This window comes from Esox lucius, chromosome 13, assembly GCF_011004845.1.
Source record: "Esox lucius isolate fEsoLuc1 chromosome 13, fEsoLuc1.pri, whole genome shotgun sequence".
Lineage (NCBI taxonomy): Eukaryota > Metazoa > Chordata > Actinopteri > Esociformes > Esocidae > Esox > Esox lucius.
This window is the reverse complement of record NC_047581.1, coordinates 20,889,242-21,105,441: the sequence shown is the minus strand read 5'-3', so window position 1 is coordinate 21,105,441 and position 216,200 is coordinate 20,889,242. Positions and strand designations below refer to the sequence as shown.

The window sequence follows — 216,200 nt, the reverse complement described above, 5'->3', positions numbered from 1 at the left end:
GCTTCAATCATCCCAACATAATGAGTAAAATGCACTGCATGGACAGACAGGTATGCAGCTCAGAATTTGATTCAGGACATCTCAGTCTTAATTTCATTCCAGAACCTAGGCAGATTTGTCAGCATCAGGTGCTTCTTGCGGTATGAAAAATTATATACTGAACAAAAATATAACCGCAACGTTACAATTTCAAACATTTAACTAGTAACAGTTCATAGTTACAGTTCATATAATCAAATCAGTCATGTGAAAAAGAAAATTTGCCCTAAATTATAAATTTCACAAAAGCTTTTGCCCTCTGAAATCAGATAAGACACTGAACTACAGTCAGGTCAAGATACCGGGGAGAACAACAAACAAGCAGATAAGCTTCCCTGAGACGGTTCCTGACAGTATGTGCAGAAAGTATTCTGTTGTGCAAAACCACAGTCTCATAAAATGTCCATGCAGGTGGCTGGTCATAGATGATTCTGCAGGTAAAGAAGGCAGATGGAAAGTCTTGGGCTGGGGTGCTTACACGTGGTCTCCAGTTGTTGGATGCGTTTTATGGTAGACATATGGCCTATGGTAGGCTAGTGTCTGGTGGACATTCCTGCAGTCAGCATTCCAATTGCAAACTCCCACCCCAAAAAAACGAATGTGATCACCTATTTTAAGAACATAAGTTTTGAGGTCATGTTACATAGGTTTACAGAAAAGTTAATTGCGTCAAAATTGGTAAGACCTCGGCAAAAACAAATGTCTCGGCAAAAAACACATTATCTATATTGATAACCCCCAACTGGTGTTTTTAAATTGTTCCTAGATCGCTACTAAAAATAATTGACTTAGAAAATAGTCAACCTTGTCTTACATGTCCGGGGAGAGAACAATAAACAGGCAGCATGCAGGAAGAAAAAAAATAATGTTTAGGACTTGGATCATTTAGAATAATTGGAATTAATCCCATGTATTGATTGTATGATATACAAAGCTTAACAGAAACTACACATAGAGCCTCTGCTTAAATAAGACGAAAATTATTGATTCATTTTAGAGGGTCTAGTGTGTTCTGGGCGATGACACAAGTAACTAAATGATTCGAAAACATCGGCTTCCGCATAGAGTCGTCTGACTGGCCGTCCCTTACATCTATACAAAAAGTTACCAAAAGTGACATCTCGCCTCTTGACTGATGACGTCAGGGGATTTTTGGGGGCGGGCACATCACAGCGGAGATGACCGCACATCCTGCCTAGCTGTTTTGTTGATGTTTTCGAAATATTTGTTGATTCCATATTTTTGTTTTGCCCTCCGTGGTTAGATAAACCGTGTTTGGTGACTGTGTGGGACATCTTTAGTGTCAGAGTGTAAGTGTAATGTGAGTGTCCTGTCCGGCGGTCCGACCTTGACCAGGTCAGCACAAGCAGGTCAGTTCAAAATGTATTAATACAGTATGCATTCCCATTTCCCGTAACGCTAGTTGGCTGCAACAGTCTAAACGTTTAGCCACCCACTGGCACTGCTTTAACTAAGGCTAGTCCGTTTACTTTGCAAGTGATGCAGCTAGAGCAGTAAGCGGGTTGTGCATGTAGTACCAATTAATTTGCGAACAGCTAAACCTGCAGCAAAGCTAAGGACGTTATGTGGAGTTGCTAACTTAATGGTACTAGCCACGGGTTTTTGAAAGAGCTTGACAGCTTGCATTCCGTTATCTGATTACTCATTGTCTACTAAGCATAAACCATCTTCATTCATTTATTAGCTAGCTGATGTAGCTACTAAGTTAGCTAACGTAACATTCCTGACTAATGTTCTTTTTTCAGTCTACAACAGAAACACTTAAAACATGCCCTTGTAATTGTTAACCTTGTGTAGCAGGTGTTCAAATTAAGTTTTGTGTATTTCTACCTAGGTAGTGTTCAGAGCCTACATTGTGGTTTTGTTATTTGTCTTTCATCTTTACATCTTTACATGATACTACTGCAGTTACCTCTATGCCCATTGCTCACTTTCTCCATCTCTGTCTTTCTTTCACTTTCTGAAGGCCTGAACAGCCAGGGTGATGTCAGATGGCCTAGTGCCAGAGGGGGGGCCAACTCGGCCTGCCCCCACAATCACTTTTCAGGACCTGTCTGACACACCTGCACAAACACCTCTGGATGGGAGCACACCTGTGGAGCAGGTGAGTGTGTGACCCAGTGAGCTCTACTGTAGTGCTCTGGAAGGGCATGATTATTAGGTGTACAGTCATTGGCATTTACCTATATGTGTATTGGGTGGGGCTCCATTTTCATTCTCCAGTAAGCCAGTAGAAATCCCCTGAAAGTCCTTATTCCCACAAAGACAGGCTTGAGCCTCTGCCAGTTGCGGTCAAAACCCAATTTAATCTTAAGATTCTGAATGGGCAAAGAACTAACCAAAAAACTCCCAGAATCTCATGGGTGAACAGTAATGTCATGCCCCCTCAGCCTGTGACACTGCCCGCCCCACCAATCCAGCCGGTCAAGTCTGTGTCTGCTGGTCTTCTTCAAAGACAACCGTTGCTTTAGTCACCTAGTGTGTCACAGTTGCTAGTTAAAGAGGGCTTCCTGTGTGGATAGCAAACAGGAAGAGCCTTCATGAACATTCTTTGTCAATTCCTGAAGTCATTCTGTTATCTGATTAGATGTGAATTGGATAGATTTAACCAGTAAAAATCATACATTGGTAGTTTAAAAATCCAGCATTTAAAGCTTTGGCTACAGAAACACTGTTGCAGTCCACTTCTCCTTTTGCATACAGAATTCCAGCCCATGAAGGACGTCACTCTCCCTCCCAGAGGTACAGAGAGTTCTTTCACATGCTGGACTGAGCTAGGGACTGGGTCAGCTGGGTGGGAAGTATAAAAGAGGGGAAGAGAAGAGGAGACAAGGGGAAGAGAGCAAAGCAGAGGGAAAGAGATGCTTGTTGTGATACAGAGAATAACATTAGAGAATAAAGGGCTTTGTTAACGGTCCGTTATTCTGTTATACTTGCCTGTCCTGGTCTCGTTGCTGCTCATCTCCAGTGAGCAGTGCAATCCACGTGGAAAATGGACGACTGACCTACCTGGCCGCAGTTTAATTATTGATCTCCTGGCTGTAATGGTAGAAAGCTGTGATTCAGGAGAGGCTCTGTGAAGAGGAAGGTAGGTCAAGCTAGGTCAAAGGTTGTGATGCTGCTACCTACCTATTTCTTGGGGAATGGGTTCTATTGTCTTCCGGCACTTAGTTTGGCAGAGCTAAGTGTTATTAATATGCTTTTGTTTCTCCAGTGTTTCTTCATATGTACTTGTGGAAACAGATTTTGTTACACTGCCAGTTACAGTATGTTTTGATCTTCTCCAAAGTATTGTCACTATGCAGGACATAAAAATAGAGAGCGTGACCACTTACAAATACTTGGGTATTTTGATGGAAGAGTGTCTTACATTTAAGCCACACATAGGGGGTCTGGTGAAAAACATCTAAAATAGTTTTTTTCCTGTTTTTCCTTGCTACCTTTCTGCCTGTATTAGCTTATGGTGATGTCTTGTACAGGCATACCTCCATGTCCTAATTACATGTTTGAAACGGTATATCATGTGGCTTTGAGTTTTGTTACAAACCCTAAATCTCTCACCCATCACTGTATCCTTTATATGTGAGTGGGCTGGCCTTCTTTAGCCCTTCAGTGATTAAGCAATTAGTATATTTTTGTTCGCAAGGCTCTTCTTAGGCAGATCCCAGTTTATCTATACTTTTACATTGTACAGCTGACTAATTATAAATATTGCTTGTGCTCCCAAAACAATATTTTGGTGATGGTTTATGGTCTATGACCTGTACTGAAGTAGAAAAAAATAAACTCCAGTACTGTGCACCCTCCACCTGGAATGAGCCACAAAAGATTACAAAAATTAAACAATCTAGTGACTGGTTGATTTTATGTCTATAATAAAATCTATGATAGACATTCAAGTCGTCTGTAAATATTTTTACCCTTTATCTACATTGTACCTATATATGAATAGTATAACTACTAACTGTAATAATCTATATTTTACATTGTGACTTTATGTACTGTAACTTCTGTGCTTCTATTTTGTCCAGGTCCCTCTTGGAAAATAGATTCATGATTTAATTGAGGCTAACCAGGTCAAATAAATGTAAATTATAGTAATGGTGGTTCTCCAACAGGTGTCTGGTGTGCTGAACGAGAACTCCCCTTCTTCCACCTTTTCCTTTGAGTTGGTTGACATGGATCCCGCCCAGCCCCTCTACCAGCCTGTAAAACCCCACTGGTTTTACTGTCGCCGCATTGAGTCCAAGGACTTGTGGCTCCCCTTCAGCAGAGAGGACTCAGAGAGACTGGAACAGGCCTGCACTACTAGTGAGTCAGGGGGCAGTGGGGGGGATATAACCCAGTCCTGGGCTTGTTAACACTGTTAGTGGAAGGCCAAAACACATCTGTTTTTAATTTGTCAGCCTGGTAGTTAGTTGCAGTCACCTAGTTAGGATAAGTCCTTGACTAGAAATGGAGGGGATAACACAGGGTTTGGGCCCTCGAGAACATAGTGGCATAGTGACATAGTGACATAGTGCCTGTAGCAGGGCTGAGGACAATACTGAACTCTGTACTAAAGGATACTTTAAATAAACGTTACTGGTTTTATAAACTCAACAGAGAGAGTTATTTTTTTTTGTCTTCTCCAGTCAGGTGAGTTTGTCTGCTTTCCTTGATACCTTTATAACTAGATAAGCCCCGCCCCAAAAACCCCAAACATTGTTCTTTTGTTTTGCCCCTTGAGGAAGGCACTTAAATCCTAATTGCTTCTGACTGAAGTCTGTGTTACAGGTGGAAACGAGGAGGTGATGGTTGCCGTGGAAGGGGAGAGATACGATGTGCGCGTGCTGGAGCGCCAGAGGTACGCTGTGTACTGGGACCAAAGGCCGTCAGAGGTCAGACGTTGTACCTGGTTCTATAAGGGAGACAAAGATACCAGATACGTTCCCTACCCTGAGGAGTTCAGCAACAGCCTGGAGGTGAGACATCTACGTTACTCTAACCATAGTAGTTCTGCCGCACCACCACTAAGACTGACTGACTGTCTGTGTGGCTGTCTGTCTGTATGACTGTCTGTCTCTATGACTGTCTGTCTCTCAGGAGGCCTATATGATAGCAGTGACTCTAGATGAGTGGAAGAGGAAGCTGGAGTTTCCTTCAGGAGAGACAGTCATCCTGCACAACCCTAAAGTGAGTACGCTGAGCGGACCACACCAGAGGACTGTCGTATGTGCCTAGTGTCTGCCTCAGGCCTGGTCCTCGCTGTCTGTGGTCACTCTCTTTCTGTCTCCACCTCTCACCCCTCACCCCCTGTACATGGTCAGCTGTTCATGCAGTACCAGCCAATCACGTTGCAGGACGAGTGGGTGTCGTCTCCCTCAGAGCAGACGCGTCCACGCACTGTCAAGAGGAGTGTTGACAACATCACGGCAGAGATACCCGATGGTGCGTGCGTGCGTGTGTTGCCTGTATGTGCTGGAGTGAGAGAGAGAGTGCAGGAGCCTTGTCCTGTTCTAATAAGGCCTCCCCATGTCATCCAGGTGAACCTGAGAAAATTGACCACCTGGTGTTCATGGTTCATGGCATCGGCCCTGCCTGTGACATTCGCTTCAGGTCCATCATACAGTGTGGTGAGTTTGAGTTGTGTCCGTGTTGTTCTTGTGCGTCTGCGACCGTGACTGACACGACCTGTGGGTGGTGTGTGTGTTCACTATGTGCCATGCAGTCAATGACTTCAGGAGCGCCTCCCTGTCCCTGTTGGGGAGCCATTACAGGAGAGGTCAGGAGGAGGGCAGGGTGGGCAGAGTTGAGTTCCTGCCTGTCGACTGGCACAGTGCACTGCATGGAGACGCAACTGGAGTAGACCAGTAAGAATATTTGTACACACACACACACACACACACACACACACGTTCTTGTCTTATCGCTTTCTCTTTATCTCTCTCCATCCCATCTCATCCCCTTCTCTCTCCCCCTCTGCCAGGGACATCCAGAGGATCACGCTCCCCAGTATCAGTCGTCTGAGACATTTCACCAATGACACTCTGCTGGACCTCTTCTTCTACAACAGTCCTACTTACTGCCAGACCATAGTGGACACGGTGGCCTCAGAGGTCAACAGGCTCCACTCACTGTTCAAGCAGAGACACCCAGAGTTCACTGGAGCAGTGTCTGTGGTTGGACACAGCCTGGGTGAGACACATTATTTACCTTCACTTACATTATGAATCATTCACCTTCACTTAAACAGACAAGCCACTGAGAACAGGTTATTTCTTTTGCCGGACCGCTTTGCGGAGCTGGCCAAGAAGAGTGAATGTATCTTAGTGAATGAGTGAGTGAGTGGGTGACTGACTATCCCTTGTTAAATAGCGTAGTGGTTTGAGACACAGACCTGCAATCAATAGGTCCCGCGTTTGAATCTCGTCACAATCAAAGCAAATTATTCATTCGGATTTGTTCTGACAAAAACTTCATCAGGATTAGTCATTGGTACTTAATAAGAAACATTAGTCATTGGTACACAATACTTAATGGGGTCTACCGTGCTGTTAATGCGTGAGAAAATGATCAAATGTCGAGTTGCTATAACAAGACTTGGCAAATGTATAGCACTGTGGTGTAGTGGTTAAAGACAATGCCACTCATGTGGGAGCCCTGGGTTCGTATCCAGTGAGGGCAACAGCATTTATCACTTTTAATTGTGGACTGGCTGAACTAGGCTTGCTTGGTTCCTTTTCTGGTTTTACAATAATGGCCTATTCACAATACACATGATGATCATTCATAATGAAAACATTTAAATAATCAGCACAAAATAGATCAAAGTATGATTAACTGGCAGGCTCCTCAAGCGATTTAAATTCATTCATGGGTACTAGGCATTCTAGCTGGAGCTCATTTTGCAGCTTATTAAACTTCTGTGGCCCAAGAAAGGTAAAAGCAGTTTCACCTTTAGTAAAACTGCCGTATTTAGTACTAACCGGTCCTGAGTTCTTGTTCTGTAAATCATTTTCTGAACCTTAATGAGGGATGCAATATATGTGGAAAGTTTCTGCAGGAGTGCTGTGTAAATAAAACAGAAGAGAGCCTCTCTCGTCTTACATAGAGGCCCCTCCCATCTTTTCAAACAAAGTGCAATGATAAACTTGTAATTGTTTTCCAGAATTCATCAGGATTTCCTTTACAATCAGACAATGTGTTTCCATAGAAATCTGACTTAGTTTTTCGGACCTGTGCCATGCATATATTCCCCAGTTGCTTAAACCACAGTCAATCCGGAACTGGCTGTGTTTTTCTTGCCTTTTCGTCTGCAGCCTTTCTTTTTGGTGTTATTTCCAATAGATTGAAAGTGAACCATGGTTTGGATCTGCTTTTAACTTTTCTTGAAAGGGACAGGTTTCTCTACAAAAACAATGAACACTTTTGGGAAGTACTTTAAGGCAAATTCAGGTTCTGAAATAGCTGGATTTTTTTGTAAAGATGTTGACTCCACATTCATATGCCTCAAATGTGTTTGTGGAATAAAACACTCAACAATAGGAAATACTCCTATAAACATGTGCTCCTTTAAATGGGATTTATTTCAACACCCGTTCATAACACCTGAATAAAGATTGGAACTGTCTAGGAAACAGGACACCTTTTGGAGTCCTATATCTTCAAAAGGATTTGCTTATCTTGACCTATAATATCAAGGAACCTCACATTCCCCAACAGGCTCGCTGATCCTGTTTGACCTGCTGACCAATCAGAAGATAGGATCAGGAGAGACAGAGATGGATGAGGTAACAAAGTGTTTACAGTGATAGATACTTTGTAGCATTAAAAACCTGACAAACCTTCAGTTAGAATAATAAACTCACAGCAGGAGAGTTCTGTTCTAGTGGATTTTTACTTACAATGACTTCAGATATTTTTACATATTTTTTTAGACCAATTAGAGGAAAATACATTTTAATAAATGTATTTTATTAAATGTAGACTCACCAGTGATTGAGATCTGACTGTGCTTTAGATGTGAGTTTAGACTTGTTCACACTGGCAGTTTGAAAGTGACTCATCTGACTTTTTTTTTTTTTTTTTACCCCATATCTGATACTTATTACTTTTTTACTGCTGTCTGAACAAAATATTCTAGGTGTGTTTCAAACCACTTTCATATGTCGTACTAATTTGGATACAGATCTTTTATCTGGCTGTGTGACTTGAACTAAATATATTTAGCCCTATATTCACTCCCTCTACGACATGTAACTGTGAAAACTAGCATTAAATTCAGACTGTGGTGATAACAAGAATGACCATGTCAATGCCAAAGTCAAAAACCCAGATCTAACAAATACATTTTCGTCAAATCCTTCATGATTTACTGTAACTGGCCCACATTGGAATTGCATAATTTGGATTTTGACATTTGTTTTGCTGCGTAACATTTAGATATAGTCATTTTCAATTTGAGAAGTGACTGTTAATGACTATGGGGCATTCGTATCAGCTGGTAACATAGCTAATAACAAAGTAATTGGTGGATGTAGTGAAAGTTGTTTTAGCTGTAATGCAGCGGGTTAATGCAGCGGACAAACACATGAACATATTGGTGTTGACATCCATAGAAGCATCATACATTTTTACTCCATTGAAGTGTGCAACACACATACAAATACAAAATGATGGGTCATTTTGCTGTGGGGCAACGAGGAGGTTCACTTTCCCCTGCGGCATCTTTGCCCTACTGGTTGCTATGACATTTCCACTGTTTGGGGTTAGTTCCATTAATCTTGAATGCGTCCATGTTTGGTGTTAGTTCCATTAATCTTGAATGCGTCCATGTTTGGGGTTAGTTCCATTAATCTTGAATGCGTCCATGTTTGGGGTTAGTTCCATTAATCTTGAATGCGTCCATGTTTGGGGTTAGTTCCATTAATCTTGAATGCGTCCATGTTTGGGGTTAGTTCCATTAATCTTGAATGCGTCCATGTTTGGGTTTAGTTCCATTAATCTTGAATGCGTCCATGTTTGGGGTTAGTTCCATTAATCTTGAATGCGTCCATGTTTGGGGTTAGTTCCATTAATCTTGAATGCGTCCATGTTTGGGGTTAGTTCCATTAATCTTGAATGCGTCCATGTTTGGGGTTAGTTCCATTAATCTTGAATGCGTCCATGTTTGGGGTTAGTTCCATTAATCTTGAATGCGTCCATGTTTGGGGTTAGTTCCATTAATCTTGAATGCGTCCATGTTTGCTCAGACCTCACATTTGGTAACTTGGAATACTGACTGTTCAAACAGCATTTACACATTGCATTTAAAGAAATTATAGTTGATTTGAGCGTTAAGGCCTGCAGTGTGAACAAAGCTTTTGTTAAAGCTTCAGACCTAATGGTCGATATATGGAATGATCTTGTTATACTGAAGTTCTGTCACTTGAAAAGGACTTCCTCCCCGGTCTGTCCTGTAGGGTCATCGTGGTGACCCCTCCCTTCTGACCTGTGATGTGTTGGAGGAGGCTATGTGCAGAATGGGCCTCCAGGAGCACCTGGCTACACTACAGAGGGTGGACCTCGACCTGGACTCCCTGGTCTGTTGTGTGTGGGTGTGCAGTGTGCTTGGTGTATTTGGGGTGTAGTGTCTCCATCCTAATCTCCACCCGGTCTCCCCTCAGGCTCTGTGTGATGACACTGACCTGGCAGCACTGGGACTCCCTCTGGGACCGAGGAAGAAGATCCTCAACTTCATACAGAAAAGGCGCCTACTACATGTCAGGGCTCGTATGGTCACTGTGTGGATGGAGGATCGTGCCTGTCTGTTGTGTATCAGCACGAAACACCAGATATGTACCAGAAATTGATATCATTTATCTCTGTGTGTGTAGGAGGGTCAGCAGGGGATGGTGCTTTTGGCCCCCGGGCTGCAGGCCCCAGAAGACCCTTCTCCCTTAGAGAGCCTTGGCCAGCAGTCTCCAGGGACACCACCAAGGCAACGCCCGCTTCTCAGAGGCCAGTCATCAACCAGCGCTGTTGACTATGAATACTTTGATGTGGGCATTGGACAGGTAACAGAGCTTTGGAAACACACACACACACATCCTACCTGGGGTTGCGGTGCATGTAAGAGATACGTGTGAATGCTGCACTGTCTGTTGCAGTGCATGAGTGATGATGGATATGATGTCAGAATTAGTGGTGCGAATAGTGTGTTTCTATGGTGCCTCCTTTTGTGCCCTGGTAATGATGTCACAGATGACTAACTCAGTGGTAACTGCCGGTAGCTCTTAATGGTTACAGACTCCGTGGGAACAACCACTGTAGTTACTAATTTTGGAAACCACCTCTGTTGTAACTGCCAGTCTGCTTTCACACTCTGCTTGGGACTCTGCTGTCCACTTTCCTTTTTGATCCTGTGTGTGTTTGGTTTGATGTTCAGTTGTATTTCCCCAACTTTATCCCCCAAAATTAGGGGCGGGGGGGCTGACATGCCAGCATCTATGACAAAAGGCTTATTGTGTGAAATGCTAAAACGTCCTACCTGTACACCAGTCTCTCTTGCTTGTCAACTTCATTTTCTTAACATTATTTGACAATACTGTCTTAACATCATTCCCTAATAATAAGTATTCACTCTCAATTAACCATTCTCTAAAACTGCTCATGAATCCCCTGCCAGACTCCTAATAAAAGCCACTAGCTACCTACTAACGAGGCAATATGAATTCCATGTACAGTATATTGAATTGCATTGGGGGTTAAAAAGGGGGTAGAATACATAGTTTTGCTGGATGTAGCACACAGTGCCCCATGATTTCACATTATATTTGTAACTTTACAAACAACTGAGTATTTCGGACAACACATTCACTGCGGCACTGAATAGTTCTTTCACAAAAAGTATCCCTTGTAAATTACAGTGGTGGGATGGAAAATATGGTGTGGTTGGATGTATTACACAATCCCTCTCCAAAGCTAATGAGCATATGCAAATTTACAAAAATAATCAAAATAGGATGTTGTTATATTGGATATGTTCTCTAAATAACTTAAGGTCTTTCTCAGTATGTTCCACCTTATAATATTCTTTAACTTATGTATTATTATTTAAATAGTATTTTTGTTCTTATTTTTCCCACATAGTTTTTCCTTTGAAATTGTACACAATACACACTATAGAGACACACCACAGACTTTTATTTTGAAGCTGTGACAGTTGGTTAGCTAGCTTGCTTCTGACCTTTGGTTGTCGCTCAGACGATGGCTACCTTCTTTATATCAGTGTCACAGCCACTTACAGGCCGTTCAACACACATGTGCGTGTGCACAGACACATCCAGTTAACGTTTCTCAGACCTCAGTCGCTAGCTTGTTACTCTGAATATTAGGTGCAGGATGTTGTTCCTCTGCTCTGATGTTTGTGCAATAGTAAACTGTGCGCAATGGTAAACTGCGCTCAGCTTGGGGAAAACATTTATTTCATAAACATTTTATTTTTCTCTGTGGCATCGCATCACATTTCAGCAGCGGCCGGTCGCCACTGTTATTACAGTAAGAGGGAAACACTGGGTTCAGTAGTTGTAGTAACAGTAATAGCACCAGTAGTGGTGACGGGTCCGGGGCTTGAGCCTGTGAGATCTAACATCCCTCCTGCTTGTCTCCCTTCTGCCTGTCTGGACAGACCAATGGAGGCATAGCCAAGGGACAGGTCTGTCACACTATTTATACAGGACATGCTGTTGGTTGTGGTCCCCATCCTGACTTCTTCCCTCACCTCATCCATTTCCTCCCAATCTGTCCTCATAGTAGGCATCAGAATGGATCCCTACAAGAGGACTCTAACCCAAACCCTAGTTTCCACACCGTTGCGATTGGTCATTTAGATGACCAGGCTGCCTCAAGGATCTATTCTAATGTCCTCGCAGGAATCAGACATCTCCGATTCCGTATTGACCCTGCCTTCCATGTAGGACTCACACTGTAGGACATTGTGTGTGTGTATATATATATATATATATATATATATATATATATACATACACACACATACATACATACATACATACATACAGTGAGGAGAACAAGTATTTGATACACTGCCGAATTTGCAGGTTTTCCCACTTACAAAGCACGTAGAAGTCTGTACTTTTTTTCATAGGTACTCTTCAACTGTGAGTGACAGAAATCACATGGTATGATTTTGAAGTAATTAATTAGCATTTCATTGCATGACATAAGTATTTGATACATCAGAAAAGCTGAACTTAATATTTTGTACAGAAACATTTGTTTGCAGTTAGAAAGATCATATGTTTCCTGTAGTTCTTGACCAGGTTTGCACACACTGCAGTAGGGATTTTGGCCCACTCCTCCATACAGACCTTCTCCCGATCCTTCAGGTTTTGGGGCTGTCGCTGGGCAATACAGACTTTCAGCTCCCTCCAAAGATTTTCTATTGGGTTCAGGTCTGGAGACTGGCTAGGCCACTTCAGGACCTTGAGATGCTTCTTACGGAGCCCCTCCTTAGTTGCTCGGATCGTTGTCATTCTGGAAGAAACAGCCACGACCCATCTTCAATGCTCTTACTGAGGGAAGGTTGTTGGCCAAGATCTCGCCATACATGGCCCCATCCATCCTCCCCTCAATACGGTGTAGTCGTCCAGTCCCCTTTGCAGTAAAGCATCCCCAAAGAATGATGTTTCCACCTCCATGCTTCACGGTTGGGCCTGGACATGTGCTGGCTTGAGCAGGGGGACCTTGCGTGCGCTGCAGGATTTTAATCCATGACGGCGTAGTGTGTTACTAATGGTTTTCTTTGAGAATGTGGTCCCAGCTCTCTTCAGGTCATTGACCAGATCCTGCCGTGTAGTTCTGGGCTGATCCCTCACCTTCCTCATGATCATTGATGCCCCAGACTGAGGGAGAATGGCCGTCATCTTGAACTTCTTCCATTTTCTAATAATTGCGCCAACAGTTGTTGCCTTCTCACCAAGCTGCTTGCCTATTGTCCTGTAACCCATCCCAGCCTGCAGGTCTACAATTTTATCCCTGATGTCCTTACACAGCTCTCTGGTCTTGGCCATTGTGGAGAGATTGGAGTCTGTTTGAGTGTGTGGACAGGTGTCTTTTATACAGGTAACAAGTTCAAACAGGTGCAGTTAATACAGGTAATGACTGGAGAACAGGAGGGCTTCTTAAAGAAAAACGAACAGGTCTGTGAGAGCCGGAATTCTTACTGGTTGGTAGGTGATCAAATACTTATGTCATGCAATAAAATGCAAATTAATTATTTAAAAATCATACAATGTGATTTTCTGGATTTTTGACAGACCTCTACATGCTTTGTAAGTAGGAAAACCTGCAAAATCGGCAGTGTATCAAATACTTGTTCTCCCCACTTTATGTATGTATGTATGTATGTGTGTGTGTACATGTGTATACACCCATTACATGAGCACATTTACTGCTTCTGTGTATTGGTACAGTGCTGTGAGGAAGTAAGCATATCCCTGAAATGTGTATTTAAAAAAAAAAAAAATCAGATATTCTCGTTGGGGAGGGAGGCAGCAGGCTGGGCATCATTTCTGTTTCTGTCTTTATAGTATGTGAAGTGTCACCTTTTTTCTTATTAAGTATATTATTTTATGTTTTCTACATTTTGTGAAAATGTTGCATGTTGACTTTTTGCTTTATTGAAAGAGGAGAGAAAGAGAAAAGAGGCAAGATTGTGATTCAATAGCAGTGGGCTATTTTCTGTTCCATTCTAAGCTTTGGATTTTGGAAGAGACCATGGTGTTAGGCCTTGGTGGGTCATTTTGAATGTCTGAGCTGTATGTTATGCAAGTGTAGAAATGTTTGGACTTTGAGTCACAATAATATTTGTCTTGAAACCATGAAGTAATGCAGTCAGACCCAAGCAAATTATTTTTATAATGTTTCAACATCTTTTCAACATCTGTTTGCTCAGTGGGCAGCTCTTCTACTCTTAGCCAAGAGAGTCAGGCAAATATGCTATTGTTAGTTCTGTGTTAAAAGCCAAGGAGGGATGCTCTATTTTGAGCCCTCTACAGCTTTGTCTGTTTTTGTTTGTTTTTGCTTTACTTGACTGTTAGAAATCAGCCGTTTCGTATAGTGGTTGTAATAATTATCGCATAGCCATTTGTCAAGCGAGAGAGTAATTCAATTATTTATTGCAGCATTAGAAAGTCTTGTTTATGAGGTTACGGACCTGGTCTTCCTTACACAACCTCAGTCTCATCTCACTCTATCTCTTCTCACTGTAATGTTGGTTACAAGCTGATATATACATTGAAGGGTGTGTCTACCAAACAAATATCAGGTTTCCAAGACAGTAACCCCCATGCCAAATGGTCAATGTGAACATTCCTGTGGTTATCAGAGCGCAACCTACAGAGAGATAATCTAAACAGAGATGTTTCTGTTGTTCTCATTATCTAGGCCATTCACATTGTAATTGTTAATGCTCAGATTCCACATGACCATACTGTTGGACAGTAGTATACAGTGAGGGATTTTTTTTTTTGATCCCCTGCTGATTTTGTACGTTTGCTCACTGACAAAGAAATGATCAGTCTATAGTTTTAATGGTAGGTTTATTTGAACAGTGAGAGACAGAATAACAACAAAAAAATCCAGAAAAACGCATGTGAAAAATGTTATAAATTGATTTGCATTTTAATGAGTGAAATAAGTTTTTGATCCCCTCTCAATCAGAAATATTTATGGCTTCCAGGTGTCTTACAGGAAACGAGGTGAGATTAGGAACACACTCTTTAAGGGAGTGCTCCTAATCTCAGCTTGTTACCTGTATAAAAGACACCTGGGAACAGGTGCAATCAATCAATCAGATTCCAAACTCTCCACCATGGCCCAGACCAATGAGCTGTCGAAGGATGTCAGGGACAAGATTTTAGACCTACAGAAGGCTGGAATGGGCTACAAGACCATCGCCAAGCAGCTTGGTGAGAAGGTGACAACAGTTGGTGCCATTATTTCGCAAATGGAAGAAACACAAAAGAACTGTCAGTCTCCCTCGGTCTGGGGCTCCATGCAAGATCTCACCTCGTGGAGTTGCAATGATCATGAGAACGGTGAGGAATCAGCCCAGAACTACATGGAAGGATCTTGTCAATGATCTCAAGGCAGCTGGGACCATAGTCACCAAGAAAACAATTGGTAACACACTACGGCGTGAAAGACTGAAATCCTGCAGCCCCCGCAAGGTCCCTCTGCTCAAGAAGGCACATGTACAGGCCCGTCTGAAGTTTGCCAATGAACATCTGAATGATTCAGAGGAGAATTGGATGAAAGTGTTGTGGTCAGATGAGACCAAAATCAAGCTCTTTGGCATCAACTCAACTCGCTGTGTTTGGAGGAGGGTTTTGAGGGTGTTTTTCTGCTAAGGGCAACAGGACAACTTCACCGCATCGAAGGGACGATGGACGGGACCATGTACCGTCAAATCTTGGGTGAGAACCTACTTCCCTCAGCCAGGGCATTGAAAATAGGTCATGGCTGGGTATTCCAGCATGACAATGACCCAAAACATGGCCAAGGCAACAAAGGAGTGGCTCAAGAAGCACATTAAGGTCCTGGAGTGGCCTAGACAGTCTCCAGACCTTAATCCCATTGAAAATCTGTGGAGGGAGCTGAAGGTTCGAGTTGCCAAACGTCAGCCTTGAATCCTTAATGACTTGGAGAAGACCTGCAAAGAGGAGTGGGACAAAATCCCTCCTGAGATATGCAAACCTGGTGGCCAACTACAAGAAACATGTGACCTCTGATTGCCAACAAGGGTTTTGCCACCAAGTACTAAGTCATGTTTTACAGAGGGGTCGAATACTTATTTCACCAATTAAAATGCAAATCAATTTATAACATTTTGGACATACGTTTTTCTGGATTTTTTTGTTGTTATTCTGTCTCGTACTGTTCAATAAACCTACCATTAAAATTATAGACTGAGCATTTCTTTGTCAGTGGGCAAATATACAACATCAGCAGGGGATCAAATATTTTTTTCCATTTCTGTAGATGCAGCTTTGCTAGGTCTGTCTTTGCTTTACCTGACTGCACTATTGGACTGTAGTATAGATGGAGCTTTGCTAAGTCTGTCTTTGCTTCACCTGACTGTACTATTGGACTGTAGTATAGAAGCAGCTTTGCTAAGTCTGTCTTTGCCTCACCTGGCTGTACTATTTGACTGTAGTATAGATGCAGCTTTGCTAGGTCTGTCTTTGCTTGACCTGACTGTAGTGTTGATGCAGCTTTGCTAGGTCTGTCTTTGCTTGACCTGACTGTAGTATAGATGCAGCTTTGCTAGGTCTGTCTTTCCTTCATCTGATCATACTATTGGACAGTAGTATAGATGCAGATTTGCTCGCACATTGAGTTCAGCTCTTGACAGAATTAGGTGGGGAGGCCTAGATAGATTACCTGTGTTTTGGAATGATATTGACTTCAAATTACTTTACAACGGTTTTGTAACTCCTCAGACTCAGGCACTTCTTTGTTCTGAGGGCGTCAGAGAGCACCTTGACATATCTGTCACCACGCACTTGGTTCAGACAAAACTTGATGAGATGATAAAGGCAGAGATGTAGTAATATAGTTTTTGCACAAGGAAATTGCATTGCATAATTGCATTAATTATTTTAAGTGTCATGTTGTAATTTGTTCAATTCAGTCCCATTTCTCTGTCAATATTTTTTAAATGAAGATCTATTATCCAGATTCCCAAATACTTCCTCACTGCACGTCATGGTTTTCCTCACTGCACGTCATGGTTTTCCTCACTGCACGTCATGGTTTTCCTCACTGCACGTCATGGTTTTCCTCACTGCACGTCATGGTTTTCCTCCTGAGGTCCTCAACATGGTTGCATTATTGTGAGGCATGAACATTATTCACTCATGTGGTATTGAATGTTTTCATCGGATTATGTTGAACCATGCAATATCACTATGTTGACATTTTGTGAGGGATCCAGTTCTAACTAGCTTATGTGATTTATGTTAACAAAACCAAGGATTAATGAGATGTCATTCTTAACAATCTTTGCAAACTAATTATTGGATGCCATTTTAAAACAACATATCATTGCACAATGTATGAATCAGTACATTGGCTGTCACTCCAAACTGCAAATTTCTCTGTAAATCAACTTTACGTTTCCCTGTGTATATATAACATAACATCTACTTTAGAAGACTCACGTCTAAAGCAGCAATAGAAAAATGCCAAGGTGTGATGTTGGAGTAAGATCTTTCAGATATAAAACCCAAACTGACAGGAAAAGCTTACATTTACAAATCAGGGCATTCACATCACAAAGTGAATTTAAGAAATACCGTTTTTAAATAGGTTATTGTATATATGTTGTTCTACTAGTTTTGTTGTAGCACCTTTAATGCAGGCCCATTGTTAGCAGTGTGATAATATTGTTTTGCATCTTTCTACTGCCTTTTATTATTTGTTATCGCCTTGTCATTACTGCTTTGGTTTTTATTTTTGCACTGGAAAATTGTATAATGTAAATAGATTTCCTCTTAACATCAAATGTGTTATTTTCCTTACTCTCGCATTCTGTTTCTCTACAGGTGTCCATTAACTACCCCCAGTTGGCATTTCATCCTCAGGCCTTCTTTGCTTTTGGTTCTCCCATTGGAATGTTCTTGACTGTTCGTGGACTCAAACGCATTGACCCAAACTACAGTTTTCCCACCTGCAAGAATTTCTATAACATATACCACCCTGTAAGTGTACACACACACACACACACACACACACACACACACACACACACACACACACTAGCGTCACTATACTTGTGAGGACCAACAACTTAAATTAAATTAAAAAATGTATTAATGAGAACACCTAAACCTAATCCCTAACCCTCAAAAATAAAATAACTGGCCACATGTCCTCACTTCAGACACAGCGTTCTACTATGGTATAGAGGACTCAAGACAAGGAACACACTGTCCCCGTCTGCCTGTGATTATCTGGTATGTCCAACCCACGGTTGCACACATTAATTTCAGTAAGACTCAGATTGTCCCCTCTCTTTCTCTGTAGTTTGACCCTGTGGCATATCGTATCGAGCCCATGATTGTATCTGAGGTGGACTTAGAGCCTATGCTGATTCCCCATCACAAGGGCCGCAAGAGGATGCACCTGGGTATGGAAGTCCATTTATCCACCCATCTCCTACAGAATTAATCTGTGTGTCATCCTTCTCCTGTGGAGTTGAAGAGCCTCATGTCATAACAACCAAATGTTGGATGTATGTTGTGTTTGTTCCCTAGAGTTGAAAGAGAGCCTGACACGAATGAGTACCGACCTGAAGAATAACGTTCTGGGCTCGTTTCGTACTGCCTGGCAGTCGCTGGTCCGAATGCCGGCTCCTTCACTGCCCCAGACGGAGGAGGGAGAAACTTCGGCAGAAAGGTCCATGATTGAAATAGAGGGTAATACACACACACACACACACACACAGGACATTACTGGTTTGAATAGATTGATACCCCTAAGACTGTTAACATAACCAATAACAAGTGACTAGAATTATCTCAGACTCGACTTCCTGATTACGCTGGCACAGGGAGCTCCTATTCTAAATCAATCTTAGAAGCTTTTTTTTTACTGGTGAATTGAGTTAACTCAGCAGCACTACGACCCAATTGGCCATCCTCCCTGAGTAACATGGTGGTGATCCGATCCCACATTTCTGACTGTTCGGTTTACTTCGAGGCAGCTCTTTTGTAAGGCCATCAGTTTGTTTAATTTTGTACCCATGGTCTGGTCACACCATGAGTGAACCGTAACGGAACTGATTGTTTTGTATCTGACCCAAAAGGTACAGTGGGGAGAAGAAGTATTTGATACACTGCCGATTTTGCAGGTTTTCCCACTTACAAAGCATGTAGAAGTCTGTAATTTTTATCAAAGGTAAACTTCAACTGTGAGAGAAAAGCAGAACTTAATATTTGGTACAGAAACCTTTGTTTGCAATTAGAGAGATCATATGTTTCCTGTAGTTTTTGACCAGGTTTGCACACACTGCAGCAGGGATTTTGGCCCACTCCTCCATACAGACCTTCTCCAGATCCTTCAGGTTTCAGGGCTGTAGCTGGGCAATATGGACTTTCAGCTCCCTCCAAAGATTTTCTATTGGATTCAGGTCTGGAGACTGGCTAGGCCACTCCAGGACCTTGAGATGCTTCTTGCAGAGCCCCTCCTTAATTGCCCTGGCTGTGTGTTTCGGGTCGTTGTCATGCTGGAAGACCCAGCCACGACCCATCTTCAATGCTCTTACTGAGGGAAGGAGGTTGTTGGCCAAGATCTTGCGATACATGGCCCCATCCATCCTCCCCTCAATACCGTGCAAGTCGTCCTGTCCCCTTTGCAGAAAAGCATCCCCAAAGAATGATGTTTCCACCCCCAATGCCTCACGGTTGGGATGGTGTTCGTGGGGTTGTACTCATCCTTCATCTTCCTCCAAACATGGCGAGTGGAGTTTAGACCAAAAAGCTCTATCTTTGTATCATCAGACCACATGACCTTCTCCCATTCCTCCTCTGGATCATCCAGATGGTCATTGGCAAACTTCAGACGGGCCTGGACATGCGCTGGCTTGAGCAGGGGGACCTTGCTTGTGCTGCAGGATTTTAATCAATGACGGCGTAGTGTGTTACTAATGGTTTTCTTTGAGACTGTGGTCCCAGCTCTCCTTCCATCAGCAAGGGCATTGAAGATGAAATGTGGCTGGGTCTTTCAGCATGACAATGATCCCAAATACACCGCCTGGGCAACGAAGGAGTGGCTTCGTAAGAAGCATTTCAAGGTCCTGGAGTGGCCTAGCCAGTCACCAGATCTCAACCCCATAGAAAGTCTTTGGAGGTTGTTGAAAGTCCGTGTTGCCCAGCAACAGCCCCAAAACATCACTGCTCTAGAGGAGATCTGCATGGAGGAATGGGCCAAAATACCAGCAACAGTGTGTGAAAACCTTGTGAAGACTTACAGAAAACGTTTGACCTCTGTCATTGCCAACGAAGGGTATATAAAAAAGTATTGAGATTAACTTTTGTTATTGACCAAATACTTATTTTCCACCATAATTTACCAATCGAGTCATTAAAAATCCTACAATGTGATTTTCTGGATTTTTTTTCTCATTTTGTCTCTCATGGTTGAAGTGTACCTATGATGAAAACTACAGGCCTCTCATCTTTTTGAGTGGGAGAACTTGCACAATTGGTGGCTGACTAAACACTTTTTTGCCCCACTGTACCTATGATAAAAATTACAGACCTCTACATGCTTTGTAAGTAGGAAAACCTGCAAAATCGGCAGTGTATCAAATACTTGTTCTCCCCACTGTAATTTGGGAAGTGGCACGGTTGTTCTCAAACCTTACCTGGAGACCGTGAGCCGGCCCATGTATTTCATGTATTCTAGATGTATCTCACCTGAATCAACTTGTCAGCTAATGATAACCTGTGGGATGAGGTAGAGGGATGATGTCTTCTAGATTATGTCTTCTAGATTATGTCTTCTAGATTATGTCTTCTAGCAGCAGTCAGTGTGAAAGAAGCACATCTGTGCTTCAGAGTTCAGCCTTCATGTTCTAGCACAACTGTTCTCCTGTAAGGTCTGCATACAGCTGCTATTCCCTTCTATCCGTTGATGTCACCCACCTGGTTTTCCAGGACTAAATCCTACTCTTACCAGAGGGGAAGAGTTAGGGGGGTGTGGAACTGAGTTGAAGGCTTAAACTGATCAAGTTAAGCTGTCATTAACACAGGCCCGGTCTTAAATAATGACTTGATACATTGTTTTGCTTTGTTATATGAAGCCATTGTGTGACCTTGGAGATCAGAGAGTGTGTAGTTCATGTTAACGAACAACATGTTCTGTTCACTGGTGTACTTTACTGTATCAACACAGTACATTTTAGTTGACCTTGACTATGCATTTTTGTAGGGAATAATTTTCAACTGGATCATTGTATGGTTAAGTTTTCTCTTCACAATAATAGAACTGCATAATGAGAATTCTTACTGGTGATGTACCTCACGTTTCTGTTTTCATTTTAGTTTAAGTTTAGAGGTCCGTCATTATTAATTTATCATAGTTGAAACAACTTAACCTCCAGACCCAAGCCTGTTGGAAGGGTGTAAGAGTGTTCTGGTTGACGTTTCTAACATTGTCTCCCCCTCCTTGTGCTTTCTGCATGTTTCCCTCTCCTGTCCTCTCCTCCCCCTCCACTGTCCTGGTGGTCTTACCTCTACCCTGACCCCAGAGACAGCATGTGCTGCCGTGAGGAAAGAGAGTAAGGCTGATTTGTGGACAAAAATTCTGGAGTGGCCCAAAAGCCCTTCGTTTATACATTACTTCCAAGGTAAGATGCCTGGAAAGATGTAGGCTAGAATCATCGACTATGAATGGTATTTATTCTGGCTTGCAAACTGCAGACGGACCTTCTGTAAACAGAAAATGTGTCCTTACACCACCCTCTTCAGGCTGAGAGAGATATGGCAGCCATGTCTAGTCACATTGTTGTAGCCACAACTTATAATTCATATATATAAGACCTATAGTCTGTGTCCTATTTTAACTTGCACTTTAAGAAAAAGAGACACGTGGGCTGAAATGCCCTTATATTTAGTGTGTTTACTCTGTAAACTTACCTTTGTAAGCCTACTGATTATAGAGCGGTATTGGTTAAATCCACAGCTTTAACTTTCTTTAGTAATGTATCCATCTTACCTTGGATTGGTTGTCTTGATGCAGCATCTCACTGCACACTCTTCAGCCAGGTTATTCCTCCCACCCATGTCAGCGTGTCAAGCTCTTTAAACCTACCTCTCTAAGCATCATCTCTTGCCTGGCCCGGATAGGCTGCCGGGTTAACTCCCACCCACTCCACTCACCTGGCTCATCCCCATGCCCTGATAGGCTGCCTGGCTAACCCCCACCCACTCCACTCACCTGGCTCATCCCCAAGCCCTGATAGGCTGCCTGGCTAACCCCCACTCACCTGGCTCATCCCCAAGCCCTGATAGGCTGCCTGGCTTTTCCTAGGGGGTTTTGTTTTCTGGAACTCCTTTTTTTTTTTTTTTTTTAAAGGGGTTTATTTTTCAGGGAAAACCTATGAAAGCACATTGGCTAATTGCAGGCACATTGTTTCAGCTGGAATTTAGGAAAATATTGAGCAGGAAAACATGCACATATTGATGCACCATACATGGTTTTATGTGGAGCAGTCCAACGGTTCTGAAGTAATAGTGCTTTAAAGTACTGAATCATGTTGAAAATGTAAAAACATGCATTGGAGACATATTACATTGTCTATTTGTGATTTCTGGGCCAGCAGGCTGAGAAGCAGTGAAGAAGCTTACTATGCGCAAGTGTTCTTCTCAGTGTTGCCTCGGTGCAATTCTTCTGTAATTATACTTGTTCCCTCCACTGAAAGTATTAATTGAAAAATGCATACGCAACTTTAGAATTCCTCCAACTCTGGCATTCTACCCTGTTCAAAGGTAGATTCAGCCATATGAGATGCGTGTTTCCACAACTAAAGAGCGTTTCAGACAGCCAACAGAGGATGGTGTTTATGGTTGTCTGCCCAGTGGAATGTGTGGTCTCTAGGTAGTCCTCCTGTAGTAGTCGACATGTGATGATGTATCACCATGCAGGCTAACATTTTTACTGAGATTTCTGCACCTACTAATTCTTCATTGGAAATGAACCTCCTGCCAGGTGCCATTGTCTCTGGGCACCTTTAGGGCCTCGATGCTTGATATTACACTTCTTCCCCGTGTGGGTCCCTGGGCTGCACCACTGTAAAGAAAAATGTCCACATGGATAGATACTTTTTGAACGTATCTTGCAGAATCTCAGTATCTCTGGGGCTTGCTTGTGGCCATGGCATTTCACTAATTTGGTCTTTTACTTTTTTCACAATTTTATAGCGTTTACCCTTCAACCTCTAATTAGTCAACCTGTTCTGCAAACACTTTTTTTAAAATCCCTGGCCGATTTCATCACATGCAGAACCAGATATGTGTCGCTGTGTGACATGGATGGCTGTGTGGAGTCGGGGTTGATTCTGGGTCAGGCCTGGTCACCTGCTGTGGTGTGATTGGTCCGTCTCTGACTTCAGGTGTTGGTGAACCTCCGGAGTCTACAGGGTCTGCAGAAGAGGAGGAGGGGCATCAAGTGCAGGTGGGCATGTTGAACGGAGGGAGGAGGATCGACTACGTCTTGCAGGAGGCACCCATTGAGAGCTTCAACGAATACCTGTTTGCTATTCAGTCTCACCTCTGCTACTGGTCAGTCCCTCTATGTTTGTCTGTGTGTTTATGTTGTGTCTGTGGTGTCTTTGTGTCTGTGTCTATGGTGTGTCTGTGGACATTATTTTGTCTGTGTCTATTGTGTGTCTTTGTGTCTGTGGTGTCTTTGTGTCTGTGGTGTCTATGGTGTGTATGTGTTGTATTTGTGTCTGTGTCTTTGGTGTGGCTGTGGGGTATTTGTGTCTGTGGTGTCTTTGTGTCTGTGGTGTATTTGTGTCTGTATATGGTGTGTCTGTGGTGTCTTTGTGTCTGTGTATATGGTGTGTCTGTGGTGTCTTTCTGTGTCTATAGCCTGTCATGTGTCTGTATCGGTGGTGTGGCTGTGGGGTATTTGTGTCTGTGGTGTCTTTGTGTCTGTGTATATGGTGTGTCTGTGTATATGGTGTGTCTGTGGGGTATTTGTGTCTGTGGGGTATTTGTGTCTGTGGTGTCTTTGTGTCTGTGGTGTATTTGTGTCTGTATATGGTGTGTCTGTGGTGTCTTTGTGTCTGTGTATATGGTGTGTCTGTGGTGTCTTTCTGTGTCTATAGCCTGTCATGTTTTTTATCGGTGGTGTCTTTGTGTCTGTGTCTATGGCCTGTCGTGTCTGTATCTATGGTGTGTCTGTGGTGTCTTTGTGTCTGTGTCTATGGAGTGGTGTGCTGGGCTAGCCTACTGTATAGGCCGCTGCCAGGAGACCCACTGTTTTATTTTAATATTTATAATTGTTCCATCTCATTAATACTATGTAGTAGAATATACTGGGAGCAATTTAAAAAAAATTATCAGATATGTACATTTAATTTTTTAGAATACTAGCCGAGCACCTGGGGCGCTGACCCAGTGTCCCAGGATTAGGTTTTGACATTTTGGCTTCAGTAACATGGCAATTGAGTCATTGCAGAGGTTGTAGCATTGCATGACTGATTTTAAAAGGAGAGCGTTTATGCCTGCCCTTCTCTAAACCCGATAGAAACATGTCTCTGCCATCTAGAATGGAGGCCACAAAAAAAAATATCCAAGGTGGGGTGCTCCGCAAACAAATCTTACGCAGGGCCCCCCAAAAGGCTAAGAGGTTGATGTTGTGTGTGTGTGTGCTATTGTTATGCTTACATCTGGTGTCTGTCCTGTGTGTGTAGGGAGTCCGAGGACACCGCCCTGCTGCTGCTGAAGGAGATCTATGACAAACTGGGTGTGGCCTTTGAGCAACCACCGCAGTAATCATGGCTTTACTAACACAGAGACAATTACAAAGGCTGAAGAACAACCAAAGGTCAATGGAGATGCTCGGCTGAGAGCATAAACAGAAAGTTATGAAGGCTATATAGACGAGAAGGAAGCTATAAGCAAGTGTGTGTATATATATCCACTGAGAGTTATTCATATTAATTTCATTTTTTATGAAAAGCAACAAAACGATATTGATCATAGATGCAGCCAGAGTTCACTCCCAGAATGCCTTGTGTCTAAGCACCGCCTTGGACACATCGGGTCGGCCTCTGGATGTGTGACTGAATTACCCACCTTGCAGCAGATAACGTGGAGATCACTGGAGTACCCATAGAGAAGTGACAGAGCTCATCTCCTGTCCTCTGACCACACAGGCAGTGATGTTGAAGACTGACTCCTGTATGCAAAATACAATTGTCGTCCCATCTCCTAGAACCACGCTGAAAGCTCTGGACTGGGTGGTTCTGCTGCAGGGACAGGCTGTGTGATTAACATGTGTTTCTAACCGGTCATCCTGTTTGATTCTTCTGCAACCTTTTTATCAGTTATTTGTATCACTTTTTGTTCTCTGCCTTAGACTTACGTCATAATACATGGACAATGAAGGACGTTTATGCAGGACAATGATTGCTCTACCTTGTTTTTAGTGCATGTTTCTAGAAGGTTGTCTACCAGCACTACCAGAAGGGTAACACTTATGCTGCATCAGATTCTAAAAAACCCTGAGAAAGGGTATGAACACATTTAACCCATTCTCACTGTGTCATGTATATGAAGGCTTTATGAGCGCTACATATCACCACCCTGTAGTGTTACCATAAAAATTACTCCTATGATGCCAGTGCAATTTGATACTATGATGTCACTCTATCTTAACTGACTACGGACAACTATGTATTTGTATTTCAATTATTGTAAAAACTGAACTGACACAGTATGTTTCCTTCAAGTACTTGAAAGGTGAAAGTGCACAGGCTTATCGTCCCGTGTGTGTGTGCATGCGTGCGTGTGCGTGTGTCACCCAGAACATATCAGTCAATCAGCACTGCAGTCCTTTAAAAGGCATGAATCATCACTATGGCTGAATCTGACCACACACCATCTTATTTTCTCTGCTGACAGAACTGGTTAAACTATCGTTCTGGTCCAGGGGGGCTTATGGAATGCCTGACCCCAGACCCCAACAGTTGCGCTTCATTTTTCAATTGTCCATTCACAGAAGAAGGGAGTTTGATTAGGCAACTGACCTTCTGCTTGTAATGTTCTGTGTAACATGTCCCTGGTCTTTTGAGGTCACACCTCCTAACCTTGTCATGCCTCCTGTTGTAACAGGCTAAGATATAGTTCACAAAACTGTTAATAACATTTAATTTAGCTGACTGGTTTGCTTTATTACTTAATGTAAGCATGATATGATATAATTTTTTTACTGACATCAAATGTTTTTCATTAATAATGTTACGATTATCAGATTATACAACTAGATTATGAAAAGATTATCAGGCTGTCATGCAATATATAGCAGCATAATGCGTTAAACCTTTGTTAATGTGTTTTTTCTCTAACTAATATATATATATGTGTATATATATGTATGTATATGTATGTATGTATATGTATGTATGTATATATGTATATGTATGTATGTATATATATATATATATATATATGTGTGTATATATATATATATATATATATATATGTGTATATATGTGTATATATGTATATGTAGTTAATACCATGCATCAGACACATTATTTTTTACATGTTGTTTATGCAAAAAAATATCTGAAGGGAAAACCAAACAGGATGTCCAATTTGTATGCTTAGCATTTTTATTTATGTAGACTTAATTCAGATATGCACCATTCAAAAATACTTGACATTTGTGACTTCGACATGCGCCAGTGTTTGTGCTGGCCTTGAATTAAAATTGATTTTGTTTTTGCCACAAACTTCTAGCTCACTTGTAATAGTGTATTATATTGCTTGAATGACTTTTGTTTATAAAATATTATTTATGCCATATTAAAACTTGAATGTTTCTTTTTGTCACAGGTTTTTTTAATTTAATTGTTTCTTTGTTCGATTGTCTGTTCACATGTCCTATGTGGTTTTACACTTGAGACTGTCATGTGATCAACTGGAGTGGGCTGGAAATGTTTGACACACAGAACACAGCATTGTGCTATCTCCATAGAGCGCCTGGTGGAGGCATGAAGCAGGGTTGTGTGTTTACTCAGCTTTGTTATTTGCGTGGGGGAGTGGGTGGGGGCATAGCAGGTAGAATGTGTCCTAACAACAATAGCTGGGTTTATTCCTACCCATTTCTCTTTCTTCCCATCATCCCTCTCTTCCAACCATCCCTCTCTGTCTGTTTAGCAGACAAACAATAGGGCTGGGTCTCCCTCGGGAACAATACCCTCACCCCTGCCTCCTCCCTCTCTCCATCAGAGCAGTGGCCTTTACGCCCCCCCCCCCCCCCACATTCTCTTCTATCCTGTCTCTAGAGGACCTCTTATAATTATAATGCCCTACCAGTAAAGTGGTCTTGACGAGAGAGTTCCCAAAAGAGAGAGGAGGGGAGACGATGAGGAGGGGCGATGAAGGGGAGGGTGTAAGGGATTGAAGGTGAAAAGGAGAGGGCTGGCAGACAGAGGCAGGGACTGGCGGAGCAGTTGACATGTGATCAGGGCTCCTTAGCTGCTAGACCATTCAGCCTAGATACAACATCAGCAGCAGCGACAGAGAGAGGAGAGAGAGGAGCCTGAGAGGAGCTATTCTGTGTGAGATGAGATGAGGCTGTAGTGGTCGTGCCCTCATCACTGGGACTACTGTTTTGGGAGAGGGGAAATATATAGAGGCACTTGCTGGTTGCTTGGGATAGGACACAACACAGCCAGCGTTGCCATGGGGGGCTCCATCAGTCAGAACAGGAAGTACTCCTTTGGCTCCCCCAGAAAGAAGAGCAGCATGTAAGTCCAGGAAAATCACTAATCACTTTTGCTTTGTGTTTGAGTCTGTGTGTGTGTTTGCATGTTATTGATTGTTTTCCTGTCCTGAGACAGTGGTTTAGTTCTCCTGCGTAAAATGTTGTGTCATGTAACTCTAATCTTCCCTTTGAACTGGTATCTCTGCATTAACAGATAAAGTACTTAGCAGAACCCAACACACCATCAAAGCATAGAAATACATAGAGTAGATTTGATTTCAATTATTGACGGTTTGAAGAACTCCCGGACATTAGTGGCAAGGCTGTAATAAATGTAATGAATAATGATGTAATGAGAGTGACGTGATGAGGTCTGCTGACAGACACAATACTGTCAGAGTGTCGTGGCTGTCGGGATAGCTGCTGGATTTAAAGTCTGTTGGAATTCCACCCATCAGTCCGATGAATCGCAGAGAGGCAACCAGCTGAAACTCTGAAATATTATATTTAGTCTTGTGTTTTTGCAGACAGAACTGTAGCATTTGCTACAATATTCCTGATCTATGATCTTTGTGTAGATAGGGATTAAAACTTCAGGGAAACCTTTTTAAATGGTTAAGTTCAGTTCTTCTGTTGTATCTTTTCTATAATGTGTAGGGAAGAAAGTATATAGACTATACTTGACATCTGAGGGTGGCGCAAAGTAAGATATGGGAGAATGGATGGGGTGGGTCATATGCAAATTAATATTTGAATATTAATACAGTGTGTAGAGCACTATTCGACAGTGTCCTTCAGTTTACTACAGAGACATACATAAGTCTACTGTAAGTAGGCTACTTCCTTTTGTAGGGCACTTTACTGGCTAATGAAAGGTAGCTAACTACAATACAAATAAATGTTGGTGAGAGATACTGAAAAGATGTCAAGTGGGAGTATTTGACTACTGTCAACGCCCCACCTCTCTCTCCCTCTATTTTTCTCTTTAATCCATGGTAACTGAAAGCCAGTCCACTTCTCTCAGTAGGTCCCAGTGGATCCTTTCCATGTTATAGAGCGGCTTATACCGGATCACTTGCTCGCCATTTGCTGATATCCTTCCCAGTCATACCCTGTCCTACCCGGTCGTATCATGATGCTTCCTGTTGTCATGGTGACTCAGCAGTGCCATGGGCAGGGTGGGGAAGTGCTACCCATGTTCTACACTGGAGGTCATTCCAATCAACAATAACTGACCCAAAGTAGGGCGAGACCTGAAGCCCTGCCAAAGTGAGAGAGATGTTGGTCTGACACTTCTGTTGGCTGTCGCCCTCAGAGAGTCCCAGTTAAGCCTGCAGACTGACTCTGCTTTGTTGACATTAAAAACATCTAATGAGAATTAAACCAGTCAACTATACAGATCCTCTTCACTAAACACTATCAGACTTCTGTGTGTAATGTAGGATGAACAGTGTGTTTCCGTGTTTTCCAGTACGTGTGTATGTGTATTTGTGTGTGGCAATGGCAGGGATAAGATGTTCTGTAGCAGTTTAAGATTGTGGCTTTCCTTCTCGGGTCTATTTTTAGCAAATTCTCATTTTAATTTTGAAGTGGAACAGCTCAGTACAACTCAATCCCCATTCCTTCATCCCTCCTCCTTCACCTCCTCTCCTGCATCTCTTCCATTCCTTCATCCCTCCTCCTTCACCACCTCTCCTGCATCTCTTTCATTCCTTCATCCCTCCTCCTTCACCTCCTCTCCTGCATCTTTTCTGTTCCTTCATCCCTCCTCCTTCACCACCTCTCCTGCATCTCTTCCATTCCTTCATCCCTCCTCCTTCACCTCCTCTCCTGCATCTCTTCTGTTCCTTCATCCCTCCTCCTTCACCTCCTCTCCTGCATCTCTTTCATTGCTTTTGTGAGTTGACAGTGATCTGCATTTGGAGGTTCTTTATTCAGACAGTAGGAGACTGATCAATGTTTGGCCTTAAGCTCTCCTCTCCTGACTTTAAAAGAATACTTTTTTGTAGGCTTCTGTCTTCCATTCATTCATCCTTCGTTTGATAGAGACAGCTTGGGGAGGGATAGAGATAGAAAGACAGAGGAGAAAGTTGTAGCTGAAAGATCAGTTGACAGTAATGTAACCCACATTGTTGCACATGGAGAATAGTCCCCATGGTGGGAAACTGTGTGTGTGTGGGTGTGTGTGCGCGCATGTGTGCACACACCACTGTTCAAGACATTATGAATCCTTTGTGTCCCTGTATTGTCCCACACAATAGCCTGGTGTGTGTCCCTCAGTCCTTCTGTCCTTCCACCTCATTAAACCTCCATTAGCAGAATCTCTATGTTTAACTGTGATAGACAACTCAATACAATACATACAATACCAAACATAATGTATCCCAACATACATCCAACACATCATATCCCAACATACATTCAACACAACATATCCTAACATACATCCAACACAACATATCCCAACATACATCCAACACATCATATCCCAACATACATCCAACACATCATATCCCAACATACATCCAACACATCATATCCCAACATACATCCAACACATCATATCCCAACATACATCCAACACATCATATCCCAACATACATCCAACACATCATATCCCAACATACATCCAACACATCATATCCCAACATACATCCAACACAACATATCCCAACATACATCCAACACATCATATCCCAACATACATCCAACACAACATATCCCAACATACATCCAACACAACATATCCCAACATACATCCAACACAACATATCCCAACATACATCCAACACATCATATCCCAACATACATCCAACACATCATATCCCAACATACATCCAACACAACATATCCCAACATACATCCAACCAAAATATCCCAGCATACAATATAACCCAACATATTCCAACATACATTCAAAAAAACATATCTTTACATACATCCAACACAACATATTCCAAAATACATCCAACACAACATGTCCCAACATACATTCAACACAACATATCCTAACATACATCCAACACAACATATCCCAACATACATTCAACACAACATATCCTAACATACATCCAACACAACATATCCCAACATACATCCAACACAATATATCCTAACATACATCCAACACAATATATCCTAACATACATCCAACACAACATATCCTAACATACATCCAACACAACATATCCCAACATACATCCAACACAGCATATCCCAACATACATCCAACACATCATATCCCAACATACATCCAACGCAGCATATTCCTACATACATCCAACATGACACACTCCAACATACATTAAAAAAACACTAATCTCAACATACATCCAACATAGTAAATCCCAATATACATTCCAAACAACATATCCCAACATACATCCAACACAATATAATACAACATATATCCAACCCAACATATTCCAACATACATTCAAAAAAACATATCTTAACCTATCCCAAAGTACATCCAACGCAGCATATCCCTACATACATCCAACGCAACATACTCATACATAAATGTTTTATCTCAATATACATCCAACATACATTCAAAACAGCATATCCCAACATACGTTCCACAATAAATATTTAATACAACATATCTAGAGCTCTATGTGAAATGCAAGTTTAATTATTCCTTTCATGTTTGTGCCCTGTTTACAACAAGGTATGACTTAAATTAATGTACATATGCAAATATGTTTGTTATACACTCACCTAAAGGATTATTAGGAACACCATACTAATACTGTGTTTGAACCCCTTTCGCCTTCAGAACTGCCTTAATTCTACGTGGCATTGATTCAACAAGGTGCTGAAAGCATTCTTTAGAAATGTTGGCCCATATTGATAGGATAGCATCTTGCAGTTGATGGAGATTTGTGGGATGCACATCCAGGGCACAAAGCTCCAGTTCCACCACATCCCAAAGATGCTCTATTGGGTTGAGATCTGGTGACTGTTGGGGCCATTTCAGTACAGTGAACTCATTGTCATGTTCAAGAAACCAATTTGAAATGATTCGAGCTTTGTGACATGGTGCATTATCCTGCTGGAAGTAGCCATCAGAGGATGGGTACATGGTGGTCATAAAGGGATGGACATGGTCAGAAACAATGCTCAGGTAGGCCGTGGCATTTAAACCATGCCCAATTGGCACTAAGGGGCCTAAAGTGTGGCAAGAAAACATCCCCCACACCATTACATCACCACCACCAGCCTGCACAGTGGTAACAAGGCATGATGGATCCATGTTCTCATTCTGTTAAGCCAAATTCTGACTCTATCATCTGAATGCCTCAACAGAAATCGAGACTCATCAGACCAGGCAACATTCTTCCAGTCTTCAACTGTCCAATTTTGGTGAGCTCGTGCATATTGTAGCCTCTTTTCCTATTTGTAGTGGAGATGAGTGGTACCCGGTGGGGTCTTCTGCTGTTGTAGCCCATCCGCCTCAAGGTTGTGCGTGTTGTGGCTTCACAAATGCTTTGCTGCATACCTTGGTTGTAACGAGTGGTTATTTCAGTCAAAGTTGCTCTTCTATCAGCTTGAATCAGTCGGCCCATTCTCCTTTGACATTTTCGCCCACAGGACTGCCGCATACTGGATGTTTTTCTCTTTTCACACCATTCTTTGTAAACCTTAGAAATGGTTGTGCGTGAAAATCCCAGTAACTGAGCAGATTGTGAAATACTCAGACCAGCCCGTCTGGCACCAACAACCATGCCACGCTCAAAATTGTTTAAATCACCTTTCTTTCCCATTCTGACATTCAGTATGGAGTTCAGGAGATTGTCTTGACCAGGATCACACACCCCTAAATGCATTTAAGCAACTGCCATGTGATTGGTTGATTAGATAATTGCATCAATGAGAAATTGAACAGGTGTTCCTAATAATCCTTTAGGTGAGTGTATTTTGAAACTGTCAGTCATGCTTTTCAAATACACTATCAAACTTTAGTATTGTCTAATTTATCATTCTCCCTCCCTGCCTATATTTCTATTTGTCTTCATCCACTATCTCTCATTCACTCTCGTCTCCTTCTAGATCTCTCCCCCTCATTGTCTTTCTCTCTCTCTCTGTGTCTTACTATTCTCAACTGGAACAGATACAGGGGTTGTTTTAGTGAAACAAGATGATGTAATGCATGTCAGACTACATCCCTAGAGTGATGTTGTAATGTCAGCTGGCCTGGTTACTGTAACTGTGCCGACCATCGCTGTAAAGCACTTTCTCTTCTCCATAAGCATTAATATTTTATCAGCCGTCAGGACGATGTTCTAGCTCTATACACAATTCACAAACACACAAGCATGGAAGTAACGGGACAAAACTATTGCTGCACTATATTGTAGAACAGCATTCAAGCATTTCTAGTACATGACAGCATGAGTAGGACAGAGACACATAACATGAGTAGGACAGAGATAGACAACGTGAGTAGGACAGAGACAGACAACGTGAGTAGGACAGAGACAGACAACGTGACTAGGACAAAGACAGATAACGTGTAGGACAGAGACAGACAACATGAGTAGGACAGAGACCGATAACTTGTAGGACAGAGACAGACAACATGAGTAGGACAGAGACAGATAACATGAGTAGGACAGAGACAGACAACATGACTAGGATAGAGACAGACAACATGAGTAGGAAATAGATAATGTAGCGATGGCTCTTGAAAATGATTTGCAAATTTTTACATCACTTATAATAAAACATTCAAAAAATTTTTACTTGGTTTGTCAATGTAAACAAATGTCTCCCAGGCCAATAAAGACCTGGGATTGAATGCCATTGAACATTGGCAGAGGTTGTGAAAGAGACCAAGGGGCAATGAAACAGATTGCCCGTGTGAGTGCACTAACAAGCATATCCTGCCTGACAGTGAGAGATGGCAAGAGTACCGACCACAGATAACCACTAGATGGGGCACTACTCCTGCATAAAGCAGAGCTGAAATGCCTTGGGCGCCACTAAGAGTTAGCATGGTTAGTTTGTGTTGTGTTTTGACTGATTTGCTGGGGTTCAACTGCACATATTTGTAGGTATGTGTTTGCACAATATAGAGAAAGAGGCTGGCTTACATACTGAACACCAGAAGGGAGTATTAAGCCTGTTTTTGTTTCAGTACCAAAGCTTAAAAAGGCATCCCTGTTATTATAGTACAGATTATCAACTCTTCATTGGATGAAGTGGGATGATGGGCGGTCGGCACGTACACTCAGATGTGTGTTTCACTGATATTTATTCCATTCACACAGACACAGATACACACACATTTAACATACTTTAATTCACCAATCAAATGGACATTTTCAAACCAAATATATCAAATATCCCTGAATGTGTGGACACTTGAGCGTACCGACTACATGTCCTTCTGTAAACAGCTTGGCCTCCCGAGGCAGCTGAAACAGCATGTCTCTCAAAACACAGCGCTGCTAGTTGACTGTGTTAGGATGTGTTCCAGTCCAGACGAAGACAGGACATTTGGCCCTCTGTGATTAGTCGGCCTATAAATGCCTACTATGTCTGGTACAATCATGATATCCTTATTTACCCCTGTTTTGTATAACTTTCTTAAGCTTCAAGTTTTGCCTTTGTGTGTATTCTAGAAGTATGGGTGAGGGATTCTAGAAGTATGGGTGAAGGATTCTAGAATTATGGGTGAGGGATTCTAGAAGTATGGGTGAGGGATTCTAGAAGTATGGGTGAAGGATTCTAGAATTATGGGTGAGGGATTCTAGAAGTATGGGTGAGGGATTCTAGAAGTATGGGTGAAGTATTCTAGAATTATGGGTGAGGGATTCTATACTGGAGCACGGCTGTGTGTCTAGCTGAGCCACAGTTGTATGTTTGCTGACCTATTTCAGGGAGCAGAGTTACGTAACACCTGATTATTCTCTTTTTCTCTCTCTTCTTTTAACCTTCCTCTCCTCTTCCTCTCTCCTCTGTGTGTGTCTGTGTGTGTATCTGAGTGTGTGTTCGTCTGTGTGTACAATTCTGTTTGCCTGTTTACATACCTGTGGTTCTGGTATAGCCTGATGAAATCACCAGGATATCCCGTTACGTTCTGATTCGAAACGTGAGCACAGCAGTCTGACCCAGGTCTACCTAGTGTTTCCTTAGAAAGAGGTTGTCCACATGGTGAACAGGGATATGAAGGGACTCCTCTAACAGGTCTGTCCTGCCTGCCAACCTCACGGGACTGAAGCTATGCCAAGCATCCCTGACAACCACATTCCTACCAAAATATATACACAGCCCACACTCACTTTCTCTTCACACAGTTACAGTAGTCAGTGTAGTGGGCGTTCTTTAGGAGAAAGAGGGATAGAGGGAGCGACAGGTTTATCTGCGTGCCTTTGTGTGTAAACCAACTTGCTGATCCTGTATGAACACTAGAGGACACTATAAAGAAACAGGGAGCTTCCTTTTGTTTCCTGTCTATCTGTTCTCTACAGTAGAACACGTTTATTAGATTAGTCTTGGTTGATGTTTCTGACACAACACAATTCATTTGGTTTGACCTAGTTAGAGAGAGAGAGAGAGTGTGTGTGTGTGAGTGTGTGTGTGTTTCAGTGGGATGCTTGTTAGTCAGAGTGATGTTAATGCATGTGGTGCTCAGTGCTGTATGTTAATGTGAGAGTGTCTGGTCTTTGTGTGTGTGTGTGTGTGTGTGTGTATGTGTTTTGTTAGTTATGTAAGCCATAAGCAGCCCTCAGGCATGTGGGTGTATGTATGCCTTTTTGTGTGCCACATCTGGAGGGTTTCCATATGGTTGACTAGCCACAGCCTTCCTCAGGGTTCCAGAAAGGTCCAGAGTGCTGGAGGTTTGATTCTAACCGTTGATCACATGATCCATTACATCTGTTTTGATCAGTGTTGACGGAGTCTTTTATTAGACTGTAATGACAGAGGATGGAATAATCCATGGAACAGCAGCAAACGGAATAATTGTCTGTCTAGTCTCCGGTTCTGCATGAGGGCTTTAACTATGTCTGGTAAGGTCGCTGTGCTCCTTGTGGTAGGTGTGTTTAGTGTCCTCCTCAACCTCGTCCCGCCCACCCCTACTCCTCACGACATCTAGCACTCTTTCTAAACAGTCAGCCAACTGCTATTTTGAAACAGGAAACTTGTAGCCTTCCTTCTTGAAATCCCCCCTCCCTCTGTTATCCCCCCGCTCCCTCTGTTTCCTCCTCACAACCTGCCTCCCTCCTCTATCACAATAGAGCAGCTTGAGATGGTTGGGGTGGGGGTGGCTTAGGCAAACTCTTTGGATGGGAGTGAAATAGAACAAGGGTGGATGTAGGGGGAGAAGGGAGGAGGAGGGAGGGAGGAGGGAGGAGCAGTCTGGCAGCCAGCTGATCACTGCTCTGGCATTCAGTCCAGGAGGAGGACACATAGAGGGAGAGAGGGAGAGAGAGAGAGAGAGAGAGAGAGAGAGAGAGCAAGGCAGTGACAAAACAGACACAGACAGAGGGTGACGAGGCGACTGATGCTACAGAAATCTGTAAACTGACATGGAATCAGAAATTTACAGCGCCATCTCAGATTTGTTAGCCTCTTTCACGGTTGGTTCCGGAATCTACAATTCAGAAGAGCATGATGGAAAATGAAAGCAGGACAAGGAAATAAAAACAGTAGACAGACGAGAGAGGCCATAAAAACAACTTCCTCTCAGAGAGAAAAACAGAGAACACAGTAAACAGAGAGGAGAGTGCGTTGAAGGAGAGACGGGGGAGAGAGACGGAGCGTTGAAGGAGAGACAGAGGTAAACAGACTGTGGTGAGTCACTCCTCCTCCGCCTCCTCCTTTTGTGTGTTGATGCTGATACCCAGAACTGAGAATCAGCCGAACTAAGCAAACACTCGCGCCATACGAAGAAAACTGGACTGTAGCAAAACGGACCAGACCACTGAAAGCAGGATTGTCATCACAGGAGTCAAACCCGACCCAGGAGGTTGTCTCTGTTGATATGTCCTGGGGATCTCTGCTGTCCCCGGTCCAGTGGGCTAAATGGACCTGGTCAGCTGTGCGGGGGGGAGGAGAGGAGGAGGGAGCGCCCAGATCAAGGGAGGAAGGGGAAAAGTAAGTTGCCTACAGGTGTGTGTATGATGCCTGCCTTGTGTGAGAGGGACAAGGAGATCTGTGTTTGTATGTTTAGAGAGATCACTGTGGAGTGGGTCTCTGGATCCACCTGTCAGGAGAGAGAGATGCTTCCAGTATAACCTTCAATCTACATTCATCATTTATCTTTTAGTTTCATTTCTAGAACATTCTTATTTTCCACTTTGCCTTGGCAATGTAAACACATCTTTTCTATGCCAATGCATTTAAGTTGAGATGAGAGAAGAGAGGAGAGAGAAGGAAAGAGGTAGATAATCTGGTAGGTTATGGTCTATTCCTCCACACTGTAGGACTATAAGGTGCTGTGTTGTAACAGTGTCTGTAACAGTGTCTGTAACAGTGTCTGTAACAGTGTCTGTAACAGTGACTAGAGTATGTTATGGTGTAACGTCTGTAACAGTGACCACAGGATGTTATGGTCTAACAGTGTCTGTAACAGTGACCACAGGATGTTATGGTCTAACAGTGTCTGTAACAGTCACTAGAGGATGTTTTGTTGTCTAAAATACAACGTTAGTGAGACAGACAATGCTTCCTTCTCCTGGTAGTGTTCCTACTGTTTGCTTTCTTATGAAACCAAAGATAGCCAAGATAATTTGTCTGTGGACAAAGGATTTGGAAAACCGTGTTGGAAGGTTTGAAAATCTTAGAGGAACGTTGGTGGAGAGGCTGACTGTTTTAAAGATTTAGAATTCTTTGGTGGTAGCTTCCAGTTTCCAAGTGACCTTCCAAGATTGCAGCGTGAAGCCCATTGTGAGTGGACGTGCGCGTGAGTGCATGTTGTGTGTGTGTGAATGTGTGACTATTATCATGGATTATCTACAGTGTGTATGGTTCAAATGTGAAAGTGAGTAAAGGGGGAGCAAGGGCGGTCTGTATTTCTGGGGCCTGTGTCTGTTCCCGAGCTGTTTTTCATTAGTGAGTAGATGGTTTGATGTTCATTTAAGTGCCTGAGAACACACAAGCACACACACACGCACACTGGAGCACAGCTAGGAAATAAATCTGGGCTGGGTGTCTAGGCAGTTGAGGGAGCAGACCCTGAGACTCCTGTGTGTGTGTGTGTGTGTGAGAGGGAGAGAGAGAGAGAGAGAGAGAGAGAGAAAGACCGTTGGCTGAATGAGCACACAAGCTAGTGGATGCAGGTGGCCAGTCTGGGTTCTCTTCCTCTTTCCTTCTCCTTTCTAATGTCTTGGCGAGCTGCTGCAGGAGCCGTTAGCAGGTGGTACATAACACAACAGGGGTTGACCTCATAGACAGGATGTACCATCATGGCCAGACAGTACCCCTTCTGGACAACCAGGAAACACATTTGAACATGAAGTGCTGTGTACACCACCACAACCATGGGCGCCTAAAGAAACCTCTAATCATTCTCTCTGCTCTCTCTCTTCTGTCTTTATTTGTCTCTCTCTGTAGTTCAGACTCAGAGGGGAACTTTGAAACTCCAGAGGCGGAGTCTCCTGGTCTGCTGAATGACCTGACACTGCTGGATAACTCTGGCCACACTGGTGAGATTACGATCCTCTCACACACAAACCACACGCAAACACACACCTGACATTCCAGACCAACAAGAGTGAACCAAACAGACCCTGTGTTGAGTTTTGGAGATGGACAATGTTATCCTATTACAACGTCAAACTTCTGTCTTTGACCAGATTAGTTGATTTGTTAAGAGATCATAATCCTACAGTCAGACACAATGCAGTCAGAAGATGACTACTTCTCCTTTGTCTCTGTAGAGAATAACAAGCCCCCTCTTACAGAACAGCAGCCAGTCACATGGTGCCGTGTGCTTCTGGGTTACTGTCATAAATAAAACATTGGCTGAAAGAATATTCAGTCTAGAGGAATAATAATAGTCTCCCCAACTAAAGCACCTCAGGCAAGTATCTACAGGCACCTACAGTAATAGTCTGACTGGATTAGGTCAGGGCTTCTGAGGATTTGTTTTATAGTAGTGCTTGGATTAGCAGGTTGTTTATTGCTTGGAAATGTAAAGTAGAGACCCCACAGTTTCCCCGCTCCCATCTCTATAATTTATTCTACGCTGGTCTGGGTTTTGCTTTGTTTATCGGTTGCTAGGCTACATGTTGAGGTGTGGTCTACAAATGGACGGTTGTCCTGCTCTGCTCTCAGAAGATTCTGGATAGACATCTGGGCTTGTCGTAATGACGGATCATTTGACTGAAAACTGTTATTGATATTTCTGAGAAAAGAGAACTGAAAGATGATCTGACACACCCAGTTTCTTTGGGGGAGAGAAAGCAATATTGTGTGTGTGCGTGTGTCTGTGGAGTTTGAGTGTCTGGTATCTCTGCTCCTCTTGCTTGACTCTGGCCAGGTACTCCTGTGCACACTTCTTCAACACCTCCTCATTCTACGTGCACACAATGGCAGAACCACAACAACACACATCAAATGTGTTTCAAGACCAATCATACAGAGGGTTTTTGATCTCTCAATTCTGACCCCTCACCCCTCACCTCTTCATGTTCTCGTAACGGCGGAACATGTCGGACAGTAACCGTTCTACTGTCACTGAATTACTACACAGTTTTTGACCGTACTTTGTCTCAAAAAGTTTTGGTTTATATCCTGATTATGTTCATGTTCCTTAGCAACTTCGAATGAAATGGAATAAATGGAACTTAATTTTATGGCAAACAACCTGTAGACATTAGGTTTTTCATGGATTACAATAGTTAGCTCATTGTCTGTTGTGGCTTAGGAAGAGATTCTGGGTGGTAAATCGCTAGGAATAGGTGACATGGATTTCTGGGTCAAGGTTAGGTCTCGGGTCCCCACAAGACCAACATGTTTGTGTGTGTTTCTATGTGATCCACTTTCATGCGTAGTTGTAATTGAAAGATGCAAACGTGTGTGTGTGTGTGTTTGTGTGTATGTATGAATGACTGTGTAGTGTCATTGTTCTGTGTCCCTGAGCTTGGTGATGGGCCTCTATAACAGAGAGCTCACTGTAGAACAAACATATTAATCAGCAACCCTGACGCACACTCTGTGCACGGTGTCTGTAGAGCTGTCTGTATCCCAGTGTCACTGAGCTGCAGGATGACAGACAGGACACACTGTGCATGCTGTCTGTAGAGCTGTCTGTATCCCAGTGTTACTGAGCTGCAGGATGACAGACAGGACACACTGTGCATGCTGTCTGTAGAGCTGTCTGTATCCCAGTGTTACTGAGCTGCAGGATGACAGACAGGACACACTGTGCATGCTGTCTGTAGAGCTGTCTGTATCCCAGTGTTACTGAGCTGCAGGATGACAGACAGGACACACTGTGCAGGGCTGATCAGACTACCGGTCACATCTTGTAAGCATCTCAGGGACCCAACCCTTCTCCTCTGACAGCCGTGTCAACAGAACCCCAGCCTTGCCCTCAGAGTATTGGGGCATGTAAGGAGCATGTTGTCAGCTGTTGTAAAGACAACAGGGTTCTGGGCTGAACATGGTCTCACATTATTACTGTCTACCCCTGTCTGGTGGTGTGTGTGTGTGTGTGTGTGTGCGTGCGTGTCTCTGTCTGATTGTGTGTGTGTGTGTGTGTGTGTGTGTGTATGCTGTACATAAAGTTTTTGTAGACGCAGGGACCATTGTACTGTACCATTCTTAGAATTCAATCAGGAAGTCAGGATCCATTCAGTGTTTGAACAGGAAATGGGTCCATTCAAACTGTCTGCAAGCTGCAGTTAGTCATGTGTTGCTTGCCCTGGACTCAGGCAGACTTCCTTTAAGAACAAACAATGAAAGTGTTCCCTGGGTGCAGAGGTGTCTTAGGACTTTGATATAGGACACTCCATTTTTTTCCAGAGATGTTTTTCTCCCTGAAGCACAAGGGACTATGCACACCCACACGTTATAAGTGTTTTACAGCAAGACTTAAAATGCAGTAAAGGTTTTGAGAAGGTTGAAATGGCCACCTAGTCCCCTCTAAAAGTAATTACACAGGAAGCTATGTAGAGAGAGCACTGTGAGGCCCTCTGTAGGTCATTATGGGAGAGATACTTACAAAATACATGCAAGCATTCACACACGTATGCACGTAAGTTGTGAGGACTTTTTTGGCACCAAAATGTATTCACATTAAAAGTCTCATTTTCCCAAACCCTTAACCCAAAACCCTAAACCTAAACATAACCCTAAATTAAATATATAAATGTAACCCCTAACCCTACTATTGCTGATTTGCCATGGGTTACTATATTTGTGAGGACTGGTAATTCTAACAAATTTAGTAATACACACACACGTTTGTTTTTCTACCCAGACATCCATGTTCTCCATCCCTTGGCCCTACACATAACCTAACCTTAACCTAACTCTAACCTAAACCTCAATAACCTTTATGTCCGAAGTTCACTTAGCCTTAATGCCTAACCCTAGTCTTGACACATAATACCTAAAAATAATATTCTATAACTATGCTACATTTTACAGTTAATCTCCTAAAACAGAAATTGGGGTTCCTTAGAGGAAAACTGCCCCATGTTTGTTTCTGTTTTGTTTTTTAAAATATTTTATCCCCACATGTACAAATAGACCTGGATCACAAACACGCAAAAGTGGTAAAGAAAGGTGAATACTTTTTGCTAGAAGATGTAGCACTGAAAGAAAGGGAACAAGAGAGACAGGCAAAGAGAGAAAGAGAGCGAGAGAGACCAAGGCAGTGACAAAAAACAGAGACAGAGAGATTCTAGATGACCTATTGTCTGAAACAAGAATACTGAGGGTCTTTTACATGTTGCTGCTATTTCACATTGAAGGCATATTCATTTTTGTACCTGTTGAAATACAATCCTCTCTTGCGCCCAGTGAGAGTCTGACTCAATCTCTTTTCTCAGCATCGCTCACCAGAGATGACGGACAGCTGATGCCACGGCCCTTCCTGGACAGGAACTCCAATCAGGATGTGTATCCCGCCTCCGTCCAAGAAATCCAGGATGCGGTGAACAACCTCTCCTCTTTGAACGCAGCAGGGTTAGACCAGAACCTCAACCTGAGGTTGACCTCCAGACTGGGCCTCTCCCCGTCCCCTCTCTCCCAGCCCCGAGACCTGCGACCCCCGTCGCTTCCTATCCACATCTGCCCCGACCCTGCAGAGGTTGATGATGTTGCTCCGATAACCTCTGACCCCAATGGCAACATAAACCCTGATTCCAACAGCCTGACCTCTGAACTGGATAGACCAGATGACTCCGACCGACCCAAGAAGATCGCATGCATCACGTCAGTACAACTCTCATAATACATCTTGAAGCCCTGTGAAGGTTCAGTCATATCACCCTCCCTGCCCTAAGCAACATGGCATGGCCCTCCCTGTACCCCTCACTGGCTCCCCTGGCCCCCTCTCCTGTCTCTCTTACGCCTGTCTCTCTTATGCCTGTCTCTCTACCTCTTTCTGGGTGGCAGTGGAACTGCTGAGCAGGTCTTTTTCCTCTGTGCTATAAATACTGTACAATGTCCTCTCTCTGCTGAACCTCTTCCTCAGTTATCTACCCTATGTGTCCTTCAGTGCATGTTCCCCTACCTGAGCTCACAGTAGTCAGTGCAGCCCTGGTCATCTCTCTCTACTGCTGTGTAAGGTTGACGCATGGACCAGAACTCATTCCAGCTGTAGTCATCAGTTTATAACATAGTCGATCACAGAGCCTGTTATTTTATCAGCATCCCACCAGAAGCCCACTGCACAAACTCTAAGGGAGATAGAGAGAAAGATGGAGAGAGAGGGAGAGATAGATTAAGAGACTGTCTGAGTAAAAACCGTTTAACAAATCTCACGGGTGACACAGCTTTTATTTCTATTAGGCAACAGCTTGTTTCATTAATCTGCTTTCTGCTGTGATTTGGCAGTTCAGCAGCACAGACACACAGAGCTATGCAACAGAGAAAGAAGACTGATTCCTAAGCCTGCTTTATCTTTTACTTCCACCACTGTACTCATGCTCTCTCTTTATCCAAATTAAGAGCAACTCTGTTTTGGTCTCACAGTACCATATCATAAGACTCCACTACCTTTGAGGCTGGTCGTTTAAACACATACACACACACACGCACACACATATGAATGCACATACATACACAGTTACATGGTAGTTATGATCTGAGTAGGGTAAATGTGGAGTTTGGCCTCAGTACCTCTGACCTCAATTCACTTTGTCTTTAGCGACTCCTGTAAAGTAAAGAAGCTGGACAACCAGACTCTATTACAGAACAGCAGTGGAAAGGTAAGAGTTAATGTTTTTACTGTAGCTCCTAAAACAGGAAGTGTTTTACATTTCTGTTTCACACTATTCTTGATGGGGACAGCTACCTTTGTATGTGTATGGCTGTATTTAACCATCATTGTGTCACCTGTGTGTTTGTGTGTAGTTGTGTGTGCCTGTATCTGAGCCTGAATGTAATTATATTGTTGAAGTTTTTCTCACCCTGGTGCCCTTCCTCTGTACCTGATAATGACACTGGTTAACCTGTGACCCTGAACATGTTCTTCTCTGAGAGATCAACATGACAATTTATTGAAAATGCATTTCATGTACATAACCATTCGGACACCTTACCATGACACTCCAAACTGAGCTCAGATCCATCCTGTGTCCTTTGAACATCCTTGAGATGTCTTGAGAACTTGATGGGCAAACAACTATGTCAAATTCAAGTGACTGGACATGATTTAGAAGGCATTTGTCTATATAAGGTTCCATACTTCACCGTGTATGCTAGAAAAAAAGCCATGACATTCTAGGAAATATTTGTACCTCTTTCTGACCTTGGAGAATTATGTTGTGGCATAGATCTAGGGAAGGTTATAAAACAATTGCAAAACATTTTTTACATCCCAGGAGCAAAGTGGAATCCATCATTGTGAAATTGTAGACATTCGGAACAACTAAGACTCTTCCTAGAGCTGGCCACCAAACTAAGTAACTGGGCAAGAAGGGCCTTGGTCATGGAGGTTACAAAGAAGAAATGGACACTCTTACCAAGCTTTATAGTTTCCATGCATGGGAGAACCTGCCAGAAAGACAACCATCTCTGCAACACTCCAGCAATCAGGCCTTTAAGTGGCTAGTTATAAAACCAAAATTAAACAATTAGACAAGAATGTCAAGCGGCAAAAAAAGGTGCCGCTCATCATCTGGCTAATGGTCAAGCATGGTGGTGGGTGCATCATGCTATGGGAGTGCTTCTCAGTAGCATGTACTGGGCAACTGGTCAGGATTGAGGGAAAGATGAACAGAGCAAAATACAGAGACCAGAAAACCTGATCCAGAGTATACAGAACCTTATAGGACGATTCATCTTTCAGCACGACAAGGACCCAAAGCACACAGCCAAGACAACACTTCAGGACCAGTCTGTGAATGTCTTTGAGCACACCCCGTAGAGGCACAAACACCTCGTAGAGGCATAAAGAACATTCAAAGCTGTTATCACTACCATTGGCATTTCTGCAGAAGGGTATGAATTATGGGTCTGAATATTTTGTTGGAATACCTACGTACATTATATATTTATTTTTATAAATTGGAACAAATTATTGAAAATGTCTTAACTTTTTTCGTTATTGGGTATTGTTTATAAATTGACGGCCACAATGTTTTTTTTAATGAATTATAAATTGAGTCTATAACACAATGAAATTGTGGGTCTGCAATGAATGGGTCTGCATACTTTTTGAAGGCACTGTACCTTCTTCTCTGAGAGGGTAACCTGCAGTCCTGTACACATTCCTATTGGAGAGGTTAATCTGCAGTCCTGTACACATTCCTATTGGAGAGGTTAACCTGCAGTCCTGTACACATTCCTATTGGAGAGGTTAACCTGCAGTCCTGTACACATTCCTATTGGAGAGGTTAACCTGCAGTCCTGTACACATTCCTATTGGAGAGGTTAACCTGCAGTCCTGTACACATTCCTATTGGAGAGGTTAACCTGCAGTCCTGTACACATTCCTATTGGAGAGGTTAACTTGTGCCCCTGTAAACATTCCTCTCTGTGAAGTTAACCTGCGGTCTTGTACACATTCCTCTCTGAGAGGTTTACCTGTGGTCCTGTATACATTCCTCTCTGAAAAGTTGAGCTGGCATAATACTGTAGGTTGGGAACAAATGCAGACTATTGCAAAAAGCAGATAAAAATGTATTTGACTGTCCATCGACTATCTATAGGATGAAGAGCATTGTGAGGGCCATGCAACAGATGAAGAGAAGCTAGCCAGCACGACCGGACTAAGAGCAGACAGAGAACATCACGGTGGGTGTGGGTGAGGGGATCAGACACATCTAAACATCAGCGTGTGTGTGTGTTTGTGTGTTAATGTGTGCCAGCTTAATTTGTTCAAGAGAATCTGTCTGTGATCCTATGTTCTGACCGAGGCTCTCTGCTAACCACCTGGCGTACTCATCAGAACTATTCATATGACCACACCTACTCCCTCAGATGTATTCATATAACCAGAACTACTCCCTCAGATGTATTCATATAACCAGAACTACTCCCTCAGATGTATTCACATAACCAGAACTACTCCCTCAGATGTATTCATATAACCAGAACTACTCCCTCAGATGTATTCTTATAACCAGAACTACTCCCTCAGATGTATTCTTATAACCAGAACTACTCCCTCAGATGTATTCATATAACCAGAACTACTCTTTCAGATGTATTCATATAACCAGAACTACTCTTTCAGATGTATTCATATAACCAGAACTACTTCCTCAGATGTATTCATATAACCAGAACTGCGCCCTCGGATGTATTCATATAACCAGAACTACTCCCTCGGATGTATTCATATAACCAGAACTACTCCCTCAGATGTATTCATATAACCAGAACTACTCCCTCAGATATATTCATATAACCAGAACTACTCCCTCAGATGTATTCTTATAACCAGAACTACTCCCTCAGATGTATTCATATAACCAGAACTACTCTTTCAGATGTATTCATATAACCAGAACTACTCCCTCAGATGTATTCATATAACCAGAACTACTCCCTCAGATGTATTCATATAACCAGAACTACTCCCTCAGATATATTCATATAACCAGAACTACTCCCTCAGATGTATTCATATAACCAGAACTACTCCCTCGGATGTATTCATATAACCAGAACTACTCCCTCAGATATATTCATATAACCAGAACTACTCCCTCAGATGTATTCTTATAACCAGAACTACTCCCTCAGATGTATTCATATAACCAGAACTACTCCCTCAGATTTATTAATATAACCAGAACTACTTCCTCAGATGTATTCACATAACCAGAACTACTCCCTCAGATGTATTCATATAACCAGAACTACTCTTTCAGATGTATTCATATAACCAGAACTACTCCCTCAGATGTATTCATATAACCAGAACTACTCCCTCAGATGTATTCATATAACCAGAACTACTCCCTCAGATTTATTAATATAACCAGAACTACTTCCTCAGATGTATTCACATAACCAGAACTACTCCCTCAGATGTATTCATATAACCAGAACTACTCTTTCAGATGTATTCATATAACCAGAACTACTCCCTCAGATGTATTCATATAACCAGAACTACTCCCTCAGATGTATTCATATAACCAGAACTACTCCCTCAGATTTATTAATATAACCAGAACTACTTCCTCAGATGTATTCACATAACCAGAACTACTCCCTCATATGTGTGGGTATGAGTCTATCAGTGGAACCCATCAGTTTGACTGGAAACAGACCATACAGATCTATAGTCCCCCAGGCTGCATGTGACACACTTCTAATGTACTCAACTCAGTTGTCCTAAGAATCACTTCTGTTCTGTCCAGTCCTGCTCTCTCCATTCCAGCTCTGCTTACATTTAGTAAGATATTGAATTATATTTAATTACATTTAAGTAATTAAGCAGATGTTCTTATCCAGGGTGACTTACAGTAGTGAGTGAATACATTCATAGATATAATTTACACACATATCTACCATAGGTATGCCATTAAAACAATATACACAATATTCTGCAATGCAGGGGTTAGTTTTGAGACAGTGAGTTTTTGTCATGTCCTTTATAATGAAAGTGTACACTGCCCTCTTCTGGTCAAACAGCAGTAGCACATGGAGCTTCCAGTGACTGGAGTCAGAATAGAACAGTTGGTCATGAGAATACAGTGTGGGCTACTAAATACAGATACATTTAATCTGTTTGACATGGTGCATTTTTTTCTCCCAGGGCCAGAGCTGTGTGTGTCAGTCAGTCCAGGGGTCACAGAATGCTGTTCTATGGTAAGTCCAGTAACATTACCTGTTAACAGATACAAACGGTGTGTAGCCCAGAGTCTGTGGCCCACTTCAGAGCAATATGGTCCTGGTTCTGTCCATAGTCTTATGCCAAATGGCAACACACTTCCACTATGCTGGTCTCTCTCAATTCCCAGATTGGAGACAGGTTGATGCAGTTGGAATGATTCTCTAACATGAGACAATGAGCTTTCAGAATTAATTGGTTTACCTAATGAACTCTGGAATTAGATTCACCCAACAAAACCAAATATGGAAATCTACACCGGGAGTTGACATACAATTATATATATATATATGGGTGGTGAGAATATGAGATAATATAAGATAATGGGACATAACTGGTTAATGTATAATATACATGGATATATAGTTCATGTACACCAGATAGAGACACCTGTAAGCAAGCCATATGGAATACTAATCGTACTAGTACTCCAACATTCTGTAGCTATTTACTAGTACTATAACATTCTGTAGGTATTTACTAGTACTATAACATTCTGTTAAACGAATACAGTAGCCAACAGATAGGTGTCATCCTCAATAGTGTGTAGCTAATTTTACCACTACATGAAAAGCTTAATCAGTGTTACATCCTGGCATTTAAAGCCTAGTGCCTTTTAGAAATTTCACATGGCTTATTTTTGGATACCCAAAATGCCTCAAGTAGCCTAATGGCTATTATATCTCTGTAGATAGAACAGTTAAAAATCCTCTGGATCATCTAGTTCACAGTGTTCACAAAGACGTTGAGATACCTCTGGCCTAATTAGTCTAGTATTGCAGATGATGATGGTGACTGGCCTAGTTAGTCAAGTATTGCAGATGGTGGTGTGACTGGCCTAGTTAGTCTAGTGTGGTAGATGGCGACTGGCCTAGTTAGTCTAGTATTACAGATGGTGGTGTGACTGGCCTAGTGAGTCTAGTATTGCAGATGATGATGGTGACTGGCCTAGTTAGTCAAGTATTGCAGATGGTGGTGTGACTGGCCTAGTTAGTCTAGTGTGGTAGATGGCGACTGGCCTAGTTAGTCTAGTATTACAGATGGTGGTGTGACTGGCCTAGTGAGTCTAGTATTGCAGATGATGATGGTGACTGGCCTAGTTAGTCTAGTATTGTAGATGGTGATGGTGATTGGCCTAGTGAGTCTAGTATGGCAGATGGTGTTGTGACTGGCCTAGTTAGTCTAATATTGCAGATGGTGGTGTGACTGGCTAGTATTCTGTCTTAGCAAAGCTCATCAGCCCACTGCACAGCAGTAACCTTCTGGACTGACCCTGATCTCCACAGCCTGCCTGTCATCTCCAGCTCTATTATCATGTCATCGGATTAGGATGTGTCAGTTATAATCTAGGGTCGGACAACAGAGGGGTAAAGGAGTGGCCGAGAAGATTAGATGGAAGTAACCACACTTAGTTCTCCACTTCTAACTGTGGTGTATCTCCGTGTAGCCCCTCCTCTCAGAGTGCTGCAGTAGACCTGCTGCATGACACATTTAACTGATGAAGGCAGAGCTATAGAGATCTTTCTGACTGTATATGGCTCCAATACATTGTAATACATTTAAGCAGTAAGGAACCATGGGGTGTGGTATGTGACCAAGAGCAGTAACATGTCCTGCGATGTCATACCCGTGGTATTCAGTCTTATATACCACAGCTATCAACCAATTAGCATTCAGGATTCAAAGCAACCAGTCAAGACTTTAAATTAGAAACATATGGAACTCCTCTTCCACAGCATGAGAACCCCTGCCAGATGAAGAATGCCAAGCTGGGAGGAAGTGACACACAGAAGAAAACAGGAAGTGAAGTTCTAGACTCGATCTGCATTAGCGAGGAGGAGAAAACAGCAGTTCTAACTCTTATCAGAGAGGAGGTGGGTCAAATACAAAACACACACACATAGAAACTCAACCGGCATAGCCAGAAGAGGACTGGTCACCCCTCTGAGCCTGGGTCCTCTCTAGGTTTCTTCCTAAAATTCGGCCTTCTTAGGGAGTTTTTCCTAGCCACTGAAATTCAACACTACTGTTGTTTGCTCCTTGGGGTTTAAGGCCGGGTGTCTCTGTAAAAACACATTGTGACAACTGCTGCTGTAAAAAGGGCTTTATAAATACATTTGATTGATTGATTGAGGATACCACAGTGATAACTGATTCCTGTGTCAGATCATCACTAAGGAGACGGAGGCCAGTGACTGGAAAAGGAAGTATGAAGAGAGCAGACAGGAAGTCATGGAGATGAGGTAACTATCGTTCAGCTGAACTTAACTGTAAGGAGTACGGGTGTTATCTGTCCTGTGTAGTGAACAGACAGAGGGTTGGGTGAGGCTCATTAGTCAACATTCTTCCTCTCTCACAGGAAGATCGTGTCAGAGTATGAGAAGACCATTGCTCAGATGATTGGTGAGTGTTTTAGTTCAGCCAATCAGTCTTCAAACATTCATCTGGATAAATGACTGCTATACCCAGAGTAATGGTGGCATCAGTGCATAGACTCGCTATGGACCAACTATGTCACCTCTCTCTCAGAGGACGAACAGCGCAACAGCATGAGCTCCCAGAAGTCTTTGCAAGCTGTAACCAGGGAAAAGGAGTCTGCACTAGCGGACCTGAACTCAGTTGAACGGTCACTGTCCGACATGTTCCGCCGTTACGAGAACATGAAGAGCACCCTTGACGGCTTTAAGAAGGTGAGGGGTCAGAATTGAGAGATCAAAAACCCTCTGTATGATTGGTCTTGAAACACATTTGATGTGTGTTGTTGTGGTTCTACTATTGTGTGCACGTAGAATGAGGAGGTGTTGAAGAAGTGTGCACAGGAGTACCTGGCCAGAGTCAAGCAAGAGGAGCAGAGATACCAGACTCTCAAACTCCACGCAGAGGAGAAACTTGACAAGTATGATCTCTCTCACACACACACTGACACACACAAATACACACTTTAGCTTTTACAGTCCTTGGACAGTAAAAAGCCATTCCAAATCCCTGTTTCTCCATTCAGGGCTAATGAGGAGATAGCCCAGGTACGCAGCAAGGCCAGCTCTGAGAGTGTTGCTCTGACCGCCAGCCTTAGGAAGGAACAGATGAGGGTGGAATCTCTGGAGAGAGCCCTGCAGCAGAAGGTACGGGCTAACGCTCCTATGGTCATGCTATTGCCTTACGCTGCTACTGGCCCTGGAAGATAATACACAGAATGTGGTCTGCCCAACATTACACAGCATTTTTCTGAACCCAAAATCATCCAGGTCTTAGTTGTGAATCTCCCTAATGTGATTTTGCGTCTCTTCACAGGCTGAGGAAATTGAGGAGCTAACCAAGATCTGTGACGAACTCATCGCCAAGATGGGCAGGACAGACTGAGACAGATTCCCGACGTCAAAATCAACAAGCCAATGGGCCAAGCCAGCGATGCGTCTGACCTATAGCAGACCCTTGTGCATGCCTCCAGCCAATGAGCAGTCCTGTTTTTCCTCTGCACTTGCCCATATTGCTGCTTTATTGGTCGAGTGTCTTATGATAATCCATTTCCTTTGGTCGAAAGTAGTGCACTATATGGAGAATCGGGTGTCATTTGAGCTGGAGCCTATAATACATGTAGATATACTCCCTCCACGCTGTCTCTCTGTCCAGCAACTAACAGAATATAATGTGCGTTGCATAGGTTTTGCATATTTACCAGGGGTAACATTTTGCAGAGCATTTATTAATATATAAAGCATATAAACCCTGAACCTACAAAAATGACAACAATAGTCTGGAGCAAGACCAGGTGGACGCCTCTATGACTGAACTGTAAAAGTGTTCATAGTGTTTGGGTCAGAATGTGTTGTTATAGATAGGCCTACTAGGAAGTTGTCTTGGGAAACATAAGCATTTCTCTTCTGTATCTGAGACCTGGTCTTAGCAGAGGAAGAGGAGCTGTGGGCCTGTGTTGCTCTGTTGTATTGGATAGGTTTAGGTCACCTTCAGCAGGGATGATCTTACTGCTAAAGTTAAATAGTTTGCTTGATAGCTGGCCAGCAGATATTTACCATGGATATTTACCAAGTCTAATTAACTTTCCTGGAACATGAGTTGAGCTACTACAGGGTAAAGGATAAAGCATGACATGGAGATCAGTAGGGATGGGCTTTTTCAAAAGAATGCAATGGGAATTGATTTAGGATGTACGCTGGCCATGCTTTTAAATACATGCCAGAAGACGACAAGCACAAATAATGAGATCCCTGCAAATAAACTGAAATGTAATGATTATCATGCAGTTAAGCTGGTGCAGGCATGTGAAAGCTACTGCAGATACATCTGTCTGAACAATTATATATTGTTTGGTTTAACAACACTTTACATTAATAATTTATTGATTTATTGATTTACTAAAATCTCCCCAAATTGGGTGGGGGACACCTCCAAATTATGGTGTATAACTGCCTATATCTGCCTATGCCCTTGACTACACAATGATTCAACAGGGGAAAGAGAGTGTTATCCACTGAATCCCACCTGGTTAGTGTCTGTCTCAGGCCACTGGGTTGGAACAGTACTCTAGCATACTCAGTACTACTTCAACTGGAAACTTGATAATGGTTAAGATCATTCAAAGACTATATATTTTCTATATATATGAAAAAGAGTGTTTTAAAGACTGTGGCTTCTTGATTTGAATCTCTTGCTCACGTTTCCCTCCAGCCACATGAGGCCCTGGTGGTCGAGGGGCTCTGTGAGTTCCCAGAGGCCCTGCACAAAGTACTGCACTACTGTAAATAGAGAATAGCGGGACATTTTGGACACAAGCACTGTGTTGTGCTACATACTAGTGTTTCTGCTCTTATCCTCTGTTCTGCTCAACTGTTTCTAATCCTTTTCATCCTCCATTGGAGCGAGTCACCCTGCCTCACGGCTCTATTTCCTCCGTACTGCATTGTAGAGGTCATTGACCATATTAAGTATATCATGCACGCACCAGAGAGTCTATCATACACATCTGTGTAACCTCCATCTTGAATGAAACTGTCTTTAGACAATCTTTTTCGTTTGGAAACGTTAAATTAGTAATGATCCCTTTTGGATTTGTCATTCACAAGTGAGGGTGAAACATGAGACTTTTGAGTAATGTCAAGTGTGTCCTGTTTAAACCTGACTGTAGTAATACAGTGAGTGTCCTGTTTAAACCTGGCTGTAATATTACAGTGAGTGTCCAGTTTAAACCTGACTGTAATATTACAGTGCGTCTCCTGTTTAAACCTGACTGTAGTAATACAGTGAGTGTCCTGTTTAAACCTGACTGTAGTAATACAGTGAGTGTCCTGTTTAAACCTGACTGTAGTAATACAGTGAGTGTCCTGTTTAAACCTGACTGTAGTAATACAGTGAGTGTCCTGTTTAAACCTGACTGTAGTAATACAGTGAGTGTCCTGTTTAAACCTGACTGTAGTAATACAGTGAGTGTCCTGTTTAAACCTGACTGTAGTAATACAGTGAATGTCCTGTTTAAACCTGACTGTAGTAATACAGTGAATGTCCTGTTCAAACCTGACTGTAGTGATACAGTAAGTGTCCCAATTAAACCTGACTGTAGTAATACGTGTGCTCTCATAGCCTCTGTTTGTGAGAGGGTTTCTCTGTTTACAGCTTTATCGGTTGGGTCTGACATCACAACTTCGCTACTTGTGATTTCAGAGCTTGTCACCCGCTGAGGGATGATGTAAGAGCCAACAGGAGCCCCCAGCCGCTTCATCTGTTTGCTTTGACATCACAGCCCCCGGTGGTTGGGTCTGACATGCTAACTATCTCTGACTTTACTGAGTCTTCGGTCTCTGCTAGAGTCAAGCCTAGCTTGAACAGGGAAGAGTGTGGAAGCTGTCACTATGTCAGCTTCATCCCCTTATCCTCCGAAGTAACATCCACTGACAAAGAGCTTCTGTCCACTGACACACACACTCCCACACACACACAGGCACGGGTGTCATGTTTTTACCTTGCGTTAGGGGGCTGGTACATACAAGTGACACATACAGTGGATATAAAAAGTCTACACACCCCTGTTAAAATGCTAGGTTCTTGTGATGTAAAAGAGTGAGACAAAGATAAATCATGTCAAAACTTTTTCCTCCTTTAATTTGACCTATAACGTGAACAATTCAATTGAAAAACAAACTGAAATCTTTGAGAAGGAAAAATAAAAAACTCACAATAACCTGGTTGCATTAGTGTGCACACCCTTTTTGGGTAGGAGTCTACTAGCATGGCACATCTTGACGTGGCAATATTTGCCCACTCTTCTTGGCAAAAGCACTCAGCAACAAATATGTCAGACTGCGAGGACATCTCCTGTGCACAGCCCTCTTCAGATCACCCCACAGATGTTCAATTGGATTCAGGTCTGGACTCTGGCTGGGCCATTCCAAAACGTTAATCTTCTTCTGATGAAGCCATGCTTTGTGGATTTGGATGTGTGCTTTGGGTCGTTGTCATGCTGAAAGGTGAACTTCATCTTCAGCTTTCTAACGGACGTCTGAAGATTTTGTGCCACATTTGCCTGGTATTTGGAACTGTTCATAATTCCCTCCACCCTGACTACGGCCCTGGTTCCAGGTGAAGAAAAACAGCCCCAAAGCATGATGCTGCCACTACCATGCTTCACTGTGGGTATGATGTTCTTTGGGTGATGTGCAGTGTTGTTTTTGCGCCAAACATACCTTTGGAATTATGGCCTAAAAGTTCAACCTTGATTTCTTCAGACCATAACACATTTTCCCACGTGCTTTTGGGGGACTTAATGTTTGTTTTTACAAACTTCAGCCAGGCTTGGATGTTTTTCTTTGTAAGAAAAGGCTTCCATCTTGCCACCCTACCCCATAGCCCATTCATATGAAGAATACGGGACATTGTTTTCACACGTAGTACACAGCCAGTACATGCCAGAAATTCCTGCAGTTCCTTTAAGGTTGCTGTAGGCCTCTTAGAAGCCTCCCTGACCAGTTTTCTTCTCGTCTTTTCAGGAATTTTGGAGAGACGTCCAATGTCTCTGTTGTGCCATATTTTCTCCACTTGATGATGACTGTCTTCACTGTGTTCCATGTTATATCTAATACTTTGGAAATTATTTTGTACCCTTCTCCTGACTGATATCTTTCAACAATGAGATCCCTCTGATGATTTGAAAGCTCTCTGCGGACCATGGCTTTTGCTCTGAGATGCAAATAAGAAAATGTTTAGGAAATTCCTACTAGAACAGCTGAACTTTATTTGTGATTAATCTGAGTCACTTTAAATGACGGCAGGTGTGTAATGACTTCTATTTAACATTAGTTTGAATGTGATAGGTTAATTCGTAACACTGTTCACATTATAGGTCACATTAAAAGTGGAAAAAGTTCTGACATGATTTATCTTTGCCTCATTCTTTCACATCACAAAAACCTGGCATTTTCACAGGGGTGTGTAGACTTTTTATATCCGCTGTATTCGGGTTGAATTTCTCAGCTGGTGTTATCTCTGATCACTTCCTGTGTATTGCCAACCAAGGGACATGTGTGTTGGGGTGCAAGTTCCTGACCCTGCCAACGATACCCTAGGTAAGTCCATTAACACATTAGAAAAGGTTGCTGGATGTGCAGAGTTGATAGGGATTAGGGATAAGAACTTAATGCCTCAAGACCTCCCTTTTCCTCTCTGTACTCAGCAATTAGCTCGTCTCTACTCCACTGCACTGGGCTCCTAAAACTACACTTACATACAGTGTCCATCCAGCACAATGAAGACTGTCTTTACACTGCTGATGTTGTCCTACCTGGCCTGCCACAGTAAGTTTACCTACATGTAGCTAGCAGTCTAGAAGACGTTGTATAATGGTTTCTAAAAGTGTTCTCTATATACAACTGTGCCACTGGATATTCTCTACAGGGTCATAAACTGAGTTCAGGATAGAAACATTGTCTGTTTATCTGGTGGGTAACAAATACAATTTGAGAGTTTACTTGGGTCACAGAACTCACAGAGGATTCCCAATGAGTGTAATGATAGCATGTACCAAAACAGATCAGATTCCATTTGATGTTATTTCAGTCAAATTAGTAAGGATGGTAGTGAAGGGTTTTACATGTTGGTGTCTGTGCTCAGCTGTTTTAGCAAGAAAACTGCTAAAAACTGCTTCAGCAGTAAGGTCAGAAACACAGACTTAATGCTGGACAAAGCAACGAAGCATCACATACAATCTGTTCTAAACTATTAGTCAGATGAAAATATGTAGTGATATGTGTGAAAACGCTGCTCCTTCTCTTCATTTGACTAGTTCACTTAAACTTTCCAGTGGTCTTTTGGAGTTACTTTGTATATGATTAGATATCAGATGTTCTTAATGGGCACCCAGTTTCTCAGAGACAATAAAACCAACAGTTAGGATAATGTTGGGTTATCCATCTAACCATGTTGCCGAGGGATTGCTTGTATGTCTGTATTTGTTAACACGTGCTGCTAAGTCTCATCTCAGATGTTCTCTCATGTAAAGGTCACGCACTGAAGTGTCACTCATGCGTAGCATCCAATGAGGTTGACTGTAATAAACAAGGCTCCACCACCTGCCCTCAATTTGCCGACGCCTGCTCCACCATCACAGGACAGAGTGAGTATGAACACATTCACTCACTCACTACCTGCACCAATAGCTTTCTGCCACTAGATGTCAGGCTAGTTCCAGGAGTAAAAAGATGATCCTGCTTGCAGTGTAGGAAAAGGGTGAGGCTATGTGGACTGGCCAAAAAATTAATGACATATGCAGGCTCTTTCAGGTAGCTCAGTGAACTTCAGTTGTCCTAACAAGCGCTTTCTGGCTAGTTTATAATGTCTAGCTGATAACACAACAGCAGTTTGACACCAGTTAAACTGTCAAATGTTTCCAGAGTTCTATGAAATATGACCTACAATTACTTTCAATAATGTAAGTATGGAAAAAAGTTGTTTTTCTGTGTAGGAATTGTGTGGGTGTACAGCAACAACCGAACTGTGGGGTTTTATACTGGTCATAAAGAATACAGTAGGTTGACTGGATTGGTCCATTAATCCTTCTCTAGACTGTTGATTGGCCAGCTCAAACTCATCAGGGGGATGGTTTAATTCTTCTTAGCAATTTGGTCTGTTTATAGGAGAATGCACTGACATTTTGTGGGTATGAAATCAGACAATATTAAATTTTAAGTGTTTTAGTGGGGAGTTACAGCTGTAATATTACATTTTAAATGTTTATAGTTTTAGTCTTTTAGTGGGCAGTTACAGCTGTATCACATGTAGTCTCATGAGGCAACACCTCCAATCTAGTCAGGCCTCCATGGAGGTCTGGAAACTTGCCTATTTAGAAAAATGATGAAATCTCTAAAGAATACAAAACTCAAATATAACTATTTGAAAAATCTCCAAATCTCCAGCCTGAGTTAATACTTGGTGGAAGACCCTTATGCAGTAATGACAGCTGTGAATCTGCTGGGATAGGCCTGAGACTTAACACATATGGTGATCTTGAAAGATATCCTTCAAAGAGTGATTAGTGCTTTTGTGGGGTAGACTCCGTAAAAGGGAAAAAGGGTACATAGATCAAAACAGGTAGCACATAAGTTGCCTGGAGCCACCAACAATTCCTAGAGCTGGACCAGCATAAGAACTGACAGCAGGACAGCATTAACCTAACTGTATGTCTACAAGTTGCAGGGAACTTGTTTTCTCTCGCTGTTGGCTCCCAATGCGTACCAACCTTTGGGACCCTGTTATGTGGAGGTTCATAGAAACTGCCATGGCACGATGCAGGTTTGGATTCTCAGCATTGACTCTCCTGGGTTTGCCTAGGAGTTGCTGCAAGAAGCGGGGCTGTCATCAAAAACAAAGAATAAAATAGGGTAAAAGTAACTGAGTTGATAAGGACCCCATTAGAAGGACACTGTGTGTGAATAAATGACACATTTTCTACAGCACTCTTCGGTAAACTTTCAGATGACACACTTTCTACAGTACTCTTCGTTAGACTTTCAGATGACACACTTTCTACAGCACTCTTCGTTAGACTTTCAGATGACACACTTTCTACAGCACTCTTCGTTAGACTTTCAGATGACACACTTTCTACAGCACTCTTCGTTAGACTTTCAGATGACACACTTTCTACAGCACTCTTCGTTAGACTTTCAGATGACACACTTTCTACAGCACTCTTCGGTAGACTTTCAGACAAGAACTCATTGAGCAGAGCTGTTTAGAGTCCATGGACCTTTACATCTTCCATATGGAACTGCATTACTTCTGGCTATAGCAACAGCTAAACGTGTTGCAACCTTCAACCTTTGTGTGGTTTTGAGGTTTCATTGTGTCATTATGTTGCCAGTGGCTCTCACTCTAGACCATAGACTTGTCTGCTGGGGTAGGTCAGGGTGGTTAATAGGTAGCATGCATGTTCTGTGATGCCCTAGGGGACCAACGCTGTTTCCAGATCCTTCCTGTGGATAGGCTGCCTTGGGCCACCATGTTCAGTGTTTTCCTTGGCTGTCTTGGGATATGATTGTATAACTCATTGTAGTATGTCCTACCGACGTGACCAATTGAGTCAGTTGCAGTCTGGGACTTTTTAACCTCCCATGTTGGATATGTATATATGTTATTTATATGAACATAATCTATAAGTCACAATGAAGAGTGGACCTAAATCAGTGGTGTGGCTGAGCTGAGAATTTATCAACTGGAAGGCGTGGCTTACCCAAATCGACCCCTCACTGGCCTTGAAATGCATGACTGAATGTTTTCTTTCGATCAGGAGTATTCAACTCTCACCTTGAGGGCAAGAGCCTGCTGGTTATCTGTTGTACCTCATCATTAAATGTACCCACCTAGTGTCCCAGGTCTACATATGTCCCTGATTAGAGGGTTGCAATGAAAAAAATTTGTGGAACTGGTTTCCTGGTTTACAGTTGAATACCCCTGTTTTTGATTATGGCCTTGCTGAAAGCATACATCCAATATGCGTTGTACCTCGTTCCCTGCTGTGAACTGGGAATATGGACATCCCTAAAGATTTCACTGATAGATAAACATGAGTCATTCATGCTACTATACTAAATCAATGACCCTAAAATTGATAATAGAGTGCATATGTATGTATTTCTCTCCCTTTCGTCAGCAGTCCTTTTCCCTTTCTTTCCTTGCCCTGTAATCAGTGTGTGTGTATGTGTGTGTGTATGTGTGTGTGTGTGTGTGTGTGTGTGTGTGTGTGTGTGTGTGTGTGTGTGTGTGTATGTGTGTGTATGTGTGTCCTCTCATCTCTGAGGTTTCTGGATAATTTCCCAGCAGCTTTTATCAACCACAACCCTCTGTGTCTGGAAGAGAGGGGGAGTTCAAGGAGGAGGAGGAAGGGGATTTGGGATCGGAGGGAGAGGAAGGAGGAGTGGGGAGAGGGGGGGAGAGAGAAGGAAGAAAGGACAGGGCCAAAATGGGGCAGATTAAATTATGATGAGGAGAGTTGTAAACCATAATCCAACAGGGCTGAAATATTAACATTCATTTTCCTTTTTCCCACCCCCCCTCTTTCTCTCCTCCCCACTCCTCCCCTCTTCCTTCCTCCCCACTCCTCCCCTCTTTCTCTCCTCCCCACTCCTCCCCTCTTTCTCTCCTCCCCACTCCTCCCCTCTTTCTCTCCTCCCCACTCCTCTCCTCTTTCGCTCCCTTCCTCCCCAATCCTCATTTATGTGTTTCAGACACCGTGATGAAGTCATGCTCATACAAGGAGTTCTGTGTTAAGGCCCACAGTGGCAACTCTGGAGCCAAGGTTGAGTGTTGCTTCACGGACGACTGCAATGGGCCCCATAAGGGCCACCAGCACGGGCAGCACAGGAACACAGCTGGAGCACTGGGAGCCAGCCCCATGGTGTTACTGGGAGCTCTGACGATGCGCAAGGCCCTTAGCGCACTCTGATCTTAGGATCCTATGCTGACCGTCCTTCTACTGGTCATCCATCCATTTACTCAGTTCCATACAACACTACCATGTAACTGTTCTCCACACTGGGGTCAGGAAACCTGGTGGAATGGTGCTGGGGTATAGTGAATTATACACGGATTAGTAAGAGTGTGTCTGTGTGTTTGGGTGTGTATGTGAGTGGTGTTTGAGGTGGGGGGGGGGGGGTCATAAAAGCAAGTTTAAAGACAGTGGGGCTTGATGTACCACTTTATTTGACAGCTCTCTGTTTTACTAATGCAGTTTTGTGTTTTATGTACTAATTGAGTTGTTGGGTGAGAACAGAGAAACTGGAGCTTCTGTAGTTAGTAGATTGTGGGTGAATCAGGCTGGAATTAGAAGTATAGATGTATATATTTACTATGTTCATGGGTTTATCAGATCTTAAATGGCACAAATGATACATTGTGTGGGTACTCTGCAGTCCTCTTCAACCTTTAACTACAGACATCCTGATGTAAACAGAAAGTCAAAGTGGTGGTAGTACTGCTTTTACTTTTCATTTTGTTATGCTTCAATATGTATTTATAAATAAACATGCTATTACAATCTTACTTTTAATTTCTATCTTTCTGCAGTTATGTGTGTGCACGTGGGTGTGTGTGCGTGTGTGCACGTGCATTCGTGCACCATGCTGCAGTGCCAGACTGTCAGTGGGTGGCATCAGTGGAAATGTTGAGAGCAAATGTTGAGAGTTATCTCCTGCATTTTTGTGAACTATGACCTAGTTACAGCCCAAAGGACAGGACGTGAGGTCTCATACATACCCCAAATACACACACAGACACACACACATTTCCTCCTCACACCTCCAGTTGGTATCTAGTGAACATTGACTTCCTCTATCACTGCTTGAAAATGTCTAATTACTTTGCAGGGTTTGCTCAGGTAAAGACAGTTGGTTATGCAGCAGAGAGAAAAACTGGTTTGGAGGAAGATAGAGATGGCACATCTAATCACCCCATTCAGAAAGAAGGTCCATCCCATACAGGCTAGTCAGAGAGTAGCTCTTTGCTTCATACCAGACTGTTAACTTATTTTTCCTAAGGCCATGTCTCACCCTCTCCACTGTCTGAGCCTACAGAGATATCAGTGGGGGGTGGGGTTTGGTTCTGAATCATATGACATTACTTGACCCAGTTCCCATAGCGATGCTGCCAGCTGACGGAGAAAATAATGGTAGATAAAAATGAAGAGATACGTTTGAATATCTATGAGAATTGTTTTAAAAAAAGTTATCAAGGATCATATGTAATTATCATATGTAATTAGGATCATATGTAATTATAGCGGGTTTCAAAGCGTAGGCATATCTATGTAACATGAACTGATAGACATGTTTAATGATGGCATATCCCCCCGGCTCAAGTGTGACAAGCAAAGAATATTTCTAATTCACCCACGCGTATAATCATGTACCCTTTACATGTTTGAATTGGGCAAGCACCTATACGTATTCTTTTATTACTTTATAACAGTGTATTTTGTAGCCTAATGGACAGCTGACTGGGTTACATTCTAGCGGCAAACCCAAAAATATGCAATCAATCAGTTAAAAACCAAAGATCAGCGCTAGCGTACATATGTAACAGTTAGCTACACAGTGAGGGTCGAGTGCGGTCGAGTGAGGTATGAAAGACCCATAGCTACAGCAAGAAGACTAGATCATTTCCGGGGTTGTTCATTTTAATCGCGAGCCCTACCCGGAAAGAAGCCGCTGCTGACAGCGGTGTTAGGGTGGCGCACTCATCCACTTCAGATACTTGTCAGATGTCGGCCCATGAAATGTGAACTGACTAACAGAAGGTTTTAACTTTCATTTTACCATGGTTTAATGCGTTTTACTCTCTGCGTCTTCGTGACACTTCGAACGCTAAACTGAAAGAAACGTGTAAGTTTACGCATAATTACTGTATATTTTTGACTGTCTTTCTTCATTTCTGCGTCTGCTTGTGTGCTTGTGCGTGTGAGTGGCAGATAGACACTTGTGGTCGGCAGGTCGTTTTATCTTCGGCTCACCTCAACCTGAAATATTACTTTACTGATCATAAAAGTTATTCTCGATACGAGTCGACAACTATTTAAATAAATGACACGAGTTTATCTAGACAAGCCCAGTGAACATCTGATCAGAAAATAATGAAGGCCAGTGTGACAGGATGCGGTCCACCTGTAGCTATCTGATCCTCTAGTAGTATCCATAAAGCCATGGAGCCTAGGTCTCTATGGTTCTACTACTTATTCTATTTGGGAAATAGCTGTAATTTAAGCAAGACATTGTGATTCAAAAGAATCTGGCATGCATATTGTAAATCAATTTTAACGCAATACGTTAATGTCTCATCTTCTGTCTCAGTTTGCCATTTTATAAATTAATACTTGGTTAGTTCTGCTAATGCCCTTAACAGAGGTTTTTGCTAATGACAAAGCATTCTATGTATGTATGTGTGTGTCTTGCTTTTTTGTTTTACCCTCATTTTACAACCAATGTGAGGATCTGAAGTTAGTCGTTCAGTTAAGTTTAGACATAGGTTATTGAAGTTAGGGTTAGGGTTATGGTTGGGGCTTAGGGAAAATAGGGAATTTCTATGCCAAAAATGATAGGAACCTGTGTGTGTGAGAGAGAGAGAGAGAGGGAGGGAGAGAGAGAGAGATATGTCTATGTGAACATGTAGTAAACCCTGACAAATTAGGAAAAATGTAATTTATGTCTCAGGGGTAAGGTTCAGGGAAAAATGTATAAATGGCCATAGTGTTAGAATGGGTTTGTTTTTATATTTCTGCATTACTGGAAATATTTTGGGTAAGGTAAGTTTATATATACAAGTTCTGTTATTGAGGCTAAGGTTATGATGAGGGCTTTTATATTTTTAGGCTTGTGTGTGTGTGTGTGTGTGTGTGTGGAGAAGCACGCTCATGTGACCTGTTAGGAGAAACAACTGCACATACAGGCATCAGTCACTATGATGTCATGCACTCAGCATGTAAGTCTGTCTCTCTGACAGGGTTGATTTTGGTTTTCTTTTCAAGTTTATTTCCTTGTCATTCTCTCACTCCCTCTCCTCTCTTCTTTCTGTCTCCCGCTCACTCTGTCATTCTGAACCCCCACCTACTCCCCCTATCTGGTCAGATGAAATGTGCCTGTATGCAGATCTGTTCAGTAGTCTATAATTTCCAACTGTGGTGACTCCTCTGGTTAGCAGGCCTCAGGCCTTAGGCTAAGCTAGGCTGCCTCAAAAACGTCACATGAAAAACTGCTGAATATGTGTGTGTATGTGCGTGCGAGTGGGTGCACGTGTGTCAGACGAGCCTTCTCGCTCTCTTCCCCCGCAATTCAATGCCAACTGGCTGTTGTTGTTGCTCCAAAAGAGTATTTCAGTTTCTGTGAATATTTGCAGGCCTGCCTGGTTACCATGCTACTGTGTTTGGGCCACGAGACTTTCACAATGGCTCCCGAATAGACGTCCGTTGTTTTTTTCTTTCTTCTGTCCTCCCCTGTTCATGTGTCAGTGATATGTGGTAGCAGGAGGCAGCATGCCGTACGTGGACAGGCAGAACCGTGTGTGTGGCTTCCTGGACATAGAGGAGAAGGAGGGTAGCAGCCGCTTCCAGAGGCGCTACTTCATATTGGACACACAGATTAACGCGCTGCTGTGGTACATGGACAACCCCCAGGTACACAAAACCGCACCGCGCTGTTATGTCGGCTGAGGACCAACGTTGGTCACGTTAGTCGAGGCATCTTGGACTACATTAGGATTTCTACGTAGGGGGAAAAATAACACATGTTGGTGTCACTGTATGTGTGAGGAGCAACAAGTGTTTGACCTCTGATCTGTTGGAGTGTGTGTGTGTATGTGTTCAGTTAGGGTTTGCGTTTCACCACTGGCAGGGTAGAAAACCACCTCTAAAGAGGAAGTGAGACTTGGACTGGGTGTCCTTAACTCTGTCTGGAGAAGGGCTTGTTTTTAGCGAGCACTGTGTTGGAGTGTTTATTCTATTGTTGTGTTGTTGTGTCACTGCTTGTAGAATCTGCCCAGTGGAGCCAGTGCTGTCGGGAGTCTGCAGCTGACATACATCTCCAAGGTAACAAAACCCTAAACAGTCTAGTGAGCACAATGTTTGGTTGGTTCTGGACTCCTAATTTCTCTCCTCTTTCCTCCACATTGGGGGTTAGGTGAGCGAGGCCACGGGGAAACAAAAGCCCAAGACTGAGTTCTGCTTCGGTGAGTTATTGTGTGTGCGTGCGTGTGTGTGTGTGTGTGTGTGTGTGTGTTGGGGGGACTTTCGCAGGGTCCTGAAATGTACAGTAATGGTTGTTAATGTGTTTGTCATACCTTTTCTGTCCTCTTTGCAAGTGCATTATTTTTATAATTATATACAGATTTGAAATCATACAATAACTAGGGGGTAATTTAACCTCAAATGACTAAGGTTAAATTTCAGACCATTTACAAATTACTACACATTTTGAACCTAGTCCCCACATTTTAGTGTGTCAAAAATGTTTGGAAAATTGTGGGCAGGTGTGTTTGATTCCATTGTTATTGTATGCAGGGAGCTGTTAATATTTAGTCTTGATTCTTGGCCTTGCAGTTTTAATTGTTGGTGGTGCCTGACAACATGAGGTCTGAAGAAGTGTCCATAAATCAGAAGAAATCTCTTAGATACATACCCAAAGCATAAGTCTTGACGAGATTATCTGTTTGGTCCTAGTGTTGTCTAATTCTATGGTTTGATAAGACCAAAATAGAGCTTTTTTGGCCTCAATGCCAAGCCCTATGTTTGTTGCAAGCCTAACACCGCACATCATCCTAAGAACACCATCCCTACCAGGAAGCATGGTGGTGGCAGCATCATGCTATGGGAATGCTTTTTTGCATTTTTCTATACATTTGTTGGGAGAATAACCACAATAACCGAAATTCTAAAAAAAACATATTAAATAACAGTGATATGTCTTCAAATAACTGTGTGATGATTGTAACTACTCCATGACTGTAATAATGTCTTAATAACAACATGTTGTGATGCAATATGGTTATTTAATGTTAGCTAGTTTTGTTCTTTTCAACTGATTTTAACTTTTTGTGTCACAATGTTATTGAAATTCAATGGCATCTACATAAATGTCTCATTCAGGTATTTGGCCAGGTTGGTGATTCCTCTATTGCCCAGTACAGTTTTTTAACATCTTCTGCGCCGAGGTTTACTGGCTTCTATTGGCTGGCCCTCGTCACATTAACGCCAAATCTCGCTTGTTGCAGGAGTTTTTTGTTTCTAAGGGCATGGACTATTGGAGCTTTGTTGGATCTTAAGGCCAAGCTTTCAGCAATAGTGTCCCTCACTTTTCTCTTGCTTCTCTAAAGTGGCTTATTAATTATGGTGATTGCTTGAATATAAATTTCTGAGTTGGGGACTAAAATGGGGGACTGTGTCATTTCTGAATGTTTGTACGATAGGGATGAAAATACCCTCAAATCTGCCTTTCTGCACCGTAGTGATTGCGTCTAAAACCAAAATTTTTTTACTTTTAGAGTTGTATTCATTTTTGTTGTTTATGTTTTATTGTGTTGTCAGTGATCAATGCAGTGTCTCGGCGGTATTTCCTACAAGCCAACGATTCTGCAGACCTCAGAGAGTGGGTCCTTGCTCTGAACAAAGCCACCAAGATCACTGTAAGTACTCAATCCATTTAAAAAACATGGAGACATCTAATCATTGCACATATGAGGTTGCATTAACCGGAGACGTAGAGGCATCATGTTGCCACAAGCAGCACTGTTGATGTTGCAGATGGGAGTGATGCAAGACGGTGCACCCTCAGAGCCACGGTGCATGTGAATGGTGCCCTTCAATAGCGCCAATGTTAAAGCAGGGGATCTGGAAGAGGGTAGACATTCAGTTTTGTGGTTCAGTGGTCCTATTTGTTGTGGACGTCAGTCCTCCTGTATACTGCTGTTTACTGTGTTTAAACAGATCGGCTCCCATATCCAGCCCAGGTTATTCAAATTAATATGAATCATTTTACGGAGGAGCTGTTGCATTTAACATTGGATCGATTCAAAGTATTTAACATGGCCGTCTATTCTGAAGAGGTAGTGAACTCAGTATGCACATTTTGATGGGGAGGAAATGAACCTATTTTCAAGTGGGGCCGTCATTGAAGACTGAATGTGGCCCCTGAGGGAAAATGAGATTGACAACCCTTGAACACACACACGCGCACACACACACACACACACACACACAATGTTGGAATCATTGAAACCTCAAACCTCATGCTGTCCTTTTTCCCTGTTTCAAAATATTTTCTATTAATTTGGTAAAAAAGTTGTGTGTGTATGTGATTAACTTTCAACATTTGTGGGGCTTTCCACACATTTACTGTCTGACCCGCTCCGTAGTTTTGTGGTTAGAGTATCCTCTCTGAGATCGGTCCCTGGCTGAGCCCTACCAAAGACTGTTAAAATAGGAACAAGAATTACTGTTGAAACCAACAGATCATGGTTGTGCTATGAGTTGCGCTAAAGAGGACACCCACAATAACGTAAAATTCGTAACCACGCAGGGAGGTCAGATGGCTTAGTGCTGAGTCATTGAGGTTAAAAGGCCCTTAACTGCTCCCCTTTCACACCACCACTGAAGGCCGAGAGCGCAGACAGTAGTGTGTGTGTGTGTCACAGGTCTATGTGTGAATGTGAGGGCCAGACACCCGGTATAAATACAGTAAAGCTGACAAATTGGTCCCCGAAAGGTAAAATATGATATACAGCTTATGGGTTAGGTATGCAGAAATGTAAAAAAATTAGGCGTTGTGTTTGAATTGGGGTAGTTTTTTAGGTTTATATGTTATGGGTTTGTGTAGGGAGTTAGGGCTAGGTTACATTTAGGCGTGAAGGTTTGCTTATTGAGGATAAGGTTAGGATTGGAGGTGGGTTAAGGGCTAGGGGATTTGGAACATACATTTCTGGTATAATAAACAAGTTTGTGTATTATCAGAGGTATAGTAACTTAGTAAGGAAAAAGGATAAGTCCGGACATGCTGTTGGAAAAAGCTATGACTTCGGGTTAGGTTTATTTTGAGGGGTAGAGTCAGGGTTAAGGTTAGGCATTACGGTTTAGGCACTGCGTGGCTGTGTCTGCGTGTGTCTGTCGGTCGGTCTGTGTGTGTGGCCACCTGCCCCAACACAGGAAACACAGATGCTTTCTATCTTCCACTTCTTCTTTGGCTGACCTATTTTCTCCAGAGGAATCCCTGTGGGCCTTGTTTTTCTCAATTATCTTTATTACCAGAAATATATAATTTCATATTAATTCTATAAACATTATTATAAAATGAATGCGTTTACATTTTCATGGATAATAAAAGTAGTTAAATAAACCTGGATTATAATTGATCCATTATATAATTGATTGTTGCAAGGTATTCGGCAGCTGTTTGTAGAGCTCAAACTGTTTGTTTTCAATAGGTGCCTAAATCCGGGCCTCTCCAGCCTAGGTCAGAGGTTGCTATGGTAACCAGTGAGGCAGGGGGGAAGAGGCAGGCCTACAAGACTGAGATCATTGGGGGAGTGGTGGTCCACACCCCCATCTACCAGGTACTGTGGTTTAAAGTGCCCCATTGCCGTGATGTTGGGGGTCCCGATGGGGATGACGATGGTTGTAAGGAGGATGCATGTGTGTGTTTCAGAATGAGGGGGAGGAGATGGAGGTAGGGGACAAGAGGCTCTTCTCTCTAGCCAGTAGACCAGGTGTGCAAAGGTGTGGCTATTGTGTCAAACAGGGTAACGTGGTGAGTACACCCACTTAACAACCAATGCACACACGCATGCAGTTTTCCCTCCTTCTGGGTTATGGTTAGGTGAAATCTTACCCATCCATAATCTGTACCTTAATTAACCTAACCTTTATGGCCAAAATTTACCTTACCTTTGTACCTAAACTTCAAGCCTAAAACTAACTCAGTATTAATCCCACTTGTAAGTTTAAACATAAACCTGAACCAGAAATACTTTTTCCTTGTGTGGACTGGCTAAAAACCCATTTGGGTAACAAATAGTCAGGTTTTACTTTCTTTGTGTGGATTTCTTGTCAAACCAGGATTATACAGACACGTTTTCATATGCTGTGAATTTCAGCGGAAAAGCTGGAAAAGGCGTTTTTTCATACTGGACAACAATGCTGTCAGTTACTACAAGTGTGAGACGGTGAGCTGCTTCACTCATACGCCTCCGTCTTCTCTTTCTGGTCTCCTGTCCTCTGTCTCCTGTCCTCTCTCTTCTCTTCTGTCTCTTCTCTTCTGTCTCCAATCTCTTGTCCTGTTTCCTCTGTCTCCTGTTCTCTCTCTTCTCTTCTGTCTCTTCTCTTCTGTCTCCAATCTCTTGTCCTGTTTCCTCTGTCTCTTGTCCTCTCTTCTCTTCTGTCTCCACTCTCTTGTCCTGTTTCATCTGCCTCCTTTGCTCTCTCTCTTTTCTTCGGTCTCCTCACTCTTGTCTCCATTTTCTTTTCTCTATTCTCTGCCTCCTGTCCTGTTTCCTGTGTCTCCTGTCTTGTTTCCTATCCTCTGTCTCCTTTCCTTAGTTTCCTGTCCTCTCTACATTCTCCTCTCTGGATTGTGAATCTGTTGCCGTTGAGACCACAGTGTGTTGTAATTACAGATGTCCTCAAATTACTTTAGGTTTGAAATACAAACCAAGACAATTCATTGTGGGAAAAACATGTGTCCTCAATGTTGAAGTCTTTGTTTCAGCTTTGATGTGGTGAGTGTTCAATGTTCTGTAAGTAATATTAACTCGCTGATCATCTGGACATTTTGAACGTCTTGATGAACGGTCTGGTCTTGAGGGCCGTGTGCTCTCCTGATCTCCACCAGACACAGTGGTTGACACCTGGCTCTATTAATAATTGATTGCATAGGTATTCATTAAATAAAAAAATTTCTTGACCCTGCATTTCAACATATGCATCGTTTGCTCATTGTGTTTTTTGGCATTGTATCTGTATAAACGTTTTCTGGCATCTGTTGATGTAAAAATCGCTTGATGAAATCTATTGGATTTAATGATTGTTCTGTGTGACTGTGTTTCTTTGATGGCCAGGGGCATGCTCCCATGTTTCAGTGTTTCTAAACTGTATTGATGTTTCAGGATAAGGAGCCTCTGAGAGCCGTTCCTATAAGAGACATTCAGAAGGTCCATGAGTGTATGGTCAAATCTGGGTGAGAATAATACACGTTTCTGTTAGTTCCTGCCGCTTCCAGGTTTTTTGGGGGGGTATTCTCCCTTGGGAATTTCTTCACTTGTCGTTTTCCGTTGGAATTTAAAGACACTCACACTCACACACACACAGACTCACTCACACACAGACTCACTCTCTCACACACACACACACACACACACACACACACCACCTTGTTTTTCTATACTTGGGAGGACTACATTTTTATTCCATAATAAAAAAATTATTTAACCCTAAACCTAATTATTACCCTAATCCTCAACTAGCCCTTCTCTCCACCAGGGACCTGTTGATGAGAGATAACCTCTTTGAGATCATCACCACCTCCAGGGTCTTCTATGTCCAGGTGTGTTTGTGTGTGTGTGTGTGTGTGTCTTCAGCTGTGCCTCTGTTTTCTCCTCTCTGGCTTGATGCTCTGTTGCTCATGTGTGGCTTAAGTTCTGTTTTTGGTAGAACAGGTGGCTTGTTTTTGTTAATTGGACGAGTCTCCCGTCCAAACACTAAACATAAGAACCAAAACATCCCCTGTCCCCTCCTGGGAGAACAGCTGGCAAAGAGACAGGGACCCTAAATTGCAGGAGGGGGTGGGTGTGTGTGTGTTTGTGTGTGTGTGTGTGTGTGTGTGTGATGTGTAAGGCTGTGCTGATTGTGTTGCAGACAGACACTCCAGAAGACATGCAGGGCTGGATCAGAGACATTGACAGGAAGATACAGGACTTCAGAGGCCCTGCCAAGGTATAGCTGGGTTTGAAAACATTCAAAAGCCTTGGGTCCTAACTCTAACATGCAGTTCAGATCAGTAACAGCAAGTTATGGTGATAGTACGTTTTTTATTCAATGGGGGTATCACAAATATCGAGTCTCTTTTTCTATTTCTTAGGGGTCTACATTCATGCGTGCCTCCTCCCTGTATCGCCATGGCAACTCCTCAAACCCATCCCCTGGGTTCCATGGTCCTCATGGGGATGACCGAAGACCCCCGCTAATGAAGTCGTGTTCTGTGGCCCCAGGGTGGCAGCCTTGGACCCCCGTACCCCAAAGAGATGCTCTCCCTCTGGGCCCAGCGGACAGTCCCTTTAGCGCTCTGCCCCCAAGTTCCTGCTCTCTCTCCACCTCCTCCAACTCCTCATCTTCATCCTCCCTCTCCACTCCCATTCTCGCCTTACAGGGAGAGCCAGCCCTAGCTAGCGGTGTGGTTATCCCAGCCTGTCCGGGCCCAGTGGCTCCTGGGGCCTCCAGCAGCCGTAGGAGACACCGCTCCCAGCCTCAGCCCCCCACAGACCAAAGTTTCCCTTTCAGCCTGGACCACGATGGCGTGCGCACTACCGACGTCTAGAACCACCAGAGCTTTGGATAATGTAGAACTCCACCGATGTCTGCAGGCGCCTATTGTGTCTGTTAGGCCTGCTGGTCTGTTGGGGGTGTGTTCACTGAAGCCCTGTGGCCCCCTGCTGGTAGGGTGAGGGTCCTGCAGGGTGTGGTTAGTGGCTGTGGGGCGACTCGGAGCGTTGTTGATGTGACTGGGAGGGGTTGTCAGGACTGATCAGTGTTAAGGTCTGCTAGACTGTGAAGGGGTATGTTATGTGTTATTGTATGAGTTTCTATTAAAAAGTGAATGTAGTCCTAACTGGTACTGAGATGAAGGATGGAAGGTGGGTGTTGTGGTGGAGCATGGTCTGTCTACTTATCACCCTCTTCTGGTATTAGTCAGCAGGCCTCTGACATATTACATAGGCTATGTCTCTTCACTACCTAGTATATTGACTAGGCTATGTCTCTTCACTACATAGTGCACCTCTTTTAAACCAGAGCCCTAAGGATCTTGAATAACAGTAGTACACTATTATTCATAGAGCCCCTGCCACAACAAGGTTCCCACTCATTAAATAACCGTGTTTGCGTGTGTGGTTCTGGCTGTCTGTAGACAATCATGTTCTCCTGTCAGACTGAATCCAGTGTCATCAAATCGCTTCGTCAGCAGCACATTTTATGAAATACACAGACTTCCGTAAGCCACAACTTTTTGTTTTGAGTTAAAATTATTTACTCTCATAGTGTGTGACATGTCACCTGCTGTTTCGCGTGCCTGCATTCACCTCACCAACCCGGATCCAGATGTGCTTTCCCCTCTCTTTAAACCCATCTTCTTTCTGATGTAGACTTTTTTTTTTATCAATCCCCACTTTCTATTTCTGCTTAGCATGAAGGGCTGTGTGTACATGTTTGAGTTGGGTTCATTCATGATTGACTGGATGGACAAACATTCTAAAAACAGGGTACTGTTTCACGATTTTAACAGTACTGTCATTCCCGATGGAGTGGTTAAATACTAATGTGTGATTTATACTAATGTAATTTCTTGTATTTTGCTCATTTGGTTACTGTTTATTGATTGTCTTGTAATGGACTGCCTTTTACTACCTGGTACTTGGTGTTCCCTCACCTGCTTCTTTATAATGGTGTTGTTGTTTTTTACCTGTAAACTAGCACATTAAATAATAAGACAAATGTTCTGTTGCTGAGGTGTCCAATGTGAGTGAGGTTATGACAATCCTGCAGTAGTAGAAACTGTCTCAAAGCTCAGGTAGGGGAAATGGTCATGGATGTAAGGGCCGATTAGACCTTCCAGGTGCCTTCTGCATTGAAAGCAAGGTTACAGCCTGCACAAGCTGAGTGGAATCCCATAGGTCACTATGTGCAATTGCATGATGTGCTTGTCTTGTGCTTCATGTGTGATTTTGAGAGTTGAAACAAACAAAACACACCACCTAAATTGAATGTTTAGTTATCACTTTATACTTTATGTATAGGAGGGATTTGATAAGAATGGCGTGATTGTTTTATTCATTATGAATTGCATTGCATTGCAGTGTGTGTGCGCGCGTGTGTGTGTGTGTGTGTGTGCGCGCGCGCGTGTGTGTTTGTGCAGAAGTTGATCCTCTTGTCACCCTTAGAGTTTTGTTAGCAACACCTGACCATGGAGGGCACTGATGAAGTGAATCGGCAGAACAGATGATTTGAGATTCAGAGACTCTTTGTCTCTCTCCTCTTCTTGTACACGCCCTCCTAGAGGTAAAATGAAGTGACCTCAATCCGGGCCAGGCCAGCCAGGAACTGTGTCAAGTGAAGTGTTTCACACATCCAGAACTGAAACCAGTGAACCAACGCTAACGTGGACCACCCCACCTGAGGCCAGGCCACCATCTAAGTGATGGGTGTGTAAAGGCCACAGGAACATAGTGAAATGTCGGCTGTGTTTGCAGGAGTTTCCAACCTTTAAAGACTGACATCCCTGAAGTGATAAGGTATCCAACCGGAAGAAGCTTTTTAAAGGCAGCACCTAAACAGGACTGATTTAGGAAGGGGGAGGAATAAGGTTGAGGATGTAATAATGAGGCCTAGAAACCTGGGGGGTGTAAAGCTATTGAATCCCACCGAAGAGAGTAGGTGGTCCTGAGATGTTCTGAGGAAGCTCCCTTTTTCTCTCTGATATGTGAGCGTGTGTGGCCGTTGGTGCGTCAAGAAGGTCAGCTGTTTAGTAACACTTCAGCGTGACACCTTTGAGTGACATGCTGCTCTCAAGGCTACACCCCCTGGCATAGAGGCTTCTTCGTTAAATGTTAATGTTCCCACATGGATACCTCGGTGCCCTAACCCCAGACTTTCTCTGTCCCCTGAGCACACGGCACCCACCACTTTACTGGTCAATGGCCAGCGGAGAGAATGATGAGCGCTCGTCTGCTGAGGAAAACAGCTGTCTGTGTTTTGAGTGTGTTGAGAACGGTTTAGAAGTTGGTGACCTAACAGGTTTGAAACTCAAGAGACTGAACGCGCTGTTTCTTGTGTGCTCTTCTAATGTGAGTTCCTGTTGTGCTGTGTCTCTCTCAGAGAAAAGGGCCCACTGTACAGGGTGCTGTGAGGCTGGAAGAAGGCTTACACTATGGGGGCCTTTTTTAATGTAGTCAACTGGGCACGACTTCCAACTTCACTGGCTGATTCCTCCTGGTGACCTGGTTCGTCATTGGCTGACCCCTTTTGTTTATCCGGTTGGTTTTGTGATTACAAGCCCAACAGGGTAATCTGGAGGGATCAGACGATTTATCATATGGATATTGTCTAATTCATAATATGGCTATGGATATGGTTGCCCATGCTCCAACTGATATAATGATGGGACTGACACATGCTAAATCCCATGTGAACACTTCTCCACTCCACCCTTGGCCCTCCATTTGCACAACTATCCCAATTACTGAGTGAAAATAATCAATGGTGTAGGTGCTAATTAGACCCTTCAGTGGCTTATTCGAGTGAATGCGCAACGATACAGCCTCCATGAGAGAAGTGGAATCCCATAAGCCACCACATTTTTGAGCTTGCAACCTTCACACAAAAGAACGAAAAGTTATGCCTTATTATACAACATGCATTTGTTTATGTTAGAAACCTGACAAAAAAAAGTATACAACCACATTTAAATATTTAATTGTTAATTAGGTTTATTTCTTAAACTATAGAAGGGATTTGAACATTTTAATTAAATTTTTGTTTTATTCTTGTTTTAAGTGGACCATGAAATGTCCCTGAGTTGATGCATTTATTAAACCACTAGCCACTGGAAGTCACCCTCTGAGTTTCGTCAGCAACACGTAACCACTAAGGGTATTCAGAGCAAGTCAGTAATCTCGTTTGAGATTGATGGACACATGAGTCCTCTCCAGGTCTACGGCCCAACACTAGATGGGTCTAGAGGGCCAGGCAGCTCCCTATCAGGACAGTGACCATAGAAGACAATGATACACACTCTCTTCATGGCCAAACGAATCATACAAGTAATTTACAGATGTTTTTGTTTGACTGCTGTGGATATTGTCAAGTAATTAATTAACATCCTTAGAACTACTGTCCTGCTTCCCTGGCTGTAGTGTGGTCTAATAGACAGTAGAGGGTGCTAACAGAGTGTGTATTGCAACCTAGTATATGACTACAGAACAACTTGGCAACATGACACTCTTTATAAACAAATCCTTTCAGGTGCTTGCACATAGTTCTGGATTTAACATCCCATCATACTTCAGGTAATGTATAAATATATGCTGGGCAGTTGCCCATCATTTAGGCTATTATCGTTAAAAGAGGTCTTAGTGACTTGAAAGATGAAGACCGTTCAACTTGCAGATGTTTCACAATTTGCCATGGCCATCTAAGTCAACAGATCTCCACCCAATTGAACACGTATGAGAGATTCTGGAGCAGAAGGGAGGAGCAAGAGAACTTGTTGTAGATGAAAGGTGTCTCATTCCTCCAGTTGAGTTCCAGAAACGTGTAGAATCTATGCCAAGGTGCACTGAAGCTGTTCTGGAGGGTTGTGGCGGCCAGCACTCTTATGACCCCCAGACTCCATTTTTAGTTTTCTGTATTTCCTGTATTGCAAACCCAATATTTATTAGCAACATATTAAAACAACATATTAAAACAGCCATTCTTAATCTGTCATTGGAATTCAATCAGAACTGTTTAGTTATTCGTTATGTAGTATGGCCCTCTTCTCCAAACAGGAGCTGAGAGACCATCTGACTGAAGGGGGTTGGGAGGGGAAAGAGGGGTATGAATGTGACTTACCCTGTGTGATGTGATTCTTTGCAGGACATTGTACTGACCTTGTCCCCATGTTCTAGTAACGTTCCCTAAAGATTCTTCTTTGGTTCTCAGAAAATAAAATTGCACAGAACTTTGAGGGAAAATATGTTTTTAAATTAACCAAAGGAGAACCTTAAGGGAATGTTGATATTTTGGTAAAGTAGAATCACATTGTTTTGAGAACGTTCAAATAACCAGGTGAAATAACTTTTCTTTCTGATAAAAACAAATGTGTTTAAACGTCTTTACAAGTGATGGGATATCTATTTTTCTCTGCGAATGTATATTGAAGTTGATCGGAGAACTGAGCTGGAGGACTGGGTATGAACCAAGTGATCATGTTGTAGAAATGAACGATACAATTAGAAAAAAGTCCGGAGTCTCTAAAGAGATTCATTCAACACGAACAAATCGCTGTCGGATTGCTTATACTAACATTTTTACAGGTAACGTTAAGTTAAGGAATCATACAAAAAGTACAATACACTTGTATATGAAAATGTAGGGGCTGGTATAGTCATTTTTTATGCATGAATAATATTTGTATTACTAACTTAGTTGGCTACCATCATTGGCTACTAGCTATAGATTCAACGTTGTTTTTTTTTTGCCATGTGTTTTGCATACCAAATTATTTCGACAAGTTTGTTACTCAAACACAAGAACAAATTTGAGTGGGAGAGCAGTTACAGCCCACGAATCATTGCACATCAGCTAGGTCCACGCATTTTCCACCTATTGACGTACTCTAGCCTACTGTGTACTGTAATTCTGCGTATCAAAGCTCGATGACTAGAAATGCTCTGCTTTTACAGTATGGTTACCACTCAGCAAATAAAACCTTTATGAACTTACAACAGGGATTCCGGCTGTTTAATCCATCGAGGGAATCTGTTTTGTACTTAATTTCCTTAAATATTGTATTTATATTGGCTAAAAAATAACAACCGCATGCTAGTTATGTTTGATGACGTCGGTGGAACAATTGCTTTACACAATATTAATTCCCACGCATTGGACAATATATTTCGTGTCTCTGACTTTGGAAACGTGGACACAGCTTATAATGGGGCGGCATTAATACTCAAAACTTCCCGTATGCCACTCTGTCAGAATTATTTGTATTTTTTGATATAATTATTTGAGGTGAAGATCGTTGTGATATCTGTTTTGCTCGGGATTCGACGAGACCGTCTCGTTGGTCGCCCAACCGGCCTGGCTCTGTGGACTCAGAAGTGCAACAGATTCTTATATTTAAAATAAACAAATAATTTAATGCATCCTCTTAATTTGACAATTTATATAAGACTGTAGTGTATTAATGGCCACTAAAAAAGACGTATTTCACTACTCTCTCTCAGCTTCTTTACTGCCTTTTAAAGTTATATTGTCTAACATGGAGGCATTTGTTAAGTGACTTACCTTCTATGCTCTTTTAGCTGGCATGGTATTAGATAATCTTTCTGCTATTTTAACATGAACCAGTCTTACTGAAAAATTATTTGTGTAATTCAGAAACTAAGTGTATAGAAAGAAATATTGGCCAAGACCTATTTGGTTGTATATCCTTTGGCAAAGATAACTGCCGTTAAGAGGTTCTTGTAAGCTTCCTGCACTTCACTTATCTGCTGGCAACTTGGCCCACTCTTCAGATGCAAACCAGTCCAGTTCTGCAATGTTTGAGGGGTATCTTCACCCAACTGTGGTTTTCAGCACTCACCATAGGGTTTCTATGGGATTATCACTAGCCAGGTCTGGACTCATCACTAGCCACTTCAGAATAGTCCAGCATGTCATCTTCAGCCATTCCTGAGTGTAAATTTTTTCTGTATTTTCAACTTAAATTTGATGAAATGGGGAATTATGGAAATCAAGAGCAAGGGTGTTAATATTTAGGAAATATTAAGTATATAGCCTACTGTATATAGAGTATGTTAGATTAGATACATAGATCAAAGATATGTGCTGTAGATTAATGCATGTTAATCAGTACACAAAGTCATTTCCAAAAGTCTTAAGCCAGTTGATGACATTTTGTTTTAAGCTATTCAGTACATTAGCAAGTGTTCATTTGTTTGTAAAACTACCATTATGTTAGAATAAATACAAAGAAACAAAGAAATTAGAAGAAATGTGATACATTTCAATAAACTGGGCAAATTGAAGACAGAAAACACTGTGGAAGACCCAAAAAGTTGTCTGCATCTGAACAGTACTCAAAGATCACATCCTTGAGGGACAAAGGGCCATCCAGTACTTGTTCAGCATTTTTCATTAATATGGCCCTACAAAGTTATTTCTTGTATGACTTAGAAGCGTGTACTTTGGTTCCAGATGACTCTGGCAGATGCTAAGCAAGTGTTTTCTGAATTCAAATTACTCAGCTTCTTAAAATGTTACCTTTTTTTCTTTGTGAAGGGTGCCAACGGTGTTACATATTTTACAATCAGGGCTAAAGGTCAAATGACATAGGCCTTGTACTTTATATATATGTTATTTGAATGTGGTTCTTTTTCTTTCTGTACTTGTAGTTGACCTCCCTCCAAACTGCCAAGGACCACAATGCAGTATCAATAATCTATATTATCTTTAATCTTTATAATAATCTCTGCACTGAATTAAAAATAGAAATGTCCACTGTGCCATGAATCCATATTTGCATAATTTGTGTCTTGTTGTATGCAGCATCTTTCAAACATGGATTTGTGAAACAGTGGAAAATAAATTGAGTGCAGAAACATCTTGAATAAGTAATGCTTTTTAGGGCGTTTAAAAAGATGCTTGGACATATAATGCATTTTAGTCATCCATTCCAGATGCCATGATAATGTGACAACCAATTTTCAACCAATATCTAACCCCTGTTTGGGAGATCACTTACTTGTACCTTGCTAAAATAAGGCAAAATGTAAAAAACTGAGGAATGTACCTTCTAAATAAATGAAAAAACATTCAAATAATGTATACTGAAAATGTAGCCTACCATTATATATATATATAGTCAAAAGACTCTTAAACTTGATGAAGAAAATGGTAGGTCTAGCCAAATTCCTAATAATCAAATTTTACATAGGCTCTAATAGAAATATGATAAATTTGGAAGGTTTTCGTTTTTTCATAACTGTGCCCAGTAGTTTCCTAACACATTAACTATTAGGTTAATTTTTACACGTGGGTCAAGGCGTGGGTCAAACTAAAATGGATTTTCTGAGAATCAGTTGCTGTTCGGAGCTAATGAATGTAGTTCTCTTTCTGATGACATACTATCATATTTCATTTAATCAATCGGCATATAGTTTAAGTTGGCGTATTTTTTACTACTTTGATACTTACGTCTTTTTCTTGTAAAGGTATATGACATTTATTTAATCTGAAACACTCGAGTCATTGGCATACATATTGACAGCCAGAGCGATTTGAAATCATTTGACTGTAAAAATGAAACAATTGTTCAAACGTATTAGGTTATATATATTGTACATATTTCTATAAATAATAGTTATTTTGTATGTATCTCACACCAAGAGTTGCTTTTGCTGATTTAAATTAAGAATTGAGATGTTAAAGGTTGTCCGCACCGTCTACGGCCCCAAAAAGTCCAAATCATAGAAACAAAAAACATCCACATTTTAGAAGGCTAGAGAGGTAGGCAAAAAAAAAGAGTTCTGAGTTCTACTGCACATCGAGTTTAGAAACCGTTATAAATTAATATTCCCAGAAAACTCACACATCGCCTGGTTTTATATCACCTTGCATTACGTCGTCTGGATATTAGTATTTTATTATCTCTGTTCTCTGGCAGTTTAAATGATTATTGCCACATACCAGTAGTCTAGTCTACATGTGACTGGTTATATTTTTGGGATCATTCACAATAACCGCATCCTGCATGTCCCTGCGGGGGGTCAGTCGTGTGTACGATGACGTGTGTGCTGCACGCGGTGAAGGAAACCGTTATCAGAGCACCCCCTCCCCAACATACAATGCCCCGTCCACAACAGCCACATTCTCAATGCTACCCTACGACCCCACGACGTTCAAACTGAACGCTCCGATGCAGACACATTGGCTGCTTCATTTGAGACCGATGGACTATTGACAACCTAGTCAGAACGAATACGCCACACTTGTCCAAGAGCTGAACTGACATCTGGACCTGGTAAGACACAACAATTGTTAAATAGTCTTCAGTGTTTTGGAAAAGTGCATGGCCTACAGGCTCTGGGTGTTTTTATTAAAAGTATAGGTGAATCCTGTATATTCATTATCAAAACCTCATATAGGGATAATATCCCATTCAGTGATCTGGTAGGATATCATTTCACCTAATGATTGTTAATAAATTGGGATCTTGAGCGTATAGATTGCCTACTGTTACGCGTGCGTATAAAAGCCACTATTATTCCGATCATACGCTAAATAGTTTATTATTGCGATAGTCTATGTAGTTAATGTCGATATAGTTTATGAGTCATAGCCAAGGAAATAAATATTGTGTTATTATTATGCTAAATGCGATATAGCATAATAATATTTCTGACAATAATGTAAATCAGTATGGTTTCACCAAACTACGCTTTTATAATAGGGTACCTTTTTCAATGTTGCCTAGCCTGACCTGCTCACCATTGTGTGTGATATCGGATTGATAATTTGATTACATCTGATTGAAATAATTCCGCTAAAGGATGATGTGAGCTCAAAACTAGAGCGTGATAACCTCTCGATGACCCCATCAACTTTCAACTTGACTCTGCACAAGATATGCACGGTAATGCGCGCGACCGTTTGATTATCTATTTTTTTTGTCATCCAGACACGCGTGCGCAGTGCATCTATGCGTTGTATGGAGGATGGTAGCCTATGAGATATAGCGTACATGTACGCTAAAATAGCTATTGTTGCTCCTCTGTTTACAATACAAAAAAGGCTTTGTTTAAATACTCAATAAACAGACCTCAACTCCAAATTATATTTGCACAGTGAATGAATTCGTTTATCGCACATTCTCTCGCGCGCTATCGCCCTCATATACTTCGAAGTTTGTTTTATCATGAATGAAAAGGCCACACTTGACATTTGTTTCTGTTTTATTTTAAGCTGTGTGGACAGATAAGGGAGACTTTTAAAAGAGCACTAGTGTGGATTCGAACCCTTGCTACAAAAAGTATATCACAGGAGACAGTGGCTAGACCGCTGCTCCTTAGTCAAAAGTATTTTGACGTGCACGTTCACCATCTATCATAACGTACTTTAATGTAGCCTTTAGCTTCATTCTCGAGTGGTAGCGGGAGCGTTAGATATCACCACGTGACCCCAGGTTTATTATTGTTATTCTAGCTGTGCATGTAGACAATTCCTCCGAAATTGCAATCATTTCATTTTGCCAACATAGATCTCATGTCCAAAGAACACATACTACTATCTGTCGACAGTAGTAAACATAATAAATATGTCTGACAATTCCGGTTTCCGTCAGAACTGTCGTGATTTATTTTTATATTAGGCTACCGCATGACTTTACTCGCGTACAGATTAGTGGATGGCAACGTGGTTTGTGACTGATGTATTGATAATTTGATTGGCCATAATCAATTTTGTTCTTGGATATTTAGGTCATCATATAGGGACAGTATCGGGAAATAGACAGACAGAGGACACAAATAAATACACACTCTTGAGCATGTTGGAGAAAAGTAGTCTGTTCATTACGCGAGGGTATATTGGTGTGGGCGGAAAAACGAAGGGCATGCCTTGAAATTGGTCATTCCTGATTTGAAGGACAAACTGAGTTCCAGCCCCCGCCATATACTACGCTGTACAGAGAGAGCCAACAAGAGCGAGAGAGAACGAGTGCGACAGAGAGGAGGGGTGAAGGCAGGAACAGATGGGGGTCTCTAGGGGGTGGACCAGGCACCGAGGAAAGTTCGTTAACACGTAGGCTACAGTCCATTTTTAATAAGTAGCCTAACCTATATAGCCTAACGAGTTCTAACGGTGGTCGGACGGAGTACATACATTCGCTGTACAATGTATGCGGGTCTGGGGAATTTCAGATTAGCTGCAAAAGCTACTGGACGCTGATCTAACACAAACACACACACCAGGATGACTGTGAAACCGTGTTCTCCAGGGACGAAACAGCACAGCGCTTGAGGTAGGGCGGAAGAGTCGGACTGTTGGAGTATTTAGCAGTGGTGTAATGGGGGTAAATGCAATGCTTTTGTTTTTGTTTTGGTATGACAGTTTGCCCATCTTGTGATCAGAGATTAAGCTAACACATTTTTGTCTTTTTTCACTACTGTTTATTAATGTATGCGGCTATAGTGTCTCATTGCCTTGGGTTGATGCCTCCATGGCTTTCGCCTTTCCATTCTAGAGTTGATTTAGTGCATGTAGACCTGGGTTCAAACACTGTTTGGGTCATTGCAATTACGTTTAAATACTTTGCGTAGTACGGGTATTTCGATATGATATAGTTGACCATACAAGACGTTTCATATTTTAATGTTTTTGGGAAAAGTTAGAATATTGTAAAACACTCATAATGACAAGTGCATTTAGAAATACTAATATTTTAAATCGTCTGTTTCATGCATTGGACTTCAGGTCTGTTTAGTCCTATAAGTATTTGAAATAGTGAAATAATCCTAATCTACGCATTGGACCCCAAGGCCTATATGTGTACTATTTCAAAATTGTTTCTGCTATTTGTAGGTGATCGAATAGGCCTACTTCCAGTAGAAGTTTGGTCTCCATTATTTAAAAATTCTAAAATATTCAAATAAACTTTGCAAGGCCTAGTCTTGTATTTCAAATCATGCATGTGCATTTAGAGGTTCGTGTGCGGTCTAGAATTTTATCAACTTTAAGCTAAACTGGACATCTCATCGTCTGGACATGGACATCTCATTGTCTGGAAACCCGGTTTGTCACTAGACATCTTATATTCAATAATGTATTACACTGTGTCCTGTTCTTTCACTGGTTAAAAATAGAATAACCACCTTCTATGTTTTAGTTTAGAAATAATACATTTATAGTATCACCTACATAGTTATTCTTAGGCTAGTTGTGAATTAGGATGCATTACTACATACTTAATGTAATAACAACGTTATTATGATCATTATGCATGTAAGTAATGCATTGTCATCTTCTCTTTCTCCTTAGGCTGCTATTAGATGATGATTATTATTACTTCTTTTTTTAAATAAAAAATGCACACAATGTGATATAATCTGATCACAAAAGTATTTTTCAATAATAGATCATAGCAGATGAAGTCACAAAGCCTTAGCATACTGACATTTCACCTAGCCTAAATGTTGCATGTAACTATATATGTGCAATATATATTTCAAGGACTATTCAAAAACAACATTTTTAAGTAATAAAAAAATATATATATTATAATTGTTTTTTCGTCGACAGTTTATTTGTCGAAATAAGAGCGATTTATTTAGTTGTTTTAAACTACACAACATGTTATTTTGAATATCGTTAGTTTGAACTGCATTGTGATTTATCATATTCTTTGGTCAAATTTTACTTAATTCTATATTTGAATTCAAGTCAAGATGATCAGCTCTTTATCTCAGGCTAATAGGCTAAAAGTGTCTACAAATTAGGTGTGTTCATTAGGTATGTGAATGTTTTTAATTGTTTCAAACAATACATTTCTATTTTTTATTGTGTGTTTTGTGTATCTCGTTAATGTGTCCTTCGGTGTAAAAAGTGTATCATGGCTAACGGCGGAGACCGGTTCTCAATCCCAGAGCGCGTAGACATTGATACGGACTCACCCAAAGAGAACCTACGGGAGAATCACACTCCACCGTCACCGCAAACCACGTGCACACCGCAGGTAACTTCCTATTGTCTGTGTGTGTGTGTGTGTGTGTGCGCGGGTGTATCTTTAATGGAATTAATAGAGTTCAAAAAATAGAAAACAGATGCACTTCTATGTGATTTTCTTTTCATTTTAGATGGTTCCAATTCTTGCAGCTAACTGAAAGTTGCTTTCTGGATAAAGGCGCCTGCTAACTGAAGTGATGAATGTATTTATAGCGTGATAATAAAGATTATAAGTAGCAAAAGGAAACATTTCAGTTTTGTGATATTCCTCTTCGCATGTGTACAGACACTGTCCCATTTTAACAATATCCAACCTAGCCTACTGGAGGGAGAATCATTCTAAGGAAATTCTTCGGGTCAGGCCACTAATTTGAACGATTCCCTGCCAAAGAAAAACTTAAGTGAGCGAAGTAGACTAGTGCACGTCAAAGCAGAAACAAACAGTCAGGTTCAGGAATGCAGGAGCTGAATATGACCTACATTTGGTTTCTAAACAGTCGGTTGGCTTTACCTAGAACATGCCCAGAGCAACACTGACTGACTGACTGCTTCTCTCTGGTTAAATCTATGTCAAATTCCGTTAGTGATATCGTGGTTCTTATTTGATACATTCACTAGACCTATGCAGCATATAAAAGCTTTGTTAAAGTAGGTTTTCGTTTTATTTCACCACACCACCCAGACACATTAAAAAATAAATACATATGTAATAGGCCGTGGCCAAGGTTGGGTAATTGATCTATGAGCCGCTGCCTCCGGTGAACGTACTAATGGTACTGACCATGGGTTTGAATCCGTCTCACTGCACTTTCAGGAAGAACTCTCCTCTACCATTCACCATTGTCTTCATGAAATTGAACATTAACATGTCCCCTCATTTATATATACAATTTATAATTTCATAAAGCTGCGTATCTCTTTTATAATTTGTTCTCTTTATTCTCAGGGTATGGAGGGGATAAAAGTATATCTACACGAACAGGAGTTGTGGGAGAAATTCCACGAAGTCGGTACGGAGATGATCATCACTAAAGCCGGGAGGTAAAATAACGTAAAATATCAATATCTCGTTATTATAATCTTTAAACATTGTGTTTGACTGTGAAAATGTGATTATATATCTAAAGTACATTTTACGTCTTAACACACTTCAGTTAAATAGGAACTACGCGAAAGTAGAAATAACGTCCATAGGCATGGGCTAGAAGTGGGCCTTTATTTGTTTTACTTCAGCACAGTTTATTTAGGAATACATTTTACGGATGTTCTAGGTCGTGGCCTGTTAATCCTGTCTTTATTTAATATTTTTATTCATAATTAAAAATATTAAAAATATACAGTTTCAAATATAATTTCACTTCTTTAGTAGCTGATGTTAGAATTGTCATCAACTTAACACCAACTGAAACTGTAAACCTTTCCTAGTTGAATATATATGCAAATAATGTGTAAATATGTTATTTTTAATTTCTATGGGAAATCACCTTCAAATAACAAACCAAACATGAATCAAACCAATAATGGATTTTATTTCAGGTGATTTCCATCTTATTTTTTAGATCATGCTCATGCATGGCCATTCATCTTTTTTTTTTTTGTTCAAGGTGTGATATCTGAACTTTATAAAGGCTGTTTAAACAATACATAACTACGTATACGTTTCTCTCGCCCATTGACTACTTTCAAGGAAAGATCAAACATCAGGTTATGAAATTATAAAATTCTCATTAAACAGGCTGAATTATTTAGATTTTCCAGGTTTTGCAAACAACTGTAGCTATGCAAACAATGGTTGCTATGCCACACTGACATTGCTAGGTTCTTGACTGTCTGTGGGTTACTGTTTGACAGGAGGATGTTTCCCTGCTACAAGGTGAAGGTGACAGGCCTCAATCCTAAAGCAAAGTATATCCTGCTCATGGATGTTGTGCCCGCGGATGACCACCGCTACAAGTTTGCTGATAATAAATGGTAAGCTACATATTAAACTTATGCATATTTAAATAGCCTATGTTGTCTGCTGTGTTTTTGTTTGTTTTTAATGTAGCAAATATAATGTGGATTATATTAAAGTTAACTTAGAAAAGTTAGGAAATCCACATAAAATGTATGAGAAACAACAAAGCTATAATATAGCTAAATTGTACCTAATTGTTCTCCCTGCCAAATATTTTGTGGTGCAGTTTGTGAATAAATCCTTGCCTCATGCAACAACTCCCCACCAGGTTTGGGAGAGTTAAAGATTGAGACATGTCCTCTGATGCACATCTCGCCAAACGTTTCTGTTTCTTATTACATTGCTCACTCAACCAGTATTTGCCCACCCAACTAGTATACACCCAAACACAGAAGAGAGACAATTTCAGACCAACAACAACAATTCAGCTTACATGTGCCAACCTAGTACATGGGGTAGTTAGAGCACGGCGAGACAAGTCAGCCCTACCCAACATCCCGCCCATCCATCCCAGACTGCACTGATCCTATTTACCCTGTTTGTATATGAATCCTAATTTTTACCCATCTGAATGTGTGTGTCTGAGTCCGCATCTGCACTGTCCCGGGAACCTAGAAAAAGCAGCCAGTGAGAGTGAGCCTGGCGGAGGACGAAGAGGCTGCGCTTAAATCAAAGGCTAACCGTTACAGCAATTATTATCTTGTATTGTTTAAACAGTGTAGAAAGGAGCACTGCCGAGGAATATTGCTACTTTATTTGTTTATTGATACTTAGCGGCATTTAAGAAAAGTACGAGTAATACATTTTCTGTATTCACTACTGTAAGTCGGATTCAAACCGTGCCTGCCAAATGACTTGAATGTCAGTCACAGTGCATGTGATTGAAGAACCCTGGTCTTAAGGCAGAATTCATGAGACACACGTGCACGTTGTATGAGAAATAGAACAGTGATTGTAGAGCTGATCGGGGGGCACGGGGGGTATTAAGGGGTTCAACAACACAGTCGAATTTCAAGCCCCAAAGAATGGGAACAACCAAAGCTACATTAGGCATGTGGCAATATATATTTTCTATTAAGACTCAGTTGATACAAATACACGATAAGACAATATATTTATATTACGGGAGATGAGAAACATAAAAGAGCAGAGATGTGGATGTTTAGGTCAACTAACATCCTACTGTGACGTGGCAGTCTTGCCCTCTGCATGCCTGCTGCCCACACCCGTCCTGACAGCCAGTTCAGTCTCAGTAGCATGGGTTCATGTGGCGGGCAGATTAAAGGCCAGTTCTCACTGAGGTCCGCACCAGACCGAAAGGGGGATGGAAATGTTCTCATGTTGCATGAGCCTGTCACCCTCTCCGCGGTCACGTGGAGAAGCCCTGTAGAGCGCTAAAGGACACGTCCTTCAGCTGAAACCACTGATACAGTTGAAAGTGGACAGTCCATTTTTAGTCATGTTTAGACAAGGAGCTATGTTAATGCGTAATGTGAACGCTGTTATGTGTGGGTAGATTTCCCTCTAAGGGCGGTTATGTGTTTGTACAGATCGGTGGTGCTTTGTCATGTCCCTGTGCTATTAGACACGTGTGGGTTCTTCACTGAGCATTTTTGTCAGCAGGGTTAGGGTTTGCCAGTTGGAGGAATCCTTGTCTGACATTTTCTAACTTCAGGAGCCAAACACACCATAACAATATGTCATAGTCCTAATCTATTGTCTTTAATGTTAACCAGAACATTTTCTCTGTTCGAAATGAAACAGATTCATTTGTTGTCCAACAAAGACGATCGTTTTGGAAAACGTGTAAAGGTGATTTCTTCTCCACATGGCTTTGAAATACCTGGACCTCAATTACTCGGATTAACATATCTTGTAAAAGACAGGGGCCATCTTTGTAATCAAAGCAGTTGAAATGCTAAGAGGACGTTGCTCCAATAATAATCAGAGATATTTATAGATACAGCCAGCGGCGGTGTGTCAGAGCTGTGTCTGCTTTTCTAGTGTGACAGCAGGAGGAACACAGGGACAGAGCATGTCCAGGACAGTGTGTGTGGGTGCAGGCCAGGGACAGAGCATGTCCAGGACAGTGTGTGTGGGTGCAGGCCAGGGACAGAGCATGTCCAGGACAGTGTGTGTGGGTGCAGGCCAGGGACAGAGCATGTCCAGGACAGTGTGTGTGGGTGCAGGCCAGGGACAGAGCATGTCCAGGACAGTGTGTGTGGGTGCAGGCCAGGGACAGAGCATGTCCAGGACAGTGTGTGTGGGTGCAGGCCAGGGGAGAGAGCGAACAAGAGAGCGACACAGTATGAGGGCTGTCAGAAAAGGGCAGGCCCGACTTCCGGTTTGGCGTCGGTAATGGCGGCAGCATAGAGTACCAGCTCTCCGATTGAAGTTTAAAAATACCCCTCGTCTCAGATTAGAAACATCAAAATTAGTGTATCAAAGGAAGGGGGGGGGAGGATCATGACAAGAGGGAAAGCGAGGAAGACTGGAAACAATACTGGAAATATGGGAGACGTAGAAAACCAGTCAGGAATAGCAACGAGGCCAACGTTAGCCGAGGACGATGCTAGCAAAGCTACGAGTAAAGCAGACGAGCTAACGTTGGTTCGGCATAATTCATCTAATAATATGACAACTCTGGACATTGTGCTGCAAGAAATCAGAGATTTTCGCAGTGAGAACGTGGAAAGCCTCAGAATAATTCGGGAGGACATTCAAAAAATAGATAACAGGATGGATGAGGCAGAGCGGCGCATAACGGAATCAGAAGACCGGATTCAAAATATCGAGGACGCCACTTTGGAACTTTTAGAGTTACAAAATCAAGTTGCAGCTAAACTGACGGATCAGGAGGGCAGATTGAGAAGGGACAACATCAGGATTCACGGCTTAAAAGAAGGAGCGGAAGAAGGGGCTCAGTCAATGGTTGCTTTCATCGAGACCCTCCTGAGAGAAAAACTCGAATTGCCGCCGTCCCTTGAACTCACCATTGAACGAGCTCACCGGTCGTTAGGTGCGTTGCCCCCAAAAGACGCACCACCGAGATCAGTAGTGGTGAAGTTTCGAAGTTACAGATGCAAGGAAGTAATCGTGAGGACGGCGTGGCAGAAAAAGGGATTTGAGTATGAAGGCAAGAAGATAATTATAGACCATGATTATGCACCGGAGATCCTGAAACAGCGGAAAAAATACGCTGAGGCAAAGAAAGTGCTCAGGGATAAGAAGATTCGCTTCCAAACACCATTTCCAGCACGTCTCCGAGTATTTTATGTTGACGGGACGCGCACATATGATTCAGCGGAGGAGGCGACGAAGGACATGGCTGACAGGGGCTATCAGGTGAAGGTCGTGCAGTCCACTGAGGACGTGATGGAGAGGATTAAGCGATTGACGTGGCGCCGTGACCGAGGCGCGAACGACGGAAGACAAGCGGACGCTAGATCGGGATATAAGCAGAGACTGCAGGCTTTTAGAAGGACGCCGGAGGCAAACGACTGATCCAGGGATTTCCAGCTGTTTCCAGGACTTCTTTTATTTTATTTATTAATTTTATTTTCAAGGCGAGAGATAGAAAAATAATTCCCTCAAATTAAGGTACAATTGTCGGAACTGTATTCTTCGAACTGTCGTTACGGTATGCACTTTTTGTTAGATTTGGGTTGTAACGAGGGCCCCCTGGCCGTTAGGGCCAGAGGCTATCCCTCCGAGTCTTTTCTAGGCTCAGTTGAGGTCGAGAGAATGACCTTAACATTGGAAGTCCTTGTGTTTTTGTTTTGGGATTTGGGGAAAAATTGTTCTAGAGCTGGTTCTGTTAGGCTCATGGTTGTGGGTTTATATGGTAGCATAGGGGGTGGATTGGTGACTGTAATAAAAACAATTAGACCTAAAATATGGCTATACAAAAAAACGTAATAAAAGTAATTTCATACAATGTAAATGGTGTTCTCAACCCAATTAAAAGAAGTAAAATTCTAAGTAAAATGAAGAGAGACAGGGCGGGGATAGTTTTCCTGCAGGAAACCCACCTGACAGAAAAGGAACATGAAAAATTAAAGCGGAATGGTTATAACCAGGTATATGCTGCTTCATATGAATCAGGTCACAGGAGAGGGGTAGCGATTTTAATATCAAATCAAATCCCATTTCAAAAACAGTCAGTGGTAAGTGATAAAGAGGGAAGATATGTCTGGGTTAAAGGACGAGTAGAGGGAGTATTAATCAGTCTTCTGAATATATATGCACCCCCTGGATCAGATTGGTCCTTTTATAGAAAAATGTTTGATTTGATGGCATCAGAGGGGGAAGGGGTGTTAATAGCTGGAGGGGATTTGAACCAAAGGCTGGACCCTCTATTAGATACCACAGGGAGGGAAGTAAAAAAGAATGTGATTCCAAATAAAATTAGAGATATGATGGGGCAATTAGGTATCATGGACGTATGGAGGGAACTGAATCCTACAACCAAAGACTACACTTTTTACTCATCTCCACACAAAACATATTCAAGAATTGATTACATCCTAATGTACAATAAAGATAGACATATGGTGGGGAATTGTGAGATAGGGGTGGCTGACTTATCTGATCATAGTCCGGTTTATGCAACTTTTACTTTGACATCTAAAAAAAGAACGACGTTATGGAGACTTAATACCAGTATATTAAAAGGAGACATTAAAGAAGAACTAAAATTGGAAATTCAAAGATATTTAGAGGAGAACGATAATGGGGAAGTGTCCCCACCAGTACTATGGGATGCGTGTAAGGCAGTGTTAAGAGGGAAAATAATAGCCAAATCTGCTTATTTAAAAAAATTGAGACAAAAAAATCTTGTTGCATTACAGTTGGACCTACAGAAATTAGAAAAGGAACATAAAGAAAGGCCGAGTGACACAATTTATCAGGAAATTAGGAAGAAAAAAGCTGAGATAAATGATATTTACTCAGCAGATATACAAAAAAAATTAATGTTCACAAAACAACAGTATTATGAAGCAGGTAGTAAATCAACAAAATTACTGGCATATAAGTTAAGAAAGCAGGAGGCTAGAAGTAATATATACAAAATTAGGGATTTTCACAATAAAACAATAAAACATAAGACAGAAGATATACAAAAATGTTTTGAACTATATTATAAACAACTTTACGACCAACCATTCATTGACAATAAAGCAGATATGGAAGGCTTTTTAGATACACTTTCATTGCCAAAGGTAACGGACGAACAAAATTCATGCCTGATATCAGAGATTACAGATCAGGAAATACGATCTGCTATTTCTAAACTCAAAGTGAATAAGTCTCCGGGAGCAGATGGATATTCTGCAGAATGGTACAAGTTGTTCAGGGAATCATTAATCCCAATGTTAGGAAAAACATTTAACTGGGTATTAAAGAAGGGGGAAATACCATATTCATGGCGGGAAGCTATAATTTCAGTAATCCCTAAAGAGGGCAAGGATGAATTGGACTGTTCCAGTTATAGACCTATTAGTGTCCTGAATCAGGACTATAGACTTTTCACTGCTATATTAGCTAGGCGTATTGAAAACATCTTACCGGGTATTATTCAGCTGGACCAGACAGGATTTATTAAAGAAAGACAAACGCAAGATAACATAAGAAGAGCCTTACATGTGTTGCAGCATATTAAAGAAAACCATACTGAAGCAATGATTATGGGAATGGACGCGGAGAAAGCGTTTGATTCTGTCAGGTGGGATTTCCTTTACAGTGTGTTAGAAAAATTTAACTTCCATGAAATAATAATTAGGACAATACAAGCCTTGTATACTGAACCAACGGCTAGGATTAAGATTAATGGTAGTTTATCCAGTTCTATTTTATTAAAGCGCGGATGTAGGCAGGGTTGTTCGGCTAGTCCCCTTCTCTTCGCAATTTTTTTAGAACCACTTAGCCAATCCATAAAGCAAAAAGCACAAATACAAGGCATAGAGATAAAGGGTACATGTCAGAAGCTTGCACTTTTCGCAGATGATGTTCTAATATTCTTGTCTAATCCTGATACGTCCATGCCAGCACTCATGTCAGAATTTGCAAAGTTTGGTCAGATGTCCGGATACAAAATAAACGTACAGAAAACACAAGTCCTCACTTTTAATTATAGCCCCGCTGAAGCTGTTAAAGAAAATTATAAAATTAAGTGGGATTTAAAATCAATTAAATATCTAGGAGTAAATTTAACAAAAGAAATTGGCCAATTGAAATCAGCAAACTACGACCCGCTAATATCCAAAATTAAAGAAGATATTGCAAGGTGGAATTTAATCCCCTTTATGACTCTTACAACTAGAGTAGAGGTGATCAAAACCAATGTTCTTCCCAGAATGTTATATCTATTCCAGAATCTACCAGTGGAGATACTGGACAAGGAAATTATAGAATGGAATAAAATTATTTCAAGATATATCTGGCAAGGAAAACAACCTAGAATAAGATATAAAACATTACAACTGTCTAAGGCGAAGGGGGGGCTAACTCTCCCGTGCTTAAAAAGTTATTATCAGGCAGCGCAAATAAAGCCTTTGTTAAACTTATGTAATCCCTCCTACTCTGCTAGGTGGAAAGAAATTGAACTGAAAATGACAACGGAAGCTCCAATACAGGCCTTTATCGGGGATAACAAACTCAGGCACCAATCAGAAAATATACCCAATCCATGGATTGACATTTCACTTAAAGTGTGGTTTGAAATTGTTACAAAGAATAACTTGACACGCAAAAATAAGCTGCTAAGGTGGATAGGATATGATACAGATTTTTCCCCGAATAAAAGAGATAATAGATTTAAAAATTGGGAACAAGGCCCTCATATGTTTTGGGAACTATTAGAAAATAAAAAGTGTAAAAGTTTTGAAGAAATCAAGAAACAATATGGTTTGGTAAATCAAGATTTTTATAGATTTTTGCAAATGAGGCATTATTTAGAGCATGATATAAAAAATGAAAATTTTGAGGTTGAGTTAAACATTATTAAACTTTTTATTTCTGCGTACCAATCTAAACTAAATAAGAAACTAATTTCGAAGATATATTCAGGGTTAGTAACATTAAAAGGAGACAATACACACTACATAAAACAAAAATGGGAAAATGAAGCAAATATAAAATTGATGGATGAAGAATGGGAGGATCTCACTCAACAAATTTGGAGAGTGACATCATCTTTAACTTGGAGGGAACATGGGTGGAAAAATTTAGTGAGATATTTTAGAACTCCAGCTCAAACAAAATATCGGGATACAAGCTGTTGGCGGGAATGTGGGGAACAGAATGCAAATTATGTTCATATTTTCTGGAGTTGTCCTTTGGTGGAGAAATATTGGAGGGAACTCAAACAATGTATGGACAAGATATTACGGATTAATCTCCCGTTCAATTTTGATACATTTTATTTGGGAAGACTTAATATGCAAGGCAAAAAAACTCTGAATTGTAAATTGTTTAAAATTATGGTACTAGCAGGGAAAAAAGGAATTACTAGGAAGTGGCTAAAGGTAGAGGTGCCAAGAAAGGAAAATTGGGTTGATGTGATGCATGATATATACATTATGGAAAAGCTTACGTACACTGTTAGATTTCAAATGGATAAGTTTGAGAGGTTGTGGAAGGATTTCTTGGAATTTATTAGGCCAATAAGATCGGACTTTGTGTAAATGAGAATACCTGTGACACTCCCCCAGTTTGCTATTGCTACCAGTTTATTTTAGTTTAATCTTTTCTTTTTTATTGTGGTTGGAGGGAGGGGGGGTTCATTTAGTTCTGGGGAAAAAAGACGATGTTGCATGACAAGATCAAAATCTGTACTATATGACCAAATGTGTATTTATATCCTGCAGCTTCAATAAAAAAAAAAAAAAAAAAATTTAAAAAAAAAAGAAAAGGGCAGGCCCTTGTCAGACGAGGACCAACTGACACTCGCATCATCTTATTGGGATTCATATTTGTTGTCAATTGTCATATTTAGCTTGTGTGTGTATGTGTGTGTCAGGTCTGTGACAGGGAAGGCAGAGCCAGCCATGCCAGGGAGGTTGTATCTCCATCCTGACTCGCCGGCCACGGGAAACCACTGGACACGCCAGCTTGTCTCCTTCCAGAAACTCAAACTCACCAACAACCATCTGGATCCCTTTGGACACGTCAGTCCCCTAGTTCTCTACCTGTGTGTGTGTCTGTGTGTGTGTGAGTAGGGGTTCTGTCTGCTGTGTTAGAACAGCGGTAACCACAATAATGACGTTAGGGACATTAAGGGCCATTAGCTTGCCCATGCTTGGTGGGACCGTCACACCAATTAGGATTAGCCCTCTTGAGGAACACACGCACCCACACACGCACTGTTTTCTGCTATCTGCTAGGCCTATTATCTGTTCATACCTTTTTTTTTTAATGTGGCTTGTTGTATGGCTACCAGAAAGGAACCAGAGTCAATGGCGTGACTAACACACATTGGTAGATAAAGGGACGGATTTGGAAATAGTCTTCAGCATAGCATGGGTCCAGACACAAGGAAAAACGTTCCCACTCAGTAGGCATAGGCCAGGGAGGGGCTTAGGACTATTGAGTGGGATGGAGCTGCAACATTGATTTATGTATTTGGTTTTGATGTATTGCAGATCATATTAAACTCCATGCATAAATACCAGCCACGCCTCCACATCGTCAAAGCAGATGAACACAATGGGTTTGGTTCGAAAAACACTGCCTTCTGCACACATCTGTTCTCAGAGACCGCTTTCATCGCTGTGACGTCTTACCAGAACCATAAGGTACCAAAAACCGCACACAAAATAATTGTGATTTAGTTTTCACATAATTAGAATTTATTTAAAAAAACTGAGTAGTTTGTCAAACATAAAGTTGAATTATCCAGCTCCTGTGGTGCAGATATTCAAAGGAATTGCCAAAGCCTGCCAGTGTCCTTATGTTGTGGGTATATGTTGTTGTAGTAGCCATGTGAATCAGGGCCTTATCAACGTGTCCTGTTTGATTACATCTCTGTGTTTATGCTTCACAGGGCAGTACTCTTTTATTTTTTGTATTTTTTTAAATGACCCCCCCACCTTCTTTTCATCACACAGTGGATATAAAAAGTCTACACACCCCTGTTAAAATGCCAGGTTCTTGTAAAAGAACGAGACAAAGAGAAATCATGTCATAACTTTTTCCACCTTTAATGTGACCTATAACGTGAACAATTCAATTGAAAAACAAACTGAAATCTTTTAATATCCACTGTAGGTCTTGGTGGCGTTTTTAACCAAAATGAACAGGTGTAGGCTCGATTGGGTATGCACTAGCCAGTTCCATCACACGGAAGTTATTTCAACTAGTGAATGCGAACAATGAATTGCTGTAATAACTATCCTACCTGTTTTACTAAGAACAGTTGTCTATTTTTGAGTAGTTGGTTGAAAAAGAGTGTCTTTCATAGGTTTTCAAACCAAATAACAATTTGCTGATTTTACTGGTTCACAATTGTTACACTGACATTTGTTTCTGCTTGATATTTTACTTCACTGACACGGACACCCAAAATCAATTATTTTATGGTTATTAAAAAAAAATTATGTTGGAAAATATTTGTAGGAAACAAATGTATATTTTCAACCCCCACAAATGAATACTGAGTAGAGCCACCTCTCGCTGCAATTACATCTTTAAGTGTTTTAGTAAGCACTATATGTACAAACTTTGCAAAGTGTGTGATTGATTTTGGCCCATTGTTTTTGGCACATTTGGTCCAGGTTGTTCAGGTTGATTGAACAAAGCCTGTGGAGCACAATTTTCAAATAGTGCCACAGATTCTCAATAGGATGGAACCTTGACTGAGACACTGGACATTCATCTTTTGTTCTTGAATCTCTCTAATGTTGTTTTGTCATTGTGGGATAATAGTTTTTTAGCTGACTGAAGCATGTTCGCTTGCAGTATTTTCCTGTTTTTTACTCCAGCTTTTCTTCCTTCAATTTAATCAAAATGCCTTGTTAAAATGTCCTCGCTGTGAAGAAGCATCCCCACAGCATGATCATGCCACTGTATTTCACTGTAGTGATGGTTTGTCTTGAGACATGTGCAATGTTAGGTTTCCGCCACACAATCTGCTTTAAGTTTTAGCCAAAAATGGTTTCAGATGGTTTCAGATTATGCTATTTAAGCAACATCTTTTTGCCAGTTTTATGCAGACCTCATGTCATTGATTGGTGCGCCACAGACTGTTTTATATTTTTTTCTTACTTCATTAGAATGGTCTTTGGTCTTAATTTTCCTTCAACACTGTGGCTTTTATCCAGAAAATGTAACTTTAATGATTCAAAAGTGGAGGCCAATGGTAAGGTAATTCTGTCCTCATTACAGTAATTCCTGTCATCTGTGTAAACTGGGAGCTTCTACTGGATTTATAATTCATTTTTTTCCCCAAACCAATGTTTGCATTCAGTAGACGTGTACTGTGTTAAACACATCACAACACCTGCCTCGACTGTTTGGGATATACAACAACTAGTTACGTTATATTGTCCTCCTATTTAGATGTACGATACGACAGCATCAAATCTACTGCATGTTATTTTTTACCACACTCTCAATGGATCTCAGCTCTGTTTGTCAGTAAATCAAAATTCAATAAAAAAATGTACTGGGCCAGACAATGTTGTGGCATGCCAAATGCAGATTACATCTTTAAACCTACCGATAGTGGCTGTGGAGCTATTAATGTTCCTTTCTCAAACTTGAGACTTGTTCAGCCATGTACTGCCAAAGTCATGGTAAAACTCATTGTATGCTACTTCGGAATTTAGTAGCACAAAATGTGTCCCCAGTCCCCAAAATGTTTGAATACTGGTTTAGGGAAACTGCAATTGTGCTGGTTAAGAATGAATTAGGTTCGAAAAATGGTCTGTGGAATGTTGTGATCCAGAACCAACCCCTGTTCAGGTCATGTTTCTCACCAGTTGAGTAACACAACATGCTGGCCAGGGTGGTCAGTGATCTAAAGCAGTGCTTTGTGTCCCTGTCAGATTACCCAGCTTAAGATAGAGAACAACCCATTTGCTAAAGGCTTCAGGGGAAGTGATGATATGGAGCTGCATCGCATGGCAAAGATACAGGGGTGAGTACAGACTCCTACTGCTCTCCCTCTAACTCCGACCCTTCCTCTTTCTGTAAAACGTTTGTGCCTGTCTGTTTGAAAGGACCAGTCTGTTTTGTGCAGTTTGTATCAGACAGTCTTCTCAGAGAGCATTGCTTAGGAGAGGGGACAGGGATGAGGTGGAGGAGGGGAGTTGAGAAGAGGAGACAGAGTGTATGAATGGCTGATTAACGAATGATGAGGCCGGATTGTAGGGGTATTTTTTCAGTCACTATTCTGCTCTAGGGCAAGATAGGAGGAATAAAGAGAGAATGAACTGGGATATCAGAGACGATGAGAGAGGAGAAAACAGAGAGTATCTGAACTGACATGCAGTTATTTTTAGAGTAGTTTATTATCTCTCGCAGTATGTGAGTGTGTGTATAGTGACCTCCAGAATTATTGGCACCCTTGGAAGCAGGATTCAAATTATGGGGGGAGATTGGGGGAGTTTGAGCCCCTAATTAAGACCTGGGCCCCCAAAAAGAGGGACAAATCAACAGGTCGGGGGTGTTGAAACATTTATAAATCGTTCTTACCTGTAATTGTAAATGTTACAATATATTTACCATTACTCATGCCTGGAAGAATCTTGTAATATGATTTCAGACACCCCTAAAGTGAGCCATACCATTTCTTAACCTTGACGTTCAGAGGTGAAAGAAGAAGAAGTACGGAGTACAAGTACTCAACTAGGTTTCGGCTGTGTTCACCACTTTAGGGAAGTATCTAATTATGATCTAAAAAACCAGGTAAAGGAAGTTCAAAACTAACGAGTGATCAATAAAATAAAAAGGAAGTGTGTAAATGTCCACTTAATGTCACTGGTTAGTTATGAACTCTGTTTCACTGGTCATTTTGCTCTAACTTATTAACTTTTCAAAACTGGTGAACGCCGCGATTACTTTTACTTTGTACTTTTTCCACCTCTGTTGACGTTAGTTGAACGTCTCGTCTGCCTGCCTCACTCCCAACCTTGCAGTGTTTGCTTTTTTAACTGTAAGCCTCCCCTACTAAAGCAGGAATACCGGAACTATGAAGACGTATTCCTTCATTCAATATAAGGTTGGCTATACACAGAAATGTAGACTTTGTGGGAGAGAATAGTACATACAGTATTGCCATGTCTGTTTTTAAGGACCCACAATAGACTCAATACTGATTTACAGCAAATTCCCGCCAAAAGTTGGAAAGCTTATGTGCTGGTAAGAGGTGTTGTGATGCTTTCTCCCTTCAAGGGAATCCCTTGGTTAAGCTTGTATGTTTAAAATTAATTGATTCTGGCTTAAACTGCATGGAAATGTAACGACAAAATTTTTTTAACGTATTCCTGAGTTTTGCCATTGGTTATGGTCGGATTTCCCATCATTTGCATATTCTCTGACTCACTGTGTGCCTTTGGCATGGCATTTCATTACCAATATAGAATGTAATACATTATCTAATGTTTGTTAGCACTTGTGCTCAGTCATGAGCAGTGGAGGACTAATTGTTGGAGATATACACTTTGACATCGATAAAGCAGTGGGAGGAAAGCCCAGGAGTGTCAACCCAAACCTCTGTGATCAATCTTTTAAGGAAAGAGTTGATAGAAGCTTTAGCATTAGGCTACTTTGAAGACAGAAACATTAGCCTAGCTACTACTTAAAGGCATACACCACCCAAAAAGCGGCCAAATTTGACGGCTGTTTTTTTTTTATCTTGACAAGTCTAATAGTAAAAATAAGCAAACTGCTGATTATTGGGTGGTCAATGCCTTCGGTGTTAGTCAGGCACAGGCCTAGTTGCTGTGTGGTAGTAACACATCTGCCTACCTCTTTGGCATGTTGATATTGTCTTTGGTTCTGTATTGTGTGGGTCTGTGTTCTTCGGATTTGTCTGGGTCTGTGTTTTAACGGTTATTATGACCTGCTGTTGTAGTGTGGCTGTGGGTCTGACTTGCTGTCAGTTTTGCTCTAGGATACTTTGTTGGTGACCCCTGACTTCAAGTTGTTGTCAGGTATGTGCCCCATGAGCTGGTGTAATGGACTGGATCCATCATCATCTACAGACTGCAGACATTACGTTAAACAAGCAAGATACTGTAAGGATTGTAAGACTTCAGTTCCCTGAATCACGCACCTGCGCTGTACTGGGTTTCCTTTACGCCCTGGCGGAAAAAGTTGACCCCCGATTGTTATTGTATAATTCGCACTCTGCTTGGATAAACAAAACTCACAGCAGGACCACTGAGTGCTGAAGCACGTAGCTTGTAAAAATCACCTATCATCTGTTGCATCACTCACCACAGAGTTCCAAACTGCCTCTGGAACAAAGACATGCGGTCTGGGTAGGCACTGCCAATGGCAGGGTAAATGTACAGTACAGGAAAAACATCAGTCTCCGCAATTATTAGGTATTTATTATTTGCATGACTCCACTTCTAAAAACTATTAAGTATCAACACGATGCCAAGTCAATGATTTATCAATGTTCAAATAGCAATTTACTGTGCATATAGGACTTACCTGTGATCCCAACGATCTCTGAAACCTTCTTCCATGCATCCATTTTTTTTGTAGCGCTAGCAAGTGGGCAGCGTGTCCATGAATAATCTATACAAGTGGGAAATAGGCTCTGCAGATGAGATTCTGATATTTTCTTAATTGGTTAATTTCCGAGTCATTCAGATTAAACCAGTGATATGTTTTACGGAAACATGCTGAGATTGATGTAGTAAAATATTTCTTTGCATAATGAATTGTCCAGGGCAATTTCAACAGAGACTCAATAGAAAACATGTACGCTTCAAATCTAATGACACATGTAATAGAAATACATTTGCTAGGGATTTCAACCTGATTATTGAGCAGACCATTCGATTTCAGTGTATTTCATATTGCTTACCCTGACTTAGATCTCAGCACAAAAACTGCGCGTTGGGACCTTCATGAAGTGTAGAGCCTTTCATTGCACCTTTCCATGGCCGAGCAACAAAGCGGGGTCCATAAAGACATGGTTCCATGAGGCTGGTGTGGAGGAATTTAAGTTGCCTGCACAGAGCTCTGACCTCAACCCTATTGGGCTTTGATCTCAACCCTAACAGCTTTGGGATGAATTGAAACAGTGGTGAGCTAGGGCTAGGGCAATATCAGATTTTCACTACACGATTATCGTGGCTAAAATAATTCACAGTAACGATATTATTGTGGTATCTATAGAAAATTTGAAGAAAAAAAATTGTATCATTCAAATTCATCATTCAACATTCAACTTTGTTTAATGTGTTTTTGTTCTCTTTTTTGGCAAATCAGTTACACTCAAAATATGAGTGTATGGAGGTGGAGTCTATAACCATAACTGTACAACTAAGAAAATAAAAGCATACAAAAAAATAATTAGACCTTATGGATAGTGAAAAGGCAACCAGATGAACTGATAAACAAAAGATCCACAAGACCTAACACCGAGAGGATGTTTTGGAAAAATACCAAACATTTTCGTCTAGTGAATAGACTATGAAAAGACATTAATTCAAATGCTAGTGTCTAAGTCCACACTCGTAGATTAAGCACATGCATCGTTTGTCCATGAATAAGCTATGGAAAAACCTGAAAAGAGTTTTGGAAAAAATACAACTTCCTTTTTTCCATGTGAATAGGCCACAAAAATGGCGTGTCTTTGCGGATCTCTCTCGGGGGTTCTAGTGGGGCTAACGAGTTGATTTCAACGGCAGTGCAAAGGTCCATTCTCTTTGTTTAAGCACATGCATCGTTTGTTTGTAGATGACATGAATAAGGTATACAACTTCAGTTGCGCCTAGTGAATCAATATTATTATGTGTATTATTTTTTAAATATCACAGTTATCATCAATACCAGTATATTGCTACACCCCTATAGTGGGCCAGGCCTTCTCATCCAATGTCAGTGACTGACCTCACAAATGCTATTTTGACTGAATGGACACAAATTCCCACAGGGACACTAAAAAACCTTGTGGAAAGCTTTCCCAGAAGAGTGTCGGCTGTGAGAGCTGCAAAGGGGAGGGCAACTTCATATTAACGCCAATGGTTTTGGAATTGGATGTCCAACAAGCTCAAAGACAGAGAGAAACAGAGAGAAAGAAAGGCGCGTTGCATAAGAAAATGGCAACTAGTCAATCACAAACCACATTGTAAACATAACCATTAAATAGGCTACTATTTATTTTCCTCTACCATTTAATTATTTTCACATTCTTACAACACCATACTTATTTAATATAACATTTTAATTTAAATTTGATTTAATTTAATTTATTATTTGGAAACTTTGTATGTGTAATGTAATGTGTATTTAGTTAATGTTAATTTCATTAATTTCATTTTTCTTATTTTCCACTTGCTTTGGCAATGTAGACAAATGTTTCCCATGGCAATAATGGGCCATGGCAATAAAGGAAAGAGAGGGAGATCAAGAGTGGTATGGAGGAGACGGAAATAGAATGGGGGGAGACAGAGAGAAAGAGACACACTGCTGATGGGAGGATTGACAGATTTTTTGCATTAATTCTCACCAAGAAAAATCTGTTGCCAATTGAATGAAAACAATGTAACTTGACAGTTTCTGACTGTGTGGCTCAGTGCACCACTGTCTTGGCCTCCAAACTTGAGCACAGGCCCTTTAAAAACCTACCTGTTGTCTTCTACTAAATATTCTACCAGGTACACTGAAATAACTGGCAGTTGTGTAGAACAACCATATAAGCACTGGGCTGAATAGGCATGCACTGAAGTATATCAGCAAGTATAGAAAAACAGGCCATAACTGCTTAGAAATCCTTCTACTACCACTTGTTTAGCAGCAGCAGTGCTTACTCCTGGGTTCTATTGTCTACTGGGAGTAAGATCCGCCAACCTGTGATTCTGCTACCTCAGCCTTCACAGAAAGTTGCAATCAGATGCTCTACACTGTGAGAAGATACTGCTTGGACCCCTGCTTTGTGATCCCTTGGCTATGCTACCTCAGTCCAGGACCTGCATTAACATTCCGGCTTAGGGGCCCATTGAATCTTCTTTCAGTGGATTAAGTTTCTCCACTAGGTCAGCCAGGCCGTCATGCTGGACTGTATAAGGAAAATGCCCTAGGCCAGCACTAGTTCAGGTCCTACCTCAGCGATCGCTCCCAGTCTGTAGCTATTGGTCCTAGAATGTCAAACACAATGGGGGCCCACCATCAACGGAGGGGCTCCTCGATCCTGGGGATCCTTTTGTTTTGAATTTTCATGCCGCCACTGGGAAACTTCTTCAGGCTTCCATTTTCATGCTGCCACTGGGAAATGTCTTGAGGCTTTCATTTTAAGGCCGAATGTCTCCACAAACACTGTGACTGCCAGTGTAGCCCCAGACCGTATTGTTGGTATCATGGTCCCCCAGTGAGGTGTACAACCTAGGTAAAAAATAAAATCACCATCAGCTCTTGCTTCAGGCCCACAAGTGTGACCATTTATGGAACATTACACGGTTAAGACCTACACTGTCACAACCTGCAGCTTTACAACCCATCCACATCTTTATCTAATCTCATCTGGACTATTTAAATGCCCTTCTTGCCAGTGCCTTCTCCAAGTGCCAACTCATTCCATCATCCTGTCCTTGCCTTCCCCTCCCATGGGTGAGAGTGCTTTAGTTGCTCCTCAGATGTGGAACACACCAGCTAATGTCAGAGCTGCAGTATTTGGCCGTGTTTAAGGCACAGCTAATGACTGAATACTTCAGAAAATATTTCAAGGACATTTGTTAATACTGTCCACTGGATCTGGACCCCTGTGTGCAACTGTTGTCGTTGTCTGCTTACGTTGTTTGGTGTTGTGATTGTTAGTTTTATAATTATTAACCAAAACAAATGGGATCACGAGGAACCTAGCTTGCATATTCATCTACTCTACCTGGTGGCTTGGTGTCCTTACAACCCCCCCAACCCTTTCTCTCTTTCAGTAAAGAGTATCCAGTGGTTCCTCGTAGCTCAGTGCGTCAGAGGGTGTGTCCTACTGGGAGTCTATTTGGGGGGGGGGCAAGGGGCGGCTTGCACCCTTATTCCTGTGAGAATGGGGTCACCAGCACCACACAGGACCTTGTCGCTTCCCCTCCAGCCCACTACTCCCTCCCTCAACCAGACCCACAAGAACACGTGCAGGTCTACCACAGCAACAAGAGGAAAGGTAAGCTGCACTGCATTCCTTCACTCTGTAACTATTGACACTGGAGTCGTTTGTTTTGCCCCCGGTCTTTGCCTCGTTTTGTTTCTAAGATCATTGTTGCAAGGAAGACCAGTCCTTGTTTTTCTGTGTTTCTGAATGTTGCAGCTCTTCTGCCTCCCTCCCTCTTCTCCTCTCTCTCTATTCTCTATCTGCAGCAGACGATAGCTGTCCGGCAGAGGAGCATCACCTGTACAGAAAGCCCTACACTGACAGTTCGCCCAGCGAGGATGAGTCTTACTATCACCCGCCTGCTTACTCCCCTCCTCCTCTCCATCCCTCTGTCCAACCGCCTCACACTGGCCTCGCTGACTCCGCCTACAGGTCAGAGGCGGGGGTGCGGCAGCCGTGTATGTTTGCTGGCTCAGAACCCAGACTGGATGAGCTCAGCTGTACAACCTGGTCCTACAGCTGCCCTTTGACTCCAGCCATGACCCCTACTGAACCCTACACAACTTTCTCTCACCAGCCCTATTGCTCTAGTCCCCAGAACTCTCAGCTGAGCTCCATAGCCCACCAGGGATCTCCTCCTCTGGGGGACTCTCTCTCTCACAGCCCCTACCAGACCCAGAGCTCCGGACCGTACCAGACACCCCAACACCCCAGCCCACCCTTTAGAGAGTACCACCGCTACCCTGCCTCCTTGTCTCCTCCTCATTACCTTACCCTTCACACACACAATAGGGGAGGGGTCCCCGAGTGGAGTGAGCCCACCTGATTGGACTACAGACGTAACAGAAAGACTTTATTAGAGGGCTGGGTGTGTATTTATGGGAGATGTTGTCCTTTGATGTGTGAAGAAATTTAGTTGGACAACTGTCTCTTTCCCTGTGCTTGGATTGGATAAGGAGCATTTCATTTCTACCCTCTGTGACTGGGTCTGCTCTGGAAAGAAGTTATTATTTTAGCTGAACCTGGTGGATAATCAACTACCACACAGGGAGCTTCATCCCTGTTTAAATATAGTATGAGTTCTGTCTGTTTCCCTGTCAACCCAACATACACAGCTATGTTTCTAATCTGTTTGTGTGTGTGTGTGTGTGTGTGTGTGTGTGTCAGCTCACCTCAACACAGCACTGCCATGAGTTAATGTCGGCTGAGAGGGGCTGCAGTGGCCACAGGCAGAGCACAACAGAGATACAGTTTATCCATGCTGACAGGGACGAAGACCTTTGACACACACACACACACAGAGAGAGAGAGCTTGTTTAGAAGCTTTGGTGGGGCAAAAGACCTGTACACACACACATTGCATTTGGGTACTTGCATCATTCATGCAGCTTTTACTGCCCCCACGTTTACCCCGATCTGACCAAAAAAACACTATATGTTTCTCTGAAGTGGATGATTAAAATGTTCTGTTTCCCTGAACTGACCAATCAACATTCTCTGTTTCTCTGAACTAGCCAATCAATCAACACTCTACCACAAGCTGAATGACCAACACTCCATCTACACTCAATTTTGCGTCCATGAGAGGCTCTCTGCCTCTCTCTCTGCCTCTCTCTCGCTCTCTCTCTGCCTCTCTCTCTCTGCCTCTCTCTCTGCCTCTCTCTCGCTCTCTCTCTGCCTCTCTCTCTCTATGCCTCTATCTGTCTCATCTGTTTTTAGCCATCCACTCAAGTCATTAGAAGGGAGTGAAACCTACACTGTTATCCTGTTCCTCCTCCTCATAGGCCTCATATGATTATTATTTCCTATATATTGTTTTATTTCCAGTGAGAGTGAGTGGGTGCGTTACCTGGTGATGGCCTTGTTTTTTGCACTAACATAGGAAGTGTTCCTATTGGTTTTGAGTGTGTGTGGATGTGTGTGTGTGGTTTTGTGTGTTTGTGCATGTGTGGATGTGTGTGTGTGGGCGTGTGTGGTTTTGTGTGTGTGGGTGTGTGTGTGTGTGCGTTTGTGTGTGTGGTTTTGTGTGTGTGGGCGTGTGTGTGTGTGTGCGTGTGTGTGTGGTTTTGTGTGTGTGTGTGCACGTGTGTGTGGTTTTGTGTGTGTGTGTGTTTGCAGGCAGGAATGCTGTTGTGTCAGCCAGCAGGTGTGAGTTCCTGAACAAGATTAGCAATATGCTGAGAAGTGGTCATTTGTGAAGTGTTAGTGCTTTACTGTATTGTTTATAGTATTTATCGGTCTAGAGATTTGGTCTCGTTTTGTTGTAAGGTTGTAAAATAACACATTCATGGTTGTTTTTTTGCTTTCCTGTCTCATGTAATTTCCTTTTGAAGATACTGTTTAACAAGGTTGTAATAAATGACTTGTTACATTTTCTGTTCTAATGCAAATAAGCAAACATTTACAGAACTAAAATACATTCAAAGGAAATTTGAAATAACTCAATCTGTTGTCATGTTTATATTCCTTCTACAAAGACAAATAGCACATGTTTTAACTCACTTTAGAAGGTGTCTTTGTGTATGTCTTTGTGTATGGCTTTGTGTATGGCTTTGTGTCTTTGTGTGTGGCTTTGTGTCTTTGTGTGTGGCTTTGTGTATACATCTACCACAGCAATTGCATTGCAACACCATCGTAAAATGTGCAGCGCAAGCAAGTGGTTTTATATACGGAATCTTTTTTTTAAAGAGTGACATCTAAAAATGCAACTAGCATGAGCGTATAATATAACTACGATAATCCCATTGGCTGCTAGAAAATGAACAAAGTTGAGTTGAAGATGAACAGCAGAATATAAGTTCAGCATGCCGACAGTCTTCCGAGTCCTGCGGCAGCTGATGCAAACTGACTCAGTGAGGCCAGGGGCGAATGGGTGTATCTCAGACAGGGTTACTTTGTTGCACACTGGTGATAGTAGGTTGGGTGCCTGCAAAAAATCATTGTTCAGAGAATGTTCTTCAGCAATACAGCAATGTTTTAGTGAGTGGTACGATTAGAAGCATTTTTTCTTCTTCTTTTGGCTCCAAAGGTTTTGATCTGAAACCAAACTTTTCTATAAAAGCTTTTATTTGAGTGTGTTTGTTTATATATATCGGTTTCACCATTTAGAAATGACAACACTTCATGCATAGTAATATACCTTTATAGTACCCTTTTATATGGCACCAAAAGTATTAGGATAATTGGTTTGAGGTATTTCTGGTTAGTCATGTGTGTTCTGTCTCATCATAAGAGAGCTATCAATGTCTAGTCTTGATTCAAGATTTTGAGTAATTGATGTTAGTCAACATGAGGACCGAAGAGGTGTCAATGAAAGTCAAGGAAGCCATTATGAGACTGAGCATTTGGAAAAGATATATCAGAATTACAGCCCAAACCTCAAACATACCAATAATAGCAGTTTCTAACCACTTTGAAAAAAAGGAAAGCATGCTGTGCGCACAAATCGCACACAGCCTGATAGGCCAATGAAAACCATCACAGTAGATGACAGAGGAATGCTCACCATAATGAAGACCAGAGACAAAATTACAGAGGCAACACTGCAAGGCGCATACCGCTACTTAGCCTTCACAGTCTGCTAAAAAGTACTGTGAAGAACCTGCAGCGTTGTAGAATAAGGTATTCTGGACACATTTAAAAAAGACTACAGTGACGGCAAGAGTGAAGTATCTAACATCCATGGCAGCACACTACTTCATCTGTGAATGGTTGAAGTGGTGTCATGGTTTAGGTATGTATGGCTGCCAATAGAACTGTCTTCCTTCTATTCATTCATGATACAACTCCTAATGACAGCAGCAGGATGAATTCTGAAGAGCACAGAAACATGCCTATTGATCCCAATAAAAGCGTCATAGCAATCGGGAGGTTTTTGGGTCAAAAGGTGGAAAGTTCTTGACTTGCCAAGTCTGTGTCCAGATTCAAATTTAGTTGAACATGCTTTCATTTGATGAAATGACAGTGAAAACAAAAACATGTTAGAACAAACATCAACTGAAGATAGCTGCAGCACAGGCCTGGCAAAGCCTAAAACGAAAAATACCTGGGATGTCAATGGGTAACAGACTTTGGCCAGTTATTTCATGTGAAAGATATGTGACCAAATAGTTAAGTGATTCATTTTGACATTTTATTAATCTGTCCTGATAGTTTTGGTAATTGTTGTCATTTATAAGTGGTGAAGCCAATATGTACGAAAATATCCTCAAATAAAGGCTGAGAGTCTACCTTAACATCATAGTTATTGTTTGTTCTTGTGTTTTGAGTATTAGAGCCGAAAGAAGAAACAAATCCTTAACAGTCCCAAAAATTTCAGAGGGCATTGTGTAATTAATGGTACCTATCGCTATAGCTTTTCTTTTGGCCCCTTTTCGCGCCCCCATCTCAAGGGAGGAGTTCAGGCAGAGCAAGAAAGTAGTGCTGTTACTCCTCCTTCTAGTGGAACAAATTCATGTGAATCCCTGTAGCACAGCAAATAATTTACACGCCCCACGCTTAAATATTCATGCATAATTCCCCCAACCCACAACCTTTCACCTGAATTATTGTTATCTTATGTAAATATGAAGGGTTAAGGCAGAGGCTGAAATGATGTTGAGTTTCTCATGTGCATTACTGAAACACTGATAAACATACAAATGTTCAAGGCGCTTACTACACAAATGAAAGGGTTACGTTACATATACACATTAGCGGACCTCAGAAAGAGTCTTAATGTGGTTTAGGCATAGACATCAAATCTTTTTACTAGAAAAGGGTGACTGAAGCCAAAAACGTGGGGATTTATTTTCTTACACAGTTATCTTTCTTTTCTTACTGCCTCTTTCATCTATAGTAGATTGACTATTAGCCTAACAAAGTACATCTTGGATTGACCTCTGTATTGAAGACCAGTATGGGATTAATAATCTTTGGTAATTCTAGGTACAATGTCACAATTATAGAATGTTCCACAGAGGGCCCTTTTCCATTGTGGGGTGGGCCGCTTGGGAATATACTTTTCCAGGAACCATTACACAACAACTGACCCTGGACCACAGTGTGTGAATACATATATGCCCACACACTTGCCCATACACACACACACACAGACACACATACACAACGTCTGAGTAGAAAGTAACTTCTACAGTGCAGGTTAAAGAACACCTATGCGCTGACCTGAGCTGTCCATGTTGATGAAGGAGGTTAAGCTAAACAGAGTAGTCTAGTGCTGGGTTCGAGTGCAGCTGTGTGTGTGTTTTCTCATATCACTGACAGCTTGTTTGGCCTCTTCATTCACCTCCAGCTGTACCCCCTCACACAGAGGACCTGCTGCCCAGGGTAGTGGGCGGGGTTGGCTGAGCTGGAGAGGGCATCTCCATCAGGAGTGTTGGTGGTCTCCCATCTTACTCTCTCTTCCTCTCTCTTTACGCTGTGGTGATTCTTGTTAAGGTGTCGTGTTTCTCCTTTTCACCAGGGTTAAGGACTACTCACACCTGCTCACCTGCTCAGGAAATGCAACATACTGTGCATAGTGGAGGAACATGTTTGTGTATCTCAGCATGACTTTCCCCAGCCTACTCTACAAGACTTTGCCTCAGCAAATGTCAACACAGACTTACCCTGTTCATCTCTTTCCCTCTCTCTCTCTCTCTCTCTCTCTCTCTCTATTTTACTCTCGCTGAGTCTGAGGTCAGGGGTTAAGCAGACCGCTACTTTGAGGGTGAGCTTATTCTTAACCCTTCCACTCCTGCGCAAGAGAGCGCTGAAAGGTGTAGAGCGGGAGAACAGAGCAGAGTAGGGAGGCCCCAGATCCGTCTGTCACACACAGTGGAGATGAATCACCCCATCATACTCTCCTAGAGAAATGTTACGTTACACTAACACCGCGTAACAATACCAAGAGCTCTTCAGAGAAGTGACACAACCAGGTTATGAATGACAAATGTCTTAGTGTAACTGTTAAGACTATAAAACAGATGGAGAATAGTGAGACTGTGTGTGCGTGCGTGCTTGGGTGTGTACATTGTCCAAGCTGAGTGTTCAGTCTGGAGACTGTCTTAAACACATTGGTCTAAGATGAATGAACCATGATCAAAGACCCTAAGTGGTGCTTATCGTTATCTTTCTCTTCCTTGCTCCCTCTTTTCCTCCCCCTCCCCCTCTGTCTTCCATTCCTTCTCTTTCATTCCTTCTCTTTCATTCCTTCTCTTTCATTCCTTCCTTGATTGTGTTTTTAGACAAGTATTAGATCCAGTTATAATCTCGCATAAATATCTGCAGGACGGGTTTTACCCATCCTCTTTAAGTATATAGTGAGGCATTTGTGCATTCTTCCGTCCTTAATGACATCGTTTGGAGGAAATAAGCGATCTGACATAGTGTAATTGAAAACACTGGTTATGTTCCACTAGGGTTTCACTGTCGTCACTACTCTGAGATGCTTGTCTATTAAACAATCTGTCTTGTAGGGCTCATATTCAAATCTGAAACTCTTATTGAAATCTGAACATTAAGTAAGCATTCAAGATTTTATTTTTTATTTTACTGTACTCCTCGTTGATTCTCTATAAAGACTGAATAGCTAGCTATCCAAATTACTACACAGTTACTGACTGATTTAATAATTTTCTAAAATATATTTATTAAATATAAATAAGAAAATGGTGGCTACAATCCGCTGAAGTTATAAGCATGCCCAGCTACGACCCAGCTGCTTAGCCACAACATAGCAAGTTCACAGAGTCATCTACTCTGCTAGCTTAACTTTTTTAACCAGCTCGCTTGGCTTACCTTAAAATGTAGATATAAAAAAAAAAGTTCAGCCCTCTCGCATCTAAAAGGGGAATGGCAAAGTTAATGTATTTGGCATTGTAGAAAGCTTTAGAAAGGCTAGCTAAATCTTGGCAATCTAACTATCATTATACCATGTTTGGTTGGGAATTTCCCATTTTTAAAGCCTATCATGCCTGTGGTATAACTAACTGAGCGAACAGTCTTTTCAGAGACCTGCTATAATAGTGCTACAAGAGAGTTAAATGGGCAACTTACTGAATTCGGGCCATAGCAGTTCACTAGATAACATGTGGCTTAGCAATCTAGCTATTAGAAAATGTGTGGTTCTGGAGTTAATATTCGTCTGCCTTTATATGGTGGAAATCTTACAGCAAACAGTTAATTAGACTACATAGATAGTAACTATGATCATACTGTACAATGACTGCAGCAACCGTGTGCAACAATGACAGCACACCATGACCACTGAAGTTCCCACATTTTGAATCGTATGTATCAAATATGGCTGCTGGGACACCCATCAAGGAAGGTTGAATAGAAGGATAATGTCTGGTCTATAAATTCTAATTCTATTATTTCTGTGGTTTAAAAGCCCTGAGAATGGTAATGTCATTAAGCTGTTTATAGTAACGAGCCCCAGACTCTGGCTAATAACCCCAAATGAGACTTTATGGGTGAAACAGACTTGTTTCTCTGGAGTAGATCTTAATATGGTCGCAAGGCTGTCAGGGAAAAGAGAGGGCAAAGAGCACATGGAGGGTTTACACACAGCAGCTGTTATTGCACAAGTAGGCATAGCTGTACTGCAGTTGTAGTGTAAGCCTGTACTGAAAGGGGCTGTAGGTGGACTGATGCACAGTACCCCAGCCATAGAAACAATACTTAATTCTCAGTCTTTGCTCCATTACAAGATGCTCACCCTGCAGAGTTCATCTATTTGTCTTTCTGTGAGCAGGGTTAGGGATTATGACACATGCACAAAAACAAAAACCCAGTGGGGGTAAGATCTGGTAAATTGGGCATGGGATAGATAAATACAGATCATCATTAGTTCTCCCCCTCACTCATATCAACACACAGGTTAGCGGGTCTGTAGGCTGAAGCATGGAGACAATTGGAGAGGTTGTAGGTCAAGCTAACAGCAGACAGGTCACACAGGTCAGACTAACGTGATTAGAGGATCTGGGAAGGCTTCATGGAAAGATCTGTGAGGAACCCCTGCTGCACAAAAAGACAAACCGCCTCTAATGGAGTCATGCCCTGTTCAGCCGCCCTGAAACTCAAACTATTACTAGACCCAAGTATCAGACAGACAAATACAAATGCCGAAGCGCAGGGTTGACGAGCAAGAGACTGTTGGGGGTGGACGTAGGGCTAGAGAGGATTGAGGTTTAATATTGGGAAAGATAGAGTTGGGGTTTAATGTGGAGCCAGAGAGGGTTGGGGTTTAATGTGGAGCCAGAGAGGGTTGGGGTTTAATGTGGAGCCAGAGAGGGTTGGGGTTTAATGTGGAGCCAGAGAGGGTTGGGGTTTAATGTGGAGCCAGAAAGGGTTGGGGTTTAATGTGGAGCCAGAGAGGGTTGGGGTTTAATGTGGAGCCAGAGAGGGTTGGGGTTTAATGTGGAGCCAGAGAGGGTTGGGGTTTAATGTGGAGCCAGAGAGGGTTGGGGTTTAATGTGGAGCCAGAGAGGGTTGGGGTTTAATGTGGAGCCAGAGAGGGTTGGGGTTTAATGTGGAGCCAGAGAGGGTTGGGGTTTAATGTGGAGCCAGAGAGGGTTGGGGTTTAATGTGGAGCCAGAGATGGTTGGGGTTTAATGGGGAGCCAGAGATGGTTGGGGTAGACATGGAGCCAGAGATGGTTGGGGTAGACGTGGAGCCAGAGAGGCTTGGGGTTTAATGGGGAGCCAGAGAGGGTTGGGGTAGACGTGGAGCCAGTGTCCAGTCTAATTACAGACAAGGAAAGTGAAAAGCATACTAATCCATCCCACCCCCATCCCCCCATACCCACACACACACACATCTTTCACCACCCGCAGAGTTATTGTTTGGCAACTAAAGTTTCCTACATTATGAATATTTAAAGGTGTGTTGTAGTAATATTGGAAGTTATACAAAGCTATAGGACAAGAAGCTGTTGATGTGGCTCCTCAAACAACTGTATTGATCACCTGCTGCCAAGTTCTTGGCATAGGCAACCAGATTTTTTGATAAAATATCTGGATATTGAATAAAGTTCCAGATCCCATTGACCCAGTAACAGTGGAAGCAAAATATAAGCAGGTGGAGTTGTCATGGTGGTTGAACAGGCAGAGACCAGCTTGACCAGATGTTTCAATGTCAACTGGGGATGTGTCACCAACAAAGTCACGTGATTCAGCTTAGATTCAACAAACGTGGAAATTATTACATTTGTGAAAGATTTACCTTTTACAAATGAACATACAAACAATTGAAGTCAATGTTGCCTGCCCTAATGTGTTTATTGTGATAGAATGTATTTTAGGCTTATCTAGTGTTGGTCCTTTTTTGTGCCCATAGGTTTTTTTTTTAAGTGACGTGAAACCCATCAAAGTGGACATTATAATTACCTGAGGTATATTTGTATGTTGTGTAAAAAGGTATTAATGTACCAAATTAGATGATTAAGTTAAACAGCGTGAGTTGTGGGACTTTTCAATCGTTTGATGTATCTCCATTATCAGCCAATCAAATTTCCGTGGTGAGACATATCATTCACTCAAGTTTTGTCAATCCGGTTAGTCATGTCTGAATGTCACATGCATAGGTACAGACAGATGGAGACAGACCAATAGCTACGACTTAATGTTTACTGTTGTTTTACATATGAGTAAGAATAGAATACCACTTCCAAAATATTACTTCCAAAATAATGTTATAGTATTCTGTACATAATCCTGTATAGTATTTTTAGATTAATTAAATCAGTAACAGACATTCCTGAATGCCAATAGAAAGGTTGGTAGGTAAGTGGAGGTTGGTGTTTTTCTTTTCTTTCCAAAAAAGTTGAAAAGGAAAGGTTTGAGTGAGGAATAGAAGCATTCAATTTGCAGCAGTCTCTTAATTTTAACCCTTCTGTTCCTCACTCAAAACCTTCCTTTTTGACTTTTTTGGAAAGGAAAGAAAAAGGTGCAGTAGTCTCTTAATTCTTTCCAGAGCTGTAGATACTTGTCTGTTGATCCCTAGAGTACATTGTGGATGATGATGATTTGGCATTGTCCCACACTTCTAGGACTGAATGTCATTATAAACATTTGCATGTGCATAGGGAGATTATCTGCAGTCTTCAGAGCAATGGATCATTCATGTTCTATCCTTTCTAAGATCCAAGGAGAGCTTGTCATACACAGATGGTAACCTATTCAAAGTAAACCTATACCTAGCTCTCAAAAATATGGATTTGACCTACCTTCTCCAGACATTCCTTCAACTGCAAGGCCTGTATAACAAACTCACAGAGATATTCAAGATTACATGTTATAAACTGGTTTGTGTCCTGAATGCTGATTGGTTGAAATCCAAGGTGTATATAAGCAAAAAGACATGGGGGGTGTGGTATATGGCCAATATGCCACGGGTAAAAGCTGTTCTTATGCATGACACATTGCAGAGTGCCTGGACACAGCGCTTAGCCATGTTATATTTGCAATATATCACAAACCCCTAATATGCTTTATTGCTTTTATAAAAGTGGTTCCAAACTTAATTACAACAGTAAAAAGGGATGTGGTGTCATATCCATAGTATATGGTCTCATATTCCACAGCTATCAGCCAATCAGCCATCAGGATTCAAACCACCCAGTTTATACGAGACTGTACACCAGGCATGTACACCATTTTGCCGTTGTATTTGCAAAGGTAATTAGTTTGTAATGGCAAAAAGGCATCTCTGAGGTTTGTGGTATACGTGGTGCATTGCCAGTATACCACGATTAAGTGCTTCATTCAGACACAACACATCATGGAGTATATTGGTCATATATCACATCCCCTTCTGCCTTATTGCTTAGAGTCCATCACCACTACATCTGGCTCACATAACCACAGAATTAACAACCTCAAAAAGATAGCTTCATGTTTGAAGAAAATGGTTGTACTACAGAATAGCATCAAGACGATAACAGCTATGCCTTTAGGTCTCGCCTAAGCCTTACTGGACAGTGAAACAGGATATGATCAGACAGGTACATAGGATAGGAGTGAACAGGAATACAGGAAATGACTGGACAGGAATATTGGAATGGACAGGTAGACAAAATAGGACTGGACAGGTAGACAGGATTGGACAGGTAGACAGGATTGGACAGGTAGAGAAGACAAAACCGGACTGGACAGGTAGACAGGATTGGACAGGTAGACAGGATTGGACAGGTAGACAAGACAAAACCGGACTGGACAGGTAGACAGGATTGGACAGGTAGACAGGATTGGACAGGTAGACAAGACAAAACCGGACTGGACAGGTAGACAGGATTGGACAGGTAGACAGGATTGGACAGGTAGACAAGACAAAACCGGACTGGACAGGTAATTAGGACAAAACCAGAAAGGAAAGGGAGGACAAGACTGGATAGGTACATAGGACAGGACTGGACAACATTATAATAACACCTTTTCAGTGACTGCATTCAATTATATATAATTATGTTTAGACAGAATTTAAGCCTTATTTGGCCTATATGTGGGACATATGAATCACATGAATCAACATATGAAATACTTAAATAAATATGTTTATTTATTTGATAATATTGATTATATTATAAAAATATACAATGTCAGTTATCTTTAATTGTAAAACCAACAGCAGAAGAGGCAGAAGAGGTCTGGCCTCAGACCCTCTGACAGCAGCAAGTAGACTTCTTCCCCGGTGTTCCCCCAGCGTTCCCCCAGCGTTCCCCCAGCGTTCCCCCAGCGTTCCCTGGAGGTTTGTTGTTACCCGTGTTCCACCATGTTGGCAAACAGCCCAACAAGACCCCTGCAGAGACACTAAAACACAACATAAACATCAATAAACAAACAAATGCATACACACACCTCAACAAACATCCCCCACTTCATACACACCCTCCCCTTCACCGCACAATTGCTTTCCCCTACTCCCCCCCAGCCAAACACACACTGACACCCACCACATGTCATCACTAATCGATGAGCCCAAAGAGCATCATTACCATAAACACAGACTTCCTCTCAGAGACATATATGCTCTGTTTGGGCTGTCCTGTTGACCTTTAATAATGGATGTCTAAATGTTTATTACCTGCCCTCAGTGGTGGGAAAAGTGTGGGCGGAGGCAGAGGAGCGTGAGTGTGAAATATATTGTATTTTTGTTAGTTTCTGCAGATTTAGGCTTTATGTTTGGGCAGTCATCACATTAGCTGAGATAATGTTGAGGGCAATGTGTCTTTGAAATCTAAAGTAGATGCATATTCATTGCTGGCGGCTGATGTGTGTCTGTGAGTGTGTACATGTGAGTGAGAAAGTGTGTGTGTGTGTGTGTGTGTGTGTGTCTCTGCACTGGTGTCTGCTCTACCTATCTTCTCCCTCGGGACGGCGAAGTCAGACAGCGGCAGTCCCAGGGACGGATGCAAATGAAAATGACAAACATTCCCAGATAATTAGCCTGAGAGTTAGGAACCATGTAGGATGCCTTCAAATATTTAGCACGTTCAAGTGTTGTCACGTCTACATGGGTGTGAGGGGCCCATCTTTATAACACAGTCACCCTTGACAACACTTATATTCTAATAGCGTAGCTACATTAGCCTGAATACCCATGTGTTTGTGTGTGTCCTTATGATTGTCTGGGTCACATCTCCATGCGTAAGTGGCCTGTGTGTCTTGCATGCGATCCACTCATCAAAAATCCATAGAGCTGCGTCTCCCTGCTCCTACCATCACTGTGTTGTTATCTTTACCCTCCATTGCTTCTGGGTCATGTCGTTGTGTGCGAGTGTGTGTCTGTGTGTGTGTGTGTGTGTCACATTTGCATTTGTAGATGCATTTTCCAGGTTCTGCTGGTCCTGCTGTCTATCTCATCATCATCAGCATAATCTGATCTATAGAAGTACAGCTCAGCTGGCAAGCATTACATCCCCCTGTATTTCCATTAGCTACATTAGAGGGCTGTTAATAACAGTCCCATCTGTTTCCATTATGTTGTAACGTAGTCTAACAAGGTGACCACTGGGATGTTTACTGAGTGTCTGTCTGCAATCTGAACATGACACTGTTTTCTGGATCACAGGTAGCAACCAGTCAGTGAGGATCAATTCTAGTCACTAAACATGCCTGTCTGTATTAGGTGTGTACCAAGAAATGTGTGATATAGGGTGTGATATTTCTGCTTCAAGTCACACTTTCCTCTCTTTGTTAAAAGCAATTAGTCAGACAAATACACACAACGCACGCCTCTGAAATGGTTCTGTCTAGCAAGAAATATTGGCTAAAGATTTATACCATACAGCTACAATTCTGTAAATATGTAGGTAGGCTACAGACAGTCATGTGAAAAAGTAAGTACACACTGTTAAGGCATAGGTTTCACCCAAAGGATGGGATCTATGAGATCTGCTAGTTCTCAGGACTGATGTGTACAAAGTTACAAAGACATTTCCAATCAATTTGAAGTCATCATTCCAGTGTCCAACAGATCATCTACAAATGGAGAATATTCCAGACCACTGGCAATTTACATAGAACAGGTATCTCCAAAAGCAGGCCATGAGCTGACTGAGAGATGCCTACAGAAGTCTCTAAGAACCCCAGGGGTAACATCAAAGAACCTACATCCCTCTCTTTCCACAATCAGTGTCGAAGTACATCAATCAACTGTCAGTAAGCGACTGCACAAACTTGGCGTACATGGGAGGTCAGGAAGGAAGAAGCCTCTGCTCTCAAAAAAGAATATCAAAACAAAACTGACGTTTGCCAGACAACACCTGGGTAAAGGTCAGAACTACTGGACCAATGTGCTCTGGACAGATGAGTCAAAGATGCACTATGTAAATGCATTATTGTTGATTTTTTATTAATAAATGATTGCAAAGTATAATCTTTCAGTGTTTTTTGTAAATTAGTTTACCTTCATGTGTCAATAGTGTTGTTATAAGGGTTAATATATACATAATACATAAGGTGTGTACTTCGTTTTTCACATGATTGTATGTATGGAATTACAGAGAAAGAGTGGTTGTGTTTTATTAGAAGTGTAATTTTTTTTGAATGCTTTGAATATTTGAATCCAAATCACCTTACAACATAGCACATCATGAAGAATTCAAATATATCCAAGGTTTTGGATGTAAAGACACTTAATTAAATTTACAAAATTCTCCTGCAGTTCCTTGACATTTAGGGACTTGTGAATTCCAGTGTTTTTAATGCAGTGTCAGTTGCTTTGCTTTAGTCACACAGACAACACACAGAGACATGTTTCCTGTACTGGATTCATTTGCCACCAGGGGCGACAGAGGCTTTGTCTATGTGTTACCATAGAGACAACAGGGTAGAAGGAGTGCTAGTTCCTAACAGCAGATCAGAAACTCCCTGGAGACAGACGATAAAATGACATTAGATCTTGAGGATTATTTTAGGACCGTCTTTGAGGAACACCTCACGTGAGTTTGTTTGTATGTGTATTTTGTATTGCATTCCAATAGCAGGGCTGTGTAAAGACTTACAGATGTCATGTCAACTGAAGGTTTTGCAAATGCATGTGTGATCTAGGTTAAACCTTATATCTGGGGATCGGAAGTTCCCACAAAGATTGTAAAACCAGACAAATCATTCCTTTAAGGTTTAGTTGGTCCCCACTAAGAAAAATACTATTTAAGTCTTAGGGGTCAGGTTTGGGTTAACATTCAGGTTTAGTGTTATAATTGGGCTACCTTTATGTTTACACATTATGGGTTAAGTGCAGCTTTTTGGTTAAAGTTACGTTACGTTTAAGCAGAAAGGTTAGGTTATTGAGGGCAAGGTTAAGGTTTTGGTTAGGGCTGGTCTAATGAATAAATAAGGGGATGAAGAACATGTGATATTGGTTTTCTGGTCCCTATGAGAATATAAAAACAAACAAGTATGTGTGTAGAAAAGTGTCTGCACTGGACAGAGGTCTGTTGACTGGAGCGACGCGGATGATTTTGAAACAGAAAGAGATCAGAGAGGTGGATAAACAGCTCCAGACACACACAGAGGTAAAGATCTGGAATGTACAATATATTCTTATTCAAAGTAATCATAACAATCATAAAAAGAAAGTTATCATTTTAAGTGTATCTAACAAAGGCAGATGCCAGAGTTAAGAGACCGTAAGTACCAGGGATATTGTGTGTGTGCGTGTTTTACAGGAGTTTGAGCTGAAGAAGGAGAGTTTGAGAAGGCGGAGAGATGAGTTGATGAAGAAGGAGGAGAAACTGAAGGAGTCACTGTTCAAATTTGATAAATTCCTCAAAGTGGGTTGTAAGCTCACACAAACACACACATTCAAGGATACACACACTGTAAAAAAAAAATGTAGTCACATTCCATCTTGTAGGAGAATGACGCCAAGCGTGTTCGTGGTGAAAAGAAGGCGCAGAGAGAGAGGGAGGCAGTTCGTCAAAAGGAGGAAGAGATAGAGAGATTGAAGGAAGAGTGTGCTGTCCTGGAGGCCTGCAGACTCAGGCTACAACGCAAGGTGAAGAAGAATGCCCTCTACTGGGCTTTTTTGGAACAGGTCCTCAACCTCACCAAGGTACCAAAGTGTGACACTCACTCACATCCTTCTCACATTACTATCCAACTAATGTCTGGGAAAATATTTGTGCTAGCTTTGTGCTTACAATGTACATAGTCACTGTAGCTTTAAATCCCCCCTCTCAGAATTGTGTTAACCTGTTCAAATGTTTCAGGCTAAACTAAAACCAGTGTAACCAGTACGGCAGTATCACCACATCCTGTTCATCCTCAACTCTATTCTCAACCAAAACCCTAAACCTATAGCTTCATGTCCACATCCCAGTTTCACTCTAAGACTATCTTTAACCACAACCCTAACCCCATACAGTGGCTTTGTGTTCAAATGTGTAACCATCGTATGGAAATGTGTTACTTATCTAGTATGAGGAGGTGTGGGAGCTGCTGGGCAGATTTGCCACCCTGCTGTCCAACAGAGAGCAGCTGCAGCAGAGGGAGAGCGAAATGCTTGAGCAGGCTGACAGTCAACGGGGGGCACTACAGAGATACACTGACCAACAGAGCTGTAGCATTCTGCAGAAGAACAACCTGCTGTCTCATCTACAGACAGAGCTGGACCAGAAACGCTCTGACACTCTCAGATGGGTAACAGACCTGATCACACGTTAATCTCTTGTGGACAGACCAAACTGCAAGACTCAGTCGAGAGTTAACAAAGAATTATATAAATTCTAGCAGCAGGGGTTTGGGTTTTCATCATTGATTATTTGTGTGAATCATGTGAATCATAAAATATTTTGATGTGGATGACAAACAGTTTCCACTACATTCCATTGTCACAAGTAAAAATCAAGAAAATATATGAAAACCTAAATGTGCTTTTTGGACTTAATTAACACACTTCAAATTAAAATAATCATTTAAGTAAAAGACATTCAATACATTGTGACTAAATAAACTGATGAGTCGACCGGAGTTGCCACACAATAATATAAATATATACTTCATTATTTAAGAGGTCACACATTCACAGATCTGAAGATTTTAAAGATTCGTAGTGGGTACATTTTTACAATAACAAAGAGTGTTGAACTAGGATAAACAAGTCAGCCACTCTTTTGGTCTTGTGGCTACTACGCTGTAACAGTATGAAAGGAACCTATGAACATGCTCAGATATTGTATGATACTGTATTAGAGGGAGTTCTTGCATCTTGCTCAACAACCGTAAGCAACTGCCCATTCAAATGACCTTCAATTAACAACTCATTAATATTGGTATATCAGTTTGTCAATCACAATTTACCAATGATACATTTTGTTTATTACACCATATATCTTTGCTGCTGCTTGTGGCAACATCATTTTGCAGCCTACCTTTTTAAGATAGATGACAGGGCATGTCTCCCTTTGTGGACTTTCAACATTTATCATAATGTGTTTTGTCTTTTTTTTCCAGGAGAACACATGGAACCGCATTCAAACCACAGCAGCGAAGGAGACGCTTCTATTAGGCCAAGTCAAAGTGGTGACCCTTAACCTTTACCATATGATGGGCGGGACCACAGGACAGGAAGAGGGTGTGGCCATCGATGACACAGTAGCACAGCTCGAGAAGGTAGTGATGTCGAAAGGCATGTTCTAGTGGTAACCCAAAAGTAGACGGAAGTCAACGAGTGAAGTCGGAGGCACTATTGTACAGAAATTTTTTTTTTTTTACTCTTTGTTTTGTATATTTATTTTGTTTTTCATCTTAAATATTTTACCACAATTTGGGACCTGCTAACCTAATGTTGCCTTAGGCCCCAAAAGGCTGAATTCATGTCAAAGTTAGGGAAGGAGGTTGGTGATGTCACAGGGATGGCAGTAAGGAACAAATTAAATTGCTAATAGTAGATTGTATTTGTCTTTACAGATTCAGCTCTTTATCCAGGACCAGTCTGCCATAGTGAACAACCTCAAACAAAGCCGTTTTCAGACCGTTACTAAAGCAAACTTAAAGTGAGCAGGTGGAGGATGGTCAAAGACAGACAGAAGATCCTGCAGGACTTATTGTTGGGGATGATGTTATATCTTGTTAAGTTTCCACACTGGTAGATGCAATGATTAGCACGGTGCAGCAGAATATGGCATGATGACAATAACACAATCAGTCTAGTACTGACACCTAGTGACCATTTAAGGGAAGACTATTAAGCAAACGTTTGCTTAATAAATGGATGTTTCTCAAGTGTACATTTAAAATAGTAATATAGCAGGCACTCATACCCCGAGACACCCACATTAGTGAATACATACTTTCATATTTATACTGGCCCCCAATGAGAATTGAACACACAACCCTTGCAGTTTAAGGACCAACTACCACACAGTGCCAATATATTCTATTACCATGCAGTATTGCATAACAATTATAAATGGCTGAGTTTAATGTATACTGCTTCGTTATTGCTATTATATACTCAAATAATACAGCTCTGGAAAAAATTAAGAGACCACTGCACTTTTTTCTTTGCTTTCCAAAAAAGTTGAGAAGGAACGTTTGCAGCTTTGGTTCAAATTTGACCTGCTATTCCCAAAATATTTTCAATTCTTTCCCTTCTAATAAAATGCTTTAAAAAACCTTTGTTGAAATTACTTGAACAATGAAGAAAAAAAAATCACCAGTGAAAAGCTGAAAAAATTAGAGATCTGTTGGAGAGTGAAATTCCCATAGGTTACAAGTTACCTGTCCTACAGTGCATTCAGGAAGTCTTCTGACTCCTCCACTTTTTCTTCATTTTGTTATGTTACAACCTTATTCTAAAATGTAAATTCTCATCAATCCACACACAAAACCATATAACGACCAGGCAAAAAGGTTTTTAGTTTTTTTTGCATAACAATGAAAAATAAAAGAAGAAATATTAGAATTGCATAAGGATTTAGAAACTGTGCTATGACACTGGAAATTGAGCTCAGCTGCCTAATGTTTTAACTGATCATCTGTGGAGTCCAGCTGTGGTAAACTCAATTGATTGGACATGATTTGGTATGGCACACAGCTGTCTGTATAAATTCCAACAGTTGAGAGTGCTTGTCAGAGCAAAACCCCCCCAAAAAACATATAGATAGATTGTCTGTATAGCGCTGAGACAGGATTCTGTCAAGGCCCAGATCGGGGAAAGTGTACCATAATATTTCTCCAGCGTTGACACTCCACAACAACACCATGGCTTCCATCATTCTTAAATGGAAGGATTTTGGAACCACCAACACCTAGAGCTGGCAACCCAGCCATGGTTAGTGAAGTGACCAAGAATCTGAACCAATCAGGCCTTCATAGTTGTATGACCAAATGAAAGCCACTCCTCAGTAAAAAGCACGACAGCCCACTTGGAGTTTTCCAAAAGGCACCAAAATAACTTTCAGACCATGACTTTGCCTTGGACTCTACAACGTGCTTTTTGGCAAAGCTCAAACAAGACTAAGATATGTGTAGGGGACATGGATTTTGGCAGTGGATGACAGAAACATTGACCCGAGTTTCAATGAATGAAAATGTACTCCATATATTTTTTGGATAGTCACTACTGACTGTACAGCTCAGGTTGTTAGAGCAGTGTGTTTCTAATGTCAGAGGTTGTGGGTTTGAATCTCGTAGGGGTCAATATATAGTTAGTTATTTTGGGGAAAATGTCTTCATTAATAGGAGGGCTCAGATTTTTCCAGTGGATGGCACAAATGCTGCTCCCTTTTTATTGAATTAAACTCAAATCTAAAATGAAATGAACTTGTTGAATGTGTTGGTGAGGGAGACACAAAACAGTATAAATATAAAAATAAAAATCCCTGGATGCATTTAGCCAAGGGATTACAAGTATAAATTGTAGGAGAGAAACTGGTAAAATTGTAAAATTAAAAAATGTCTAGTATAATTAACTAACAAACATTCTTAACTCTCCCACAGCCAAATGAGCGCTTCCACCTGCTAATGAGTCTTGAAGTGGTTCCACCCATGAGTGAGAAGGATGCACCTTTGGAAGGTGTCGCTAGTATGTTACAAACTTCAAAATATCTGGACCGTTAGCGGCAAAACTGAGTTTAATTTACAACTATGAGACCAAAGAAATCAACCATCATACTGTATATGTTTCCCTATAACTAAACCTAAAACATCGGTTTCCCCAGATAAAAAATGGGTTTCACTCATATTTACTCTTTAAAACGGGCATTAATACCAAACAGAGAGTTAAAGGAATTAACACCAAAAACAGAGAGGTAAAGAGATAATAGTAACAAAGAGCTGTGTTGCACAAAATGTATTGAAATAAACTCTGCCATCTAAATAGCTAAAATGTAAAAACTAAAAAAGGAAAATTAGTTTGTTCATGAGGAGCTCCCATGTCTTCCCAAAAATATTAGAAATGATGCTGGAATAATAGTCTGTCCTGATCAGGCCACAGGTCCACTGCTATTTGCCCTTCTTGCCTTTGCCCTTCTTGCCCTTGCTGCCCTTCTTGCCCTTCCCTCTCATGGACTTGCGGATGCGGTGGCCCCTCCAGAAGGCCTGGATCACTGTGGTGGCATGGCTCCTCCTTACAAGCTCTTTCTGCTCCTCCTCCCTCCTCGCCTCATCCGCATGTCGCTCCTCCTGGACCTGACTGAACTCTTGTTCCAGGACAGCATACGCCTCCTCCAGCTCTCTCAGCTCCTCCTTTTCTTCCTTATAAACCTCTGTCAACTCTTCCAGCTCTCTCTGGATCAGACCAGATAACAAGGAGAGAGAAAGGAGGATGGGGGATTTACTAAGTATCACTAGAATCATATTCACTGTTGCCACTCAGTGAAAGATGTCTGGTGAGGTTTTAGAGTTGGTCTACCTGTTTCTCTCCCATGTCAGCATCATACTTCTGAATCCAGTTCTCAATTTCTGTCTCCACTTTGTACTTTTTCTGTCAGGAGGGGAAAAGAACATTAAAGTTATACTTCACTCTGCAGGATCTACTGCACGCATGAGAAATACAACAATAGTAAGGATCCAGCACAATAGCTTAAACTCTGGGGTCTTCCACCTTGCGAAGCGCAATCTCTCCTTGGTGGTTCTCAGCAATCAGGTTGTTAAGCTGAAGTCTCAGCTGATTGGCTTCCTGCAGCAAGCAGATCCGCTTCCCCTCAGAGGTCTTGGCATCTGACTGTCTCTGCTTATCAGCATCCTGCTGTGTCCGTAACACAAAGTCCTCAGAGATTGTTTTCATCTGTTCCAGAGAGTCCTTCAACTTTCTGACCACCTCATTTTCCTTGAAGATCTGAAGGAGCATTTGGTAGGGGGTCAGGGACAGAGTGGATGAGAGATGTGGGGAGTCAAGAGTGAGAAAGTTAGAGTGGTACAGAGAAAAGAGAAACAGAGAGGTGAAGTTTTGGGCAACTGAGGGAAAGTTATGGGCTTTAAAGGACTGAATTATGGCGCAATAACAAAAGTAGTATATTGAGATTCATAACTGATACCTCTGCATCTCTGTCTTTGATGGCAGCTGTTACTTCTGTTTCCAGTGTAGCGACTAGTTCCATGTTGTTGCCATGGCACAGAGACAACTCCTGCATGTAGCGTGTTCTTTCATGTTCCTCAGCCAGGCTGGTAAGAAGTTTCTCTAACAGCACCCCCCGCAACTCCTGCAGCCCTGTTATCAGCCCTTGAACCCCTTCACCTACATCCTGCACCCCTACCTCTGCTTCACTTCTAAGGGCATGGGCAGCGGCTGCATGGGCTGTAAGAAGTCTTAGAATGTTCCTCAGTGAGCTCTGGATGGCCCTCTTTAACTCCTCTCTTCCTCTTTCCCCTGCCTCCCCCTCTTCCTCCTTGACCAACTTCTGCCCCAAGCCCCCTAGCCTCTGTCCAAGGCACTTGTGTTCCTGCAAAGCTCCCTCCAGCTCCACCCCAAGTTCAAATGAAAGCCCTCCAAGGCGTTCCAGAACAGCTGGAAGCATGGCCACCATCTCTACCTTGGCTATGCAGTTGTCCAGCACACCTGCAATGCGCTGCGTCTCCAAGGATGCCAGTTTCTTCTGTGAGGGGTCCAGAATCTTAAGGAGAGGTCTGGCTTGGGGCTGTGGACTAGGTTGGGCACTGGAGCACATCAGGGGAGTAACATCACCCAGAGACAGTACTGCCGCCTTTTCAGACATGCTGTTAATACAGGGTGTGATTAATTAGCCGTGTGCTCACATTCATTTTTGTGTACGATTGATGGCTTATAGCCACACCATTATGTAGTTCCAACACAGAAAAATTTATTTTCGAAAGTACTTAATTTTTAATTAATACATTTTAATAAATGTTCATAGACATCTATAAACACTGGGTAGTTATTTCAAACAGTAGCTTAAAGTAAGACTAAAGACAGTGATATTGTATAATCTAGATAGGTTACAGTAGCTACTCGATTAATTCAGCATCCTTAACACAACCACAGTTACACAGGAGCCTGTCGTCAAGTAACTTTTAAGTATAATGTAACTAGTTAGCTACAATCACTGATCAGATTTAGATTGCATGCAGATAAAAAAAACCTACCTCCTCTAAAAGTAAATTACATCTAAAATCGACTGAACTGTCCAAGATGCTTTAATCACGAGATGAAAACAACATCACGTTATTTTGTTGTACGGTTGCTAAGAGACCAATGGTGCGCGGGGTTGGGCGTTCCTAGAGCTTTAACAAAGAAAAAGACGGAATAAATTAAACAAAATATATATGTTCTTGGTTATAAATTATTTATGCTTATTATGACATTATGTATGACAACTTAAAAAAAACGGTTTATTGTGGCCAGTCTAATTAACTACATTTGAAATGCCAAAACGTTTATTGCGAAAAAAAAAGATTGCCGTCAGTCACATACAAGTGTCGTAACTGATGTCAACTGAACGGTACAAGCCTACTGTACTGTGCAAAATATTTGGATATACCGTTATTTGAAAATATATAATATTTATTCGAATTGGAATAGCTAAATAACTTTGCGATATCAGCAAAATGCTGTCTTGGTATAACTTTACAGAACTCCTAGCTATTGACTTAACTCCTATTCCAGCGGGGCTAGTAGCATTCATATTCGTAGAGTAGTTGATGATGGACTGGACATCGATTAGCTAGTATAGCATAGCATTCTGATCACTGTATAACTCGGGATAAACAAACAGCAGTAGACGTTTGACTAATAAACAAACGTATCAACAACAGCAGTGTATCAAATGAAAGCACTTAACAGTAAGTTAAGCAAAGTTTCCTAAAGTTAATGTAGGAAGCTACTGTAGCTACACAGTAATAACAGTAACGATAACTATTAGTGAACGATTGTCAAATTCGGCAGTATGCTGGAGATAATACCGTTAGTTAGCTAGCTAAAAGACTGCTAGCTATGTCGTATGTGATTTTGACCGTACTATTCACCAGTACTAGAGTAGCTAATAGGGCTTGCATTGTTTGTAGCTAGAGTTATCAGCTAGTGTACCGCGTCAGCGTTATCAAGCTGGTTGGTGTTTTTGTAATCTTCGCTAGCTATAAAATTGCCTTTGTCTGTGGATTTCATCTTTCTGGTTGGGAGAATGGAAGGTACTGATGACGATGTACCCCTAATCTTGACCTGGGATGATGCAAACAGCGGACTGCTGAGCGAGGATACAGAGAGAGGAGACGAGAGTAAGTTTTTGTTTGACCCGCTGCCCGCAGATGAGAGAGTGACGGAATCTGACATGAAGTTGCATTTATCATACTGGTTAACATAATTAAAAAAAAAAATGTTGTAGTGAGTGTGTAAATGTTGTGAAGTCTTATGTAATGATGATCACATACTTATTAGGTTGGACTTCGGGGTCAATCTTTTGCACATAGTTAATTTCTACTGCGTTCTTTCTAATGTACCGTACTGTACTGTGCAAACGTTTTTGGCCGGTATGAAAAAATGCTGTGAAGTAAAAATGCTTTCAAACAATACATGTTAATAGTTTATGTTCATCAATTAATAAAATGCAAAAGGAGTGAACATAAGAAAAATCTAATCAATATTTGGTATGACCACCTTTTTGTATTCAAAACAGCATCAATTCTTCTAGGTCCACTTGTACACAGTTTTTGAAGGAATTCAGCTGGTAGGTTGGCCCAACATCTTGGAGAACTAACCACAGTTCGTCTGTGGATTTAGGCTGCCTCAGTATCTTCTCTCTTCATGTAATCCCAGACACACTCAATGATGTTGAGATCAGGGCTATCCCACATAGCCCTGATCTCAACATCATTGAGTCTGTCTGGGATTACATGAAGAGAGAAGATACTGAGGCATAAGAATAAGAACAAGGAGTCCTGGAAGTGATGGAATGGCCCCCACGGCCATACCATCACTTCCAGGAATCCTTGTTCTTATTCACCCTGAAGATAGTTTTTAATGACCTTCGCTGTATGTTTGGGGTCATGCTGTAGAATAAATTTGGGGCCAATCAGATGCCTCCTTCCCTGATGTTACTGCATGATGGATAAGTATCTGCCAATACATCTCAGCATTGAGGAGACCATTAATTCTGACCAAATCCAAACTCCATTTGCAGAAATGCAACCCCATACTTGCAAGGAACCTCCACCATGCTTCAGTGTTGCTTGCACTCATAATGTGTGTGGCTCCCCAGCCCTTCAGTGAACAAACTGCTTTCTGCTACAGCAAAATATTTCACACCCCAGTTCCTGTGTTTTCATGCATAGTTGAGTCGCTTGCCCTTGTTTTCACATTGGAGGTATGTCTTTTTGGCCTCAAGTCTTCCGTGAAGGATACTTCTGACCAGACGCCTCCGGACAGTAGATGGGTGTACCAGGGTCCCACTGTTTTCTGCCTGTTCTGAGCTGATGGCACTGCTGGACATCTTCCGATTACGAAGGGAAGTAAGCATTATGTGTCTTTCATTGGCTGCAGTAAGCTTCCTTGACCACCCACTCCGTCTACTGTCCTCAGCGTTACCCTTTTTTTTGTGCTACTTCAAAAGACCCATTTAATCATACACCTGACTATATGCCTACATAATCCCTGAGTTTGTGCAAGTGTACCTAGATGAATTGATGCTGTTTTGAAGGCAAAGGGTGGTTACATCTTCTGTTCACTCACTTAGCATTTTGTTAGTTGATAAATATAAACTATTAACATGTCTATGTATTTTGAAAGCATTGTTACTTCACATCGTTTTGTCACACCTGCCTAAAACATTTGCAGAGTACTGTATTTAGCATGGATTTGCCCTGCAGCGCAACTAGAGTATGAGCTATTCATAGCTTTACTGTACTGTTTTGATTACCTGTCCTGATTAGGTTTTCTGGGTTTTACTCTACATGTAGCTAAGACTACAAATGTCCTGAGCTTTTTGAACTTCAAGTTATTTTGTTACTGGTTTGGTACAAATGGGTTAAGTACAGGGTGATGAGGTACTATGGAAATTCGTTAATAAATACTTTATTCGTTGTGCATCATTCTGATACCCTCCTGAAGGGATGTAGTATCAACTTATTACATGTTTTTCTCTCGACATGCTTAATAAGGTATTTATACACCAAACATCTATGAAAATAACTATTGCTAAATTCATGAATGCATTGAGAGCGAAGTGAATAAATCAAAAACTGTAGGACAGCCGCTGTTAATTATTTGAGGATATAGAGGATGTAATCCCTCAATAGAGACTCACCAAAGGAGCAGTTCCTCTTCAGGCCAAGGTGTTCCTCAGCCATCTGAGGTTAGTGTTTGGTTGATGGCAGTTTTGCTGTTAGAGGTTACAGTAGTTAGGTAGGTTCTGCTAATTGTCATCAGAACAGATAAGCGCTGCGCAGACTCGCTGCTCTGTCACTTTAAATTTAACGAGAGGTGTCCCCCTGACCCAGAGATTGCACGTGTGTTTGTGTGTCTCCACGTCAGTAATCCTGTAGCCTTTGTACCCCTCACACATGCTGCAAACTGCCTCTCACATTCACGCTTGAAACTGCAGCATCAGCAGAGACAGATACCTCTGTGTGAGTGGCCCCACTGCCTCGCGCTGCCCCCCACCCAAAACGCTCGCCAGGCAGTGTGTCTCTCCGTGGCCCCCTGGCCCTGTTTGGTTCTCTGGGACACTGTGTGTGTGTGTGTGTGGTGTGCGTGTGTTGGGTGTGCGTGTGTGTGTGAGAGTTCTCAGTTTCCCCACCTCTGGAAGCGGACAGGATAAGGACGGGTGTTTTTACAGGATATCTGGGGCTGGTGGTGGCGACTCTCTGATGCTTGGGAGAAGATGTTACATAGTTGTTGGAGAGCAGGACAAGACAAAGGGAGGCCTGCTCTAAAACACACAGCCTGAAGCAGTCCATCACTCACTGGTTCAAGTTCAGAACAGCATATGATCCGATGGCTGCTGTCTTTGTTCTTGTGATTTAGCTTAGTTGGAGATGGGACTGTGGAGGAGAGGATTTCTGTAGAGTTTTCCTGTTAGCCCGAAGGACTGCCCAGGACTGCCCTGTGTGTGTTTCTATGGGCCTGTGGACTCACAGGCAGGCATGGGCCTGACCTCGGTGCGTTGTTGACAAGAGCTCTGAACATTTAATTGTTCTGAAAAACAAACCTGTGGCTCGGACTCTACCCACAGACACTGTGCTACTAAGTATTTTACTGCTTGGTTTTATGAGTAGTTTTCTAGATCAGTCTTTTTTGAAAGGGTCAGTGGTTAAATTTATGTATAATATTTTTAGTATGTAGGACTTAAAGTTGGGATAAAAGATGGGTTGGGTTGATTGAAGCATTTTTTATGTCTTTGTGTTAGAGACTGTAGTCACATTATAAGTTCTTAAAGAATGCTTAAGGCAGTAGTTTAGTTTAATAGAATGCTAACCAGGGCTTTTTTCATTCTCGGTCTGGTGTCTCTTGCCATCAGCAGGTGACCACTTCCTGTTAGTAACTTGAAGGACACTCCTCAAGCTATCAAAATAAATAGCTAACAGGATAACCGGGAACTGTGTGCTGAGTTTAAAGGTGAGAGGGAGGAGCCTGGGGAGGGAAAGAGGAAAGGGACAAGCTTTAACTCCAGAGTGTGACTGCAGTCACAACTCAGTCTGCGGACAGAAACCTGTGGGATTCTACCCTAGCCCTGTTCCTTGGGGGCGCCCCAGATGGTATTCATCGTAAAAACTCCTGCAACGACTGTTCGTTGGTACCTGAGAGGTCGGGGCTCACTCTCTGAGAAAACCCAGAGAACCATCAGCTCTGAATGCATCTGGAGCTCTGCTGTGTGACAACTTCCGGATCTGTTTCTGAACAGTGGAGGACCTCTCAGTCCGGGGATTTGTGTGCGGGTCCTGTTCTTACACAGTGTCTCTGACATGTGTCCATGTGCAGTGGCATGTTAGCCCGTGCATTTCCCTGGAGGCGTTTGGACACTGGACCAGCGAACTGTGAATGACACACGCACACTGCTTTAGCGCACCGCGTCCACACAAACCCAAACGCACACCTGCCAGGCGGAGCCATGGAGTGTTCGGCTGGGCGGCCGGAGACTCCTGGTATCTATGACAACCGTGTAGAGTTCATCCTGGAGGAGACTCCTGTCCGCATCTCCTCCTTGTGCACCAGGATAGAGCTAGACTGCATAGGTATGTGCGTGTGCACGCGGGCGTGTGTTTATGCACACGTATGTGAACCCACGTGAATGTGCAGAGTTAGGATTTGTTGGGAACATGCTGGATTCAGTGATGTTGGCGCCGTCCCTCTGCCAGCGTGTTTTGGTATATCACTTTTTATGCGGATGCTCCTATGATGAATGATTTTGTGTTTTGTTCTGTGTAGATGGAGTAGCGCCGTATGACATATTGGATACCCAAGTGAGACCGACAGTGGGGCTGCCGCCAAACTACAGAGCACACAATGCCTCACTACGACAAAGCTGGGAGATGAACTACCAGGAAGCAGCCATCTATCTTCAGGTACCATATACACAAACACTTGCATGCAAACACACATATATATTACAGAGATACACATATGTATTTAGATTCAGCCAAATATATAGACACCCGTACCCTTTTCTTCAAAACTTCCCAATTCTTTAAGTTCGTTTTGACAGAAAAACATTTGGTTTCCAACATCTGGATTTGCAGCATTGTAGAAATACAAGACAAGTGACAAATTATGTTGGTAGACACTCAGGAGCTGGTACTTGGTTGTACAGCCTTTGGCCAAGATCATGAGATAAATGTTTCTCGTAGCCATCAGTAAGCTTTCTGTACCTTTCTAGTGATAAATTCGCCAGAAAACATTATTCTGTGTTCATGTGGTGCTTTGTTTTCAACATATTTTATTATTTACGTTGGTATGATTCAGATCTTGCCTCTTTCTTAGAAACTCTAAAACAGTCCAGCATTTGTTCTTGAACCATCCATGGCTGCTTTGGATGTGAGTGGAACACTCAACCCCTTCAACAGATCCTCAGTGTTTGGACACTAGATTGAACGTTGCACTCTAAAAAGCCTTGATCATTTGCTGATTTCATGATGTTTTCCACACAAACCCACATCATGATCATATCTCCCCAAAATTGATTGTAGGCATGCTGTTTTTTTCATTTAACAGTCCTGCTATTGACTTTCATGGGGGAGGGTTGTTCTCTTTTCATTTCTTCTTTTTGGCTTTGTTTGTTAGGTTCTACTGTGTTCTCATTTACCGAAGGAAAAAGTAAAAAACCCACACAAAATGTTTTTGGTCCATTATATTGCGGTGCTTGGTTGTGTTCAATATAGATACAGCTCCGGAAAAAATCAAGAGAACACTGCATGTTTTTCTTTCCTTTCCAAAAAAGTCGAAAAGGAAGGTTTTGAGTGAGGAACAGAAGGGTTAAAATTAAGAGATCACTGCAAATTGAATACTTCTGTTCCTCACTCAAAACATTCCTTTTCAACTTTTTTGAATAGATTAGAAAAATGTGCAGTGGTCTCTTAATTTTTTCCAGAGCTGTATTTTTAACCAAAAAATGGCATATAAAAAATAATATAGTAGAAAAATTTCCCACAATACTTAAAAACTGAGTGTTAGTCCTTTGCACATGTAAAATGCAGTATTGAACAAAACATTTTGGTAGAAATGTAGGACATGAACATATATGTGTCATAAAAATTGTGAATTTCCTCTTGTGGTGCAAATACAAGTATTTCTGCATTTCGCTGGTAGTAACGGACCTTTCTACATTTCCTGGTTGTAAACAGACCACAATAACATGTCGTAGCGATATCCAGCTCTAATAATGAGGAGTCTTCAGATTTTGTGATTCTTTCACAATCTGAGAAAGACTACCTAGCTAGCAACTCCCGAGAATCTGTAAAAACAACAAACCAGGCAAGCCTAGTTCAGCTAATAGGACATTTGTGAATGATATTGATACAATTTAACTGACTAAAGTTTCTTACTAAGTTTACCTCCACCACAAATAGCGTTTACCAGTAATAGGCTTTACCAGTATCTACTAACTTACTGGAATAGTCACAGGAATTGAGCAGTTGCTAGCGAGTCTGCCAAAGCAATTTCATTTCATGGCATAAGAATGTATTTCTTTCTTTCATGGCATAACAACATACTTTTTTATTTAATTTGTGAATGACATTGATACAATAACTATCAAGAAAGGTGACGATAACTAACTTTTTCATCAAGTGAAATGACGAGAGAATCGGGGAAATAAAATAAATAAATGTTGTTGTTCACAATAGATTTGAACTTGAGCCTTCCACGTGAGAGGCACTGTCTTTAACCATAACGCCACGGCATTATGCATTTCACCAGTTGGTAAACGCTATTGAGCATTGTGTTAAACTGACTAAAGTTTTTTATTAAGTTTACCTCCACCAAAAATAGCGTCTATGAGCTGTTAGCTTTTGCCACTGGCTTGGTTTGAACAGCTTATTAGCCAGTAATAGGCTTACTGGTATCTACTAACTTCTTGGGAATAATCATAAGAATTGAGCAATTGCTAGCGGGACTGAAGATGAACTTTTCCATGCCAGATAACCGTATACAATTTCAGGTTTCAGTTTTAGCCAGCAAAGTTTTCGTCAATACGGAATAATTCACAATGCGTACTTCACTTCACTGTATTTTGCTCCTTTCGTCCTTCCCTCAATCCTGACCTGTCTTCCAGTTACTGTTGCTGAGAAGCATCCCCATAGCATGATGCTCCCATCACTATGCTTCACTGTAGAGATGATATTAGTCAGGTGATAAGCTGTATCTCGTTTTCGCCAGACATACAGTTGTGCTTAAAAGTTGTGCTTTATGACTTTGGGTATCTTTTTAAATCCTTTTCCGTCTTTATAAAGTTCCATTACCTGTGTAACCTTGTTACACAGGTCTTTTGACAGTTATTTTCTGCTCCCCATGGCTCAGTATCTAGCCTGCTCAGTGCATCCACGTGAGAGCTAACAAACCCATTGACTATTTACACAGACACTAACTGCAATTTTAAAAGCCACAGGTGTGGGAAATTCACCTTTAATTGCCATTTTTACCTGTGTGTGTCACTTTGTGTGTCTGTAACAAGGCCAAACATTCCAAGGTACGTAAAGTTTTGATCAGGGCCATTTGGGTGATTTCTGTTATCATTATGATTTAAAAAGGAGCCAAACAACTATGTGATGATAAATGGTTTCATATGATCATTATCCTTAAATACAAGACAGTTTTTTTGCATGATCAGTCATATTGTCAAAATCAATGCCAAAATGTCACAATTTCTGCCAGGGTATGCAAACTTATGAGCACAACTGTATCACTTGGCATTCAGACCTAATAGTTCAATGTTGTTCTTCTCAGACCAGATAATCTTTTTCCTCAGGCTCTTAGAGTCGTTCAGGCAGCATATCATATACATTTTACTCAGGAGTGGCTTCTGTATATCCATTTTACCATAAAAGCTGGATTTATAGAGTGCTGTGGATATTGTTGTCCTTCTGACATGTTCTACTATACTGCAGAGAAACTCTGTAGCTTGTAGAGTAGCCATTGAGGTCTTAGTCATTTCGCTGACCAAGACACTAGTCATCCATTTTTTTTTTTAGATTGGCTGCATGGCCAGCCTTGATAGTTCTATACTTATTTGATTAAACAGGGATGGAGCCCACTGTGATCCTGGCAATGTTCAATGCTTTAGAAATTGTTTTATAACCTTCCCTAGTTCTATGCCTCAAATACATTTTCGGAGGTCCATGGAGAATTCCTTAGACTTCATTGCTTGGTTTTTGGTTTTTGCTCTAACATGCACTGTGAAGTGTTGCACTGTATAAAGACATGTGTGCCTTACTAAATCAAGTCTTCTCAATTGATTATAGTCAATTATAGTCTAATTTCAAGGATGATCACAGGACACAGGATGTATCTGAGTTTAAGATGGGTTGTTATGTCAACGGGTCTAAATACTTCTGGGATTTTCCATTTCTTATTTTGAATACATTTACATTTCTAAAAATGCTTTCCTTTTTGCTTCGTCATTATGGAGCATTGTATGTATATTCATGGCAAAAATTATACATTTAATCAATTTTAAATGAAACACAACAAAATGTAGAAAAAGTGAAGTGGGTCTAGATACTTTCCTAAGGCACTGTTGATATATTCTACAAACATACTACACCATTTAAGCATGATGGCTAGCTAGACTATATTACTGTTTAAATATTGTCATTTAGAGTATTTATTTGTAGGAAATAACAACTGATCAGAATAACCCCAAAAATATGCATTGTTTTCAGTATAAACTGTTAAAATGTCAGAGACACATTTTAGGACATTAACAGATGGTAATGATTAGCTACATTATAATGTTAAAGAGTAGTTAAACTGCTGACTTCCTTATATTTGTACATTAGCTATTGTTATAGCTCTGCCGCATGGAAGTTAGCTGTAAAACAAATAGATTAAGTCAAATCCAAGTTTGTGTGTCTTTGTGTATTTCATAGGAAGGAGAGAACAACGATAAGTTCTTCACACACCCTCGCAACCCCAAGGCACTGGCGGCTTATCTCTTTGCTCACAACCACATATTTTACATGATGGAACTGCTAACAGGACTGTTACTGATGGTGCTGTCACTCTGTGAGGCTCCCGCTGTACCATCTCTTCGCCTTGATGTTTATGTACGTACACAGACTGCCACTGACACACAAGAACATTACTGACGCAAAAACAAACTACTGACACACACACAGACAAACTACCACTGGCACACAAACATTAATAACACAGACGCCGACAAACTATCACTGACACACACAAACATTAATAACACACACGCAGACAAACTACCACTGACACACACAAACATCACTGACACATAACCACGTTCAACTTACAGAGGTCCACACCACTCTGGACCTGCTTAGGGTTAGAGGTTAGAGGTTAGGGGTGAAAGATTAAAGGTTTTGGTCTGTCTCTATAGGTCCATGCCACTCTAGAGTTACTGGCACTGGTTATGGTGGCGTTTGAACTTTGCATGAAGCTGCGCTGGCTTGGTTTCCACACATTCATCAGACACAAGAGGACAATGGTCAAGGTAAATACACTTCCATAGAAGAGAAACACAAAAAAATCCCTTCCTTCTCAAAACGTTGATTATCAAACTCTTTTAGTCATGGTTTCATCATTTCATTTGACTGCCAGCTTCTCTCTGTGTAGACATGTGTGTTGCTGCTCCAGTTTGTGGAGGCCATAGTGGTTCTTATTCGGCAGACATCCCACTTGCGTGTCACCAGGGCCCTCAGACCCATATTCCTGGTGGATTGCCGATACTGTGGTGCTGTTCGCAGGTACACAAACACACACACACACAGACACTGCTGATACATTATACACACACACCTAAGGAAGGAGATTTCTTACTGGGATATTCCAAAGTATGAATACACGTTGTGTTGTCATGCTCTTGTCCAATCAGAAACCTGCGTCAGATCTTCCAGTCCCTGCCTCCTTTCATAGACATCCTGCTACTGCTGCTCTTCTTCATGATCATCTTTGCCATCTTAGGTGAGCAGCACACACACACTTACAAACACCATCATCCTCGTCGCTCTTCATCATAATGTATTGTTACATTGATCCTAAATGACCGTGCCTGAAGAATAGGGGAAAGCAAGGAAAGGTATATGATCTTAAAAACAAAATATGAAATGAACAAAATAAAATATGTTCTATTGTTTTGTCTGAATGTGAATCTGTTCCTTCCACAGGTTTCTGTTTGTTTTCCCCTAATACTTCTGATCCGGTGAGTCTTGCTGACCTAAGATGATATGTCTCTGTAGAGTGTCAGCCTTTTGCCAACTGAACGTCTGTCTCATACTGCCTCTCACTGTTTTGTCTGGTTCTTTGCTCTCAGTACTTCAACACTCTGGAGAACAGCATTGTTAGTCTTTTTGTGCTCCTGACCACCGCAAAGTAAGACTTATTCTGCTACCACACACACCAGATCTCCTACTACTACACTTGGGCTATAACAAATAATGACAAGATAATGAAGAATTGTTGACTACGGATAAATTACAGACGTGTAAACCTCAGTTCTTCTGCACTTCACACTGAAGACTTAAAAAAAGACAAAAAGCTGAACTCGCAAGGACCTGGAGCAGAACAGGGATGCATGCACAACACTGGAGCTGAAACAACACAGGTTGAAGAGAACTCAGCACAGTGTGTTCATCTAAAACAAGTGTGCCATGGTCTGCTTTTCAGAGTTGGTTTTAGTTTGGCTTCATGGCAAGAGTTGGATTTTGAAGTGAGACATTCTTGGTCTTGATTGCATGGTTGGGGTGCACATGAACGTAACTTCAGCACAAACAAACCTGTGCTCTAGTCCACGTAGAATTTGTTTATAGTCAGACCGTACTTGGTACCTAAAAGCATTACTGTCTGTTACTACTAGGTCAGGCCACGAGGGTCAGAGGTCGCAAATTCAATTGCACCCTGAATCAATCCATTGATTTGAATTGTGATGGCTTCTTTTTCTATCTGATTAATCGATAATCATAATAGTCGTTTGTTGCAGCCCTATTACACATCCATCTGTCAAATTTTAGTCTGGTTTGTTTCATTCTCTGTCTGATTATAGTACTTTTTTAAGACGGCATAGAGCCTGATGAGTGTCCTGTTTGTTCTAGCTTCCCAGACGTGATGATGCCTGCGTACTCCAGGAACCGCTGGTCTTGTGTCTTCTTCATCGTCTACCTCTCTATTGAACTGTATTTCATCATGAACCTGGTACACACACACACACACACACACACATGCAGTGTTTTTCTCTTTGTGCACCCTTTGTCCGTGTTGTAATAGTGTGTGTTGCAGCTCCTGGCGGTGGTGTTCGATACGTTTAACGGTGTTGAGAAGATGAAGTTTAAATCTCTGCTTCTGCACAAACGCTCTGCTATCGACCATGCCTTTCAATTGCTGGTCAGCCGACAGGTACCCTCAAACACACACACACAGCCACATGCTATTCAGCCACCTACATTGTACGTAACATATGTGTGACTGTGTGCATGTTGTCTTTTCAGAGGCCGATGGGTGTGTCTCTGAAGCAGTTTGACGGTCTGATGCGTTTCTATAGACCTCGTATGTCAGCCAGAGATCGCTTCCTTACATTCAAGACCCTCAATTCTGCAGACGGACCTATGCTCAGGTAGCAAACACAAGCAAACACACAAATATGAACACACATTTTAAGTGTTGCTGTTTTAAAATAAGTGTTTGTGATGTTCTTTTATAGCTTGGATGACTTCTATAGGTTTTATGAAGTAATCGGTCTAAAATGGAAGGTGAGCCAAACACACACAAACAAACACACACACAAACAATCACACTTACATACTTTCCTTTGAGGAGCTACACTGTACTTCTTATACACATTGCTGGTGTGTCACTGTACTCTGTAGGCACGGCGGAGTGGGGAACACTGGTTTGATGATCTTCCACAAACTCCTTTTCTCATCTTCAAAGGTGACTCCTATTTTTCCCTCTTTTGCCTCAATCTGTCCACTGCTCTGTTCCGTTCCCCTTATCTGAGGTGACTGACATACTTACGTTCATGTTTCATTCAGGCATCAACCTGCTTGTCAAGTCTAAAGCCTTCCAGTACACCATGTGTGAGTGGACATCCACTATTTGTGAATTTATATTACTATTATCTGTTTTGTCATCATCCTAGAACACGACTGATCCTGGAACAAAACCTAATTCTAGAACATTAATCACTCCAGGACAAAATGTATCCTTAGGATAGGACTAACTCTAGACCAAAACATATCTTTAGGTTAGAAATAACTAACTAGGATGCAAATCTAGTGTCTTTCTTTCTTCCCTGTAGATGTGGTGGTGGCTGTCAACGGAGTATGGATCCTAATAGAGACCTACATGTTGAACAGTAAGAGTCTTAGTAGTGACCTACATGTTAAACAGTAAGAGTCTTAGTAGAGACCTACATGATGAACAGTAAGAGTCTTAGTAGTGACCTACATGTTAAACAGTAAGAGTCTTAGTAGTGACCTACATGTTATACAGTAAGAGTCTTAGTAGAGACCTACATGATGAACAGTAAGAGTCTTAGTAGAGACCTACATGATGAACAGTAAGAGTCTTAGTAGTGACCTACATGTTAAACAGTAAGAGTCTTAGTAGAGACCTACATGATGAACAGTAAGAGTCTTAGTAGAGACCTACATGATGAACAGTAAGAGTCTTAGTAGAGACCTACATGTTGAACAGTAAGAGTCTTAGTAGAGACCTACATGATGAACAGTAATAGTCTTAGTAGTGACCTACATGTTAAACAGTAAGAGTCTTAGTAGAGACCTACATGATGAACAGTAAGAGTCTTAGTAGAGACCTACATGATGAACAGTAATAGTCTTAGTAGAGACCTACATGTTAAACAGTAAGAGTCTTAGTAGAGACCTACATGTTGAACAGTAAGAGTCTTAGTAGAGACCTACATGATGAACAGTAATAGTCTTAGTAGTGACCTACATGTTAAACAGTAAGAGTCTTAGTAGAGACCTACATGATGAACAGTAATAGTCTTAGTAGAGACCTACATGTTAAACAGTAAGAGTCTTAATAGAGACCTACATGTTAAACAGTAAGAGTCTTAGTAGAGACCTACATGATGAACAGTAAGCGTCTTAGTAGAGACCTACATGATGAACAGTAATAGTCTTACTTGAGACCTACATGTTGAAAGGTAAGAGTCTTAGTAGAGACCTACATGTTAAACAGTAAAAGTCTTGGTAGAGACCTACATGATGAACAGTAATAGTCTTAATTGAGACCTACATGTTGAAAGGTAAGAGTCTTAGTAGAGACCTGCATGTTAAACAGTAAAAGTCTTGGTAGAGACCTACATGATGAACAGTAATAGTCTTAATTGAGACCTACATGATGAACAGTAATACTCTTAGTAGAAACCTACATTTTAATAGTAAGAGTCTTATAAGAGTTATAAAATGGTTGAAGAAAAGCAATGGGGGCTCCAGGCTGGAGAAATACAGAACAGAAACACCGCCAAGAATAAGCCTAGCATCCCTAATATGTAATTAATAATGCTCATAATTTTATATAAAATGAGTCAACATATTTCTCTCTGAAAATCTAGTTTTCATGTAAAAGCTCCGACTGGAACTTGATTCGTCCATGAGGGGATTCCATGAATCTTGCTCTGTCACTCGGGTAGGCATGTTTTACACTGTTTGAAAGTTGATTGCATGTTTTGGAAGCGGAATGACTCCTGGGCATCAGTCTGTTCCCTGTTAAAGGTGAAGTCAACTCTAAGTAGTGTCATAGCTTGTAAAGAAGTAGTAGAGTAGGATTCTGTGTTGGAAAAAAATGCCTTCTGACTCTCCAATTAACACTTTATGGAAAAGAGATGTGTTTCTGGATGATGCACCTTGCTGCCTGGTTGACATTATCATCTACACATTAGAGCTAGTTAGCTTGCTAGTGGCCTATGCAATAGACTTTCTGGCAAACAGTACATGTTGAAGAGTCAGCTATTTACTGTGTAGTCATATGGTTTGCTAGGCTAATGGAATTTTTACCAGAAATTACTCGAAAAGAAGTATCTTTAAGCTAGGTAAGATAAAAATGTTGAGGTTGTATTGAAGTGTATTTGGTTTGCAAACATGCAAACTTAGCCAACATCTAATGTTACCTTCAACTAAACATTCACAGTTTAGCATCTGTTTTCCTGTTTTTTGCACATTTCATTAGCTGCCTTTTGTTTCTGAAAGAATATGGGGGCAAATGTGCTCCAGATTCAAATGTGCCAATGATTTATGACATCTCTGTACTGTTGTATTTAGTACCTTGCTAGCTAGTGACCACATTTTTCGTTCTTGGTTTTGTAAACTAAAGTTCAGCTGTCACATTGTGCTGGCTGTTTTTGGTAGTTGGTAACAATTGCTTTGTTTTTTGTAAATACTGTCACGATTTTTATTGACCTCATTGCATGAGTAGATTTGACATAATGCAGAGGTCGTCAATCTGATTTACCAAAAGGTACAAGGGGTTGTGTCTATGGCCATTATGGTATAGGAAAGCAAAGGCGAGTGCCTGGATACAGCCCTTTAGCTGGGGTTAATTGTCCATTTACTATAAAGACTCTGAGATTCCTTTCTGCTATTATAAACCGGTTACCAAATCATTTAGAACAATGGCCAATATGCCAAGGCTATGAGCTGTTCCTAGGCACGAGAGTATAATCTGTTATACTCTCTCACCTGACAGCCATCATTGCGTGTCCATGCATGTACATTTTAATCTTTTTTGTGGCAATTAGCAGACACACTATCTAGAGCAACTTACAGTTGATGCATGTTAATAACAAAAGACAAAATATATGCTCTTCAATTAGAGCCAAAATCAACCTGTCTGCCATCCAAACATACTCATCCTGAATGGGAATGAGTTGGAATATGTTGGCACCTTCATTGTTTTATTGCTTTATTCCTCTGTCAAGTTTATTTGTACATTTTAATTGTATTCACCTGGTTCTGTGTTGTCTTGTAATCTTGTAGTTGAATGCCTTCGGTCACATTGTATTTGAAAATGCCCCTTTCTTAATTTTTTTTTTTAACTTCTAGTTTCAGTTCCTGCCACACCAGGTTTAGCTCTGACCATTGACTAGGCCATGACAAAAAAAATAATATTGCTTTTTAGCCATTTTTGAAGAATGAAATGTCATAATTTTGATTTAGTCCTGAACAAGCTCATCTTGATGATTAACTGACAAGTTTGATCAAGAGTGGTAGCTCTGGAATAGATCAAATAAATGGAATGGCAGTGGGTCTCTTATGGAATTAGATATCTGCCAAAAGGTTTAGCGTACGTATTGTCAGGATTGTAAGAAAATACGATATGATCATAAAAAAGGTCATACGTAAAACATTAAATTAGATCTGTGATTGAACAAACAAGCTTTTATGACTTTATACACATTACATTCTTGCTTTAATTCTCCATGTATTTGTTTACAAATCGTTTTTCTACATAGAAACATTTGCAAGTAATCTGGCATTTGCAAAGATTTGACCCGAACGTAGCGCTTGCAACAATAAGTTGGACCGCTAGCCCACTGCTCTACTATAGTTGCGATTCCTGATATCCTGTTCAAAATAAAAGTCCATAGCTGGTTTTTAAGTTTGCATAACAACATTACACCAGTAAGCTATCATGAGTTTAGGCATTAGGTAAACATACTTGTGTATGAAAATGACAAGGACACAGAATAGCCTTGCATAGAATATCCTTCTGAGCTGCAAAATATAATGAAATGATTTAGGCCAAGATATTCCTTAAAATATTAAAGTCTGGCATGTGCTATTTAATAGCTCTGTTCTGTCCATCGTATTTATGAGGGCTGTATGTGGACCTTCTGTTGAGGTTGCCGAACTTTTTAATAAGTTCTCATTTTACAGCAACAACCCAAGGGGAAAAAGCATAGACCCATAAAGCAACGCTGTTTGAGTATTTGGGACCACAACAAATGTGTAGGCCTACACAATAATACAATTTCTATAAGTTTAGGTTATTTTTTTATTACACATGAAACTTATGCACCAGTAACTTATGCAAACAAGATTTCCTGTTGTTCACACTCCCTATGCTTGTAATACTGGGTTAGTTTACGATCTCAACTATACGTACGCTTATCCTTTTGGCAGATATCTAACTCCATAGTCCCTGAGGAGAGGTTTGCAGACCAAAATTCAATAACCATTAAAGGATAGTAAACGTGGGTAGAAGTAAATGTGGGTACACACAAGTCTACATCAAAATGGCTGATATCAATCAATCAATCAAATATATTTATAAAGCCCTTTTCACATCAGCAGTTGTCACAAAGTGCTTTTACAAAACACCCGGCCTTAAACCCCAAGGAGCAAACAACAGTTGTGTTGAATTTCAGAGGCTAGGAAAAACTCCCTAAGAAGTCCCGAAATTTAGGAAGAAACCTAGAGAGGACCCAGGCTCAGAGGGGTGACCAGTCCTCTTCTGGCTGTGCCAGGTGAAAATATTAAGAGTACAAATTGTAATAATTAATAAATACACGTGGGCTGAGTCCAGAGTCTATTTAAACTTAGTCCAAGCATGACCAGATGGACAAGGACAGGGACAACACGGGGGAGGGGGAGGTGGAGGGGTCCGCACAGTGGCAGCTGAAATCGTCAGGTATCGTCTTGATCTGCAACACAATCAAGAGGACTTTGGACAGGGACAGCAAGCCAGGTACTCCTCAGGTGTGGGCCAGGATCTAATTTCCTCCTAGGTTTAAAACGGTAGGAGACAGGGAACATTTTGAAAATGCATTCCTTATATCTACAAGGATTTATAGTGTAGAAGGAGAACTGACCCTACTCCCCCAGCACAATAATATAGCAGCTTAAGACCTTGGGGTATGCAATACATTTACAATTCTGGAATGGCCTGGAGGAGGACTCAGGCTGCAAATAACATTTAAAAATGAACTGACAAGAGGGCTGACTCCTCATTCAAAGAGGAGTAGTTATCCTTATTTTCACCCTGGAGCTCATTTGTTTGACATTGGGTCTTTAAAAGAGGACTATATGTGAAGACTAGAGACCTACAGTACATGGTGATTCTGATCTCTGTTCTGGTTCCTCCCCTGCAGGTGGATTCTCCTGGTCCAGAATAGTTCCCTGGAGCTACATCGTCTTTCTCACCAGTAAGATCACACACAGAGCCACATCCTCTTTGTCACTAGTGAGATCACACACAGAGCAACATCCTCTTTGTCACTAGTGACATCAAACACAGAGCCACATCCTCTTTCTCACCAGTAAGATCACACAAAGGGCCACATCCTCTTTGTCGCTAGTGAGATCACACACAGAGCCATATCCTCTTTGTCGCTAGTGAGATCACACAGAGCCATATCCTCTTTCTCACCAGTAAGATCACACACAGAGCCACATCCTCTTTGTCACTAGTGAGATCCAACACAGTCACATCCTCTTTCTCACCAGTAAGATCACACACAGTGCTGCATCTTCTTTCTCACTAGTGGGATCACACACAGAGCCATATCCTCTTTGTCACTAGTGAGATCACACACAGAGTCACATTGTCTTTCGCACCAGTAAGATCACACCCAGAGCCACATCCTCTTTGTCACTAGTGAGATTACACATAGAGCCACATCCTCTTTGTCGCTAGTGAGATCACACACAGAGCCACATCCTCTTTGTCGCTAGTGAGATCACACAGAGCAACATCCTCTTTGTCACTAGTGACATCAAACACAGAGCCACATCCTCTTTCTCACCAGTAAGATCACACAAAGGGCCACATCCTCTTTGTCGCTAGTGAGATCACACGCAGAGCCATATCCTCTTTGTCGCTAGTGAGATCACACAGAGCCATATCCTCTTTCTCACCAGTAAGTTCACACACAGAGCCACATCCTCTTTGTCACTAGAGAGATCCAACACAGTCACATCCTCTTTTTCACCAGTTAGATCACACACAGTGCTGCATCTTCTTTCTCACTAGTGGGATCACACACAGAGCCACATCCTCTTTGTCACTAGTGAGATTACACATAGAGCCACATCCTCTTTGTCGCTAGTGAGATCACACACAGAGCCACATCCTCTTTGTCGCTAGTGAGATCACACAGAGCAACATCCTCTTTGTCACTAGTGACATCAAACACAGAGCCACATCCTCTTTCTCACCAGTAAGATCACACAAAGGGCCACATCCTCTTTGTCGCTAGTGAGATCACACGCAGAGCCATATCCTCTTTGTCGCTAGTGAGATCACACAGAGCCATATCCTCTTTCTCACCAGTAAGATCACACACAGAGCCACATCCTCTTTGTCACTAGAGAGATCCAACACAGTCACATCCTCTTTTTCACCAGTTAGATCACACACAGTGCTGCATCTTCTTTCTCACTAGTGGGATCACACACAGAGCCATATCCTCTTTGTCACTAGTGAGATCACACACAGAGTCACATTGTCTTTCGCACCAGTAAGATCACACCCAGAGCCACATCCTCTTTGTCACTAGTGAGATTACACATAGAGCCACATCCTCTTTGTCGCTAGTGAGATCACACACAGAGCCACATCCTCTTTGTCGCTAGTGAGATCACACAGAGCCATATCCTCTTTGTCGCTAGTGAGATCACACAGAGCCATATCCTCTTTCTCACCAGTAAGATCACACACAGAGCCACATCATCTTTGTCGCTAGTGAGATCACACACAGAGCCACATCCACTTTCTCACCAGTAAGATCCCACACAGAGCCACATCCACTTTCTCACAAGTAAAAACACACACAGAGCCACATCCTCTTTGCCGCTAGTGAGATCAAGCACTTTTTTACTCCCCTCCCTCTTCTTTACTCTCAAGTCTATGGGGTGGACGTGTTGTTGAAGATAACAGGCTTGGGACCATTAGCCTATTTCAGCTCTGGCTGGAACCTGTGAGTACTGGTCATTAAAATGGAAATGACCGCATTTTAAAACATTAAATGGTATACAAATCTATTCATTTACAGTTTCAGGGTGTCTTTTTAACTTATTTGAGGTAAGCCCCTCCCCATTTTGTTTGTTGCAATTTATTCACACATGTATCTCCTGTACCCAGTACCCATATATCTCCTGTACCCAGTAACCACGTATCTCCTGTAACCCATACCTATGTATCTCCTGTACCCAGTACCCATGTATCTCCTGCCCCATTTTCTTCTGTAACTATGTTTGGCAAAATTAATATTCCCCTTACTTCCTTAGACTGATGAACAGTCGAATCAGCCGTGTTAGATCATGCAGTTGGTCAAAATATCCGTTCTACCCAAACAGGTTGCACTTCTAGGGGTCTTTATCAAACTGCTCTAACATGAAAGGATTGAAACACCATTCAAAGATCTAGGAAATCTCTTTGACACCAGTCTTTAAAAGGCTGTCATTTCCAGTGTAAACCCTAACATTTCCAACGTGCTCATCCAGAAGCCTAACTACCATCAACTTGTCTGTTTTCCCCACAGCTTTGACTTCTCTGTGACTGTGTTTGCTTTTCTGGGCTTGATTGCCTTAGCCTTCAACATGGAGCCCTTCTACTTTATTGTGGTGCTCAGATCGCTGCAGCTTCTCAGGTGTGTTACAACAACAACATGCACATGTTGTCAGGGCAAATTATGTTTACATCATCATGTCTAACTTTGTGAATTCTGTGTTGTTAGGGTTTTCAAGATAAAACAGAGGTATCGTAACGTATTGGACACTATGTTTGAACTTTTCCCAAGGATGGCAAGGTAAATAAATTGAACCTAACCCACTATATTTACATACAACACATGCATTAACCCTGTATAAGAACCTATGTAATTTATCTTTTCAGTCTGGGGCTAACATTGATTATCTTCTACTACTCCTTCGCCATTGTTGGGATGGAGTTCTTTGCTGATGTGATCTACCCTAACTGCTGCAAGTGAGTCTCTGTTCAGTTAACTGACTGTGTTAACTTTTCAGTGTACCCTGAAGCTTTGTTAGAGACAGAGCCTACCACAAAGTCACAAAACACACTTTGGCTTCATTAATATTTCTTCAAGACATTCTTCTTGGTCAAGGTGGTTCACATGAGTTTCTTCATCTCTCTTTCTCACCCCCAACCCCCACCCCCTACAGTACCAGTACAGTTGCAGATTCATACAGGCAGATCAATGTAACAATAGGCAATAGGACGGTGCTGGACGAGGGCTACTACTATCTCAACAACTTCAACAACATCCTCAGCAGCTTTGGTACACACACACACACCGGCACGCACGCACACACAACGTGGTCAATACAAGGCACTTCCATGTACTCTTTCTTGTATTAAATAGGGACTGATTTGAAATTCAGTGTCTCTCCCTTCCTCTGCAGTGACTCTGTTTGAGCTGACTGTGGTAAACAACTGGTACATCACCATGGTAAGACTCGACTCCTTCTCATAATCTATGCAGCTTGTCACCTGTCTGATGAAGCCTCTGCCGTATGACTGTCGTGCTTGTCCACCGTTGTGAGGATTTATTCACAGCCAGTCGCTATTATCCCATCCCAACAGGAAGGAGTGACCTCCATGACCACTCACTGGAGCCGCCTCTACTTCATGACCTTCTACATCGTCACCATGGTGAGATGCATCTGTGTAGGAGCGTGTCTCTGTGCTTCGGTGTGCTCGTTTGGCCATGTGCACGTGTAATATTTTCTCCGTCCTCTATAGGTTGTGATGACCATCATTGTTGCGTTCATCCTGGATGCCTTTGTATTCCGTATGAACTACAGCCGTAAGAACAAAGAGCCGCTGTTAGACCCTGAGGGTACGTATGATGGTGTGAAAATGAACAGTAGTATGAAATGAGCGGTGTAGTGTTTGTGTGTGTTGTAGTTGAGAACGGTGCAATATTTTAGTTCTGTCAGTAATGATGAAGTGAAGCTGGATTAGTTCCGGTACTTGGGGTTTTCGTCACTTGATATTTGGACAAATCAAAAAAAAAAATCTCTTTCATATTTTGGAAAGGGAGGAAATATTTGGCCCATAGACTTGCCTATTACTAGAGAGGGTGAAGATTATTGTTCCTGGTACTGATTCTCGTGCTATCGTTTCTCTTACACAAGTAGTTTACTAGTATAGATGAGAACCTTATTGTCAGTGTCATTGTTATAGTTGTACTTGGGTTATTTGCGGAAACCTGTGGATATCCCCACAGCTCGCCTATAGCGACTGTACAAAGGACTTTAAAGGCAATCTTATTGCAGAAGATGCTGTGTCACTCAAAAGTCTGTTAGCCAACTGAAACCATGGGATTCTACCGTATAACATGGGCCTCTTTTATGGTCATGAACATTATCACATGGGCATTGTGAATTATCTGAACAATCCTTCATTCTATATCCCTTAAATTCCATATCCACAGGTGACATTAACAGTGAAAGTGATGTGTACATCAAAAGTTCTTATGACCCAGGTTGAATTACTGACAAAGAGAACTGACCAGATTAGTGCGCAGGAGGATCAGAAGACTTGACAGAAATAGATAGAATAATAAACTAAACTTTTTTCAAAGTATGGCAACCACAACAATTCTCCCAACATTAAATACTACACAGCAATTCCCCCGACATTAAATACTCCACAGCAATTCCCCCAACATTAAATACTCCATTGCAATTCCCCCAACATTAAATACTCCACAGCAATTCCCCCGACATTAGATACTCCCCTGCAGTTCCCCCAACATTAGATACTCCCCTGCAAGTCCTCCGACATTAAATACCTAAGGCCCGGAAATATTTGGACGCTTGACACAATTTTTCATAATTTTGGCACTGTATGCCACCACAATGGATTTGAAATGAAACAACAGAGATGCAATTGAAGTGCAGACTTTCAGCTTTTAATTAAAGCAAGTGAAATGCATGCTTGATCAGGTTGAGATCAGGTGATTGACTCGGCCATTGCAGAATATTCAACTTCTTTGCCTTAAACAGTAAGGGTTGCCTTCACAGTATGTTTTAGATCATTGTCCATCTGTAAAGTGAAGTGCCGTCCAATCAACTTCGCTGAATTTGGCTGAATCTGAGCAGACAATATATCCCTAGACACTTCAGAATTAATCCGGCTGTTCCTGTCTTCTGTCACATGATCAATAAACTCTAGTGACCCAGTGCCTTTGGAAGCCATGCATGCCCATGCCATCACACTGCCTCCACTGTGTTTTACAGATGATGTGGTATGCTTCAGATCATGAGCCGTTCCGAGCTTAATCCATACTTTTTTCTTCCCATCATTCTGGTTCAGGTTGATCTTAGTTTAATTTGTCCAAAGATTGCTGTTCCAAAACTGGGCTGGCTTTTTTAGATGTTTTTTGGCAAAGTATACTCTGGCCTTTCTATTCTTGAGACTTATGAATGGTTTGCAACTTGTGGTGAACTCTCTGTATTTCCTCTTGTCAAGTCTTCTCTTTGTGGTAGACTTGGATAATGATTTGCCTACCTCCTGGAGATTGTTCTTCACTTGGCTGGATGTTGTGAAGTTTATATATTTTACCATGGAAACCATCCACCACTCTTGTGTTCTGTGGACATCCAGGCCTTTTTGTGTTGCAGAGCTCACCAGTTTATTCTTTTTTTCTCAGAATGTACCAAACTGTTGATTTGGCCACTCTTAATGTTCCTGCTATCTCTCTGATGGATTCTTTTTTTTCAACCTAAGGATGGCCTGTTTCACTTGCATTGAGAGCTCCTTTGACTGCACGTTGTGGGTTCACAGCAACAGCATCCAAATGTGAATGCCACACCTGGAATCAACTCCAGACCTTTTACCTGCTTAATTGATGAAGAAATAACGAAGGAATAGCCTAAATCTGTCCATGAATTGTCCAATTACTTTGGGTCCCTTAAAAAAGAGGGCACTACATACACTCACCTAAAGGATTATTAGGAACACCTGTTCAATTTCTCATTAATGCAATTATCTAATCAACCAATCACATGGTAGTTGCTTCAATGCATTTAGGGGTGTGATCCTGGTCAAGACAATCTCCTGAACTCCAAACTGAATGTCAGAATGGGAAAGAAAGGTGATTTAAGCAATTTTGAGCGTGGCATCAATCAATCAATCAAATTTATTTAAAAAGCCCTTTTTACAACAGCAGTTGTCACAAAGTGCTTTACAGAGACACCCGGCCTTAAACCCCAAGGAGCAAACAACAGTAGTGTTGAATTTCAGTGGCTAGGAAAAACTCCCTAAGAAGGTCGAATTTTAGGAAGAAACCTAGAGAGGACCCAGGCTCAGAGGGGTGACCAGTCCTCTTCTGGCTGTGCCGGGTGAGATATTAAGAGTCCAATTGGAATAATAAATACATTTCTCTGGGCTAAATCCAGAGTCTATTTGATTTTAGACTAGGTCAGAAGTATGACCAGGTGGACAAGGACAGGGACAGCAACGGGCCCCCCAAACCAGGTAATCCGCAGGTGTGGACCAGGACCTCATCTCCTCCTAAAATTTAAAACTGGAGGAGACTGAGAAAAGTTAGTAGTACATCCCTCATATCCCCCAGCACAATAATATAGCAGCGGAACACCTTGGAACCTTGGCATGGTTGTTGGTGCCAGACGGGCAGGACGGTCTGGCAACCATTTCTAGGGTTTACAAAGAATGGTGTGAAAAGGGAAAAACATCCAGTATGCGGCAGTCCTGTGGGTGAAAATGCCTTGTTGATGCTAGAGGTCAGAGGAGAATGGGCTGATTGATTCAAGCTGATAGAAGAGCAACTTTGACTGAAATAACCACTTGTTACAACCAAGGTATGCAGCAAAGCATTTGTGAAGCCACAACACGCACAACCTTGAGGCAGATGGGCTACAACAGCAGAAGACCCCACCGGGTACCACTCATCTCCACTACAAATAGTAAAAAGAGGCTACAATTTGCACGAGCTCACCAAAATTGGACAGTTGAAGAATGTTGCCTGGTCTGATGAGTCTCGATTTCTGTTGAGACATTCAGATGGTAGAGTCAGAATTTGGCGTAAACAGAATGAGAACATGGATTCATCATGCCGAGTTACCACTGTGCAGGCTGGTGGTGGTGGTGTAATGGTGTGGGGGATGTTTTCTTGGCACACTTTAGGCCCCTTAGTGCCAATTGGGCATGATTTAAATGCCATGGCCTACCTGAGCATTGTTTCTGACCATGTCCATCCCTTTATGACCACCATGCACCATGGTTACTTCCAGCAGGATAATGCACCATGTCACAAAGCTCGAATCATTTCAAATTGGTTTCTTGAACATGACAATGAGTTCACTGTACTGAAATGGCCCCCACAGTCACCAGATCTCAACCCAATAAAGCATCTTTGGGATGTGGTGGAACGGGAGCTTCGTGCCCTGGATGTGCATCCCACAAATCTCCATCAACTGCAAGATGCTATCCTATCAATATGGGCCAACATTTCTAAAGAATGCTTTCAGCACCTTGTTGAATCAATGCCACGTAGAATTAAGGCAGTTCTGAAGGTGAAAGGGGGTCAAACACAGTATTAGTATGGTGTTCCTAATAATCCTTTAGGTGAGTGTATTAGAGCTGTAATTCCTAAACCCTTCATCCAATTTGGATGTGAATACCCTCAAATGAAAGCTGAGGGGCTGCACTTTAAGCCCATATTAAGCTCAACTGTATCTTGAATATATTTTGGTTAACAGCCAAAATGACATAACTTGCGTCAGTGTCCAATTTCTGGACCTAACTGTATCTAGACATGACTTGCAGGTCTGCCCCCTTTTGGTTTATTCTGAAAATAGCCAAACAGCGTTATCTATTAACTATTTTCTGTATACTGTGTCTTTTTACCTCCAGGGAGCAGTAATGGGAGTGACATTTTCTCCAAATTAAATGTTAACCTAGTCTAAAAGAAGTGACTTTCTCAACTTTGACCACTACTTAATTTCTTTAATGGACAAATCACTATTAAGTGGCATTAAACCAAACAAGGAGTTGATTTCAGGCAAATTAGGTCTCATGGGATCACACAAAGAAAACCCTACCATGGATCACTTCCTGTCAGGATGAAATGACCTGTTGTGACACACTCCTTTAACACATTAAGGAACCACAACTTAATCGAGTATCTGACAAATAACGCAGGACTTCGGTCCTTGTTTAACTGAGATTACTTTGACAATGGTGTGTTTGTGGGTTGTAGATGAGAATGGGATAGTGTTTGAGGCTGAGGTCAGTCGTGACGAGGCATTGGATACTCTGGAGCTTTATAAGCAAACCTGCCCTGGACTCTCCTCCATCAACTCTCTACAGGGAGTACTGCTGGCCATGGACCGCAGTGGGGTAAGAACACACACAGACTGACCCCAGACCCACACACAAACAGACTGACCCCAGACCCACACACACACAGAGTGACCCCAGACCCACACACTCACCGAATGACCCCAGACCCACACACTCACAACTAAACACACACACTCATACAGACCGACCCCAGACCCACACACCTAAACACCCACTCTCAAAATTATACACTGACGATTTTTTTGGTCTGCATGCGTACACATGTAGAGTTCATCTCTAGTGTATCTGGGTCGGAGGTCGCGAACCAAGAGTGACCTCAGTATGAAGATGTACGAGGAGGAGATCCGGGTGAGTCTGCTTAAGTTGCCATGGCAAGCAGATAACTGCTCCATGTTAAATGTGTTTTAGTCGACATGATCTAGTTAGAGATGGTGTTGAGCCTACTTTCTAGCCAAATGCATTATACATGTTTCCATTGTATTTATTTGACATCTGTCACAAGAAAAAGTCAAATACTATGACTGTTGCGTGTGTTTCTGTGTGTGTTTCTGTGTACAAACACAGGAGTGGTATGCAGAGTATTCCAGAGAGAACCTGCCCCAGTCAGACAGAAGCTTAGAGGGAGAACTGGACATCCCTGATTCCTGCCCTGATCCGGATCCTGATCCTGAACATGAACCCTAACTCCTGCTCAACTCAAACGGACCACCACCGACTAACTCTCACTCACTGTTTCTCTAACACAAACACACACACACATCACACATTCCTATATGCACGCTCAAATACACACAAAACACACAAACACACATACACGCGCAACATCAGCCATTTAACCTAGCATAGCTGGTGTTAACAAAATGCCTGACACTAGATCTTCAAACTGGTCTTTCCTAAAAAGAGAAAACAACTTCCTAGAGGTATTCTTCGGCATTGTTCAATCAATCCTGTAAATGTGGAGGAGTTTAGATGGAGTTTTGCCTTGTTAATATCAGTATGTGGGACAGGCTTTCTTTCCATTTCCTCTGAAATCCAGAAACTTCACTTATTGTGGACCTCACAGAGGGTGGTCATCGTGTCACAGAGCACTCTGTGAACTTGATGGTGATTGTCTTCCACAATGAAAATACAGAAAACCCCTCAAACCTTCATGTCTCCTGCCCTGTTTCCCATTCTAAGAGAATGTACTCCAGAAGCCTGGTGGGACAGCTGGGAAAATGACGTGCGTGATGATGTCAGCGATCTAAACCCTGGACCTGTTCAAAAACAACATTGATTGAATCATGTTCTCTGTGTAACTGGATCTCAATTTTCAGGTTCAACAGCTATATCTGATTCCAGTTAGCATTGATGGAGGGATTAGGGGTCAAGGTTTTCAAGGGTCAAGATTAGGACCTCTACCTGTAAGACAGAACTATTTGGAATTTTCTACAACTCTTGTTCAGTGCTCTGAACACAGAGAGGACAGGGGAAGGACATACACCTGTAGGTGAACATTGTGCTGTAGGTACACTCCAGCCTATCTTGTAGCCAATCCCCACTCTGTGTTCATTTTCTGAGGGGAGGGCTCGTCCGACTGCTCTGGAATCAGGATTATCTGGCCGTGTCTCTCAGCAAATGCTAAGGCCATTCTACAGCCAACATACTCCTGCATCTGTCAATTAACCTACAGTTATATCTCCTGACCAGTGTCTCAACAAACCTAAGAGAGTACTTTAATTTTTATATCTTGTTATTATGTAAGTGTATAATAATGTATTTGGTGTATTAAATGAAGAATAATTTAAATACAGTGTTTAATTTCAAGTGCATTTGAGTAGCTACAGTCACTTACAAAATGATAGGCACTCTTAATAAAAATGAGCAAAAAAGGCTGTATACCAGGGGTATTCAAATCTGGCCCTCAAAGCCAGTTCCAATCCATATTTTCATTGCAACCCTCTAATCAGGGACTTATTCAGGCTTATTCAGCCAATTAATTATGAGGTAGAACAGAAAACCAGCAGACTCCGGCCCTCATATGGTAACATTTTAATACCCCTGCTGTATACAATAAGCACAGGTAATTAGATGTTATGCCAAAAAAAGATGGAATCTATTATTTCATAATAGCAGTTGCTCTGAGAATCTTTTTATCTATAAAATATATATATTTTTAAAGGATAGGTGTCAAAATCAGCAGTTCTAAAAACTCTCCTCAGTCAGATGTTTCAAGTTATTTTGTAGCCTTGAACTAGCTCATCTGTTTCACCTAATCAAGGGAGTGTTCCTAAGTTGAATCAGGTGTGCTGGCTCTGGAACAGTTCAGAAACATGGAATGGCTGCTGGTCCTTGGGGAGGGCTTTGGGAACCCTTGACCTAAATCATACTCTTTCCTACCAGCTGCTTCAGACCACTGTTGTTCTAAATGCTGGCATTTTACTTTCAAAAAGCGAATTATTTAAAAAGAATACAAAAATGCTTTCAGGTCAGATGTTTAATCAGTTTGAAAACTGCCGTCTGTCATACCTATACTGAATGCCTTTAACTTTATCTGTGTGAATTATACATTAAGGATTTTTGATGTTTTTATTTAAAACGTAAAGACAGATAATACACAAATCAACCTAGACATAAGTGCTTTTACCCTGATCTCATGTATTTTAACATATACACACACATATCTAAGACAGTTCTAACAAGAACATCTTTTATCAAGGCACTCAATGCAACAAGACCTGCAAATATCAAGGCCAGTAAAGTACTAGATCTATATCTATCATACATCTGCAGTAGAGAATTACTAGATCTCTGTCATTCATAGCTTTGCAGTAGTAAATTATTAGATTTGTATCAATCATATATTTGTAGTAGTAAAGATCTGTATGTGGCTGGTTCTGGGCCATTTTCAAATGATATTAAACTTATCCCTTGCAGTTTCATGAACAAATCAGATCAAACATCCAGTGATACAACCAAAATCACTGATCATTTGTTTCATAAAGCACCTTTTACAATTGACTCACATCAACCATTACAGACAGCAGTGTGGAGACACCACATTCACATTAATTTAAAGCAGATGCTTCTCAGAAAGTGCTTTAGCAGCATTTTGTGGTTCCTGTAGCTTTAGGGGTTACTTGTTAAATGGTGTATTACTGACCCTGCAGTCATTTCTGTATATTTATATAAATGTTCTGTTTGGACCCCAAGAAGAATAGCTGTTGCTCATGTAACAGCTAATCTTTTGATTTTATTAGGATCCCCAAAAACAGAAGCAGCATTGTCAGCAAGTCTTCCTGGGATCCAACTTATTATGGGGAAAGAATAGACAAAAAAATACTTTACAATCTACACATACATAATACCTACTAAAATCCCATACATTTTACACACACGTAAAATAACAATACAACTACAAAATACTAAATGATGTTGAGCTAAATATAAAAATACTAATTATGATCTAAATATAAAAATACAGTCAGTGCAAACAGACATTTGTAAAGCCACAGTATGACAGGGTCCAACTCAGTTAAGGCCTCATATGATTGGCTGTAGCTCCATCTCCCATGAGGAGGAAAGTCTCTGATGTCAGACTGTCTTGTCAATACAGGCAGGCAGTTCCACCAGGCTGGGCTCAATTGTCTGTTACATTCTTCAGGTGTGGATAAAGCCAAACTCAGTGAGTAGCGCAACTAGGAGAAAGACTGCATAGAAGAACAGGAGGAAGATTCCATAGGCCCGGTCCAGGTGAAAACTTCGCAGAGGAACTAAGATGAAGGAGAGGACCAGAGAGAGCCCCAGAGAACCCGCTAACACCCAGGTCAACAAACCTTCTGGTTCCAACTGGTGGAGTGGAAGGTAGAAAGGAACGAGGAAAACAATGAAACTAATGTACATTACCACATTTTAATATGCTAATAAAATGTTGCATGCTGGTTCAATTACATGGAAACTGACGTATCACTGATTTAACACTGGAACCACTGCTATTCTCAGAATTTAAATAGTTTTCCTCATGCTACCAAATGTTGATGACAAAGATCATAACAGGCTATTGGAACTGAAGGTTAGACCAGACTTACCATCAACACTGGCTCACTGTTAAACATCTGCAGAAGGCAGCCAATGCCCACTCCAATCAGCATGTCTGAGAGGATTATGGTCAAAGGCACAAACATGACACTTACATTTAGCATAGGTACACACATTCAGAGGCAAAATACACACCCACACCACACACAAGGATACTGAAGATGATTCCCCCAAAGCAGGCAGATATCGCCATCCGTGGGTATCCCTGGCGCGCAATGGTGATGTCAGAAAAACAATCTGTAAATAAAAATAAAAAACGGATTAAACACTACAACAAGCAAGCAGTCTGTTGTATGATTAGTAGGGGAGTGCAGGGCTAACCTGCGCATTTGTTTCTCACCTCCAATGCTATTTCCCCAGGCCAGCAGTGTGAGACCCAGTAAATTGTTGGACAGAGTAAGGACCACACCGAGCATGTGTAGAAGACTGACCACCTCCGAGGCCGCAGCACTGATCCATATCGCACTTACCAGAAAGCCCAGCAAAGAGAACAGCTACAGAGAGAACGCACATTACATACCACCTAGAAGAAATAACAACAGCTACTGAGAGAACAAAATGTGTGTGTCTTACTGAGTGGTACGGTGGAGGTTGGTCATTGGTGGTGGTGAGGAAGACTATGGCGGAAAGGAAGAGGCCAAACAGCAAAGTCAATGCCCAGACAGGAAACAGACCCGAGATCAAATACAAACCATCTAAAGAGAGTGTCAGAGAGAGAGAAAGTAGTACAGTTGTTCTTCAGACAGAGTCACTACTCAATAAACATAAAGGTTCTTTGACCTCAAGCCTTCTGACTTACACTCTCCAGACTGGAAGGTGAGCACACACACCAGCGGTGCGGTGACCAGTTGAAGGCAGTTCAAAGGTCTTCTCCAGTTCCTGTCCTCTTTGTCAGGATCCACCACAGGAACAGTCAGTAGCAGCAGCACCTCCAGTGGCATCTGGTGGAAAGTTGAGGAATGCAACTCAGCGTCCTCCGACAGTCAAACCCGCTGATGCTCCTGTCCTACATCCTCTGACAGTCAAACCCGCTGATGCGCCTGTCCTACTTCCTCTGACAGTCAAACCCGCTGATGCGCCTGTCCTACTTCCTCTGACAGTCAAATCTGCTGATGCTCCTGTCCTACATCCTCTTACAGTCAGACCCTTTGATGTCACCAGTTCTAGTCACCTCAACCTGTCCCATTTGCAGAAGCAATGGAACAGGACCTTTTAAAACATAGTCCATTCATGTACACACACCTTAAGTATTTTGGCAGTTCTCCAGCCCCAGGTCTTCCTCCTCCAGGTTCTGCTGTCCACTGGGTTCAGAGAATTCATCAGGATCGTACTGGTCGACTCACAGTAAGGTAGCAGGGGACTGTATTCACTGTCTATACAGACACATACACACAGACTTGACTGAACTGGTTCTTGAAGCACACCCCAGCCAAGTAACGTAGTGGAATGTACACAGTGGTTACCATAGTCCTGCTGGATACTGCCATTCGATAAAAGAGGAGCCTCATCGTCAGACGACTGGATCTCTGCAGAAATATACAAGTCAGACACACTCATTAGGTGACACAATATGTGTGTGTGTGTGTGTGTGTGTGTGTGTGTGTGTGTGTGTGTCCGTCTGTGTGCGCATCACCTGGTACATATGTTGAGCTCTGGGCAGATGTTCTGATGGCCGAGTGATTTTGATGACTGTAGATGTAGGCACTCACAATGACTGTTAACACATACACTACATACAGCCCCAGATACCCTACAGAGAGAAACACAAACACTTTTCTTAATACACCCAACCATGAATTCTCCAAATTTTAGAAGCCAAATATAAAATTTGTCAAATATCAGTTTCTTTGCAATGATACGTGCCGATGTTAAAGCATAAATTGTCACTTTTGCATCCTCAAAACAGCACTCACCCATTGAAAACACCAACATATACTGGATTGTTACAATAGAAACCAATGCACACAATGGCTTGCATAAGTATTACATTTTTTTTTTTTTACTAAACTAAATAAATAAGCACAACTCAATAACTGCTAACTAGATATTTTAATCAAAGTAGATTTGTTTTTTTATTTTACAACTTATTTAACACATATTTAACTCAAGAGGGGTTGAATATTTATCTATTTAATCCAACTGTTAGTACTAAATTTTTATTGAAATAAGAAGTAGGAAAATATTTGTCCTTCGCAACATTCTCATGTTTCTCATTCTAATTTTTCTTTGACATTACATAATCTATTGTGGAAACTCTTGACAAAGAAGTTGCAGTTCATTTCAATTACACTTTGTAAAACAACCAAATGGGATTGTTGAAGGGTGGGGAATACCAATGCATTTCATTGTATTTAAATCTCAATAGAAGAAAAGAAACCCTTTGTGATTGAGCAAGAAATGTCTCCTTGATGGTTATATTTAGTGACTAGTGAGTTACTTTACATTCATCTAATCAAACATCAAAAGTTATCAATCCCACAAAGGGGAACACTTACTGCAAGTAGATTGCTATCTTTTTTCTCTTTTATTTAGTTGTTTTTTCAGTGCACTTAATCAATATCAACATACTGTATGCATCAGACTTTGATAACATGGGTCAAAATGTTTTCTTCAAGAAATTAGTGAAGAGGCATGCCGCTGACAAATAGATTATGCACTTAATCAAAAGTCACAGACTGTTTGTCTGTTAAAGCGGATTAGAACTTTCTGGATAGGGTCACGTCATCACTGCTGTCCACTGAGAAAGCATCAGAAAACACAGATACTGATGAAATCAATTCCTTAGTGGCAGCGGCCTTTGGCTTTGTCACGGACCAATAGATACCACAGTCAATAAGAGTAGCACACACACAAGGACCAATTAGAAAATAGCAGCAAGGAAGCTGAAATGTCCATATCAGTAGTAATAGTGGAAATGGCAGTGTTTCACAGCGTTAATTCACCAGGAATTATGAGATGGGAATTGGAAACCAAGAGCTCATTCCTCTCTATCCAAATGACCAGCAGGTGGATGGGCCAAATTTCCCTTCCTCTTCAAACATATGCAAATGTAAATCACTGATACTAATGCTCTTTGGTATTTCATGTAAACCGTTGTTTCTTGACCAATCTATGGTGCCTTTTATGATTATGTAGACTGACCACAAGATTAGCTTGTTAATGCGTTCTCGACCAAGGTGCATGGTACTTCCTGTTTGAGAAAGCAACGTTATAAGAAGCTGAACAGCTTTGCAATCTTTCACTCTCCTAGACCTGGTGGGAGTCATTAGCGTGAAGTGGACTATACAAAATTGGGAGGGGAGGAAAGTGAACAGGTTGCCTGGGGTAAAAATAATTAATGATACAATATATCTATATAATATATAAAATCGGGTGGTTCGAAACCTGAATGCTGATTGGCTTATAGCCATAGTATCTGATACTGTACATAACAGGTATGACATTGCATTTCTTCACTGTTCTAATTACGTTTGTAACTGGTTTATAATAGCAATAAGGCATCTTGGAGAATTGTGATATTAGGCCAATACACCACAGCAAAGCGCTGTGTCCAGGCAGTCCGCAATGTATCATACTTAAGAACATCTCTTAGCCATATCCTGGATAGATAAATCTGTATAGGGCATCATTTTCACTTGCCAAGGGTAGAAGATGAACAGTGGCTTGGCAATGGAAGCCTATGGAGTGAGATGGAGCTTGGCCAAAATTCGGCCGTTATCTCTTTGATTAAACATCCGAGCTCAGTACAGCTCTGTTCCAAAATGTAAAAATTGTAACAGAAAGAGTGGAATGTGTTTCCTTGATTTTACACTTGGTATGTTTTTGTAGAAAAGGTGCATGTTGAACATAGTTTGTACACATCAGTGGAGTTTACAGAGAAGATATTTCCTAAGAGAAACACACAAGGCCCGTATTGCCCAGTTTGCGATTGGCTAATTTATTTCCCTGGGTTCTTTACACTCAGGTGTACCTCCCATTCAAAACAGTAGCTCCTGAGTTATCTTGGATTTGTTTTAAATATCTTTGCAGTGGCCACACTGAGGTTCTGATTTCATCAGTATCCTTGATTTCCAATGCATTCTTACTGGGAGCCATATGTTGCCAGACAGCAGACATGACATGTCCCTATCTAGAGAATTCTCATCTGTCAAAGGTCCTCACAATGCTAGCAAGCGCAGGAAAATCTGACCTTAGTAACAAAAAACTAAAAAGGCTGTTTTAAGCTTATGGGTTACAGTTCTAGGCTTAGAAATAGGGTTGAAGTTAGGTCACATGTTTAAGAGTTAAGGTGATGTTTAGGGGTCATGGTTAGGGTTAAGGTTATAGTAAAGGTTAGGGAAAATAATTATTTGTTAATGGTAATCAATTGTTGGTCCTCACAAGTGGGATACCAATTTCTGTGTGTGGATGTGTGTGGGTGTGTGTGGGTGCGTCTGTGTGTGTACCTAGTGTCTCTCCCAGTGAGATAGTTCCTTTGTAGAGGATGACGAAGGTCCAGAAGACCGCAGCCATAAAGAAGACGACATCACGCAGGAAGGGGCGGGACGCAACAGTGAAGGGCTTGACTAACGACACTGCCCCTGCAACCACAGTGGTTACAAAGATACCTGCTCCTATGGAGGGAATGAGGGAGGGATTACTCTGTAAGTGTTTACTGAACAGTGCAAGGCAGTCTGTATGTGCGTGTGTGTGTATACATACCAAAGAGTGCTCCTATAGCCAGGCCAGCGGTATGTGGACGGGAAAAGGCCACAGTGGCACTGAAGACATCTGGGGCTCCATTACCAAGGGCCAGAAACGTCACGCCCTGGCATAAAGTTAGGGGAAACACTTGTGATGCCAACCTCTGTGTGTGAGACAGTGTTGGGAGCTACTTTAGTAAAATGGCATTCATATTATTAGGCTGTGTGGCTGTCCCGCCTAGCTATCTTAAGATGAATTCACTAACTCTGAGTCCATCTGAATAAGAGGGTCTAAATGAATACATTGGGTATGAGAGAAAAAAGCCTGTAGAAGGATACAGCCACGTTGTGTGTGAGCCGAAGGGTGGAGGAGATGGCAGAGAGGTTGGGACAGAAGCTGGAGGGAGAAGAAAAAATAAACCATAAATACTGGAAGAACATGCTCAGGAGACTGTCACATTCATAATTTCATGCTATTTGCTGTTGACTTGTTAAATGAGGCCCAGATGTAGCCAGAAAGCACTAGAAGTTTAGATATTCTGAGCGACAAATTACCATATGAAAACGTCGGTCTACACTTCCTCTCTTATTTACACATTTTGGTACCATAATTACATTCTACATTACCCACATATACCTTCCCATTCAAGTGCCTTGTATGTGGTTCTATGTGCCAGCTTATTACTCAAGTAAGGGAAGCGTGTCAGGATATATGTGTGTTTTTGTTATGTTTTATGTTTGTATTCTATCTTTGCTTTCTTATTAGTAATTATTAATCCATTCTATTTTTTTGTAATAGTTTATTTTGTAGCTTCTAATAAAACATAAAGTGGCCCAAGAGAATGTCAAATCTCCCCAAAAGTGAGATACCTTGAGTCAATCAATAGCTGAAATACCTCCACACAAACACAAAGTCCAAGAGCATTGCATGTCTGCTTCTGCTTTTAAAGTTCACACAGTATGTAACCTTGGGTCTAGAAGGCATTTGTTTTGTCTGTGATACATGTGATAGGTCACATGACCGGATCACAAATCATAAATGTGGGCTAAAGTCTGCAGTTACAGAGTAAACGGAAATACAGCCACTCTTATCTTCCTTGGAGACAAAAACAGTCACTCACTGAATCCTGAACCATAACACAGCTATATCTCCGGTGATGAAGACAGCCATGTGACCAGAACCATGATAACACTGTTCTAACACTACAATCAGAGGAACCACAAACACCTCTCTTAAGCACAGTCTACAGAGAGAGGAAACAAAACCCATTTAATAAAATCTACTAACTTTACCCATTTATGTAAAGATATTGCAAAGAGAACGTGAGAAAAACTTACAACTTTGATGCAGTCACTCCCAGACCTATGAACAAGAAAAATAACCAGATAATCTGTAGAGAGAGTAGGGGTAAATGGATGAAAGATTAGTTCTGATATGGCTAAAACATCAATGTTTTTCACATAAATAAATGATATCACTTTTGTTCCATCTCTTTTTTTGACAGAAATTACAGAACAAAAACCTAATGTAGTCTGTACTACTAGGCCTGTTAAATAAATGGAGTATGTGCCTTTTAGGTAAGAAGTAACCCAACTGGTTTAACAGCCAGCAGAGTAATCCTTAATTAAACCTGATGTCATGACTCAGCATTTTAAGTCATAAAGCTTAAATTAAACTAAGATTTTAAAAGGAAGTTCTTTTTTCAGAAGAAAGGGAAGTGGATAGCTAGAGTTATGGTTGCTTCCTCGTGTCAATTCCATCTTAAGTTATTTTGGATAGCGCACATAAAAAGAGTTGTTTTTTCAACCCTTATTTTTATGTATTGACTGAGAAGCCATTACTTCCAACAACAATCTTGGAGCAATTATGGTTCACAGCCTTGCTCAGCAACAGAATTACAGATGCTTTTTTTACCTTGTTTGCTCAGGAATTGGATCTAGCAAACCTTAGGTTACTTGTTAGATGTTCTAATCGCTAGACCACCTTCTACCCAAGAATAATGTAATAATGCATTAAATAATGTTCTGAGATGTGCACACTCACACAGAATGTGATGGTGAGGGGTGTGAGATTGGGTGGCAGTAAACAGAAGGCCAGTTGGAGGTAGTTGATGAAGCCATCTTCCATTCTGCAGTCTGGGGTGTTCTTCACAAACGTACAGCGTTGACTAGCACTCAAGTTCATCACTACATCACACTGAAAGACACACACACATGCACGCATAAGCACCACACAAACACACACACACATTAGGGTAAGTTCACTCATTTTTACATTTAGCCTGATTCATAGTCTGTGTGCTTGCAGTTGATCCCCAATGTTTTTTTATGTTGTTACTTTCATTATAGAGAAATTGTGTGGTCACATTTTGCGGGGTAATCATTTACCACTGACTAATGCACGTGAAGTGATTAAAGCAAGTTAGTGCTCCCAAACAGTCCAAGACAAATCATATTTCAGAACCCAATTATCTATTATGGCTTTCAATTATACTGTTTCACAACAAAAAAGCTTTCAAATATGGATATATAGGACAGTGGCCCATCAAAAACTGAGTGCAGACACATCCTTCCAAATGCGATTATGTGGAAAAATGTGTTGTTTTTAAAGCATAACCCTCATTTTCTTTGCACAATTTCTCTATTCCAAATTTGGCATATCCAATTGAATCTATGGCCCAGTCTCATCACAACATCTCCCAACGGATTCAGGTTTCGAACCTCTCCTTTAATCATTAAATAAAACTCAACATACCCATGAAGTATACCCATGTCTGCAGATATTGCGCAACACAACCAAACATGAAAAGTTTGTCACGGGAAAATAATACACATTTCACGAAGCACTTCTCGTTACAAAGATTAAGACTTATGTTTGAAATCGAATTAGTTATCGGACTCACCCCGTCAGTGTTTTCCTTATGGAACATTGTGAATTGCGTACCCACCATATCCACAGACGAGCCCAGGTCAGCACCGTCGGCAGATCGGTTAGAAGAAACTACCCTAGTGACATATTCACCCGAGACCAATACATGGCGGCAGGGACACCACAAAAGAAACAACACGGAGATAAAAACTACCCGATATTTCATAATTTACTCCGTTCAGGAAGTACGTCCATTCCGATCCCTTGCTAAATGAGACTGGCGGGATGTGGGTTCGCAGGTTCGGATACGACTTGAGAATGAAATACCGGAGAATTAAAAGTGTCCGAGTAAAATAAAGTAACTCGTTTTTTCATAATCTGTTGTGACAGGTTAAAATCACTCTGATCGGCATAATGTATACAAAGCTCGATCAACGCTTATACAGCTGTCTATTTGATGTTTTCGGAAAGTCCGTGAATATTATGTACAAAAACTTTCTCGAGGCCTGTCCCCGAGAAGCCTACATTATCAATGTTATTGAAAGACGTGACATCCAAATTTAAACCCATCCCACTAGTTCATGTATGTGTGTGTTGCTTTCAAGACTCCTGGGAACCGCTGGGATATGGACTCCGCGAATTTCCCATTTCCTAGTTGTTTTGAACGCGTGCACGGGCACGCACAGGTGTGCATGTTAAACGTTTTAAAACTATTTGGGAGGAGCGAATAGATCAGATGTGTTTTTGGTAGATAGACCATTCCTGACAAATAGCATTACGTGAATAGTTTCTAACCCATTTTATTTATGTTTTTTTACTGAGATTATAGCTGATTATAGACAGCTAAAGCAGGGCGATGTAACAACTACCAATGGTTGCGTGCCACGTCATCGAATGTGTCAGACCATATCTACCGGCAAGAGTTATTCCAACATGAGATTTATCGCCGGAAATAGGAAGTGCGGGGTGAAAGTCCGACATGAACTGTATTCTTCTGTTCATTTTAAGTCAGAACAATTCTTGAACTAATTATGTGATCTTAATTTAAAAACAAAGTTGGCCGCCCAAGTACCACAGCGGTATAATGCGGATTTTCGTAGCACCAAGTTAACAACCGCTAGCAGTGTTTGAGGTTTGAGCCAACTGTGACACTAGTTGCAGTGTGACTGGGAAGCAATGCAAATTTTTCCCAGGGGGCATTAGGCGTCAATAGCAGGGACTTCCTTGTCACAACCCACTCTAGTGACTACCATAGGTGACTTGGGCTACTGTAAGGCTACCTAAAGTTGTCAGGTGAGTGAGCGCCCCAAACTGAGCAACTTCCTGATTGGAAGAGCATATTGAAAACAATAGAATGATTTGGCAAGTAAGCCTATGAGGAGTTTGCTGTTATCTTCAACATTCTAATCTGTTGGGAGTTGTGACAAGACAGGGTAGATAACATTTTATATGACAAAATTGGGGAATGTAGAAAGGGGGAGTAATTAAATAAATATTGCCTATCCAGGACATTGTGTGATCTGTAAGGAAGCCCATTGACAACATGTTGTTAACAACCAATGCGCAGTAATACGATTCCAGTGAAGTTTTCAGTCTCCCAAAAGCTCCTCTCTAGGCTTGATCCTAGTTTTCCAACCTACTGGATTTTGACTTAGCCACTGTGTTTAAATTAGTTGTTTCTTGCTTTTGGGGGGTTTAAGGCTGGCTGTAGAAGTGGAAGTCACATCACAGACTCTTTCCATTTCTCCAGAATACCATAACCTCCTGTTGTGGGACATACCATGTAGGGTTAAGTCTGCTGTCTTCATTGAAGATACCCATGAGCTTTTCAGACTATCTTCACTATCCATATTAAGGTTGCAGTCCAAAACTGATTAATACATGGTTGGATCTAGGATTCAAGTTGGAGCTAGGATTTTCCAATTGTACATGAATGTGGCACACATGTCCTTTTTCTGCAATGGACTCTCATTTTCTTCAGTTGCTCCTGAAGAACCCACATGAACATGACCAAATTGTACATTTTAACATGACTTAACACTGATTTACTGTATACATACCCCTGTATACATTAACACAATGTAATACTTAGGTTTCTTCTATGTGGTGTACACATGTTATTCTGCAAGTGTGTAATATGTGTCTAGAGGCTATGAAATGACTATGTTATAGCATTAAGCAAGGAAAAAAACATTAGTGTACATCGTCCCAAAACATTAGCATACATGAATTTCTAACTTGTGTGAATACAATTTATTTTGAGATATACCCTCTAAGTTGTGACAAGAAAATAATTTCATGCAAGTAGGCTTTCATCTGCACAAGAACATTTCAGTCCATGCACCAATTAAAAAAGACACATTTTAATACAGTATTCTGCATTAGACATATTTACTCAAGAAACAGGCAGTCCTTACTTTTAAAGCTAGCATTTACTAAAATGTAATGTTAGATGTAACCCCAGGGCTGGTTCTAGGCATAAGCGACAAAAGCAAATTTTGCTTAGGGCCACCAAAAGGCTAGACCCAGCACTGTGTAATCCTAAACAGACTGTTAGCCTTTTGCTCAACTCAATTTATCCAAGGTCATTAATAGCATGTACTTCTGATAGGCTAATCACAAGGTCCTGTGGGGCATCAGGCCATGATGTCAAAAGTAATTTTAAGAGTGTTGTGCTCCTTATGTATTTAATTGTAATAAAGGCTTAGACATAACAGCAATAGACTTCAATGACTGGACATGATCAACAAATATGGATATGCTCCAGTGTAACCTTTGGAGCCAATTTTTTTACCTCTTCAATAAGCCTGTCTTGTTTGTAAGCTCAAATGTACAGGGACTTTCTCTGAATGTTATCATACAAGGTGAGGTCATCCTACCGGTGGTTCTGTAACAACTGGGTCTTACTCGGGATTGTCATTTTCTTTCCAAGGCTGAAGATGCCTTACGCAAACAAACAACTCTGTATATGTGATAATGGAAGCATGAGTCATCTGTTAGCTTAGTCAAATATGGTTTACCTGCCCGTCTACTGACACAACACTCAAGCTGCTGTATTATGTTGAATATGACTCCTTCAACCAATTACTGCAAGGGCAATATAAAGTAAAAACAAGTATAAACAGAGATTCACTAGGAGAGCTTTACAGCCACAGCACTGAGTACGGCTGTTTTTCAGTAAGTCTCAATTATGTTTGTTATTCTCCATCAAATACATAACAACTTCCCCCGTTCCTACATAAAGTGCATCCCATTGAGAATGACTAAACTGCCTTCCCCCCACAGCCTTTCACTGTCTGGCCGACGCTTCGTAGACCAGCGCAGCATCCTGAGGCAAAGTCTCCGTGTTGTAGCATCCCGTGGCTGCATTACTGAGCACAGGACACAGCTCCTGCTCACACCAACTGTAACACAGACACAGCAATGCACACACACACACACACAGTTACTGTAAGAACTTTGTTTTTTGTTATAATTAGCCTAAAGCTCAAGGTTGGCCTGCTGTGTAGGCCTAACAGGAGACTGTTTTAAGGAAATCAGTCATGTCCAATACATGACTACATAACACTAAGTAGTAGAATATACCAAGTGCAATTTCAATAAATGGTTGTGTATCAGCAGTTGAGGCTCTTATGTCGGTCTGATACTCAATTATTAACTTTGAAACAAAAATATTTTCTGCGCTGTCAGGACAAGGGCCACTTAAAATGACAGCTCTTGTCTGGGGTGGGTCAAAGCCTGAAGCTGGTCTTGGTACAACTAGTGGACCAGTGGGTTGTTAGCAGTGGGGACTGATGACTGTGTTTACCGGAGAGCAGCATAGGCATCGGACTGAGAGGCTCCCTCCCATGAGGCGTGGTCAATTAGGAGAGCACCTGAAGCACGCAGACCACACGCACACAAACGCACACACAACACACAGAGCAGCAGTTATAATACATCCCCACGGCCAGTAATGGGCAATAAATGGTTCTCACTATATGTCAATGTTCAGATATGATTAGTAATTTTCTGTCTGCTGGGCACCTATATAGATGCGAGCCAGACTGTAAGCCAGATCTCGTGCTGCCAGCTCCAGGTAGCCTGGTGGTTTAAGAACTGCCTCCTGCAGGAACTCTCTCAAACCACAGAGGGCGCTGTCTACTGATCTCACAGCCACAGACAGGGATGGGAGGAAGTCTGACGCTATAAGTGACTGGGGTGGTGGGGCACAGAGTAAGTCAACATTTGTGAAGCAGTTATATCAGTAGAGGTTAATGCTAGACAAAGGCTGTGGAAAAAAATTACAAAACTGTCTAAGACAATCAAATAAGCCAAGCTAGTAAAAAATACAACTCTGACTGACTGACTTTAGCACTTTAGGTCACCTGACCTGAGTGTGTGTAAAGTAGGACTGCAGTACAAGGCCTGAAGTCCGAGCGATGCAGCGCAGAACATCCAGAGACAGGACATTAGTTGTCCCCTCCCAGATACTCAATACCTAGAGAGAGATTGATAGGTGTTATTGCACTACAATTAACTACTGCCACTTAACAGTTGTTGTTGACTCACAAAGGGTGCAAGTAACAAACCACTTGATCCATTAACAGCAACATACAGTTGCATATATATTCATCCCCTTGGACTTATTTAAATGCTGATGCATTACAAGTGTGGAAGGAAATTGCAACAAACATTTTTTTATATCAATGAGAATTAATAATTGCATTATTCTTTTGAAATGTCTTAATGCTCTATCAAGGTGAGATCATGGCTAGACAGCAACGTTAAATTCTTGCTGTAGTTTTTAAAACACATTTAAGTGTATTTTGGGATAGTTTCCCACAGGGGGCCAGTACGAAAACGTATGCCTCACTACTGTCAGTCACTCTGGATAAGAATGTCTGCTGAATCACTTCAATGTAAATGTACCATGATACAGCCACACCAATGCATTGACGTTTTTTTTTGTATAAAAAGTATAATATTAGTGTTTTCTTGCAAATACTGCAAACCCAAAGGTTGGTGCGCCTTCACACAGACATATTTTCATTGTGACCACCTACCTGAGCATCTCTGAGCATTGCAGGTAGTCCTGTGTCCTCAATGTAACCCTGCCCCCCAAAGCTCTCCAGCCCCTCGGAAATCACAGCAATCGCCTAAGAAACGTGGCACACACACACCCTTACTGTATTCTTTCAATGAATAAATTAAATACACACCCCACTTGCCATTGTCTGTTATCCGGACAATTTGTTGTTTTCTGTTGTAATGGGCTGCCTGTTAGTGGTTAAGACAGTGTGTGTGCTCATACCTGTTTGCCAGTGTAGAGTTTGGCTACAGGGGTCAGGAGACGAAGGAGATGAGTATCCAGCTGGGAGGCGTGGCCTGTCTCCTCTCGACCAATCAGGCGACAGACATCCATCACCAGCAGGAATGCACCTCGAGTCTCCACCTGCGGGGGGGGGGGGGGGGGGTAGAAGAGGGTAGAGGTGTGTGTGAAGACCCGTCGAAAACGGGAAGGTTTAAGGCTTATGAAAAGGTTCTATAGCTACGATTTCAAGAACTAAACGGTCGGTTGACCTCCATCCTGGTAAGGGTCTGCATGTGGAGGGGGTGGTCTTTCAGGGGCTTCCCGAACGCTGAACGACGTGTGGCGTAGTCACGAGCCAGCTGGAGTACCCTGAAAACACACGCACGCCATCAATGCAGTACGGTGAGCGTCAGCAGAGCAGTGGGCAGCAGTAAGTACAGATCATACCTCCTCATACCAGACACAGCAGACACACTGTTATGGATGCGCGTCAGGGTCAGCATGTTGGCGATACACGCCACTCCTCTCCCCTCCTCCGACAGCTGACACACAGAAGGGGGAATTGCAAAAGGAACTGAGCTTTTGGAGTTTCGCGAATGATCATGACACTGCAGTACATTCATGGTTTAAGCAGTCAGCATCGGTTAGCCTGTATGTACGTAGGAACCAGACCCTGTAAGCAGGCAGCCCGTCCAGCAGTAACTCAGCGGTAGGCATCTGCCTGGTTCCCAGTTTGTCCTTCAGTCTCTGGACCTCAATGCCCTGAACCATCCCGTCCTCATCACGCACCGCAGCATAGAACAGAGACAGACCTCTACTGCCCTGAGACAGACGGACACACCGGAGGGAGAAAGGATTTCAGCGGATCAGGAGGTAGAAGTAAGAAGGGTTAGAGGTTATGGGTCAGAATGCCAGGAAGAGGTGCAGGGGTGAGGTATGAGAGGGGGTACCGGTGTGGTCCGTCCATCTCTGTCCGCAACTCTGCCCAGTGTTAGAGTCATGTCTGCATCTGTAGCCGAGGTGAACCACTTGAAACCTGACAGCCTGTATGTCCCATCACTCTGAGGTAATGCTACGGTCTCTGTACCGCTGCCTAGACACACACACGCACAAACACACACACACGCACAAATCATTACCAGTAGTAGGGTGGTAAACTCCATCACCTACTACAGTGTGTGTAACCACAGATGATCCAGAGACACTGACCCACGTCAGATCCTCCCTTGCGTTCAGTCATCCACTGTCCAGACGTCCAAAAGTCTTCAGGGTTACGAGAGGTCAGACGACTGAAGGCCTCTTGTGTTGGCCCGGACACACCCAGAGCCTACGCACACGCACGTTTGAATAACAATTCTTAAATGAGCAGTCATAATCAACCCCATTAGTCAGTTCATACAGGCACACATACACACCTGTATAACCTTGGCAGCTCCATCAGTCATAGCCAGAGGGCAGGTGTAGAGACCAGAGGAGGGAGAGAACAGGTACAGCTTACACATCTGGTACACACGACTGAAACACACACAGACTATATAGATCAGTATTTTATTTATCCTTTGCGAAAATCTTGGCAGGTATACTTAAACAATGAGATTACGGGGGGGGGGGTGTGGTAAATGTTCAATATAACACAGGTATGGTAAATGTAGGCACTCAGCATTGAGTTATGCCTATGAACAGCCTTTTGCCATGTTCAGTGTGTGTATGGGTCACATAATTACTTACTGTTTACTTCCCGGCCAACTAAATCCCATTGCAGATTTGTTTCTACCACCAAGATAAGAAGCAGGATGGCAACTATGTAACGTGAGCTGCAGTTTTTGAGGTGAGGACAGGAAAGGGATTCAAGCAGCCAGAATAACAAATAGGAACTAAAGTGTTAGACTAGTGGCTTTGTAACAATGCACGGAACATAGAAAACCTGTGCAATATTCATGCTGTCTAATCAGCATCCTGATATGCCACACCTGTGAGGTGGATGGATTATCTCAGTAAAGGAGAAGTGCTCACTAACACAGATTTAGACAGATTTGTGAAAAATATTTGAGAAAAATAGGCCTTTTGTGTACAGAAAGATCTAAGATTTTCTCTGAGTTCAGCTCATGATAAATGGGGGCAAAAGTGTTGCGTTTATAATTTTGTTCAGTGTACATAACACAACAAAATAATTAGAGAACAGACTAGGGGGATACAATTCCACAGTTTTCTGTGTGAATGCTGGCACAAGCCACAGTGATCATGCCGCATTATTCTCGTTGTGTCACACAGGTGTGGCAGAAAGCAAGTGGACAATTTGACCCATAAACGAAAAGTTGTTCAATAAAATCTAGGTGAAAGAAAATCTGAAACAGTCAATAAGCAAGACAGTTAACGCTAATTGCTCCTTTAAATTGCTCTGGTTAAAAGCGACTGCTAAATTACAAAAATTTTCTGGTGGGCCTCCCATTAGTTCAGCGTGTGTATGCGTGTGTATGGGCCAGATGGGTCTCTCTCTAGTTCAGCGTGTGTATGGGTCAGATGGATCTCTTTCTAGTTCAGCGTGTGTATGGGTCAGATGGATCTCTTTCTAGTTCAGCGTGTGTATGGGTCAGATGGATCTCTTTCTAGTTCAGCGTGTGTATGGGTCAGATGGATCTCTTTCTAGTTCAGCGTGTGTATGGGTCAGATGGATCTCTTTCTAGTTCAGTGTGTGTATGGGTCAGGTTTTTCCTACCTCCACTCCCCATAGGTCCTCTCGTATCCAATGGCAACCAGTCCCTCCTGCGCTGATAGGTCCTTCATTCGTTGCCAGGCGGGAGATGTGACAATGCGGTCAACACGGCAACCCCAGGGGTCATATGTCACTAACTTAGGGGGTGTGGTCTCACACTCCCGACCCCAACCATCCACCTCATACACCAACCGCTCTCCAAAAACCAGAAGATCTGAGTACACTGCCTGAAAACATAAACACGTACCATCCTCATCATCAGTGCCTAACATAAAGCATTATCTTCATCATCATAATAAATTCCAAAACCTGAGTATGGGACAAAAACACACACCTCGCTGGGCAGATGTCTCCGCAGGTATCCCTGTAACAGAGCATCCCCCAGAAAGGGGTTCTTTAGCACTGGCTTCTGCTGGAAGAACCCCCCTATCCCAGCCCGGGAAAACTCTGCCGGACCCTCTACTGTTGGGGCATCTTGAGGAAATGGAGCCATGTCGCGCTTAACAACTTTTGCAGAACTGCTGTGCGACAGCAGCCGATACATGCCAGTATGCACCCAGTACCCGGGTCTGGTGACCTGGCGGTGCAGTAACAGGCTGGAAGCCATTGTCCAGGAACTTTACAGTCACGTCACTAGCCTGAATTGGATAAGTGAAAGATTTCCTTGAACAACCAACCACTGCATTTTTGGTTACATTTATGGATGTCGCTGCAGACTATTTTTTTCTTGGACCTTTGGAGAATGTTCCTATATTTGTTTCTCTCTCGCTAAAGAGCCAGAAACGTCTGCGTATGTGCGGATAAAAGTCTAACAGTCATGTACTTATTCTCTATAAATGTTTTACTTAGTTGCTGCTCGTCCTCCCCCTCACGTAACTTTTCTTACATATCAATTGCTGAATCTCCCCCATCAATTACTTTCTCATGTTCCTGAACGCGAGTAAAAGGGCAGCAGCTTGAAGGCAACAATATTATGTGTTTTAACTAATTGCATTTTAACCACCTTTGTAGTTACATTTGTAATGTAATTGATATACACTGATCAGCCATAACATCATGAATAACACTGATAATCTTGTTATCACAGCACCTGTCAGTGGGTGGGATATAGTGAACATTCTGTCCTCAAAGTTGATGTGTTAGAAGCAGGAAAAATGGACAAGTGTAAGGATTTTAACGACTTTGACAAGGGCCAAATTGTGATATGGCAAGATGACTGGGTCAGAGCTCCTCCAAAACTACAGCTCTTGTGGGGTGTTCCCAGTCTGCTGTTGTCATTATCTATCAAAAGTGGTCCAAGGAAGGAAAAGTGGTGAACCGGAGACAGGGTCATGGGTGGCAAAGGCTCATTGATGCATGCCGGGATCGAAGGCTGGCCTGTGTGGTCCGATCCAACAGACGAGCTACTGTAGCACAAACTGCTGAAAAAGGTTAATGCTGGTACTGATAGAAAGATGTCAGAGCTCAGTGCATCGCAGTTAGTTGCATATGCTGCGTAACCACAGACCAGTCAGGGTGCCCATGCTGACCCCTGTCCACTGCCGAAAGTGCCTACAATGGGCATGTGAGCATCAGAACTGGACCACGGAGCAATGGAAGAAGGTGGCCTGGTCTGATGAATCACGTTTTCTTTTACATCACGTGGATGGCCAGGTGCGTGTGCGTTGCTTACCTGGAGAACACATGGCACCAGGATGCACTATGGGAAGAAGGCAAGCCGGCAGAGGCAGTGTGATGCTTTGGGCAATGTTCTGCTGGGAAACCTTGGGTCCTGCCATTCATGTGAAAGTTACTTTGACACGTACCACCTACCTGAGCATTGTTGCAGACCATGTACACCCTTTCATGGCAACGGTATTCCCTGATGGCATTGGTCTTTTCAGCAGGATAATGTAGCTCCAGGAATGGTTTGAGGAACACAACGAGTTCCAGGTGTTGACTTGGGCTCCAAACTCCCCAGATCTCAATCCAATTCAGCATCTATGGGATGTGCTGGACAAACAGGTCCAATCCATGGAGGCCCCCTGATGTCAGATACTACAGCACACCTTCAGAGGTCTAGTGGAGTCCATGCCTCGAAGGGTCAGGGCTGTTTTGGCGGCAAAAGGGGGACCTACACAGTGGTCATAATGTTATGGCTGATCGGTTATACACAAATTTGACTGGTATCACCTCCATGCTCTTGAGACTGAACTGGGAGACACAGTAAACCTTCTGGCGACAACACGTATGGATGTGCCATCCTGGAGGAGCTGGACTGCCTGTACAACCTAAATGGGCTGCAGGTACCGCCTCATGCTACCAGCAGTGAAAAGGACACTAGCAAAACTAGAGAAGAATCAGTCAGGAAGTACAAGCAATTGTCTGTGGCCACCACCTGCAAAACCATTCCCTTTTTGGGGGGATGTCTTGCTATTGCCTCTCCAGTGCACCTGTTGTCACTTTCATTTGCACCAAAATAGGTGACATTGATTCACAATCGCCTATGCTTCCTAACTGGTCATATTGATATCCCTGAACTTTCATTGACTTGGTGTTATACTGTGATGATTACGTGTTCCCCTAATTTTTTTGAGCAGTGTATTGACATTATACCAAAGCAAAGCGCTGTGTCCAGGCACTGTATAGTCGTGTATAAGAACAGCTATTAGCCAGTCGTATATTGGCCATGTGTACCCCCTCGTGCCTAACTAACTACCTACATACATACATACATACATACATACATACACGGTTGTAGAGGAAAATGTTTGGTTTGGTAAAACATTATTGCTAACTGATCTGCACCCTCACGTTTTTGTTTTTTTTGGCAAGGTTTTCCCATTAAGTTTGTGGCAATTGAAATATTTTGGGACTTTTGCAGATTGCACGTTTCATGAAGTATTTTTTAGGTTGATTGTTTTTACGGTTCAAGTATGCCAGTAGAATTAAATTAACGACCTTTATTATTGTGCATACCCAATAATTCAGCGCCTCTTATTTTATGGGTAGTCCAACAGAAATCAAAAATAGTTTTACCAACAGCAAACAAAACAAACAAAATAGCTTGAGATCAAAAGTGTGTCAAAGTTCACGCCACTAACAATGGAGTTATCTGTACGGTTTACTTTAGTCGGGCACTGCTTGTCAAAATGACTAGTTCTGAATGTTTAAAATAATCCATGCGCAGCAACCATAACATACAAAAATGTCTGGTTTCCCCACTTACTACACTTGGTTCCAAGTAAATCCTCTACTACCTCCAACCCACGTCCGTCTTTACAGATCCTTACAGGTTCTCCTACTTCGCCTTCAAAATAAAGGTCCGGAAAATACATACATGTGTTGCAGCTAGGGCCATGCTTTTTTGACAGAACTCTTATTTTTTGTTAAATTTTTGAAATACAATGTCTTTAACTCTTTCATGTCTTTCATACTGTTAATGAATTTTGCACCTTCTTGACACCTTCGTGGACAAAAATGTCCCATTGACTTCCATTAAAAAAATATATATATATCTCACTATTAGAGTATAAAACCATGCATTCTGTAATGTAAGCATTCCATTTTGAAGAAAAGTAGTGATATTTGAAATTTTATATTGTATTCCACCACACACACACACGCAAACGCACACACACTTGCGAGCGCCCACACACACGCGCGCGCACATGCATGCACACACCCACACACCCACACACATACAGATGTGCGCGCGCACACATACACACAGGTGTGCACACCAAAATTATTGGGGCACCTTGGTAGTCACATGGCTCAAAAAAATAAAAATACAATAATTTCTTCCACTGGCCTTCAATGGGAAAATTAGAAGAGTTTTTGTGTGCACGTGTGTGTGTGTGCACGTGTGTGTGCGTGCGCGCGCGCGTGTGTGTGTGATGGAATACAGTCAAAATGTAATCAAAATGAAATGCTTACATTACAGAATGCATGGTTTTATACTCTAATGGCAGTGAGATAAAAAAAATGTTTTTAATGGAAGTCAATGGGACATTTTTGTCCCCGAATATGTCTTAGATTGTTGCAAATCTTTGACATATCCAAGACTCTAATCACCACCAAAGCCCCATGCCCCTACTATTTATTATATGGAAAATATTTTAATGATTTATTGTAATAAATAAATAGGTAATTCAAACAATCAAGCTGGCATTTAAAGGGTTAAAATCCTGAAAATGATTGAATGTTTGGTTGTTTTGAGCAGGTTTCAAGTTGTTTAAGAGATTTATGGGAAAAAAAGCTGGAAAAAATATTAATGTATAAATATTATGTCAGTTTTATGTCAGTACATTTTTGTCCACGAAGGTGTCCAAAGGGTAGTACATTTGAGGGGCGCACAAGGGTTAAACAGCTAGATATCTCATATAAAATCAAAATGTTTAGCGCATATAAAAAAAACTGGGGCCTGTTGCACAAAACCAGGATAAGGGATTAAGCCGGGATATCCAAGTTATCCTGGATTAATTTAGCTTTGACTTGGTTGCACAAAAGCAGGCTGAATTAAACCCAGCCAAGTAACCATGGAGATTTATTCTTTGCAGCTAGCCTGCTCCAGAGCAGGCTAACAGCCAGGCTAAGATTAATCCTGGAGTCTTATGTGTTAAATCAGCTGCCGCTCTGATCCGAAATAAACGTCTTTAACAGTCGTTCCGTTGTCTTCTGAATGTGTTCTGCTTTATTGTTATTAACACGCATTACTTGTCACTATTGCTGTGACGAGTTTGATTTAAATCCAACTATTGCAGTTCAGATGGTTTGAAATGTTTGATGAATTTAAAAGGGTGATTTCAATGAAGTCAGTGATGAGGGCAATATATAAAGTCCCATTCACCTGTTTTTCTCCCTGCACCATGGCATGCCCATTTCTGAATGACGTTTTGGATGAAGAAGCGCTGATATTGAGACGTGCTTTCGGGACAGATCAGACCCTTTAGCTTTTCCCGACGAGTACCTGCATGAGAGGTATCGATTTACTGGAGATGGAATCCGTTATTTGTGCAGACTGCTGGGTCCCAAAATTCAGCACCGCACAGCGCGAAGCCATGCTCTCACCATCCCACAGATGGTCTGTGTGGCACTGCGTTTCTTTGCAAGCGGCATGTTTTATATGCCGTGGGAGATGCCGAAATTCTAAATAAAGGCACTATTTGCCGTTGTGTCAGAAGTGTGTGTTTGGCACTAAAGTCCGTGGCACACATCTTTATTACCTTCCCTGGCCACAGAAGAATGTGCTTCATCAAAGAGGATTTCTACAAGATTGCAGGTAACATGAATTACAGATTACAAAAATGTGTTACATTACAACAGTCACAGGATACACAGGATACACATGTCATTGGTGCGCTGGACTGCACACAGATCCGCATAAAACGCCCCTCAGGGGCCCACGAAGGAGATTGTGTCAACAGAAAATCCTTCCACAGTATCAGTGTTCAGGTAAAAATTATTTAGTTACTGTCAACTAGCCCAAATGTATTCTGTGCATGACATGTATACTGAATAGGAAACGTTGCATTGTTTCAGATGATCAGTGATGCTGCCTGCATCATTAACAATGTGGAGGCAAAGTGGCCTGGATCCGTCCATGACTCCCGAGTTTTTAGGTCCAATACCATTTCCCAGCGACTATCACAAGGTAGGCCACACTCATTTCACTAATAAACACAATTGCGTCAAAGGTTTTACTTATGTGTAGTTGTAATGATTACATTTTGTATTCTAAGGTGAATTCTCTGGCGTTCTGCTGGGAGACAAGGGTTATGCTTGTGAGACATACCTTCTCACTCCCCTTGCAGACCCTCAGACAGCAGCACAGCAAGGATACAATCTTGCCCATACAAGAACAAGGGCCCGAATTGAGATGGGATTTGGCCTTCTCAAGTCACTATTTCAGTGTTTCCACCACATGAGGGTCACCCCAGACAGGGCCTGTGACATTACTGTAGCCTGCACGGTCCTACATAATATTGCCTGTCTGAGGAAGGAAAGGGGTCCTGCAGTGGCACCGGAGATTGAGTGGGACAATGCCGCTATATTCCCAGATGACATTAATGGCAGGCTGGTCAGAGACCAATACATTAATTATTTCAGATAAGTGATTTCATTGTCTTGTCCTTCTCTAATAAAGGATAGTTTGTGTTACTCCTTAATTAGGCCTAATGTTTCATTCGATATTATAGTAGCTTACTTTGGTTTCATAACCTACATTTTCGTCTCACCTCACTGAACCAATAACTTTGCATAGTGTAGTGTACATTCATCACACAGGGAACACCACAATGCTTCTTAAGCTTTTTATTTTAGTGCTGTCACTTGTCAGTTTGTAAATTCTGTAAACCACCCATTGATTAGCAGAGCAGGAATTGTGCATCATTTAGATTTCCATTAGCCCATACTTACTATGTTGCCAGGCTGACTGTCAGACTGTACTGCGTCTGGATCCTGTTACATACATACATTTCTGAGTGCTACATCACTGACTTCTCATCCATTATGGGCTAAATATGCATTTCCATAAGATTGACATGATACCTCAGGCCTTCTTGAGTCCAGTGACACAATCTCCTCATCATCAGCTGCAGAAGCCCCCCCCCCCCGCCATATTAAATAGAATGTATTGACAGGATGTGCCAAGCCATATGCTTTTAATAAATAATACTCACTGGATCATCATCTGGTGGCAGGAGAGTGACTGTGTCGCCGGACACTGCAAGACACAACAAGGTCAGACAGTCCACATATGCCCATAAATGGTTGATTGTGTTTGATGTGCAGTACTGGAAAATGTACCTTGTATGAAGAGGGCAGTTTCTGCAGGTGGAACAGAGCCTGTAGCTGTCCCACCCTGAATCCCTTCCATCAAAGGCCTAATAGATAAAATATGTGAGTAATTTCTACATACCATTTGCACACTGTTAAGAATTAAGACACTTACCAGCCTGCTAAATGTTTTTACATTTGATTTTGACTTGTTGCCAGGTTATTTTTTGCCCAGTCACATTTGTTCTGCATGAACATTAATTGTAGGAAGATATTTAATATTAGACATAGCTTCTGGAGATTTGTGCACATGGCTGTAAAACATATTCTCGCATTGTGAATAAGGGTTTGAAATTAAGCCTAATCTTTAGGGTAAACTTCCCGAGGAACATTAATTCCCTCTGCTCACTTTTATGGCAAAGTAGGCTAACTAATAAAATGTTATTTATATTGTGCTTTCCATGTTAGACTACTCAAAGACACTTAGTACAACCAGCACATATAGCACACAACGTGATACAGCACTGAAACCAAAACATGCATATTAAAAGCAACTTCGCTATAAGTAGATAATTTTGAATCCTTACGCATTAAGTCGGTCCGCTATTGTCTGCCAGGCTTTTTCTCTCTGTTTAATAACAGCAGCCGTCTTTCCTTTTCTGCATATTATATGCTTCACCTCCTCATAACTTTCCAAAATGTGTTGCTGTTCAGCGGGTGAAAAATATGCCGCACGCGTCTTCATCTCTACATCAGCAAATCTATGATCAATACCGTGGTCTATTTAGGAAAGCCGTGGACGTGCACTTACCCCAACTATCTACACCTGGCTTGACATGGCTTCACCTTCTCATTCTGGCTCGGGAAACGTGCAACCGATTAAGCCGCGATGAGCGGAACACACTAAGTCAAGCTGCGCTTTTTCAGTTATCCTCGATTTCTTCATTCTACTTTTGTGCAACAGGCCCCTGGTCAGAACACAGCAACTGAGCATAACTTATTTTCTTTAGGAGGATCATGAAACTGACCACTGCCAACTCCAGTGTGGTATTAGTGGATACACCAATTAAACATGTCCTTTAAAAACTGTCTAACTAGATAGTGTATCATGACGAATAATCATGAATATTTGTGGTTTCTCTAAAAACAATATAGAGCATAATTCCTTTTTTCAATAAACACACACCAGACAACGTCCACCTTTTAATAAAACATTTACTTGACATGTTAAAAATACTCAATTAGAAGATGGACAACTGAATAATATGAACAAAGAGGTTTGGATAACTAACTCAGAATCCAGAAAATCACCTTCGAGAACAAAATTAAAACAGTGAACAGTTGTAGCTCACAATGGCAAGAGAAACAATGGGGACATAACTCAGCTGTAGTTAGGAGACGTCAACAAGTCGTACTGATAAAACCCAGTAAAAACTTCAGTCTCAATGGTGATGGAGGACAAAAAACCCTCAATAGCCTGGCTGGTAAACCTGATCACTACACCGTCAGAAACCGAAAGGTGTGGGAGACAGAAGCGTGCAGCAGAGAGGGCTGAACGGGTCAGACAACAGTAGTTTAATGCTTTAACACAGAGTAGAAAAAGCTAAACCAACCTGATGGTAGCCAACATGTCATCTGGCATTTTAATGGATTTGGATGTGCGTCTGTTTTTGATGAAGCACTTTTTCTTGTTTATAATGAATGCAATCTCTCCGAGGGTAGAGTGGAAGAGGCAGGAGATGGGGTGCGTGGTGAGGGACAAGAGGGTAGGGTGGAAGAGGCAGGAGATGGGGTGCATGGTGAGAGACAAGAGGGTAGAGTGGAAGAGGCAGGAGATGGGGTGCATGGTGAGAGACAAGAGGGTTGAGTGGAAGAGGCAGGAGATGGGGTGCATGGTGAGGGACAAGAGGGTAGGGTGGAAGAGGCAGGAGATGGGGTGCATGGTGAGAGACAAGAGGGTAGAGTGGAAGAGGCAGGAGATGGGGTGCATGGTGAGAGACAAGAGGGTAGAGTGGAAGAGGCAGGAGATGGGGTGCATGGTGAGAGACAAGAGGGTAGGGTGGAAGAGGCAGGAGATGGGGTGCATGGTGAGAGACAAGAGGGTAGGGTGAGAGAAGTTAAAACACTGTTGAAACACTGATTTTTTTTCTTCTTCCAACACTGACATTATGGTTTAAACTTAACTGCCCAGTGTTTTAACATTTTTTATTACCTATAATGACTTATGTGAAATAGTTGTCCTTACACAAAAATGTATTTAAAAGAAATATCTGTGTGGGAATGAATAGTGTGGGCATATACAAGTTATACAACATATAAAATGAGTAGACTGCTGATTGGCTAGCTCAAACCCAAGATGATGTGTTTGAAGGGTTTTGGGCTACACATAGGGCAAGGGAACATTATTTGGGTTAGAGTGTACAGAATATGAACATAAAGTGAGATTTTCACTGGGCAGCTAGTTTGTTTTAACAGGGTAGAAAACACTATACTACCTTGATGACAGACGTCATCAAATCTAGGATTCAATGATGCTGCATTCGCATCTGAGTGTTATTTGTGGCGGTAAAGCAGTTACGGGTCAAAACATATCAGATTAGTTTATAGTTGGTTTATAGTTAACAAATCTCCACCTGATCACAGATCAATCGGGAAATTGCTTATGAATCTCCACTGCTCCATGGTTTAGTTAACTATCAGAAACCCTCTTCCAAAGTCAGTTCCCTGTTGTCTACATCACAGGAACCTGGAAAGCAGTGACACTTGGTGGAATACTTAGACTAGTGTGTGTGTGTGTGTGTGTGTGTGTATACATATATATACACACACACACACCATGTGCAAGGGGCGCATGTTCAGAACACATCAACTGAGCAGAATCTAATTCTCAACAACAGATTGAGGACCGTTCAGTTCTACAGCAAATCAGAATTGGTTGGTTTAACAAAGTATCTTAACATAGCTTGTATATAACATACATTGTTAATAAAAAAAAAAGGACTAAAAAGAGATGTCCATTACATGCTAATCTTAGATTGAACCACCCAAACACAGCGCATGCTAATACTAACTAAAGGAACAGAAAGAGAAAAACATACTGCAGTTTTATAAAAACAAACTGAAGAGACCAAACAGCAGCAGGTCAGGCAGCATCTGCTTCTCCTCCCCTCCATCTGCAGATCTAACAGAAGACAGAGCATACTTTGTAGAGTGGGGCGGGCAGGCCTCGTAGAGGGGGTTATGGGTAAAGGATGTCTGTAGGGGAGTTACAGAGCTACAGTACATTGGGAGGGACGGACAGACCAAAGTTCTGAGAACCAGACGGGGAGGCGCAGTCTGTAACTCAGCTCCTGGAGGATATCACGTCAGTCTCCCCTTTGCTCTAGTCCCCCTTGGTCAGAAGGTCTTCTATGTAGGCATCCAGTTCATCATCTGTGTTTATGTCAATGTCCTGCAGGAAGGAAGTACATACTGTTATTTTCTGTGTGAGTTAGATCTGCAAACGAGGAATCATTTTTGAAAGTTCTTCAGTGTGGCGTTCGAGAAATCCATACACTGGCTCAAATCGTAGGCACATTATTTTTTACAGCATAATGGCGTTATTGTAAGCCCATCATATGTCACTGTGATAGTTGAAGACTGCAGCAAGCTTCCCTCCTGGGCATCTGTGCCACAGCATTCAGATGTTTTCCAACCTGGTCGTCAATGGCTTACGGGTCAGGGCACACACTTCCCAGACCACCTCAGCCAGCATTGTGCCTGGGCCACCTAAGAGTTGCCATGATCGGACCAGAACATGTTCAAAATGGGACCCGAATTCTTACTTTATGCAGGTTTTCATTGTGCAGTCTTGCCTTATGAAACGGTACTATTAGCTCACAGCATGTCGGGCTACTGTGTTGATTAACTCCAGTTAATTTCATTGAAAAGGTGTGAAGTCCAGGGAGACTAGTCAGCTCAAGCTTTACTAGAAAACAAACTCTCTCATGCACATTGTCACAAAGGGCTATGAACAGGCATTGCACCACTTACTTTTCCCTGACAGGAATATGTGAAGCTGTTGTTAGTTGCTGATATGAGGTAAGTTCCACAGGATGCTATACGACGTATCTGTTCTTAATTGTTCTGTATATTAAGGCGGACCTAATCATTGGGGACTGGCTTGAAATGCATTTTTCATTAGATTGTGTACAGTAGGACCACTTCTCTCTCATTTAATGCAAATCAGATGCCCTGGACATCCTGTTATTATGGTACTATCAAATGTCCCGACTCTCCTCCATTCCTTTGCCCGTTCTGAGCAAGGTGTGATCACTGGCACTGCTACAACCACCCAGATGTGTTAACTAATAAATACATGTATCAACCCTGCAATCAAGAATTACTTTCTTCTCACATCTTGAAAATACCTAATACATTAAATTTAATTTTGTGTCAACGAACAGGATCGAGCAACGGCTAAAGCCACAGGTAAACAGACTTTCCATATTTCAGTTGTGATCATGTTGATTCTGCTTACCTGAGGCTAAAGCTGTCCTGGGTCGAATGATGCATTAGATTTTTTTAAACCAAAACGGGGGTAGAATGATTATTTGGTATTGATTTGGGAAGTCTAAAGTGAAGTAGAGGATGTGAGAATGAATTTGGACTTGATATAGTAGCAGGCTTGAACTCATGCAAGCATATTTTGACAGTAAACTGCCATGCAAAATGCAGGTCTGGAGCATGTTCAAGCTGACAGGTTTGGAGCATGTTCAAGCTGACAGACCTGGAGCATGTTCCGGTTTCTGTAGCAAAACTTTGACGATGGTGCATCTTACCTCCTGTACTTTCTGCAGCAGTTGTACAATGTTGGTTCGTAGTTTCTGTAGTTTTTCATCTGCTTCCCTGAGTTTGGTCTCAGCGCTGCTGCTCTTCTCCTCCACAGCTTTGGCTCTGGCATCGGCTCTGCTCTGGTAGGAGTTACACAGAGACTGGAGACCCAGCTCATACTGTTGGAAATATTCCTTCTGTAGATGCACATGCACACAGGGCTAGTCAGACACATGATTTACAGACTTATATGATTTATTTAGCAGCCTAAATAGATCACTAAAAGTAATGGGTCAAGGTTACAGCTCAATCATACCATGGGGAAGGTAACAGCTCAGTCTTACCATAGGGAAGGTAACAGCTCAGTCTTACCATAGGGAAGGTAACAGCTCAGTCTTACCATAGGGAAGGTAACAGTTCAATCATACCATAGGGAAGGTAACAGCTCAGTCTTACCACAGGGAAGGTAACAGCTCAGTCTTACCACAGGGAAGGTAACAGCTCAGTCATACCATAGGGAAGGTAACAGCTCAGTCATACCATAGGGAAGGTAACAGCTCAGTCATACCATAGGGAAGGTAACAGCTCAGTCTTACCATAGGGAAGGTAACAGCTCAGTCTTACCATAGGGAAGGTAACAGCTCAGTCTTACCATAGGGAAGGTAACAGCTCAGTCTTACCATAGGGAAGGTAACAGCTCAGTCTTACCATAGGGAAGGTAACAGCTCAGTCTTACCATAGGGAAGGTAACAGCTCAGTCTTACCATAGGGAAGGTAACAGCTCAGTCATACCATAGGGAAGGTAACAGCTCAGTCATACCATAGGGAAGGTAACAGCTCAGTCATATCATAGGGAAGGTTACAGCTCAGTCTTACCATAGGGAAGGTAACAGTTCAGTCATACCATAGGGAAGGTAACAGTTCAGTCTTACCATAGGGAAGGTAACAGTTCAGTCTTACCATAGGGAAGGTAACAGTTCAGTCTTACCATAGGGAAGGTAACAGTTCAGTCTTACCATAGGGAAGGTAACAGTTCAGTCTTACCATAGGGAAGGTAACAGTTCAGTCTTACCATAGGGAAGGTAACAGTTCAGTCTTACCATAGGGAAGGTAACAGCTCAGTCATATCATAGGGAAGGTAACAGTTCAGTCTTACCATAGGGAAGGCCACCAGCTCCTCTGCAGTCATGCTGTTGACATCGTCCTTTGGGATCCGGAAGTCAGGAGGAAAGAAATAACGGAGCAGTGTCCTGATAAAAATAGCACACAGACACACACCTGTGAAATCCCCTCACCATTCTTTCAATGAAAAAAAAAAAGTTGGATACCCAAAGCCAAGTTAGGACTTTATGAGAGAGCATCGGGTAGTCATGGTTACCTCATCATTATGACCAGGTTTTCAGTCACCTCTCGACTGGTTCCTGGCTGGGTTGTGTCGGGTTCCATGGGTGCGGGCCCTTTCTCAGTCCCCTCCCCTTGCTGTGTGTCAGGGGTTTGGGAAAGGGGAGAGGGGGGTCGCATCAACCTCACCTCCTCACTGCCTTTGAAAACCCTAATAACAACAACAGACAAGTACACCAACAACATCAACCTAAACAACATCAGCCAGCAGCATGCTTAACCCCATTTTGCACCTCCTAACGTTGTGATAACCAATTCACAATGGTGGCCCTGCCTCGTTGCAACAACAACGGATGATGGACAGTTAAGTCCTAAACCACCATAACGTCAAGTCCCTAACCCAAAACCTCCTCAGAACACTCACACAAATCAATACACAGTTAACACATCACTGGCCACTGGCGGAGCACACGCACTGGATATGACAAAGGACAGACAGGGTCCGAGTTGCCAGCCTACCATCGGTCCTTAGGGGTGGATCTGGGCACGTAGTCAAACTTCACCTTCCAGCGAATGCTCTGCTTATTGCTCTCCACAGCAACCACTTTGCCCGTGAACCATTCCTTATTCACACGCACCTCCACCAAAAGGCCCTTATCTACAGAAGACAACACACAAAACAAGCACTGTGCTGAAACTCATGTCTATGGCACTGCTAATCAGAAATACTTCAGCAGACGCTTTTATCCTGCGCAACTTTCTGCAGTGACTGCATCATTTATTGAAACATTTATTCTGAAAACATATTGGCCATTTAGAATATATGGCTGAACCATCATGAAACATTTTAGAAGTTACCTTTCTGAGCACTCTTCTGTTCATTCTCTGGCTCCTCATCCTCTGCGCTGTCTGTCACCTAAAAACACACATAAAACACACTTATGGAACTTGTCGAATATTGTGCGCAGAATTACAAGAGTGGAGTGATGGAAAAATAAAAAAGGTAGCAGGAGAGTAGAACCCATTCCATTTGGAATAGTTAGGAGAGAGGGGTAGGGTCAATTCAATTCTGGAGTTAGAGTTAGAAGGATAGGACCAAATCCAGGTCTTGCTTTTGGCTCCGGCTGGTGGGTACCTTGACTTTTGTCCCAGCGGGGGGCTTAGGGGTGGTGGTGATGGGTTTGGCCAGGGTTGTAGTGCTCCTCTTCTCAGGTGGCGAGGGTTTGTTGCTGGGTGGGGGGGTGGGGACCTGCGGGGTCGATGACATCACATGATCTCTGACCTCTGGGTCAACAGTACTGACCTCTGAACTGCTCCATGTGTTCACCTCTTGGATCTTCATACAGCACCTGTGACCTCTTAAACAACTCCTCCCCCCACTTGTCTTGCAAGGACCTGCCCTGTAGATTTACTTGTCCTTGACTGCCCACACTCTCTCTCCTCTTAGACAGTCAAATATACTTGCACAGTTCATTGCATAGATTGATAGCCTTTATTTGGCTAAGTACATCTACTCCCACACAGAATTTGACTTGCATTGAAGGTGCTGCTAGTGGCAGAAATCATAGGGACAGTATTCATAATTGGGACAGAATATACAAAATCTACTTGAGTCAACATACATTTTTGTTAATGTATGTAATGCAAAGCAACAAAGTGTGTGTTTGTGAGTGAGTGAGCTTCAGAGAAATAGAGAAACGGTCACCTCTGTCACCTTTCCCCGTTTTGGGGGAGCTTTCTCAGCAGCTTTGCCACGATTTCCCACTGCAGTGGCCATCTTGGATTTCTTGGGCTGAGGCTCCTCCTCCTCTTCACTTTCATCCTCATCTTCCTTTTCTTCTTCCTCCTCTTCTTCCTCCTCCTCCTCCTCCTCACTCTCCTCCTGCTCTATCACTCTTTTGCGCTGGCTGCTAGCAGGTGTGGTTCCTTTGGTCGGAGACGTTTTGGCTGGAGTCTGTAGAAACACCATGGATATTACTTCTACCAAGAGTACACAGGCCCCCCTGACCTCATCAATAAAAAAATTTTTGTCTCTGCTTTCAGTGTGAAGGAGATTGAGGTACTTTCACAGGTAAATGCTAATGTGCATTAGTGCAAGGACTGAGTCTACAGCAAAGCTCTCCAGATGTTTCACGTTTTATCTTAACCTTAAACTGGCACACCAGATTCACTAGGTCCACTAATCATCACATCTTTGAATGACTGCATTAGGTGCGCAGGTCAAAACCAAAAAACAGGAAGTGACGTCAGGGTAGGCCAAGGAGAGGTTTGAAAAACCTGGGCCTAAGGATACACCTAACATGCTGTCTCATTTGACTCCAATATAGTGGATGAAGGCCATGGTTGCCAAAGACTATCCCTTTAACCAATATAGCCAAAATAGGTTAGACAAAGTACAAAATAACACTCACTCGTGAGCTACGGCTTGGAGGGGTAGGTTTGGCAGGGACTTTTGCTGGGGCCTTCGGCGAGGGCTTTGGGGGAGGGGGGGCCGGTTTGGCTGCAGCCCTGGCTCTAGATTGGTCAACTCTGGGGGCTTGGGGAGCGGCTGCAGGCCGGGAGGTCGGTCGAGGTGAATTGGTGGGTTTGCGGTTGAGGGCAGGGGGTTGGCTGGGAGCGTTCTTCAGGAGGGCGGGGAGAGGTGGGGAGCGAGGGCGTGACACACGCTCTGACGACCTGGTAGCCTAGGAGACAGAGAGAGAACATAAAACATTATATTCAGGAATGGACAGTGTGTGTGTGTGTGTGTGTGTGTGTGTGTGACCGGTTCAGGATAAATGTGTACCTGAGAACTCTCATTAATCTGTCTCATGCTGACGTCTAGAGGTAACTTCTTCACATCTGCTGCTGATCTGATTGTGCTGGTTTTCTGCAGAGCCTCTAGTTTCTCTTGTTGCTGTCGAATCTTCTCTGTCAGTTCTTTCTGCTTGTCTTCCGCGGTCTGTCTATCCTTCTTCAGAACTCCACATGGAAGGTTCTGTTTCTGTTCTGCTGCGTCACACCTAACACACACACACACACACACAATTGGAGAATGGCCTGGAGGTGCGTGAGTGAGTGTATTTGTGAGTGTTAGAGAGTATTTGTGGGTATAAGATTGTGTACCGGTCTTGAGTGCTGTCAGGGTTCATCAGACAAACCCAGCTGTCTGGGTAACGTTTATCCACAGCATCCATCTGGAATGGCAGAGTCCTCCACTTCAGACATTTATCTACAGATAGACAGGAAGAGATGCCAACCTTAGACGTGTTTTGTCTGAGTCCAAAAATATTAGAGATCTCTGTATTTGTGCTTACAACTTACCACACTGTATTGTTAGGGGTATCTCCATGGCACGACGTCTCTTGTATCTTTGCTCTGACGAGGGGAGCGAGGACCAACTGGCAGACAAGTAGCCAAACTCATCCCAGAACTTCACTATGCCCTTCTGAGCTAAAAGAAAGAAGAAAAAAACATGCTACTCATATGGTCTAGTTTCATTGCAAAATGGAGCGATAGCCTTCTTTCCTCCAGCATCTTTTCATTGGTCTGCATCTCACGAATGTTCTACTTTGTGATCCTCAAACCAAGATTTGTGTCCATAAGACTTTTTTCCAATCATCCTCTGTAGTGTCGCCGTTTGCCTTTTTATTGGCAAGTCTGACATATGGCTTTTTCTTTGCAACTCTGCCTAGAAGGCCAGCATCCCAGAGTAGCCTCTTGACTGTTGACATTTAGAATGGTGTTTTACAGGTATTACAAGTTGTTGAGGACTTGTGAGGCATCTGTTTGTCAAACTATACACACTCATGTGTTTGTCATCTTGCCCAGTTGTGCACTGGGCCCTCCTAGTCCTCTTTCTATTCTAGACAGTGCCAGTTTGTGCTGTTCTGTGAAGGGAGTTGTACAGTGTACGAGATCTTCAGTTTCTTGGCAATTTCTCGCATGGTTCTTGTTCTTCTCCTTCTTTTTTTTTTTAAACAAGGACATTTCTAAGTGACCCCAAACTTTTGAATGGTAGTGTGTATATATATACACATACACACAAACACTATTTACACTAAATAATGAATTTGTACAGAAACGTTATCCTTTCTTTTACTTGTTGAAAGCACCTTGAAAGCATATTTAAACGTGGCAAGACCTATAAAAAGACAAGTTCATGCTAAATTACATGCAAAGAAATCTAATCATTTTCTGCATCACTGTATGTCTGAATTACCTATGTTGCTGTCCTTCCAGTACTGGGCTAGGTGTTCCCCCATGGCTCTCAGAAGGTGCCTGTATTCTTTCGCGTCTGCAAAGTCCTGCTTGTTGTGAGTGGGTTCCAGAACCAGGTATGGAACATCTACTACTCCCACAACACCGCCACAAGCCCTGCACAAATACAGAGTAAATAACAAATCATTTCTGGGAGTCAAAAGGTCCAATAAGAGCAGCGTAATCAGGGGAATGGGGGTGTGTGTGTGTAACTCACATTCCCCCCTCTAGCTGAGGTCCGGTCTTCTCGTACATTTTGATCAGACGCGAGCAGTTATAAACAAACATCCCATCCAAGTCTCTCTGTTCAATGTTCACTCCAAAGATAAAACTCAACTCCTTAGGCTCCTTCAAAGCTCTGGGGGAAGAAAGACAGATCTGTTGAAGTTGTAGAGATTGTCTAGCATTTCCTTCTTTAGAGTAGAAAAATGTCACTGTCACTGAACAGTACGAGTACAGTACAACGAAATGCAGTGTGCTTCTAACCAGAAGAGGACAGGAAATGTGCAAGTATTAAGTAAAGTGTATGTTACAAGTGGAATAAATAGATGTGCAATGAAGGCAAATACTGTACAAAATGGCAATTCTAAATGAGCAATGAAGATAAATAAGGCAGGGCAAACTATTTACAAATGTACACGTATTATGTATATGTCTGTGGTAAAGTGGGAATGAATAGTTGTGCGATGAAGCAAATGCAAGTACAAATGGCAATTCTGACTGTGCAGTTGAGCTAGTTGGAGGAGTAAGATAATCTATACAACTGAAAAGCGGGGATAACAGCAATAAGCTTCCCATGATAGACACGTACATGTAACATCCGAAAATCAGATACAATGTCAATTCTAAATGTGCAGTACAGGCAAATTGGAGGTGCAAGGTGGCATGTGTAACTGAAATGTAGGGTTGGCAGCAATGAGGTTCATAAAGTCTAAAGCAATGCGATTTATAAACTCTGATATTTCTACTGACTTCTGTTTGGATTCCTGAATTTTCTTCTTTATATCCGCTTCCCGGCGAAGCATCATGGCCCCTTCCTGAGCCTTACGCAACATGACCTGGATCACAGAAAGAGAAAGACAGGCAGAATGAGACAGAGACAGAATGAGACAAAGAAAGCATGAGATAGACAGAATGAGACAGAAACAGAGACAGATGGAATGAGACAAAGAGCAACAGATAGAATTAGAAAGAGAGACAGACAGAATGAGACAGAAACAGAGACAGACAGATTGAAATTAGTGAGTAGGGGAGTTGGATCAGGACATGGCCAGTCCTGAACTGTGATCCTTACTCGTGATTCTCTGGAGAGGTCATCTCCCAGTTTAGCCTCAAGAGCCAGACTTTTGCTCTCCGCCTCGCGAGCCTTCTCCTCCGCTGCCGCGCACACACACACACACACACACGAAACAACACACACAGTCAGGATGGAGAGTACGTTCAGACCTGGTTTGTGCGTCCTAATGATCTTAGCCAGGAGATGTGTGTGTAAGGACATTCACCTATCTTAGCGAGGTGATCAGCCTTTTTTACTTCCTGCTCAGCACGCGTTTTGAATCGAGTGGATGTATATTTATATACCCTAAAGCAGAAAGAAAGACACAAACACACACTTAGCTGAACGGACACAAACAGGAATCCAGTATTAGTGATGTCTATAGGCAGGAGTGTCTGTGTGTGTGTGTGTGTGTGTGTATATATATATATATATATATATATATATATATATATATATATATATATATATATATATATATATATAACATTTATATAAACCTGGGTTTGTAAAGGCAGCAGGACAGTCTCTTGGTCCTGACTTTGTGACCCTGTATGAAGATCCTCATCCGGGGGTCAATGTAGAGGACAGCCGCATACGCTCTGAAAGACCGTCGCTCTGGCTTCCTGTATGAGGGGATGTGATGGTATCAATATTAACACTGTTCTAGGTAGCCTTTAGGCCACATGTTGTCACACTCGTCATACTTACACTCCCTCTGAAGGGGTTCCAGCCATCAGAATGTCCTGGTGGTCCGTCTCCACATCCAGCTCCGGTTCCCTGGTGTCCATCAATTTCAGATTATAGACAATCACCAGAGTACCTACACACACAGTTCAGATTATAGAGGATTACTAGAATATCTACACACCTAGTACATATTATAAATGATAATCTAAACACACACACACACACACACACACATCTCACCACTAATGCCCTCGATCTTGCTGAACTGTTCCATCAGCTGCTGTTCATTTTTGAAAGGGGAGTATTTGTAGATGAGCTCTGTCTCTATGGCGAACTTCTCAGGGTCCCCTGTGATTGGCTGTTTGGTCAATAAGTCCCAGGTGGGCAGGGGCACAATCACCTGACAGAGGAAACAAACGTGGTATACACAGTGAATCCCAAACCAGCCCCTACCATATCACTCAAAGAGCCCTGAGACTTAGGTGACGGACACAACCGGTCAAAGGTTTGGGGTCACTTGGCACTCTCCTTGTTTTTGAATGAAAAGCTAATTTACCAGAAATACATTGTTAACATAATAAATGACTAATGTAGCTGGAAATGGAAGATTTTTAACGGAATATCTACACAAGCACACAGAAGCCCATTATCAGCAACCATATCAGTCCTGAGTTCCAATGGCACGTTGTGTTTGCTAATCCAAGTTTATCATTTTAAAAGGCTAATTGATCATTAGAAAACCCTTAGCAAATCTTCAGTATAACAATAAAACATTTCATTTGGGAGGTGTTACTGATGTTATGCATTGAAAAACAATTATGCAATAAAATTAGGCTTGTATGAAATTCCACAAACAACAGAATATTGTTGGTACAGCACTTCTCGCTAGGGCATGCAGCCTTCATGGCATGGTCAAAGATGCAACTGAATGAAGGATCTAATTAGCAATAGAGCCTTGATCACTTGAACTTCGTCAGCCTTGGCATATTTGTGCATATACTGAAAATGTACGCAAACTGGTTTGAGAGGAAAGGATTATGAAGATTCCATACAATAACAAAAAGAAACGTTGTTGTGAATTGGTGGATAGTCAATAAAGGCTCTTTCAGCATGTCAAAGCATGACAGTCAGAAAATAAATACATTATGCTTCAAGAGACATGACATATGATTAATGTACATCACAAGGTCTGCTAGAAGGGGAAAATGCCTGCTAAAGCACGTCACCTCGTCAAGCCCCTCCTCCTCGTGGAACGTTCTAGACAGGAACAGGCAGGACAGAGTGTTTTCCTTCTTGGTGAACAAAATGAAGTCTTTCCCAATACGCATGGAGCCCCTAAAAAGAAACACACAAACAACGCGGCTCACTTGGTTAGAGCATGGCCCAAGACTGCAGGTTCGATCGATAAGGATCATATAAAAACACCAAATGAGGCAAAACCACATACACTGTATGCATGAGAGGATTACAGAGTCTTACGATTTCAGTCCATTCCCGTACTGGCCAATGTGAGTGGAATCTGGTGTACGCTTACTGGACTTTCCAAATTGAATCACATGCGTCGCCTCGTCTGAAAGAGAGCGATGGAGGGAAATATAGTCGTCACATGGTTGACAGCTGCTTCTATGGTGTTTTTCGTTGCGCATACATTTGAATATCAGTAGGCTATAGTAAAAGATGAGCATCAAGCGATTAAAGAACAGCAGTAGCTAATCATGTTGAAAGAATCCAGAATAATTTGTTCTTCTTTTACAGTAGACGGTGAAAATTAATATAAAAACATAGAAAAAAGAAAATAATCCTTGCTCTATTTCTTCTGGTCGGAGGTGCTGTCCATGCAAGGCTCCAGTGCTCCCACTGAGGGTTTCTAGTCATTGGGTCATCATTATGAGGGACGGAGCAAGGCTAATTGGCACAATTTTATCAAACTTCCCAATGATTTTAGGAACCAAGACCAATTTTATTCAGATTTATCTGTGCAATCTCTGTGTAATTAATGTGCTGGCTTTTGAAAGTGTTTGTATATAACTTCTTTCAATTTCTCCTTGAGCAAACCAAAAGACGCTAGCCAGTTTTTCTTCCTGGAATTTAGTGTGAATAATGTAACTTAGTGTTGCATATCATGAACATATCATGGAAACTTGATGAATTGCCAAAACAACAGTTCACATTTAAACCACCTCTTCCCAATCCACCAAGACAAAGTCAGTTTTAAAACAGACATTTGGTGGATACGTGGTTCCTCTATACATGGAAATTGTCAAGAGAAACTGAATATATTCAACTACCTTGGTAATAAAGCAATAGTAATATGGTACAAAAGAAAACACACTGACCCAATGGATAGACTTCTGCCGTAGGGCTTGTGTCTTGACAAATGGACCTGGACTAAACTTGGACATAGCTATAGTGACTTGTGATGCAATTCGGCCTCAAGTGCAGAGGACTTGGGACACGACAAACTTGAGATTTAGTGACTTGACTACAACGTGACTCTACTAACCCTACAACACTGTTGCTAAACAGCTCTATGACTATTGCATGTCTACTCTGGAAATGGTGTTTCAGAGTGCAACTCACTGGGGTCCATTCCTGTGCCGTCATCTAAGAAACATATCATGTAGCCTCCACGCAAGTCTTGTCTCTTTTCTGTTGGCCACAAATGGAAGAGAGGTTAGACCAGCAACAACTTGAGGTGTATAATACAGGCCACATACAGGTTAGACAAGAGACGGAGAGACCACAAAGGGAACATGTGATAAAATAAACAACTTTTAAATGCTGTTTGTAGCATATAATTCCAACCAGTAGACAGGTGATTACTGGCATTGCCAGGTATCCTAGACTGTTTCTAGGCAGTGTGTTCTCTATACTACTGACACAGGGTTGAGAGGTGAGAGTAACAGTTCCATATATGTGGATTTGTGTCTTTGTGCAGCTGTACTGTAGGTGAACCAATATAATTGCACGTGTACCTGTGTAGATATCAATCCGGGTGGCATTTGCATCTCTGTAGTGATTGGCAGTAGACAGACCAAACAGAACAAATCATTGTGGTTAGTCATGATTCCCATTAGAAAGCTTTTAACTTATTACAGAATCCATAAAACAACATACATATCCCACAGATTCAAATCAGTTCAGTCTTTTGAGGCACCTGACACCTTGTGAATTACCATCACCTATGCATGATGAATAGATACACACCAATATTTTGGATGAATAAAGATAATAACGCATAGAATTGTGGGTAAACTCAGCCTGTACCTGGAGTTGTCCACCAGCTCAGCGAGTGCTCCAAACAGGAACTCGTGGGTCGTCCTGGAAACAAACAATATCCAACAAATCAACCTGCAAATATTAAAAATTGACCCGTTCTGTGGACAGGAGAGTACATGCCAGAAAACACAATTGAAAGTCAGTGCAAAAATTTGTGTGTTCAATCCAGGGTCTCTGTAAGATCATCAGCTGGGAAAGGGTAACATCACGGGAGCTGTGCGGTGTTGAGTCATGACAGGTAGGAGACAGGCTAGCCAAATACATTCACATTTGAAGTACCTTAATCGTTGACGAAAGAATAAGCCTTGCCTAGACCAATGCAAGCTTGTCTGGGCTGATAGTCAATAATAAATAACTCATTTTTCCATAGCAGCACCAAATTCTAGTGACTACTTAAATGTATTTATTAAGCAAACATTTTGAAGAATAATGAGTCAATTTAATCAAATGCAACCTTTCCGACATAGAGGTGAAGTACTTTCTCCCACTAGAATCTACCGAGTTGAACTGATGGACATTAACTGTTGGCACCAGCCAACAGGTATGACCTCATGACCTGCCGTAACCCACTAAGAGAGTTATCAGCAGGTATTATAATAATATGAAAAGGCAGTGAGTCATAAATCTTTTTTTCAGGCCTCCCCACACATTCAATGGTATTCAAGTCTGGGCAGTGGTGGGGCCTGAAGCAACTCCAGTAATGTATTGTCTGTGCACTTCGGATTGTAAGGATGGCATTAGTCAGGTGACGAGTAGTACCTTGTTTTTGCCAGACGTAGTGCTTGTGATTACTTTTTGGCATGTTTGGTCTCATCTGACCAGAGAATCTTTTTCCTCACGCTCTCAGGGACCTTCAGGCAACATGTCACGTGCCTTTTACTCAAGATCGGCTTCCGTCTAGCCAGTCTTCCATAAGGCCTGACTAACTGAGTGCTGCAGAGATCGTTGTCCTTCTAGCATGTTCTCCCATCTCTGCACAGAAAGTCTGAATTTCTGTTAAAGTGACAGAAATGTTCACCTACATCACCAAGGCCTGTCTTGCCTGAATGGCCAGCTGTTGGAAGAGTCTTTGTGGCTTAAAATGTATATTTCACTGTGCATTTTTGTGCCTCGACAAATCTCTGAGATATATGGAGATATCCGGAGATATCCTTAGACTTCATGGACAGATTTTTGCTCTTACATGTGATGCCTGAGCAAGTGTAGGACCTTATATATACAGGTGTGTGCCTTTCTAAATCATGCCCAATCATTTTGTTTTCAGTAACTGGGCACATTTGTAAACACTGTGCAAATTAATCGGTTCAGTGACTGACTAAAATCAATGTAATGGGTCTTCCAGGAAGTTCATATATAAAAATAAAACAGCATAGTTTGTTGCACACCAGGAAAAGGGCTTCTGACACCTAAAGTTAGAGAACAGTTGCTTATCAACAGATATCAACAAATTATCCGCAGAGCATCAGCCGACGGACAGATCTCAAAATAAAGTCTCACCAACATAACGTCTACCACTGGCCTTTTATGAGCCCTTTGCTATCCAACAGTGGAATACAGATGGAATACATCAATTACTATGTTATGCAGGTACCACCAGCTCCCACTTTTGATTTTCTAGTTGTTTTACTCATGACTTTCAAACGTGTGATAGAGCAACATTTTGTGGTAGAAAGACAGACTGCAGCATCCATGATGCAAAATATCCTGCTCCTTGTGTGAGACCATTCTCAGGTCCCAGCCAGGACATTCCACTCCCCCTCACAATGTTGTACTATACTTTCATTTGTTGTCCTACACAGCAAGTTTATTTGTATCTAGTTTGTGACCATCTGATGAGTGGTATTAGTGACTGCATAAGGTTGGTATGTTTTCCCCAGGCGGTACTTACGAGTTGGTGTGCAGATACTCGAAGGTCAGCTGAGCCCTATTCAGGGAGCTGTAGTTTGTGTAGGCCATTGCCACCTGCTAAAAACTACTTCCTGTTCTCTTCCTGGTGGTCTTCTTTCTGACTTCCTTTCAGTCTGGTGTGGCTTATCAATAACTTCATGCACCTACAGAATCACAGCATATTGTCAAAAGTATTAAGATCCTGGACAATAATACGCTTTCATAAAGGTCAAATAAGAAAAAAATACTACTGGAGGAACAGCCTCAAATATTTCTGATGCAGACCTAATGTCCAGTTGAACTGGGCGAGTATTCAAGAAGGGAATAAGTAACGTGGTGATTAGCTAATTCTACCAATTCTTTAGTGTATAATGACTTCACCTATGACTAAAGACAACATGTTTCTACTTACAACGGTACCATCACAGTCACTATCACCACACATCAAGCCTCAGTCTCTGCAACATACTCTACAAGTACAATAGACCAGTGGTTCTAACTCTCAACCAGCATAGCTGATTCACATATTCAAGGGCTTGCTGATTAGTTGACAAGTTGATTAAGGTGTGCTGTGCTATCACTGTAAAACACAAAATACACCGAGGATTTGGGATCCATAGGTGAGGTTTGCGACGTTTTAATAGACCACGCGCCAGGTAACATTACCTTCAAACTGGCCCGGGGAAAATGGAACACTCACGTGGGAGGCCTGTTTGTGCTGTTATCTGGATCATTCCAGAACATAAATCTAAGCTCAATCTTAACGTCATTTTATGGAGTTAGGGATGAGTTTTGTGGCGAGGTTATTATATATGGTGGTGAGCTTTATTGTGCCGTGATCGACTAACAAATGTTTAGTCCACTGAACCATGCTATCTAGCTAGCAACCTATCCTGGTTCTCTCAAACCTACACAAGCTCTGGTACACATTAACGTTAAGTTGCCATGTAACGTTAGCGAACTAGCTAGTTGGGTAACGTAAACACCTTATAGAACACAGTACAGTAGAACGTATATGCAAACCGTTTAGAGTGCCGGCAGCTTCAAATTGACGTTAGATCCAAATAAAACATCCGTTTGATAACAAGGAAGCGATAACTTAGGTAGCTAAGGCTAAATTCTAAACAAAACCAACTCTGCAGGCCGCGAAAACCTCCTTGCCTTTCTCCCCTCCTCTCACAGTACTGCGCACGATACACTGCGCAGAGAGGAGGTTCCAAAAGAACTATGCATCAGAACACCAATAGGAATATGTGGGATTTATTTACGTTGCTCTGATTAGTCGTGCTAGTGCAACTTCTGTGATCAGGAAGTCGAACATGTCGGTTCTCTCCATGCTGGAAGTCCTACTTTTGTTTAGAAACAAACAAAATGTGAAGAGATTGGTCTAAACGTGGTGGGATATTTTTCAGTGTTTTGTAAATAAAAGTTTTACTGTTGACTACTATTTATAAAGGCACAGTGAAGTTGACTAGATGGCTGAGGAATCCAAAACGTGTTAGAACTAGTGGCGAGAGGTCTATCGTAGGCTATGCTAGCTATCAAGTTGAAGTCTTCGGTAAAACTAAACCAACATTTATCTTCGTCTTGGAATTGCCTTTTGTCCTTATCTCTTATTTCCCATGGTAAGTTTGCTGGTCGTTTAGTTTACGCATCCTTTAAGAGGGCTTTAGTGTTGCTAATTTATGGATGTTTTAAGTTTTAACGAATATTTTTGTTTCAATCTATTTGCTTGTTCTATGACTATGCAAGGTGACATTTAAGTTTCGTATTTTTTTCTAGACAGCCATGTTGAACGTCGGACAAATTTGGAAATGGCTGCCAATATCTTATTAGCTGCCATAATTAGTTGATCCCATGCACGCTCGTTATTTCTTTTGTCCGTTTTAAAATGAGATACTGAGTAGGATGCAAATGGTCCACTAAGCAACTGGAAAATGTCAACTCCAAAACTTTATTTCAACCTTCCTTGGGGATCATATGTGACTAATACAGTACAAGGAACTTACAGATCAGGTTTTGCTACATTGACGCAGGCTACATTGACGCAGGCCTTTTCAGAAGTAAAAAAAAACATAAAAAGGTTTACATCTCCAGGTGTTGTATGCTATGTGATTCCAGAGCAACAGACCGTTACTTTACGTTTACATCCAAATCACATGGGTTTTCAAACATTTCGGAAACATGCAGTTCAAGGCCTACTGGGGTATTGAGCACAGTAGTTTTCACTAGGCAGGTGATGGGAATAGACCTTCTTTAGTGTCAATATTACTGTAAATAGAAGACAGTCATGTTACTTATTGTTTTTATATATTACATTTTTTTTATTGCAGACTGAACTAGTTAAGGTCTGCAAAGAGCTTGTAAGCATTTCACTATTGTTTCGCACTGTAAATTTCATTTGGATGATTTCACCTGTCAGCCTTTAAATTAAGATGGAGATATGCAGCTATGCTGATTAAACATTGTACTGCCAACCACAAATGATATAATGGGAAAGGTGTTACTGCCGCTAATGTGCAGTTGAAGAGAGAGCTTTTCAGGCTGAATCTCTGGCGGTGTTGGACAGGAGGCTCAACCTCCATGGCAGCTGCAGACAGTGGAGCTAGACTAGGATAAGAGCCGAGAGACCAATAACTGCAGTTGGAAGTTGTGGTTAAAGTCAGATCCCAACAGCAACCTCAGTGTCCTTAAGTCAGTCCATCCTGTTTCTTGCTTCTCTGCTGGGTATTAGATGCATTCTATGGTCTGGTAAAGACCGCTTCAGGAGTCCATCAGTGGCTCCTATGAAGGGAGGAAGCAGTGTTGACGTCTGCCCAAATAACATGCTACTAGGTTAAACACGGAACACTTAAACCTGATAAGTATGTTATGAATCAGAGTTTAGGAATGCTAGTCCTACCGTTTGATGGTCCAGGCCGTTGTGGTCGCGACGGGTGTGTGTGTGTGTGAGGCTGGCAGAGAGGAAGAGCAGCACACATACTCCCAGGAGGCAGATACTCACCTGGATCAGATGCCTACCCGCCAGACCCAGTTCCTTCTGCGGAGTTACGCACAGGATTAGATGGACTGACCTGGAACAGTGTGCTTGTACTCGTTTCCTGGACTGTGCATATAGTAGGTAACTGGCTGAGTATTTATTTTTATTGGTGTTAGCATGGCAGTGAGTAGGTTAGTGCGAGTGATTCTCAAAGAGTTTGACGTGTCTGAAGAAAGTGATAAAAAATGATGCAGCGGCAAAAAGCCACTCTTTTGGAGATGTGTAGATTTTAGGAATGTCTATTCATTTAAATGTTTGCCAGATTTGTGTAAATTGTTGCAGTCATTACCAAAATGCGCCTGGATGAAATGTTATTTTACTAAACACCACAGGAAATAATAAAAAACGGTGGTCTAGTTTTAGATTTCATTAAATATACTTTTATGGATTAAGAGTGTCTGGACATGTCTGATTAAGGAACACAATCAAGTTCCGATAAAAACTCCAATTAGTTTATCAACACATTTGATAAAGATGAGCAAAAATACTTCAAAATTACCACAGGTAATGAGAATGATTGAAGAAAGACTAAACACAGACAACTATCCCAGATAAGAAAAAATCTCCAGAAGGTAAGTTTGTCAGTTACTACCGCAAATCACTTCACTGGTGGTACTACACTGAAAGGTTCAAACAACTAGTCTGGTCGGTGGGTCATTTTTCTGCAGCATTTGTTGTCCGTCATACTGACCCTTTCAAAATAATTTTGTTGGACTGCCAGTGGTGTTTTTATCTGTAAAAAATAGGTGGGGCACAAACCATTTCAAAATGTAGGATATATACCAGTAAAGCTATGAAAAAAAAAACCTCTTGCTACTGATGTGTTTATTTAACACATCAACAAGCAGCGTGGCTCCACTAAACACTTAACGACTGAGCGGCTTGCTTCTACCAGGTGTTGTAGTAAACATACTGGAGAGAGAGACCTTGTGTAATTGCTCTCCTTCTCTCTCTCACATGTAAAATTACCACTGTCACATTTACAAACCTAAATTAGGAATGCAACCAAGCTCAGAACCAATGTGCCTACAGGGCCATACGCAAACAGCAATGAGCTCAACACCACTGAAGGCCACTTTTTAGGGATACAGATCCATTCTATGACAACCTTAATTGATAAACATGGACACACTGACACTCATCACCATCTATATCAATCGATCCAGCACAAAAATATGACCAATGCACAGACCAGAACCACAAAGGCAGGATGATAAAATATGCTTTCACTCGCCAAGGCCGAGGGCTCACTTGAAGAGAGGTGGCACGGCGGTTCTTCCTCTGGGCAAACACTTCCATTACTTTGGGAATTAAGTTATGCAGCTGCCGAATCAGCTGGCTTTCGATGGACAACATGGCCAATGCGTTGAGTCGCGGCTGTCCCATGGTATTGTGAGTGAAGATTTTTACCCTCTTCTAGGTGGAAAAGTACCTCTCTGACTTGGATGTCGTCATAGGTGTTGTTATGATCATTTTCAGCAGAGCGAAGGTCTCAGGAAAAGCCTCCTCTAGGTTGTTGTCATGGATGGATCTTAACAGAGACAGGGCCGTCTTACCAGTGTGAAGCTCAGTGTGACGGTACAGTGGTCAGCACAGACTTCAACTTTTCCTTGTTTCCTAGAAGCCATAGTTTCACCGCACAGTCAAGCTCAGATGTAATGAATGACAGAACAAATTGTGGGAAGAGTGAGCTGTCAACCAGCTTGGCAGCAATCAGGTGGTCACTTTGTGAAAACCTCTGCTCCACCTGGGAGATGACTATGTCGCATGCCTCCTTCATCACCGGCGCTGTGTTGGTTACTCGTCGGCCTGGCTCGTCTGTTCCATTGTAAACGGTGGCAGCCCATTCATCAGTTTGCTTCCGCATTTTCTGGACATTCTCCTTGAAACGGGTGAGCGCACTGCTAATCCCAGATGCATTGATGCTCCGTTTTTGCAGAGTGATGAAAAAAACATCAATTTCTGGCATAAGGAAGAAAAAAGATTCCAGCAGCTGCAGAAAGGCTCAGTCGCAGAGTATTTTTGACAGGCTGTATGCCTCACAGGCCTCATCCCATTCTGGTTCTGTGCGTATGTCCTCCATACACAGGAGCAGCGCAGCGCGGTTTCCCCAAACTGCATTGACAGTTTTTAAAGTTCTACTTTTAAAGTTCCATCGTACAGCGGGTGGCCGTGGAATGTGTCTCTGTGTTGCCTCAGCAAGTGCCGCAACACATTTTGGAGCACCAGAGAAAAAGGTGGCAAAAGCAGTTAAATCTGCAAAAAACACCTTCAGGATGATCATCCTTGCTGAACAAAGTTGCTGTAAGATCAGGTTCAGCTGTTGAGCACAGCAGTGAACAAACTGGGCATGTCTCTTTCATTAGCATCTGTACCCCTCTGATGTTTCCACTCATTACAGCCATCATAAGTCTGAGCAATCAGTTTTTCTCCCAGCTTCAGTGGTTCCAGCACACCCCTGATGCTATTAGAGAGGTCGAGTCTAGTTTTATCTTTGACTTCCACAAACTCTAAAAACCTCTGTCACTGTATTGTCAGGCAACATGTATCGCAAAATAACCACCATTTGTGATATACAGGAGACATCAGTTGTCTCATCTGCCTGTATGGCAACAAATGATGACCTCCCTATACACTTCATACATACAGTCTAACAGTTTGTTTTGTATAGTGCTGGATGTCCCTTTGAAGATGGGCTGATCATAGTGCCTCTGAAGTGCAGAGCAGAGCAGTTTCACATTTTCCACACAGTTTAATAAATGTTATAATCCGACTGAGAACGTACCTGTTTTCCTCCACCTGTTTGTTATGCTGCTCAATGGAGCGCCTGTATGCACTATCAACTTGGGCTGCGACATTTACCCTTCCAAGTAATTCAGCAGGGCATGCAAAGGTCAGGAAAGGTGTACTGCCGCGTTTCCTTAATGGGAGATGCAAGCATTCTGGGGGTGGAATATTTTGCGCAACATTGGCCACGGACTCTACACATTACCACATATAGCTCTCGTCAGTTCAGACTGTGAGTCTGTCCCTATGGTTCCCGGAGTGTGTCCGTCTGCTCAGCGAACCTCCTTGGCATTAGCCGGTCCTGCAGAACTTGCTGTCACATCGTGCACCCACAGACCCAAGACACACTGGTGGGTCTGGCTGCAGAGTGGGTCTCCCCACTCAGCAGCCAGTGTGATAGTTAGTCCAAAATTCATATTTTTCTCAAAGTCCACTTACCAAATGATATTCCTGAATACACAGAAATTTTTTCAAACAATCCATTTATTCAGCTGTGTCCCAGTCTATAATTAGCATTACTAGCATTGTCCAAATTCATGTATGGAAAGGGTTTGTACCTTTATCACAAAGCTGCATCAGAGCAGCTTATCCTGGCCTGATCCGTTTTCTCTCTGGCTCTTTTTTTTGGAGGTTTACCCTGGCCTCTCACAATTCTATAAACTTGTCAATAAGGTTTCTGGTCTGACAAATCTAAAAGGAACTGTTTGCTCGGCCTAAATGCGAAGCATTAAAATAGGCGTGAACTGAGCTTGAACAGTTTTGTACTGAATAAAAAGCTCAAATAATTACTTCCAAAAGGTTCTGCCACTAAGAATAAACTCAGGTGTAAGACCTAATCCAAGTATGATATTTTTCTTTTGTATTTTTTAATATATGAAAGACTAAATAATTAAACATTTCCAGCACTGGCACAATGAAATGTGAAAATACTGACATAGAGATGATGTTTAATTGCCAATTTGATTACCCCCTGATACCCAACCAAATTCTGTAACACTCCAACTGTTGTCCTTTGATTCTTCCTTGTTTCCAAAACCATCTTTGTGACAGCGGATGGGGGCAAAATGCCTAGCATGCTCTACCATGCAGGTTCACCACTGTTTCACAGGTTTTAATAATTGGCCTAATTGTGGTATGTTGAATGGTGGTCTGAATATGAGTTTGAGGGTTAAGAGCGGGCAAGAGGGCAGCTCCAGGCTCTGCAGTTGTTAATGCAAACACTGTGACTCAGCCACAGTGACACAGAAACAGAGAAAAAGACAAGGTAGATGAAAGGTGGAAAGGCCGCTGAGGACTTGACCTGTCTGAGACCACAACTCCAAAACCGCCACCAGGAGGCTACCACAGAGACAACGACACCACCCCGTCACAGCGGTTTGTTTTCAATAGATGAATTCTCCCTCGTGTCCTCCCATACCACTTCTTGCTTTAATAAAAACACCCACTAGGGCCTTGCATACTTGCTCAGTGTCCTTTGTGTCTCTCCTCATTACAGTAGTCTTATATACCAAGTGAAACAAGATGTTATGTAAAAAGTTGAATTCCTTAACACTGATTGGAATGTTTAGGTAAATGCTTAGGGGTGGCAAAAATTCACACCTACCTGAAGGAACAATATATTAATTTACTTTAAAAATACAATTTGAGCAGTTAGAATTGTATAAAAAACAAATTATTTTTACAGTAAGGACTCATTAGTGACATTTTAAATTTGGTCATCTTGATCAAATGTGGCAATTATTTTGGAGGTGACTGCCTTGAATACTCAAACACACCACTGGGCCTCATCACCCAAATTAACAAAATAGCTAAAACTAGGGGAAAGTATAATGATCATATTTTTATAATAGGGAAGTAGTGTAATTTATTTTATAGATTAATTTGGACTTATGTTGCGGTAATGGGAATGTTAATGTGTACCTGTGGGACTTTGTATGTACGGTATACCTGTGTAAGCATGGCTGTAAGTGTGGAATCCGGTGTGTACTGCAGAATGTAGCAGGACTCTGACATTGGTGGCTTCAGGCTGCTTGTGTCTGTTGCAACTGCTTTGACAGGATAGGATGTCCCTTCACTAGCAGAGCACACAGGTGGCCTTCTGGAAATGGTATACACAGATATGCTTTAGTGAGGACAGCAAACACATAGACACTCCAGAAGAGATAAGGCAGACGTGACTGTCGGCTAAAAGGCATACTTGCCACCCAGACAACACAGCTGTTTGAAACAAGGGACTGCAATTATGCATGTAAGAGTGGGTATGTACATTTGACTCACAGGGTCAGTGGTAGGATGTGTGTAGGTGCACTGATGGTAAGGCAGGTGTGCAAGTTGCCTTCCACAGGTTGAGAAGAGAACATCAGTGTAACGTTTACAGTCTCATTACCTGGGGAGACATATTTTCCACTTTTACTGCTGCTAATTATTTTTAAATGACACAGACTGGACCTACGTATTATTATTATTATGAAGCATGGTTTCAGCATATAAAACTAACATACCGGAACATTAAATGAATAGAAGCCTGAAACTGACCTGTGAGGCCCAGCTGACTGGCCAGTAACATTGCACGGAGGTGGACGTTGCTCATAGACTGGCTGTCTGAGCTGTGCATCACAGCCAGCGGTACCGAGAGGGACAAATGGGTGATAGATGGAGGACTCTGGGTGGAATTGTATGCTGTTCCACCTAACTCCTCTTGCCCAAATGTAGTAGAGGAGACCATCTCCACCCCCACACCATTGGCTTTTGCACACAACTGGAGGTGGGCTAATGAGGACAGGAAGTGGTTCCAGTCCTTGAAAGAAAAGATGCATTTTCATGTGTCTGCAGTCATCTAACCCTACTGGGATTTTTTGTACATGTATTGAGCAGACAGCTGAGGCCAGAGGCACTAAAGGTTTTGCTCAGAACTCCTATTGCTATATTTGTTTGAATAAAAGTGTAGAATGTTTGCAAAAAGGAGCCTTTAATTTTAAATGGATCATTTACACACTAGGAATGGGTTAGCCAGTTCCATACCCACTAACATAGTGATGCTAATGCTGTTCTCTGTCTCATTGTGTTTGTATCAAAGTTGGTCAAGTAATGTCGGAGTGTGTAAACTATATTGTACCTGTGGTGTGTCTGGGTTGGGCAGTCGGTGTGTATGTGTGTATGACCCGAAGCTTAGGAAGGTGAGTGCAAGGGTCAGCACACACAAGAAAAAGATGACTCCCGGAGGGTGCTCGTAAACATACTCCTTTAGATTAGCGATAGGATGCCAGGAACCCATCACCTGTGAAACTACATAGAGACCCACACCTGTATCACAAATATGTATGGTCCAAGATTCAGCCAAATAACATACAATACCTGTCTCGTTAGCTACACAGTCAAGACATAAGTGGTGGTGTAGTAGGTTTAATCCAAAATCAAGAATTGAACTGTCTCTGCACGTTACTTCCATTCTTGTCAAACTAAGATAATGAGCGGACTTAACCAGCCAAAGTACAACTTTAGCATCTATACTTTTCTTGATAAGAGAAGTACCTAGATGTAGTGAAACAGTTCTGCGCTAGTATCCACAGCTAAACGATATTATCAGGAAACGTTAACCAGCTAGCAAACTGTTAAAAAAAAGCTAACTAAATCACTACAATTAATCTTTCAACTACCTTAATAAAACCAGTTCACTCGATATCTAGAAGTATTTCTTCTGATTTTATTGGCGGATCACAACTGGCAGTGCATACAACACCATGTACATTTACTGTTGTATGCACTGGCCTCGCTGATAATCTATATTATCTTGTCTATCATGTGTTTTGTTCATACTAAATGAAGGCCAATTAAATTAAGCCCTACAAATCTTAATAACCCAAGTCATATGTAGCCTCAATAAACCTAACAACCAAACGCATAGTCTTTCCTACAATAACAAAACATGTTTACCAAAAAGACATGCCTGTGCAAAGCTTCGCAATTCAGTTCCAAAGAAGTAATATTGAGTTACATTTCTAACCTACCTTGAAAATCTGCGTCTTGTGAGCAACATTAAAGAAACACCTCCGGGTCACGAAAATTAGGACATTTTCAAAATAAAAGAGACCAATGTATTACAATGTATCTCCTAAACATTTCCTACAATACAATCAGTCAGAAACAATTGCAAATATCCAGTGCCCCTTGATATGTTTTTGTATATAATCACTCTATAGAGTCTCCTGAACATTTCCTACAATACATTCACTGCGGTGTATAGAACAGGTTTTTCTGTACAGGGCAATATGTATTTCATATCCCTTGAGTTACATTGTGGCCAATAGGATGTAGGATGGGTGGAGTAAAATACCAGCAACAATTGCAAATCCACAGTGTCCCCTAATTATTAATTTTTTTGCATATAATTACTATATCCACTTTCCTGAACATTTCCTACAATACCTTTCTACAATATAGACTAAGCAAAGTGGCACAATCAATACGTTTATTATTATTATTAAAATCGCGTTTTACCGTGGACCTTTATTTTGAATACAAAAATCCTGAAAACCGGAAGTCTTATTGTTGCCAGCATGACAACTTGAAAACTTGTCTATCTATTTATTAATAGCGTCATGACAGCAACACAAAAAGTACTTCCGGGTCATGCAATTTCGGTGCTTTCAGAATCAAGGACCTTACCATGACAGGACCTTCAGTGGTTCACATTTGGAAGCCAGTGGTTACATAGTTGTGTCCTGGTCAAGGGAAAGTCTTCCATCTGTGTCAGCTGGGAGCTTTCGCAACATCGAGGTTGTTTGTGTGTGTTTGTGTACATATATATATATATACATACACATATACTTGTCTATTTAAAAATGATTTGACATGCTTACAGTTAAACCTCCGTAGTTTGTTGGCGAGTCCGTAGTCAGTCCTTACTAGGACATTTCCTGTAACATAATCTGATCTCACAAAGCTAGTGATAATCAGTTTCTCACATATATGCAGCCTGAGACTGCCACTCTAGAAGTTATTGGTCGTTACGTGAAACGGAAGAGTGTTACAACTAAACCAACATGCAATCTGTTGCCCAACACTAACATACAATGATACAACATTGTATTATTTTGAGTCAAATGGTCTAACACTATATCTTAAAAAGCACACTCATTTTCATAACCTCAGAAGTAAGATGCAAAAGTTTTGTCCATATACATTTTTATTTCAGTGTTTTTATCATTATTAACCCATTCTTACATCAGCAGCTGGAATTTAAGACAAATCCTTAAACACAAAAAAGCAAGCAAAAAGAAATTGAAGTACAGCAGCTAGAAAGAAAATCACTAGTAAGGTTGGAACCTAGAAAGGAGTTGGAATGAGGGCTGGCAAGTTTACATAACCCTATCCCTTTTTGGTACTTTTGAACTAGAGCCATGGAATAAACAACAGATTGTTTTATTGCGCTTTCTGTTCCTGCAGCAAATAGGTCTAATATTATTTTCTAATTTTTATGCATTGTTTTCCCAAAACCTATTTTTAGAGTTTGGCCAATGTGGTCGCTGCATGACGGTGTTTGGAAAACATGTTGCTCCCCATTGACAACATACTGTACAAGAAATTATTTGAAATAAATACTAGAAAAATGTAATGTCTGGAGTAAGTTTATAATGCATTTGCATAACACTACACCATTCTATGGCAAACACATTAATATCCCCATTAATATTACATGGGGAATGTTTTAACAGCAATTGGTGGTGTGTATTATACATATGGTATGTATGCATGCATGCATGCATGTATGCAATATGTGGAAGAAAAACATTTTCTTAAACGTATTGTATAAAAAGGAAAATAATTTATACATGCTAATTAATACAGCTTAAAACAAAAACATTTGATTTGAATGACTTAGAGTTGATAGAAAAAAGGAAATGTAATAGCAGCAAAATAGAATACTTAAAAATACTTATAATGCACTTAAAATGCAGGCTGCTTAATTTAAAAACAAAACCAATAATTCAAATATCAGAATGAACATAAAAAAACTATACAATCACAGAGACATTTATGGGCATCTTCCCAAACAAGACAAACATTATGAACAAATTCTCCATCCAAAGTACAGTTTCTTTGCCCAAATTTAAATTGTGCAGCTTTTTCTATTTTTAAATATATCTAGTCTAAAACCGGCACTTTAGAAGCTGTTAGTCATGAGGGTGTTGGACCAGCTAACCACCATAAGCAATGGATTGGGGCCAATGGATTGTTATACATTCAATGTCAACAGTTAGATTCCCTTAACTAAATATTAATAATACCGTTTACACAGCAGAGTTACTTACTGTTATAATTGTCCCTTTAGAAACTACCATTCAGTTACCTCTCCCACACTGACGGTGTGTTAAATGATGGCTCAGGAAATGGGCAAACATTACTTGGAACACATTGTAGAAATGATTACTCTGTGTTTTAGTGCATTTAATGCCTTTGGTACATTGCCTGTATGCATGTGGCTTTAGGGCCTTGGTTTTGTGCTGCATTGGCATAGAAACTTGGGAGGACAATTTTTACTTATATTTGAAATGATTACATATAAAAACATCTCCAATCAGTGTAGAGAGACAGGCAGGAAGAGTCCAATACGACTAGCCAACCATTAACCTTCGGGCCATAGAACTGCATGGGATATATAGGGCCCCAAAACCAAAGTGAGGCAATATCCACATTTATAAAAACAGGTTACTCTACAGTATAGGGGGAGATTCATGTGAAAATATATTGGAACTGGGAAAAGGATGCATTTTATTCCTCCCACAACCACCCCTTTCCCCAACCACCCCTTCCCCCAACACAGGCTGACCAAGGTAGGCGAATTAGGTAGACCAGGTGACTTGGACAGGTTGGAATGCCCATTTGTCAGGGTGTCCCATGTGCATCAGGTCTGGGTAGGGAGAGGAACTCCATTGGAAGACCGGTACCTGGTCCCACGTAGGTCCACTCACGGCCAGGAACCCAAACTCACGCCACTGCCCGTAAGACGTCACCTACACACACACACACACACACACACACACACACACGTTTGTATGGCTATCCTCATGGGGACCAGAAAATAGAAATTGCATGCTCCCTTGCCCTAATCTTAACCCTAACCTCAATAAAGTACAATTTATGTCTAAACTTTACCTAGATGTAATGCCTAACCTTAACCAACAACACGTGGACCTTAAAGAAACCCAAATTCTAACTCTAAAATGAATTGTAAGTTTGACCCTAAACCCTGAGCCGGAAATTTACTTTTGCCTCATGGGGACCGGCTAAAGGTCACCATGAGTCAAATGTTACTACACTCATTGGGACATTTGGTCACACACACACACACACACACACACACAAGCAAGTTACAGCAACCGAACAGTCTAACCTTCATATCTATTCCTCCGTGTGATCTTTGCTTTAGCGCTCCAAAGGGATAAGTTCCGTTAGCCGGGTTGAGGTCAGACCGAGCTGAGATGGTGTTCTCTCCGTTACCAGGTGGATCGCAGCCCTCACAACGAGACAACGGGTCCTGCTTAAAGTTATTAAACCTACAGAGAGCGGAGGAAGGTGTGGAAGGGATGTTCATACAAAGGTTATACAATGTAAGTAAGCATATTCAGTTGTACAGGCCTATACGCAGTTCAATCTTTCTCACTCCAGTGACCCGTGTTTCAAACGTCGGAACAGAAGAGCGTACCTCATAAGGCGAACCATGGAGTCCATGTCTGTGACATGTGATTGGTTTCTTTTGAATATTTGGGCTCGAGGGTTCATGTCTATAGAGAATACAGGACCAAACTGTTCAACGAGTTCTCGATAGCCGCTGGCATTAAACACCTCCTCATAGAACCTACACACAGACGCACAGAGTGTGTCAGATACTCATTAGATACACTAGATCTGAACAAACACGAGAGACTGATGTGAGTAAGTTATATATTTGTGGTCATTGGTACTTACGGGATATTGTAACTGGACCAGTAGCTTTTCTGCAGCAGCTGCTGTGTTTTATCAGTGTGAACAACTAACCCACTAAACAGAAGAGAAGCACAAACACAAACACGCTTATTGCTGATAGATAAATAGCCAGTCCCACACTGTAGTAAGCAAATTTCAAACAGCCAACATTGTGCCCTAGTATACATATCTCAGTGTGTGCTTAAGCTAGAGACTTCCTGTCTAATATTACTATCTATATACTGTTCCTACATGGGTCCTGAAACGTCAACTCAAACTACTGAAAAGCTTGGCAGAAATCACAAATGAAGTGTAAAGATTAAGTGGTTGTTAGTGGTGTGCGTAAGCACTTGTATATGTTCTTACGGGATCTGCTCCAGTACAGTAAACAATTGCTCCTTAGTCTCGGTCATCCCCGGGGTAAAATGCTTGTAGTCCACGATCATCCACTGGTTATTATACCTATCACACACACATAAATGTTAGATCTACAAATTAGGAAATGCAATTACTTCAAAAGGATACATTCTACATGTTCTGAGGGCATGTATTTATGGTGTTATTGATGAGATACTAGTCAGTTTTCTACTGGATCTACTGTAACTTCCCTCTTATGTACAAACCTGATTCCAAAAGAGTTGGGACACTGTACAAATTGTGAGTAAAAAAGGAATGGAATAATTTACAAATCTCAAATTTATATTTAATTCGCAATAGAATATAGATAACATTGAATGTTGAAAGTGAGACATTTTGTAATGTCAAGCCAAATATTGGCTCATTTTGGATTTCATGAGAGCTACACATTCCAAAAAAGTTGGGACAGGTAGCAATAAGAGGCCGGAAAAGTTAAATGTACAGATAAGGAACAGCTGGAGGACCAATTTGCAACTTATTATGTCAATTGGCAACATGACTGGGTATAAAAAGAGCCTCTCAGAGTGGCAGTGTCTCTCAGAAGTCAAGATGGGCAGAGGATCACCAATTCCCCCAATGCTGCGGCAAAAAATAGTGGAGCATTATCAGAAAGGAGTTTTTAGAGAAAAATTGCAAAGAGTTTGAAGTAATCATCATTTACAGTGCATAATATCATCCAAAGATTCAGAGAATCTGGAACAATCTCTGTGCGTAAGGGTCAAGGCCGGAAAACCATACTGGATGCCCGTGATCTTCGGGCCCTCAGACGGCACTGCATCACATACAGGAATGATACTGTAATGGAAATCACAACATGGGCTCAGGAATACTTCCAGAAAACATTGTCGGTGAACACAATCCACCGTGCCATACGCTGTTGCCGGCTAAAACTCTATAGGTCAAAAAAGAAGCTGTATCTAAACAGGATCCAGAAGCGCAGGCGTTTTCTCTGGGCCAAGGATCATTTAAATTGGACTGTGGAAAAGTGTTCTGTGGTCCTACGAATCAAAATGTGAAGTTGTTATCAGCGCTCAGTTCAGAAGCCTGCATCTCTGATGCTATGGGGTTGCATGAGTGCGTGTGGCATGGGCAGCCTACACATCTGGAAAGGCACCATCAATGCTGACAGTTCTATCCAAGTTCTAGAACAACATATGCTCCCATCCAGACGTCTTCTCTTTCAGGGAAGACCTTGCATTTTCCAACACGACAATGCCAGACCACATACTGCATCAATTACAATATCATGGCTGCATAGAAGAAGGATCCGGGTACTGAAATGGCCAGCCTGCAGTCCAGATCTTTCACCCATAGAAAACATTTGGCACATCATAAAGAGGAAGGTGCGACAAAGAAGACCTAAGACAGTTGAGCAACTAGAAGCCTGTATTAGACAGGAATGGGACAACATTCCTATTCATAAACTTGAGCAACTTGTCTCCTCAGTCCCCAGACGTTTGCAGTCTGTTATAAAAAGAAGAGGGGATGCTACAGTGGTAAACATGGCCTTGTCCCAACTTTTTTGAGATGTGTTGATGCCATGAAATTTAAAATCATATACTTTTCCCTTAGAGTGATACATTTTCTCAGTTTAAACATTTGATATGTCATCTATGTTGTATTCTGAATAAAATATTGAAATTTGAAACTTCCACATCATTGCATTCTGTTTTTATTCACAATTGTACAGTGTCCCAACTTTTTTGGAATCGGGTTTGTACTAAGGTTTTGAAAGACAGACGTTATGTAGATATGCTAGAGACTGTGGCTGATGAAAATAAACATTTCAGAGACTGAGATAAGCCGTCAATGACAGGGAAAACAGCCACAACTCTAATCCTGAACCACCTTTGATCTGTGGGAGCTTTGACCCGAGTTGGTCACAACGATAATCAGATTTGTCTTTACAGCGCTCCTACAAGTAGTGGTGTGTTTGTGTCAAAAAAGATAACTCAGCACTTCAGAGAAACTGCTTCATCAGCTGACATAACCATGTCCCACTCATGTGATATTTCATGTGATATTATATTTTGTCTATCCTTCATATAGTCTCTCTTCCTCTCCTAATGTCCTTTAAATAAATGCCAGCACTGGTCTGACAGGACTGGGGGAGGGTATTAAAATGATGGACAGCCACAGGTCAGTGAGAGTCAACAGAAAAAAGGGGAAATGTGCACAAGAGTCTGGTGTAGCAGTCTAAACTCCTGATGGCAGACCACACACGCCTCCGGGCGATGTGGTTTCAATCCCCTGCTTAGCTGACTGTTTGTGCCCAGTCCTGTCAATAAAATACACACAAAAATCTATATAGAAAAGAATAATATAAGGGAGGAAATGTCACCCAGAGGTTCTGCAGAGACTCACGTGCCACTGTTGTGTTTGCTGAAAATCTCTGCCCACTCCTTGCCGTTTGCAGCCAGCCTGTTGGCTACGATGTTCCTTAACCACTCCATTACTGCTCCAGTTGGTTGAACAAACTTCCATAGAGAGGGGTTACTGTTGCCAATAGTGGTCTCCATGGTTACCTAAAGAGAGAGCTCTTTTAAAAAAAAGTTAACTACACACAAGATACAAGTTATGTCCAGACATTATACATCACTCTCACCAGTCCACTGCTAAGGATGTAGAAGTCATCCCCAGAGTAAATTGACCCCGGGTAGGAGGAGAACGCTTGGGTTCCACCAGGGATTGGATCACTGTCTAAATAAAACAGAACACAGACCTCAAACTTAATATAAAACTCTGACCTGAATACAGCCAACTCATATTTTGACTTTCCTAGTGTTCACAAGCCAAATTATTAGGGTAAGAGTTTTTATCTTCGAGGGTTTATTAGGAGACTGGGAAGAATTACTCCACGTACCTCCAAGAACAACTCAAGGCAAGTATTATTTAATTTGTAATTAATTTTGGGTGAATTAACCATTTAAGTTATCTTTATAAATGTTTTGGGGTCAAAGTTTACCTGTAGGAGAGAGATGGTAGGAAAACATGTACTTCTTTAAGATGCGCAGCATGGACTGGTAGTTGCTCCAGGTATCATGTGACACCAGCAAATCTTTGTTTCCAGGCAACAGCTTAATAAAGGCAGAGCAGGATCCAGAACCCAGCGTTCGTGATCGGCTTGATTTGTTTAAGGCACCCTCAAGATCCTCTACGTCTCCTCCCATTTGGAAAAGTCTGAATGGCCAGAGAGAAATAGAGTTTCGGTCAAAGCTGTATGTAATTAACCTAATAGATTTCCACATTGGAACTCCTTGCATTGGTTCCAAGATGGGTACTTCAGGTTAATTAAAACAGGAGTGCCCAAAGAGAGCCTCTTCTGCAGTGAACTCTAACCCATAAATCATAGAGGTGAAAGCCATTACTCACAGGAAGCCAAAGGGGTTGAATGTGAAAGGGCCTGTGGGAAACGAAAGCTGATTGTTATAACCGTCCTCTAGGCCTTTCAGCTGTAGCAATGCCAACTGCACCTGAGAGAGAAGTCAAAACAGGAGAAGTCCTTTGCTATGATGGCCTTTTCAGTTACCAAGTCATTTTTGAACAAGCAACTTCACAGTGAGTTATTTCCTGACAAAACATGAGAAGGAATTTGGTGCTACAGCACACTGGCTGACCCAGCCAATACCTGGTGCCAATAGGGACAGTTGGGATGGTCCTCAATTTGCTGACTGACCCACTCCAGATTTGTGTTGATGTAATCTTTTAGTCTCTGGCAGAAACCTGACTCAAATGTTAACGGACCGCAGTATCCCATCAGAGTGTTCATCCAGTGCTTATAGATCAGCTGAGGCACAAACACACAAACAAGTCAGGGATGAAAAAACCTTTCCAGCAGGCGTTGAAGGTTAAGGGTGGTAGGATGAAGTGACAGTCTTTACCTGAGAGGTGAGATCAGCCTCCACCGCGCCGGCAGCGTACGCCTGAATGCTGTCATTATAGCGCCCACTAGTGGTCACTTCGAGATATGCCCAGCTAGGGAACAGAAAACTTGGTAAACACATCCTCATAACCACATTTGTTTTAGGTTATGATTTATATAGGGAAGGCCAGGCCCTTCTACCAATGAACAATAAATTGTTCATTGTTAAAAAAAAAATTATTGAATGACTCAGTCTTTCACAAGTCATTTTAATCCAAGCAGATGCTCAGTTGTACTATTCAGTTGTGACTCATTAAATATATTTTTACCGCCACCAGTTATCAGTCCTAAACTTAAATTTTCTCTTCTCGATTGTTCCCTAGAGAACAACCCATTGCCGCTACGTGGACTTAGCCTACACATTATTTTGCAATCTTAACAGAAAATATAACATACGTTGCACAGTGTAAATAAACGCTAAAATGTAATGTCTCAAAACAATGAATAAGTAATTTCCAGAAACGCACTTTGCCACTCTATTCCCCTCATCATTACCTGATAACAAAATGCTTTTCACCCTGTCCAGCGGTCGATTTCATCACATACAATGTATTTTTCCTATATAAACAAGAAACCAGATAATCATAGTTCAGCCGGCCGGCAATAGAAAGTGTGGATGATGGCTGCCCTCTCAAGATTCTAACCTAGGTCAGCCACGTGAAAGGCTCGGTCTTTAACCACAACACCACAGAGCTGACAATTTGCCAGGTGTAAGTATAGCATATTGACATTATAAAATGTTGTCATGCATTAACATCACGTCAAGTTTGAATATTTCTTTAGCTACCATTAACCATCGTGTTAAACTGAGTAACATTTCTTATGAAGTTTACCTCCACCACAAATAGTATCTATGAATTGTATGACTTTTGCCACTGGCTGTTTTAAAATCTTATTAGCCACTGATATAGTTAACAATCAAGTCATGTCCGCTCCAATGTTGTTCTTGTCTGTTCGTTTTTACATACTAGATGGTTAACTATATGGCCTTCTAAATGTAAATGATGGCTTTTATTGTGATATGCTTCCAGCATAATATCCTGCTGCTACAATAACGCTAATGAAGCCCCGTTTGGCCATCACTACAGTCAAGGGCGGAAATCGCGGGGGGGTCGGGACCCCCCCTTTCTGAGGGTTGTCCCCCCCTAAAATATAATTAAAATAGGTGTATTGTAAATAATATAATGGTATATACTTAAAATAATTGTGTAAGTAGTAAAACAATACAAATGCAAACGGGGCAACAACAAAAAAAGTTTTAAACATTTTGAGTCCCCCCTGCTTTGCCTCAAAGTGTTTTGGTCCCTTTACCTCAGTCACCACCGACACACACACAGTCGGTGCCGGGAGAAAACAAAGTTTTCAGTAGTTGTGAAACCTCAGTAAGTCCAGGCTATTTTATTCACAATTATACATCGGATGAAGTGATGAAGTTCATCGGATATTTTCTCTCTAATATAGATGATGCTGAGTCATTGATAAATCATCTCAAAAAAATATTATTGTGTAAATTAACTTGTGTAACTTAACTAACAGTTACCTACCAATGTAATATTGTCACCAATGTATTCTGCTTTGTTAGCAATTATAACGTTACTCTCTTGTTTTATAGTAGTTTAGGTTGTTTAATAACGTAGCATAGCCTATCACACACACAAATACACACAGTACGGGTGGTTCTCAAAGCGTGAGGCGCGCCCCACTGGTGGGGAATAGAGACGTGACAGGTGGAGCGCGGCAAACGAGAGGAAATTTTCCTTTTTATGCCTTTATATCTTTATCCAGACGCTTTGCTGGTAAAGCAGTGGACCATTACAGGGCAGAGTTCTTTAAAGTGTTGGATTGTGTGGATGTTCAGTTTGGTGACCGTTTCAATCAAGACAGTTTAAAGCCTCTGCAAAACTTAGAGAGTGTCCTTCTGACTGGGGTGTTAACTGAATCAATAGTTGAGTACCCTGATTTGCATAGAGGTTCTCTCTCAGTACAGTTGCCCCTCTTTCGCCAGAAATACCCCTGTAGCAGCAGTGGAGAGGCAGCAGAGGTCCTCAGGGGAATGCCAGTGGAGGTACGGGGGTTGTTTGACCAAGTTGAGGTCCTTGTCAGAATTTTGTTGGTGGTGCCAGTGTCCTCATGTGAAGCTGAGAGGAGCTTCAGTGCATTGCGTAGACTGAAGACGTGGCTAAGGGCTCCAATGGGCCAAGACAGACTTAACAGCCTGTTAGTCTGCAATGTGCACAAAGACAGGCTGGACAGTCTTAACATAAATAAGATATGCCAAGAGTTTGTGGGGCCCAGTGATACCAGGAAAAATACATTTGGTACTTTTGTTTAGTACCTATCCTGTCATGCAAGTTTGATTTAAATTACAGCTATTTTTATATTTTTATAGCAGTGAGTGACTATAACCTAATAGTTTTATTTGTTACAAAATCATTTTGTTTCTTTTATATGGGGACACTTCTTTTATATTTTCACAATATTTACGTATTAACATTTTCATTACTTTGTTTTTCATTACTTATCTTTTTAACTTAGCTTTTTGTTCATTCCTTTGTTCAAGAGTAGGCTATTTGTTCATTGACATAGTAATTTATTTTTATTGTGTCTTTTATGTCTACTGTATACTGATCTCACTTTACAGTTGTGTGAGGTTCTAGAGTGTAGTCATGCCTTAATTTTGCCATAGGCATGCTAAAAGAGTTTATATATGTGTTTTAATTATAAATGTGAAGCAACAACGTTGCTATTAAATGTGCTATATAAATAAATTAAAGTTGAAGTTAAGTTCAAATTCCATTGTAGTTCGGTGGCTTGATTGTGTTAACAACTACAAACAACTTCAAAAACAAAATTGGTTTTGAATAATGTTTTGGTCTATTTAGCCAGCTTTTTCATTGAACCAGAAAGAAACTTTGAGAAGAAGGATAATGGAACCGTCTCCATGCTACACTAATAATAGAAGTAAGGCTTTCCTCTCTGTACACATAGGCTATCCTAATTGTGCCTGTATTATTGGTGTCCCCTTCAAAACTTGCTCTTGAAAATTTTTAAGTTTATTGTCCCCCCCAACAGTTAGATGAAATTTTCGCCCATGACTACAGTAACGTTTAATTTCAGGTTTCCCGTAGCTACAGACGTTTGTGGCCAGCACAGTGTTTGTCTATTCCGAACAAATCATATTTTACCACTGGGCGTTTTAACAGCTAATTGGCCATTCGTGGACGATATTGAGTATCTATCAAGGTGACGATATAAGTGATTTTTTTGTCAAGTGAAAAGACGACAGAATCGTGTAGGCAGCAACGTGTTTGTCTTTCCCGAAAAAATACTTATATCAACCAGAACTGTTTTATTTTAGGCTTCCTATTACGTAGCTACATAATGTTACAGCCAGCAAAGTTTGTGACTGTCCTGAACCCCAGGAAACCGAGGTAAAGTTGGTTTTATATTCAGAGATTCAACAGAGAGAGTTTCAACAGGGACTCGAAGTAAACAAATATTCTCCAATAGGCTGCACAACTTTTACAACCTTAAAATTAATCGAATAGTACACCTACATTTAATAAACATTTTCAAAACAAAACAAAAAACAGTTTAATTGCAATACCTTTTTAACATATCATAGACACTTCTTTCCAAGTTCATAATATTCTACCCTAGGGTGGACAACTTTTACAACCTTTGATTTGATCCATAAATCACAACTAGAATCTTCAAAATTTCGCTAACTTTGAAAAACGCAGGTTTTATTGCAATAACATTTTCAAAAAGTTTCATAGAAACTTAAAAATATTCACCAGTAAGATGTTTTTTTTTTACAACCTTTAAATTGATCGAAATAGTACACCTAACATTACACATTTTCAAACTTCGAATAATACAGTTTAATTGCAATAACTTTTTACGATATTATCATAGAACCTTTATCATAGAAAGTTGAAAATGTGTATTAAATTTAAGTGTACTATTTCGATCCATTTAAAGGTTGTAAACTTTACCTCAGTCATCATGTGTGTTGACCACTACGCTATTTAACAAGGGGCAATCAGTCAGGGACGGACGGACTCAGTAAGAGACATTCACTCTTCTAGGCCGGCTCCGCTTACGGGGTCCAGCAAGAAGGCCCGATATATCACAAACCCAATAGAACAGGAACCAATAACAAAAAAGCATTTTTAGGCATGGACTGCTCTTCTCCCCATGGGTACGCCAATGGTGCTGTCTGAACTACAGTACTAAATCATATTTCCCTCAAACGTTAATGCTCTGGACCAGAGCTAGAACATTACTTAATTTACCCGGAGTTCTCGATGTCGTCAGTGAAGTTCCCCCACGCAACATAATCGTCACGAAATCCTTCCTGCAATGACAGTTGCCCAGTATCTTTATCCAGAAATGCAGAATTAATCTCTGCCCGAACAGATGTCCATGTTAAATACAACAAACACAAAAACACAGCCATCATCGCTGTTGTGAGCTGGTGCGAGCGTCTGTCTGTCATCTCTAACGTTACGGATCATGTGACCACAGCAGACTCGGGTTTTCAAAATAAATGTCCCACCCACGTAGTTAAGTGATTGGGCAACGGAGAATGACATAGGTTCTAGTGCTGAAAGATCTCTTTCAGCATCAACTTCGCGATTGAAGGAATTCGCAATTTAATGTTATCAACAGGATAGGACTTTGAACATCACTGGCTGAGGTGTCCCAAAGCTGAGTTTGCGGAAAGTATGTAGCTACCGATTTTTCATGAGCATGGAATCCCATAAAGCACAGTTTTTAGCTGGCACAATTTCACATAAAATACTTGATATATCTGCTGGACTGATCATGATGCATCTACTATCAATCTCTATGGTTAACGCACAGTCATTCAACTAATTCCAGGGAACGTCTTGTCTGCAGGTCTTCAAGCCTGTAGTAAATTGAATAATTAAGGTTACTAAGTGTTTTTTTACGAACTCCTTATAACTGGGAGTCCAGACCTTGGACACCAGTTCAAGGGGGAAACAAACCCTTAAAAAATATCTGAGAAGGTATTCCACCTAATCATTCTTAGTGCCCAAGAACCAAATAAAGTCATAGCATTACATTTTAAAATACCCCCCCCCCCCCCTTCAATATGAATGTTTCATCTTAAGTGTGAATTTTCTGTCAAGTGGTCATATTTTCCCCCAAGAGAAGATATATATTTGATTCAACTGAGTGAAAAGCTGGATCTTGTCTACCCTTCCCACCCGCTGGTTAAGGATGTCATGCTGCTATCGAGTGCCTGGTACAGCACGTACCTGGCTCAAATCAAAGACCTACACAAACAC

General features: G+C 41.7%; 13 protein-coding genes across 29 annotated transcripts; 7 read left to right on the top strand and 6 right to left on the bottom strand.

Moving 5' to 3' along the window:
• The first annotated feature begins 1,193 nt into the window (after positions 1–1,193).
• On the top strand, positions 1,194–26,177 carry ddhd2 (DDHD domain containing 2). 6 transcript variants are annotated; one of them, XM_010896328.4, is made up of 20 exons: positions 1,194–1,409; positions 2,027–2,164; positions 4,179–4,371; positions 4,837–5,024; positions 5,146–5,235; positions 5,370–5,490; positions 5,586–5,675; positions 5,771–5,912; positions 6,029–6,237; positions 7,765–7,832; positions 9,504–9,623; positions 9,708–9,803; positions 9,918–10,097; positions 11,711–11,737; positions 17,649–17,804; positions 18,130–18,232; positions 18,360–18,521; positions 21,356–21,454; positions 23,219–23,387; positions 24,527–26,177. In XM_010896328.4, the coding sequence occupies exons 2-20, from the start codon at positions 2,045–2,047 to the stop codon at positions 24,606–24,608; spliced, it is 2,415 nt and encodes an 804-aa protein (XP_010894630.1). In that variant the 5' UTR covers positions 1,194–1,409; positions 2,027–2,044; the 3' UTR covers positions 24,609–26,177. The 6 variants fall into 6 exon arrangements, with proteins under 6 accessions (XP_010894630.1, XP_010894629.1, XP_010894631.1 ...); XM_010896327.4 differs by having other exon boundaries at positions 4,825–5,024; XM_010896329.4 differs by lacking the exon at positions 11,711–11,737 and having other exon boundaries at positions 4,825–5,024.
• Positions 26,178–27,334: 1,157 nt separating this feature from the next.
• LOC105025615 (transforming acidic coiled-coil-containing protein 1) lies at positions 27,335–52,600 on the top strand. Of its 2 annotated transcripts, none has more exons than XM_013136842.4 (13): positions 27,335–27,592; positions 38,113–38,204; positions 41,559–41,943; positions 42,881–42,941; positions 44,886–44,970; positions 46,946–46,998; positions 48,757–48,894; positions 49,187–49,263; positions 49,380–49,423; positions 49,550–49,710; positions 49,810–49,916; positions 50,022–50,142; positions 50,312–52,600. In XM_013136842.4, the coding sequence occupies exons 1-13, from the start codon at positions 27,528–27,530 to the stop codon at positions 50,378–50,380; spliced, it is 1,458 nt and encodes a 485-aa protein (XP_012992296.1). In that variant the 5' UTR covers positions 27,335–27,527; the 3' UTR covers positions 50,381–52,600. The 2 variants fall into 2 exon arrangements, with proteins under 2 accessions (XP_012992296.1, XP_012992295.1); XM_013136841.4 differs by lacking the exon at positions 27,335–27,592 and adding an exon at positions 35,840–36,654.
• Positions 52,601–54,675: 2,075 nt separating this feature from the next.
• On the top strand, positions 54,676–59,570 carry si:ch211-113d22.2. 2 transcript variants are annotated; one of them, XM_034296339.1, is made up of 3 exons: positions 54,676–54,822; positions 55,509–55,640; positions 58,750–59,570. In XM_034296339.1, the coding sequence occupies exons 1-3, from the start codon at positions 54,774–54,776 to the stop codon at positions 58,965–58,967; spliced, it is 399 nt and encodes a 132-aa protein (XP_034152230.1). In that variant the 5' UTR covers positions 54,676–54,773; the 3' UTR covers positions 58,968–59,570. The 2 variants fall into 2 exon arrangements, with proteins under 2 accessions (XP_034152230.1, XP_010894637.1); XM_010896335.5 differs by having other exon boundaries at positions 54,679–54,822; positions 55,527–55,640.
• Positions 59,571–60,697: 1,127 nt separating this feature from the next.
• On the top strand, positions 60,698–70,751 carry si:ch211-204d2.4 (PH-like and PH2_TAPP1_2 domain-containing protein). Its single transcript, XM_010896336.5, has 12 exons — positions 60,698–60,900; positions 62,520–62,684; positions 63,039–63,095; positions 63,187–63,235; positions 64,590–64,687; positions 66,482–66,610; positions 66,703–66,804; positions 67,151–67,219; positions 68,159–68,229; positions 68,532–68,595; positions 68,907–68,984; positions 69,130–70,751. Exons 2-12 carry the CDS (start codon positions 62,544–62,546, stop codon positions 69,583–69,585), a joined length of 1,314 nt encoding a protein of 437 aa, XP_010894638.2. The 5' UTR covers positions 60,698–60,900; positions 62,520–62,543; the 3' UTR covers positions 69,586–70,751.
• A 7,132-nt stretch (positions 70,752–77,883) lies between these two features.
• tbx5b (T-box transcription factor 5b) lies at positions 77,884–102,964 on the top strand. Of its 3 annotated transcripts, none has more exons than XM_010896339.5 (9): positions 77,884–78,048; positions 81,628–81,756; positions 82,693–82,787; positions 83,598–83,717; positions 91,724–91,871; positions 92,346–92,498; positions 94,749–94,840; positions 100,815–101,038; positions 101,233–102,964. In XM_010896339.5, exons 2-9 carry the CDS (start codon positions 81,634–81,636, stop codon positions 101,790–101,792), a joined length of 1,515 nt encoding a protein of 504 aa, XP_010894641.4. In that variant the 5' UTR covers positions 77,884–78,048; positions 81,628–81,633; the 3' UTR covers positions 101,793–102,964. The 3 variants fall into 3 exon arrangements, with proteins under 3 accessions (XP_010894641.4, XP_010894639.4, XP_010894640.4); XM_010896337.5 differs by lacking the exon at positions 77,884–78,048 and adding an exon at positions 79,571–80,097; XM_010896338.5 differs by lacking the exon at positions 77,884–78,048 and adding an exon at positions 79,575–80,046.
• A 12,313-nt stretch (positions 102,965–115,277) lies between these two features.
• On the top strand, positions 115,278–119,027 carry cfap73 (cilia and flagella associated protein 73). The gene is made up of 7 exons (XM_010896341.3): positions 115,278–115,388; positions 115,859–115,964; positions 116,118–116,222; positions 116,306–116,503; positions 116,869–117,090; positions 117,904–118,062; positions 118,360–119,027. The coding sequence occupies exons 1-7, from the start codon at positions 115,336–115,338 to the stop codon at positions 118,447–118,449; spliced, it is 933 nt and encodes a 310-aa protein (XP_010894643.2). The 5' UTR covers positions 115,278–115,335; the 3' UTR covers positions 118,450–119,027.
• Positions 119,028–120,328: 1,301 nt separating this feature from the next.
• Positions 120,329–126,328, bottom strand: iqcd (IQ motif containing D). 2 transcript variants are annotated; one of them, XM_020052856.2, is made up of 6 exons: positions 126,150–126,327; positions 122,998–123,135; positions 121,932–122,610; positions 121,499–121,732; positions 121,307–121,378; positions 120,329–121,182 (listed from the first exon to the last, which is right to left on the bottom strand). In XM_020052856.2, the coding sequence occupies exons 3-6, from the start codon at positions 122,607–122,609 to the stop codon at positions 120,898–120,900; spliced, it is 1,269 nt and encodes a 422-aa protein (XP_019908415.2). In that variant the 5' UTR covers position 122,610; positions 122,998–123,135; positions 126,150–126,327; the 3' UTR covers positions 120,329–120,897. The 2 variants fall into 2 exon arrangements, with proteins under 2 accessions (XP_019908415.2, XP_010894647.2); XM_010896345.3 differs by lacking the exon at positions 122,998–123,135 and having other exon boundaries at positions 126,150–126,328.
• Positions 123,314–150,622, top strand: tpcn1 (two pore segment channel 1). Of its 2 annotated transcripts, XM_029124694.2 has the most exons (28): positions 123,314–123,693; positions 124,023–124,125; positions 128,270–128,406; positions 132,424–132,600; positions 132,903–133,016; positions 133,139–133,269; positions 133,398–133,486; positions 133,690–133,724; positions 133,836–133,894; positions 134,614–134,713; positions 134,798–134,914; positions 135,007–135,131; positions 135,219–135,267; positions 135,385–135,448; positions 135,550–135,594; positions 135,816–135,872; positions 140,634–140,687; positions 142,388–142,460; positions 143,025–143,132; positions 143,220–143,291; positions 143,378–143,467; positions 143,665–143,780; positions 143,905–143,951; positions 144,086–144,154; positions 144,245–144,341; positions 148,731–148,870; positions 149,102–149,182; positions 149,399–150,622. In XM_029124694.2, exons 2-28 carry the CDS (start codon positions 124,032–124,034, stop codon positions 149,516–149,518), a joined length of 2,460 nt encoding a protein of 819 aa, XP_028980527.2. In that variant the 5' UTR covers positions 123,314–123,693; positions 124,023–124,031; the 3' UTR covers positions 149,519–150,622. The 2 variants fall into 2 exon arrangements, with proteins under 2 accessions (XP_028980527.2, XP_010894644.4); XM_010896342.5 differs by lacking the exons at positions 123,314–123,693; positions 124,023–124,125 and adding an exon at positions 127,529–128,076.
• A 673-nt stretch (positions 150,623–151,295) lies between these two features.
• slc8b1 (solute carrier family 8 member B1) lies at positions 151,296–161,039 on the bottom strand. 2 transcript variants are annotated; one of them, XM_010896347.5, is made up of 15 exons: positions 160,542–161,039; positions 159,638–159,790; positions 158,932–158,984; positions 157,933–157,990; positions 157,613–157,718; positions 157,357–157,524; positions 154,545–154,661; positions 154,375–154,437; positions 154,154–154,284; positions 153,711–153,852; positions 153,485–153,606; positions 153,252–153,405; positions 153,068–153,148; positions 152,902–152,966; positions 151,296–152,662 (listed from the first exon to the last, which is right to left on the bottom strand). In XM_010896347.5, exons 1-15 carry the CDS (start codon positions 160,686–160,688, stop codon positions 152,474–152,476), a joined length of 1,749 nt encoding a protein of 582 aa, XP_010894649.1. In that variant the 5' UTR covers positions 160,689–161,039; the 3' UTR covers positions 151,296–152,473. The 2 variants fall into 2 exon arrangements, with proteins under 2 accessions (XP_010894649.1, XP_010894648.1); XM_010896346.5 differs by having other exon boundaries at positions 160,497–161,037.
• Positions 161,040–162,809: 1,770 nt separating this feature from the next.
• Positions 162,810–171,749, bottom strand: LOC105025581 (acyl-CoA dehydrogenase family member 11-like). 3 transcript variants are annotated; one of them, XM_010896348.2, is made up of 15 exons: positions 171,677–171,749; positions 168,803–169,106; positions 168,472–168,695; positions 167,171–167,270; positions 166,965–167,082; positions 166,706–166,848; positions 166,428–166,577; positions 166,203–166,297; positions 166,025–166,124; positions 165,756–165,896; positions 165,508–165,600; positions 164,835–164,942; positions 164,489–164,657; positions 164,271–164,337; positions 162,810–163,866 (listed from the first exon to the last, which is right to left on the bottom strand). In XM_010896348.2, the coding sequence occupies exons 2-15, from the start codon at positions 169,073–169,075 to the stop codon at positions 163,752–163,754; spliced, it is 1,896 nt and encodes a 631-aa protein (XP_010894650.2). In that variant the 5' UTR covers positions 169,076–169,106; positions 171,677–171,749; the 3' UTR covers positions 162,810–163,751. The 3 variants fall into 3 exon arrangements, with proteins under 3 accessions (XP_010894650.2, XP_019907764.2, XP_010894656.2); XM_020052205.3 differs by lacking the exon at positions 171,677–171,749 and adding an exon at positions 171,427–171,526; XM_010896354.2 differs by lacking the exons at positions 164,271–164,337; positions 164,489–164,657 and having other exon boundaries at positions 163,783–163,866.
• A 4,668-nt stretch (positions 171,750–176,417) lies between these two features.
• On the bottom strand, positions 176,418–193,973 carry morc2 (MORC family CW-type zinc finger 2). Of its 2 annotated transcripts, XM_010896355.5 has the most exons (27): positions 193,775–193,973; positions 192,753–192,915; positions 190,853–190,906; positions 190,561–190,595; positions 190,166–190,234; positions 189,065–189,155; positions 188,812–188,920; positions 187,826–187,985; positions 187,607–187,718; positions 187,396–187,521; positions 187,122–187,201; positions 186,914–186,996; positions 186,592–186,677; positions 185,837–185,977; positions 185,582–185,736; positions 184,684–184,812; positions 184,486–184,591; positions 184,166–184,382; positions 183,792–184,064; positions 183,086–183,334; positions 182,516–182,629; positions 182,239–182,296; positions 181,900–182,038; positions 181,418–181,591; positions 181,196–181,289; positions 180,048–180,236; positions 176,418–178,678 (listed from the first exon to the last, which is right to left on the bottom strand). In XM_010896355.5, exons 2-27 carry the CDS (start codon positions 192,818–192,820, stop codon positions 178,610–178,612), a joined length of 3,180 nt encoding a protein of 1,059 aa, XP_010894657.1. In that variant the 5' UTR covers positions 192,821–192,915; positions 193,775–193,973; the 3' UTR covers positions 176,418–178,609. The 2 variants fall into 2 exon arrangements, with proteins under 2 accessions (XP_010894657.1, XP_010894658.1); XM_010896356.5 differs by lacking the exon at positions 182,516–182,629.
• A 716-nt stretch (positions 193,974–194,689) lies between these two features.
• zgc:158398 (TMEM219 domain-containing protein) lies at positions 194,690–202,626 on the bottom strand. Of its 2 annotated transcripts, none has more exons than XM_010896358.3 (7): positions 202,586–202,626; positions 201,694–201,863; positions 201,114–201,375; positions 200,856–200,964; positions 200,526–200,676; positions 195,654–195,791; positions 194,690–195,535 (listed from the first exon to the last, which is right to left on the bottom strand). In XM_010896358.3, the coding sequence occupies exons 2-7, from the start codon at positions 201,850–201,852 to the stop codon at positions 195,515–195,517; spliced, it is 840 nt and encodes a 279-aa protein (XP_010894660.1). In that variant the 5' UTR covers positions 201,853–201,863; positions 202,586–202,626; the 3' UTR covers positions 194,690–195,514. The 2 variants fall into 2 exon arrangements, with proteins under 2 accessions (XP_010894660.1, XP_010894661.1); XM_010896359.3 differs by lacking the exon at positions 202,586–202,626 and adding an exon at positions 202,525–202,580.
• Positions 202,627–204,189: 1,563 nt separating this feature from the next.
• Positions 204,190–215,406, bottom strand: plbd2 (phospholipase B domain containing 2). The gene is made up of 12 exons (XM_029124827.2): positions 215,181–215,406; positions 210,842–210,935; positions 210,589–210,747; positions 210,333–210,433; positions 209,926–210,140; positions 209,566–209,660; positions 209,325–209,485; positions 206,910–207,005; positions 206,547–206,618; positions 206,284–206,436; positions 205,972–206,134; positions 204,190–205,591 (listed from the first exon to the last, which is right to left on the bottom strand). The coding sequence occupies exons 1-12, from the start codon at positions 215,381–215,383 to the stop codon at positions 205,421–205,423; spliced, it is 1,683 nt and encodes a 560-aa protein (XP_028980660.2). The 5' UTR covers positions 215,384–215,406; the 3' UTR covers positions 204,190–205,420.
• Positions 215,407–216,200: the final 794 nt, after the last annotated feature.

Bases quoted from the DNA above. Each gene is read 5' to 3' on its own strand.
- ddhd2 (XM_010896327.4), top strand. From the start codon at position 2,045: ATGTCAGATGGCCTAGTGCCAGAGGGGGGGCCAACTCGGCCTGCCCCC. The intron at 5,913-6,028 runs GTAAGAATATTT...CCCCTCTGCCAG, and splicing joins GACGCAACTGGAGTAGACCA to GGACATCCAGAGGATCACGC. The intron at 11,738-17,648 runs GTCTGTCACACT...GTTTCTCTACAG, and splicing joins GAGGCATAGCCAAGGGACAG to GTGTCCATTAACTACCCCCA.
- LOC105025615 (XM_013136841.4), top strand. From the start codon at position 36,542: ATGTCCTGGGGATCTCTGCTGTCCCCGGTCCAGTGGGCTAAATGGACC. The intron at 41,944-42,880 runs GTCAGTACAACT...CTTTGTCTTTAG, and splicing joins AAGAAGATCGCATGCATCAC to CGACTCCTGTAAAGTAAAGA. The intron at 42,942-44,885 runs GTAAGAGTTAAT...GACTATCTATAG, and splicing joins TACAGAACAGCAGTGGAAAG to GATGAAGAGCATTGTGAGGG.
- si:ch211-113d22.2 (XM_034296339.1), top strand. From the start codon at position 54,774: ATGAAGACTGTCTTTACACTGCTGATGTTGTCCTACCTGGCCTGCCAC. The intron at 54,823-55,508 runs GTAAGTTTACCT...GTCTCATCTCAG, and splicing joins GTCCTACCTGGCCTGCCACA to ATGTTCTCTCATGTAAAGGT. The intron at 55,641-58,749 runs GTGAGTATGAAC...TATGTGTTTCAG, and splicing joins CTCCACCATCACAGGACAGA to ACACCGTGATGAAGTCATGC.
- si:ch211-204d2.4 (XM_010896336.5), top strand. From the start codon at position 62,544: ATGCCGTACGTGGACAGGCAGAACCGTGTGTGTGGCTTCCTGGACATA. The intron at 62,685-63,038 runs GTACACAAAACC...CACTGCTTGTAG, and splicing joins GGTACATGGACAACCCCCAG to AATCTGCCCAGTGGAGCCAG. The intron at 63,236-64,589 runs GTGAGTTATTGT...TTGTGTTGTCAG, and splicing joins CAAGACTGAGTTCTGCTTCG to TGATCAATGCAGTGTCTCGG.
- tbx5b (XM_010896337.5), top strand. The intron at 92,499-94,748 runs GTACCAAAAACC...TGTCCCTGTCAG, and splicing joins CGTCTTACCAGAACCATAAG to ATTACCCAGCTTAAGATAGA. The intron at 101,039-101,232 runs GTAAGCTGCACT...CTCTATCTGCAG, and splicing joins CCACAGCAACAAGAGGAAAG to CAGACGATAGCTGTCCGGCA.
- cfap73 (XM_010896341.3), top strand. From the start codon at position 115,336: ATGACATTAGATCTTGAGGATTATTTTAGGACCGTCTTTGAGGAACAC. The intron at 116,223-116,305 runs GTGGGTTGTAAG...TCCATCTTGTAG, and splicing joins AATTTGATAAATTCCTCAAA to GAGAATGACGCCAAGCGTGT. The intron at 118,063-118,359 runs GTAGTGATGTCG...TTGTCTTTACAG, and splicing joins CAGTAGCACAGCTCGAGAAG to ATTCAGCTCTTTATCCAGGA.
- iqcd (XM_010896345.3), bottom strand. From the start codon at position 122,609: ATGTCTGAAAAGGCGGCAGTACTGTCTCTGGGTGATGTTACTCCCCTG. The intron at 121,379-121,498 runs GTGGAAGACCCC...CCCTCCTGACAG, and splicing joins GAGAGATTGCGCTTCGCAAG to AAAAAGTACAAAGTGGAGAC. The intron at 121,183-121,306 runs GTAGACCAACTC...GGTCTGATCCAG, and splicing joins CTGACATGGGAGAGAAACAG to AGAGAGCTGGAAGAGTTGAC.
- tpcn1 (XM_010896342.5), top strand. From the start codon at position 127,953: ATGGAGTGTTCGGCTGGGCGGCCGGAGACTCCTGGTATCTATGACAAC. The intron at 128,077-128,269 runs GTATGTGCGTGT...TGTTCTGTGTAG, and splicing joins GATAGAGCTAGACTGCATAG to ATGGAGTAGCGCCGTATGAC. The intron at 144,155-144,244 runs GTGAGATGCATC...CGTCCTCTATAG, and splicing joins CCTTCTACATCGTCACCATG to GTTGTGATGACCATCATTGT.
- slc8b1 (XM_010896346.5), bottom strand. From the start codon at position 160,688: ATGAAATATCGGGTAGTTTTTATCTCCGTGTTGTTTCTTTTGTGGTGT. The intron at 157,991-158,931 runs GTAAGTTTTTCT...TTCTCCCTCCAG, and splicing joins GGAGTGACTGCATCAAAGTT to CTTCTGTCCCAACCTCTCTG. The intron at 153,853-154,153 runs GTGTGTGTACAT...ACTTTCCACCAG, and splicing joins GAACTGCCAAAATACTTAAG to ATGCCACTGGAGGTGCTGCT.
- LOC105025581 (XM_010896348.2), bottom strand. From the start codon at position 169,075: ATGGCTTCCAGCCTGTTACTGCACCGCCAGGTCACCAGACCCGGGTAC. The intron at 167,083-167,170 runs GTGTGTATGTGT...GCGTGTGCGTAG, and splicing joins GAGCTGCCAAGGTTATACAG to GCTCTGGGTGTGTCCGGGCC. The intron at 163,867-164,270 runs GTAAACACAGTC...TCTGTGTTACAG, and splicing joins GATGCCTATGCTGCTCTCCG to TTGGTGTGAGCAGGAGCTGT.
- morc2 (XM_010896355.5), bottom strand. From the start codon at position 192,820: ATGGCCTACACAAACTACAGCTCCCTGAATAGGGCTCAGCTGACCTTC. The intron at 184,065-184,165 runs GTACACATTTAT...TCTGTCTCCTAG, and splicing joins AGATTAATGAGAGTTCTCAG to GCTACCAGGTCGTCAGAGCG. The intron at 182,297-182,515 runs GTACCCACCAGC...GTGTGTTTTTAG, and splicing joins CCGCTGGGACAAAAGTCAAG to GTGACAGACAGCGCAGAGGA.
- zgc:158398 (XM_010896358.3), bottom strand. From the start codon at position 201,852: ATGGGTTCCTGGCATCCTATCGCTAATCTAAAGGAGTATGTTTACGAG. The intron at 200,965-201,113 runs GTCAGTTTCAGG...ATGTCTCCCCAG, and splicing joins CAGTCAGCTGGGCCTCACAG to GTAATGAGACTGTAAACGTT. The intron at 200,677-200,855 runs GTGAGTCAAATG...TACCATTTCCAG, and splicing joins CACATCCTACCACTGACCCT to AAGGCCACCTGTGTGCTCTG.
- plbd2 (XM_029124827.2), bottom strand. From the start codon at position 215,383: ATGACAGACAGACGCTCGCACCAGCTCACAACAGCGATGATGGCTGTG. The intron at 210,936-215,180 runs GTAAATTAAGTA...TCTGTTCCCTAG, and splicing joins GACGACATCGAGAACTCCGG to CTGGGCATATCTCGAAGTGA. The intron at 209,661-209,925 runs GTAAACTTTGAC...TGTTTTATTTAG, and splicing joins CTACCATCTCTCTCCTACAG to ACAGTGATCCAATCCCTGGT.